Here is a 249,878-nt window from a genome sequence, read left to right as displayed (position 1 = left end):
CAAAAATCCATACTGCATAAGAGAATGCTTGCTCTTTCTCCTCATTTCCTCTTTAGACAGTGGCTCAGCCCCTCCTGCATTGAATATGGCCTCTCGTTTAATGCCTACATTTAATTGGATACCAGGATTGGACACCCAGCTTTGTTATGAACAAGAGTTATGCAAAGAGCTTCTGTCTGTGACTGAGCATGATGGTGGCTGGTGTAGGTGCCTTTTCCCTCATAGATGGCGGAGCCAGGCACTGTCTATTTTTCTGCTCTTCTGGCTGTGGCAGCCATTTTGTTATGTTACATCCCCAAAGCAGCCATTTTGTATGACTGGTTCCCATGGAACTTTCTCAAAATTCCAAGTGTGCCCACCCAGTGGCGTGGCGTAGCATGGGTTGTCAGCACCCGGGGCAAGGCAAGTAATTTGCGCCCCCTAACCCGTGGATTTGCGCCCCCTAACCTGTGGATTTCCCCTAACCCCAGATGTTGCGGCCGGTGCGGCCGGCCCCCCCTGCACCCCCCACGCTACGCCACTGTGCCCACCAGCCCCCAAGACTTGGCAATAATCCCTGCTCCAGGGGACATTTGGTGAGCAAACGGGAAAACCGGATGCACGCAGCAATTCTGACTGGAACCCTAAGCTACCTCCTAATCTCTTGTTTAGGGTTGCCAGCTGATCAGGGAGAAATGGGTTGTGTTCTTTGTGCTTTTAACAATAGCTTGATCTGCAGAGATCAGATGAAGCTTCTCACAGGATGGTAACAAAAGAAGTGCTGTGTAGATCAAACCACTGTTAATAGTATTGCCTTTGGGGCCTCTTTAGCAGTAGGCAGCCCTTCTGTCGGCAGATCTCAAGCATGCATGAAGCCATGACCTTAGTTCCAGATGTTTTAAAGCCTTCTGTGTTTATTCAATGGTGTAGGGAAAGAGAGAGGCTGTAGCTTAGCTCTCACATACACCAGACATCTAAAGCACAGCTCTTTTTCCCAACGAATCCTAGTTCACCCCTCATAAAGTTACAAATCTTAGCATCCTTAACAAACTACAATCCTCAGGATTTTTTGGGAGGGTGTTGTTGTTTAGTCATTTTGTCGTGTCCGACTCTTCTTGAACTCATGAACCAGAGCACGCCAGGCACTCCTGTCTTCCACTGCCCCCCGCAGTTTGGTCAAACTCATGCTGGTAGCTTCGAGAACACTGTCCCACCATCTCGTCCTCCGTCGTCCCCTTCTCCTTGTGCCCTCTATCTTTCCTAATATCAGGGTCTTTTCCAGGGAGTCTTCTCTTCTCATGAGGTGGCCAAAGTATTGGAGCCTCAGCTTCAGGATCTGTCCTTCCACTGAGCACTCAGGGCTGATTTCCTTCAGAATGGATAGGTTTGATCTTCTTGCAGTCCATGGGACTCTCAAGAGTCTTCTCCAGCACCATAATTCAAAAGCATCAATTCTTCAGCGATCAGCCTTCTTTATGGTCCAGCTCTCATTTCCATACATCACTACTGGCAAAACCATAGCTTTAACTATACGGACCTTTGTTGGCAAGGTGATGTCTCTGCTTTTTAAGATACTGTCTAGGTTTGTTGGGGGGGGGTAGACCTGCATTTTAAATGCATGGTGTAGATGTGATCTTATAGTGAAAGAATCAACTCTCATCTGTTGCTCCTTGAAGCTGTCTACATGCGACAGCAGCCACACCCTCTGAGTGACTTCGACTGGCCGGCTAAGCAGGACGAGAGTAGCTGATGGGCTCAAACCTTGGTTAGGTACTTCATCTGCATGCAAAGGCAGGCTCTGGTGGATTGAGTGGATGAGACCAATATTGGGTCCAATGGACAGGAAGGCTGTTTCTACACGTGCTGTAGAGGGAAGTGAGGGGCCGGTGGGACTCTTCAACCTGGGAAGATAGCCCATCTAAGAAAAGGAAAACTTGTGACTCTAAACCTCCACTGCCTTGCGGAATATATTCAGAAGAAGAAAAGGCTAAGGAGTAAACCCTACACAAAATTGGAGTGGAGTCCCTACGATGGTTGTATGGTGCCTTGTGCACCTCCTTCTGACACCTCCTGCAGCCAAACTGGTGCCAAATGCTCTGCCTTCCTTTGGACCACATCAGTGAGGCCGTGAAGCAGGGTCTTGTCGTCTAGGCGGTCCTGGACCCCAATACACACTGCCCACGTGCGCCCCGGGGAGGTCATTTTGCTGCTGCTGTCTCTCTTGAGACGAATGCCAACAACAACAATAGCGAGAGTATCATGGCTTGCATGCAGAAGGTCCCCAGCATCACCTGCGAAAAGGGATCAGGTGGCGAGCAATGCTTAGAGAGACCTTGATGTGCCTGACATCTTGGAGAGTATCTACCAGTTGAGAGTAGAGAAGCTAGTCCAGTAAGGCTAATGGGGTACTGCACTACCAACCTCATTCTGCCTTCAGCTAGCCCTCACCCACCTGCCTTCCCAATCATGGGAACAGAAGTGCCAGCTAGCTTCTTCCTCGTCAGTTTAGGGAAGTTTTTAATGTTTGAAGTTTTATTCTGTCTTTCATCTTCTGTTGGGAGCCGTCCAGAGTGCCTGGGGAAACCCAGCCAGATGGGCAAGGTATTATTATTATTATTATTATTATTATTAATAGTCTACGTTGCCCTTGCAGAACTCAACAGGCAGGAGAAAGATGAAACTAAAATTGTTTGGCTCTACCTGTTTTTGTCTATGGCTCTGTCTATTGTTGGGCTTCCTGCTGCCCCACAAGTACCCTTGAGCACTGACCATCACTGAGTCCAACCTTGGCACAAGGCAGCTTTATATATAAATATATTCTTTTTAAATAATAATAATACAGTGGTACCTCGGGTTAAGGGATGCGGGTGGCGCTGTGGGTTAAACCACAGAGCCTAGGACTTGCCAATCAGAAGGTCGGCGGTTCAAATCCCCACGATGGGGTGAGCTCCCGTTGCTCAGTCCCAGCTCCTGCCAACCTAGCAGTTCGAAAGCACATCAAAGTGCAAGTAAATAGGTACAGCTCTGGCGGGAAGGTAAACGGCGTTTCCGTGTGCTGCTCTGGTTCGCCAGAAGCGGCTTAGTCATGCTGGCCACATGACCCGGAAGCCGTACGCTGGCTCCCTCGGCCAATAAAGCGAGATGAGCGCCGCAACCCCAGAGTCGGCCACAACTGGACCTAATGGTCAGGGGTCCCTTTACCTACCTCGGGTTAAGAACTTAATTCATTCTGGAGGTCCATTCTTAACCTGAAACTGTTCTTAACCTGAGATACCACTTTAGCTAATGGGGCCTCCCGTTGTTGCCGCTGCGTGATTTCTTTTCTCATCCTGAAACAAAGTTCTTAACCCGAGGTACTATTTCTGGGTTAGTGGAGTCTGTAACCTGAAGCATCTGAAACCCGAGGTACCACTGTATTATGCATTTTTCGGATTATTTTTTACGTACATTCATCATTTTGTCATAAGTGAGTCTGACGGCCAAAAGATGAAATATGGGGACGGGGGGAAGAGGACAAGAAGTGAGTAGGAATGCCTTGAAGAATATTAAGAGAGCCAGTGTGGTGTAGTAGTTAAGAGCGGTAGTCTCATAATCTGGTGAACTGGGTCCGCGTCTCCGCCCCTCCACATGCAGCTGCTGGGTGACCTTGGGCCAGTCACACTTCTCTGAAATCTCTCAGCCCCACTCACCTCACAGAGTGTTTGTTGTGGGGGAGGAAGGGAAAGGAGAATGTTAGCCGCTTTGAGACTCCTTTGGGTAGTGATAAAGCGGGATATCAAATCCAAACTCTTCTTCTTCTTCTTAAAGAAAGATGGCATTAAGGTAAACTGGCAATAGGATGAACCTATGATCAGCAAAAGACAAGACGAATGATGGGAAAGGAAAGGAAAGGAAAGGAAAGGAAAGGAAAGGAAAGGAAAGGAAAGGAAAGGAAAGGAAAGGAAAGGAAAGGAAAGAATGTGAAATAAGATGTTAGGGAAGGATAGGTTAGGAAGTCCATATATATAAATATATTCTACACATGCTCTGGGGCACTCTTATTATTACTGAGCTGCATGCAATTGTATTGTTCCGAGCTGTTGTAACAGTGAAATGCTGCAATCTGTGACATTGTTGTCTCACTGGTACAGGAAGCCTCACACATGATCAAGCCTAAGGAAACTAGATTATTCTAGCCATGCTAATGCTGGCTATTTCTGGGTTTGGATAGCCTAGCTGGAAATGTAACCTCTGCAGGGAACGGCTGATATTATACAACGAATCTGATCTGGTTTGTTAAAGTGAAAATAGATGGCGGGAGAAAGGGTTGAATCGGGATTTTCAAGGAGTGAACTGGGCATTCCCAACTGGATTTTATTCACACATGCCTTTCCAAGCTTATTTTTCCAGAGAGGAAAAGCAGAGTGGTTCTAGCTTACTTACCTCTGTCTGAAATTTCCTGGGCATAGAGAAGGATCAGCAAAACCATGAGGATAAATTGCAGTCACCGGCTCTGGACACTATATACCCCAGGCAGATGATGACTCTTTTGTTCGTTGCTGAGCTCATGCATAAGAAGTGTGCCAAGGAGTGTGGTGGAGTCTCCTTCTTTGGAGGTCTTTAAGCAGAGGCTTGACAACCATATGTCAGGAGTGCTCTGATGGTGTTTCCTGCTTGGCAGGGGGTTGGACTCGATGGCCCTTGTGGTCTCTTCCAACTCTATGATTCTATGATTCTAAGACAATTGAGAAATCTATATATGTAACGATAATACAGCAAAATCTAAGTGTCTGGGAAAAGACAAACTAATCCAGACCAATGACGTCTTGCATTTGTAGGGATGGCTTCTGTAAAGAAGCATGGACACTCACCAAGCAGTGTTTAATTGACTTGAACAAATTAGCATCTCAGCCTTTACTTCAAAGAGCTCAGGACTACTATACACATGTATTCCTCCCATTTTAACTTCGTAACAACCTAGCAAAAAGGATTAATAGTCACTAACTCTATGAGTGAATACCATATACCATGGTAAATCTAAAACTAACATTTAATTCCTTCCTCTGAGACATCTGACAACTTATCCAATCACTGATTATATAATGTTCTGTATCTCTCCCCCTTCCAAGCCATCACTGATGAATATTTTGGTAATTCTTATGACATCTTGGAATGAGGGCTATTAATCTTAGATCCATTTTACAGATTGGCATAGGGATGCTGAGAATGAGGTGAACTGTAACTTATGCCAGCTAGTGAATTTGTGACTGAAGTGAGATTTGAACCTGGAACCTAAGAATTGAGTAGCATTAGTTTCACTGGATTAAAGCAATGGTGTGTGATCTTTTGCAGCTAAAAAGCACGCTGTACTAAAACAACTAACGTTCCAAAAGCAATGAGACTAGGCACAGTGGTACCTCAGGTTAAGTACTTAATTCGTTCCGGAGGTCCGTTCTTAACCTGAAGCACCACTTTAGCTAATGGGGCCTCCTGCTGCTGCCGCGCCGCCAGAGCATGATTTCTGTTCTCATCCTGAAGCAAAGTTTTTAACCCGAGGTAATATTTCTGGGTTAGCAGAGTCTGTAACCTGAAGCGTATGTAACCTGAGGTACCACTGTACTCAGTTTTCTTGGCATGGAAATGAGTAAGGACTAACTCCTGCAATTTCCTTTGTTTGGGCTAGTATTTTGCATCAATTGTCCTCTTATTACAGTATTTTAATGTTTTTTTGGAAGCCACCCAGAGTGGCTGGGGAAGCCCAGCCAGATGGGCGGGGTATAAATAATAAATATCATCATCATCATCATCATCATCATTTTAGCAATTTCTCCTCCCCTCCAAAGTTATTGCTGTGAAGGTCTGTGCTTTCAGCATAATTTAGGAAATAATCTGTTCCAAGTTGCATACTGGTGTAGAGGAATGGTGGCAGGGATACCAAAGATGAATTAGAAAATGTTAGCTTACTATGCAAAGAAAGCCAAGCTAAAGGAACAGCAACCACCTACAGGCAGAATCTGCTAATATGATATCACAGAGACTCAGAGTGTGCATTTGCAAGAACAACATCCCATCATCCATGAAAGCAAAGCAATCAGGGACAAAAATGTCACATTCCTTTTGCTAATATTGACAGGGGCTTGACAATAATCTCTATTATCTAGGTGTATCTGCTCCAATTCGTTTCGGGGCATTGGTTTTTTTGAAATATTGGGAATATGCACCCCGTATCAGTTAAAACAGAAGAAGAGTTCTGCTGGGTCAAACCAAAGGCCCATTTATTCCAGAAACTTGTTCTCACCAGGACCAACCTGATGCAGGCAAACAGGACCTGAGTGCAACAATATACTTCCCACCTGAGATTTCCAGCAATGGTTATGCAGTGATATATTGTTTTCAACCATGGAGGCAGAGTATAGGTATATCCGCCAACCTGAGGGGGACAAATTTCATAGTTTTCACTATGAGCTCTGTGAAGTACTTTCTTTTGCCTGTCCCAATTTTTCCAAAATCCAGCTTCACAACATTGGTTTTCAGAACGGTGCTATTTTGAGTTTTCATTTTGATCCCTTTCCTAGTGATCCCTAACATGGAATTTGCCTTTTCCCCAGCTGTTGCACGCTGGGGTTGACATCTTCAATGAGCTATCCACTAAAACCCCAAGGTCTCATTCCTGCGCAGTCACTGCCCGTTCAGACCTCATTAGTGTACACATGAAATTAGGATTTTTTGCCCCAATGTGCATCGCTTTACGCTTGCTTGCGCTGAATTTTCATTTACCATTTTACTGCTAGTTCACTCAGTTTGGAGAGATCCATTGGGAGCTCTTCACGGTCTCTTTTTGTTTTAACCACCCTGGACAATTTGGGATCATTAGCAAACTTGTCTATCTCACTGTTGCCCTCCAGCTCTAGACCATTTATGAACAAGTTAAAAAGCGCAGGTCGCAATACCAATCCTTGGCGGGGACGAGACAACACTTTCTGCATCCCTCCATGGGAAGAACTGTCCATTCCTACTTTCTGCTTCTTGTTTCTTAACCAGGATCTGTAAGAGACCCCTCCTTTTATCCCATTATTTGATTGCTAAGCTTACTCAGGATGAGTGTTTGGTGAGGTAGTTTGTCAAAAGCCTTTTAGAAGTCTACATACACGTTGTTGACCAGATCACCTCTAACGTTTGCTGGCATTCTCAGAGAACTCTAAAGGGTCAGTGAAACAAGACGGTACCGTATTTTTTGCTCTACAAGACACACTTTTTCCCTCCTAAAAAGTAAGGGGAAATGTGTGTGCGTCTTATGGAGCGAATACAGGCTGCGCAGCTATCCCAGAAGCCAGAACAAGAGGGATTGTTGCTTTCACTGCACAGCGATCCCTCTTGCTGTTCTGGCTTCTGGGATAGCTGCGCGAAGCCTCCTCAGGGCAGCGGGAGGAACGTTCTCCCTGCCCTGAAGAGGCTTTGCGTTGCTTTCGAAAAAGCCAGAACAGCAAGAGGGATCACTGCGCAGCGAAAGCAGTGATCCCTCTTGCTGTTCTGGCTTCTGGCATTCAGAATATTTTTTTTCTTGTTTTCCTCCTCCAAAAACTAGGTGCGTCTTATGGTCTGGTATGTCTTATAGAGCGAAAAATACGGTACTTCCCGAATGGCCATTTGCCTCCAGGATTCTTCGTATGGAGGTTAGTAACTAAGCAGGTACCAACTATTGCAATGTCTTTCGTTTCTTTATAATATGAACTTTCTGATAGGCCCTTCTCCCTCCCAATAATGTTTTCAGCAATGTTATCAGTGAAACCAAACAAAAGCAAAGCAACGTATGCCAAAGAACAGTTCGCGATCCCAAGAGGATGCAGCTCATGTAGAGAAGGAACTGTGTGAATAGCATCACAGGCATAATCCAAAGCAAAAATGTAAAGTTAGCACAGAGGGGTAGTAAAGAACTTCACATTCAACTTTTATGATTCACATTTATTTTTATTCCTACACTAGCAAAACATTCGAGACCTCAGTTAATTCCCTTCTCTCTCTTAAAAAAAGAAAAAGCAAAGGAACAGTTTTACTCTCTTGAAATATGGCAATCTAATGGAAACAGGTGACTTTATCCCGTGTGTCTTGTTGGGTACACTGAGACAACAAACCTACGCTTCATGTTTGTAAAGGATGGGCTGTTCTATTCATACCCAGAATAGAAAGAGAAAAGTTTTGTGCCTTCTAAGTGGCCCAAAACAAATGTGCTTTAAATAAAAAGAAATCACAGAACTATGTGAGTGCGTGGTTGCACACACACCACACAGAATGCTGAGAACTGTAGCTTGTTAAAAGTGTTGGAAATGGAAGCTCTGTGAGGAGTGAACTACAGTTCTCTGGATTCTTGGAGAGACGTGTTGTGATTTTAGGTAAGAAGTAGCAAATGGCCCTTCCAAGCGATCACCTTGGCTTTCCTTTTCATACCAATCAAGCATCCACTCGTTTTCCAAGCCTCTCTCATTCAGAAATTTGGCTCCCCACACCCTTTCAGTACAACTTCATTCGGGGGAAAGCCCAGGGCTCCGGGGTGGACTGTCCCAACAGGTGGCCTTGCAAGGCGCAGTCAGGGGAGTTCCTGTTCTCTAGAGCCTCGGAGGGGGGGAAATACGACATAGGCAGCTGCTGGAAAAACTGCAGCTGCTGCTGCTGGGCTTCTTCCATTTGAAGCAGCCGCTTCAGATCACGAGTCTGGCTCCCGGATCTGGAGCACCCATTGTCTCTGTTTCTTTGCATTCTTTCGGAGGCCTCTGCCAGTCCGCAGAAGTGGTAACTATTTGAGGTTCTCCCTTGCTCTACAGAGACTTTCTGGCAGAAGGCTCTGGGTTTTGCCAGTACAGAGAACAACCCAGTCCCGTGTGATGGGTGTTTGCTGAGCATATATCTGTCTTGCGGAGGGTTTTGCCTGTAGGAAGAGCAGTGCTGCTGAGGGACGATGCTGTACAGGTGAAGAAACTCATTTGGCTGCCCTTGTTCCGAGTTCAGCTCTCTGGAAGTGGCTGGCTGGTGGGACAGAGCTTGGGACACGGGGAGTTTGGCTCCCTTACTGGGCGCTTTAGGGCTCCAGATGCTTCTTAAGACATCAAAGGATGTCTGAGACTCAGAGGCAGCTCTCTCCGTGGGCCTGAGCCCCAAATCCAGAGGCTGGCAACTGCACGGCTCCTGCGAAGGATGCGGGCTGTGGAATGGAGCGGGCTCCATCTCTAGTAAATTCCATTGATCTGGGCTTAATTCATAGACAAAGGAATGTTGCTGGGCATCAGTCAAGAAGTAATGGCTGGTGCCTTTGCCATCCACTCTCAGATTGACTGAACCCAAGGAATCATAGGTAGCAAAAGGCAGGCAATGCCTTTTGGAAGCACTCTTCTCTGTGTGTAGTCTACTGCCTACTTCAGACCTCTCTTGCCTGCTTCTGGACTCACAGAAGGCTTCCCCTAGTCCTTGCTCCCAACGCCGAGCAGTTCTGAATAAAGCATCATGCAAAAGATGTTGTTCCTCTGCAGCAAAGGAGCTCCTGGCTAAATTCACATGCTGGGAAGGTGCAGATGAAAGATGGGAGTGTGGCTGAACTGCTGTCAAGGGAAAGCTGTGCTGGCTAAATGCCTGTGGCTCAAGAAAGGATCTGAAGTCTTCTCTTTGGGTGGTCTTCTCTTCTGCCTGCATAGGGAAACAACAAGAAGTAGGCAAGATAAAGGAAAGAGCATGATTAGATAGGGACAGATTATCTCTGCTTCTCAGTGGAATGTATATACTTCTGACATGCTCTTACAAATGTTCCATTTCAACTTCTAAGGCTAATTTTGATTCATCCCACACTAAGCCAATTCTAAAGGCTTCTGGGATAAGTAAAAAAACAGCAACAGATCAAGGCTAGATCGACATCTTCCTGATGGTGGGTTGGAACCCAGTAGAGCTTTGTGGCTCTTGTACTTTGAGGTTGTAGCTAGCAAGAATATTGCTGCATAAAAGGAGCCAAACAGAGTAGGATCTCTGGATCAGAAGATGAAAATGACCTGCTGTGGGGCCCCCAAATAAAAACTACTGATGCGATGTGACCTTTTGTAAATGCCTGGGAACAACTGGATGAAATCGGCTTAGGTATTTGGCAAGTTTTGAAGTTAATCTCGGTACCATTAACCTCCCATCCTAGAACAAATAGTGCTCATAACAGCCTGGTAGTCTGGCATGCAATGTTCTTTGGCAAAGGATTTGGTGAGAGGGCAACTGAGCATCCTCCTTGGGTTTGTCTACTGTCAATGGATTTATTTGTAATCGCACTCCTAGGACAATCAGCCCAAGGTGCTTAAGGGAATGTGATGTTTCCAGCTGTCCGCTTGCGGCAACCTGAGGGCTGCTTCACACACTGCATGTTCACGTGGGCATAAAAACCGGGATGCGGTCTTGAAGCCATTCTTAAATGGACACTTAAACCTGGAACTCACAAGTGTGGTCTGAAGGCACAAGAGGCCACCATCCTCCTGGGGACAAGCAGGTTTGAGTGACTTGATATCGATACCAGGAATGGTCCAAGAACAGAAAAATTAAAGTCAGTCTGTGAGCACTTAGAAAAGGATGCTGTGATTACTAAGACCTAGTATGGGTTTCTCAAAAACAAATCATGCCAGATGAATCTCATTTATTTTATTTTGATAAGAGTTACAAGCTTTGTGGATCAAGGGAATGGTGTGGACGTAGTGTATCTTGATTTCAGTAAGGCTTCTGACAAAGTCCCCCATGATATTCTTGCAGAGAAGTTGGTAAAATATGGGCTGGATGTGTACAGAGGAGGGTGACCAAGATGATAAAGGGAAACCAAGCCTTATGAGGAACAGTGGAGGGAATTGGGTATGTTTAGCCTGGTAAATAATGAGATATGATAGCTATCCTCAAATATCTAAAGGGCTGTCACATGGAGAATGGAGCGAGCTTGTTCTCTCCCACTCTGGAGGGTAGGATTCAAACCAATGGCCTCAAGTTCCAAGAAAGGAGATTCTGATTAAACATCAGGAAGAACTTTCTGACAGTAAGAGCTGTTTGACAGGTCCACCAAGGGCAGTGGACTCTCCTCCCTTGAAGGTTAGTAAACGGAGGTTGGATGGCCATCTGTCATGAATGATCTACTCTAGATTCCTACATTGCAGGACTAGATGACCCTTGAGGTACCTTCCAACTCTACAATTCTATAATTACTACATGTATACTACCTTTGTTTCCTTCCTTCCACAGAAGGAAGGCAGGATATACAGGGTGAGTCCTTTAAAAGAGGACACGTGGATACAGAGTACACATGTTCCACGGGGCCTCTTTTAAAAGACTCACCCTGCATATGTAAGAAAATAAATAAAAATATTTTTTTACAGCTCAAATACATCTATAATGTGGGATGTTTTAATGTATTTTCCCCACTTGATTTCAATGTATTTATGTGGGTTTTGTTTTGTGTCTTTATGGAAGTCACCTTAAATTGCCGTGGCAGAGAAAAACTGACAATAAATTTAATAGTAATAATGATGATGATAATACTAATACCTTCCCAGTGTTTAAACACATTCTTTTCAAACCAACCTGACCTTTCAAACTATCCTAACACATTCTGATGCTCACCATTCTTATAACTGTATGTACAGGACAGGGAGAAAAGCTACTGGGGAAGAACTGTGCTTGTCCTCTCCGCTTTTTCAGAGAAATCTCCTGGTCAGAGTTTCTGCTGTCATTGCTAGACATCTGTCCCAATAGCAACTCCTTCTGGTCCCTGTCAGGTGGGCTCTTGAAATCTGAAAGAGGACAGAACAAATGAACACACAAAATCCCATGTGGAATCAAAAGCTTACAAATGTGAGTAAGGGCAAAGTTAATTTGTCCTTCGGGAGGGTGACATACAAGTCCATTATGCTGTGCAAAGCAACGCAGCAGGGTAGGGCGAGGTGGAAAGTAAAACAAGACAAGTCCCTGCAGCAAGAAGCTTGCTGTCTATATTTTGACAGTGAGGGAGAAGAGGGAGAAATCCAGGGGACAAATGAACTTTGGAGTGGCTGAGGGTATTGGTGAAACGATGGTCTCAGGCAAGGATATAGCAGTGTGGCGCTGTGGGTAAAAGCCTCAGTGCCTAGGGCTTGCCGATCGAAAGGTCGGTGGTTCGAATCCCCGCGGCGGGGTGCGCTCCCGTTGTTCGGTCCCAGCGCCTGCCAACCTAGCAGTTCGAAAGCACTCCCAGGTGCAAGTAGATAAATAGGGACCGCTTACTAGCGGGAAGGTAAACGGCGTTTCCGTGTGCGGCTCTGGCTCGCCAGAGCAGCGATGTCACGCTGGCCATGTGACCCGGAAGTGTCTCCGGACAGCGCTGGCCCCCGGCCTCTTGAGTGAGATGGGCGCACAACCCTAGAGTCTGTCAAGACTGGCCCGTACGGGCAGGGGTACCTTTACCTTAAAAGCAAAAAGGGATAAAGGATGGAGCAATGCTAGGATTCGCCCCACGGTTCTTAAAACTGATTTCTTGACAAAATACAACGTAGTAAGTAAACCAAGTACGTTCCAAGGATTTTCAGTGACTGTAGCCTAATCCCCCACAAAATACCAGAAATGAGGTTCAAGCGAACCAGCTCCCTCCACAGTGTAACATGGGATGGTGGGGGGGAGGGGCTGACAAGTTGTATGTTTCTATTGACATAGCTGAGAAAGGGAAACCTCACTTTCTCAAAATGATCTTTTTTTCATTATGCCCCTACTACTCTAGTATGTTGCATAATGTGTTTTGATAATGCACAAAGATCCAGTGAACCTTTTCAAGTACAGTGGTACCTCTGGATAAGAACTTAATTCATTCTGGAGGTACGTTCTTAACCTGAAACTGTTCTTAACCTGAGGTACCACTTTAGCTAATGGGGCCTCCCGCTGCCGTCATGCCACCGCCACGCAATTTCTGTTCTCATCCCGAAGCAAAGTTACCAGAGGTACTATTTCTGGGTTAGTGGAGTCTGTACCTGAAACGTCTGTAACCCGAGGTACCACTGTAAATCGAAACCCAGATTTTCAGAGCAACGCTATTGCCCTGTGTGGCACTGCCAATAATGCTGCAAAATATATTAAAAATTTGTCAAGTAGCACCTCAGAGACTAACTAAGTTTGTTCTTGGTATAAGCTTTCGTGTGCATGCACACTTCTTCAGATACAGTGAAACAGAAGTCACCAGACCCTTATATATAGTGGGAGGGTTAAGAACAGTTTCAGGTTAAGAATGGACCTCTGGAATGAATTAAGTTCTTAACCCGAGGTACCACTGTACCAAGAACAAACTTAGTTGGTTTCTAAGGTGCTACTGGACAATTTTTATTTTTTAAAAATATATTTAGACTGCATCAGACCAACACGGCTACCTACCTGAATCTGGAATAATGCTGCATTTAGCTCCCTGAACAGTAAAGGAGGGTTCAGGTTGCCTTCAGCAGTGAAGGAAGTCAGGCCACCATGAAAAGTTTTAAAGCTGGCTGTGGCCTAATTTAGTGCAGCCTTCTGCAACTATCGGTTGAGGCCTCTTTAGTGTCTGTTCAACCCTGTGCTAATGGAGGTGGAGGGATAAACAGGAAAAAGCCCAAACAAATGGGAGAGATTGGGCAAAGAGAAGGAAAGTGTGCTATGTAATCCTACAATGTGCTCAGTTTGGGTTCAGATTTCTACCATCATAGTATCCAACCCCATCCACCATCAGTTGTCCCCTCCATCTAACCTTTTCCAAGTGAAATAAGCCCTTAATAGGAAAAAGCTCCCCAGCCCAGCCCCCGAATATGAAAGATGATGAGAAGCCCATGAAGGAAAACATCTGAGAAAGTGCAGGATTTTTTAAAAAGTCCATCACTTGCTTGCGTGGTCTTTAAAGAATGGTGGCCAAAAGCAGGGCTTCTACACTTCTTGTTTTCACTATTGCAATATTTCACAAAACTGCTCGTTTTCAGTATTTATGGCAAATGCTGCATGCCAAACAGCTGCTTAGCTTCAGCCAAGCTGCTTGACACAGTTCATACTTATGCTGCAGCCTCAGCAAGCCCCTTACCTGCATGGGCCGTCTCAGTGTTACAACCACCTGCAGATTTCTTGAGCAGCGCCAAGGCAGATAAATCTGGGAGTGTTTTCTTCTGTTCCAGCAGGATATTGATAACAGCCTGACGTGTTTCCCTGATTAAGTTACGCCCAGGGAATATTGCCTTGAGGTCCAAGAGTTTTTGCAGGTCCTGGGCTAATTCCCTTACTGGAGATTTGCCTTTGCCTGACTCCGTTTCTGCTGTGGGGACAGGAGGGACGTTTTCCTTTTCATTCAAGTCCATCAAGGCATTGCCCTGAAAAGGTTCAGTTTCCAAATCCTCTTGATTGAACTCCACAACCGCAGGTGCAGCTAAAGGCTGGGGTGCACCTGGAGTGGCCACAGGATGCTGTGTAATCGATGTAGAGTCCTTATTCACTCCACGTGGGTCCTTTCCATTGCATCTCAACTGATCGCTGGGAATAGATTTCTGATCAGCGTCACAGGACTGGATCTCTTCTTCCAGCAACATCTCCATGCCACTGTCTCTTTGTATAGGAGTGATCTCCAGGACCTCTTGCTCAGCTCTGGGGCTCAACAATCTCTCTATGTTAAGTGATTTCACCTCCCTGTTAAACATGCCAAAGGGCTGAGAGAGTCTGTTCTGCGTTATAATCAGAGGTTTGGCAACACAGCTGCCTTTGATGGGTCTGATGGGAGTCGACTTAGCACAGGTGTTAAACTGGGAGCTCCAGAAAGGGGGCAGCGTCTTCTGTAGCGTCCTGCGGTTGGGCCTTTGTTCTGGGATCCTATCGGTAGCATTTCTGCCGAACTTGACATAGTTGCGCTCTCGTCTTGTTCGGCGGCGTTTGACCCTGACAGATTTCTCCTCAATGCTATGCTGCTCTGTTGGGGATGCTCTCAGGTGATGGGAAGAACAGGGTAAGCCAGAGCTGGCTGAAGTCTCCTTTCTTTCTTCTCCCTTGCCACAAGGATTCATATTGAAAGGAGCTCCTGAGAATAAGCAGATACAATGGGAAACAGCACCCAAGATGCTAGGTTTAGATTCTTATTCTCACCTGGGAAAGTAAGACATGAAACTGAGGCTAAAGCTGCTGTCCCAGCAGTCCTACATCCCTTGGTTTTTGTCTGTGGGCTGGCATAGGTTTGTATGTTATTATACACACATGCACAGGGTAGGGCCATAGTTCAGGGGTAGAGCAACTGTTTTGCATGCAGAAAGTTCCAGACATCTCCAGACAGGGCAGGGAATGTTCTCATCTGAAATACTGGAGAGCCATGGCCAGTCAGTATTTAGAGAGTTAAATGGACCAATGGGTCTAACTCAGTACCAGGTAGATTCTTATGTTCCTATATACCCACAGAAGTGATGGTATGAATAAATCACATATTTGATGTAGACCCTAATCAATGCAAACTTATAACACAATAAAGCTGCTAGCCTTTAAGATGCTACAAAATCCTTTGCAGTTTTAACACCACATACTAACCAGCCCTCCCAGTGTCAAAAATAAATTCAGAGTAAGATAATTCCAGGCAGAGAGGACTTTCAGCAAATCATGGTGTGCTGGTCATTCTGCTGTGCCCTTGGGTGGGTGGTGTTTAGTTTTCTTTTCTTTTTTCTTGGCAAACCATTAATATATTTTTGTCCATCTCAACTTCAGCACCAGGCAATATGCAATTTTAAATATGTACACAATTGCAGCAATAGCCAGCAGATTTTTTTTTAATATAAAAAAACCTAACACCTACCAACTGTAGGGTTTCAGAAATGAACATGGGCTCACTGGAATGCAGCCGTAGAGTATGTGGGCCGGGTGCAGTGTTAGACCTACTTCGGAGCAGACCCACTGCAATTAATGGGCAAAAGTTGGGGCCGCTCATCTCAATGAACACAATGTTGGGTAGAATTTAGCTGGCTGCAACCACCCAATGCCCATTCTTTTTTTAAAAAATGAGGAATAACAAGAGTGCCTCTGAGAACGTACAATGTCCTTTTTACTCACCAGTGGGGCTGATCAGGGGCTCTGCTGCAACTCAACAAGGGAAACGGATAATAGCGAAGAGAGACCTCTCCTTTTATGGCATCTCCCCCTCCTCACACTTTAAACCCTGATTTTTCCAACCCTCCATCTTGCCCCCAACAACCTCTTTCCTCCAACCGCCTAACAGCCTCACTCACGCCTCCCTCGCGGGAGATGGATGGGCGGAGCAAGCACCCTGCCTCCCCTCGTGCAGAGGCGGTTGTCCCCATGCGGCTGCCCGAAGCGCGAGAAGCGCCCAGGCGACTCTCAGCCTCTTTTCCCGCGCTTCCCGAGCTGCTACGGAAGCCCACGTTCCACTCCCGCCCTTGGGCTTCGCCGCGCCCCGCCCCGCTTGGCGTGGATTGGTCGCAACGCGGCGCAGTTCTGTGCTGATTGGCTGCAGGAAGCTATCGGTCGCTACGCTCCTGTACCGCCTGGATGGGACAGGTGAAGATGCGCTTTTGAGGGGCTGGGAGCGCAAAGGGCTGTTCTGCAATTATTAGGCGCTCATTTTCAGTCACCTAGAAGGCTCATCCCATTGCTACCCACCTCCGCCTTAAAAGCAAATGAATCAGATTCTCCAGATACTGTTATTTATTGTAATTATTTGTACGGTATATGTTTAGCTTTACACTTTTATTCTTAACGATGCCCCCCTCCCCCGCCCATGCATTTAGCAGTTCTCATTTTTACATCATTTTCCCCATCAGGGAAAAAAGGCAGGATACAAATAAATATAGTAATAATAATAAATGCCGACTAAAATCAGCCCCCATGGGCGTAGCCAGGATTTTTGTTAGGAGCGGCAGGACTTTAGTTAGTGGGACAGAACCGACGTGATTGGTCAGTCAGTTAAATATTTGGATTGTTTTACTTTATCGGGGGTGAGGAGTAGCTGCCCCCCTTGGCTACGCCTATGAGAGCCCCTTCCCTTACTTTTTTTTTTAAGCGCGCTTCTTTTCTGCCAAGTGACAAAACAAACCATTTATCGAACTTGATTCACAATGCACCAAGCCTCATTATCACTCTGCCTCGTGAATTTAATATTGACAAGCAAAACAGGACGTGGCCTCTCTGCTCTATAAACAATGGGAATTTCAATAGGTACAGCTCCCCCCACTCCTAGTTGTGCATCTTCTGACATACCCTCTTTGCATTGTAATTATAGCTGGGGGCATGTAGCAGTCTGCCGCCTTTCCCTAAGCTTTTATTTTTTTTAATAATAAAAAAGGCTTGGGAGACCCATGCTGAAGCCTTCAACTCATGTGGAGAAAAGTGTGCAGGCAGTAGTCTGCCCAACTGCTCGCTAAGCAGTAAACCTGTTTGCACCATTCAGTTTTCTGCCCACTGAATGGCAAGGTACTGAATAACTGGCAAGCACTGCAAATCATGAGCGTAGCCAGGATTTTTGTTGGGGGGGGGCAGGATTTTTGTTAGGAGGCAGAACCAATGTGATTTGTCAGTTAGCTATTTCTATTGTTTTACTTGATCAGGGGGGGGCAGCTGCCCCCCTTCCCCCCGGCTACACCCATGCTGCAAATATTTTATTAATGCAGTTAAATAACTTTGCATACACTAGACTCTCCTATCTATGCTTGCATTCTAGTTCAGGTAGGGAACCTGGTGTTAAATGCAGCCTCCCACTCAGGCATCTATCTGGCCCTTGGGACTGTCCCAGGCCACACACACCCTGCCTTGCAATATCCTCTCTGACCAGGTCACAACCCTCACCAGCTCTGCTTTACATCCCTGAGTATTTTTGCCTGGCTAGAATTTGTTTTTGCACTCTGGTGATGCTCCTTGCTTGTCTGGATGGAAGACAGAGAGAGGGGTGTGTGAGTGTGTGTAGAAATAAGCTTGCTGTAAAAATGTAAAATTTACATACAGTCAATGCTTTTCCACTTTGGCTTTTGGCCTGACCCACCAGTGGCATGTGGGGATGCGGGCGGCGCTGTGGGTTAAACCACAGAGCCTAGGACTTCCGTTCAGAAGGTCGGCGGTTCAAACCCCCTGCGGCAGGGTGAGCTCCCGTTGCTCGGTCCCTGCTCCTGCCAACCTAGCAGTTCAAAAGCACGTCAAAAGTGCAAGTAGATAAAAACACTGGCTCTGGCGGGAAGGTAAACGGCATTTCCGTGGGCTGCTCTGATTCGCCAGAAGCAGCTTTGTCATGCTGGCCACATGACCTGGAAGCTGTCTGCGGACAAACGCCGGCTCCCTCAGCCTATAGAGTGAGATGAGCGCACAACCCCAGAGTCGGTCACGACTGGACCTAATGGTCAGGGGTCCCTTTACCTTTACCAGTGGCATGTAGCCCTTGGAATTTGCCCCAGAAAGGAAGGTGGCCTTCGGGCTGAAAATGCTTCCCCACTAGGAAAAGGTTGGGAATTTGATCTAAGGTGTGTCAAAGGATGAGATTTCTTAAAACACTTTCCCTCTGTCCTGTGAACCATATTTTTTGTCCTGGTTGCTTTTTTACTGCAGTGTGCATTACAACCTTGTACACATGCACATAGATAGCAGGTGAGAGAGGCTAAAAGGTGCTTTTGGAGCAGTTTGTGAAAGCACCCTAATTCAAATGCAATCACCTGGAAAAAGTCATTCCAGAGCACATATTATTCTTGCTCGTAGTGAACTGAAAGGCAGAGAAGGAAAATTACTTAGGTTATCAGACTGTGAAAATATGGGCTCTTGTGTTGCTGTTACCCTTACTGTTACAGCACAATTATGTTTGGATTGGCAAGATGAAAATATTTATAATAAACTTTTTTAAAAAAACACCTCCTTGGTTTATGATGCATCTCATATTGGAATGCAGGACACTGGAAGCAAGGTTTGAGCCAATCCATTATCTGATTTTGCAACAATCACTGTTTAATTTTTTTAAAAAAAATCTAACCCAGTGTATATCATAGTATTGAAAAAGTTTTTAGTATTTAGGGTTTTGATAATTCCTCATACCAGATATGTATACTCCTTAATAATTTATTTCCAGAATGATCTGAACTTTAAAAAAAAAAGTTTCATGCTTGGCTGTTGCTAAGATGAGTTGTCCAACTATACTAATAAAATTGAATATCGCTGTCTAGTGGGTTTAATCTTTAGATATCAATATTTGAACAATGGAAGCCTTGTTTACATATAATGATGAATGTAATTTATTATCACTATAGTAATAAAAACTCAGAGCCTCCATCCAGGGTATTTAATAAATATTTTATTCAAGAGACCACAAAGGGTTATAATGCTGAGATTAATTTTCAGACCCATTAATATTTCAGTGGGCCTGTTTAGCTTCTGTTCTTTCCCTTTTTATGGCCATAGCTCAGTCTTTGCCTGATAATGCTCCAAACCAATTTCTGAAATCACAGTGCCCTCATCAGTTCCTTCTTACAGACGATCATGCAGTATTACATTAGCAATGTCCTTTAAACATTTAATGGCTTATTTCCAAAAGTACTGTGATTATTTCAATGAATTCATTTGGGGTCTAGCCTTAGAAAAAGTTCAGATTTTGCAAAGCTTTGTTGACTGCTAGAAGCAGCTTTGTGGGCCAGATGTAGCTTTCAGCTTTGCTATCCCATCCTTGAGCATACAAAGTCATAAGGAAATCATGTTTTCATGAGAACCCCCTTCTTCCTTGTATCTTCCTTCACCCCAACAGCTGAGGTGTTGAAATCACTCCCCATTATGCTCACTTAACTGAGTGGAATAGTTTATCTGTGATCATTTGCAATTAACCCCCTTGCATAACACTGTCTTTATTGCCCCCTTGCCATGCTCACTGTCACAGTTTCTAAAGGGAGGTTTTAAGATTTTTATTCCTTAAGCATAAGGGTGACGGTGACCTTGAAAATTGCACCCTGAAAAATAGGAAATCTTGCGAGGCAGGTGGCTTGGCTTCAGATCACTACTGTTTTTGAGCAATATCAACTGCTACCAATTTAAAAATGCAACTACCCGTAAATATTCCTATTCTTAAAAGGGGGGATCTAGTTATTTTAACCGGAGGTAGTCATGTCACAAATTAAAACTTGTTCTTTGTTGTTAGTAATTGGTAGAGGAGGCAAACCAGTTCCCTTAAGTGGGACGTACAGGTCGTTGCAAATTGCTGGATGAATGCTGTATCAGTGCTGGAACTGAAGACATTAATTGGTTTTCACTGCAAAGTGTGACTTTAAAAAGCACCTTGGAAGGGGGCTTTTTCCTACCCATCTTTGGATGGGCCACAGATGAAGGGGAAACCTTCCCCAACTGTTTCCTCTGTTTGGTCGGTGGAGCTGCAATGGCACCCAGTGGCCTTTTGAGATAATGCTAAAGGTTTCCATCTCACGCTTCTGGAAATATGTGCCTTTAAGAGTTGTGTGATGGAGAGGAATTTCAGCTGGTCCAGATGGTCACTTCATGATGCTGCAGGCTTGAGCAGCCTTGCACCTGCTGAAGCTTTTCCTTCTACCTATTAAAGACAGAAGAGCCATGTGTTTTTATTGGCCTCCTATTGAAGAGTCCTTCAGTCATTACAACTCCTTCCTCCTGTTCTGAAAAAAAGGGGGGGAAAGCAAAGCACATGGGTAATAGCTTCAGTCTACGCTTGTCATATGTCAGGAAAATTCCTGACATGTCCTGGTTTCCAGGTGTAAAAATGGCGCCGGATGTATGGCAACGCAATGGAAAAAGCAGTGCAAACTTTTTTTGTTTCAAACACTTCCGATTTTGGGAGGAATGAAATGTTTTCAGGAATGGAAAAAGGAGCTAGCCAGGTTTGTCTGGAATGGCAATAAGCCGAGAATCAAACACCAGGTATTAATAGATAAAAGAGAAAGAGGTGGATTTGGATTACCGGATTTAGAATTATACCATGCCGCAGCTGGCTAGTTTGGTTAAAGAAATGGATTACACTAAAAGATACAAATGTATTAGATCTTGAGGGGCACGACAACCGGTTTGGGTGGCATGCCTATCTGATATATGAAAAGGTGAAAGTGCACAAAGGTTTCTTGGGCCATGTAGTAAGAAGATCAATCTATAAAATCTGGAGTAAATACAGAGGAATTTTGGAACCCAAGATACCTTTGTGGATGTCACCAGTAGAAGCGATAGCAGTCAAAAGGAAAAACATGAAGGGAGACTGGCCCACTTACAGGATGTTATTAGAACCAAAGAAATGCCAATCCTAAAAAAAATATGAGGATATTAAACATCACCTGTCTGGTTGGCTACAGTATTTCCAACTAAACCAAAAACTGAGCACAGATAAAAGAGAAGGTCTTGCCAAAGAAACTTCCACCTTTGAAAAAGAGTTAATATATAACAAGGGAAAATATATATCAAGAATGTATGAACATCTTTTAGAGTGGGAAGTGAAAGAGGAGCAGGTTAAAACATCTGTGATAAAATGGGCGCAGGACTTTGGCTACAATATTAATATGGAACAGTGGGGAATGCTATGGCAGCAAGACATTAAATTTACCTCATGTTATAATTTGAGGGAAAATACCATGAAGATGCTTTATCGATGGCACCACACCCCGGCAAAAGTCGCCAAAATGTATAAGGGAAGTTCACCAATATGTTGGCGTTGTAAAAAGGAAATAGGATCGTACTATTATATGTTGTGGACTTGTATGGTTATAAGCGAGTTTTGCAATAAAATATATGATGAATTTAAGAAATTATTTAAACTTATTTTTTAAAAAAGGCCAGAGATTTTCCTTCTAGGAATACTGCCAATAGAAATAAAGCAAAATACAAGACCACTGCTTATGTATTAAATTACGGCTGCAAGAATACTGATAGCCAGAAGTTGGAAATATGAAACAACACCTACAATAATAGATTGGCAATCACTCATGCTAGAGTACTTTCAATTAGCAAAGCTGACCGGAAAAGTCAGAGGAGCCCCAAATGAAAAAAAAATCAGAGAATGGAAACTATTCAAAGAATATATAAGATTATATTGTAATAATGATGTTATCCTAGCAGAACTGAATGATACTTGTATATAATAAACAAATGGAATAAATATACTACATGAATATGTACAGGAAGTTGTAAAACAAACTGTGTGATACAATTAAGACAATAGAAAAAGTACAACGAGAACGATTGGAAGTTTCTTTCAGAAGACTTTATTAGAAAAGACAGGATATTCATTTCTTATTGTTAACTCTTTTTTGCTTTTTATTTTTATTCTTTATCTTCTTTCTATTACATTTTTTGTTTAATTTTGATGTAACTATTTGTAATATATATGTAAGATGATATTTTAAATCAATAAAGACAATTTTTTAAAAAAAGGGAAAAGCAGCGGAAACAGCCCCAAAAGCTTAAAATCAATCACATCATTGAAGTCCTTTTTCCTGCCCACTTTCCCTGTTCCCCTCATAGTCAGGGGAATATGGCATTCCTGTGGAACACCTTCCCATTAGAATGTCAAAGAGATAAACAACCATGGGACTTCCTGCAGACATCTGGAAAAAGAAGCTCTGTATGGGGAAGTTTTTAAATATCTGATGTTTCTATGTGTTTTTCTATTTTGTTGGAAACTGCCCAAAGGGGCTGGGGCAACCCAGTCCAATGGATGGAGTTCAAGCTGCTATTATTATTATTATTATTATTATTATTATTATTATTATTATTATTATTATTATGCCAGCTTTTCCTCAGTCCCAGATGTGTGGGGCACTGCCTGTGGTGGCTACTTAGTGGCAAGGGGGAAAGGTACTTTGCACATGCTCAGAGGCATGCCATCCTTTGTGACAAGTTCACTTCAAACTCTGGTTTTCCTCCACCAGCTCTTTCTGAAGACCACCCTCCTCCCCCAGTACTACTGCGACTGGTATTCATTCCCCATGAAATCGTGGATTCCCTTCCTTGCAAGGAAACATTTTCCTCAGGATAGAAGATTCCCCGCTTTTCTACACTTGCCCCTCCCCCCACACCCTCTTGCCTGAGGTAAAACAAAAAACCCACCACCAACGAACGCAGCACCCTGGCGGTGAGACACCTGTAAAAAAAGAGAGAGAAATTTCCCGCGCTGCCCGATGATTGGCTGCAGCTCACCAGCTCCTGTCGCTCATTGGCTCGCGCGATTTTTGGCGCCTTTTCCCTCTCGCTGAGGGAAGGAGATGACTCTGTGGGGCTGAGCGAAAAGGCTCGGCTGTGGCGGGGAGGATTTCAGAGAGGGGCGAAGTTCAAACAGTTCCCTCGCTGTGTGTAGAGCAGGGAAGCCCAAAGTCTAGGGCTGAACACCCCCCCCCCCAAGATTAAAGGAGGAAATGCCCAGTTTGGGCTGAGGGAGGAAAGGGGAGAAAGAAAGTTGACTGGGATGGATGGAGACTGAGGAGGGAGAGATGATTAAACTGGGCTGAAATTTGGGAACTGAGGGAGGGGGAGAGAAATGGCATCTGGAGGTGAGATGCCCACTGGGACAGAAGCCCAGGAAAGAGGGCAGAAAATGCCAGCTGGGGCAGGAGCCCAGGGAATGTGGGAAGAAATACCTCCTGGGGCAGAAGCTCAGGGGTTGGGGCAAGAGATGTTCAGGGATGATGAATGCCAAGGGCAGGAGGGCAGAGGCAGTTCCAGCATGGGAGAAGCGGGAGGGATGAGAAGAGAGGCATCTGACAAAAACGATACCCCAGGGAAGAGGGCAACTGAGGCTGAATGGCCTGTTCCCAGTGGGGGAGATCTCATGGAGAAAGATCCCAGGGATCAGAGAGGAGAGCCCTTGGAGAAAGGAGCCAGTGGGGCACCACCTCCTTCTGATTCTCTTCTTACAAAAAGTGCTGAGGGGGGGAAGACGGGGTCAGGTAGCCCCCAAAATAGTTGCTTAGACAGGGGTTCTACAGAGAAGGTCAAAAAGCCGAGCCATAAGAAAAAGGGGCAGAAGCCCAAGGTGAGGAATTTGGAGTAAGCAAATATCCCGTAAAGAGACCTTCCACCCTAAAACGTGGCAAGCTTCTGCAAGTGGAGACTTGCTGCTTTTAGCAATTTTGCAGGCTTGGGGAAGTCACACACAAATGTTTTAATTAAATAAAAATGATGGGGAAATAATATACAATTTAAGGGGTGTAAATAATAAGATTTCACGTGTAACTCAGTTCTTGCTGGAGAGGCCCATAAAGTGGGAACCTTGACAATCATGCTACAGCCACATGACACTTTATCTGTAGTTGCCCATGCCTGATATCATGGAGCAATCATTCAAAGTTGGCAAAGTAGTGTAGAATTTCCATGCAATTTGGAAACTTTGGGTGCAGACTGGAAAGGAAAGCCATAGCTAAATTTTGTTTTAAATAGATCTGGTTCAGAGACATGGTAAAGTATGGCAGCTGCTCAGCTTGTACAACAACTGGACTTTCAAGAGCAGTCGCAGCAACTTAGCTTGTTGTTAGACCCATCAATTAATTGGTGTGCAAATTTAAACGTGTGATCAAAGTGTGTAATTTCACTGATTGATTTCACTTTACTTGTAAAGTGCTTGTTTCTAAGTAAAACTTTTAAACACGTGATATTATGTGTCTGTACCCACTTTCTTCCTGTGTACTAGGCTGAAGATACTTTTAAAGGGCTGGCCATCTACTTCCCTAAAGAGCAATGGGCTGAAATGGGAGAATGGGAAAAAATTCGTTATAAGAATATGAAAGAGAACTATGAGTTTATGACTCAATTAGGTGAGAGAAATTACTGAAAAGCAAGGAGTATGGATTATTTAGCTGCAATAAGATCTCTGAGTTGAAGAACAATTGAAGAATTGTTCACTCTAGCGCCTTGTTTTACCTTTATCAAATAGTAACATTAAAAGGGTTCATCTATGTGACATGTTAAAGTTAGCAAAGCATATATTTTAGTGTGTATTTAAAAGTATAACTGTCAGGCTTCCAAGGGCTCTCAAGGATTACAGCCTGAAGCTCAGCTCAATTACACCATATATTAACTATGTTTGTAAAAAGGTTAAAATTTATAACTCTGTAGGTAGAATTAGGACCAGTAGAGAAGGCAAAGAGAGATTAATGAAAGAAGTATGGAACTAGAAATAATGCTGAAATTGTACCTGGGAGCTCTGGATTCAAATTCTTCTCCAAGCATGTCTTCACTTGATATGCTTGGTTAAGTTACTGGGTTGCATCAGTTAAGTTGCACATTGGCTGCAATCCAATCCACTTTCCTGGGTGTAGACCCCAATTGAAAGTAATAGGGGTTACTTTTGAGTTTGTTAGAATTGCTCTGTAAGATAACATTGAAACAATCGTCTCCTTTCCCCACACCTCCCCCATGTTGTGGACTGCAGAGGATAGATTGGTCTTTCACTGATACAGTACTTTTTGCTTTTAACAAAAACTTGTGACTAGGTATACTATGTGGCAAGTGATCTGAAGCCTCTCCCATTGGATTCAGATTCTGGGGAGGGGGGTGGGAAGGGCCCTTTTCCCCCATAGCACAATACAGTACCATAGCATTGATTATTTTGTCTTTTATTGGCATTTGCCATCAGTTGAACAGAGACAAATTTCTGGATGCATTCTTTCAACAAGATGTGTGCAGACAACAACTTTTATAGTATCTTATAACTGATATTTTTTATTAGGTCTTTCTACACCTAAACCAACATTTATGTATCATGCACGGCAACCTCCCAAAACTACAGATGGGTCCTCTGAGTCCGATGAGGAATGGACACCAAAATCTATAGGTAAATGATTACTATAGTCATTCCTGAATAGATGCAGCCCTCCAGGCTTCTTTATACGGGCCATAGAACTTTTTGCAGGCCACACCCCTCACCAGCAATAAAGTCTAAGAAAAATCCTGCTGGAACAGACCATCCTGTTTCCCACAGTGCCTAGCCAGGTACTTCTGCAAAGCCCATAAGCAGGGCATGAAGGCAATACCGCCCCCCCCCCCTTTCTGTTGTCCCATCAATCAACTTAGCATATATCTGAACATGGGCATTCCATTTAGCCATCATAGCTAATTGAAAGATAAATGCTCTACGGATGACTGCATTTGTCTCTTTCTGGTGAATGACATATATATGGGCCCATGTGGTTCAGCACCCTGGTCTCACAATGGCCAACCAGATGCCTCCAACAGTAGCAGTGGACACAGCCAGCGCGAGTCATTCTTTCACTCAAAGCTCAAAGCTGGGGTCACAATTGTTACACCCAGGAAGAATGTCCCTGTAGGGCCCAGCCTGGAATGGGAGATGGAGGTACTCTCCATTTGAGAAGTATCTTGCATGTTCCAAGTCACTGGCATTAAAGTAAGATTGCATTAGTAGTACTTCCGTGCATGCAGCTGCTTGCAACATTCTGAGATGATATATAAATAAATTTAGTTTATTGATTAAAAAAAAGTTTTAAAAGAATGAAAGATAAATTACTTCAGTTATATTAATTTTGTGAGATGTAGCTGATGAATGTAACAAAATGTAGTTTATGTGATGTGACCCAACTCATCTACATTGGTTCATTTTGTTCGTCACTACTAATAGCCCTTATGTCTCATACTGGATTTTCCTTTGCTCTGCCTATATGAATATTCTGTTGCAATGATGGGGAATGAATGGCCCTCCTGATATGACTCCTGTAATCCTTCACCATTAACCATGCTGGATGGGGCTAATGGAAGATGGAGTCCCACAACAACTGGAGGGTCACTGTTTCCCCACTTCTGTTCTGTTGCTATACTGTGTACTCTGGTGCATAAATCAGGTTGCAGTTTTGCTGTATTCTTTTTATTGAATATTAATCTTTTGCATTAGAATGGTTTTATATTCATTCTAAAGCTGAGCATCTAATGATGTTTCATTAATTCAATACTGTATCAGCAATACAATATGGTTATTGCCATATTGTTCCTGTAATCCCATTCATTCCATGTATATTCAATCATTCCTATTATATAAGGAAAGTCTAGAGCTCAGTGGTACAGCATGTGTTTTGTGCAGAAAAACTCTCAGGTTTAGTCATTGGTATTTCTAGCTAAAGCTGGGAAGGACTTGTGTCTGGACCCCTGGAGGGCCACTGCTGGGCCGTGTCAACAATACTGAGATGGATGGACCAGTGGTCTGACTTAGTATATAGCAGTTTCCTATGTTCACTCCTTTTTCTTGGCAACACAATGTGTAATATCATGGGATACATTCCTGTGATGATGCATTCATAGTCAAGATAAAAGTGAAGATGCAGAGAACATATTCTAAACATCAATCAATCAAGAGACATTTATTGAGGCATCATTGTTTTTATCATTCCATAAACTGAAGGAGAACCACCTGCCTGTTCAGTTTCTATTTATTTAAATTCATGCTACCAAATGTTTTTCTCTTGGTGAAACAGTGGCTGGGGAAACCCAGCCAGATGGGCGGGGTATAACACATTTTTGCAAATATACTCCTGGAAATTACCATGGAGAACTGGCTGGCAGGTACTGGATAAATTTAGTGGATGGTTTGGAGCTATAGCATTCTCCAAATGATTAACTGGTACAAATACCAAAGTTTGTGTATATATTGCACAACTCTCTCTCTCTCTCTCTCTCTCTCTCTCTCTCTCTCTCTCTCTCTCGGGTTTATATGTTCAGCGATAATATTTTAATTTCTAAAATATTAGTTTGCTTCTTATTTCCAGTAAAATCTTTTAGGACACCATGTAACCTGAATAGCTGGAAAGAGGAAAAGAAAAAAAAGTACCCTCTTGATCAAGTAAGATAGTTTTGGATATTTCACGTGATTTGCAATTTCTGTTTTTTTGTTTGTCTGATGATTCTAGCAAACATCGAATCAAAATAGTTTGGAGAAATATTTCATGTGTTTGCCCTAATATGGAAATAAAGATATTAATAATAGCAGGGTTTGAAGGGGCATACTTTTATTTGAGTGGAAATTTATTGTTCACGATCATTAGCTTCCAGAGAAACAATTTGACATTTGTAGTCAGTGATCATAACATTACACATTCAAACAAAGGAAGAACCAAAACAAACAACTGAAACAAAGAAACAAACTCTGGAATCAACACAAACTCTGGAATCAAATGTGTAGGAGACTGAGGATAAGCTACCCATCTGACAGGGTGACCTGTAGTTCACAAAACCCACACTATTTGCAGACACACTGAAAGACTGTGAAAAACATTTTCTTTTTCTTTTTTTTAAAGTATGTGGAAACACTAATTGAGGGGAGGGGAACAGAACACAGCTGGACACTAGCTTGCACATTATCCATGTATACAGCCAATATAGTTAGTAGCTGCTGCTTTAGATCGTGAAGGTGTGTACTGCTGTACACAGGAAACTGCTATGTACGAAAGCACACTGTGAAATAGTAGCCCATGTGTGTTTCAAAAGCTTTATGTGGACACAGCCTAATAGACCAGCCTTCACCGGTCTGATTCCCTCTAGGTCAGTGGTAGTCAACCGTTTTATACCTACTGCCCACTAATGCATCTTTCTTAATGGAAAAAATTCCTTACCACCCACCAGTGTTCGATGGAAGGATAATTCAGCTTGTGCTGTAGAACCCCCTACCGCCCACCTAGAATCCTGAAATGCCTAGAAGTGGGCAGTAGGGACCAGGCTGACAACCCTTCTCTAGGTGTTTTGAATTCTAGTCAGCCCCAGACAGCACAACTTTTTTGACATGAGGACACAATGTAGCTATTTCATTGGGTTGAAAGTCAAATATATAATATGTTCATACATTTAAGTCATGATTGCTGCAGCAATTCATTTTCTGTTCACGTTTGAAGGTCTTTCTGGGTGTTAGCAATAATAGTCACATGTTCAAAGTTATTTCCATGTACCGTACTTTTGCTAAACATTGTACTCTATAGCCAAAGGAGAGATTCCTGAGAAAAATAAATAATTAAGTATGGCTTGGGACTGTCTCGTAACTGAATATACTAACTGGTAATTTGTCTAAATGATAACTGCCATTGTGGAAATATTTAAGAAGATCTAAATTAATATGATCACTTTTAAAAGGTAAAGATAAAGGGACCCCTGACCATTAGGTCCAGTCGTGACTGACTCTGGGGTTACGCGCTCATCTCGCTCTATAGGCCGAGGGAGCCGGTGTTTGTCCGCAGACTGCTTCCGGGTTATGTGGCCAGCATGTCTAAGCCGCTTCTGGCAAACCAGAGCAGCACACGGAAATGCCGTTTACCTTCCCGCCGGAGCGGTACCTATTTATCTACTTGCAGTTTGATGTGCTTTCGAACTGCTAGGTTGGCAGGAGCAGGGACCGAGCAACGGGAGCTCACCCCGTCACGGGGATTCAAACCGCCGACCTTCTGATTGGCAAGTCCTAGGCTCTGGTTTAACCCACGGCGCCACCCGCATCCGTTATGATCACTTTTACCACTCAGTAAATACACATGATTCACAAGCCCCCTCTTAATTCTTTGAGTGTTATTTGAGGTGTTAAGATTTAATAGAAAACAATGTGTTGTTGCAGAATAAGCAAATAAACACTATGAGACTTACTTCCAAAGACCAAGAACATATAAAGAAAACTGACAAAAATACATGTGCAGATGTTCATACTACAGACATTGCAGCTGAATCAAAGACTGGTAAGTGCTTGGAGAGCCATTTATTTATTTTTTTAACAACTTTAAATAACAATTACTCTGCCCACTGTGTTCTTTACAGCTGCCTATAATTTTTTTTGACATTTACTTGTAAAGGACACTCTCCAAAACTGGAACTGGAACTTTTTCTAATGATCTGATCTTATGATCTGTGTAAGATGAAAAAAATTGATGGAATTGTATGTAAGAGCAAAAGCAATGTTGCATGTTGTTTTCAAGTCCAGTGCAGCAAAATGACAGAGAGCTTACATTGTGCAGCTCCTCAAGCAGTGCAAATCCACCTAGCCAATTACACCGTGAAAGACTTTACATGAGTCAAATATGGAAGGAGATGGGGCATGAAAGTGACAGGGTGTGGTAATACTGTAGTGATGTTTAGGTGTGAGCTTATCCATGTTAACAGGACTAGGCATTCCTGCAACCATGAAATATGAAAATTGACTCAGAATTAAATTTCTAACATTGATAAGCTGCACTTAAATGCGGGTATGTCCATATTAAAAGATATTCATTGTGCTTTATGAAAGTTGGGGATTTTTTAGGTGGTTTTGTCTCATTATGAAAAGGGCTATAGTTTAGTATGGTATTTCTAGGTTGGAGCATGATTGGTTAATATTTTGCTGCCTGTGAGCCACATTGTCACATATACAGGCTCTCAGCCAATCTAGGTAATTAAGCCTCGCTAGTAAAGAGCACAACTAATTCTGTTTAGATGCCTAGTGAAACGTTTTGGAGCACAGCCAAGCAAAATCTTCAGGAGGAAATAGAGAACATTTTAATTCTCAGCACACTGTATCTGTCACTTCATGTCCAGTGTGGTATGTTCATCCTATGTTTTTTACCACCTGCTATTCTTATGTGACTTGTTAGAAATGCTGAAACAATAGAAGATTTTATTATAAGGAGACAATGCCATTCCAGAATAGAATATCCCACAGTGTTCTACACACATCTTGCAGAAACAAAAGTAGGTATATTCAGACATTCTGCTTATATGTAAATCCTACACATGAGCAAGGCAAGCAGGGACTAATGTGAACACCTAAACATACCTAATGTGATTCAAGTTCTTGTATTCCATGTACTTTTGCTTTCCATGAGTTTATGTGTTACAAAATTATATTATATACTTCAGATATTGAGAAGAAAGCTTTGTCGGGGAAAACAAAGAATAGGAAAAGAGATCAGGAGAAAGAAGTTAGTACATATAGTTTGCGGAAGAGGGAGAGAAAAACATATATGGAAATAAATGAGCCAAATGATGATGATTACTTGTGTAAGTTTATAATCAGCAGTTTCCATCTTCAATTCTTATGATGCCTTGGAAAAATATTTACTGTATAAAACAGTGCTTTTAGATATTCTATTACATATTTTTCAGGTTCAGGTTTATTCATAATTCTAATGCTAATAATGCTAAGAAACTCTCCCTTTATGCTTATATTTTAAAAAGTGCTTAATCAAAATTATGTTAATTAAAATGCCTGTATCAGGCTTGTAACAATTGTCATAAATTGGAAAAGGAAGAGCAATTCTATATGGCCAAACCACTGGCACTATTAAACTCTCTTTTTGTGACACTGCTCCATTTTGTAAGAAAGTACTTCAGACTTTCACATAAAAAGTTCCTGAGCTATAATCAGTATTCCCAACCACATTTTAAAAAGAAAATAAATTTCCTATAATAGCTTGATGGAATTTGTGCAATTAAAGTATGGTTACACACTATAAGAAAAGGAAAACCAACCAACCAAATGTTAGTGGCTAAACTAGTTTAAGGAGGAAATCCTTCCTTCTCCAAAGAGAATCCAACACATCAATACCACTCAACATTCTGATAGGGAATGCCAAGGTTGCATAGCAGGGGAAATAATCCTTCTTAACATTTATGGGCAATGACAAACATAGGAAATAATGAAACATTTCCCCTGAATTCATCCAACTGTACCATGAAGCCTTGGAGCACCCTATGGTGCTAGAACTATTGTTAAATGGAACCATCAGGGTTTGTAAAACTATCCCGCACACCATCACCCCTCCCCCAGTTTCCCCATCTTTTCTTCCCAACCTCATATTGTTTGCAATACTAACATCTCACAACAAATGAAACTGATCTGTAGAAAACACAACTTGAAAAAAGAGACAATGCACATATTTTTGTAAACTAAGAAATATTTAATAAATATTATTTAAAAAACAAAATAACAACAACAACTATCAGGCTGACTATGACTAGAACCAGACAGAATTCTGTCTGCTGCAATTAGATTATCTGCTGACCATATGCTATGTCTAAGGTGGGGCTCAGCAGGCTCCTGGAAAAATGTATACAGTCCTTGGGAAAGTTTCTTGGAACAACTTCCATTAACCAGCTTCTTGGTGCTCTGTGCTACCTTGCTGAGAACCTGTGTTCTTTTTGTTTTTGTCTTTGGCCTGTGACTGGACTTTGCTTCTCTTATTGACCATCCCCTCAATGTGACCTTAGGTTGTGAACCCAACCTTGCTCTCTGGACTGTCCCATAAGTAGACTGTCCCTGGCATCCTTATCCCCTGAAGCAGTACAATAGCCATGTCCATATCACCATTCCCCAACAAGACCAGAGCCTCAGTTGGAGAGCCAACCACAAAATTCATTGTAATAATTATTGCACATTGACACAAATTCCCCAAGTTTTACAACTTTAAATATTTATATAGATTGCCATTCATAACTGTAGATATCTGAAAAAAAGGAATAAACTAATTGATGGTGAAAAAAGTCCTGCAGCATCATGTCTCAGTTAACTTTCTTTCCCTTCCTAGTTTGTGAATACTGCCTGCTATTCTTTATTGATGAATGTTCAGTTCATGGTTCTCCAGTTTTCATCAAGGATACAGCAGTAGAAATAGGACTGGAAGAGAGGGCCACCCTCACTTTACCTCCAGGTTTGAGAATTGGCCCTTCAGGTATCCCCAAAGCTGGCTTTGGAGTCTGGAATGAAGGAGAAATTCTGCCTCCAGGAATTCATTTTGGGCCCTACGAAGGGAAAATCACAGAGGAAGAAGAAGCAGCCAACAGTGGTTATTCTTGGCTGGTATGATTTACACACAGCACTTTTATTTTAAGAACTTTTCGTGTAGAGTACCACCTTCCTGAATGAATGAAATATACCTCAAGCAAAAAAGCCAGGGAAGTTCTTAAAATGTATTTCTTACCCAAAGCAATATTTTGTTGCTTCTGCTTATTTGTTTATTCAAAGTGAATTGTATTATTAAAATAAAAAGTATATTTCCCCACCTAGACTATTCTAGATTATTTAAACACAAAGTTTAAAAACTCCAGGAAAACTCCTAAAAAGAAAATGATGAGAATCCAGAAAACAAGCCTGCCAGGAAACAGAGCTACAGAATAGGTGGGGAGGGTGGCTTCATAATTAGGCAAAAGGTGAAAAGGGTTCTTAGTAGTTGCAATATGTGGGAAGAAGAAGATGCAGGAGATTACCATGGGAATGGTCTGTGTGCCTGCTGGGGTTGCACAAAAGAAGGGGAAGACATGGAGGTGGAGGTGAAAACGGGTGCAAAGCAAGGCTGCAGAAACGAGAGTAGTGCTTTCAAACGTAGGGTTGAGAGGGTGAAAAGGGGGCTTAGTAGTTGCATGCAGTGGGAAGGGGAAACTCTAAGAGGTTAATGTGTGTGTGGGGGGGGGTTGATGACCAAAGCAAGCAGGGGAGCAGAGCCCCTTAACATCCTATATGTTGTAGTGCTACCATATTGATGTGTGTGTTTCGTGTTTATTTTAATTACAGATTACTAGAGGGCAAAACTGCTATGTTTACATTGATGGAAAGGATGAAACTAATTCCAACTGGATGAGGTAAACATCTTTGATCAAACTAAATGAAGAGAGACTTTTAAAACAAGGGTCTTCATACACATGGAAAGGCCAATAGAACAGAATGACTTATATGTCATTCTGGGTAACTACAGGTTAACCGTCCATGCTCTTAAGATCTTTTAACTGTTGGGAGTAAAGCACAACATTTACAATAACCTGCTTGAACTGTGGTGAGGAATAGATAGAAATGCAACCTGTTCTTCCTTCTTCACTGATTCCTTCTCTTTTAGTAAATGCTCGTCTGTAAAGTAGTTCACTTCCTTTCAGGCTTTTCTGCTTCTCCAAGTAGTCAGTATGAGTTAGCTTGTGCTAGTGTCAACATCTTGGCTGCATCTTGGCCACATGTAAAATCTATACATAGGATGTTTCCTCCTCCATGAGTAATAAATGTTAAGTTTTCTTTATCCTTTCAACAGCAGTCTTACCAGGGTATTTTTTCTGCATACTGCTGTGCAAATTGCACACTATTTACCAAAGTCCAGTAGTGCCAGTACTAGAGGGAGAAGTGGCACCTTTCAAAGGAAAAAAAATAATATCTTGGTTTGGAAAGAGAGTGGTGGACTGCTTAGTGGGATCAGTCAAAGCTATGGGTTCATCATTCCTAGTAGAGCAAATGCCTGGTGGTCTGCATAAGTCTTGCTTCTGAAATGAATGGGAGGAGCAACCCAGACAAATATATTCTTCTACCACAAAAAAAAAAGAAAAAAAAGAAAGTGAAGTTACCACAGGTAAGAAGACCAAAGTTTATTTTACAAAATTCTGTTGTGTGTAGTAACCTCCAGTGTATAATATGCCCAGTGTTCAACAAATTTAAAATATTTCAGCTGTGCATTTCATTACTGGAATAATAGAAGAAAGTAATGCAATTGTTATGCTTCATAGTACTTCTCTAATTTCCACCTTGCCTGACTGAGTACTTTTAGTTACCCTCTTAACAATGAACTTTCAGGTATGTTAACTGTGCCCGGAATGAGGAAGAGCAAAATCTTGTTGCCTTCCAGTATCATGGGAAAATCTACTACAGAGCATGTAAAATAATCCTTATTCATTCTGAGCTTCTGGTTTGGTATGGAGAAGAATATGGAAAGGAGCTTGGCATCAAGTGGGGCTCTAGATGGAAATCAAGAAAAGGTATAATAATCATGCATTGTTTTAAATCTTGCCTAACACTGAAGTCTGTTATTGCTTCTTTTGTTTGTCTTAGACAGCATTCTCCTAGATACATCTAATATATCTTCATATTTCTATGCGTTATATACGGTAAATCTAAAGGACTAGTTCATAGAACCATAGAATTGTAGAGCTAGAGGGGTGGTTGAGGTAAGAGAAATGTAGGACAGCTGGGGGAAAGCTTTCATGTTGCAGAGAAATGCACAAGGATTAGGATCAATTTCGCATGGTGAATATGTGGGCTAAAAAGACTGGTGCTGTGTTTTTGACATAGTGGTAGTGCTTGTATGACTTTTGAACATGACTCCAGTTCTTAAGTCTTCTCATATGTAGAGCATGGGAGCGGTGCCAGCCTTAAGCAGGCTGGCACAAGTCATATTGCTGCCTGCTGCAGGAAAGTGAAGTAACAACACACCTGCCAGTAATATGAGACATAGTCCACCAGGATATTATTCTGTGCCTGTCTCTTTGAAAGGAATGGAGGCGTCATACAAATATTGTTATGCCTCTCCTATTTATTTCAGTGGGAACTTGTGCAGTACAACATCCCAGTGGATTGTCCCACATTGGTTAAATCTGGCTTTCCCCCTCAGTCAAAATCCATCAGCTGGGAGGTTGTCACACCTTGGGTCATGGTAGACCCCCTCACATAGCATGCCAATATATTGTTGAACATCACCCCACTCTCTGAGCGGTGTGAAATTCCAGAGATTCTAGGAATGAGGGACATCAGAGTCTGTGGTGTCTTTAAGATTTATTGTTTTTTTTATACAAGTATACAACCTCAGCCTGTGATGGAGGGACACAGAATCAACACCCCAAAATATATTGCTTCTTCTATGGTCACAGCGTTTGATTCAAATAGAAATCAAGTATGTTTCTCACTTTCTGGCTTCTGCTTGCTTCTAGCCCAGGTGTCACATACAACTGGCTATTGTCCTTCTAACTACCAGTCAGGTGAGAGGGGGCACCCATTTGTCCTCTGGCACAGAACAACTTGCTTTGTTATATTATTGACCATACTTAGGGCCATTAACTTGCCAAGGAATTTGCCTGGCTAGTTCAACAATGGAATTAGAAGAGACTCCAGCATCATACAGGCTGACACCCCCCCCCCCCGCCAAGATCACAACAATACTACAGTTGTTGTAATATTAGGAAGAATTTCATCATATACAGTAGTTGTCTCTTGTGCAAATATCTAATTTCCCCTGTATGCAGGTGTTATCTTAAAAAATAAGAAATGCATTTGGCATAGAAGAAATTCTCTCTCAGAACTATTTTAATATAGTTAAAGCACCAAAATTTAGACTTTATTTGCATTCAATAGTATTGCAGTATTTTAACACACCTCCACATTTTGGGTCATTACACGCCAAATTGCCTGGTGCCATGTGCTCTCATGACTCAGATTTTCTTCAATTTTTTAAATGTGTAGATACTTATGAGATAACCTCAAATTAATTTTTTAAGATTTTTTGCTCCAAAATTGGGAGCAGGAGATTTTTTTGAAAATTTCATTTTTCGCGCAATTTAGGCTTATGCAATTTCTGCGCCAGTTTAGAAAAAACCCTCAAATTAATTTTTAAAGATTTTTTCATCCAAAATTGTGCATAGGAGAATTTTTTGAAAATTTCGATTTCTGCGCGATTTAGGCTAATGCAATTTCTGCATCAGTTTAGAAAAAAACTACTGTTTGTTTTTGTTTTTTCAACCAGTTGGGCTTATTTTGGTATCAAAATAAAGCTAAATGTGGTCTCTTTCGAAATAAGGTATAAAAATGGTATTAAGAAAAGGGTCACTGACTATTCAAAGTGAATTTTTGTCATTTTATTCCTGGTAGGTTCGATAAGCCATAGCGCACAAACCACAACTAACAGGTGTATCATCCTTTTGTTGTAGAATGGGGTAACTATGTACTTGTTATGTTTTAAAAATAAGGAGGGTGTTTTTTGTGGTTATAAAATAAATTGATTTTTAAGTAAATTTTTTTACAAAAAAAATATTTCTTTTTTGGACAGGTTTAAGGTCTCTTTGAGCCTGAAATAACTCACACATTTGTGAGAATAGTTAAAATTAAGTTTAATTTATTATTTAATAAAAACAAAATATATCTTAGAGCCCTTGTTCATTTTATTGTGTAAAACACTTCTGCAATGACATGGTCAAAGCTATTTTGTTTCCCATACATGTAATATAGTCAATGATGCTGTTTTGACCACTGTATGTAATATGACCTTTCTGAATGCTGTGGCCAGCCTTGGTCTTCTTACTGCTGCTTGCTCCTTCAGGACAACCCTCTGTTTTGGCATGTGTCTTTTTCCTTGGCTCTCAGTGAGCTTGTTGGGTCCTGTAGTTTCCTAAATAATGTAGTCCCATATGCCCATTTGTCATGCATGGTTGAAAATAGCTACTAAAACTCAAATCTTGTTTGTTCTCAAATAGTACACAGGCAGAATTCACGTTTGATACAGGAGCGAGGTATCACCTGTCATCAGTGTCCCTGCTGCAAATTGGCTTTCACTTTCAAAGATTACCTTCACAGACATATGAAATGGAGGCATTCAGGATATGGAATACAGCCTGAAGTACCTGAAAATGTCCTAGCAGAGAAATCTCTATTCAAAATCACAAATAGTGCTTCAAACAGAACTATGCTGCAGCACCTAGTGCCAAGTTGTGTTTACAAAGATAAAGATGAGGAGACACTGTTTTTAAAAGATATAAACAAAGAGACACAGAGTAGAACTCAGCTTTCTAGATGCAATGAAAATGGGGCAACTTTAAAGCAGTTGTCACGCCCAGCCCAACAATTATGTATAGGAGAGAGACCATGTTCATTTAGAAAGTGTGAGAGAAGCTTCAGCTACTCATCAGTGCTGGTCACTCCCATGCAAACACACACAAGAGAGAAGCCATATTCATGTGGAGAGTGTGGGAAAAGCTTCAGCTGTTCAGGAAACCTGGCTGTCCACAAGCGAATGCACACAGGAGAGAAGCCATATTCATGTGGAGAGTGTGGGAAAAGCTTCAGCTGTTCAGGAAACCTGGCTGTCCACAAGCGAATGCACACAGGAGAGAAGCCATATTCATGTGGAGAGTGTGGGAAAAGCTTCAGCTTGTCAGGAAACCTGGCTGTCCACAAGCGAATGCACACAGGAGAGAAGCCATATTCATGTGGAGAGTGTGGGGAAAGCTTCAGCTGTTCAGGAGACCTGGCCATCCACAAGCGAACGCACACAGGAGAGAAGCCATATTCATGTGGAGAGTGTGGGAAAAGCTTCAGCCAGTCAGGACACCTGGCCTCCCACGCACGAACGCACACAGGAGAGAAGCCATATTCATGTGGAGAGTGTGGGAAAAGCTTCAGCCAGTCAGGAGACCTGGCCGTCCACAAGCGAACGCACACAGGAGAGAAGCCATATTCATGTGGACAGTGTGGGAAAAGCTTCAGCTGTTCAGGAAACCTGGCTGTCCACAAGCGAATGCACACAGGAGAGAAGCCATATTCATGTGGAGAGTGTGGGAAAAGCTTCAGCTGTTCAGGAACCCTGGCCAGGCACAAGCGAATGCACACAGGAGAGAAGCCATATTCATGTGGAGAGTGTGGGAAAAGCTTCAGCCAGTCAGGAGTCCTAACCAAGCACAAGCAAACTCACACAGGAGAGATGCCACCTTAGTGTAACATAGTGGATAGAGCTACCAGTTCCAGTACAGAGTATGGTGCTGTATTTTGAATGTTTTTAGTCATAAAGTAAGCAGCTCTGCATTTCTGCTCATGTAGCAGTTTTGGTGCATTTCGCCATCTGCTGTAATAAGCAGGGCTCTAATCATTTGCTGTCTACTCTGTAGGAAACTTCATCACAAGTGACTATTTCTAATGCCAGCACCACTGCTCATACCACCTCATTGTTTTAGAGCTCTAAAGACACAATTTTGGATATATGACCCTAGAAGTGAGTTTTTGTGTGGCAAACCCTAGAAGTTTATTTGGCGAACTTTTTTTCACCCTTATGCTTTTTAATGCTCCACAATCTGATTTAAAATGAAAGAAGTGCCTATGTTTTAAATGTTGAAATTTTGTAATAAGCATTTCTTCTTGAGGGCCAATGTGAAAAAGCATAGGGCGCTATACTACTTGTGGAGTTACTTGATGTAATTTTTAAAGCTACATTTACATTATCTCCTGCTAGCATCTTTTTATGATTTGCTGAAACTGTTTTCTGATGCTATACCTGAAGAATCTTCACTAAGCTCCTTAAAGATTATTTCCAAAATGAGCCAATGTTACAATGAGGTTCAGGAGCTCTGATTTGAAGAAAAAGATTCAGTCCTGACTACTAAACTGCCACGTTTCCATCTAACAATGAAATCCCATGATTTCATAATTCTGTTGAACAGTGTTTGCACACTGTGCAACTATTTATTTCAATGGTCAATCATATTCTACCTGTGTTATCTTAATAAATGGCTTCTTCAAAATTGACTGCTGTTACTGTCATAAATTAAGAAATAGCTTCCAATGTAACTGTCATATACTTTTTACATTAATCTGAAACTCTGGTCCAAATACCTGTAACACACTGTATGTAAACACATATTATGAAATGTGCTGCCTGCTTCTTCTAGCCAAAGTAGTTTTGTGGGGGAAATGGAAGCAGGAGGGGAGTAAGATGTTTAATTCTTTATTTAGCTTTTCTTTTCTTCCACAGCTTTGCCTCAAGCCACTCTCCTCCAGGGGCGCCTGTTTAAACTTGCAAAATACATTATTTGGAACCTTGCAAGGAGAAAAGTAGCTTCAGGAGGAGTTAGTTGGGAAATGCCATGCAGATGTCTATGCACAAGGATGAAATGCCTTCCTCTCCCCCCTCCCCCATTTCAGATTTCAACCACCAAAGCTTCTTTGCCTAAAACAAACAACCACGTGGATTTGTATTACATGCTTTTGCATGCCACGTATGTGTAAGCCTTGCAACTTCTCAAAACTGTTATATTTGCCAAATAATATAGTTTCACCTGCAGACAAAAGTAGAGCAAAGTATCAGGACTGAATCCTACTTGTCACAGGATAGCTGATTATTCTAGTGAATAGGCACTAGAAGAGCTGATGTGGCTTGAGACCCCAGTGCTGTGGAAGGGAGTATGGCTAATTGGTTAACCCTTCTCTCCATGCTATTTCCCTCTGAGAACTGCCTGCATCCCTGCTGATGCTCTTTATCTTCGAGGCAAACCCATACATATACGACCGTATGTGTTGCTCCACAAGGCAACTAGCTCTAGGGATGCAATTTGGTTTAGGACAAATGACATGGGGGAAGGGTTGAGCCCCCACTCAAAGTGCAGTATCAAAAACATTTACCCTTCCTGATCCTGAAGACAGCCACTCCATCCTAAACAGCTTTACCTTGGAAGTCTTACTGACTTTATTAGGCCTTCTAAGTAAATGAAATGAGGATCACAGGCTCTTTGTGCATGTTATGTGTAGTAAGGGCTGATTCATATCATTCTTTTAAGGTGACTGAGAGAGATGCAATAGATATTGCATATTGATGTTCCATGCCATAATGATAACACTTACATAGGTCGTTCATGCATAAAATGGACAGGGTGGAAAGCCTTCATGAATCCCCATCCCTTTGCAAGCATATCTTCTACATGGTGGCATTATAGTACACCTTCTAGATCAGGGGTCAGCAACGTTTTTCAGCCGTGGGCCAGTCCACCATCCCTCAGACCATGTGGTGGGCTGGACTATATTTTTTGGGGGGAAATGAACAAATTCCTATGCCCCACAAATAACCCAGAGATGCATTTTAAATAAAAGCACACATTCTACTCATGTAAAAACATGCTGATTCCCGGACCGTCCGCGGGCTGGATTAAGAAGGCGATTGGGCTGCATCTGGCCTGTGGACCTTAGGTTGCCTACCCCTGTTCTAGATGGTGAGTGCTGCTGAAGGGAGCTAACACTGTTTAAGGGTAGAGAGAACTGCTAAAAGGCCCTTACGGCAACTGCAATATAGAGTATTATCTGAACAGTCTGTGCCACCAACTTTGTTGCCTGCCCATGGTTGTGAATTGCTCTGGTTTTGTAAGGATAATACAGACACTTTTTAGAATAATTTAAAAGACATGCTCTGTTTCACCAGAGATGGTACCAGACGAAAAACAAATTGTTCCCAGGCACAGATGGTGCATTAAGGTTTAGGCTACAAGGCATATGGGTTGTAGGAAAGAGCACTGGCTGAAGTACAGTTGTACCTCGGGATGCGAACGGGATCCATTCTGGAGCCCCGTTCGCATCCAGAAGCAAATGTAACTAGCGACGGCTCATCTGCGCACACATGCGCCGCTTTTTGCTGCTTATGCACGTGACATCAGTTTGAGCGTCTGCGCATGTGCGAGTGGTGAAACCCGGAAGTAACGCGTTCTGTTACTTCCGGGTTGCCAAGGAGCGGAACTCGAACGTGCTCAACATGAAGCATATTCAACCCGAGGTATGACTGTATATAAAACTATCCATCATGAAGATAGTCAGTGCATGTTTCCTTGTGCAAAGATAGCCAGCTGGCCACTTATAGTGTGAAAATGTGTACTGTATTGCATCTGATCAGACAAGCATCAAGACAGGCCTGACTTTCCTGTACTGCTCAGTATTACAAAAGCACTGATCCAAACTAACCCTGTCATCATGAGGTTAGGGTTAGAAATAAGTTGTTCTCCTAAGTGAATAATAGAATATATCACTTTGATGTTGTTTTGAATATAAAGCAAGTAGGACATTTTCTAAATAAATGAAACATGTTGTTTCAAAACAATCTCATTTCATAATAGTGAAACATTTATTTTATTAACATCCCAGATGACAAAACATGAAAAAATAAGGAAATTTAGTCTGTCATTAAATCGAAATAGGATTACAAACTGTCTCCCATGCTAGGGCTTGGATCAAGAGTATTAATGGGGTCAACTACCCATTTCCCTGGTCATTGCTTCGACTCACCCACCTTTGGCAATCTTCTGTAATGCACAACCAGAGCTTTGTATGTCACGGTAAGAAGAGAGGGTCAGCCTATTACTTTAGGGAAACAACCAAACACTGTGAAATGTCTGGTTATTTTTTTAATTGGCTCCATGAAAACCTAAAACTCATTGGTTCTTCTAAGAGAGAGATGCTCAACATAGTGTCCTCCATATGTTTTTGGACTATAACTCCCATCAATCCAGCCAACAAAGACAATAGTAGGGGATAATGGGAATTATAGCCCGAAACATCTGGAGAGTATCACATTGGTTAACCCTATTACTTTTAGCCACAAGTCAGGCCCAAGTCTCATTAGCTCTCTCCAGCTCTCCTTTGGTCTTTGAAGAAAGCAGGGGAGGTTCATAGTGCAATCTATAAAAAAAATAAAAATCCTACAATATTAACAATGTTACAACTTTTTCCTATACAAGAGTGGGAAAGCATACAAGTAGCAGATCAAAGATGAAGACAAATATAATATTGAAACAAAAGTTGCATAGGTTTTTCACCCATGATATGATTTCAGCCTTTTCCTGGTTTCTACCAAAGCAAATGTTGGATAAGCTCTCAGTTTTTTATCCTGTCTTGTGATTGAAGCAGTCTATGTACTATTTCTTTCTTGTTCATGTGTGTCTTGAAGCATTGTCCAATCAGCACCATATACAGCTGGATTTTGCTGCAAACCTATAGCCCAATTTCCTTCTGCCTTCAACAATGGGGAAAAAATATACATTTGAACTGAACACAATGAGCATGCTGCCAAATCAGCTGCACTATAAATAGGTCTCTCTTAAACCCCAATTTCAGAAGGGAAAGTAGGAGCAGGCAGGCACCAGTTCTAAATGAATTAATCCTATAAGCTGCTCAGTTGTGCACCATTTGGTGAATATCACTGACGTGTTCTTTACATCTTGGAACAAATTTTCCTAGAAAAAGGGAGGGAAGCACCTCTTCCCAACAAGACCAAGAATGGAAAAGTGACTAGGAAGATGTCAAGTGAAGATAAAGTTAGTACTTGTCAGAATATTTTGTCAGGAAAACAAAAATGCCAGGAAACCTGTGTTGTTTACCCTCCTGCCAAAACCAGAACTTTCACAAAGCAGAATCAATAAGTTCTTCTCAGCCTTCTTATTGTAAACCTGACATAGTTATACAAGTGTGAGTATCCTGGAGAGAGGAGAATATAGAATCCTTCCACCCCTGCCCTCAATTCTCCTCAGCAGGATGAAGTGAGGGAGAATATTCAGGATTCAAAATGGGCTGTTTATACTATGTGCCTGGAAAGTGAATGCAAAGTGAAGTCCTTTTCTATCACGGTTTCTCTGGCTTCTCCAGCTGCAGATCAATCACTTTCACGTTCCCTATGTCCTGGTAGGTGGCCTGCAGCCCCCGTGAAATGTCCTCATACATGGAACAGTCATCCAAATTCAGTCCCTAGGAAGGGGAAACCAAAAAAGGTCAATCTCTGAAAGATAAGTCTATAAGTATGAATACTGATATAAAATGACAAAAAGGGGTTCACAGCGGGTGGCGCTATGGGTTAAACCACGGAGCCTAGGACTTGCTAATCAGAAGTTCGGCGGTTCGAATCCCCACAATGGAGTGAGCGCCCGTTGCTCATTCCCTGATCCTGCCAACCTAGCAGTTCAAAAGCACGTCAAAGTGCAAGTAGATAAATAGGTACTGCTCCGGTGGGAAGGTAAAAGGCGCTTCCGTGCGCTGCTCTGGTTCGCCAGAAGTGGCTTAGTCATGCTGGCCACATGACCCGGAAGCTGTACGCCGACTCCCTCGGCCAATAAAGTGAGATGAGCGCCACAACTCCAGAGTCGGCCATGACTGGACCTAATGGTCAGGAGCCCCTTTACCTTTACTATTATTCTGAAGATGCATTGAGTTTTAGGGTGCATTTAAAAACAATGGACATTACAAATTTCGGTGCATTCATTTCAAAGTGTCTGCTTTGTGGGATGTGACATCACTGTAGCAGTCAAATACAACATTTCCAGTTTGCCCAGAGTGGACACATGGGGATGTTGCTCCAGCCAGGAGGACTTTCTGTCACTAGGTATAACTTGATACAACCCTTTGGCTGCAACCCTAAACAAGTTTAAAGGTAAAGGGACCCCTGACCATTAGGTCCAGTTGTGGCAGACTCTGGGGTTGCGGCGCTCATCTCGCTTTATTGGCCAAGGGAGCCAGTGTACAGCTTCTGGGTCGTGGCCAGCATGACTAAGCCGCTTCTGGCGAACCAGAGCAGAGCATGGAAATGCAGTTTACTTTCCCACCGGAGTTGTACCTATTTATCTACTTGCACTTTGATGTGCTTTCGAACTGCTAGGTTGGCAGGAGCAGGGACCAAGCAATGGGAGGGATTCGAACGTGGGGATTCGAACCGCCGACCTTCTGATCAGCAAGTCCTAGGCTCTGTGGTTTAACCCACAGCGCCACCCGCGCCCCGTCCTAAACAAGTTTATTAGGGTTTACTTCTTAAACAAGTTTATTAGGAAGTAAATCCCACTAAGTAGGATATTGAGATTGAACTGAAGGGGGAGACAGCACTCTTCTTTTTCCACAGGCCTTGCCACAGGAAAGGGCGGAGTGGGTCTGGGTTTTTTAGGATAAAGGCAAAACATACTTTCACAGTAATGTAATGAACTCATCTTGAGCAACAGGAAAATGTACATAAGCATATAAAATAAAATACATAAAAATAGCAAATAGTAAAGCTTTTGACTACTTTCCTTCCTACTGGAATTAAAGCATCCTCATTTTTTAATTCACTGATCTTTGGCAGGGATCCTCACCCCTAAATCTGTAGGCAGTGCCTATACTTTGGAACTCCCTGCCTATTGAGATCAAGCGCATGACTTCACTGTACTCTTTTCAGCATCTGCTAAAAACATTCCTGTTTAGACAAGTCTGCCCAGAAGCTTAGAACTTTGAGGTGATTTAAATCTGTTTTAGCATTTTAACTTTTGTATGCTTTAAAGCAGGTTTCTGCAAACTCAGCCCTCCATATGTTTTCAGACTACAATTCCCATCATCCCTGACCACTGGTCCTGCTAGCTAGGGATCATGGGAGTTGTAGGCCAAAAAACATCTGGAGGGCTGAGTTTGAGGAAGCCTGCTTTCAAGTCAGGGGCTGTAATTTTTTCCCTTGATTTCACTGCTTTATCTCTTTGTAAACCGCTTTGAGGTTTTGTTTTGTTTTTACAATCAAGCGGTGTATAAATTTTATGAAATATTATATATATATATATATATATATATATGCAGGTTTTGGTGTCCTCGGGTGTCTTCCCGTGTAAAAGTTGGGGTGTCTAGGCGACGTTTCGACGAGGTCTCACTCGTCATCTTCAGGCTGGTGCTTTCGGCTTCTTGTTACTGGAACAGAGCAGGATCTCAGTGTTTGAGTTCCTATAAATACTGTTGAAGGTGTGGTGTATAGCCTCCAATGTTCTGGGCAGAGAGGAGGTTCCCAGGCTAGTGTGCCTTTTCTTCTTTTGTTCCTTAATTACTTGAGGGATATCTTGAGGGATATCCATTCACAACCAGAGGTACCACTATATATATATATATATATATATATATATATATATATATATATATATATATTTGCTTTCGTAGATTTTCACGGGTACAGGAATGCAGGTTTTGGTGTCCTCGGGTGTCTTCCCGTGTAAAAGTTGGGGTGTCTAGGCGACGTTTCGACGAGGTCTCACTCGTCATCTTCAGGCTGGTGCTTTCGGCTTCTTGTTACTGGAACAGAGCAGGATCTCAGTGTTTGAGTTCCTATAAATACTGTTGAAGGTGTGGTGTATAGCCTCCAATGTTCTGGGCAGAGAGGAGGTTCCCAGGTTAAGGAACAAAAGAAGAAAAGGCACACTAGCCTGGGAACCTCCTCTCTGCCCAGAACATTGGAGGCTATACACCACACCTTCAACAGTATTTATAGGAACTCAAACACTGAGATCCTGCTCTGTTCCAGTAACAAGAAGCCGAAAGCACCAGCCTGAAGATGACGAGTGAGACCTCGTCGAAACGTCGCCTAGACACCCCAACTTTTACACGGGAAGACACCCGAGGACACCAAAACCTGCATATATATATATATATATATATATATATATATATATAGTGGTACCTCTGGTTGTGAATGGGATCCGTTCCAGAGGCCCGTTCGCAACATGAGCAGAACGCAACCCGCGTCTGCGTGGGTCGCGATTCGCATGTGTGTGACATCGTTTTGTGCATCTGTCCATGTAGCGAAACCCGGAAGTAACCTTTCCGTTACTTCCGGGTCGCCGCGGCACGCAACCTGAAAACGCGCAACCTGAAGCAAACATAACATGAGGTATGACTGTATTATGCATGAATATGTTTCTTTGCCCGGTGTTAGATTATGCTGCTGCAGAATACTGGCTGGGCTTCCTATTCCCAGTATCATATGAATATACCATGGTGTCTGTCTCCTTCAGCTTTGGAATTTTCCCACATTCTGCTGCACAGAAGCATGGGCGTAGCCAGGATTTTTCTTAACATTTTTATTTATGGGGGGGGGGCAACTGCCAATCCCTTCCCCATGCCCAGTCTCCTGGAATTACCTCATATATGTTCTCCTCTTCATAAGCCTTCTTCTTGGCTTGTAAAAGGCGCTCGTTTTCCCATCTCTTCTGCAAAAAGAGAGAGAGAGAGAGAGAGAGAGAGAGAGGGAAAAGACTATGAAAACAAGTGTGGAACATCAGGGTAGGCATCACTGGGCCTGCCTAAAGCCCGCAGCCCAGTAGTGAGCCCAATGCCATTCTCTGGAGCTGCTCCTCAGTGATGCTGTCTGTTCATCTGCCCTCTAAGTGTGCAAACTATCTGAAGAAGTGTGCATGCACACGAAAGCTCATACCAAGAACTAACTTAGTTGGTCTTTAAGGTGCTACTGGAAGGAAAAAAAATTTTTTTTGTTTTGACTATGGCAGACCAACACGGCTACCCATCTGTAACTGTGCAAACATAAGAATGAGATAATAGAGACATAGTCTCTATGTGCTTTTCCTCCAAGTGGCTGGGCTTCCTGGGCTCCACCAAATTGGAGATGGTTCTTTGCTTAGCTGCATCAGTTTTCGGTGCATTTTACATGCTTTTAGGCCACAAACTCAGGCCACACCCACCCACCACACATTTAAAGCACTCTTCTGTCACTTTAACAGCCATGGCTTCTCCCAAAGACTCATGGGAACTGTAGTTAAGTGTGCCAAGAGTTGTTAGGAGACCCCTCACAGAGCTGCAATTCCCAGCACTCTTAAAAAACTACAGTTACCAGGATTCTTTGAGGGAAGCCATGACTGTTAAAATGGTACAATAATGGCTTTTTTTAAAAAAAAAAAAGTATGTTGTGGATGTAACCTTAAACCAGTATAACTGTCCTTCCCCCATTCAGAGTTGGGATTCGCTGAGGAAGCGAGAGGTGAGTTACAGCGAATTGTTGATTACCACTTCTTGCTAAATGACAATTACCAGTATTGAGAGGCTCATAATCTTGGTAGCCATTTACTGCTTAGATTTCACAGGTTCTCAATACGTTGGTCACAGTTAATGGTAACTAAAGAGTTGATAACAGAAGAGCATAACAATTAAATGAATTTTAGTTTAAGGGCCATTTCATACAAACAAAAACTGGTCCTCAGCTGATCAGCAGATGATAAAACTGAACACATGTTACAACATTCTGTCTGGCCATATGGAAAAGTAGTTGAATAAGTTCTCTGTCATGCATGATTGGGGTGCATGGGTGAAAACCTACATCCTGGGTAGCTGTGTGTGACAGAGAAATAAACAGGCCACTTCAGCAAATGACCAGCTGTAATTCAGACAGCATTTGTAGATGGACAATTCTAGCTTATGTGAACTAGTCTTCAGTTAGCTGTGTAGATAAAACAACACGTCTCAGATAAGTACCAGGGGCCAGGACATGGTCTAAAGGTGCATGACACAGCCATCTTGTTCTTGTCAGTCCCTGGATGGGAACCTACCTGAGACCCCTCTGTGTGCTTCCTTAAGTTTCATGACAGCGGAGAAGTGGGATATCGATGTGATAAACATGTCACACAAGCCTTTTACTAAAGGAACACAGCAAAAAGCATTTTGTATTTCAGAGCCATCCACTTACTGTTCTCAGACAATACCTTTGGTCCTTTGCTATAACTGACCCATGTGATTCCAGTGAACTGCCATTTGGGGGAAAACTCTTGTATTAGGCGATGATCTAGATGCTGTGCCTGTTGCTGGTGTACACTCTGATAAAAGGACAGTTTGCCTCTTTGGGGTAACAATCTACTCTTTAAAAATAGAAAAAAAAGCAGAACAAGATCTGGTGACTGGAAACTGTAGGCTGACAGATTCATTATGCACCATGCTCTCCCTGTCTGTCACCATGCATACAAAGAATAGTCAGAGGGAAATAACAGCTCACCCTGAAGAGCAAAAAAAGACCAGGACCAATGGCACAGATGAGTAGCAGGAAACCCTCAGCTGTGATGATCTTATTTTTGACGCCTTCTGTCATGTTCAGGAAAGAGGCTGGTCGAGGCCCTAGAAGACAGCAAGCAGGAGAGTGTTTGATCCAGAAATCCCACAGCATCCCTAACTATTTTATCACTCTCTTGCAATCCCAGGTAAAAGTACAAGTATGCAAAGAAAAATATGCACCCCAGGTGTTATTGCATTAAGTGTCTTTGTTTGTATTGATTTACTCTGCCTGCCCTGCCATGGGTGGCGCTGTGGGTTAAACCACAGAGCCTAGAGCTTCCCGATCAGAAGGTCGGTGGTTCGAATCCCCGCGACAGGGTGAGCTCCCGTTGCTTGGTCCCTGCTGCTGCCAACCTAGCAGTTCGAAAGCACGAAGTGCAAGTAGATAAATAGGTACCGCTCTGGCGGGAAGGTAAATGGCATTTCCGTGCACTGCTCTGGTTCGCCAGTAGTGGCTTTGTCATGCTGGCCACATGACCCAGAAGCTGTATGCCGGCTCCCTCCGCCAATAAAGCGAGATGAGCGCTGCAACCCGAGAGTCGGCCACGACTGGACCTAATGGTCAGGGGTCCCTTTACCTTTACCTTACCTTACTCTGCCTGCCCTGCCACCTCTGCCACTGGCAGAGAAGTGGCACTGGCACTGATTTTGGGCAAGTACTTGCTATGAAATTGGCACTGATGCCAGCACTGCTTCTCCACAATGGTTCTGTTTGTACATTGCAGTGCCAAACCTACTCTCCGGATTTCTCCTTAAGATAAAATTTTTGGTGGCGGCTTCTGTGCCTCTTCACACATTCTGCAGAAAACATTTCCCCATTCTGAAGCTTCAGGTTAAATGTTGTGTTGTGCGGGCTGATAATATGTCATTTCACAGGCCAGTGGCAATTTCAGAAAGGAAATGAAAGTTCTTATTGACAAAACAAGGTTGTGGAGCATATTTACAAAAACCCTGATCAAGAAACGGTCTGGCAGAAGTATGAATTCTGCTCTGACTTATAACTCACTGGGTGTTTGGGAGCAATGCTAGTTGTAACACGTAGTTTACTTCTCAATGAAACCTACCTAACAAAGTTGTTGAAATGATAAAATATGGTTGGGGCTCCTTGGAAGAAGGCAGGAAGATAAACAATATCAATATTTTCATAACCCAGAACTCACCTGTATCAGTCCCTATTCCCTCTGAGCTTCTGCCTGGCACTACTCTAGCTACACTCCCATCTCTCTGGAAGAACCATTAACTTTAAGAATTCCATGCAGGAATCCTGTCCAGATATTACCAGCCTGGCTTAGGTCTCTAGAAAATCCCCAGCCTGAAAAACTAAGCTGCTTCACTATAACTCATGAGTGCAGCTACTCAAAGCACACCCACTGAAATTAATGGGGATGACTAACTTAGGTCCATTAATTTCATTGAGACTATTCTGTGTAGAACTTAGTTAAATACAACCCCACGTTCTTTTCCTTCTACATCTGGCACCAGGTATATATCTATTTAACCAAGTGGTAACTTTGCAAGTGGTTAACTTGTATTCCCCCTGCCAGGTGATGAGGAAAATCTAAACACATCTAAGCAGAAATCTGGGGAAGCAGGGAAATAATCATATTGTCTTCATTAGGCTACAGCAGATTGTGGAACAGGAAAAATGCACCTCTCTGAATTCTGCAATGTCGTTTTCCAGCCAAGCAATGTTTTAAAAATGCATCTACTAAGATAACGTGCACATAAGAATGCTTGTATAATGACAAAGATGCAGTATACTCCGGAAAATTACTTTGCAAAAATGGGAAAACTGCACGTAAAAATGTGTATATTGGAAGAAAATTGCACCAAAACACTTGTGAAATTCATGAGGCCTTTTTCTAAAATGTGGAAATGTAGAGGGCAGGACTTAAAGACTAGAAAAAAATAAGAAACTGAAACTTATATTGGCCCATGCCTAGTGTTGAGAAGCTATCAAGTGTCACCTGGCAGCAGCTGTTTAATCAGAAGGTGGAAGAGAAGAAACTCCATCAACACAGCTGAGAGACTGGCATTTCTTGGTTTCTCCTCTCTTTGAAGTTTTCTACCACAGCAGGAACTAAGAACTCCTGTCTTGAGTACTAGTTTCCTCCTCCTGCCTCATCCATTTATCTTTTGTGTCATCATTCTTGATGCCTCCCTTTCCATGGAGGTGCAGGTTGCAGCAACAGCCAAGGTGACAGTTTTCCATCTTCGCCGTATCAAGCAGTTGGTCCCTTACCTTTCCCACCCTGACCTGGCCATAGTGATCCATGCGACGGTCACCTCCAGGCTTGACTACTGTAACTCGCTCTATGCGGGGCTGCCCTTGAAACTGTCCCAGAAACTCCAGTGGGTGCAGAATGCTGCAGCGAGGCTCCTCACGGGGTCTTTGCCATGGGAGCATATTCACCCAGTGCTTTTGAAGCTGCACTGGATCCTGGTGGACTACAGGGTCAGGTTTAAGGTGCTGGTTTTGACCTTTAAAGCCCTATATGACCTAGGACCCTCGTACTTACGGGACCGCCTCTCCTGGTATGTCCCGCAGAGGACCCTAAGGTCCATGAATAATAATAGTTTAGAGGTCCCAGGCCCTAAGGAAGTTAGATTATCCTCCACCAGGGCCAGGGCCTTTTCAGTGATGGCTCCAACCTGGTGGAATGCTTTGTCCCACAAGACTAGAACCCTGCAGGACTTGATCTCCTTCTGCAGGGCCTGTAAGACAGAGCTATTCCACCTGGCCTTCAATTTGAATTAGCCTGATCCTCTATTTCCTTTTCCCTTTTCTCTTCTATGAAGAAACCCTTTCTGGGATCCCACATTTAAATTTTTTACTGGCCTCCTTGCTGGCCCTAGTGGCACCAACTTGGCCAGTTAGCCCTGGTGATCATTTGATGTCTGACAGGTTTTTTTTTCCACTTCCCAAAATGACCCCTGATTTTTTGAATTTTATTGATATTGATGCTGCATTTTTATGTTGTATTTTATGCTGTTTTAAAGTTGCATTTTAATCAATGTTTTATATTTGCTGTTCTCCGCCCTGAGCCCGGTTTTTAAACTGGGAAGGGCAGGGTATAAATAAATAATAATAATAATAATAATTATTATTATTATTATTATTATTATTATTATTATTATTATTACGTCTAAATTATAACCCTGAGGGCAGGAGCTGTCTTGTTTTTATTGCTCTGGAAGCCTTTTTCATCCGAATGCATGCACACATTGCACATCCAACATGGAAAATTACCACTTGGTAAAATGATGACCAGTATTTAATCTGCCATCACTTACAGGGGAAAGGGAGATAACTCCCTCACATTGTAACAACCACAACTTGTTGTTTTGCTGGCTCTAGACCATTGGTTTTCAACTGGTGGCTTGAGAAAAGATCAGAGATGGACCGTGGCAGCAACACCATACAAATAGATGGTAGAAAAATAAATAAATAAGAAATGGGTCCCCAAATGTCTGTTTGACTTAAAGGTGGGCCCTGAAGTCTGCTGCTCTACCAGGGTTTCCCAAATTTGGGTCTCCAGCTGCTGTTGGGCTACAACTCCCATCATCCCTATCTAGCAGGGCCAGTGGTCAGGGATGATGGGAATTGTAGTCCAAAAACAGCTGGAGACCCAAGTTTGGGAAACGCTGCTATAGACAATGGGGAACAGCTGTAGCTCAGTGCTAGGACATCTGCCTCTCTGGCCTTTCCATGTAGGGATGAGATAGATTTCCTGCCTAATTATAACCCTGCAGTTGACTCTGCCAGTTTGCCAACACCATTGTCGTCGTCCTCTTCCTCTTCAACCTGATTATGTCTTTCTGGACTGTCTGATCTTAAGCTTCTGATATTTTCCAAATGGTGATTTGAAGGAAGGTGGTCAGGAAATGGCCAAAGAACAATATTATGACTATTAATACAAGATCAGAGTTGAAACTTCTTTTTTTGGGGGGGGGGGGATGTGCCAAGAAACTTCTCGTATCTGATGCATTCTAGCAAACATTTGAATTCATCATCTCCAAACCAGCCCCCTTCCCTCCAACTCTCCCAAATCTAGGTGCTGAAGGATTTTTAAAGGACAGCATTAAGTTGTGTAGCTATTGAACATAGCAAATTATAGTTTTCACTACTTCCTCAAGACTCTTATCAGCAAGACTTAAAGTTTTCATTTTTAAAAAGACCACCCCACCAATACTAATATTAATACCAATACTTAAAATTTATGTATACCCCACCTTTTTCCCTGATGGGACTCAAGGTGCCTCTCAAAGAAATATCTCTCAACCCAAGACTGCAATCTTACGTAATTCAGAGGAAGCTCATTGAACACAGTGGTCCTTACGCCCAAGTCGCTATTCACAGGTTTCAATAGTAAGATTTGTTTTATTTATCTAGTTTCCATAATCCTATTTTTTCACCATGGAGCTCTGAGCTGAGTATGCAGGGGCTGTCTCTCATTTTACCCTTACATCTACAAGTTAGACTACGCTGAAAAGACAGAGACTTGCCAAAAGAAGTTATCACTCAGCAGGGTATTGAAACCTCAGTCCAAGTCTTGCATCGTCAATGGTTTTCCAAGTGTCAGGATTCAGAATCAGATATAAAACAACATTTCAAGGCCAATGTTGAAAACTAAACACAAAACAACAGTGAACATCCTGAGATATTTCTGATTTTCAGACTGTATTTATTTCAGATCTATAAGGAGATAAAAAAATTTTTCAAAGTAGCTCCTAGAAAAGTTTTAAAGTTTAGTCATCTTATACTCTCTTCTGATATGCATTGGCCAATTACAAATTATTTTTTCTAACACAATTTTTTAAAAAAACAAACAAACCCCAAACTAACAGGCAAATGTAACTTCTGATGCAGCCTATGCAGTGGTACCTCAGGTTAAGTACTTAATTGGTTCCAGAAGTCCATTCTTAACCAGAAGCATTCTTGCCCTGAAGCGGACTTTCCCATTGAAAGTAATGAAAAGTAGATTGATCCATTCCAGACGATGAAACCCCCCCCCCCCTAAAACAGCAATTTAACACGAATGAAGACTTTAAAAGAATTTTTCGATTTCAATTTAAATAAGCAGAATGTCTTAAAGATCGTTTGGGATGCCAGCAAAGCTGTCCTTAGAGGATTTTTTATACAGTGGTATCTCAGGTTAAGTACTTAATTTGTTCTGGAGGTCCATTCTTAACCTGAAACTGTTCTTAACCTGAAGCACCACTTTAACTAATGGGGCCTCCAGCTGCTGCTGCACCGCCACTGCACAAATTCTGTTCTCATCCTTAAGCAAAGTTCTTAACCCGAGGTAATATTTCTGGGTTAGTGGAGTCTGTAACCTGAAGCGTATGTAACCTGAAGCGTATGTAACCCGAGGTACCACTGTACACCCTTCCCTCAGCTTTCCTGCTGATCCCGAGACAGCTTGTGTGTGTGTGTGTGTGTGTGTGTGTGTGTGTGTGTAAAAATCCCATTGGCACCAATGGGCATTTCCCCCCTGTCTAATTGTTGCCCATTTTTGGTGGTGGTGGGGGAGCAATTTTAGTTAGGATCACAGACTACAGGGAGTTATCTCTGCTTTCTCCAATCACAGTTCCAATGAGAATTGCACCCCCCAAAGACATGGCAATAAGCATTGTGTGTGTGTGTGGGGGGGGGGGGTTCTCTCACTAACTACTAAGCCTAATTGCCACACTAGGAGAGGTGTGTGGGTATTTTTGGTCATGATTAAGTGTGCCATTGTTAAGTTGTGGGTGAACATATCAGACGACACAGCGATTCTTCAAACAGCTCTTGTTTATTCACAGGCCAGAACAGAACTGACTGAAGGGTTCAGCCAACCTGCTTATATAGAGCTCCACTACAAAGCAACAGTAACAACTTTCTGTAACTATCCAATCACTGAACGTCACTTTCAATTCCTTATTTGCATATGTGGACCTGAGTGAAAACTATCTACAGTATCCCCCTGCTGGCCCAGGGTGAGAACTTCAGTACATAACAGCCATGACTAATAATAATAATAATAATAATAATAATAATAATAATAATTTATTATTTATACCCCGCCCATCTGGCTGAGTTTCCCCAGCCACTCTGGGCGGCTCCCAACCGAGTGTTAAAAACATACCCACAGACTTACCCACCCCAGCTTTACAGATACCACCCCAACCCTATGGAGTAACAAGATTCATACTCACTCCGGACCCAGAGGTACGTGCCACAAGACTGGCGTTGGCCGGCCGATGGAGCAGACACACAGCAATAGTACATGGCTGTGTCTTCCCTTTGGACTGAATGGAAGCTGAGCGTTGACAACCCTTGAGAAATGTCTTCCGTGATCTTCCGGGTGTCAGTCTCGTTGACAGCAAAGCTTTCACTGCAGTTGGAGGAGCAAGTCTTTTTCCAAATGACTTTGGCCCCACTGGGGGCCTTGAACTTGCACTCCAGAGTGGCAGAAGACCCTTCGGTGGTTATGTAAGAGGGGCGTCCAGCCTCCACCGTCATGGACACATAGCCCACTGGTGTAGGCAGGGGGGCTGTTTTGGGGTGTTTTTTCTCAGTTGTAGGGGACAGAGTGGCTTCCGTTGTTCCAGAGCTGCTGGCATTTAGTGTGTCTGATGGTGAAATGGACTTGTCAACTGTGGTCTGGTTCCCACAAGCATAACCTGGAGAAGGGAAAAGGGAGAAGGGAAAAGTTTTGATGTCTTCAAGCTGTAGAAAGAACCATCTTCCTTTCTTTCTTTTTATGTGGAAATCTCCTTTTGTTTCATTTAGGGCAGTGGTTTTCAACCAGTGTGCTATGGTACCCTGGGTCAGGTGTGCCATGGGCAACACTGGTCTCCATCCCCCTTCCTTCCTTCCTTCCTTCCTTCCTTCCTTCCTTCCTTCCTTCCGCCCTCCCTCCCTCCCTCCCTCCCTCCCTCCCTCCTCTGAAATATTTTAGAAGTTTTAAAAGCCTGGGATATTTATCTTTTTAGAGTCTTTGCATAGCACCTAAAGGATGCCAGCATCGGTATCCACTGGAGAAGGAGTTCCACAAATGGGCTGTCACTATCAAAAATGCTCTCACTCCATGTACTATTATTTTTTATTAAAATGTGTGTGTGCCTTTCATCCACAGATCTCTGGGATCGCTTCTATGAAGACAGAAGAGCACAGATGAGGGCATAAACAGATGTTAACGTATGGGCATATACTGAAGTCATGAGTCAAAAAGGATTTTAGTAGGTGAGTAGCACTGGCTCGGAGCTACAAACATGAAACATGAGTCTGACCAAACTGCGGGGGGCAGTGGAAGACAGGAGTGCCTGGCGTGCTTTGGTCCATGGGGTCACGAAGAATCAGACACAACTAAATGACTAAACAACAACAAAAGAAGTGGCTTGAAATGAGTTTGCAAACAGAACTAAAGAGAGCTGGTTCCAACATACCTTAAGCTGTAGAAGGGAGTCATATTCTCAGGCCTACTTATTTAAAATACAACGCAGTGGTGTATCTGGGAATTCATTCTCTCTTTCCAACATCTTTGAAGACTTAGCTACAAGTGGGGTTGGGAATATGTCAAGAGACCATCAGGTCACCAAACATTTGGGTTACCCTCCTCCTGCCCCAAGACAGAGAGAAAATGAGAATGTGCGCGCACACACTTTACTTTTCCATGGGGCCTGGGTAAAGGTCTGATCTAGTAGAATTAAATTTGCTAATAATAACTATAGCTGGACCATAAAGAAGGCTGATCGCCAAAGAATTGATGCTTTTGAATTATGGTGCTGGAGGAGACTCTTGAGAGTCCCATGGACTGCAAGAAAATTCAACCTATCCATTCTTAAGGAAATCAGCCCTGAGTGCTCACTGGAAGGACAGATCCTGAAGCTGAGGCTCCAATACTTTGGCCACCTCATGAGAAGAGAAGACTCCCTGGAAAAGACCCTGATGTTGGGAAAGATGGAGGGCACAAGGAGAAGGGGACAACAGAGGACGAGATGGCTGGACAGTGTTCTCAAAGCTACCAGCATGAGTTTGACCAAACTGCGGGAGGCAGCGGAAGACAGGAGTGCCTGGCATGCTCTGGTCCATGAGGTCACAGAGAGTTGGACATGACTAAATGACTAAACAACAACAACAACAATAGTAGTAATATATTACTTGTTGCTCCAGCCACATTAGTTGTGGTACCCCACCTAACACTCCATTAAATTAAAGCTTACACTGCATGGTAAAAATCTCAGATCTGCTTGTTGTCACCATGAAAACATTGATCCTGATGAATCCTCTTTACTTTTACATAGGATGTCAACAAAACCACAAACCAATCATAGAATACATCTGTGGACACAGAGCTGACCTGGAACCAGGAGTGAAGGACCTATTGGCCCACCAGGTGCTTGTTGGACTCCAACTCCCATCAGCCCCTGCAAGCATGGCCAATGGGCAGGGATGATGGGAGTTGTGGTCTAGTGGAAGCAGGGATGGCCAAAGGTTCCCCAGCCCTGACCTAGACAAACCAGTGTTTGGGCTCAAAGTAAGGCAGTTTCTAGCTGCTAACTTCGAACAGTCTTGATTAAATGGTTGCATTTACATGCCACCATAAGTCAAGGTTTATTTTTATCGATTGATGGAGATGGATACCTCTCACTACAAAGGGCATTCCATAAATGGGGAACCACCACTGAAAAGATCCTGCCACAAGTTGATTGTGAACCTACAGTGTGTTCAGGTAAATGCAGCCATAGGACCAGAACTAAGAGACACACATTTTTCCAGCATATGTGGGGGGCTTGTAAAAAAGAGTTATGGTTTTGGACTGTGGTCTTTTCAGAAATTACTAAGATGACTGGACAGCAGTCATTAGTCCTGTTAAACATGTTTCAGAACAATGGGGATTGTCACTTAAAACCTCAAATTGGCTATCTTCTTGCAGCTGCCAGCCAGCTGTTGCTCAGTATTGGAAGGACCTCCTAAAGGATGCCGTGTTAGCTAACTGGTATAGGTAAGGTAAAGTAAAGGTAAAGGACCCCTGGATGGTTAAGTCCAGTCAAAGGCGACTATGGGGTTGAGGCGCTCATCTTGCTTTCTGGCCGAGGGAGCCGGTGTTTGTCCACAGACAGCTTTCCGAGTCATGTGGCCAACATGACTAAACCACTTCTGGCGCAACGGAACACCGTGATGGAAACCAGAGCGCACGGAAACACAGTTTACCTTCCCACCGCAGCAGTACCTATTTATATACTTGCACTGGCGTGCTTTTGAACTGCTAAGTTGGCAGGAGCTGGAACAGAGCAACAGGAGCTCACTTTGTCCCGGGGATTCGAACCGCCAACCTTCTGATCAGCAAACCCAAGAGGCTCAGTTATAAGATGGTTTGGCCAGATGCTTTGGTGGAAAAATTAATTTAATATCTATGTTTGGCTAAAGGAATGAAATTTAAAGATCCATTTGAGTCAGATTGACACTCTTTTGTTTCTTATGCAAGCAAAGATGGACTACAAAGACATATCCCAGCAGCATACAAAACTTTACGGTTGTTTTGAGCATTGTGGGCTTGAATTTTGGTACTTCTTGATGGGTTGTACTGACCAGTTAATGTTTTTGTTTTGTTTTGTTTATTTTACTTTAGACTCCCCTTGTCTCCTGTATGAGATGAGGAATGGATTGTTCTGTACAGTCCTGTTAAAATAGTGTTAATAATAAGAAAAAGAAAAAATAACTGCTAAGGGCTGGTTTCAGTGTATATGAAGAAGTGTGCATGCACATGAAAGCTTATACCCAGAACAAACTTAGTTGGTTAGTCTCTAAGGTGCTACAGGAGATAGATGATAGAGAGAGAGAGAGAGAGAGAGAGAGAGAGAGAGAGAGAGGATAGATAGATAGATGATAGATAGATAGATAGATAGATGATAGATAGATAGATAGATAGATAGATAGATAGATGATAGATAGATAGATAGATAGATGATAGATAGATTGATAGATCGATAGATAGATAGATAGATGATAGATAGATAGATAGATATTGTGTCAGGTCAACACGGCTACCTACCTGATGTTAAGGGCTGTCATTGAATCATTATGAGTTTATATAGAATTTGCCCATTTTTGCCTTATTTATATGGGATTGCATTTTTGATTGTAATGTTTGTTAATTTTTAATTATTATCATTATCACCATCACCATGATTATTATTATGAGCTGATTTGAGTTCAACATTGTTACCAGAATAGCAGAATACACATATTAATGCAATCTTTAATTTAATGGTGGTTACATGAAGGACACCATGAAAAATCTATTATAGTTTTAGCAGATCAGACTTTTGCCCGGACGTCGTGGAAAAGCAGAGAGTGGCCTGTCACTGACAGGGAAATGCCCCCTGTGTTTTTACAGAAGCCTAGATATTTAGCAGGCAACCATTTTCCTGATGTGAAGTGGTCACCTGCTGAATATCTTGCATGGCATCCAAGCTACTGGGTTTGTTAAGAACAAAAAGGGGGGGGGCAGCACACAACCCAGACCCCCATTTTGAATTGCCGTTCCAGTAACAAGCTGTGTAATTTTCTCTCCCCTGTTCCTCCCCTTTCACTGAACCACATCTCCACTTCACGATGACACCCCCTCCCTGGCCATCTCTCAAGGGGTACCATGCTGGTTTTAGTTCCCTTTTCCTGCCCCTGTTGACAGGAAACAGAAGATAAGTTTTTTAAATTTTATTTTCAAAAAGGGAACTTTGCAGGTAAGTGGGCCTTGTAGGGTGGGGTGGAACCTTACATGACAGGCTTTTCCTCTCCTGGGGATCATTCTAAAATAGGCTGTGGTTACCTCTGGGTCTAGCAGAGTCTGACAAAAATGCGCAGGAGGTTTGTAGGACAGGTGAGTATACAAAAAGCTGCTAGCCCACAAAAAGGAGTTAGGAACATACACATATCCTCCAACATTTCCCTGATGAAAATAGGGAAAGCAGAGACATCACCTTGCCAACAAAGGTCCGTATAGTTAAAGCCATGGTTTTCCCAGTAGTGATGTATGGAAGTGAGAGCTGGACCATAAAGAAGGCTGATCGCCGAAGAATTGATGCTTTTGAATTATGGTGCTGGAGGAGACTCTTGAGAGGACTGCAAGAAGATCAAACCTATCCATTCTGAAGGAAATCAGCCCTGAGTGCTCACTGGAAGGACAGATCCTGAAGCTGAGGCTCCAATACTTTGGCCACCTCATGAGAAGAGAAGACTCCCTGGAAAAGACCCTGATTGAGGGCACAAGGAGAAGGGGATGGCAGAGGATGAGATGGTTGGACAGTATTCTCAAAGCTACCAGCATGAGTTTGACCAAACTGCGGGAGGCAGTGGAAGACAGGAGTGCCTGGCCTGCTCCGGTCCATGGGGTCATGAAGAGTTGGACATGACTAAACAACAACAACAAGGAAAAGCGGGGCATTCCAGGATCAAGTCAGAAAATGGAACAGCTTCTGTAAATCCAGGACTACCCTCTGGAAAATAGGAACAGTTGGAGGGTCTGTATACATTGAAATCACTATTGTACCACAGTCATGGCTCCCCACAGTGAATTCCTGGAGCTGCAGTTTCTTAAGGGTGCTGAGAGTTCCTAGGAGGCCCCTAGTCCTCTCACAGAGCTATAGTTCTGAGAATTGTAGATCTGGGAGGGAAATGGCACCCTTATCTCATGACAGCTCCCATAATTCTTTGGGGGGAAGCCATGACTGTTTAAAGTGGTATCACAGTGCTTTCAATGTCTGGTGTGAATGGGAGTCAGGTCAGACCATTGGTCTATGTAGCTCAGTTTTGTCTCACACCAGGTGTGGGAAACCTTTGGCTATTGGCTGTGCTGGCTGGGGATGATGGGCACTGAGATTCAGTAACGTCTGGAAGACTCCAGACTTCTGGTTTGCAATGTCAGGCAGTGGCTCTCGAGGATTTGAGACAGGGGCTCTCTCTCTTGGACAGCTTTTAAAAGAAGATTAGACAGGGAGAAGGCTGTCTACAGCTACCAACCTAGATGGCTATGCCTTGCCTCCACTGTTGAACGCAGTATGCTTTGGAAAACCTCTTTCTGGAAACTGTAGGAAAGAGAGAGTGTTGTCTGGCTCAGGTCTCGCTTGTAGGCTTCCCATGGGCATCTGGTTGGCATAGTTCTCAACGTTTTCCTTTTTTTAAGGGAAATTCCCTTATTACGAATAGGATTCCTCGCAAGAAAAGGGAAAAGTTGACAGCTATGTGATTGTAAGAACAGGATGCCAGCAGACACACTATTGGCGTGACCCAGCCGGCTCTTCTTACCCACTTACCTAGGAGCAAGCCCCATTGAGCTTAATAGTGCTTGCCAATGAGTAGGCATGCATAAGATTGGAAGTTATTCATTTCCCCACCCCATCTACTTTAATTTGAGCCTACTTGACCCTGATGGTGGCACAAGACAATTGACACAATGGATCCCTTTATTGATGGAAAATACCACAAGTGACACTGGTGAATATACCAAAAGTCAGTTGATTAAAAGTGTTTCAAAACAAAGAACCACCATCCTATTCTATGAATAAGAGCCTCTCTATCCTAAGAAAACATGGTAGGTTATAGTTAAGTTTGTCAGCTGACTAAAATATATTTTGCTGGTTGTTCATCTTTTAATGTTTTCTTTAATTAAATTTTTAATAATTTTTTTTTTAAATTGTCCAGTAGCACCTTAGAGACCAACTAAGTTTGTTCTGGGTATAAGCTTTCATGTGCATGCAGACTCAGAACAAACTTAGTTGGTTTCTAAGGTGCTACTGGACAATTTTTTTATTTTGACTGTGTCAGACCAACATGGCTACCTACCTAAATTTTTAATCTTTTAATTTAATTTATTTTTTAATTTACAGCCTTGCTACAAAAATTGGCCTCTGATGAAGCTTTGCTCTGCAACCTATGGCACCATCAGGTTCAAGGCAGGGCCTTTTCAGTGGTGGTTCCCCATTTGAGGAGTGACCTCTCTGGTGAGGTACATTTCTCTCCCTCATTATTAACATTTGAGATGGCTTTTAAAACATTCCTCTTCACCTAGGTTTGTTGTTTTTGTTTGGTGAAGTATTTTTTATTTCTTTTAAACAAAAGCAGAAAATCATTGCAGGCAATGGCAAGCGTATAATAATAATAATAATAATAATAATAATAATAATAATAATAATATCTTTATTGTCATTACCCCCTCTCGGGGACAACGAAATTACATTATTGGTTCACCCAGATATTTGATGGCTGAAGGGACTGTTCCCAGCAACCCTGGAAATTATTAGCTGTGATTGTTTTGGAATGTTTTTGGATGTTCTTAAGGTGCTTAGGTATAATTAATGTTTATGAATGCTTTTCTTTATTTTATTTTTTAAAGCCTTATTGTCTTCCGCTTTGGACTCCTTTGGAAAGAAGGGCAGGATAGACATTTAAAAAGAAAATGCCTCTTCTAAATTCAACCACAGAGCTCACATTTTATGCCGCAACTCTATACCCCACAGCTAGCCAATGTGGTTGCCTCCAGGTGATGTTGCACATCTAATGGCCAGGGACCCTAAACATCTATATGGCTGTCTATCCCTGCTATACACAGCTAATGAACTCAATGGGGCTTCTGAGTAGGGATGGGGGGGGGGAATTGAATTCAATTTGCACTTGAAGGCAAACCTACCTAATTCACACTTTCAGAAACAATATGCAAACCGAAACAGCCAGCCTTCAAAATTCACACCTCTCCGAATGTTGCAGTGCAGCTCTGCAGCTAAGGAATGTGTACAAAAATGCATGCAAAATGTGCATAAAAATCTGCACATTACTGAAAGTAACATGTAAAATGCATTATCTTTGTGAAAATAGCTTTGCAAAAAATGTGCATACGAGACAAAATTGCCTACAAAAATATGTACACTAGGAGAAATTCACACTAAAACCCTGACGAACTTTCATGAGGTCTGGTGAATTTCCATGGAGAGAACCGAATTGAAAACAGGAAAAAATGAGAAACAAAACTGCCCATCTCTGCTTCTGAGTAAAACATGCAGAAGGATACATCGTCTAATCCTTCAGAATTACAGATACCCGTGACCTCTGCTTTGAACAACAGCCTGGCACAAATGAATCAAGTGATTTTCCTGCACCCCTGGCAAGGAGGAACACAATTCACCTGTGGAACTGCTGCATATCAGACTGCTACAAAAACCCTGTGCATTGCTATTGACTTCCCTAGGCCAACCCGGTTCCAAAGATCTCCAAACCTGTTAAGAACAGCCAGCCCAAAAGGTCTCCAGCGAGTGCTTACCTGTAAAGAGACCCAGTAGAACCAGGAAGCACAGCTCTTTTGGACCACCTTTCATCCTGCCACTCGGAGCTACTTGTTCTTAGCCACGACGGTCCTAGACTTGCATACTACTTGTGGATAAGTCTGACGGACTTGGCGTTGTTTTTGCTTGCAGGCTTATTTTCTCCAACCCTCTTTTCACAGCAGACACCAGGAGATGCGGCTGGTTGCTTCGTAGCTCCACCCAACTAAACTTATGAGGGCTTCCCTCCCCCCCCCCTTTTATTTTCTGGCTGTGCACTGAAGCTTCAGTTTTCACTAGAAATGTATTTTTAATTCGGAGGGTGTAGCAGAGTGTCTTGTGATTCTGAGGAGAGCAGAGGCGATGGTTTATTGGTGCCCCTCTGCTTCTGTAAAGGCATCAGAACACAAGAAGAACAAATCTAACTGGGGTTCGTTACCCTTTGCATTGGAGGGGATGTAACAAAAAAGAAATGTATTGGCACATGTGGTGGTCATGTAAACATGTACAGTCATACCTCGGGTTACAGATGCTTCGGGTTGCATGATTTTGGGTGGTGCACCGCGCCGAACCCGGAAGTACTGGAACGGGTTACTTCCGAGTTTCACTGCTTGCGCATGCGCAGAAGTGCTAAATTGTGCTTGGCGTATACGCAGAAGCGCTGAATCACGACCTGCGCGTGCGCAAACGTGCAGGTCATGAGTTGTGAACGCTGCGGGTCGCAAACATGCCTTCCATACGGATCACGTTCGCAACCAGGGGTCTAGTGTACATAAATCTTGGGAAGAGGTGATGAGAGATATTTCTGAAACAATAGGTGTACACCATTGCCTTTATACCACAGATCGTGCCTTTTATCAATTTTTGAAACGTCAGATACAGACAGCTTTTATTTTTCTGTTAGTAGCTGATCGAAGGAGCCCATGAGTTTTAGTTTAAATATTCTGTTTAATAAAGGAATGTTTATCCTTCTTCCTGGAAAAAATTGGCTCATAAATTACGGATATCTTAAAGTAAGGTAAAGGGACCCCTGACCATTAGGTCCAGTCGTGGCCGACTCTGGGGTTGCGGCGCTCATCTTGCTTTATTGGCTGAGGGAGCCGCCATACAGCTTCCGGGTCATGTGGCCAGCATGACTAAGCCGCTTCTGGCGAACCAGAGCAGCACACGGAAACGCCGTTTACCTTCCTGCCGGAGCGGTACCTGTTTATCTACTTGCACATTGACGTGCTTTCGAACTGCTAGGTTGGCAGGAGCAGGGACCGAGCAACGGGAGCTCACCCCATCGCAGGGATTCGAACCGCCGACCTTCTGATCGGCAAGTCCTAGGATCTGTGGTTTAACCCACAGTGCCACCCGTGTCCCAACGGATATCTTAGGGGCAGCTAAACCCATGGACTTTGCTGCCATTTGTTATTTATATGACAAGTATATCATGACTGGCGAGTCCCAATGAAATATGGCTTTATCTGGTATTCATTTGTTTAGTATCAGGACAGTTTTTGTTGTAATATCTAATTTATTGTGTACCCTCTTGGGCATATACTTTATGTGCCAATGGCTGTGAATCCAGGTGTGGTGTTTTTTTTTTGGTCTTGTATAGTTTTTGTTTTCTCCCTTGCTGTTATTTTGTTGTACTTTCTATCTCTTCCTGGACTGCTATTTTAATTTCATGGTAAAGTTTTGACTTTTTTTAATGACATCTACATTCTTGTATACTAGCAGTGGTACCCAAACTATGGGCCACAGACCACCGATCCTCCATGAGCTTCAAGCCAGATGGCACATCCATTGTACTGAATATTCATATTGACTTTTAATTATACTTCTATTGCTGCTTTTGTGCTTTCTGTTGTATTTTGCCACATAACAATATGAATACTATAAAACTCAAATTTTAGTACAATAAAATACAGTATATAAGAAAAAAACAAAGCAATACAGATATAATTAAAATATATACAGCACCTAGCACAGCACATTATCACAGCTACAGCAGGAAGAAATATCATTAACCCTTAGCAGTTTTCAAGTAGTCTAGGGGAGGGCAGGTGGAAGCTTGGGAACCCCTGGGTTAGAGGCAAGACACAGAGGCTGGACTCTTTTTGAAAGCTGAAATATGAAACACAGCACTTTTGGCAATCTATGCTAGCAACAATTTTAAAGGGCACACCCCAAAGAGACAAAATAGAAACCCAAATTTACCAGTTTAAAGGGAAACAGCGGAAGCCATATTCATGGCAGCTGCAAAACTAAATAATTAACTGCCTGCCTGTTTTAATTTGTTTCCAATCTCCACCTGCTAAAATTCCTAAAGATACATCAGACAAGAGGGCTACATCAGGGTTCCTTCCAACTCTACAATTATATGACAAAGTTAGCTCCATTAATTATGATTATATGACAAAGTTAGCTCCATTAATTTCAATGGGACTATTCTATGTAAAGCTTAGTTTGACACAACCTATAGGGATTATCCCCTCACCGCCACCACAACTACACAAAAGAACTTCCCCTTGTACAACTGCCCATACAGATCGTTCCTTTATATTAGCAGTAGGAAGCCTTAGGCTTATCATGGCAACCTGTCTGGCCCACAAGACCAATTTGGCCAAGCCACACCCACCTGGTGTCAGGTGTAGGGCAGATAAGAAGAAGAAGAGTTTGAATTTGATATCCCGCTTTATCACTACCATAAGGAGTCTCAAAGCAGCTAACAATCTCCTTTCCCTTCCTCCCCCACAACAAATACTCTGTGAGATGAGTGAGGCTGAGAGACTTCAGAGAAGTGTGACTGGCCCAAGGTCACCCAGCAGCTGCATGTGGAGGAGCGGGGAAGCGAACCCGGTTCACCAGATTACGAGACTACCGCTCTTAACACCACACTGGTAAAGGCTGGGCTCTGCTGAAAAGGAGTTTTCAGACAATGCTGTTCAGCTGAGTTCTGGGAATCAGCCTACTATCAGATCCCGCAAAGTGTCGCGCACAGGGTTTTGTGAACTTCGACAATCAGCTGGCTGTTGTGGCTTGCGGGATACAGTGCCCGGGGCTTTGAGAGACCCAACGATCAGCTGATTGTTGCCACTTTCTGAGTTGCGCCTTTGGCCTGCTTGGTTTGATTTCAAGCAGCACAGATAAAAATAGATCATCTGATGTCAGCGTGGTGCCAGGTAATTGACAGGTGGGTGGCTCACTGTGTTAACAATTTGGCTGCCAGGTGATATCCACTCCGCCCCAACCCCCTTGCCAACTTGAAAAAATTTGCAGGCCTGATAAGTATATTTGAATGTGAAGTTCAAGGTTCCCTTTTTGTCTCCTCCAGCCTCTGCCACATTTCCTCTCCTTTCTGTAGATAGGGGTGTGCATGTGATAAAATAATGCAAATACCATGCAAACGACTAAACTGGGTCACTAAATTCATCTTGTCAGAAGAACAAGGGGGAGGGGAGGGTACCTATGACTGCAACATGGCAAGAAGCAACAAAAGGAGTCCTTGTGTATCGCTATGGAAGGTCTGAGCTAGCAAACAGAAGCAAGGGACCAAAACCCAGGAATGGCATTTCTGGGTGGAACATCGCTCAGGGCATATGGCATGACCCCTGAGGATGAATCACAAAGCAGTAGGTTGCATAGAACTCACAGAAGCCCCACACTAAAATTGATAGAGCTAACTGAGCCGTGTTCTTCAGTTTCAGTGTGTACTCTGAATAAGGTCGGCACCAGATGTCTGCATCTTCTAATAAAATGGAAAGAAAGTACAATGGTACCTCGGGTTACATACACTTCAGGTTACATACGCTTCAGGTTACAGACTCTGCTTACCCAGAAATAGTACCTCGGGTTAAGAACTTTGCTTCAGGATGAGAACAGAAATCGTGCTCTGCCGGCGCAGTGGCAGCAGGAGGCCCCATTAGCTAAGTGGTGCTTCAGGTTAAGAACAGTTTCAGGTTAAGAACGGACCTCCAGAACGAATTAAGTACTTAACCCGATGTACCACTGTAATGAAAAATTACACAGCTCTTCTTTGTGGAGGTTGACTCTGAGGAAAAGGGGAAATGGAAACTGGAGTGAAGTTACCACACCACTGTACCACTGTACAGTCAACATGTACAGTCACTGTACAGTCAACACACTCAACATGTTCTGCTTCCAAGGCAAAGTTCACAAACCAAAACACCTCCTTCCAGGTTTGCCGCGTTCTTAATCCAAGTTGTTCATAAATGAGCAACTTGAATTAAGAACGCGGCAAACCTGGAAGGTGTTTTAGTTTGTGAACTTTGCCTTGGAAGCAGAACATGTTCATAAATGAACAACTTGGATTAAGAACGCGGCAAACCTGGAAGGTGTTTTAGTTTGTGAACTTTGCCTTGGAAGCAGAACATGTTCATAAATGAACAACTTGGATTAAGAACGCGGCAAACCTGGAATGAGGTGTTTTGGTTTGTGAACTTTGCAGGTGCCACTACCTGGTTCCCTGTAACCTCACTTCTCGCAGTGAGGGAACTGCCAGAAGGCCCTCGGCACTGGACCTCGGTGTCCAGGTAGAACGATGGGGGTGGAGTTGCTCCTTTAGGTGTACTGGGCCGAGGCTATTTAGGGCCTTAGAGGTCAGCACCAACAATTTGAATTATTCTCAGAAACGTACTGGGAGCCAATGTGGGTCTTTCAGGACCGGTATTATATGGTCTCAGCAGCCACTCCCAGTCACCAGTCTAGCTGCTGCTTTCTGGATTAGTTGTAGTTTCTGAGTCACCTTCAAAGGTAGCCCCACATAGAGCGCACTGCAGTAGTCCAAGTGGGAGATAACCAGAGCATGCACCACTCTGGCGAGACAGTGCGCAAGCAGGTAGGGTCTCAGCCTGCGTACAAGATGGAACAGGCAGGTAGACAGTTGCTTTTAATCTGGGCAACTGGACCTGTGATCCTAAACGGATTTCTGTACAAACAAAACAGCAACCAATTTTGCTTTGACTATCCAAGAGGGATATATCTGAAAGGCTGTCACATGGAAGATGAAGCAAGCTTGTTTTCTGCTGCTCCAGAGGGAAGAACCCAAACCAGTGGATTCAAATTACAATCAAGGGGATTCAGACTAAACATTAGGAAGAACTTTCTGTTGGTATGAGTTGTTGACAGTGGAAAACTCGGAAGGTGATGGGCTCTCCTTCCTTGGAGGTTTTTAAACACAGGTTGAATGGCTGTCTGTCAGAGATTCTTTAGCTGTGATTCCTGCATTGCAGAGGGCTGGACTAGATGACCCTTGGGATCTCCTCCAATTCTACAAGTATATGATTCTAGGGTTTAGGATGAAACTTGATCAGACTGTGTAATGTCCACATTTCACCAGCAGAGGGAACCCACTCCTACTAAAACTGTATTCTGCACAATAGACCACTCTATCTATGGTTTAATCTCACTCTTTATTGCAACAAAAGCATATCATATCAGAATGCTCAGGAAGATGAGCCCTATCACAAACGAAAAAAGTTTTCCACAATTGCCTGCCAGGAAAATTGCCCACACCACTGTTTATGGCTTCTTAAATATCTTTTCACTCTCTTCCATGTGTGATTCAACATCTCTTGAAATAACAGAGGAAGAGAAATGAATCCAACACCATCTGAAAAAGAAGACCTAAAGTTTCAAACTGATACACAACACTTTGAATTTACATTCAATTCACGACACACTATGGCCAAAATAAGTTGATTCTTTGTTTTTAAACATTGGAGGTAGGAATCAACATTTGGGCACAAATATATTTCCATGGAATGGTTTTAGATACTACTTGGTGTATGTGGCAGAGCGCACCTTCCTGTTGAAGTACATGTGAAGTACATTTCTGAAGTACATGTATAAACAACTGGGTAAAATAGCAGGGCGGCATTGGCCAAATGGGAATGGAAAGGATTATTTAAAAAAGGATTTTTAATTGTTTTGTGGACTCATCAGTGCAAAAGTTTGGCCACTTTGGATGTGGACAGTTGGAAGAAGCCAGCTGGGAAATGGATTACACTTCAGAGAAGGCTTTAGCAGCAGAAATCTATAGAGGCAATTAATGTCCACTAACCTCACACCAACCCCACTATTTTTGCTTGTTACAGGATCTCCAGCCCAGATCCTGGGTATGTTTGTGTGCAAGAGTATATCCCAAACTCTCACTTTATGAATTTAGGGATGGGGTGCTAAATTCACTTCAGTTTCCATTTCTCCTTTTCCCCAGAGTCAACCTCCACAAAGAAGGGCTGTGTAACTTTTCATTACAGTGGTACCTCGGGTTAAGTACTTAATTCGTTCCGGAGGTCCGTTCTTAACCTGAAACTGTTCTTAACCTGAAGCACCACTTAGCTAATGGGGCCTCCTGCTGCTGCCGCGCCGGCAGAGCACGATTTCTGTTCTCAGCCTGAAGCAAAGTTCTTAACCCGAAGTACTATTTCTGGGTTAGCAGAGTCTGTAACCTGAAGCGTATGTAACCTGAGGTCCCTCTGTAGTTAAGAAAGCTTTGAACTTTTCACTTTGGCTGAAACCCTTTGCATTCTCTTTCGCAAGGAAAGCACCCCACACTGTGCATCTCAAATTTGATGTCCCCCAGTATTGCTGTTAGGAGAAAATCACCACCCAGTTCCAATCTCCAAACTGCCTCGTAACAGAGTGACCTACTCAGAAAAGAAGTTGCATGGTTGATAGCTGGGTGGACTCTCTACTAGGCTAATTTGCTACTGTTGTAGATTCTCGCAAAAATGAAGCAATAAAATTATTATTTATTTCTGCTAAGGCTACTATACCACTCTGATCTCCCACTTGAGTTTGCCATCTCTCCAGCCGTTGTGCCCCAAGCAATTGGTACAGCTAGAAGAACCTTGATGAAGATGTCGACAGAGTGCACAGCAGCTGTGAAACAGGTAAATTCCATGGCAGAGATCATTAGGGAAAGAGCTGGAAATAAAACGTCCAAGATCATGAGACCACTGCACTTGGAATGCCGTCCACGGTTCTGTGTACAGCCACACCACACGAAGGTTTTAGGAAACGGGAACCAGATTGTTCCAAGGGGGTGGAACAACTCTCCTATGGAGAGAGGTTGCAACATCTAGGACTTTTCGTTTACCCCAAAAAGGTGCCTGGCAGAAGTGTTTAAATTATGCACAGTGCAGAAAGCGCAAAGCGGCATAATGCCAAGGACTGAAAAAACGTCTGTTGCTGGATCAGGCCAGTGGATTATGCAGTCCAGCGTCCTGCGCTGGAACCCAAGGTCGTCCAATGCACAAGACACAGAGATGGGCAATGCACATCTAGAACAGTTGTAAAGGGGATGAGGCAAATTCAATGAGTATAAATGGATACTATTTGTGGCTGGTGCATCTGGCTGTTAACCAGAAGGCTGTTGGTTCGAGGCCACCCAGGGACAGCTGTGGGAAGGGCTCCTGTGTGGGAATACTCAGGGTGGCAGGAGAGGATATATTGTTTATTAATATCCTTCCTAAATTGCGCTAGCAAGTTTCTTATGTAACAGTTACGTTCCCCTTCTCACGCACAGCAAAAAGCTGGTTGCAGGATCGTTAGAACCTCTTTTTGTTGTTGTTGTTTAGTCATGTCCGACTCTTCGTGATCCCATGGACCGGAGCACGCCAGGCACGCCTGTCTTCCACTGCCTCCCGCAGTTTGGTCAAGCTCATGTTGGTAGCTTTGATTACACCGTCCAACCATCTCGTCCTCTGTCGTCCCCTTCTCCTTGTGCCCTCAATCTTTCCCAACATCAGGGTCTTTTCCAGGGAGTCTTCTCTTCTCATGAGGTAGCCAAAGTATTGGAGCCTCAGCTTCAGGATCTGTCCTTCCAGTGAGCACTCAGGGCTGATTTCCTTCAGAATGGATAGGTTTGATCTTCTTGCAGTCCATGGGACTCTCAAGATACTCCTCCAGCACCATAATTCAAAAGCATCAATTATTTGGCGATCAGCCTTCTTTATGGTCCAGCTTTCACTTCTTTACATCACTGGGAAAACCACAGCTTTAACAATACGGACCTTTGTCGGCAATTCAGTCTGCCTCAGATTGAATTGTATGTTCCTGGTAAGACCCCTTTTAAATCCCTCCAAAAAGAAAAAAGACACCACATTCTTATTCCTAAGTAACAAAAAGAAGTTTTACTTATGATCAGGCAGACCACCGTGTGATCCCTGAAGGCAGGCTTTAGGCTTAAAGTTACAAACATATACAAACAGGTTTACCCTGTATGGGAGATAACCTAGGGAGACTGTTGACTAGCAGTCTAGATGCTGCAGGAAGGTCGAAAGGAGAGTCAAAGAGAGAGAGAGCGTGGCAGTGTACCTTGGCCTTTTACCAGGTCTGAAAAAGTCACGCCCACCCACTAGTCACATGCAAGGAAGGATGCTCCAGGCAGGTGTAACAGGAAGTTTGACTGGCTGGACCAACATCCCCTTGCATGTCCACTCTAGGAAAACAAGGAATGTTGTATTTGACTGCTCCCAGTGGATTACATCCCACATCCTGTATTGCACGGGGTTGAACTGTATGGCCCTCGGGGTCCCTTCCAACTCTGTGACTTCTGTGATGATGGCTGCATACTGTCTCTGCTGCCAGAGGCACTACTATGTCTCTGAATACAAGTTGCTGCTGTTTTGCTCACTTCCTGATTCTGGGCTTCTTGTTGACCACTGTGGAAACAGAATGCTGGGTTTGATAAACTTTTGTCTGATCCAGGATGGCTCCTCTTACATTTTTCAGCAGCCTCTGAATGTGGAGGTTTCATCCAGCTGTTAATGGTGAACAGCCGCTAATAAGACTTCTCTAACACCACTGTAGGAAGGAATATGCCAATTTGGACTTCCTGGAAACCGCTGGAGAAAAGTGTTTTTTATGAAATTCCTTCTCCTCCACCTGCATTTTGTCGAATATCCTTTTAAAACAACCTAAGCCAGTGGACGCGGGATGCTGTGGCGCTGGCGCTGTGGGTTAAACCACAGAGCCTAGGACTTGCTGATCAGAAGGTTGGCGGTTCGAATCCCGCGATGGGATTCCTGCTCCTGCCAACCTAGCAGTTCGAAAGCACGTCAAAGTGCAAGTAGATAAATAGGTACCGCTCTGGTGGGAAGGTAAACGGCGTTTCTGTGCACTGCTCTGGTTCGCCAGAAGTGGCTTAGTCATGCTGGCCACATGACCCGGAAGCTGTACGCCAGCTCCCTCAGCCAATAAAGCGAGATGAGCGCCACAATCCCAGAGTCGGTCACGACTGGACCTAATGGTCAGGGATTTCTTTACCGTTAAGCCAGTGGACATAATCACATCTTGTGGCAGGGAATCCCACAGACCGATTATGAGCTGTGTGAAAAATGACTTCCTATTGACAGCCAGTTTCACTGGATGGTGACAAGTGGGTCACAAGATGGCCAGGGGGTTGGACTAGATGCCCCCCAGGGTCCCTTCCAATGGTACAATTCCATGATGTTACGATTCCATTCTTCATTTTGACATCCACGCTTGATGCCTGCAGTCTATGAATGTTCAGCACCCTGCATTTAGTTTTGCTGTTGTTTGCAGTCTTGGTTTTTGTTGTTGCAGTTATTTAATATCATTCAAAAGTTTGGCTTGAGGAGCCAACCAGGGTGAAAACTGGTTTCCCTGCAAATCTAGGAAGCTTGCCTTGTACAGAGTAAGATCCACCTGGCTCCATATTGGCAACACTGGCTGGGACCTTCTGTATGCTAGGCTGATGCTATTACCACTGAGCTATGATCCTACCGCTGAGCAGGGCAGAAAATAAATAGCATATATTATTTTCACTAATGTATTCATTTTTATGCCCACTTTCCCCTTATATATGTGTTTTTTTAATATATATATATATATAAGCATTGGTTGGTTAGCAAGCAGCATCGCAAAATTCGGATAACTGCACCGTTCCAAAGGATGGCTTCTTCCTTTCTTTCATGTGAATTTGGAAGATTCAACTTTAAATTTGAACTGAATCAACTTCCCCCGCCCGCCATAAATTAATCCTAATCTAATCCTAATCTAATAATTTAAGAAAAGCCGGCTGGATCAGGCCAATGGCCCGTGTAGTCCAGTATCCTGTTCTCACAGTGGCTACACAGATTTACTCAGAAGTAACTCCCACAGTGCTCAATAGGCTGCGGTAAGTATGCGCAGGATTGCAGACCTCATTTATAAGCCTAATAGCAGAGCCCGGGTCTTCATTTTCCTTTACAAGATCTCCAGTTCTGGCATATCACTACTGAAATCAATGGGTTTTAGGTGTGTTTAGGATTGCAAATCTGCTTCCAAGCAAAGATGGAGACATTTCTGCTGTCAGCACTTCCTGGTGAGCAACGTGGGGAGGATTCCCCCCCCCCCCAGCTACTTCGTCTGCCTTTCTTCCAAGAACCTCAAAGTGTCATACGAGGTTTCCCCCCCCCCCCCATTTTATCCTCAAAATGACCCTTTGAGGTAGGTGAGGCTGAGAAACAATGACTGAATCCAAGGTCACCCAGCCAGCTTCATGGCTGAATGAGGATTTGAACCCTGTTCCCCCATATCCCAGCCCAACACTCTAACCACTGTGCCACACTGCCTTCATACTTAACACCGCTGTTTTATTGACGCTATTATGAAATTGTATGGTCGTTTTTTAGAGGTATTCTTGTTTCCTTTGCTGTGAGCCGCTTTGGGCACGGTTCTTTCCTTGGAAAGGCGGCGTACAAACGATGACGATGCAATCCTACATCATGTCTACTACTCAGTGAAACAAATCCCGTCCAGTCCAGGAAAGTGGCTTTAGGATTGCGCAGCCAATGTCCCGCTGAGCTGAACGGAGCTTGCTTTTCGATGCGCGTGCTCAGGATCCCGCTTGCGCGGTTTAAATGCTCCAGTGTCTAGTCTATAAAACTGATTGGGTCTACTTCTGAGTGAACACGGGAGGGCTAGAGGTCTGTTTCGATTTCCTTCTGCGGCCAACTCAGCCCGAGAAACAGGTGAGAATCGCGTTCGTCCCCCTGCCTTGCAGCCTCCGACCCTTCCCCCAGCGCGTTCACACGTGCATCCCTCCGACCCCCGTCTACCTGCAAGCTGCGCGCGCGGCATTCCAGCACAAAGAGGCCAGCCGGCGTCGGAAGAGGAGGAGGCGCCGCCGAGAAACCCAGAAAGGGGAGGCGCTGCGGGAAGGAGGAGGAGGAGGAGACCGGCGGGGCGGGATCCAGAAAGCTACCAGCGGCTTCCTGCTCCCCCCTCCACACCGCCCCACATCCCCGGCCAGCCCCTCCCCACAAGCCGCCCTCTGCAACAGGAAACCCCGCCGGGGCCTTGCGTCGGGAGGCAGCGGGAGCCAAACTCAAGTTCGATCCAGGTGAGGAGCTCCAAGGTGCTGCGCGCGTGTGCACGGCGTCGATTCGGATCGAGGGGCGCGGGGGAGGGGGCCCGTGTGGACAGAAAGGGGACGTTTCCGGTTCGAAGCGTTCTTAGCGCTTTGCTCCTTCCAAACAAACAAAAAAAGAAGATTTTAAGAGCTGGGAGTTTTGGGGGCGTTGCAGCGCAAGCCCCTGTCCTGTTCGTGCCTGTTTACACTCGGGAGCAAGCGCCCAGTTGGATTCAAACGGGGCTTACTACTCGCGAGTAAGTGGGTTGCAGGCGGAATCGCGTCTCGCGTGGGAGCAGGCTCTGGTGTTCGTGGCCAGCCTCGTGAAAACGCCACCCTCGCGACGTGTTTTTCCAGGGCTGTGCCCCTGGAAAATATGGAGGAGTAGTCAATAAGCGGGCGAAGCGAAGCGGAGTGATCCGAGTTAGGTGCCAAGTATATTTCCCTCCCGTCACTGGGTAACCTTTTAGAGCCCATTCCCTTAAATCGGCGCTGGAAGAGACGTGGATTCCTGGAGTTTCTTCCTTTTCTTTTGGAGGTAACTGTATTCTGCACATGCTCCGGGTAACTCTTGGCTGTGGTTATTCCAGGATTGAGCCTGGACTTTGACCACAGGATGTGTGGCAGCCCTCAGATTATTCCGTGGCAGAAAGTAGCTGGGGGAGCGAAGGCAAACGCCTGGAACTGGAGCTCAAATTAATTGAATTGAAACTGAAAGTAAAAAGAGGTTAAGAGTGTTGGACCAGGGTTCAAATCCCTGGCTGGGTGACCTTGGACCTGTCACTGCCCGGCAGCCTAACCTATCTCTCAGGGTTGTTGTGAAGGAAGATGAAGAATGGGGGAACCACGTATTTCAGCTCCTTGGATAAGACATGGGGATATAAAAGCAAAAATACGTAGGTTCAAGAGAGGAAGGGATAATGCTTAGGATGGAAGCTGGACGAGGATGCATTGAAAGTTTGTATTATGTTAGCAGGGAGGGAGGGTGGCTGACGTTCAAATGATTTTGTCCCTAAAAAGGACTATCTAAAAGGATGGATTTTAGGTTTAGAGAGATGGAAACTGAGATTGCAGAGCAAGGCCTGTTAGTATGGTGTGTTTATGGGGTGGCGTGTAGCATTGATACGGCTTTACGGAATTAGAAACATGGTTTTGTGTTTAAGGCTAAAAGGCCCTCGCACAGCCTTCACAAACCTGGCACCCTCCCTCCAGATGTAGGACAGATGTAAGGCTTCCCTGGCACCGTCCACCCCTCTCTCCTCCCCTCCTTTTCAGGCTAGTTTTACAGCAGGTGTCTTCTCCCTTCCCAAATCCAGGACCCACCTTTTACCTAAACACACATTTTGGGGCCTATTTATTCATAACATCATAAAGTCGGAAGGGACCATGAGAGTTATCTAGTCCAACCCAATCTGCAGTGACCAAGGCTGATGGGATTTGTAGTCCAACGACTTCTGGAAGACTATAGCTTTCCCATCCTTGCTCTGTGACCCATGGAGGCTGTGTTTAGAATGGGGTGTGTGTGTTTGTTTCATAGATGGGATTTTTAAGGCCACCTTTACGTTGTCCTTGGACACCCAAGAGGTGTGTTTTCAGGGCCCAGCCTCTTCCTGTGCCTGTTTAAATTGTTTTTTAATTTTCGGTATCAAATTGTTGTTACCCCGCCCTGGCGCCCGCTGGTGAAAGAAGGGCAATGAATTTAATAATAATAGATGAGCTATTAGTGTTTTTGATGTAGGTGTAGAAACTCTTTTTGTGTGTGTGTGTGGGTAGGGGAAGAGCGTTTGTTTGTTTTCTAAAAATAGGGAATGCTTTGTGTAATGGGAGTGTCTTGAGCATTTTGCAGGAAAAGGGCTACGCTGTTTTTTGTGCATTAAAAAACAAACTCCGCGTGTTTACAACCACCATTAAAGGAAAGTCCATAGTCCATTGTTGGAACAAGCGCTTTCCATGCCAGCAGGGACTGGCAGCTGGGACTGATGTGAGTTGTAGTCCAAAATATTTGAAGGGCACCAAGTTGGCTAAGGCTAGTGTGGGCAACGCTGAGTTCAGAACGAAAGCATCGTGGCTTGGCACCTACACACACCCATTCCATCTGTTCATATATGAAACACACATATCTGTGGGCAAGTCTTTTTTTTTTTTTATCTATTCCTGATCCAGTCCATTTCCTGTGACCTAGAACTAGAATTAGGGAGGTAAATAAGAATAAAACCAAGACACCCCCCCTCCCTTGATAGTGTTTGAAATATGGGAAATATTTCCCTGCAGCTGAATTCCTAAGAAGCCGCATACCCATTCAGGGCCACAGCAGCCAGCTTTACCTGGAACTGAACTGGGAACTGGTTGCCTGCCCTCTCTAGAGGCATGTTGATCTGTCCTCCCCTTGCCACCTCTAGCCTCTCATCGCTCCAGCTGCCCTAGGACCGCAGCTTTGCATGCCAGACATTTTTTGCTAGCCAGGGAGGCATCTTGAGCCTGTGAGGTCAGTTGCAGAGCGCATGCCAGGGGCCTGGTGGTTGGGGGGGGGGAGAAGGGGTTAGGCTGCTGCCTTGGTTTCTCAGCAGGCTCCAAAAGCCCCCTCTCTGCCCCATCTTTTTCATCCTCCTCCTCCTCCACCACCATCACCTTACCAGTTAAAGCAGGAGTCAGCAAACTTTTTCAACAGGGGGCCGGTCAACTGTCCCTCAGACCTTGTGGGGGGCCGGACTATATTTTGAAAAAAGAACGAATTCCTATGCCCCATAAAGAGATGCATTTTAAATAAAAGGACACATTCTACTCATGTAAAAACACCCTGATTCCCGGACCGTCCGTGGGCCGGTTCTAGAAGGCAGTTGGGCCGGGTCCGGCCCCTGGGCCTTAGTTTGCCTACCCACAAGTTAAAGGATCCCTTCATTTTGTTTTGCTTCGTAAAGGACCCCTCGGTGTGTTCCGTGCTGTTTGCTTGGCATGGAATGAATATCCCTGCAGCCAATAGTGTGAACCTATTCCCCACTACAGTGTGCAAAGCTGCTGCTCTCCACATATGTTCAAATAGTTCCCCATGGGTCAGTTCATGTGTTGCTGCTGGCGACTGGTCGTGGGGGCAGCAGACTCTGCCTGGCTTGAAAAAGTGGTCCCCAAAATTATTATTGGGACAACTCGGCACTGTTTTACTCCTGAAACGTATCTCAAAAGGATGCTGTTGTGTGTGTGCACCAGGATGAAGGGGTTGCATTTTTGAAAGGATCCTGTGTTTGTGAGTGGAAGGTGGGGATTTAGTGTTTTGTGCATTGCACCCCCACTTTCGTCCCCACCCTCCATTTCAGATGTTGAAAGACCACTTTCTTCCCACTCACAGAGCTATAATTCCCAGACTTCCCTGGGAAGATGGATTGATTGCTAACCTGCTCTGGATATTGTAGCTCTGTGTGAAGGACAAGGTGTTTCTGAGGAGCCCTTCACAAACGGCACTTCCCAGAATACTGCTTTAAATGTGCACTGCGGCGGCACTCCCTGCCCCAAGGAGCTTCCAGTTAAAATTCTGACAGTTGAAGCAGACAACCGAGGGAAATGCAAGAAGGACAAAGGAGCAAGTTCAACTGACGGCTAATGACAAGCCCGTGTGATTGCAGCAGGAAATCGCTTTGCCTGCGTTGGCTTGCGGCCTGCTCTCAACAGAGGCATGCTAGTTCATGTTCAGTCTATGCACAGGATGCCATGCGTGGCACAAACCAGCAAATGTTGTGTGTCTGGGGGTTTTTTTTGGAGGGCTTGCTGTAGTGGGCCCCAAAACCAAATCCTTGTGTCTGGTGCTGGGGGCACCCCACAGGCTGAAACAATTGGAAAACAACAGGGGCGGCATGTGCCTGCCGTGTGCTCAGAGGACCGCAGGAAGTGACCCTAGTGTTGTTACTCTCATTGCTTATTGGACTGTTTTTGTGTGGTTTTCTTTCCCCCTCGTCTCGCTCCACTCTTTTCCAGACAGAAATCAGAGTGGCTTAGAACAATAAAGCCATAGCTGTACCACAGCAGTGTAGAAAATACAAATGGAAAATGGGACTGTATAAGCACGCCTGATTTTGCCAATCTGGTGCCTTCGAGACGGTTGGGAGTCCCAGTTGGGGAAGGCTGAACCAGACAAAACAACAAAATGGAGGCTCGTGTAGGGAAGCAAAGCTGTGACGAAGACCTCTTGGGTGTGTGTGGGGAAACAGAACTCCTGTCTGAACAGTGTTAGAAACCCAGATATATTAGCTAGGTGCCAAATGGCTCCTTAAACCAGGGTTACAGTCGCCAAAACAGAATGCCTAGTTGCCATTTTGGGGCCAAGCAGCTCAAAAGTTGTATTTTTCAATACAGTCATACCTCGGGTTGAAGTAGCTTCGGGATGAATATTTTCGGGTTGCGCTCCGCGGTGACCTGGAAGTAACGGAGCGTGTTACTTCCGGGTTTCGCCGCATATGCTCAAAATGACATCACAGGCATGTGCGGAAGCAGCGACACGCGCAGATGCACAGTCGTGTGTTACGTTCGCTTCAGGATGCGAACAGGGCTCTGGAACGGATCCCGTTCGCATCCAGAGGTACCACTAGTATGGCTTTTCGGTTCTTGAAATTGTGCTCTGATTGTGCAGATAAAATATAACGGATACAGGATGTGTTGCCAGTGTGTGAAAACAGGACAGATCCAAGGATCTCCAGGCAGGCAACTCCAGAGGGTGGAGACGTCAGGTGCTCCCTGCCCCCCCCCCCCGAAATCTTTACTTGGTCGCAAGTGATCGCTAGCCAGGTGCAAAATGTGCTTGGCGCCTGACTAATGCTGAGAGGAACATAGGGAGCTGTCTTCTACTGAGTCAGACCATTGGTCCATCTAGATCAAATTTAATAAGTAAATATTGTCAACACCGGCTGGCTGCGGTTCTTCATTATTACAGGCAGGGAATCTCCCTGCTGGAGATGGTGTGGATCTTCTGTATGCGGTGGGGCATCAGATGTTAGAATCATAGAATCATAGAATCATAGAATCATAGAGTTGGAAGAGACCACAAGGGCCATCGAGTCCAACCCCCTGCCAAGCAGGAAACACCATCAGAGCACTCCTGACATATGGTTGTCAAGCCTCTGCTTAGAGACCTCCAAAGAAGGAGACTCCACCACACTCCTTGGCAGCAAATTCCACTGTCGAACAGCTCTTACTGTCAGGAAGTTCTTCCTAATGTTTAGGTGGAATCTTCTTTCTTGTAGTTTGGATCCATTGCTCCGTGTCCGCTTCTCTGGAGCAGCAGAAAACAGCCTTTCTCCCTCCTCTATGTGACATCCTTTTATATATTTGAACATGGCTATCATATCACCCCTTAACCTCCTCTTCTCCAGGCTAAACATGCCCAGCTCCCTTAGCCGTTCCTCATAAGGCATCGTTTCCAGGCCTTTGACCATTTTGGTTGCCCTCCTCTGGACACGTTCCAGTTTGTCAGTGTCCTTCTTGAACTGTGGTGCCCAGAACTGGACACAGTACTCCAGGTGAGGTCTGACCAGAGCAGAATACAGTGGCACTATTACTTCCCTTGATCTAGATGCTATACTCCTATTGATGAGGCCCAGAATTGCATTGGCTTTTTTAGCTGCCGCGTCACACTGTTCAATGTTGTTGAACTACAACTTCCATCACCTCTGACCATTGGCCGTGTCCGCTGGGAATGATGGGAGTTGTAGTTTCAGCAGCATCTGGAGGGCCAGAGACGCTCCATCCCTGCTCTAACCCACCGAACTACCAGCTTCCCTCAACCCATCTAAAAACATTTAGTGTTGGTGCTGAGCAGGCTTTCCTAAGGAGTCTGTTTTACGGTGTTAGCTCTGCAGCCAAGAAGCCCTCACTTCTCAGAGATTTCCACATCCGGAGCAGAGCTTCAGAAATTACGCAAAGTGCTTGTGGGGTGGTGAGAACTCAGAAAGGAAACCTTAAAACTTAAAAGTATACATACAAATATGTAAGAAGACCCAGCTTTTTCCCAAATGCTGCTCAGCGGTCCCTCTTGGTTCTTGCCATAGTCTACCAGGTGCCTTCACACAGTGCATAGTTAAACTTGAATTTCACTCCCAGGAGATGCAGTGAAGGCCACACACTTATGCCCCCAGCAGATTCCTGTCGTCTGTCGGAGGTTTTCTCATGATGTGGGTACTTTGGTGTGCAGCTGACCCTGTTCTGTGTGAAATAACATTTCTGCTGAGAGATAACGGGGACCCACTATCTTCATTTTGGGAAAACAATTGGAGTTATTTGTGTTTTCCGACAGGTTTTCTCAGCTGGATAAATGGGCCTTGATCACAAGTGTCCACTTCTTAGGGTTTTAGTCATCTTCTAAATGTATTTGGTGTTGTTGTTTTTAAATAAACCTGTTTCTTATATGTAAATCGCCTTGAGACAGTCTTTTAGAAGGCAGTTCATAGACTGATGGTGATGATAGTATGATTAGTAACTTAGATGACTGTAGAAGAGGATATTGTGTGGGATTCTAGAAACAGTACGAAAGCCTGTGCTGATTTGCACATCTTTGAAAAGATCAGAGCAAGATGCATTGTGGGGGTTTTTGTGGGGTTTTTTGGTGAGGTGGAGACGACAAGCACAGCACTAATGTTAACATGAAGGCAACATGGATGAAGACATGCTTTGCAGAGCACAAACTTTGTACACAGGAACCCTTCCCGCCCCCCTGTGCAAAAAGATTCCTCACTCTGATGAGATCTTATGCCTTCTCCTCCTTCCCCTTGCCTCTGTTAAACAGCTGGAAGAGGAATCTCGGGGGGGGGGGTGTGCCAAGGGGGCAGGATATCACAGCAGGAGGAGTGACTGTTCCAGCAATTCTCAGAAGACTGAGGAAGCCTGTGAGGAAGCTTGTGTCTTGGGACTGGGGGGACATCAGCGGAGCCTGGAGCTGGGAACCAGATCCATGCTGCAATTGAGAAGGGGTTGAGAGAGAGGCGTGTGGGCTGGTATAACCAGGAGAGTGGAGCTGAGTCTACTAAAACAATTGGGGAATCTTTGCGCAGTGCAAAATCAACGTAGGCAAAGTCATTTAAGCCAGCCTTTCCGTGGACTTCCAGCTGTTTCTGGACTCCGTTTCCCATCAGCCCCAGCTAGCATGGCCAATGAGCAGGGGCTGATGGGAGTGGTAGTCAGATAAGGCCACTGGCGCTCCACTTCTGGCCTGCGGGATTCACCGTAAAAAAGCCAGCGTACGTACATAACTTTGGAAAACACACAAGATACCAACCAAATTCAAGGAGGACAAATCTGTGAAAGGCAACGAGGTAACCTTCATATTCAAAGGCAGCAAAGGGCCACATCTGCGCCATTCGTGTGAAGTGCTTTGACACCACTTCAAACAAACATGGCTTCCTCCCAAAGAATTCTGGGAGCTGTTGTTTGTTAAGGGTGCTGAGTCATTAGGACGCCCCCATTCCCCTTACAAACCCACAATTCTCAAATTTCCCCATGAAGAGGGATTTATTGTTAAACCATGCGGGAGCCATGGCTATTTAAAGGAGACCCGCCGTTCCATTCACAGAGCTACAATGTTTGCAACCGTTTATAGTCAATACCTCTTTTTTAAAAAATTTTTATTAAGAATTTCAACAAAATATTTTGTCATATAGCATATCATCCTTTATCTCCCCCCCCCCCCGTTTCCCCCCTCCACATAAAGTAATGACTTCCCTCAGCTCCACTCTGGTTTATCTGCAAGTGTTGTTCTCTGCATGTTACAAAATTGTATAGATCTTTAGTTTGTCTAACTGAATTTTGTTAAAAAAAGGTTTGTGAGTGTTTATTCGAAACCTGTCAATGAGTCCAATGCATTTTCTTGTTTCTTTAAGTACTTTGTAAAAGGTTCCCATTCATCTTTAAAATCGCAGTTATCCTTGTCCTGTAGTTTATGCGTCAGTTTTGCCAGTTCTGCGTAGTCCATCAGTTCCTCTTGCCATAGTTCTTTAGTCGGGATTTCCTCATTCTTCCATCCTTGAGCTATTAAGACTCTTGCCGACGTTGTCGCATACATGAAGATAGTTTTCAGTTTCTTTAGCAGTTTCTTTTCCTGCAATCCCTAACAAAAATGCTTCAGGTTTTTAAACAAATGTTAGATGGAACATTTTCTTCAATTCATTGTAAATCGTTTCCCAAAACCTTTTGATTTCGTTACAATCCCACCACATATGGTAAAATGTCCCCTCCTTTTCTTTACACTTCCAACACATATTTGAACTGGTTTTATACATTTTTACTAACTGCACTGGTGTCATATACCATCTATATACAGTGGTGCCCCGCAAGACGACTGCCTCGCAAGACGAAAAACCCGCTAGACGAAAGGGTTTTCCGTTTTTGAGTTGCTTCGCAAGATGATTTTCCCTATGGGCTTGCTTCGCAAGACGAAAACGTCTTGCGAGTCTTGCGAGTCTTGCGATTTTCCCCCGCTTCCCTCCCCTTTTTCTAAGCCGCTAAGCCGCTAATAGCTTTTTAGCCGCTAAGCCGCTAAGCCTTTAATAGCCACTGAACCACTAATAGCGTAATCCGCTAAGCCGCTAATAGGGTTGCTTCGCAAGACGAAAAAACCGCTAGACGAAGAGACTCGCGGCACTGTATAGTCAATACCTCTTCACAGGGAGCTCTGGGAACTGTAGCTCTGTGCAGGGGATAATGGACCTCCGAACAACTCTCAGCACATTGGGAGCTCCCAGAATTCTTGCGGGGAAGCCATGACTGTTTAAAGTGGCGTTGTGTGGTGCTTAAAATACATGATGTGAATTTTGCCTAGCTCTGAATATCAGGCAACGGGGGCAGATGGAGCATTTACATGGCATGTCGAAGGCCCTGAGTTCGGAACCTGACATCTCCAGATGGGACTGGGAATGCCCCTGTGTCTGCAACTTCGTACAGTGTCTGTCGGTGTGGACAGTACTGAAATAGATGGGCCAGTGGTTTCACTTGGGCGCGAGGCGGCTTCCTGTGTTCTTACTTCGACACTTCCTGTTGGAAGCATAAAGCTGCACTAGATAACCCAGCGGCTCTTTTCGCGTGATTGCATTGCCTCCGTAACCCGTGATTGCATTGCCTCCGTAACCCATGAGATTTGTTCCCCTCCCCGCCTTAAAGGTAACACAGCTGCCTCCCTCCGCCTGCTGAGATAGCGGATCTCTCTCTTTCTCTGCACTTGCAGGAGTGTGAGGTGGCTGTTCTTTTTATTTATTTTTTTATATTAATTTTTTAACATACCATTTTCAGCACTCATTTAACACAATTTCATCTTATACAATTTTTTGACTTCCATCAATCACATCTGAACATTTTCCAATCTTTTTCACTTAATTTACATTTCTTAATTTCACTATAATTATCTTAACTAATAGCTTTCTTCATAATCTTCCTTGCAATATTTGATATATTCCTCCTTACAAAACCTCTTGTAATCCTACTAGCGCAATCTGTTGATTACAATTTCTTTTCAAATAGTTTACATATTAATCCAGTCCTCTGAGAATCTCTGGTCCCGCAGGTTTCGAATCCTTCCTGTCATCTTCTCTAATTCTGCATAGTCCATTAATTTCATCTGCCATTCTTCTTTCGTCGGTAATTCTTCTTGTTTCCATTTCTGGGCCAATAATACTCTTGCTGCTGTTATTGCATATAAAAACATTTTGTTATCCTGTCTATTAATATCCTCTCTTACAATACCAAGTAAAAATGCTTCTGGTTTTTTAAAAAATGTATATTTCAACATCTTTTTCACCTCATTATATATAATTTCCCAGAAGTTTTTCACTTTCTTGCATTCCCACCACATGTGATAAAAAGTTCCTTCTTTTTCTTTACATTTCCAACATTTATTACTTGTCTTACACATTTTAGCTAATTTCGCTGGTGTGATATACCATCTATACATCATTTTCATCACATTTTCTTTCAAAGCGTTACATGCTATAAATTTTAATCCTTCTTTCCATAATTTTCCCCAATCTTCTAACTGTATATTATACCCGAAATCTTTGGCCCAGTGTATCATAACCGGCTTAACTTCTTCATCTTTCAACTGCCATTCCAACAGTGATTTATATATTTTAGGCAATATTTTACAATCATTTTCTAATACTTCTATTTCAAATTTTGATTTTTTTAATCATAAAATCCATTTTCTTTTAAATCTTGTTTAAACATTTCATTGATTTGGTGATAGTGCAGGCAGCCAATCATTCACATATTCTTTAACTTCTTCATAAGGTTTTGTTTTCCATTTACTTCCTTCTTTTTGTACCAATTTCTCATACATGACCTAATTTTTACTCATATTTATCTTTTTCACACACATTGCTTCTAATGGAGATACCCACCATGGTATTTTACGTTCTAATAGGTTTTCATACCTATCCCATATTTCAAATAGAGATCTTCAGATCTCTTCGGAATATATGGTTGCCAAATCCTTTATGGACTTTTGTTTTGTTATACCGTAGATATGCATGGCAACCAAATCTGTTATCATAACCCTCTAAATCAAAAAAATCTGAATTTTCTAACAACATCCATTCCTTTAACCAACAGAGGCAGGCCGCTTCATAGTACAATTTCAAGTCTGGCAAGGCGAAGCCCCCTCTTTCTTTGGCATCTGTTAACAATTTACAGCATATTGAATTCTTGGTTTCTTCCCCTGCCAGATATATCTTGAAATTGTCTTCTGACACTCCTTAAAAATTGCTGCCCCCTTGATTATTGGAATTGATTGAAATAAAAACAACATCTTTGGTAGCACATTCATTTTGATAGCAGAAATCCTTCCCTAAAATGACGATTTCATCCTTCCCCATACTTCCAGATCTCTCTTAATTCCATTCCACACTGGTGTATAATTATTTTGAAACAAATCTATATTCTTTGAGGTCAACCGTATTCCTAAATATTTGACTTTTTTAACAGCTTCTATACCGATCTGTTGCTGCAACATATCCACCAAATCTTGTTTCATATTTTTAACTAACATTTTCGTCTTCTTTTTATTTATTTTTAAAACCTGCTACTTGCCCAAATCATTCTATCTCCTCAATAACTTCTTTAGCACTGGTTAATGGTTCTTCAATTGTTAATACCAAGTCATCTGCAAAGGCTTTCACTTTATGCTCTTTCCGGCCGACTGTAATCCCTTTTATTATTCCATTTTCCCTTATTGTCCTTAGAAAGACCTCCAGTACCGATATGAATAATAATGGTGAAAGTGGGCACCCTTGTCTTGTACCTTTTGTAATTTCAATATTTTCCGTTATTATATTATTTACTATCAACTTTGCTTTTTGATCAGAATATATTGCTTTTATTCCTTTTATGAAGAAAATCAAATTTCTCATTTCTCTATCCTTAAATATAATCAGATAATCTTCTGGGAATTTTTTTGCCTTTGTAGTCTTCATTTTATTCCTAGACACATTTTGTATTGTTTTTGCCTATTCCTCTACCTCCATATTTAACCATTGTGCAATTTCCGTTGTCAATTTTCCCAAAATATTTTCTCCTTGTGATTCTGGAACCGATCTAAACTTCAAATTCATTTCTCTTTGCCTCAATTCATTCGTAGCAATCGCGTCCCACAGCTCCTCCTATGTTTTATTCATTTCTGAGACTTCTTTAACTTTTTCTTTCTTTTTTTTCATATCTCTTACTTTTCGCTTTATTCGTTTCATCCCTTCTTCCAAGCTTTGTGTTCTTTTGGTTATCTCTTTCATTTGGCCCCTCAGAAACAGTCATATCAATTTTTTTATCCATCTGCTCCAGCCTTGTCTCCAAATTCTTTTCACTCTGTTTATGTCCTTTTTTATTTCTGCAAATATTTTTTAAAAACTCTCCTTTATTTTCACTTTCTTGTTTCGATCTCCTCCTCTCCAATGGTGTTCCTCCTTCTACTGCCTTTTTCTGTGCTGACATTCTTTTTTTAAAAAAGTTTTTTATTAACAATTTTGACATATCAAAGTATCAAAACATAATAATATTCATTATTTCCCCCCATCAAACCCTCCCCCCGAGACATCCCTCAGCTCCTCTCTCTGATTTTTCAACACATATTATTCTCTGCATACTGTAAACTTGTATAAATCCTTATATTATCTATCTGCTATGTTAACAATCAATAAATTTGTGTGTGTTTATTCAAAACCTGCCAAGGAGTCCGATTCATTTTGTTGTCTTTTTAAGTAATTTGTAAAAAGTTCCCATTCTTCTTTGAAGTCACAGTTGTCCTTAACTCGCAGTTTATATGTTAGTTTAGCCAGCTCTCCATAGTTCATCAATTTCTCTTGCCACTTTTCTTTTGTTGGGGTTTCCTCATTCTTCCGTCCTTGTGCTATCAAGACTCTTGCATACAAAAATATATTCTTTATTTTCCTTGGCAGGTCTTGTCCTACAATCCCTAACAGAAATGCTTCTGGTTTTGTTAACAAATGTCATTTTAAACATTTTCTTCAATTCATTGTATATCATTTCCCAAATTTTTAAAATTTCTCTACATTCCCACCACATGTGATAAAAAGTCCCTTCCTTTTCTTTAAATTTCCGACGTATGTTTGACCCGGTTTTATACATTTTTGCTATCTGTACCATCTATACATAGATGTATACCATCTATACATCATTTTCATATAATTTTCTTTCAAAAGAGCACAATCTGTAAATTTTAAATCTGTTTTCCTCAGTTTTTCCCAATCCTCAAATTGTATATTATGTCCTATATCTTACGCCCATTTGATCATGACCGATTTTACCTCCTTATCTTTTGTTTCCCATTTTAACAGGATACTATATGCACCCTTCATCAACTTCACTTTTCCTTCTATAACTTCCTTTTGAAATCTAGAAGTGGTATAACTAAACCCTTTCTTGTTGTCTTCTTTGTATATCTCATGTAATTGCCTGTAATGTAACCAACTCTGAAAACGATCTTTTATTTCCTCATACTCTTTTAATTTCCATTTTCCTTCTTGATCTACAGTGGTACCTTGGGTTAAGTACTTAATTCGTTCCGGAGGTCCGTTCTTAACCTGAAACTGTTCTTAACCTGAAGCACCACTTTAGCTAATGGGGCCTCCCGCTGCCGCCACACCGCTGGCGTGCGATTTCTGTTCTTATCCTGAAGCAAAGTTCTTAACCCGAGGTACTATTTCTGGGTTAGCGGAGCCTGTAACCTGAAGCGTATGTAACCTGAAGCGTATGTAACCTGAGGTACCACTGTATTAGCAAATCACTGTATGTAAGCCATTTCCCGTTTTCCCCAAGTGGCTTGAGCAACAGAGCTTCAGTTGGTGAGAGCCACCAAGGAGTCTTTTGTTCCATTAAGTCTTTATATCTCTCCCAGACCCTCATGACATTCTCTATTTTTAATGTTTTTTTCACTCTTTGCCACTAGATGTCACCCTCCAGTGTTAAAGAGTCAAAGAAAGAAAGGGACGAAACAAGAAAAATTAATTCAAAATTTTCCAACTCTTCTTTGGCTAATCCACCGTTCCGGAACAGGAAAGTTAAATTCACCCCCCAAAAAACAAACTAAAATTATTAAAATTAAACTTCTTCTGCCACTTGCTTGGCTAATCCAGCACAAAGCCTTCCCAACGTAGTGCACACAAAATCACAAATTCCTTAATATCGAGGAAGAAAAAAAATAAAAACCACCACAAGCCTTCAAGTGTTCTAATAAAAACCCCCAAATAAAAATCAAGCCAATTCTTCAGCCACTTGTTGGCCTAATTCCTTCGAAATCCCACTATCCAAAAAAGAATAAGAAGAAGAACAGGTACAAAAATGAAATCAAGATAGAAACCAATCCACCAGTTTGCTAACAGTCCACACCAAAAAAATAAATAAGGGGGAGGGGCATAGTTCGGCGTCTTTTCCCCGCTCTGCTCCTCCTCAAAATAAAAATATACAATCTGCAAGTCCAAATCAATGCCTGCTTGGGCTTAGTAGCTTTCTCCCTGCACACTGCCGTCTGGCATTAGTAAAAACTAAAAAGAATAAAATAAGAAGTATGAAGTTTCCTAATTTTGACTAGGCAGTTCCGCATAAATGAAGGTAAAAGGAAGCTCTCCTTCTGCTTTCTCAGAGTTCCTCGGACCGACAAAGAATATCCAAAGTAAGATATTTCACCCTTTTTATATAAAGTCTGCTTCTATTAAAGTTTATATTTCCGCTGTAGGTAAAATCATAATTTTACTGTTCCTTATCTGAGTTCAATTCCCAGACGGGGCTGACCTCCTTTTTTCCACCCCGCTGAGAGGTGGCTGTTCTCATATCGCTTCCTCTTGCAGGAAATCGGCTCTCTCTGTAAATACGCCGAGCTGCTCCTTTTGTTATTGAGCCCGGCTGCAGCAGATGCGGCTGCTCCTTCGGGCTCGGAGGAAAGGGGGAGTCCCCGAGGGGCACAGGTGTCCTGGGGCGTGCGGGTCTTCACCCCCAACTCTTGTCATTGCTCAAGAAACAGAGACAAGGGCGATGGTGTGACTCGCTTCCTATCTCGAATCTTTTGCCCGCTTGGCTGCAGGTAGCGACCGTCGCAAGGGCAGATGGAGAATGGGTGTATATTAAGGGGCTAGGACCATTTTGTGCCTCTCCCATATGCTTCAAAGCACCTCGCATCCGTGGTCCTCCGTCTGCAGCCTCGGAGTCCATCTTGTTGCAAGCCGTTCCATCTTGTTCAGTGGCCTGCCATTTCTGCCTCGTCCCTCTCTCGTCCGCGGCGGCTGCAGCTGCCCTTCATCCTCGGCGCAGCTGATTCAGCCTTTATTATTGTCTTTTGCAAAATGCCTTTGCAAAGCGTTTCTTTCTCGTTCTCGCAGTGGGCCGGGCGAAGGCCCGGTTTGACACTTCTCTGGGCCCCGTAACAAACTTTGTGGCTGAGCAAAGGAAGTGGGTTTTTCACATCGCACACCCAGCGCTGCCTTGAGTGTGTGAAATACATGTGTTCTCTTGACGGTTCTGTGGTTTCTCTCACGTAATTAATTTGCTTAATGGCTTGTTTTATTTAAGGCAGGGCTTTGCTTGCTTGTATCTTTGCAGTATTTCTGTACCGGTTTTCGGACAGACCTTGCAAAGTGGTTTACGTTAGATTATTACAACAATAAGCATCGATTGAAAACAGAAAATATTCAGTAGAATATAAAAGGCAACTTGTTTGCTTAAGGGAATAAATGAACCCTGTGGCAGTTTGAGGAGAGGGGACGTTATGGGAGTTAGATGGTGACAAATCCTCAAGCTTCCTTCTTCTCATCTCTCCTCCGGGCAAGTGGCTGCATTCCCAAAATTGTGGTCCTTGAGTTTCATTCAGGTGGTCCATTGTGTGTCCACATTAAATATCCACCTTGGATTTTTAATTGTATTTGTATGGCTTCTGTTGTTTCTCATATTGTATTCCGTTGAATGATGGTTCAAACTCCAAAGAATTGAGCTTGTAATACAATAAAATACAACATAAGAAATGAAAGAAGCAATTAAAAAAATGAAGTTTTAAAATCATACAGCATCTAGCATAGTACGTTGCAATTGCTACAACAGGCAGAACAATCATTTAAGTGGTCCACAAGACCCTCTAAAATTTTCAAGATTTCCTACCTAAATTTAAGGAAGGGTTTCCCAAACTTGGGTCTCCAGCTGTTTTCAGACTACAACTCCCATCACCCTGACCTTGTAGGACCCAGTGTCCAGGGATGATGGGAATTGTAGTCCAAAAATAGCTGGAGACCCAAGTTTGGGAAACCCTGATTTAAGGTATTTACTGCACCATGGCACTGAAATAGGCTCTCAGTTTCTATGGTGTGAGGCCAATTCTGCATGAATCTCTTAAAAGCACGCAGAGCATTAAAGAATGTGGATGAAAGCTGGGTCACAGTCCACTCTGAAAGGTTTGTCACCCTTTTCCAGACAAGCTTCTCTGTCTTTTTTAACATACACACCACTGACAGAACTTCCAACAATAGTGCAGCTTGACAGAGAAATGTGGATGTTTGCTTTTAATTTCTGTTTCTTTTGCGGTTGCCAAAAAGCCACAGAGCCATTGGTCAGAGAAAAATGTAGCTATGGCTGGGAAGCCTTGCCTGCTAAAGTACCGTAAATTTCGCTCTATAACACGCAGATTTTTTCTCCTAAAAAGTAAGGTGAAATGTCTGTGCGTGTTATTGAGCGAATGTGTGGTCCCTGGAGCCGACTCTCCGGAGCGAAGGGGCAAAATAGGCAAAAATCAGACAAAAATAAGATCGGGCGGGCGGGCGGAGGGAAGAGGGAAGGCGGAAGCTGTTGCTTTCCTGCATTCTGCCTCAGGGTCTTACTGCCCACCTGCTTCTGTTGCTGCGTTTGCTCAAACTCAACAAAGAGCAGGGAATCCCCTGCCCTCCTGGCAAGCAGAGGGTTAAGGAAATGATCGAGTCCTTCCGTGCAGGCTCCAGCCCACCACCTCCTCCTCTCCGTGCTCTAGGGACTCGCAGGCAGCCGAAAAACACGCAAGTGGGAGAGAGAGAGAGAGAGAGAGGGCTGGCTTGGGTGGGGTGGAGGGGACTTTTGCTTTACAATGGTAGGTTTCTCATTTCTTTTCCAAAAGCAGAGAGCCCTGCCCCCAGGCCCCCTCCAAATTACAGCTTCTCCAAGCAATGTACTGCTGGAGGGAGACAGTATGCTTGTTTGGAAGAGAAACCCTGCTTCCCTGCTCGTAAGTAACAGCAGGCTGGATTGCAGAGTGAGACATGGAAATCTCTGGATTTATATGCTGTATATAAAATATCTTAATCTATACTTTCTAACGCGGCAGGTAAATCAGAATCTCCTGAGCCAGGAGGATTACAGCATCTCTCCTCTCCCCTTCATTAAAAGCCTAATACTCTTCTTTGAAGAAGTATAACGTGAGAATGTTTTTTATATATATTTTTTAAAGTTCATTTCCTCATTGTGCGCTATACACTGATAATTGCTGCCACAATAACAATTGATTGAAAATGGAATTTAGTCCCCCCCCCCCCATAGAGAGCTGTTCTTCAAACGTTTAGCCTTAATACAGTGGCTGATGTAATACCCTTCTGCTTCACTAGGCATTTTATATAGGGACATTAAAATTGATTTTCTACATCTTGGCAGATGAAAAAAAGTGTGTTACATGCCCTATTGCCCAAAAGTGTGCAAGCACAGAGCAAAGGTTGCAGTGACAGAGGTGGCCAAAAAAGAAATACCGTAAATAAAAAAGAAATCATACTTCGTATATCCTGTCTGTTTTTTCCTTAATAGGGACTTTTATAAGCATGGATCCACAGGATCTTTGCACTGGGTCACCCCAAATTCACCATCAGATAACATAGCATGTCCATGGCTACAGCCTGCACCAAAAAAATCACGCACCCACTGTTGCCTAGGGTCGCAGTGGTGCAAAAACGTGGTTACAAAGCATGGATCCACATGGATCCTCAGGATTTTTGCATTGGGCTACTCCAAACTCACTGTCAGATCACATGTCTGTGGCCACAGCATGAACCACAAAAATCATACATCCACTGTTTCATTTAGAATATTTTTTTTCTTGTTTTCCTCCTCTAAAAACTATGTGCGTGTTATGGTCTGGTGCGTGTTATAGAGCGAAAAATACGGTAGCTTGATGCTTGATGTAATGCATATATATATATATATATATATATATATATATGTGTGTGTGTGTGTGTGTGTGTGTGTGTGTGTGTGTGTGTATGTCCATAAAAGCTACTAATCCTCAGAAGGTTGCACCAGCTTGCTTCTCCCTGTACTTTGTCTGGTTAGCCGTTTTGTGGCCTCAAAGGGTGAAAAAAGGGGGGCGTTTTCTGCTAAGCCTCTGGCAGACCACACAAAGAATCAATTCCTTCTTGACTACAAGAGCGGCCATTTATGAGTCTTCTGTAAACATGTCCTGAAATTGCTTTGCAAGCTGGTTATTTTGTGTGTGTGTGTGTGTGTGTTTGTGTCATTCTGTTGATGGTCCATAGATAGGGGCATAGAACCATAGCATTGCAGATTTGGAAAGGGACCACAAGGATCATCTAACTCAGGCTTCCTCAAACTCGGCCCGCCAGATGTTTTTGGCCTACATCTCCCATGATCCCTAGCTAGCAGGACCAGTGGTCAGGGATGATGGGAATTGTAGCCTCAAACCATCTCAAGGGCTGAGTTTGAGGAAGCCTGCTCTATCTAGTCCGGGGTTTCTCAAACTTGGGCCACCACCTATTGTTGGACTACAACCCCCATCATCCCTAGCTAGCAGAACCAGTGGTGAGGGATGGTGGGAACTATAGTCTTAAAAAAGAGCTGTAGACCCAAGTTTGGGAAACCCTGATCTAGTCCATTTAGGTGCCGAAGTTGACTTCTAAATTGCAAGTTGTACTGTTCCCCATAAGGGACGCAGGTGGCGCTGTGGGTTAAACCACAGAGCCTAGGGCTTGCTGATCAGATGGTCGGCGGTTCGAATCCCCGCGACGGGGTGAGCTCCCGTTGCTCGGTCCCAGCTCCTGCCCACCTAGCAGTTCGAAAGCATGTCAAAGTGCAAGTAGATAAATAGGTACCGCTCCGGCGGGAAGGTAAACGGCGTTTCCGTGCGCTGCTCTGGTTCGCCAGAAGCGGCTTAGTCATGCTGGCCACATGACCCGGAAGCTGTATGCCGGCTCCCTCGGCCAATAAAGCGAGATGAGCACCGCAACCCCAGAGTCGGCCACGACTGGACCTAATGGTCAGGGGTCCCTTTACCTTACTGTTCCCTATTAGGAGAACGACCCTGTGGGCAATTATTTTTATCCTTCCTTTGTGTCACCACTAGGGGACACCAAGCTAGTCATCACTCATTAGGATTTTTTTACCTGTTCCACAAAAAGAGACAAATAATGTCTGTGGGAAAATAGATAGGCAATGGCCTAGAGATGGGTATCTGGGCCTAAACCTCAATAATCAGGCTGGGAAACCTCAATAATCAGGTTATTCTGTCCCCCCACCCTGGGGATAGTGTGTGTGTGTGTGTGTGTGTGTGTGTGTGTGAAGGCAATCCAAGCCCAGCACTTTGAAGAGTTTTGCAATGTGCTGTTTTGATTCTGACCCATATTTTTCCCCAAACCGAGCTCCTCCCTGGCCACTACTGCCAGCCTTTTGGAAAGGTGCCCTTTATGAGTCAGGCTGTCTGTGGGGTGTGGAGTTTTCCTCTTGCTTGACTCTCTTTCTCTGAGGCCTCTTTGTAGGTGACAGAGGCGGTATTCATACAGTGTTCACCTCCACCTAGTGCAGGAATTTCTGAGTAATTGGGGGGGGGGAGAGAAAGAGAGGTGGGGTGGCCTTGGTAGCTTGAATACCTCTCTGTGTATAAAGCCCTCCCCCGGCTCCAACTTGCTTTCCATTCCATCTCTTCTTCCCCCCCCCCCCCGCATCTCCCATATTCTTCCTGAGGACGGGTGTGTATTTTTCCTGAAAAACTCGAATCCTTGCAAAGTTGGGTTTTATTTAAAGAGAGCAGTCGTTTAGGGGAAATCCATGCCATGGGTTTTTAAGCTTGTTCAGTGCATGTGACTTCTCCCCAAAGAATCCTTCGAACTGTAGTTTGACCACCTTGAGCTACGATTCCCCAAGCGCCCTTAACAAACTACAGTTCCCATGATTGTCTTGCGGTTTGAAAGTGCGTTGGATGTGGGTCTGCCCTTAGAGTTTTGTAAACCGAACTCCCAAATCTATGTGCTTTTCCTCCACTGCCCAGTTTGTGAATTTTTCATTTTTCTGTGCCCCCCCCTTAAAGGTAGATGCTGACCCTGAACACTTGGACCCCTTGACTCAGCTGCTGGGGACCTTATCCCCACCCGTCCCACAGGGGCAGAATGGAGCTGGAGGAAGGATACAATGGGGTGAGTAATTGGCATGGGGAGGGGAAGGAGATAGTCTTTTGTACAGTGAGGGGTAGGACGGACAAAGTTCTAACCTGCCAATCCCCCCAAAAAAACAGGATTTCCCAAATGTAGGTCTCCAGTTGTTGGACTACAACTCCCATCATCCCTATCTAGCAGGACCAGTGGTCAAGGATGATGGGAGTTGTAGTCCAAAAACTGCTGGAAACCCGAGTTTGGGTACGATTAGGAAACTTTTGCTTCAGCAACTTGAATATGTGAATTGGAAACTAAGTTATAAGAAAGATGAGGTGGACAATATGAAATAACTATACTATGTTTATTTTTAAGATACAAATAACGGAGATACAGCATTTTGAACTTAGAAACATAGTATTTGAAAGATACAGTAAGATATGAAACAAGGTAACAAATTGCTGATGTTCTAATTGCAAAGAACGCAGGGTTCGGAAGATGTGGGGAAGTCCAGTTGGAATGGCAAAAATAATTTGGAAAGTTGGTTTTTATGTATCTCTTTTTCTCTTTCTCTTTATTCTTTATTCTTCATTCTGTAAATTTCTAACTGTTGGAAAGAAAACTTAATAAAATATTTTTTTTTAAAAAAAACCCGAGTTTGGGGAACCCTACCACAGAGCAAAGATAGGGAGCCTGTGGCGCTCCAGACATTGTTGGACATTGTTGGGACGCGGGTGGCGCTGTGGGTTAAACCACAGAACCTAGGGCTTGCCGATCAGAAGGTTGGTGGTTCAAATCCCCGTGACGGGGTGAGCTCCCGTTGCTCAGTCCCAGCTCCTGCCAACCAGGCAGCTTGAAAGCATGAAGTGCAAGTAGATAAATAGGTATCATTCTGGCGGGAAGGTAAACGGCGTTTCCGTGCGCTGCTCTGGTTCGCCAGAAGCGGCTTAGTCATGCTGGCCACATGACCCAGAAGCTGTACGCCGGCTCCTTTGGCCAATAAAGCAAGATGAGCGGCGCAACCCCAGAGTTGCCACAACTGGACCTAATAGTCAGGGGTCCCTTTACCTTTACCACAGAGCAAAGATAGGGAGCCTGTGGCGCTCCAGACATTGTTGGACTCCAACTCCCATCATCCCCAGCCAGCAGAGCCAATTGTCAGGGCTGATGGGAGTTGGAATTGGAGGCTGGCAAGCTCTGGAGGGCTCCCTTCTCCATTTTAGAAAGGGCAGTGCTTTTTTATAAATCAGATTTGCTGATTGGCAGCTGGCGTTGGTGGTTTCTACACAGAAGACTCTTGTTATATGAGGGGTTTTGTGGGTGGAGAGAAAGGTCTGTTTTGAGAGTGCGTGGAGTTTCCAGGGTGCCTGGTAACAACAACAACAACAACAACAACAACAACAACAACAACAACAACAACAACAACAACAACAATTTATTATTTATTCCCCTCCCATCTGGCCGGGTTTCCCCAGCCACTCTGGGCAACTTCCAACAAAACACTAAAATATAATAGTCTATCAAACATTAAAAGCTTCCCTAAACAGGGCTGCCTTCAGGTGTCTTCTAAAAGTCTGGTAGTTATTTTTCTCTTTGACATCTGGTGGGAGGGCGTTCCACAGGGCGGGCGCCACTACCGAGAAGGCCCTCTGCCTGGTTCCCTGTAACTTGCCTTCTCACAGTGAGGGAACCACCAGAAGGCCCTCGGCGCTGGACCTCAGTGTCCGGGCAGAACGATGGAGGTTGGGACCTCAAGCTATGTGTGATCCAAGCAGGGCAAGGTGGGGCTTCTCAATGCTGCAACTGAGATGGTCTCGCGTCTTCCTTACCAGAACCCAGCACTGGGTGCCCGCAGTGGCTCGGCCATGGCGATCATCGGAGCGGAAGACGAGGACTTCGAAAATGACATCGAGCCAGTAAGTGGGAGGTTCGGGAGAGGCCAGGATTCTAACAGCAGGAGGAAGGGCACAACAGCACCATAGCCCAGTGGCAGAACACCTGCCTGCCATGCAGAAGGTTGAATCATCGGCATCTGCAGATGGGGCTGGGAGAGCCCCTTCCCTGAGTCCCTGCTGCCGGTCTGTGTTGATCAGACGAACCTTTGGCCTCTAAAAGTTGTTGAACTACAGTTCCCATCCTCCCTGCCAATTGGCCATGCTTGCTGGAGCTGCCGGGAGGTCATAGTTCAGCAAGATCAGGAGGGCCGGAGGTTCTCCACACGTGGGGTAGACAGTGCTGAGCTGGGTGGGCTTGTTAGAAGGAAACTTGTTGTGAACAAACACCGAGTGTGAGCTGGAAGGAACTGTGTTGAAAGGAGGCAGTGAGGAGAGGGTGGAGTGGAGAAGGTAGAGTGGGGGAAATCCTGATTTAACAACACACACACACACTTTCGTTCCTCCCCTCAGTTCCAGAACCCAGATGCACAAAGCAGTATGTTCCAGAGCCTGGACCTCTTAACACGACATCCAGCCTACTTGATGGTTTTTCTGCAGCATGTGGTTCTGCAGTTCGACTCCAGCCCTGTGGTAAGCCTTGCATTTTTTTTGTCGTTGATTTATTAATCACCTTCTAAACCGCCCTCTCGAGACGATTTAGACCATGGGTAGGCAAACTAAGGCCCGTGGGGCCGGATCCGGCCCAATCGCCTTCTAAATCCGGCCCATGGATGGTTCAGGAATCAGCGTGTTTTTACATGAGTAAAAAGGTAAAGGTAAAGGTACCCCTGCCCTTACGGGCCAGTCTTGACAGACTCTGGGGTTGTGCGCCCATCTCACTCAAGAGGCCGGGGGCCAGGGCTGTCCGGAGACACTTCCGGGTCACGTGGCCAGCGTGACATCGCTGCTCTGGCGAGCCAGAGCCGCACACGGAAACGCCGTTTACCTTCCCGCTAGTAAGCGGTCCCTATTTATCTACTTGCACCCGGGGGTGCTTTCGAACTGCTAGGTTGGCAGGTGCTGGGACTGAGCAACGGTCGATTCGAACCGCCGACCTTTCGATCGGCAAGCCCTAGGCGCTGAGGCTTTTTACCCACAGTGCCACCCGCGTTTAAAATGCATCTCCGGATTACAGTGGTACCTTGCAAGACGAATGCCTCGCAAGACAAAAAACTCGCTAGATGAAAGGGTTTTTTTGTTTTTTGAGCCGCTTCGCAAGACGATTTTCCCTATGGGCTTGCTTCGCAAAACGGAAACGTCTTGCAAGTTTGTTTCCTTTTTCTTAACACCGTTAATACAGTCGCGACTTGACTTCGAGGAGCAACTCAAAGAACGCGGTGTGGTAGCCTTTTTTGAGGTTTTTAAAGCTTTTTGAGGTTTTTGAAGCTTTTCCAAAACTTTCCCGACACCGTGCTTTGCAAGACGAAAAAAATCGCAAGACGATAAAACTCGCGGAACGAATTAATTTCGTCTTGCGAGGCACCACTGTGTTGTTATTTAAAATGCATCTCTGGGTTATTTGTGGGGCATAGGAATTTGTTCATTCCCCCCCAAAAAATATAGTCCGGCCGCCCACAAGGTCTGAGGGACAGTGGACTGGCCCCCTGCTGAAAAAGTTTGCTGACCCCTGATTTAGACATAAGGTGAATTTTGAAAGTTAAAAACAACAGATGTGTTTAAAACAAGACTAAAACCCTGACAAGTGGACACTCATTTAATTTTGGAAAATTATTGTAAGCCTATTAAAAAGTTAACAGTAACAGAGTAATTTCATCAGTAACAATTGCTGAGATATAAAAATGAGAAAATGAAAAGAGAGGGATCTCATTTCTTAGCTCATTGCTCAGTAAGAAGCAAACCTTCACCAGTCACCCAATTCCCCGGGCCCTGCAGGCAAGGGCACTGAGATTATTTACGAAGCACTCAAGAATATTTTTTTTAAGTGCTGTACAAACAGTAGGATAGACCTGCGCCCAGTGCTTTGCAGTCTTATAGACACAATAGCAAAAGAAGGTGGTGTGGGTAGGGAAGGGAAGGGAAAAGCCCATTCAGATACCAAACGTGTTTTCATTTATCGTTGGGCTGGATAAAGATCAGTAAGCAAGACAGTCTTTGCTGCAGGCTTGCAGTCTGATAGACACGACACAAAAGGAAAGTGGAATGAGGAGGGCATGGGAAAGTAAGCAAATTAAGGCTCCGAGTCTTAAAAGTTAATGTAATATATCAACATGGATAAATTCTGACATCATGACCGCGAGGTCAGTGCAAGAAGCAGTTTTGGATGGTGTAGACCCAAATGGTGGTTGGTCCCAGCCAAGCCAATGGAGGGCGTCCCATGGTGTAACCTTGCCCTCTCATACAGGCAGGCAGGATGATTGACAGGTAGTGGAAGCAATGATTACCCGGCTTCATTTCCCTGTTTTACATGTATGGACCAATGCAGAGGGGAACAGGAAAGGGCCTTTCTGAACTTCCCTTCCATCTCTCATTTAATGTTGCATTGATAAGGCCTGCAGTGTTGTTTTGGTTGTTGATTTTATTTTGCATTTCTGTGCCACTTTCCTTTCGAATGAACCCCAAAGTGACTTACAAACCATAAATAGCAATGGCATAATAAGAGCATCACTAGCACAGCGTTGATCATATAATTAACATCAGCAAAACAATTGCAGTCTCTAAAACCCTGTTAACAAACCAGCAACTAAGAAATAAGCTAACACTCGCAATTATAAGTCATATTATATGATTACCAAATCAACGGGGCATTTATAATCTATAGAACGATATTAAACAAGACAGCAACTAAAAATAAGCTATTAAGTTCTCTCTCACACACACGCACACACCTTCTCTCAATGACTCATAATCTTTCGCTCTGTTCGGTTCATTAAAACACACATACCCATCCATCATCTGGGAGTTTTGGGGAGTCGCCATCTTGAATTGGCACAGGAGGGCCAGGTGAGAAGGAATCCGGCCCCGCCTTTCCTCGGCCGGCTGCCAGGTGCTTCTTTCCTAACTGCCTTCCTTCCTTTCAGCTCTGTTACCTTCACGTGGACCTCATACTGAACCGCCTCGGAGCCAAGGAGGCGAAGAAGCAGTTTGTGGAATTCTGTCATATGTTCCTAGACAAAGCCGGGGTAAGCCAACTCTGTGGGAGAGCGCTTCACGGTGATGATGGTGATCTTTATGAATCTATACCTACGGGTGGTGTTCTGATAATTTTACTCAGAGGAGACCTATGGAAATTACTGGACCTCACTTTGTCCCATGTATTAATTTCAAAGTGTCTCCTCTGAGTAAAACATACAGGCCGCATTCACACCATAGGTTTAAAGAGCTGTGATAAAAATTAAAAAATTGTGGCTTGCCTCCCCGCAAAGCATCCTGGGAGTTGTAGTCTGTTATGGGTGCCGAGAGTTGTCAGGAGACACCTCCCCACCTCCTTTATTCCCCTCAACAGAGCTACAGTTCCCAAAGTGGTTTAACAGTCAATTCCTCTTCAGCAGCTCCGGGAATTGTAGCTCTGTGAGGGGAAATATGGGGCCTCCTGGCACCTTTTTTAAAAAACTGCAGTTCCCAAGGTCATTTGGGGGGAAAGCCATGTTTGAAGTGGTATCATAGCGCTTTAAATGTATGTTGACTTACCACCCTTTCTGTCCACAAAAGTACATGAGGCAGCATACATAAGATGGGCACCATATGGAAGTACATTGCAGAGACAAACAGCAGTTGAAAACAAACTAGCAGCAGTTTTAAAAGCAGAAAATATGATAGAAAGTGGAGAGCCTTGAGACACTCCCTTCCTCTCCTCCAGCACCACTTTCTCCAGCTGGCTTTAACCAGCGTTCTCTCATAACCAAGATTTGAAACCCAAGTTCTGAAGCTCCCTCAATTATTCCACTCCTTCTACAACTTGAGTGGTTTAGTAGCTGTCGGGTGATTCCCTCACAGGCCCGTTCAAGAGTTTGGGAATCTCACATGCTGCCTTAATGATGTCGGGGATCCACTTTTACCACAGTTCAGGTTCAGCTTGGTCCACCACACGTGGCAGAATAAGGCGGTGCTTGTTCTAATCATTATCCCTTATCTTTTTGGCAGCTGCTGAGGGTCCCTGTTCCATCCTCCGTACAGTTTGAGCTGGGTAAGACCCAAAGCGAATGATGTGCTTTTTGTGTGTGAGTATGCAGTAGGAAAACAGAGCTTTCATCTCTTTTGCACTGAGGAATTTTGCAGGAAGAATGTGTTTTATGCAAAGTCAACCCTCTGGTGGTATTATTATTTGCAAATTATTATTTTTTTGCATAATAATTTACATGCCTTCAGAAACGCCACAGATCCTTTTACGAAAGTCCTGGCAGACTGTGGCGAGCGAAGCAAATACAGTTATGGATCTTCTGCAGTTCCATGTAATTGCAGGTAGAGCCGTGGAATTTTGCTACTGGTAGCAAAGTCCAGCATCCTGAAAACACTGGCATTTTTTGTTCTGCCAGCTAAAAGTCAAGTTAGTAGTCCTTGCGGGTGTGCAAAGTGTGTGGGCATTGCCTGATGGCAACTCTGGAGAATAGGGGAAGCCAGGTGTGTGTGGGGTGGTTGTTTTTTTACCATGACTTACCAAGATTTTCATTGGACAGGCATGCCAGAAGGTGCTCTCAATAGCTGAGGACTCTGCTTCCTGGCTGGCAAGGGCAGGAATAAAATTATGCAAGGTTGCTTAGTTTATGCGGGATTCAGTTTTTGTTTGTATGTGAAGCATTTTCATATTAAGTGCAAAGTATGTGGAAGAGCTGCAGGACCAGGTAATTGGAGCCAGAGGGGAAGTTGCACAGAAGGCAGAAAGTTTTGCAAATTGGTTGGAGGCACGACAAGTGAGTTTCATCAGCTGCCTTGGGCAGGGGTGGCCCCTCCCGGTCCAAAACTGAAGAGGCTTTTATGGCACAGTAGCTCCTAAAGCCTGTGAGCTGTTCCACACCCCACCCTCCACTCCTTGCAGTTAGTGGTCCAATGGTTAGAGTGTCGAACTGCGAGACCACGGTTCGAATCCCCCTACCCAGCCATGAAGCTCACTAGCTGACCTTGGGCCAGTCACTTGCTACTCAGCCTAACCTCCCTTGCAGGGGTGTTGTGAAGATAAAAAGCAAGGCGGGGAGAACCACGCCCCCTGCCTTGAGCGCCTTAGATGGAAAGGCAGTACAGTGGTACCTCTGGATACGAACGGGATCCGTTCCGGAGCTCCGATGACATCCAGAAGCGAACGCAACCCGTGCCTGTGCATCGCGATTTGCCGCTTCTGCGCATGCGCATGACGTTATTTTGACCACCTGCGCATGCGCGAGCAGCAAAACCCGGAAGTAACGCGTTCTGTTACTTCTGGGCCGCCGCGGAGCGTAACCCGAAAGTGCTCAACCTGAAGCAACTTCAACCCGCGGTATGACTGTACAGTGGTACCTCGGGTTAAGTACTTAATTCGTTCCGGAGCTCCATACTTAACCTGAAACTGTTCTTAACCTGAAGCACCACTTTAGCTAATGGGGCGTCCTGCTGCCGCCGCGCCGCCGGAGCCCAATTTCTGTTCTTATCCTGAAGCAAAGTTCTTAACCTGAAGCACTATTTCTGGCTTAGTGGAGTGTGTAACCTGAAGCGTATGTAACCTGAAGCGTATGTAACCCGAGGTACCACTGTATATAAACATAACAAACGCAGGAAATACTTAGGGAAAGGAGCTGCAGGGCTGAATTGAATTCCCTCTGCCCGATCTGCAGCTGGCGATACTGATTGCCACACAGCAGACGTGTTGCAAAATTACGTTTTAAGCTCACGGCAAAGAGGAGCCGGGAGTTGACTTAACACTTGTTGCTGCACTTCACGAAAACTTGTGACATAATGTATAACTGCGTCGGGTCTCCGGTGGAGCAGCAAGACTGCTTGCCTGGTTCCTGGTCCCGTTCTGCTCCCTTTCCAGATATTGTCGCCTCCGCCCCTCCCTCCGAGCTGCAGCCCCTAAACTGTTCTCCCTCCTCCCTGCCTCCGCCCCCCCCCAGCGGTCTCTGCAGCTTGCTCCCCCTTCTGGCTTTCTAGCTTGCAGCTGTCGGGGAGCCCCACCCAGCTGGTGAAACTCTGTGAAACTCTGTGAAAGGCAGGAAGTTGGAGGGCTTGGGGGGTGGGGAGTGAGGCAGGGAAGGCTACTGCTCTCCCCCGCTGCCCCGGCCAATTGATGAGCTCATCTGGAGCCACGGACTGGCCCTGCCCTTTTCTTCTGCCACGCTGGGGGTTGGGGGGGTTGGGTTAGAAATCTGAGTGCAGCCAGGCGACGGGTCCTGCGGCATCGTGGCACCATCTAGTGGGCTTGCCTGCCAATTGCAGCTGACTGCCACACACTCTGGAGAGCACCCAGCCTCAGAAAGGAATTTCTGATGTGAAAAATGTGCTGCAGTGCCACACGACTGTGGTGCCACATGGTGGTTAAGCATTTGGGAAGATCTCTGCAGGCAGGGTGTGTGTAATGGGGAGGAGCTTCTAAGAGACAGGATATTTGCACTGGGGGGGTGTATGCAAGAGGAATGAAGAGATAGGGGGAGAAGCACCATTCACTTCCCCCTAGAACGCTGAAAGGGGGTCGGGGGGGAGCACAGGGCCACCCCCTGTCTCTGCTTCCTGTAAATAAGTGAGCAAATGTGTTTTTATATATATTTCGCAGAGAGAAGGTAGGGGTGCAAACGCAGGCGAATCTTTTGATTTGGACCACATTTGCGCCATTCTTTTGAAGCAGATATTGCAAAACTACCCTTCTCAGAGCTCCTTGTGACAAGGGATTGGTTGTTAATCCCTTCTGGAAACTGTAGCTTTGAGAAGGGGATAGTGGGCGTGCTGATCAGAAGGTTGGTGGTTCGAATCCTCGTGACGGGGTGAGCTCCCGTTGTTCGGTCCCAGCTCCTGCCAACCTAGCAATTTGAAAGCACGCCAGTGCAAGTAGATAAACAGGTACCACTGCGGTGGGAAGGTAAACAGGATTTCCGTGCACCCTGGTTTCCGTGCGCTCACGGTGTTCCGTTGCGCCAGAAGTGGTTTAGTCCTGCTGGCCACATAACCTGGAAAGCTGTCTGCGGACAAACGCCAGTTCCCTCGGCCTGAAAGCGAGATGAGCGCCGCGACCCCATAGTCGCCTTTGAATGAACTTAACCGTCCAGGGGTCCTTTACCTTTACATGAAGCCTACATGCTGCCAGAGGGATTAGCCCCTTCCATGATGCCCAACCTAATGGTTTGTTGGGGATTATGTGTTTTCATGCTTCTGGCAGCCCCATTCCCCCTGCTGCCACTTAAGCAACCTCAAGTTTTACCAATGCAGATGGTTAATTCACCTCTCCTTGTATAAAGGTAAAGGGACCCCTGACCATTGAGTCCAGTCGTGACTGACTCTGGGGTTGCGGCACTCATCTCACTCTATAGGCCGAGGGAGCTGGCGTACAGCTTCCGGGTCATGTGGCCAGCATGACTAAGCCGCTTCTGGCGAACCAGAGCAGCGCACGGAAACGCCATTTACCTTCCCGCCAGAGTGGTACCTATTTATCTACTTGCACTTTGACGTGCTTTCGAACTGCTAGGTTGGCAGGAGCTGGGACTGAGCAATGGGAGCTCACTGTGTCACGGGGATTCGAACCACCGACCTTCTGATCGGCAAGCCCTAGGCTCTGTGGTTTAACCCACAGCGCCACCTGCGTCCCTTGTATAAACCCCTCCGATTGTCATTGTATGTCTCCAAATCTCAGGCTCTGAATCCTCTTTCCCCCCCACCCTTTCTAATCCCATAGCATTTTATTAAATATACCCGGGGACTCCTGAAAGCAAACAGGCCCTTGCGTCATGAGAGCACAGCTGCACAGGAGCAGAGGTGAAACTCTTCTCCTCCCCTCATTGAAAGGGGGCCACAAATAAACAAACAGCTGCTCCACCCCAGAGATGGCTGCATTACTGTCCTAGGACAGCTTGCTGTGCTCCAGAGGCAGCTTCCATGTTGGCAGCAAGCCAGAGACAGTGGCATCCAGACAGCTGCAAGCGATTTGCCTTGACGATGCTATGTTTGCACAAAATCACAGAGGAGATGCCTCCCCTTTGGAGCGATCTCTGAATCCCAGGGCAGTTCTCCAGTCAGTCCTGCAGGCTGATCGCTTTTTGTTTATTCCTCAGGCCGGCTGCCAGGACAGCTGGGAGAGCTTTGAAGGGCTTATTTTCCGAGTCTCTGCGGTTGTTTCTACTTCGGTTTGAGGATTTGTTTATTTTTTATTTTTTTTAATTGCTCTTGTGCAAATATAGCAGCAAGAATACCCCTCTGGACTTTAAGGATACGGACCGTGAAAGGAAGCGACGTGGACTTGGGAAAGTTTCTAGGACACCCTTGTAGCGGAGACAAATATGGCATTGATGTTGCCAGCAGCAGCCATAGATCTTCGTCATGGTGCTGTCAGGGGAAGTGGAGGGTGGAATGCTTAAAGTTTGCAGAGTTGCAGCCTTGTCGTATTTTGAGGGCTGGAGATCTGAATGTTGAACCTGCCAGAATTCCAGTTCTCATGACCTATTACAGCAAGCACACTCTTAGGCCGTCCATTCCTTCCACCTCTGTCGTGTTTCTGAAAAGCAACAAGAACATCCGTGTTCTTTTGAGTTCATACTAATGCAAGCATTGCCCTCTGAATGTGGCATGAAGATTCAGTCGGCCCGATGAGCTGAAGTCATGCAATGGCTGTGTGCCGTGAGTCAGGAGGTTCCAGATCTCAATCCTATCTCTGTTGCACACTCATTTAGGCAACATCAAATTGTAGCGCACCCCAGATCGGCAAGCTGGGAGCAGGAATACCGATGTACCTTATGGGATTTTTGCTAGGCTGACTGAGATAATGTATGTGAAGCATGCTGGAGCACTGGACTCCAAGAAGTGTTGAATTATTACTGAATGATAACAAAGAGGGCAAACTTATTCCTCCTCAGATTCTCTTCTTGCCCAGCAGCTTCTTAACATGTTTCCAATTAGTAAAAAAAAAACCTAACCTCCAAATTGTTTCCTGCTTGGCAGGGGGTTGGACTCGATGGCCCTTGTGGTCTCTTCCAACTCTATGATTCTATGATTCTATGAAATTACTTTTTACAAACTTTACACAGAACTATGCAGGTTGCAATATGCAAATTCAGTTTTCCATCTTACTGCAGAAGTTCTGCAGTGCAAGGGATCTATCTTTCAGTTCCTGTTTCCCAGTAGGAGGGAAACTTGAATGCTTCTGAGCATTTGCTAGCAAGAAGGCATTTTGTTTTCGGTACAAAACTGTCTTGAGGCTTGGGGAGAATCCCCCTGCCTTAAAAACGATACCTTGGCAATGGGCCTCCAGACTTGTCCTTTGAGCCTCTCAGTACCCCCTGCAACCAGTTTTGCAGCATGCCTAAAACTTTGGGGCCCTCCTCTCTCCTTCCCGCAGATCGTAACCGACCTGAGCTTCTGCCTGATGACCAGCAGCGAAAACACTTGCAGGACATCCAGGCTTTCCAAGAACAGGAGATTGCTCGGCAGCTGGAGGACTTCAGGTACAGACCCTGCATCCGTCGGGCGCGGAGGTAGTGGCAGAGAGGATCGGGGATGGCTGGGCATCCTCTGAGGGTGGTGAAACTAACCAGAGTGCCGCCCTCTGGCAGTCTAGACCCCTGAGAGGGTCTGTAGGGCCCATTGGCCCACCCAGTATCGCCTACACTGATTGGCAGCAGCAGCAGCAGCTGTGCAAAGTTTGCAACAGGGGTTTATTCCCAGTCTACCTGAAGATGCAGAGGTTTAATCCAAGGATATTCTGTGTGCAGAACAGATGCCCTTCCGCTGAGCTGCAGCCCTTCCCCAGCACTAGAAAGCTGATTCAGACAATTGGTGTGCCTAGTTCAGTATTGTCGGCACTGTCTGGCAGCAGCTCTCCAGGGTGTCAGGCAAAGGGCCTTTCCAGTCCTGTTTGGGGGTGCTGGAAATTGAACCTAGAGCCTTCCCCATGCAATGCACATGCTCTACCGGTGAGCTACAGCTCTTTCCTATAGAATCATAGGCTTGTAGAGCTGGAAGGGACCACGAGAGTCATCTAGTCCAACCCCCTTCAGTGCAAGAATCCTTTGCCCCAACATGGGATTCGAACCCACAACCTTGAGATGAAGAGTCTCAAGACCTACTGACTGAGCTATCCTGCTGCACTGGGCTTGGGGAGCAGAGGCACCTTTCTTCCTGAGCTTTTTGGCGCAGGGCATGCATTTGCGGCACGAAAGAGCCCACACTTCTTTGTTTCCGGCAGGGAAAAGAGGAAGATGGGGATGACCCCGGGGGAGTCCGAGCTCTTTGAGTTGGAAGGCTATCGGACGAAGGACAAAGGCATCCGCGAGGCCAAGGAGAAGCAGCTGGCCGAGCTGCTGATGGTGAAGCTGGAGGAGATGCAGTGAGTGAATGTCTCTCTGTTCACCCAGCGCCTAATCAGTGAGCCTTCCCTGACATAGAATTGCAGGGGGAACCCCAAAGGTCATCTAGTCCAACGCCTTCAACGCAGGGATCTTTCGCCCAACATGGGGCTCAAACCCACGACTCTGAGATTAAGAGTCTCATGCTCTACAATCTTCATTTTATTTTATTATTAAATCTTTATTGGTTAAAAATACAAAGATACAAACATACAGCAAAGGTAAGTAATTCAGATTTAAATACAAAAAAAGAAAAGAAAAGAATGGGGGGAAAGGAAAATTTTTAAACAAAGACAAAAAATGATAAAAAAACCAAACTTTACAATCCTTTTTTTTTTTTTAAGGCCAGGGAAGATATTGGTAGGGGAAAAGAGAGAGAGAGAGAGAGAGTGTGTGTATATATCTATATATCTATATCTATATCAATATATATATATATATCTATATATATCTATCTCCTATTTCTATACCAATATCTTCCCTGCCCCCCCTTTTTTAAATGCCTGGCCAGCAAAACAAAATGAACTCTACAGCTTCTTAAAACCTCCTACTTCTTATTTAGGCTTAGTGGACCTACTCAGGTTGTTATTGATTTTAAGCAACCCCCTCCGCCTCCCCCCCAGGCTGTGCTGGTCCCATCCACACTTCCCACTTCTCCCAGGGAAAATGGATTCACCCAGACTGGCGTCTCTCTCGTGCAGGCCTTGCCTCTTTTTCCCAGGAACCGAGCTTCTGGTCCTTGGCCCCCGTCCCGTTCGCTCTGGGCGCAGCGCCAGGAACTGGCCTCTGATGTCTCATCCCTGAGGATGTGGCCGAGGCGTGCTGATTACGGCCTCCCTCGGCCGCCACCCCTTCGCTGCCAAGTTCCTTCCAGATAATAGAAACCATCTGTCAAGCAGGGGAAGAAAGAAAGAGGGGGACATCCCCCGCCCAGGCCGGGATGTTGCCTCCTGTTGCATCATCCAAAGCAGGCTGTATAAACTCCCCTCGCAGCCCCCCTGTCCCCATCTCAGTCCTTGCACCCGACTCGACCCAGCAGCTCCGTTCCAGCTGTGAGCGCCTCTCGAGAGCTCCCCGCATCTCAGAACATGCGTATATGCCTTTCAACTTTTATTCTCTTACCGCGCAAATATGGGGCTGTTGTACGGGTGAGTTTAAACTTGCAAGGAGCCGGGGGGAGAAGATGGGGAGTTGCTCCTGAGATGCAGCTGCCGCTGGGGTTAGCGCTGTGAGTCTGGGGGTGCAGCCCCTGCTTTAGGGATTTGGCACAGAATCATAAGAGTTGGAAAGGGACCCTGAGGATCATCTGGTCCAACCCTCTGCAATGCAGGAAAATGCAGTTGTCCCGTATGGGGATCGAACCTGCAACCTTGACGTTATCAGCACCATGCTGCAACCAACTGAGCCGTCCAAGCTATCCGTCTGTGCCTGCTTCTTCCCTTCAGTTATTGAGAGTCAAAGCGGCCAGCATGTTGGACCGGGATCAGGGAGACCTGCGTTCAAATCCTTACGAGGCTTGGCCAGACCTTGCTACCATACAGGGTCCCTCGGGGTTGCTTTGGATGTGGGTAAACTGGGAGAGTGTCCACCCTGAGCTGCTTGGCAGAAGCAAAGGGGGCACAGATCGAGTAGGTGAACAAATGTGGATTTCACAAACCAATCTCTGTGATACTTACGATAATATTTTATTTTATCCTCTTGTTAGTTATGCTCTTTTAAATGTGCATTTTATATTTGACTTCACTTAGCAATGGCTTGTTTGTTTTTTGAAATGTTTAAGGGTGGCTTTTTGTTAACTTGGTGTTAAAGATGTATTCTGTAGTTGACCTCCTTTGTAATGTTTTATTTTGAATGTTTTAGTTTCCTGTTAATTATGTTGCTTTGGCTGTATACTCTATACTTGATTTCCTTCAGAAATGTTGGGTTCTGGATTGTTTTATTGATGTTTCAATATGCTGTAAACCGCTTTGAGATTTTTCTTAAAAATATAAAGCAGTATAGAAATGAAGTTCATAATAATAATGATTTCTCTTTCTCCTCCTTTTTTATTGTCAATTCCAGCCCCACCATTTCTGTCGACGAGGAGAAAAGGTACATAACAGGCAGGGCTGCGGAGACAGTTGTTTTGGCTGTGTGAAGGGGGGGGTTCAATGGTTTTATTTCCACAGTGCAGCCCCTGCAGAGTTCCATGACACACGTACTGCTGGATGCGACCTGCAGCAAATTTAGCTCCACCGCTGCTCAGGTGGTTGTGTGTGTGCGTGTAGGCGAGGGTGGAGGGGGGGGGAGGTAGGCTGTCCTTTGAACCTTTGAGCTTTTGACAGTGACTAAAGGCAGCAGCCTGCCTGAGAAGGCAGAAGAAGCTGGCTTATCCCAGAGTCAGGCTACTTGCCCACCAAAACCAGCATTGTCTGCATAAAAACTGGTAGCCAGTCTCCAGGCTCTGGAGCAAAAGGTCCTTTTCAGCCCTGCTTGCTTGTTACCTGGAAGCGCCAGAGATATTTTCACCCGAGGTCTTTTCACAGACAAGAGTCTATGCATTTCCATTGGATCTCAGGGCCCCTTGCCGTCCCTTCTGCTGCCTGCCTGGACCAGATCCGTGCCATACATTTAAATCCCAAGGCTTTCCCCCTAGAATCTTGGGAACAGTCTTTTGCTAAGGATGCTGGGAATCATTAGCTCTGTGTAAACTACAACTCCCAGGATTCTTTGCTGGAGGGGTGGGGCAGAGCCATGAGCTGTAAACATGCTTTAATGTACGGTGTGGGCAAGTGTCTTTTATGAAGGCCCATTGCAGTCGCATAGTGACTTCTGCCCTCTCCCGCCACTCATGGTGATTTGCTCTAGGTTTTGTGGTTATTGCAGAAAGAGAGTGTCCTCTGCCCTTCCCTTGCCCCCACAACCTGCGCAGGCATTTTTGGAGCTGTACCAATGAATCATACCCTGTGTGCATGTGTGTGTAGAGAATTTGGAATAGTGCTTCAGGAGCATGCATATATAGGAATGTTGCACCAAAATAGGCTTTCCTCCTATATACACATACCATAACAACATGAGAAGAGCATGGCACAGAAGTGAAGGACAATTCAATTGCTGGTGACCTTGACTTGTGCCATCAGAGGGCATCATATAAATGTTCCGGTTGATGTCGCCAGAGAATTGACTAGATAATACCAAAACTGAAAACAGACCAGTCTTCTCAGTTCTGCCTTCCCCAAGTTGTATGTCTCCCGTTGCTGTCTGCAACCACTCAACAACTTTTCATTTTCCCTTATTTCTCCTCTGGTCCCTTAGTTCTGCCATTTTTGCTGCCGTTGTGACATATATGAAGTCCCTGGGGGTTAAGACGAAAGCTGCCGATAACAAAAAGTCGAAAGCCAACTTCTTCCGCAAGAAGGTATGGAGAAGCCTGAAACCAGAATGGCACCATTTCCCCCCTGTGTATTTGCTTCAGATTGATTACCAAGGTTGTTTTGCATTTTGTGGATTTGTAAGCGACCTCTTTTCGTGGAAAGCAATGAATAAATGTAATAAAGAATAATAATCTGGGACCTGGGTGCCTGTCCCTTACCCTCCCGCCCCCAAATGATGAGAACTTAAACTGGTTTACTAAAGTCCTATCTCTTGCCTTTCAACAAAAGAGCTTCACCTTTGTGAGAATTGGATAAATCTAGACCACATCCCGGAGAGTCCATATTTGGGCAGAGGTGGGATTAGGAAGCTACATCATCTCTACCTTTGAAGGTGACCTGGAAACTACAATTAATCCAGAATGCGGCAGCTAGACTGGTGACTGGGAGCGGCCGCCGAGACCATATAACACCGGTCCTGAAAGACCTACATTTGGTCCTAGTATGTTTCCGAGCACAATTCAAAGTGTTGGTGCTGACCTTTAAAGCCCTAAACCGCCTCGGTCCTGTATACCTGAAGGAGCGTCTCCACCCCCATCATTCAGCTCGGACTTTGAGGTCCAGCTCCGAGGGCCTTCTGGCGGTTCCCTCACTGCGAGAAGTAAAGTTACAGGGAACCAGGCAGAGGGCCTTCTCGGTAGTGGCGCCTGCCCTGTGGAACGCCCTCCTATCAGATGTCAAGAAAATAAACAACTACAGTGGTACCTCGGGTTAAGAACTTAATTTGTTCTGGAGGTCCATTCTTAACCTGAAACTGTTCTTAACCTGAGATACCTCTTTAGCTAATGGGGCCTCCCGCTGCTGCAGCACGATTTCTGTTCTCATGCTGAAGCAAAGTTCCTAACCCGAGGTACTATTTCTGGGTTAGCGAAGTCTGTAACCTGAAGCGTCTGTAATCCGAGGTACCACTGTATCTGACTTTTAGAAGACATCTGAAGGCAGCCCTGTTTAGGGAAGTTTTTAATGTTTGATGTTTTATCTTATTTTAATATTTTGTTGGGAGCCACCCAGAGTGGTTGGGGAAATCCAGACAGATCATAGAATCATAGTTGGAATAGACCACAAGGGCCATTGAGTCCAACCCCCTGCCAAGCAGGAAACACCATCAGAGCACTCCTGACATATGGTTGTCAAGCCTCTGCTTAAAGACCTCCAAAGAAGGAGACTCCACCACACTCCTTGGCAGCAAATTCCACTGTCAAACAGCTCTTACTGAACAGATGGGTGGGGTATGAAGAAGAAGAAGAAGAAGAAGAAGAAGAAGAAGAAGAAGAAGAAGAAGAAGAAGAAGAAGAAGAAGTGAGACCATTGGGACCATCTAGCTCCAAATTGCTTACACTGACTGGCAGAATTTAAGACATGGGAAGTTCCCACTACTTGGAGATGCAAAACAGATGATTTTCCATTGAGCCGCAGCTCTTACTCATTCTTCCTCTCTCCTCCTCCTTGTTTCCTGCTCACCCAGATTTCGGGGACCAAGAAGCCCGAGGAAGCTCCCAGATCAAAGAAGACCTTCAGCATTTTGGACCCAGCCCGCTGGAACCGGGGAGACTCCCACTGTAAGTATGCATTTGTGGGCAGGAGCAGAGCCCTGGGTCAGGAGGCTGCTCAGCTCAGTAATCCACAACCTCCCTGGTCATTAAAAAAACAAACCCTTAAGCGAAGGGAGCCAAGGGTCTTCTCAGAAGAAATGAAGGCAGGCCACCAAAGTGGGTATGTCCACTCTTGCCCCCATCCTGGAAACAACAGGACATGACAGGGTCAAGGGAGGGTTGGGGCTGCATAGAAAAGCTGCCCTCTTCTGAGTTAGGTCAGTATAGCCTGCACCAACTGGCAGGTTTCTTGCACGCAGGGCAGATGGTTTCCCACTGAGCGACATCCCTTCTCTGGAAATGCCTAGGACTGACCTCTCTGGAGCAGGTTCTCCTCTAGCTAGTAATTATATCTTAGAATCTGAAGATCAGGGCTTGACCCCTCACAGATAAGTTTATAGTGGGGGTTTTCCCTCCTACTGTCCAGTTTGCATGCGCCAGGCCAGCTTGAGTGGTGAGTCTGGCATGCTCTTCGCCCATAAATATTTTTAATAATAATAATAATAATGGAGGATTATTATTATTATTTAACACAGGCAGGCGCTGTTGTCCCTGGGTGGGGTTTGGTTTTATACCTCTCCCTTCCCCTGGCCCGTTTTGCCTTCCCTCCTCCATTTCTCCTCCTCTTCTTTTTTTCCTGCATTTTTTTGTAGATTCTGATTACAGACAACCCAAACCAGAGGGTGAAGGTACCAGCGCCCCTCCTCCTCCTCTTCTCCCCCACCCCAATAACGCATGACACCCCATGTGTCACCTTGTCCCTCTCTTTGCGGAGGGGTCCGCATTAAACTAATGCACTCCCTCGTAACCTCAGGCACTAACTTTTTGTATTCATGGTTTCACATAACGACGTCCCCTTTCACATAACAACGTTCCCCCTCCCCGCTGCCCCGCCCTCCTGATCATACTATATTACTAATATATCACACACATTCCTCTACAAGCCCATCGTACTCGTCAACGTTATCGGACAACTTCCTTGGCATGCTGTGGCTGCTCTCTATGTCTCCATCCGTGTGTCTGTCTGTGGGAACCGTGTCTGTATTGGCTTAAAATTGGGCAAGTTAAGTGGGAGAGGACTTCCTTCCTCTTCTCTGAAGGCTTATGCACTTACAAAATAGTGCCCTTACACATTTTACATGCACCCCCCCCAAAAAAAATTAGCTTTTCCTAGAGAGCCAGTGTGGTGTAGTGGTTAAGAGCGGTAGTCTCGTAATCTGGGGAACCGGGTTCGCTTCCCCGCTCCTCCACATGCAGCTGCTGGGTGACCTTAGGCTAGTCACACTTCTCTGAAGTCTCTCAGCCCCACTCACCTCACAGTGTGTTTGTTGTGGGGGAGGAAGGGAAAGGAGAATGTTAGCCGCTTTGAGACTCCTTCGGGTAGTGATAAAGCGGGATACCAAATCCAAACTCTTCTTCTTCCTTGTCATGGACACTTAAATTATTGGGGAAGGAGGAGTGGCTGGATTCCAACCCCCATCAGCCCAAGCCATCATGGTACAGTGGTACCTCAGGTTACAGACGCTTCAGGTTACAGACTCCACTAACCCAGAAATACAGTGGTACCTCGGATTAAGTACTTAATTCGTTCCAGAGGTCCGTTCTTAACCTGAAACTGTTCTTAACCTGAAGCACCACTTTAGCTAATGGGGCCTCCCACTGCCACTGCGCTGCCAGAGCACGATTTCTGTTCTCATCCTGAAGCAAAGTTCTTAACCCGAGCACTATTTCTGGGTTTGCGGAGTCTGTAACCTGAAGCGTATGTCACCTGAAGTGTATGTAACCCGAGGTACCACTGTAGTACCTCAGGTTAAGAGCTTTGCTTCAGGATGAGAACAGAAATTGCGCGGTGGCGGCAGCGGGAGGCCCCATTAGCTAAAGTGGTACCTCAGGTTAAGAACAGTTTCAGGTTAAGAATGGATCTCCGGAACGAATTAAGTTCTTAACCCGAGGTACCACTGTACTAAGTCCACGATACCCTATTCTATCATTCTGATGACACAGGCTCAGTGATGCTCAATCTTCACACTCATGTTTTGTTTGGTAATTACTGTACAGTGGTAGTGCCTTGGTTCTTTAACTTAATCCATTCCGGAAGTCCGTTCCAAAACCAAAGCGTTCCAAAACAAGGCGCGCTTTCCCATAGAAAGTAATGCAAAACAGATTCATCCATTCCAGACTTTTAAAAAACAACCCCTAAAACAGCAATTTAAGCAATGAATTTTACTATCTAACGAGACCATTAAACCGTAAAATGGAAGCAATACTATAAAATAAATAAAACAGTATTGCAGATGATAAAAATTAAAATTATTTTTTTTCCTTACCTGCACTTATGATAGTCATTATTTGGATGGGGAGCTTTTATCCATTTCCACAGTCACACAATCAATCAGTAGCTGAACTGGGTTCCACACAGTCACAAAAACAAATAATCCTAAAAAGCCTCTTACTTTTAGAAGACATCTGAAGGCAGCCCTGTTTAGGGAAGTTTTTAATGTTTGGTGTTTTATCGCGTTTTTAATATTCTGTTGGAAGCCGCCAAGAGTGGCTGGGGAAACCCAGCCAGATGGGCGGGGTATAAATAATAAAAAATTATTATTATTATTATTATTATTATTATTATTATTATTATTCACTGGGGCAGACCCTCATAACCTCTGCATTCAGTGAAGGGTTAAGATTCGAGCAAACTCATAAATTCATACATTTAGCAAGGGCTGGCAAATAATGCCAGCTATTATTGAGGATTATTGAAGAAACAAAAGGCTGATAATAGCCTGGTTTGCTTGATCATGGCAAGCCACCCGCAAAACATCAGGCTCTCTGACCACTAACTTTTGTGGTAGGATAGCTCAGTCAGTAGAGCATGAGACTCTTAACCTCCGAGTCATGGGTCCGAGCCCCACACTGGGTGAAAGATTCCTGCATTGCAGGGGGTTGGACTAGATGACACTTGTGGTCCCAACTGTGAATCAGGCCTCTGACATGGCCAACTCAGTATCTTCTACACCAGTGTCTCCCAAATTTGGGTCTCCAGCTGTTTTTGGACCACAACTCCCATCATCCTTGGCTAGCAGGACCAGTGGTCAGGGATGATGGGGATTGTAGTCCAAAAACAGCTGGAGACCCAAGTTTGGGGAAACCCTGATTTGAGGTATTTACTGCCCCATCCCACTGAAATAGCCTATCACTGGCAGTGGCTCTCCAGGGATTTAGGCAGGGATTGAACCGGGCACCTCCCGCATGCAAGTCAGATGCCCTCCCACTGAGCTATGGCCCTGGTGCCTTATGGGAAACTACCCAGAGCTTAAATGGCACCCTTGCTTCTCCATCCAGCATCTGAAATGGGGAGAGGTTTGGTATGTGCACAAGCCTTCAGAAGCTGGGGAAGTCCAGGGAGGAGAACCGTGCATTTAAAGCAATTAGGGAGCGCTATATGCAAGGACTCTGTGTCTTCTAAAGCTTATTTCCCCCCCTGTGTTTTTGTCTCCTTTACAGCAGCTGATAAGGCGCCGGCCTCGGACAGGAAAGGAAAGCAATTGGAGGGAGGCCCAGGGCGGATCAAGGGAAGCTTTTCGGGGTCGGATTCTGCGGGAGTGTCCGTCACTGTTCACCCCCCTCCTGGGGAGGGCAATGACAGAGAGCAGGGTGAGAGATCACCGGGTGAGGCTGAGGGTGGAGGAGCTGGGGGCGAGAACTCTAAAAAGGGGACGGGCGAAGGTGTTTGGGCCATTCCCACCCCTCTGATGTCTCCTGTCCTCCCTTTGCCAACTCTAGGTGCCGACAGTCAGGTTTCAACTGACGCCTCAGACTCCCCGGTTACAGAACAGCCCCTGGCTGGGGAGCAGCCCCCGGCTGAAGATGGCACAGAAAACGAAAGGTGAGAGGGGCACCGTTTTGGGAAACTCAAGGGAAGATTTGGGGGAAAGGCGGAGGAGAGATAAGAAATCCCACACCCTCTCCCCTCTTTTGAATGCTTATTTGTGTGTGGTTTGGTGGTGCTCTGACTACACAGACAGTTGTTGGGTGTGCTAGTCTAAGGCTGGGGAAAGCTCTGCCCTTCCAGATGACTTGGACTGCAGCAATAATAATAATAATAATAATAAATTTTATTTATACCCCGGCCAGAGCCGTCTTGCTGGCTCAGGCTGATGGGAATTGGGATCCAGCGACATCTGAGAAGCCATGAATTTCCCGATTCCCTCCTCTGGAGTAATCTGGAGTAAAGATACAGGGGTCTTGCCTAAGCACAGAGGGGGAAATCTTGTGATATCTCCACAGTCCTGTTGTCACTTGATTCCTTGGCTCTTCCCTTCTCAGGGAACAGTATTCCTTCATTCGCTCTCATCCAGGTTCTCTGGTGTTTGTATGTAAAGATGGGTTTTTTTTTGTTTTTAAAAAGACCCTCTTCTCTCATAGCTTCCATTTAAAAAATAAAATAAAATGAGGATAGCATTCCTTCCCTCTATTTCTCTCTCTCTCTCTTTTCTCTCTCTCTCTCTGTCTCTCCTTTCAGTGTTAACCAAATCACCCTTCTATATTCTGTTCTTCCCTTCTAGAAGGCGAAAAAGGTTGGTGGCTTCCTCTCACACACACTCCCTCACCCTTTGCATGAATTCCTTCCTCAGGGAAAGACACGCGAGCCGAGTTAAGTATGACCTTGTTATCCAAAGCTGCCTGGTTAGAACGGTGGTGCCCCTCTCGCCAAGTCCGTTGCTTGCGAAGCGGGGCGCCGTACGATGTTTCTTTAGGGGTGGCTGGGAGGGGGGCTAATTGGCTTAGTGACCCCTCCCTTGTGGGCACACAGCGGTGAACTTGGGGGTCATTGCAGCAGGTTCTGAGCCCTCTTCCCTGGCCCCAGTAACACTAGCGGTGTGGGGTGTTGGCCCTCACAAGAAGCAGGGTTCCTTTTGAAGTTGCACCCTCTTTAGGGAGTGCACCTGTTCTCTGAGGCATCAAACCTTTGCATGGCAGCACGGGGAATTCTGCCTGTGCCCAGAGCGTTTTCCCACTCTCCCCTGTTCTGGTGCATGGATCTCACTGGTTCTGGGATTCTCACTTTCCCCCCTTTCTCTTCCCTTGTCTTTCCACTGCCGCATGTGCTGGTGTCTGTCTTCCTCTGCTACCCAATTGGGTGCTTGCTTGGCTCGTTCACTTATTGGTTGTGACCCTCCGCCGTCTCCTTTCCCACTGGTATACGGCGCGCTACGCCCCGCCCCGTCATCTCTTGTGATTGGTCCGTGGCCCTCCCGTGTCCCGTGGCTCATTCCATCGCCCTCCTTCCTCTCCAAATTCGGCTCGTCCAACCCAACGGCTCCCCCCCCCCCGTCTGCGTCTTTTTTGGTGTGTGTCTGGCCCCCATCCGGCTCCATCTTGCCTGCCTGCCTGCCCACCCCCTCGCCAGGCTGTCAGCAAAGCTGGGCCGCTCCGAGAGCCTGCGGGTATACGAGCGGAAGCGGTCTCTGCGCGGCTCAGCCAAGGGCAAGCAGCCACGATCGCGGAGCGACGTGGACGTCGAGGCCGCTGCCCGTGCCAATGAGATGGAGGAGAAGCAGTCCCTAGAACAGGCTCGGCAGAAGCAGGGGAGTCGCAAGTAGGTGAAGAGATTTTCCCCCTCTGGAGATCCCCCCCAGGAGGGGACGGACATGGGGCGCCCACACCAGGAGCCAGGTTTCAAACCTTTGCAAACCCCATTCCAGGGTTGGTCTTGTTTACCTCCTGCACTAAATGCTGGGGTGATGGTAGTTTTCTCCCCCGCTAACCAGTGTTGGAAACTGAGGTAGATCAATTCTACCTGAGTTTCCAACAATGGTTAGCGTGGGAGAAAACTACCATCACCCCCCGCTAACCATTGTTGAAAACTCGGGTAGAATTGGACAAAATGACAGGAAGGATTCGAAACCTGCGGGACCAGAGATTTACAGAAGATTGGAAGAAGCATATGAATTATTTGAAGAGCAACTGTAATCAACAAATTACGCTAGTAGGACTACAAGAAGTTTTGTAAGGAGAAATATACAAAGTGTTGCAAAATAGAAAAAGATAGAGATATTGGTTATGGGTTTGAAATGTAAAGGGGAAGATAAGAAATGCATACTGAGAGATTAGATTGGAAAATCTTCAGAGAGGATTGATAGAAGTCAAAAATTTGAATAAGATGTAAAAGCATGTTTAATTACTGTTGAAAATGATATGTTAAAAAAACTAATAAATAATTATAATAAATAAAATAAAAAGGACAGGAAACTCAGGTAGATCAGCTGAATGGCACCCTAAACCTAATTAACCTTCGCCACAGCAGTATGTGTCTATTCGCCAGAGGGTTGGGCTCTTATGATTCTATTTAATTTCGGTTACGTCGCTTGACTGTAGCTTATTATTACAGCAGTTTGTTGGTCCCAATATGCAAGAAAGAGAATTGCACACAGTGGAAATGGAAATGCTGTTAACTGTGGAGATTTTTAAACTGTGGTCTGTGAGTTCCGTTTGCGGCAAGGCTGCGGCACATTCGGATATATCTGTACTTACTTTCCTTCATGTGATGATGGAGGACTAAGATGCCCAGCCCATGATTCACGCAGCAGCACAAGACCCGTGTCTTTCGCAGCACATGAGTCAGCTGGCGTGATGGGGGCGTCAGTCGCCAACCTGGTGGCCAGAAATCTCCACGTGGTCGCAATTGGACCTGCGCCACTAGCAAAACACGCCTGGCACCCAGGGAATTTTGCCACAGTGCCAAGAGGGCAAGAAGTACCTTTATCCTATATCCCCTGCTGTTGAACTAGGGCAGAGGGTCTCAATTTTTCTTCTTTTTTTACCACTTGAAAATTTCTGGGACCACTTAATAAACTTGTTTTTTCGACAAATCCAAGCACACACAGAACTCATATTTTTATAACACTTCTTCATCAATACCAGCTTCACACTTGAAACCAGTTCTTTATTATGGAAATTGTGGTTCCCTAGGCTAAGCTGCTAGGAAAGCCCCCTTTAACTGGTTTTTTTTTAATTAATTGGCTATGCCAGTGCTGTGCCATATTATGAAAATCATAGGCCACTTTGTCGGTCTGTTCAGTAGTCTGATCAAAATGGCCTCTGTTTCCATTGTTGGGGAAAGAATTACTCAAGCACAGAGACAAATGGAGAGGTTCTCAACTTTTCCACAATATTTCTGTGGACCATCTGCGCAGAGCTTGTGGACCACCCATCGTCCACGGACCACACTTTAAGAACCTCTGAGCGAGGGAGGATGTAGACTTTGAAACTGCCACTCTAGCCAACTATCTCTTCTGCCCAGGAGGACCTAAATAGTTATATTCTCCCGAATAATCCACGCTTTCTTTTTCAAGCTTCGCATGGGAAATTGTAAACTATAACTGGTTTTTACAGCTGTAATTTAACCGGAAACTACCGCTTCCCAACTCGTGCTTACGAGAGGTAAATACAGTTCTGTCTGGAGAGATTTGATTTAACCATCATAACTAACAGCCACTGGTGGAGACTACTTAAAAAAAAGTTGGCAACCCAACAAACAAAACATTTGGTCCTTTCTACATCTTCTGGCAAATTCTCCTGCTAGTTTGCCCAGTGGTAAAATGCCAGTGGAGAAAACACTCAAAAGAATAAAAAAGCATTTGGTGAATTGAAGATGTCTATGGAAAACATTAATAACAATTACTTGGGTGGGTGGTTTGATTTAATAGTTGTATTCCGCTTTTCCAGCAGCAATGTTGAGCTCAAAAGTAAGTGGCTCAAAATAAGAACAGCGTTTAAATTTATTATTATTATTTTATTATTTTAACATGTAAATAAGGAGAAAACAAAACAAATTCAGCAAACAATACAATACAAACTTGTAGGGATTCAAAATATCAAAAGTGGCTGCATCTCGGGACCAGTTGAGATGCTCCCTTTGGGAAAGGGCTGCTTTACTCAGTGCAGCAGAACAACCCCAGACAGCAAGATCTTTTAAATCTGTATTTCCTTTCTACCCCTAGAGAAAGAAACTGATCAATTCCATCTTGTTTTTGGAGGGGGTGCAACAACAGATTCCTTAGCACGATGGGATTTATTCAGTGGGAAGGAAGAGGCTGCGAAGGAGGAGAATTGCGTCAACTCTCCCTCTGATCTTGGCAGTTTCGTAGCTTCTGAAGAGGGATTAAAAATTAAAAGACTTGGATCTGGTGGGATAAGACATGAAAGGGAGGTGCTTTTTGAGCTCTGTGAATAATAATAATAATAATAATAATAATTTTTATTTATATCCCGCCCTCCCCAGCCGAAGCCGGGCTCAGGGCGGCTAACAACAATAAAACAGTACAAAAGTACAGCATAAACATGTCCTTACCGATTTCTCTGTCACATAGCTTTTTGGCAGAAGGGAAATCCTCAGCATAGCTGTCAACTTTTCCCTTTTCTTGCGAGGAATCCTATTCGGAATAAGGGAATTTTCCTTTAAAAAAGGGAAATGTTGACAGCTATGATCCTCAGGTGGGAGGAAGTTCTGCACCCGCCATTTTGCGATACAGCTATGCTGGAAATGTAGAAACAGGTTTAACCATTACGGCTTCTCCCAAGGAACCACGGGAATTGTAGTTTTGTGAGAACTACAGATTGCCGGAGTGCTTTGGGATGGGCCCCTGACAATGCTTAACTCGTTGCTCTGGCCTGCCCTCACTTTCTGTGTCTTCCTCTCTCTCTCCGCAGTCTGGAGCCCGGAGGGGCTGGGGGAGGGGAGCCCCCGCCGTCCTTTCTGCATCCCCAGTCTGAGGAGACTGAGCCGCGTGTTTCGGAACTGGAGCTGGACCCGCCCAACTGGCGGGAGCTCGTCCCCAACGACACCCTCCTCAGGCTGAAGAAAAGCGAAGTGAAGCGGCAAGAGGTCATCAATGGTACGTAGCTCACTCTCACCACCCCAGCTGGGAAAACAGACAAGTCAAGAGAAGATGGGAGCAGGGTGGAAGTGAGCGCAAAGCAAAACATTGGGGGTTGGACTAGATCACCCTGGGGTGTCTTGCAGCGCCACAATTCTATGATTCTAAGAGTGATATACCGTATTTTTCACTCTATAAGACACACTTTTTCCCTCCTAAAAAGTAAGGGGAAATGGGTGTGCGTCTTATGAATGAATCCCAGAAGCCAGAACAGCAAGAGGGATCGCTGCGCAGCGATCCCTCTTGCTGTTCTGGCTTATGGGATAGCCGCGCGAAGCCTCTTCAGGGCAAGGAGAGCTTTCCTCCCGCTGCCCTGAAGAGGCTTTGTGTTGCTTTTGCTGAAGCCAGAACAGCAAGAGGGATTGCTGTGCAGTGATCCCTCTTGCTGTTCTGGCTTCTGGGATTCAGAATATTTTTTTTCTTGTTTTCCTCCTCCAAAAACTGGGTGCATCTTATGGTCTGGTGCGTCTTATAGAGCGAAAAATACGGTGCGCTGTTCTTTAGATCCCTTTTTAAGCTGTGATGAGGAATTCTCCCTGTGAGGAAAGGTTGCCACTTAATTTGCAATTCCAGTCCAATTTCAGTTATGCCACATAACTTTAAAAACAGTTGCTTACTCACTCAGTTGTTAGCGTTCAGCCCCGGGGTCTTTATATATGTTGCTCTGCAGTTTTGTGATGGGTGTTAACTGTAAATCTTATCTGCACTAGGCTTTGCCTTAACGGATTTGTTGTTTTAAATTAAGCTGTGCCGTTCCTTGTGGGTGAAGGGCGGGATGCAGATATTTTGAATAACTGAATTGTCCCTGTTACAGATAGGTAGCCGTGTTGGTCTGCCATAGTCAAAACAAAAAAAATTCCTGAAGAAGTGTGCATGCACACGAAAGCTCATACCAAGAACTAACTTAGTTGGTCTTTAAGGTGCTAGAGCTTTCGTGTGCATGCACACTTCTTCAGATACCTGAAGAAGTGTGCATGCACATGAAAGCTCATACCAAGAACTAACTTAGTTGGTCTTTAAGGTGCAACTGGAAGGAATTTTTTTTGTTTTGAATTGTCCCTGTTTCAGCAGGACTAGAAACTTGCTTTATTCCTTTTAAGAGAAATTATAAGTGTGACACACCCACCCCATCGACACCAGTGCGGTACTTGCAACCCCTGCTTTCTTTTCTTTGACATGCCTCCCGTTTATCTCTCAATATATAAATTGCAATAATAATAATAATATATTATTTATACCCTGCCCTTCTGGCTGGGTTTCCCCAGCCACTCTGGGCGGCTTCCAACAAAGTATTAAAATACAGTAGTCTGTTAAACATTAAAAGCTTCCCTAAAGAGGGCTGCCTTCAGAAGTCTTCTAAAAGTCTGGTAGTTGTTGTTCTCTTTGACATCTGGTGGGAGGGCGTTCCACAGGGCGGGTGCCACTACCGAGAAGGCCCTGTATCTGGTTCCCTGTAACTTGGCTTCTCGCAGTGAGGGAACCACCAGAAGGCCCTTGGCGCTGGACCTCAGTGTCCAGGCAGAATAGACGTTACAGCATGGATGGGGAACCTCAGGCCTGGGGGGTCAAACGTGGCCCTCAAGCCATCTCTGTCTGGCCCTTGGGAATCTCCCTAGGCCACGCCCCCTCCTGAGCCACTTGCCCCTCCTCGAGTGCTTTTGCCTTGCTGGAATATGCCCTTGAATACTGTGATCCTTGGATGAAGGGCGGTGCGTTAATTAAAAGGAAATAAAAAGGCTGGCTTGCTTGGAAAAAATGCTAGAAAGAGGTTTGTGTGGGAGTGAAAAAACTGCTTTATATTCATTATTCCGCCCAAGGTTGGAAAGGGTTCCCCACACACCTGCGCTATGGGCAGAGACACCTGTCCTGACATTCCCTCTGCCTTTTTCTCCCACAGAGCTGTTCATCACCGAACACGCCCACCTGCGCATGTTACGGGTGCTGCTGGAGGTCTTCTACCAACCTCTGCTGGCTGAGGAGCACTTCATTTACAAGGAACTGGCCAACATCTTCCCCAGCTTGGAGGACTTGATCGATGAACACAGTGAGTGCATGGGAGAGGAAGTGGGGTGCGGAATGAAGAGGCACAGCCGAGGCAACATACCAGAAACACACACACAGGCCAGGTTTATTTTCCTGAAATAGCTGCAGTTCCTTGGCTATGTGTTTCTTTTTTCTTTTTGTAAATGCTTTTTATTAAGTTTTCATTTCAAATACGCAGGTGGCGCTGTGGGTTAAACCACAGAGCCTAGGACTTGCCGATCAGAAGGTCGGCGGTTCGAATCCCCGCGACAGGGTGAGCTCCCGTTGCTCGGTCCCTGCTCCTGCCAACCTAGCAGTTTGAAAGCACGTCAAAGTGCAAGTAGATAAATAGGTACCACTCCGGCAGGAAGGTAAACGGCGTTTCCGTGCGCTGCTCTGGTTCGTCAGAAGTGGCTTAGTCCTGCTGGCCACATGACCCGGAAGCTGTACGCCGGCTCCCTCGGCCAGTAAAGCAAGATGAGCGCCGCAACCCCAGAGTCGGTCACGACTGGACCTAACAGTCAGGGGTCCCTTTACCTTTACCTTATTTCAAATACACCACCAACAACAAAATACACAAATATTTCAAATCTTTTTACATCTGCCTTACTTTAGCAGTTAACTTCCCTCTTCCCTTCCTCAGGTTTTCTTATTCCAATCCCTAATCCACAGTTCCTTAATAATAACTAAACCATGACGTAAGATTTATTTCAGTCCTGCTAACGTCTTCAAATTTCTACAGTTCTCACTTATATAGACCACAAATTTACTCCATTATTTTTGGTACTTTGTTTCCTCCTGACTACGAATCCCATGGGTCAGTTTGCTAATTCCGCGTACTCCTTCACAGTTGGTATCTCATGTGTTTCCCATTTTTGGGCTATCAAAACTCTGGCAGCTGTTGTAGCATACATATATAATCTTTTGTCCATCTTCTTAGCATCCTCTCCTGTCAAACCTAGCAATAGTCTTCAGGCTTTTTTGGGAATATATATTTAAGCATCTTTTTTAATTCATTATAGATCGATTCCCCAAACTCTTTCATTTTATCACATGTCCACCACATGTGGTAAAAATCACCATCCTTTTCTTTACATTTCCAACAGATTTTACTACTTGTCCTATACATTTATGCTAGTTTGACAGGTGTTAGATACCAGCGATAGACTGTTTTCATTACATTCTCTTTTAAAGTAGTGCATGCAGTTCCTTGGCTATGTGTTTCAATCGTGAGCACCCGCATACCGTGGAACAAGGAACAAGGCCTGGGCGAGTGGAGAAGGGTCTTTGAGCCTGCAGGGACGTCCCGCTTGTGCTGGTTCCTTCAGCGTATGAGCTGGTGCACACTCAGTAAATGAGAATTTCCTTGAGGAGAGGAGGTCCTTGCGCTGGTTTTTTTTCATAACCAGTGTCTCTCTCTGTTTCTTTTTCTCTTCTCAGAGGTGTTTCTGGAGAGCTTGAAGAAGCTGAGGGAGGAAAACAATTCCCTTGTTTCTGAAATCGGGAACACTCTGCTGGCTCGGGTAAGTGGGGTGGGGGAGGCTAGCTTGGACCAGTATTTTGAGGGACGGAGGGCAGCGTTTCTGGGGGGTGGGTCTTCCTGAGAAATTAAAAGGCTTTGGAGCAGGGATCAAAAGCTCAGGCAAGGCCGTGGTCCATGGATGAGGAGTGGAACAGACTGAAGCATGCCGGCTGAGGGAATAATGAAGAGCATGAGGTCAGATCAGGGCTTCGTTTTGATGAAACGGGATGCTTGCCGCCTGCAGAGCTGATGTAGCAGATTGGGTATGAGCTATGTAAGCTCAAAGCTCTCCTCCAGTTCAACGAGACGGTGTGGTAGTCAAGACCAGGGAGATTGGGGTACAAATCCCCAATCTGTCAGGGAGCTCCCTGGGTGATCTTCGGCCCAATCGGTCACCCTCAGCGTAATCTCCTTCAAAGGGTTGTTGTGAGGATAAAATGGGGGGGGGGGGGAGAGAATTATGTATGGCTCCTTGGGCTTCTTGGAGGAAAGGTGGGAGGCAAATGCAACCCATCAATCAATCAATCAATCAATCAATCCATGAATGCCCTATTTGACCTTAATCAAGGCACAGGTTATGCTCTGTGGCCAGACATATATGTTATGATCTTCCATTTCATTGTGATATCATTTTTCTACTGCTTCTATTAATACATCTGTTTAATAATAATAATAATAATAATAATAATAATAATATATTATTATTTATACCCCACCCATCTGGCTGGGTTTCCCCAGCCACTCTGGGCGGCTTCCAACAGAACACTAAAATACAACAACCTATTAAACATTAAAAGCTTCCCTAAACAGGGCTGCCTTCAGATGTCTTCTAAAAGTTTGGTAGTTATTTTTCTCTTTGACATCTGGTGGGAGGGCGTTCCACAGTGCGGGTGCCACTACCAAGAAGGCCCTCTGCCTGGTTCCCTGTAACTTGGCTTCTCGTAGCGAGGGAACAGCCAGAAGGCCCTCAGCGCTGGACCTCAGTATCTGCGCTGAACAATGGGGATGGAGATGCTCCTTCAGGTATACTGGGCCGACGCCGTTTAGGGCTTTAAATGTCAGCACCAACACTTTGAATTGTGCTCTGAAACGTACTGGTTGATGGGTTGTTCTTATTGTTAATGCGAGCTCACTCTGTTACTTTTTAAAAAATTCTGTTACATTTTCAATAAAAATATGCATTTTGGGAAAAAATGAATCAATAGATAAGGCTTGAGTTGTCTCCATCTTACTCTCTGATACAGATATACTCAAAGCATAGCCCGTGAACCGGCGGGTGGAGCATGAAAATATTGCAAGGGGTGGGGCCGTAAGGTCTTTTAAAAAATAAAATTAGAAGTAAAGAACATCTCAAACAGCTCCTAAATGATCCCTGTGGAATCTTTGCCCTCTTGACCATGTGTGAAATATATCTTATTATGTCTCTGTTACTGTACGTATCTCGGTTTCTCTCTTCTGGGGGAAAATACTGGGGGCAGGGAAGGAATGGTTTCAAATAGGTGTGGGGAACCTTTGTCCGCCCAGAGGTTGGGGAACTACAGCTCCAAACACTCCTGGCTATTGGCCATGACTGCTAGGGCTGATGGGAGTTGTAGTTCAGCTCCCCTGGAGGGACAAAGGTTCTCGACTCGTGGTTTAAATTGTACAGTGAAGGCAAAGGCTGGGAATGGGGCCTGTCAGAAAGAGCTTTTCCCCCCGAGATCCCCAGATGTGTTGGGGGGGGCAGGATAGCAACTTTTGTGTGGCTCAGCACTTAGATGATGCCACACAATGAGCCAGTGTGGTGTAGTGGTTAAGAGCAGTGGTCTGATCTGGTGATCTGGTGAACTGGGTTCGATTCCCTGCTCCTCCACATGCAGCTGCTGGGTGACCTTGGGCTAGTCACACTTCTCTGAAGTCTCTCAGGCTCACTCAGCTCACAGAGCGTTTGTTGTGGGGGAGAAAGGGAAAAGGAGATTGTTAGCCGCTTTGAGACTCCTTAGGGTAGTGATAAAGTGGGATATCAAATCCAAACTTAATGGCTGCACAGGTGAATCAGCCCAGGTACATCACAGTGATTCTTGAGTAGCCAAAAATGGTATGAAGAGGCAAAGGTTATCTTGGCTATCAGAAAGGGACCGAAAGTTTGCAAGATCCCTCTGTGTGATCAACTCGGCAACCTCCTTTCCCGCCCCCCAGTTTGATGGTCCTGAAGGAGCCTGGTTCCAGAAGATCTCGGCCCGTTTCTGCAGCCGCCAGTCGTTTGCTCTGGAGCAGCTGAAAGCCAAGCAGAAGAAGGAGCCGCGTTTTAACCAGTTCATCCAGGTAACCGCTGCTGGAGACTGGGGATAGCTCAGTCAGTAGAGCACGAGACTCTTAATGTCAGGGTCGTGGGTTTGAGATCCACGGGGACAAAAGATTCCTCCATTGCAGTGGGTTGGACTAGATGACTCTCATGGTCTCTCTGCAATTCTATGATTCTATGAAATCGCCTCTCCTTCTACGGTAGGGCCATGTACCTTTCCGGTGAAAAAAATTGGGATAGGCTGTACAATTCAGCATCCCAAGGAACCTTTTATGTTGTACAAAAATAATGAATTAAGTTTCCAATTCTTAAAGGCTGTGAGGTAATTCTGAGGCAATTCTCTTTTTAGTGTGAATGCGTAGCTCCATGAGACTTAAGCATACACGGAATAAATTTTCGTAAAGCATGTGCCCAATTAAAAATTATTTTGGGTAACTTTATTTGGCTTTTTGTGGAAGAGATTTTTTTTTAATAAAAAAAAAAGGCTAGCAGGCCTGGTTAAGGGTGGTATTCAATGCTAGGTCCAGCGGGTCTACTCTAAGTAGGACTTGGTTGAAGACAGCCCTAGGTTCCTACCAGTGAAATATTTCCCTGTTAGGGTCAGGTGATATTCTTTCATTAATCAAAAGTATATGCCATAAAGAGGGGGAGGAGTTGTTGTTTTTGCAAACACTGAGCTTGGATACCGATCCAAAAAAAAAACACCCGACCCCGGGGAGGCTTTTCCCACTGTACCTCCTCCATTTACCCAGATTCAGTGAGCAGCCAGGTGTGTTCCTCTCATCCCTGCAGGAAGCAGAAAGTCAGCCTCGTTGCCGGCGGTTGCAACTGAAGGACATCATCCCCATTGAGATGCAGAGGCTTACCAAATATCCGCTGCTGCTTCACAACATTGCCAAATGCACAGGTCAGCAGAGGTGGGGAGGATGGAGGTCGCTGTGACAATCACACAGGGACAGCTAAGCCAAGGGCGGAACAGACGACATACTGTACATTTAAAGTGCTGAGATAGCCGCTTTAAATATGCATGGCTTCCCCCAAAGAATTCTGGGAGCTGTGGTTTTGTTAGGGGTTGGGGTTCCGAGTTGTTGGTAGGCCATCTGCCCTCCTCCCAAAGCTACGATTCCCTGAGTTCCCTGTGAAGAGGGATTGGTTGTTAAAGCCGCTCTGGGAGATTGTCTGAGTCTTGATTTTGCTGTGTTGGTGAAGGATTCACAGTATTTTCCTCCCTCCTGGGGGAAAAACCCAACCCTGAATCTATAGCCGAGCTGAATTCTAGATAGGGAAACACTGGGGCTGTATTTAACGGGGTGCCTTTTGAAAAATCACGTCCACCTTTTTCGATCTGTGCTGCAGAGGAGGCTGAGGAACGGGAGAAAGTGCAGAAGGCGGCCAACTGCTGTCGGCAGATCCTCAACCACGTCAATCAGGAGGTGCGCGACATGGAGAACTTGCTGGTAAGTGCCCTTCTTCTTCTTGATGCCTGACAACAGCATGCCTCAAGGGCCGCCTCTCCCCATACGAACCAATCCGGCCCCTGCAATTGTCGCCTGAGGCCCTTTTCAGTACGCCAACACGAGAACGGGCCTTTTCAGTGGTGGCCACCCCCTTTTGTGGAGTGTGCTCTCCCCAGGGAAGCTCACCTGGTGCCTTCATTACTTAAATTTAGGCACTAATCAGAACGTTTGTTTTCTCCCAGTCCTTCGGCTTTTATTTATCTGTGGGACGTTTTCATCCTGTCTTTAAAAATACCTGAATGAGTTTTAGAGTTCTCTTATGTTTTGCTTTATGCTGGTTCTAAGGCATGTGTTATTATTTATTGATTGTTTATTATAATAATTTTTTATTGGTATTTACACACATTTTCCAACGTATCATTCTTTTAAACATCATTTCAAAATCTTTGGCTATCACAGCCCTTCAACCTCAACTGATGGTTTTCTAAAATCTTTTCTAATTATGCATTTTGCTACTATGGTTATTGCTTTAAATTCAAATCTTAATACCTCGTCTTGATTCTTTTCACAATCATTTATATATTACTCCTTACAAATCTTCTTTTAACCCTACAAGCAGTATCAATTGGTTACAACTGCTTTCCAAATATGTCAAAAACTTCTTCCATTCCTTTAGGAAAGTCTGGTGCTGCTGGTTCTGAATTTTCCCTGTTAATCTCACCATCTTAGCATGGTTCATCAATTTCTCTTGCCACTCTTCTTTAGTTGTCATTTCTTCTTGTTTCCATCTTCGGGCTAACAATATCCTTGCTGCACTTATCGCATATAAAAACATTTTTTTTATCATTCATATGAATTTCTGTACCCACAATAAATTGGGTATTTATTGTTCGCACGTCACTTTGAGTTAGCTTTTTTTTTTTTAAAGCGACTAATAAGTTTGATAAATGAATAAATACAGTGGTACCCCGCAAGACGAACACCTCGGAAGACGAAAAACTCGCTAGACGAAGGAGTTTTTTGTTTTCTTAGCCGCTTCGCAAAACGAAGCTTGCCCCGCAAGCTCCGGGGATAGCGGGGAAGCGCAGTGCTGTCCCCGGAGATTGCGGGGAAGGCAACGGGGAGAAGCAATCTTCTCCCCGCCGCCCCTTGCTTTAAACAGGTCCGGGGACAGAGGGGAAGGCGCGCGGCGCTTCCCCTCTGTCCCCGGACGGTCTCCATAGGAACGCATTGATTGATTTTCAATGCATTCCTATGGGAAACCGTGCTTTGCAAGACGAAAAACTCGCAAGAAGAAAAAACTTGTGGAACGAATTAATTTCGTCTTGCGAGGCACCACTGTACCTCTCTGTTGGGCAGTTGCTCTTTCTAATCCTCCCTTGCCACTCTCTCTCTCTCTCTCTGTGTGTCCTCTTCTCTACGTTTTTCAGAAACTGAAAGATTATCAGCGTCGCCTGGACCTCTCCAACCTGAAGCAAAGTACTGACCCACTGCTTAGTGACTTTAGGGTGAGTTTCTGGTCTAGTATTTCCTCCCTGGTTGCAGACTGGGGAGTCGGGAACTTGTGAGCACCCAAATATTCTCCATCATCCCTGACTTTGGACCCTGCTGGTTGGGGCTGATGGGAGTCTAGCAACATCTGGAGGGCCACCTTTTCAATGGGGTGGGGAGCAAATTCTCTAACAAAATTTCCACCTGTTTTCCTCGAGGGAGCCTGCCCCCTTTTCAAGAACTTTGCAGTGGGTAGCATGTCTCTCCATGCTTAGGCTGTACCTGTTGGGTTTCAGACCGTCACGCGGCTGCTATCAAGGGGGAAGGGGGCTCTCTTTTGAAATGTGGCTTTAAGGCTGCTCTGAGCAACTGGTCTGCTCAGTTTACGTAATGAGGTTTGTAAAATTATAAGAGAGTTTCTTTGATTTGGAGTGAAAAGTGTGGTCTTCCATGAGCTCTGGTCTCCTCAGGTTTTATCTCCACACTCCTGCTTCTTAACGCAACTCTTTGTACGTGAAATGATAACGTATGCAAAAGCTCAGGCTGTAATCAGCTCTTTCCCACAGAACGACATCACCAAGAAAAACCTCGTCTATGAGGGACCCCTGACTTGGCGTATCACCAAAGATAAATCAGTAGGTAAGTTGAGCTCAGGCTTACTCTTCCTTGGGAGCCTTCCTTGGCTTAAACTCTGGGACAGGGCTTTGATTCAAAAACTTCTTCTTGATGCCAGGGGCGGCGTGCTGACGCAATTGAAATAAGATTTGAGTGGATTTATTTATTTAAATCCTTCTCATCCCACTCTTCAGCACCAAAAATGATTTGAAATGGGACCCCTACAGGTCTTGCAGTCAAAAAGGCATGTCACGAGAGGAAAAGGGATTGGTGGGGAGGAGGAAAAAAGAAAGCTCAGGCACCATTACAGGGTTCTTGCAGTGACCAGCTGGAATGGCATTATTTCAAGGAGAGGAGGAGTGGGTTTCCTTCACTGAATAACAATCCCCACCCTGGGGCTGACCTTGTGGGCAGTTTCCCCATCAGTCTTGCTGAATCATGGGCTTGCTGTCCTCCAAGCAATTGTTTTATTTACGTATTGTTACAATTCTTCACTTGAGTGCTGGGAGACTAGCAGGGAGGTCAGCGCAAGGGAACAGCGCTTGGTAGGCCTTTCAGCCTTGCATGGGCCCTGGGGCCCCTATGCAACCTTGTTGACGTTGACTAAGTTTGAGGTTTGTGGGCGTGGCTTCTGAGTCGAAGGGGTGGGGCTTTCAATGGCTCCTCCCCCTCAGGGCTCCCCTTTCTATAAGCTCAGCTTTGGTGGGGGCCTGGGTTTCCCAGCAAGGCTCGGAAGCGTACGTCAGACCTCTGATCTTCTCTCTCTTACCCCCCACCCCTCCAAAAAAAGATGTCCACGTTCTCCTGCTGGACGACATCTTGGTGCTTCTGCAGAAGCAGGAGGAGCGCTTGGTCCTCAAGTGCCACAGCCGCACCATCAACCCAACCCCTGACGGGAAGCAGATGTTGAGCCCCATCATCAGGCTCAATTCGGCCATGACCCGCGAAGTGGCCACAGGTGGGTGCTGTGGTGGCGGGTGGGTGTGGCGTTCGTACGGAGCCCCCGGTCGTCTCACGGACTATTGACTCGTACACCACTAATCCACTGCCACCACCCAGGTCCTTCCCAGTAAATCACTTAATAATAATAATAATAATTTTGATTTATACCCTGCCCTCCCCAGCCAAGGCCGGGCTCAGGGCGGCTAACAAGCAATAATAAAAAACAAATTGAATGAATACAACTTAAAAACAAGATTAAAATACAACATTAAAATATTGAAACATTAAAATATTAAAATGCAGCCTCATCACAGGAGGAGAAAGGAAAAAGAAAAAAGAAAGAGGGGGAGGGAATCAAATTGGATCCAAGCCAAAGGCCAGGCGGAACAACTCTGTCTTACAGGCCCTGCGGAAAGAAATCAGATCCTGCAGGGCCCTGGTCTCATGAGGCAGAGCGTTCCACCAGATTGGAATTTATATACCACCCTATATCTGGGGGTCTCAGGGCAGTTCGCAGAATAAAATCAAGATATAAAACCACAAAATACCTAATAAAAATAAAAACAACAACCCAGTAGCCCCACCACCACCACGACAAAAAAACTCATTTTAAAAAGGGCATAGGAGTCATTGTTCTGTATGCTTCAGAGCTAAGCATTTAGAGACACTGAGAACACAAGGGGCTTCTCAGGTTGAAGAGAATGGTATTCAAGTTCTGTTACATGCAATGGAACTTCAAGGAAGGCACAGCTTAGGTCACTCGGAAGATACTGGAGAGCTCCAAGTCCTTTGCACAGAAAATAGTAGATCTGGCTCGAAGGCAATACGTGGAGATCTGCAATGATAGCTGCAATGGATCCATCATCATCATCATCATCATTATTATTTATTAAATTGTAAAATTATTTTATAATATTAGAAAATAATAATAACAATATTATAATATTATCGTTCAGCCCGATCACTGAGATCCAGCTCCAAGGGCCTTCTGGCGGTTCCCTCATTGCAAGAAGTGAGGTTACAGGGAACCAGGCAGAGGGCCTTCTTGGTAGTGGCACCCGCCCTGTATAACGCCCTCCCTTCAGATGTGAAGGAAATAAGTGTTGGGATACTGCCAGGGAGATAACGTCCATCATGGCCCCAAGCCGGCTGCCGGACATCCATCGATCTCCCGTAGCCAGGCAGATCCAGCAGTTAGCGACACAAAGCCTCAGAAATAGATTGCCACATTCCAGGCTTGTGCACACTGTTCTTTATCAGCAGAAACCACAGCCAGAAAGCTTGCACCGCAGAAGAGAGCATAATTTACAGACTTTATTTAGCGTTGAACAGAACAAAGGAAAAACATGACCGTTCTGAGTCAGTGACTCCGACCGACTGAAATCGAAAGAAACAGAAAACATAAACATCCTGTAACAGGAAATACGCAGACTCTGTGACTCACAAGCCTGCTCTCTCTTAAGGTGGAACGGAAATATCCTAACAATAAGCAGCTATCTTCCTTTTAAAAGACATCTGAAGGCAGCCCTGTTCAGGGAAGTTTTTAATATTTAATGCTGTACTGTTTTTAACATTTGATTGGGAGCCGCCCAGAGTGGCTGGGGAAACTCAGCCAGATGGGCGGGGTATAAATAATAAATTATTATTATTATTATTAGCCGTCATTGCAGGGTTTTTAAGTAGAGGTTGGACAGCCACCTGTCATGGATGCTTTGGTTGAGATTCCTGCATTGCAGGGGGTTGGACTAGATGACCGTTGGGGGTCCCTTCCAACTCTACAATTCTGTGATTCTATGACTGTATAGTATTGAAGGGGGTGTGGCTATGAGGGGACATGGCTGTGAGGGGAACCCTGTGCTACCGATTGGGATCAAAGCAGCGAAGTAAAGCCACACAGCACTAGATTAAGAATGTGGGCCGCCCCCCCAAGGAAGCTTTTAAGCGGAGGAGGAATACGGTTTGGTGGTAGAGCATGTGCTTTGCATTTGGGGAGACCAAGGCTGGCTCTCTTTGGTGAATGAAGGAACTCCAGGAACAAGATTGTGGGCACCTACAAGGCCTAGCAGGCTTTTCTTAGTTAGGCAGGACAGTTCCCTGGCAGCGAGGAAACTTCGTATGACGATTACGTTTCTTTGGTTGTGGAAGAAAAGGAAACCTTGGAACAGGACAGGCAGTATGAGCTAAATTAAAAAACCCAAACCTTGCAGCAGCTATTAATAGTTTAGCGTTCGGCTCAGGGCCATTCTCGTCTCCTATGCTGTTTTTAAATAAAAGATTGGGACGGAAGCCACAAACTGCCTAGATCCTGCCTCTTACCTTGAATAATCTAAAATTCTGCTGCAAGCACAGCTCTGACTGCAGTCGGTCTCTGTATTCTCGGCCGTGCGTCATCCGCACCCAGGCAGCATGAATTCTGTGCCAGGAATGCGGAATTCTGCAACCTGCACAAACTTACATGCAAGTTGGGCAGTTTTTTAAAAAGATAAATTTGGCATGAATTGACAGCAATCCTCTCTATTCCTGATACACTGGGACTCAATATATGCTGCTGGTGCTGTGGGCATGGCAGCCACACAGGCTCAGGCTAAGGGGTTTGGGGGAATCGTTTAACCAGAAGATGCAAAAATGGTATAAAAAACAACAGACAAGCCCCTTGAGTCCTTAGGAAAGTTGCCACATCCCACTGATCAGAGGCCCTCACCCCCCACTGCACTGACTTCCTGCCTGCACCTAGAGGCAGCCAATGAACTCATGGCAACAAGAACATGCCCCTGCCACACACCCTGCTCACACACAAAAGGACGCCACAGAACCTCCAGTCCCAGTGGCAGAGCCAACGAAAACCTTTCTGATGCCAGTCCCCAGGGATCTCTCCAGACATGGGTTTGAATCCAGGCCTCTCTGCCTTGCCCTCGGCACGCCCCCTAGACCAGCTTTTCTCAACCTGCGGGTCCCCAGATGTTGTTGAACTACAACTCCCATCTCCCCTAGCTAGCAAGGCCAGAGCTCAGGAATGATGGGAGTTGTAGTCCAACAACATCTGCGGACCCACAGGTTGAGAACCGCTGCCCTAGGACCATGGGTAGGCAAACTAAGGCCCCGGGGGCCGGATCTGGCCCAATCACCTTCTAAATCCAGCCCGGCGACGGTCTGGGAATCAGCAGGTTTTTACCTGAGTAGAATGTGTGCTTTTATTTAAAATGCATCTCTGGGTTATTTGTGGGGCATAGGAGTTCATTCATTCCCCCCCCCTCCCAAAAAAAAATATGGTCCAGCCCCCCCCCCCCAAGATCTGAGGGACAGTGGACCGGCCCCCTGCCGAAGAAGTTTGCTGACCCCTGCCCTAGACCATGCCCATCGCTGGCACTGCTTCACCCATAGAAACATATCATTGGAAAGGGACCTCAAGGGTTTTCTAGTCCAGCCCCCTGCAATGTAACAGTCTTTTGCCCAACGTGGGGCTCAAACCCACAACCCTAAGATTAAGAGTATTATGCTGTACCGACTGAGTGCGTCTGCCTTAAAATGTTACAGGTAGGTAGCCATGTTGGTCTGCCGTAGTCGAAACAAAATTAAAAAAAATCCTTCCAGTAGCACCTTAGAGACCAACTAAGATACAGTGGTACCTCAGGTTAAGTACTTAATTCGTTCCGGAGGTCCGTTCTTAACCTGAAACTGTTCTTAACCTGAAGCACCACTTTAGCTAATGGGGCCCCCTGCTGCTGCTGCGCTGCCGGAGCCCGATTTCTGTTCTTTTTTATTAAGTTTTTGATAACACAAAAAGAAAAAAGCTTTTTTATCTCCAAATACATATCACAACTCTTCTCTATATGGACCTCCCTCAGCTTTCCCGACAATCTTCCGCGATTTCTATCATATCTACACATTTCTTAATTTCAACATTACCATTAGATCTTACAGTAATATCTCTATTCGTCCTCACGTAATGTTCCTCGCTCTTTTACAAAGCTTCTTTTAGGCACACTAACGTTGTATGTTCCTCACACACTGTTTCCAAGTAATCAGTAAATTTCCCCCAGTCTTCCAAAGCTCTTTGATCTTTTTGATATCTTATTTTGCCTGTTAATTTGTCTAATTCTATGTAATCCGTAAGCTTTGCCCTCCACTCTTCTAGGGTCGGGACCTCTTTTCCTTTCCAATTCTGGGCCACCAGCGTCCTTGCCGCCGTAATGGCGTATTGGAAAAATTTACAGTCTTTCCTTGTTATGTATTTTCTTATTATTCCTAATAGGAAAATTTCGGGTTTCTTAACAAAGTTATATCTTAGTATTTTCTTCAATTCGCTATATATTATCCCCCAAAACTCCCTTATTTTACTGCACTCCCACCACATGTGTATGAATGTACCCTCCTTCTCTCCACACCTCCAGCATTTATTACTGATTTTGTACATTCTGGCTAGTCTCACTGGCGTCAGATACCATCTGTACACCATCTTCATTAAGTTCTCTTTTAGGGAGACGCAGGCTGTAAATTTTATGTTTTCATTCCATATTTCATACCAATCGTCTATTTCTATATTATGTCCCAAGTCTCTGGCCCATTGGATCATCGTATCCTTCACCCCCTCATCCATCGTATGCCAATCTAACAGAATTTTATACATTTTTGAGATCACCTTATGCTTGTTATTCACTATTTCTGTTTGAAATTCCGAGTCCCTTTCTCTATATCATTTTTCCTTTACATCTTTCTTGAACATTTCATTAATTTGGAGGTAATGTAACCAATCATAAACCTGTCCTTTTATTTGTTCATAAGGTTTTATCCTCCATTTTCCCCCTTCCTTCACCACTAATTCTCCATATGTCGCCCATTTGTCCCTCGTGTTGACTTTTTTAACTGCTAACACCTCCAATGGGGATAACCAATGTGGTACTCCTACCTCCAAGATGTTTTTGTATCTATCCCATACTTCCAGCAACGCTCTCCGAAAAATATGGTTTTCAAATGACTTATAGCCCTTTTTCTTCTCTTTCCATAGATGGGCATGCCATCCTGCTCTATTGTCGAATCCTTCTAAATCTAACAATTTTGTGTTTTTGAGGTTGATCCATTCTTTCAGCCAACAGAGGCATGATGCCTCGTAATACATCTTGAGGTCTGGCAGGGCAAACCCCCCCCTCTCCTTTGCATCTATCAATAATTTATGTTTAATTCTTGGTTTTTTCCCCTGCCAGATATACCGTGCGATCAACCTCTGCCATTCTTTGAAGGTCGACGTTCCTTTTAATATCGGTAGCGTTTGGAATAGGAATAACATTTTGGGTAGTATTGACATCTTAATTAGTGCAATTCTACCCCAAAAAGAAAGTTTTAGTTTGTTCCATATTATCAAATCTTTCTTAATTTTATTCCATGTCGGTATATAATTGTTCTGATATAGGTCGATATTTTTTGTGGTCAGCCAAATTCCTAAATACTTCACTTTTTTGACAATTTCAATTCCTGTTTGTTGCTGTAGTTCCTCCATCGCTGATTTCTCCATATTTTTGACCATGATTTTTGTTTTCTTCCTATTTATTATGAATCCCGCCACTTCTCCAAATTTCTCCATTTCCTCTAGTATTTCTGTTGCTGAATCCAACGGGTCTTCTGCCGTCAGCACTAAATCGTCCGCAAAGGCTCTAACTTTATGTTGGTCTTTTCCTACCGTCACCCCTTTTATTCTTTCCTTTTTCCTTATTGAATCCAATAGCACCTCCAAAACCATGATGAATATCAATGGGGACAATGGGCAACCTTGTCTGGTACCTTTGGAAATTTTTATCTCTTCTGATATTACACTATTTACTATCAATTTGGCTCTTTGTTCCGTGTATATCGCCTTTATTCCATTCAGGAAATCGTTACCCATATCTCTCTGTTCTATATTTTTGACTAAGAAGTCCCAATTTACATTATCAAATGCTTTTTCCGCATCCACGAACATTAACATTGCCTGTTTCTCATTCCTGGCAGACAGATATTCCACAATGTTTACAATGTTTCTTACATTGTCTCTCATCTGTCTGCCAGGAAGAAAGCCTGCCTGGTCCTCATTTATAATTTCTTGTAGAACCTTCTTCAGCCTTCCCGCCAATATCCCTGCGAAGATTTTATAATCCGTGTTCAATAGGGAGATTGGCCTGAAGTTTTTAACTTGCGTCAGGTCTGCATCAGCTTTTGGAATGAATGTTATGAATGCTTCTCTCCACGTCTCTGGGATTTCTTTCTCCTTCAAAATCATATTCATCACTTCCTTCATTGGTTGTATCAAAGTTGTCTCCAGTTCTTTATAATACCTTGTTGTAAATCCGTCTGGTCCCGGGGCTTTCCCATTTTTCAATTTTTTTATTACTTCTTTTATCTCATCTAATCCTATTGGGGTGTTCAGCCTTTCTCGTGCCTCTGACGAAATCTTCTGTATCTCTTTCTCCCTTAAATACCTTTCTATTTTCCTTATGTTATTTTTTTCTTTCTTTCTATACAATTGTTTGTAGAAATCCAGAAATCCTTTCCTGATCCCTTTTGGATTGGTTATCTCCTCTCCACCCACTTCTATTTTGTTTATTGTAGTTCGTTCTTTCCTTTCCTTAGTCTGCCATGCCAGCCACTTTCCTGCTTTATTCGCAAATTCAAATTTCCTTTGCCTTAGTCTCTTGATGTTCCACTCAATTTCTTTATTTATCATCATTTCAAACTCCTTTTGCAGCACCTTAATAGTTTGTTTGATTCTGGCATTGTTCGGCTTCTTTATCAGTTTCTGTTCGTTTTCCATAATTTGTCTTAGTATTTCCTTCTTTTCTCTTTCTCTGTTTTTTCTTTTAATCGAATTCTGTTGGATGAAATACCCCCTCATCACCGCCTTGCCTGCGTCCCAGACCACACTCCTCTTCGTTCCTTTATCCCAATTATCTTCAAAAAATTCTTTCAATTTCTTTCTAGCCTCGTGTATTACTTTTTGGTCGTCTAGTAAATAGTCGTTCATTTTCCACCTGAACGATCTTTCTTCCAAGCCTTTGATTTCTAATTCCAGAGGGCTGTGGTCTGAGATGACTCTTGGTTGGATTTCTACCTGAGATATTCTTGGCGTCAACTCATTTGAAATCCAAATTTGGTCAATTCTGGACAGTGATTCATTTGGGTCGGAGTAAAAAGTAAATTCTTTTCTCAATGGGTGTCTTAGCCTCCAAATGTCTGTTAGATTACAGCTCTTTACCATTTCGAAAAAAGAATTGGGTAACTTCCCTTCTTTTGAGTTGCTGTTTCTTAGTCTATCCATTTCCAGGGAGACCACCCCGTTCATATCTCCCATCAGCACTATCTTTTGGTCTGCAAATTCTAATAGCTTGTCTTCCAATTTTTTGTAGAATTCAGATTTATTTTCGTTTGGTGCATAAATACCGACCAGCATTATTTTTTGACCTTGCCAATTAATCTGTATTGCCATCATTCTACCATCCTCATCTTTAAATATTTGTTGGGCTTCAATTTTACTTTTGACGTACATTACCACTCCTCTCTTTTTCTTTTTGTCTGAGGATATAAATTCGTTACCCAGTCTTTTATTGATCAAAATCTTTCTATGACTCCTTGCGACATGAGTCTCTTGCAGACAAATTATATCTAGGTTTTTCTTCTTTAAAAGTTGTTCCACCTTGTTGCGTTTTTTCCTTTCGTTCAAGCCATTCACGTTCCAATTCCAGATTTTTAAAGCCATATTGTCTTAGTTAGATGTGCTTAGATTCCTTCCTCCTCTTCTTCTTCTTCTTCCTCTCTCGCCTCCTCTTCCTCCTGTTCCTCGCCTCTCTGGCCGCTCTTCCTTTTTATCTCTTCTCCTCCTGATGCTCCCTTAACTTCCTCGTCTTCTTCTGCCATCAACTCTTTGTATTTTCTTTGAAATTTGCTTATCTCTTGCGGGCTGGTGAATCTGTGCCTTTTACTCTTATAAAAGAAGGAGATCCCCTCCGGGAACTCCCATTTGAATTCTATATTATTCTTTTTGAGAGTTTGGGCTATTGCTTTGTAGGGGTCTCTCCGTTTCAACAGTCTGATTGGAATGTCCTTGAAAATGATTGTGTAGCTGCCATCTATAATTAACCTTTTTTCTCTGTTTTTTTGGAGGACCAGATTTCTCATCTCCCTATCTTTGAAAGTTATAAGACAATCTCCTGGGTATTTCCTAGCTTTGGTCGTTTTGACCCTCATTCTGAAGGCATTCGATATCATATTTGCCATATCGTTTTCCTGAAGATCTAACCATTGCGCCAATTCTACTATGAGCTTTTGTCTAATGTTCTCATTCTGCGTTTCTGGTATACCTCTCATCCTCAAATTTGTTTCCCGTTGTCGGAGTTCACTCATAGAGATGGCATCCCACATCTCTTCTTGGGCTTTGCTAGTCCCCTGGAGTTCCGCCTTGATTTTTTCTTCATCCCGCTTTAATTCTCTTATTTCCAATTTTGTCTTTTTCATCCCTTCTTCTAAAACTTGGGTTCTCTTCGATACCTCCTTGATTTGCCCTTTGAGTTCTCTGACTGTCTCATCTATTTTCCTATCCATTTTTTCTATTCTTGCGTCTATTTGTTCAATTTTTGTTTCTAGATTCTTTTCACTTTGTCTGATCTCACTAAACATTTTTAATATTTCTGATCTAAAATCAGACTCTTGTTTGGACCCCTTTCTTTCCATTGGAGTCCCCCCCTCCCCCACCTTTTTTTGTATATGTGACATTTTAAGATTTTGCTTTAATTTACTTGCACTAAGTCAATTGGACCTAGTAGACCTTCTTTCCTTTTTCACTTCCCACAGAAACCGCCTCCCCCCTCCCCCAGCAGGAAACCCAGTTCCAAAGGAGGATGAGGAAATCTAATTTTCGATTTCCACTGTGTCTTTTGTGTTGCAGTTTTTACAAATATTAATCCAGTTTTGGTCTTCTTACTTCTTGCCACCAATTAGGCTAATCCGTTAATTATAGGGTTGGAGCTCCACTTCCGAAGTTCAGTGCCCCTGCTCCCTTTGGTTCTTTCTAAATCTTCTTGCCCCCAAATGGGCTAATCCACCTTTCACTATGTTTTGAACCTATTTCTTTATCTTCCTGCCCTCAATTGGGCTAATTCCTTCACCTCAGTCGAAGCCACTTTTCGGGAAGCATCAGAGCTCTTCTCTGTCCGCGCAACCCCCTTCCCTTGAGCAGCGTTTTATTCCCTCATTTCTGACTCCATTCCAGTAGATCGGGGGAGTAAGAAAAATAAATAAAAAGTAGTATATTATAGTCTTTCCCCCTCCCGCTAGAGCACTATGCTTCCCGCTAGTGAGGAGAGAGTGGGTACCGCGAACAGTGGCAAGTCTCACAAAAAAGGAGCAGATCTTGCTGGCAAAGGGGAGCAGGTATCACATAAAGGAAAAAGAAAAAAAAAAGAGAAGGGCTAGAGCCCCACAGTGTTCTGATGCGGGTTTTCCTCGCGGGAAAGAGAATGGGCAAATCCCACTGGCAATAAACCGCTGTCAGTCACTCCTCCTCTTATCTCCTCCTCCTTCTCCTTCTCACAGTACGTGCTGGCAGCAAGAAAAATAATGGCGTCCCTAATTTCACAAATCTTCTCCCACACAGTGCTTTTCGCCGAAAATCGCGTTGTCCCTTTTCTTTTCCCTCTAACCTACTACTGACTGGAGAAACAAGGACCAAGGACCAAGTCCGTCCAGAAGTTATATAGTTATAAAGTTTCTTTTTGTTCTCCCCTTGTCTTCCTTCCTAAACTGTTACTTAGTACCCAGCACTTAGAAAGTTTTCGGGGAGAGAAAGTTCTGTCCGTTAGTGACACACACACTTTTCACCGCTTTGCTTAGTGCTCTGCGTCTAACGCGATTTCGGGTAAAAGTTGAGCTCTCTTATATCCTTCTTTCCCAATTCGAATTTCAGTTTAATCACGTCTATAAAGCCTCCTTCTTTTGTTCGAAATTGTCCTTTTTCTGAGAATTTAGCGCTGCTCCTCCAGGCTCGGGGCTTCGCTCCCCAGAGGCAGTTATGGCTTCCCTCTGCCCGCTTCCCCCCCCGCCGTACTCTTCGCTCCGAAACGGAGTTACCTGACGGCCGAGGATTCTGCGTTTCGGCACCGCGGGAACCTCTGTATCCGTATCGTCCTGCGGACACTTTTCAGGGGTTCGCTGCGCCCTGCGATACCCCTATTTCCCCCCGGAGAGTTCGGGATCCTCCGCAACGAAGGAATCCCCGCCTGGCTCTGAGTCGCGCTAAACCGGAAGTCGAGCCCGATTTCTGTTCTTATCCTGAAGCAAAGTTCTTAACCTGAAGCACTATTTCTGGGTTAGCGGAGTGTGTAACCTGAAGCATATGTAACCTGAAGCGTATGTAACCTGAGATACCACTGTATCTGAAGAAGCGTGCATGCATACGAAAGCTCATACCAATAACTAACTTAGTTGGTCTCTTAAGGGGCTACCGGAAGGGATTTTTTTATTTTGCCTTAAAATGTTTCTGCCTGGCTGGAATGTGCCCTTGAAACCCCGCCGACGCCTCTTCCTTGCCTGAATGGAAGGCAAGAGGGAAAGTGTGTCGCCTACTGTGCAAAGGTAGCATTTACACTCATCCCGTTTCACCTCTGGCCCTGCCCACCCCTGGCATGCGGCCCCCAGAAGGTGGGCTGGAAACGCCCTATCGGGCAAACCTCGACTGGCACTGGGTGCAAGTTCTGAGATAATTCCCCCTCCTCTTTTTTGTTTCTGAACCTGTGGTTTCCTTCTTTCCTCTTAGACATCAAGGCTTTCTACGTGATTTTCAGCTGGGAGGACGGAGCTCAGATCTATGAGCTGGTTGCGCAGACGGTGTTGGAAAGGAAGAAGTAAGAAATGGGGGAGGCGAGGCGGGGCGGGAGGGGGGGAAGTGGGCATTCACCGCTGGAGTACCACATGGGTTGGTCCAGCCACCACCACCCCAGCTTGATGCCCTCCTGGTTTTGGCTCGCTGGCTGATGGGGAGTTGTAGCCTAAAGCATCTAGAAAGCACCAGTTTGGGGAAGGCTGGGTTTAGTCTGTGAGCTGGAGTGGGTGGCAGAAACAGAGGGGTGGTAGTTTTGGAGGCGAGGGTGGTTCAATTTTCTCAGCTTCGATCCAGGGTCAAATTTCAAAATATGACTTTGCCTAGCACCAAGGGACGCGGGTGGCGCTGTGGGTTAAACCACAGAGCCTAGGGCTTGCCGATCAGAAGGTTGGCGGTTCAAATCACCACAACGGGGTGAGCTCCCGTTGCTCGTTCCCTGCTCCTGCTAACCTAGCAGTTCGAAAGCACACCAGTGCAAGTAGATAAATAGGTACTGCTCCAGCGGGAAGGTAAACGGCGTTTCCGTGCGCTGCATGCCAGAAGCAGCTTAGTCATGCTGGCCACATGACCCAGAAGCTGTATGCCAGTCCCCTCAGCCAGTAAAGCGAGATGAGCGCCACAACCCCAGAGTTGGCCACGACTGGACCTAATGGTCAGGGGTCCCTTTACCTTTACCTAAGGTCTTTAAGCTTATTATTATTATTATTATTATTATTATTATTATTATTATTTGAATTTTTATACCACACTATACTCACAGATGCCATTCCTTAATGTGAGCTGAGGCTCCTCCGTGGGCTTATAGTGATGGGTGTCTCTGAGCATGTTCTAAGCGCCTCTGCCATAAGCAGTACATTTGCCATTTAAGGGGCCAGGCTTCCAGGTTTGGAGATTCCAGGCCAGCGTGAGACCCAGCACCTCTAACTGTTGTCAATTCAACCAGTCAGTTTTTGTTTTACCCGATTCCCTTCTTTTGTTCTTTTCTAGCTGGTGCAGTATGATCAGCGACACGGCTGGCTCTCTGAAGGTCCCCATTAAACCACGGCTTTCAGTTCCAAACAGTCGGTCTTCGCCACACAGCCCCAGCTTGTAAGCCTGGCGTTCCTGGGGAGGGAAAATGTCTAAACCTTTCTCGTACCAAAGGCCACATGGGGCATTTTCTGGGGCCTGCTTGCCAGAAGCGAGTGGGGCAGAGTCAGAGGCAAAAATGAGGAAGGTAGCGGACGGGACGTTTTCCTTTGTGCGTTCCAGCCATGCAAAACCCAGGAGTTTTTGCAAACATAACCTCCACGCAGCGTCTCTCCATCCAGACCAGTGAGAGGCAACATCCCAGTTCAAAGAAAGGTCCCATCCGGGCAGAAGAATTTTAGGGAGGAGGCAGAGGGAGAAGACTGAGAGGAGGAGGTGTCAGAAGCTGAAGAGATAATAGGGTTTAGTGAGCAGGGAGAGTCTGTGGCAGAGAGAAGTGTAGAATCTGAAGCAGAAGCAGAAGAGGAGGCCAAGAGACAGAGATGAGTCCAGCTGGGGAAGAGGCAGAGGTGTGTCCCCCTCCTGCTGCAACTAGCTCCCCTCCCTGCTGGTCTCCCAGGACCAGAAGAGGTATGAAGGGAGAAGAGCAAAGACAGGCATGCTGGGACAGTCTCAGATTGCTTGCGAAGGACCGGGGGGCAGAGGAGCTTTAGGCAGTTGCCTCATAGGGGCAAGACCCACCAAGAAGAGTTGCTGTGCTCATGAGGCCTGGCACCTCTAAGCAGGTTTTGTTTCTTCTAATGAAGAGTTAACTTCACTTACTCAGTGTGATTTATTGCTGGCTGGCTCCCTGACACTGGAAGGGCTGTCTCGTGGGGTGTGCGAGGGGAAGGAAGGATCCAGCCTGCCAGTGCAACACATTTCCCCACCGCCGGCATAGATCTGCACTCACAACTTCTTCTTTTTCCCGCAGCAGCTACTCAGAGGGGTTGCTGGGTGGGGCGGAGAACGGCAGCTCCCACAAGGAGACCCTGCATTCGGAGGGTGAGTGTGCGGCCAGGAGGTTTGGAAGGCAGTGGGAGGAGCTGGAGGGGGCAAAGCAAGAGTTATGGGTTCTTACCGAGCTCAGAGCCAGGGGAATCCAGGGGCTCTTTGAGAGCAGGGATCCGATTGGTCTTTTGCTACCCCGAAGCAGAGCGAGAGAAGGACGGGATGCTGGAAGGAGCCGAATTCGAGGGGCGCAGCCCTGTGAGCGGACCGAAGCTGGGCAAGGCAACGGAGGAGATCTTGGACGACATGCTGAACCTGCACAAGCACCGGCCCGTAGGCCAGGGGGCCCTGTCATCCGCCGCACAGGACAGAAGTATGTAACGCTACTCCTTCGGAACTCCCTGCCTGTTGACAGCAGGCAGGCACCTTGAACTCTGCATTTTCCAGTGTCTGCTTAAGAACATTTACGCATAGGCAAGCCTATCTAGGGGATGCAGGTGGCACTGTGGGTTAAACCACAGAGCCTAGGACTTGCCGATCAGAAGGTCGGCGGTTCGAATCCCCGCGACGGGATGAGCTCAGTCCCTGCTCCCGCCAGCCTAGCAGTTTGAAAGCACGTCAAAGTGCAAGTAGATAAATAGGTACCACTCCAGCGGGAAGGTAAACGGCGTTTCCGTGCGCTGCTCTGGTTCGCCAGAAGCGGCTTAGTCATGCTGGCCACATGACCTGGAAGCTGTACGCCGGCTCCCTCGGCCAATAAAGCGAGATGAGCGCCGCAACCCCAGAGTTGGCCATGACTGGACCTAATGGTCAGGAGTCCCTTGATATTTACCTTTAAGCCTATCTAGACATGTAGAGAAGCCTCCCCAAAATTGCTGCTCTCCAGAGATTTGGAGCTACAACTCTCATTGGCCTCAGCCAGGGCTGCAGAAGACTGATGTAGAATGCTGACGTGTGTTTTAATCTGGATTTAAGCGTATCATTGATTTCGGTTTTTTAAAAAAGAGACTTTGAGGTTTGTTTGTCTTTACAGTAAAGCGGTATGTAAATTGCATGAAGCAAATGGATAACCCAGGGTTGGCGGGAATCGGCGGCCCTCCAGATATTGTTGGATTTCAGCCTCTATCCAGCACGGCCAGTGGCAAAGGATGATGGGAGTTGTAGTCCAACAGTATCTGGAGCACCGGAGGATTCCCCCCTTCCCTCCTCCATTCTTTCCCCTCCCCTCTTGCGAAGCAGATGAATCTCACCCCAGTCTTGTGTCCTTAACAGTATCAGCCCTGAGGAGGCTACTTCAAGTATCGGAGGAAGGCGAAGTTGCCTTCCCAGCAGCAGAACCTGTGGACCGTCCGCCGGAGAACGGGAACCCCCGCGAGGGAGAAGAGGAAGAGGAGTGGGAGACGGGTCACGGGACGGAGGCAGACGGCAGCCGACGTCACCCAGGTCTGAGAGCCAGGTGGCTGCTGGGAAAGTCAGCTGGGGCTTGACGAGAGAGGGGCATGCTGGGAGTATTTCATAGAATCAAATATCCCCCTCCCTCCCTCTTGGCAGGAGGCCTCCCCAATGGCCCCTTGGAGCCGGAGTGGGGCTCCGAGCACCTGGACAGGGAAGGATCCAGTTCCATAATTCTGACCCACCAACAATCCGACGGGGTGAAGCATCACCTGCGGCTTCTAGAAGATGCCATCCAGGGTCTGAAGGTGAGAGTGGGTTGCAAAGACACACACACACACACACACACACCAGCGTGGCACGCTCAGACTTTACTGGGCAGTTTTGCACCCGTTTGCTTTCCTTGCAGAGCTAAACCCCAGCCCTGGAATATTAATTTCCAAGATCGTTTGGAAAGCGCAGAAGATGGTGGAGGGAGGGAGGGAGGTGTGGGAGCAAACGCCTGAATGATTTTTCAAGCAGTGGGTTTGAAAGGGAAGAGGGGCAGAGAGATGGGCCCTCGTGTTGAGAGTGAGGGAAGGAGTGTATGAAGGTGTGAAGACCGCCCTTTGATGGCTGCAGCCCTCATCCATTGGGCTCTTTTTAAATAAAGAAGAAAGACCAGGACTATAGCCACAAGGACTAGAAACTTGATGAATGGGAAGTCACATTTTTCAAGACTATATGCTGCATGGAGACTTATCTCCTGAGCCCGTTCTCTTCACTAGACAAAGCAAAGAGCCAGGGGTGTGTCTCTCTCTTCATGCCTGTACATGATTTGCTTTGTTATATTTCACTGCACTTGGGCCCATCATTTTCTCCAGGCAGCAAACGTGGTTCTCTCCCCCCTTACCTCACCCCCACAACAACCCTGTGAGTTAGGGCTGCTCGCTGTCCGTCGGCTTAACCTGAGGTCTCCCCATGCCCTGCTCTCCCCAGTCCTCATCTGCCACCCTCTTAACAGCTTCTTTTTAGAATTTATTCCTTGCAAGCCCCAGCTTATGCACCAGGTCACCTTGTTTTTAAGTTGTAGTTCAGTCAACTTGTTTTTATTATTGGTTGTTAGCTGCCCTGAGCCCGGTCTCGGCTGGGGAGGGCGGGGTATAAATAAAATTTATTATTATTATTATTTGTTATTATTATGAAGCAGGAACGGGGACCCCGTGGCCCTGCAGGTGTCCCAGCCGTCCAAGCCAGCATGCCCAGTGGTCTGACGGGGCTGTTGCCCTGAGGGGAAGGGCTGCAGCTCAGTGGGTTAGAACATCTGCTTTGCATGCAGAAGGTCCCTGTTTCATTCCCTGGCATCTGAAACCCTGGAGAGCTGCTGCCAGTCAGTGCAGACAGTACTGAGATAGATGGACCAGTGGTTTGAAATAAGACAGCTCTTCCTGTGTCCCTGTGCAGTCCAGCAATATCCACGGGGCGCCATGTTGGCTGATCTAGAGCGACTGGGTTGCCACAGTTGAAGCCTCTCACCCTTGAGAGTTGGGAGTGTCCACAAGGAGACTCCTGCCTGCATATGCTTGTCCCCACATCCCTCCTTCACCCTCTCAGTGAATATTTTCCTCAATCTGTTTGTCTGCCTGTCGTACTAGGAAATTGAAGCGGATTATTGGCACCTGCAGCAGCTGATAGGAAAACTCACGCCATCTCAGCCGCCCAGTTTCACATGAGGCTTGGCCAAGCAGAGAAGGTAATGGAAGAAACAGGCTCTGTCTGGGGTATCCCAAAAACTTGGTGCATGACTGACCGGCTTCCTGTCACCACCCTGTGTCCTCTGGTTAGGCTGATAAGACAGCGATTGGCTAAGGAAGAGCCTGTGGTCTTCATGGCTGACCAAGCAGGTTTTTGAAATAAGTGTTTGCGCCTCAAAATTTAATTTAAAAGACAAAACAGTGCCTCCGCTGAGGGAAGTTTAGGAATCGCTCAAGCCACTTTTATGTAAATCCCACCCATTTTGGTGTTTTTTGTTTTAAATGGGTGCGTAATTTGCTGTGTTGGAAGTCTCGCCTGTTTATCCGAACATCCTCTGGCCCGTTGAGCCAGTTTTGAATCAGCCCACCAGGAAAAAACTCTTCTCTCCGAACCCCGAACCTTCCCATCCTTCCTTGCTCAGATGTACCTGGCAGTTGGGGGCCTGTGAGTGGAATGGCAGGAGGGTGGGAAGGCTCTAGTAGGCCCGATATGTATCCATAGCAACCAGGAACCAGTGAAACGTAGTTAGGAATATTGGGGGCCATGGGAACTGTATTCCCCATGGCTCCTAGCAATCCAGGATGCCTCTAGGGCCTTGGGGGGGGGGAGGGCCTCTGCGCATGATGAGCGGGGCCTGAATTTAAGTCTGGGTTTCAGCTCTGGCAAGTCCATTTCTTAAAACCGCCCCACCCGCTCCGGTTTCAAACTTGAGTTGACACCGCTGCTTTCTGCTGCCCCATTCTCACTGTCGTCTTAATGGCTTTCTGTGTCTTCTCCCCCTCTCCAGGCCTGTCTTTAACAGGGAGGAAAAGGGATCTTTTTTGCCAACCGCTCTCTCCAGCCAGATGATCCTCCTCAAACAACACCAGCAACCAAGTGCGGCCTACACTGCTTTTTGTATAGAGGATTTATAATGCAGGGAAAGATTCCAGGGTTATAAATATATATTTTATATATATTCTACCTAGACCACGCTATAGGGGGCCATATTTAGAAGCTGTGGAACTGCATGTGAGTAAGGGGTCAAACCCTTCCTGAGGGGTGGGGTTAGCTATGTCATCAGGCCATAGAGGTGCTCTTGGGGGGGCTCAGCTTTTTCTTTAGCTATGGGAGTAATTTGTGGTGTCTGTCCCAAAGAGAGGCGAATTAAAAAATTGGGTCCCTGTGGCAGCTGTCTAGTGGACCAAAGATGATGGGGTTGGGGTTGGGTGCAAGGCACTTGTAGGCTTCTGGGCTCCACAGACCTATTCAGAACATAACTGCTGGAGACATCAAACTTGACCTCCTTTCTGCCAAAAGTGACCAGCCAAATAATCTCAGGGAAGGTTTGCAAGGAGGGTATGACGATAGCAATATCTAGCCCCTCCTCAAATTGTCAATCATCCTGGTGGTATAAGCTTGCCTTACAGTATATCCTCACACGTGGACCTAACCCTCCAGATAGGTATCTGATCCTTTTAAAAAGGAAGCGTTTGGCGGCAGTGGCAGCAGCAATCACCGCGGTTTCATGGGGAGGCAAATCTAACTCACTTAACTTGGTTTTCCTTGCCTTTACTCATCTCCCTGTCCCCAGAAACTCCCCGCTTTTCTAGAGTGCGTTTTTATCCTTTTCCTGCCTCATTTATGCACATCTGCAGTCCTGCCCAAGCTGTCTCCCTCCATCCCTTGGCCCCTTGCTACCTTGCCATTCCACACAGTGCTTTTGTTTTGGCACCAATTCAGCTGAGACACACACACACACAAGCATACAGCAGAAAAGCCTTGGGGTTGCATGCAAGCTGCATCAGCTGCCCTGAAACTTGAGCTGCTTCTCTCCCCGACACAAACGCAGCCACCAGAAGACTGGTCTCTCCTTGCTGGGTGACCCTTCACAGCTGGCTTCACAACCTAACAGAAGGCCAGCTACACCGTCAGTGCCATAACCACCTTCTGAAGAGAGGAGAAAGGCGGGGGGAAATGGGTATTGTGTTATGAGATGAGCTTGAAGTCTGAAGGCAGCGTTGTTCCAGCGGTGGATCAAGGGAGACCCCTGGTGTTCCTTAGAAATGCTTCTCAAGAGATTTCCCCCAACGAGATCAGTAGTGCCAGGCAAGCTCCCTGGAAACGCCGCTTGATCTTAACCTAGCCGGGTGCAGTTTCATGTGAGCCTTCTAGCCTGCCCTCGCCCCAACTCAAGGGAGTCCCGGAAGACTTGGCCATCAATCTCCTTGACTTGGTTGTGTGCAGAAACTCCATTGCAGGGGTGGAAATATTTTTTTATTTTTAAATGCAAGCTCCCGCTAGCAAAGCAAAACCCCAACCAGCCTCTCTCAAGAAACCTTCTTTCTCACCGCACCCCTGCTTTCTTTAGGAATTCCTGAGAAATCTCGGGGTTCGATACCCCACAATGTATATACCAAGGATCAGCCGAGCAGTGAGATCGCACCTGCCCACACGTTATTTGGAACTGGGGTTGCCTTTCACTCGGTGTTGCTGACCAGGTTATTCCCAGCACCGTGTAGCACTATAAAAGCTGCTTTTAGCCACAGGGTGCCACAGATGTAGAATCTGAAAGCGAAACCACAAGGTCCTGGGTTGGGGGTCTCATCTGCCATAAATGTAATTCACGCACGGTCCCTTGGCTGCCCTTCTGTGACATGCTGTTTTACGGAAGGGACAGCAGGTGGAGCCATATCAGTAAGCCAACCGGGGCCTCTTGGCTCTTCAAAGCGTTGGAGTTGTTGGCCTTTTGCAGTATTTTGCAGGAATTGAGTGTGGACTGGCGGGGTGTGTGTCTGTTCCTCCTCCTACCCCTGATCCCCCTTTGGCTGTGTATGGAAGGGACTTGTCCTCAAAGCTGGTCTGTCGCATGGAGCAAGAGGGCTCTGGACCTATAGAGGGCTGCTGAGCACCCAGACTCGGGGTTTGCTGCTGCTTCTGGCAACTCTGCTCACCCTCCCCAGCCAAGACACCTCCTATTTGTAGGACCCTTTGCCCAACTGGAGGGTTGCAGTGGGTCCTCCCTAGGCAACCGCGGCGTGTTTGCGTCCTCCGGTTGGGAGAATTCCATCTGCCGAAACTAGTCGAGGGGGATAAACGCAGGTGGTGCTTTCATCCCAGAGGACAGGTAGCAGACCTAAGGGTTGAGGGGAGGGGGAAAAGTCAAGTGAAACCTGCCCCCCCCCACTTGATGTCCTCAGAGACGGACCTACACAGATATTGCACACGTTCCAGTGCTTCCAAGTGCCTTTTATACTTTTTGTTCATAATGTGCTTGTATGTTTAAGAAAACTCAATATTTTGCTGGGATATTATATATATATATATATACGAACATAAGGGAGTAGTCTTAACTCCTCCAGCTGGGGCTAAAAGCGAAGAAGAACCCAGAGGTTGTTTTTTTTTTATATAGAGTGATATTATATATATTTAGTCTTTAGGGGTTTTTGTCTTATTACTGTACAAAGAGCCTAACCCAGTATATTCGGAGAAGAAAGAGTGTGACCTTCTCGGCTTCCCAGTATTGTGGAATGTACAATAGCCCCTGCCAAATCCGTTGCAGTCAGATGAGGTGTTTTTTTAAAGTCACACTTAAAAAAAAAGAAAGAAAATGAAAAAAAAATTCTAAACTGCAAAATGTAAAAGCATCGGCTGGGTGGGGTGGGGGGATAAAATCCCCCGGGATCTGCTTTCACGTCTTTTACCATTGCTGTTTTGTACTTTCGTGAGACGTTCTCAAGATGGTGCGCTGTGGATTAGTTCACACATGCAAAAGTGCCGCACTTATTTATGGCTTTTCCCTTCTGTGTGGCGCCCTCCATTTTGGGCTCCCAGTTCCTGTCAGCCCCAGCCAGAGATGATGGGAGCTAGAGTCCAGCAACATCTGAAGCATGCTGTATTGGCCACTGCCCTACTGTCGTAACCCATCCACCCCACCTAGGAAAAATGAGAAATGCAAGTTCTGCACTGTCCTGTCTGGGGCACAACTATTTAAGGAAAATTTAAGGAAGAAGCAAGTTCTGCTTGACTTCCTAAACTTTTTTTTTTTAAAGCCTGAATCAGGCAGCATAAAATCCCCTCTTCAAAAAACCCCCCAAAACAGCCAATGCTTATAAGTGCAATTCTCACAATCTGTGCCTTTTTAGCATTCTGGATTCTTGACCTGGAGTGCAGCCTCAGTCGCGAACTGGATTTCAAGAGCAGTTTGGGTCTATAGACTCGCGGTTGGCCTGGGGCACAAATTGGAACTTGTGCTGTTGTTGCTTGATCTCTCCCCTTCCCCTGAATCGTCTGAATTAACCACGGGGTAGCTAATCGGTGGTCAGCTGTCTTGAGAATGCTCTCAGCTTGAGCTCGGGGGTTGCTTTCCTAGAGTTCAGTTGAGGATTGAGCTCTGTGTGGTTCCCTCCGCCTGGCAACGTTTTTGTATGAGGTTTGCAGTGAAAATACTAGCCAGAAGAAGGAAGAAGAGGGAAATGTTTCCTCGCCAGAGGGTGGGGAGATCAGGTGAGTTTCCACTCTGTATAAGGATGGGGTAGAAGGGAAGAGCAGGGATCCTGGATTCCACATCCCTCCTGCTTATCTGAGCACAGGAGTCGTGGGCCCCTCCTTCCCGCACCTTACGTAGAGAGAAATCGGACGCTTTTTGTATGTTACAGGAGGGTTACAGGTACGTGTAGGAGAGGCGAGGAAGAGACTGAACCAAAGATAACTTTTGTAAAAGATGCCAAATTAAAAGCTATATTAATCGCAGCAGCCTTTGTGGTTGGAATACAGCATGTATTTTGCATTTTGTGTCTCATTTATTGCATTGGGTTGGGCCAATCAAGGGGGGGGTCCCTTCTAACTCTATGATTTTCCCTGGACGGAACGTGCCCTTCAGTTATGATGGTGCGTTTTGGGCACACATGGAACTCTTGTGTAACTTGAATATATAGCCTGCTGCGCAGAAGGAAGAGCTTAAATGGTTCCCTTTCCGCTCAGTTGCAGGCAGCCCCTAGACCAGGCATTGGCAAACTCGGCCCTCCAGATGTTTTTTGAGACTACGATTCCCATCATCCATGACCATTGGGTCCTGTTAGCTAGGGATGATGGGAGTTGTAGTCCCAAAACATCTGGAGGGCCGAGTTTGCCTGTGCCTGCCCTAGACAGTTTCTCATGAAGAAGTGTAGCCCTCGGGATTGAAAGAGTCACTCATCCCTTCCCACTTACCTGGGAGTAAATGCCACTGAGCTGAGTGGGACGCAAGTGCCTATACTGTTAAAAATCTTCCTTTGCTCCTTTGTTAAGTGATCTACTTGTCAGGCTTCGAACTGCCAACTTGTAGGTTCCTGGCCTCTCACCCATGAGCACCCACTTCATCCATTCCCTTTTGCCTGTGAGCAGAGACTCGAGTGACGAATAGATATTTTATTGCTTTAGAGGCCAGCGATGTGCTGGGGTAAAATTCTTTCCCATCTGTTTTTTCTTTTTCTTTACACACTCCATAAATTAATATAGTATTTACAAAAAGGAAAGAGAAAACATAGGGGTTGGGTTAAACAGCGTCTTCATATCAACCACACAAATACAGTTTTGTTTTGTTTTTTCTTCTTTTAAAACACGGGGGGGGGGGGACACGAGCACACAGGTGAGGCCTGGTAGGGGCTATTTTTTTGTTTTTGATTTTTTTTACAGAGGGTCACACCAGAGCATGACAAGACAATATTGCACTTCGAAAGTCAGGGGTGGGTAAAAAAAGGTTAAACTCCCTCTCCCGTCATACGACTCCCTGTATTTTGGAGCGGGCCTGGATTTTCAAGTTCCTCCCAACAATTTTGGGAGCTGGGAATCAGGTTGGTAGGTTCTGGAGGACACCGGAAACTTGGAACCGTGTTGGCTTGCAGGAGCGCTCTCAACCTAGCTGCGAGGACCCTGTCCATAGGCGCCGACTCCATGGGGCCTGAGGGGGCCCGAGCCCCCTCAAAAATTCGTTTGGGGGGGCTCTGCCCCCCCAATAATTTAAGAAAATTATTAGGCACCTTGCCAAAAACCGCGCAGGGGACTCCGGCGCGCGCCTCCCAAAGTGACCGGGAGCTCCTGAGAAGGGGCGGGCAGGTCGGTCAGTCAGAGGAAGACCCCCAGCGGCGGGACTTTAGAAAGGAATGGAGCCGCGGGGCCGAGGAACGGCGTATTCGTCGCCGGCGAGGGACCGGGGTGAGGGGAGAATGGAGGGGATGGGAGTTCCCGCCGCCGGAGCGGGGCTTTTTTTCTGGGTTCGGCTAAGGTGACGTTGGTAGGAGGGGGTGGCCGCCTCCCGGCGCGAAGCCTGGGGAGGGCAGGCCGGTTCTTGCATGCAAAAGCACCACTGCCATCCTGCCGCCAGTATGGACCCCGGTATGGGCCCCCCCAATATTTTTTATAAGTCGGCGCCCCTGACCCTGTCAATAAACACGTTTTGCTGCATCCCAGTTTGCAACGACCTACGTGTGCACGTTAAACTATCGGGTGTAGAGCAGCAACACAGGAATGGTGGTATTTGGACTGCTTGGACTTAAAAAGGGATGATTCACACAACCACTCTTGTCTTCTGGCTGGACCTTTTTGAAGACACCTTCACAGCACACTCGGGGCAGCCCCAGATTGTGACAACCCAAGGTGGCTTTAAAGGCATCGGTAATGATGAGAAGCAGGCAGAAATCTGACCCAAGAAACTTATGTCAGGTGAGAAAAGATCCTGCACTTCATATCAACAAGGCTTGTGCAGGAGAACTTCCCGGCATGGGGGAGGGGCATTTGGGTGTTCTTTGCTGAAGCACCAAAACAGATGGTGCCAGCCACAGCAGCAAGCTGGTTGTCTCTAGAAGCCTGGCTGTTAAATAGGCCAAAAGAATTTCATGGGGTGGCAGTTGCACTGAAAGGGATTAACGTAGCCTGTGGAAATTTTCAGAGATGGTGTGGAGCTGGCCGGTCCAGGAAGTTTAATGGGACTGGTCTAGGGAGGGAGAGCTGAGGCAGATTGTGATCAAAAGTGCATGGAGTTATCTCTTCCCGTGGTATTGGAAGAGGTGATGAAGAGGACACTTTCAGCTCTCAAGTCTTAAGTGTTGCTGGACTGCAAATCCCATCATCCCTGACCATCGGTCATATGGGCTGCTGTGAGCTGGGAGTCCAGTAAGATCTGTGGGAGTCTCACAGCCCCCCCCCCAAATCTCTGCCACACTGCTGCCTGTCCTGAGCCCTCGTCCCTTTCTTCCAGAAAGCCTTTTTGCCCCAATCTGGGCCTCCCCAGGAATGTGAAGACAAGGCCCTCCATTGATGAAGTTGAGAGGGGGAAGGGATGAGTATTCCAGCCCAGGGTGAAGGGAACGGGGAGCAGAAAGTGAGGGTGCTTTGGGGAATTAGACTCAGTATAATCAATGAATAAAATTTTCCTATAAAAATAGAGACATCAAACAAATGGGGCAGGTTTTGTTTTCTTTCCTTTGCTTTAAACTCTCTTTAAGAATCGGGCTACTGATGGAGAGGGACCAGCAGTTGGGGGCTCCGAATAATGCCTGCATTCAGCTGCCGGGCAGACTCTTCGCTTCCTTGGCAGTGCCCAGGCTGGCCTCTGCCACCCCTTCCGGCTTGCTGGCCGTTGCCCCTGCCGTCCGCTCTGTCTGCAGCCGCTTGTAATTCTGCACCTGGCTCTCTATCGCCTCCAAGCTGTCGGGGCTGAAATCACAGCCTTCGTTCTCCGAGCTGCATTCGCTTAGATCTGTGATCTCCAACTCCGAATCGGAGCCAGGGTCCTCTTTGGCCCCTCGCCCCCCTGAAGGGCTCTGGGCCCTGGGACCCAGCAGCTCCTTCTCACGCTCGCTGGCCGCATTCCCAGTGCCGCGGAGGGGCAGGGTCATGCCATGGGGAGGGAGACAGAGGCGAGGGACGGAGCCGCCCCCCAGAGCTGCAGCCCGCTCTGTGCTATCTCCCGGCAGTAGTGAAATGGGTGCTGGAAGCTGGGCTAATGACCCAGACAGGGGGTTGGGGTAGAAGTGGGGGGAGTACAGGGAGGCGGGCAGTTTGGAGCTGTTCAGGGGGAAAGAGCTGGACAGGTAAGGGTTAAAATTCCAGGGGTAATCTGGGAAGGAAGCGTTCCTGCCATACGGAGTCAGCAAACTGGGGGGCTTTGTATATCCAGCAACACCTGTGGGGGAGAATGGGGGGAAAAGAGGTGTGAGTAAACAGTCCATGCTGGGTTCAGAGGCTTTGGGTTTGCTGGAATCCCAATGGATTGTTGTGATATTTTCATATTACCCTTTTGGCGTGAATCATAGCAATATGGAAAGAGAAGTAATCACCTTTATGGGGAGTTCTTTTAAAAAACCCAAAATGAACAAGCAGCAAAAATAATAATTAGGGACCCCTACCTTGAAAGCATCTCCTGCCAACCTAGCAGTTTGAAATCACGTCAAAGTGCAAGTAGATAAATAGGTACCACTCCAGTGGGAAGGTAAACAGCGTTTCCGTGCGCTGCTCTGGTTCGCCAGAAGCGCCTTAGTCATGCTGGCCACATGACCCAGAAGCTGTACGCCAGCTCCCTCGGCCAGTAAAGCGAGATGAGCGCCGCAACCCCAGAGTTGGTCACAACTGGACCTAATGGTCAGGGGTCCCTTTACTTTTACATTTACGGTACCTTGAAAGCATAGCCTTCCCAGATTTTTATTATTATTATTTTGGAAAGGTAAACAGCTTGCTCTCACCTGACCCCAGAAAAGGGAAGGTTGCATCCAGTCTGAGCTTCTCTGTCTCAGTTTGGCGTTCAAAGAGTGGGGTGCGGGTTGCCGGGTCCCCCAAACGGGGGCTTGAGAAGAGGCTTTGCAGGGTCTAGGGGGAAGAGAAAAGGGAATGAATGAGCTACGCAGATGCATGGGCTCAAATGGTAAGTGGCTGATCTCGCTGCCTCCTGATCTGACCATCCTGGCCCTGTGGGCTGAAATATTAAAAAAGGAGAAGATGGGGTAGAAATGACCACTCTGCACATGCTCCTTGGCACTATTGCAGTACAACGTTCTGACATCAGAGGCCCAGCTCACGACTTGAGCTGAAACGTGCTCTGAAGGGGAGCAAACGGCATGATACACCCTCAGCACATCCCCTCTTAAAAAACAGACGTGGATCCCTCTTTCCCGCATCATACCTCAGGGGTCAGAGGGGCACAATCTGCCCCATGGTTGCTCCCATTGAAAGGGTTCTGAGCCAGCAGAAACGGGGAGTTGGCAGCCATGTCCAGGAGAGGGTAATTCACCAGGACCACTTTGCTGAAGTTGAACTTGTAGGTGAAGCGTTTGCCCTTGGTCTTGTGCAAGATCCGTTTGTTGTAATAGTACCTGGCAGGGAAAGAAGCAAGGGGCCAGGTGAGCCAGCAGCAAGCAGGGTGGCTAAAGCGTAATTGTGGGATGTGCAAAACTGAGGTGGCAGCTGCTGACCAGAACCAGGAGTGTCTACCTTACAACAAAGGCCTGCAAATATTCTGCGGTTAAAACAAAGACTAGTCCAGTGAATAGATGGCCAAGCCAAATCAAAAGCCAGTGAAATTTTATGTGGTGGTTTTTCATACAATGGAACCATTTGTTTCACCAAGACTGGAGAAATCCGGGTTCAAATCCCCACTTAGCCATTATACCCAACGAGGAACAGTTTGCAAGCCACCATCTCTCAGTCTAGGGACGTGGGCGGTGCTGTGGGTTAAACCACAGAGCCTAGGACTTGCCGATCAGAAGGTCGGCGGTTCGAATCCCCGCAACGGGGTGAGCTCCCGTTGCTCGGTCCCTGCTCCTGCCAACCTAGCAGTTCGAAAGCACGTCAAAGTGCAAGTAGGTAAATAGGTACCACTCCGGCGGGAAGGTAAACGCTGCTCTGGTTTGCCAGAAGTGGCTTAGTCATGCTGACCACATGACCCGGAAGCTGTACGCCGGCTCCCTCGGCCAGCAAAGCGAGATGAGCGCCTCAACCCCAGAGTCGGCCATGACTGGACCTAATGGTCAGGGGTCCCTTTACCTATCTCTCCCTTTACCTTTACCTATGTCTCAGTATTGTTGTAGGGATAAAACAGGCAAAGAAACAGGTGCACAGCCTTGAGCTCCTTGGATATTATTATTATTATTATTAGCAGCAGTAGTATTATAAGTATTAGTTTTCTTAATAGCCGGGGGGCAGGGAGGGGAAGAGGAAGGCAAGAGCTGAATTTTGCAGAGAGTGAAATCACAAACCCAGTTAACTGAAAGGCCTGCTCAGCATCTGCAACCAGCAAGAAGAGCTCCTGATATTTTGCCAAACATGGCTTCACACACACATGACAAAGTCGATTTCTGCGGCCATGAAGACTAGAAACTTGCAGTTTTAAAAGGAGAAGAAGAATAAATCTTAAGAATTCCAGGAAGCTGGATTCTGCACTACCCGATACCAAATTCCACACTATGTGTTGCAGTCGTGAAGCAATGTATGGCAGCACCCAAAATGTGGAACGAAGAGAGAATCAAAGGGAGAAGAGGTTTTTTTTGTTCCAATTAGTCAAACATGAGGCAGAGCATGAAAGGATTTGGTGTGCCAGCCCCCGTCCTCAGTAGGAAACATGGGTCCCAACAACTAAATAGTGGTAACCAGGACTGTGCGCAGTCAATGCAAAAATGAAATAAAAATAAAAATATTCCTCTAAGCAATCTGAATTCTGCACCCCAAAATGATGAATTCTGCAACCTGCAGAAATTATGCAAATAACGCACATATGCGCTGTTTCTCTTTTCTATGACTTGCAGTGTTTACTTCATTGCTTAATTTTTCTGCTACTGCTGGTCAAGAGGAGGATGAGGATTAGCACATGAACATTGCTGTGGAGTTGGTGAAAAATCCATTGAAGAACAGCTGAGATGCAGGACCATCTACACAGAGGTTGATTATGCAAAAAAATATTGTTGTCCTTTCAAAAGAAAGGTGCATCACCTTCCAAGATTTCAAGTGCCCTCTGCAGAATTCGAGAGAAGTTTTTTTAAAAATTTTAATGAAAAACTGCACTATATTAAATCACATCACAAATGCTCTTGGCGGCCGCTTGTGACATTGGCGTCTGCCCTGACTTAGGATTCAGCGCCCTCTGCAGGCAACACCAAATTTCATCCCCTTAGTGGCCCATTAGGGGAAATTGGACTCGGCGCCACTTCCAAGCAAAGAGCGCCCCCTGGTGAGTCGTAACATGTCATCCGGCTCTATGCTAGCAATAAATCTCGGAGCGTTCCTTAAACTGGTGCCCTGGGGAGGGAGCATGGGTTATCAGGGAGTCTTCAGCATTTATTTACTGGGCAGAGCAGAGACGAATTCCCGGGCTCAGTTAATAGGAAGCGTCAATAGCACTTAGCTCCTCATAAATATTAATTAGGGAGGTGGAATCTCAAGTGGCCAGAAAGGTGCAGTTAATTAATAAGCAATAACAAATATCGCTGTCGATCAATTACACAGAGAGGCTACTGGGAGAGGATGATAGCAAAGCTCTTGTGGGTTTTAGCAGTGTTTAGGAGAGGTAGGCGAAGGAACAGGGAATAAAAAGCATCCCTTCTCATCTCAAGAATTTGATAAAGTCCTGGGAATAACATAAGCAACTGGGTATGTTGCATGACTGCATGTGAAACCAGTATTACACATAGCAAAAAATACTTACAAAGTGCAATCCTATACATGTCTACTCAGAAGTAAGTCACGTAGTTTTCAATGGGGTTTATTTCCAGGTAGGTATGTGTTGAAACTGCAGCCTTAGTCCAGTTGTCTATGTTGCAGAAATCTAACTGATGAATCGTATCAGTTTTAACTGATTAATCAGCTGATGGATTAAGTTTGCCAGTGAGCAAACTAATAGTACATTCTTTGTTTCTAAATGATATAAATGTGTGTGTGTTTCGTAAGCATCCCTTTCCTGCACGGGGAGAATGCCCCTTTTTACAGATGATGGTTCGCCACCAGCAGTTTATATCAGCTGTTATTTTGAAAACTGAAAAATAACTTCCAAACAAATAAAATAAAGAAAGATGTTGCCGAATTAATCAGGGGGCGCGCGCACACACACACACACACACACACACGTATATAGCATTAATGCAGGGCATTTCAAGACAACCGCAGCTCTGTTATCTCAGTTCCCCTTACCACATACCACAGACCTGAAAGGCAAGCCTGTATTATCCTGTCCACATCACAGATGTGAGGCTGAGTGATGGTGCCATTTTGGTTGGCATCTGTCTGGAGACAACGGAGGAGTGTGCCTTTGGCTACCCAGTGAGATTATGTCTGAGGTGGGATTTGAACAAACAACTCACTCACTCCTTCTTGCCCACTTCCTGACATACCCATCACATTACTAGCAATGCTGAAAGCCACTGCATGCAGAAGGTTGCCTTCTGTACCCTCTGAGCAGGATCACAAGCTTTGCTTCGGTCAGGCAGCTATGGTGGAGTGTTCAACTTTTTAAAGCATCAAATGGAAGGAACACACACACAAACACTCCTAAAATCCCTTCAGTTTCACAGTGGGCTTGCTACGTGGCACTATTCTCAGTGAAACTTGGTTGAACACAGCCCAATATCTTTTACGCATTAGACTTCCTACTTCATGCATAATCATGCACAGGTAATAATAATAATAATAATAAATTTTATTTATATCCCGCCCTCCCCAGCCGAAGCTGGGCTCAGGGCAGCTAACAACAATCAAATAACCAAATAGTTGAATAATCACACATTCTAAAATATTTCATTATAAAAATTAATTAAAATCAAATTGATGGCAACCAAAATACTGTGCAGGTTGCCAGAGGAGGGAGTCAGGCTGCACCCTGACCAAAGGCCTGGTGGAACAACTCTGTCTTGCAGGCCCTGCGGAAAGATGTCAGGTCCCGCAGGGCCCTAGTCTCTTGTGACAGAGCATTCCACCAGATTGGAGCCGCAGCCGAGAAGGCCCTGGCTCTAGTTGAGGCCAGCCTAACCTCTCTGAGGCCTGGGACCTTGAGGATGTTTTTATTTACAGACCGTAGGTTTCTCTGTGGGGCATACCAGGAGAGGCGGTCCCGTAGGTACGAGGGTCCTAGGCCGTATAGGGCTTTAAAGGTTAAAACCAGCACCTTAAACCTGATCCTATACTCCACCGGGAGCCAGTGCAGGTGGTATAACACCGGGTGAATGTGATCTCGCAGCGAGGACCCCGTAAGGAGTCTCGCTGCGGCATTCTGTACCTGCTGGAGTTTCTGGGTCAGTCTCAAGGGCAGCCCCACGTAGAGCGAGTTACAATAATCCAGTCTGGAGGTGACCGTCGCATGGATCACAGTGGCTAGGTCAGGGCGAGAGAGATAAGGGGCCAACTGCTTAGCTTGGCGGAGATGAAAAAATGCCGCCTTTGTTATAGCTGTAATCTGCGCCTCCATAGAGAGGGAGGTATCGAAGATTACACCCAGACTCTTAACGGACGGTGCTGGCACCAATTGCACCCCCGCAAGAGATGGGAGTTGCCCCCTCGATCCCATATCGTCCCGCCCCAGCCAGAGGACCTCTGTCTTCGCAGGATTTAACTTCAACCGGCTCCCACGTAACCATCCAGCCACAGCTTCCAGACATCTGGTCAGTGTGTCTGGGGCCGAGTCAGGATGGCCATCCATCAACAGATAGAGTTGGGTGTCATCAGCATACTGATGGCAACCCAGCCCAAAACTCCGGACAAGCTGGGCGAGGGGGCGCATAAAGATGTTAAAAAGCATCGGGGAGAGAATCGCACCCTGAGGCACTCCACACACCAAGGAGTGGCGCGATGACAATTCCCCCCCAAGCGCCACCCTCTGTCCCCGACCAGAGAGAAACGAGCGCAGCCATTGAAGGACTGTGCCCTGGATCCCCACGTCGGCAAGGCGGTGGTCCAGGAGTTCATGATCGACCATGTCAAAGGCTGCTGACAGATCTAGAAGAATCAGCAGCCCCGACCCACCTCGATCCAGCTGCCTGCGGAGATCATCTGTTAGGGCGACCAGAGCCGTCTCGGTCCCATGACCAGCGCGGAAGCCGGACTGGAATGGATCCAGAGCAGATGTTTCATCCAGAAACCTACCAAGCTGTTCAGCAACCGCTCTCTCAATCACCTTACCCAGGAATGGAAGATTCGAGACCGGGCGGTAATTGGATAGATCTAAGGGATCTAATGATGTTTTCTTTAAGAGCGGACGCACCACCGCCTCCTTCAGTTCCCCTGGGAATGTCCCGGTGCCAAGGGACAGATTGATGATATCCCCCAGGGGGGCCCGCACCTCGTCTGGACACGCTCTAATCAGCCAGGACGGGCACGGGTCGAGAGGACAAGTGGTGGGCTTTCCAGCTCGGAGGAGTCTGTCCACATCGGTAGGGGGCATCCTCTCACCATTCTTTAATTAACCCACTCTGTGAATACGGGAGATTAACTAAAGCATGTTAAGAGGCAACAAATCCACTTTAATTTTGCTCGTGTACATTTTCACAAACCCTTTAATGGGTTATTTTTACACCAGGGCTGTAGGCAGACTGGGAGAAATCAAATAGCTCTATACGCAATTCTTCTATGGTCCAACTTGGTCAACCTGGAGATTTCTGTCACTGAAGAAGGAGGAGATATAGAAAGACAATCCCACCAGGCGCTCCATCTCAAGTTATGGCCAGCCCCTCCACCTCCTCTAGAGAAATGGGGCATGAATAGAGCAATTGGCTTACTGGGTCTGTTAAAATTTAAGTTATCATACATTTAATTGAAACTATCTCCTTCCTTTGGAATCTCCAAAGCAGCAAGATATGCAACTGTTTGTTTAGGCCATGTATGATTCCTTAAATTTAATCAATAACCAATCAGTTAGTTATAAAATTAATCAGTTTCAAACTTTTTAACCAATAAGTAACTCTAGTGAGGTTTTTTTTTAAAGGACTCGGGGAAATTCCCCCACCTGGCCCCTACTCAAATGCCTGCACTGCTTGAACATTATCGCACTGTGGGTATGAAGGAATAAAGAAATATAAAAACATAAATTGACCCTGGAAGTGGTTTTCCAAAGCAGTTAGGAGAACTAGACGGGTTTCAAAAAACCCCGTTCAACCAGAATAGGCCGCAATGCTGCAGCGCAGGGCTAGAGGGCGCTGTGGCGCTACAGCGCAGAAGCCTGCGGATCCTGCCGCCCAAGAGGCGCTGTCCCGCAGCGAAAGTGCTGAAACTGTCCGGGTCCGGCGCCGCAGGGCGTCCCAGTTCCTCCCAGTGCCCACCCAGTGCCTCACCTCAAGGCCCTGCTCAGCTTGTCGTAGTTCATATGGGGCTTGCATTTACGGATTCCCCACAGCCTGGCCACCTCGTCCGGGTCCTTGATGACAAACTCGCCGTAGTCCCCTTGCCAGGCGATGACGTTCTGGTATTCCTCTTTTTGCAGAAGCTCCAGGATGAAATGCCACAGCTGGATCTGGCGGGACCCGGGGCTGGACTCTGGCTTGTAGGCCCAGTCTGGGAAGGCGAACCCTGCCGGGGGAGAGGTGGAAAGAATAAACCGGCTGGGGTCTAGAAAGGGGGGGGGGGTTTGCTCTAGACAAACCATTTATGTTTCTAGAGATCATAAGGTTGCTGGATCTCTCTCTCTCTCTCTCTCTCTCTCTCTCTCTCCTGCACCTTTGGAGCAGGTACGCAGGTACTTGCCTGCAGGGGCTCACGAATTCTGGAACCTCGTGAAGCATAGGAGCCAACTCTTAGGGGCCAAGGGGTCTTCTGCCCCCCCCTAAAATATTTGAGGAGGCAGCCCTGCCCCCAACTGGATGGGCATTGCCATTGCCATTCAAATGATGTGCGTGCACTGTGTCATGTGATCGATTTTGAGGGCTGGGGCTTACCTGGGCCCCCCAATATTTTATTCAAGTTGGCACCCCTGTTGAGAAAGGCAGCAGGACCTAGCACTCTCTGGCGCAAGCCCCGTACCTATCTGTGTGGATGCAAAAAGAGGCTGCCCGTTTCCCGGAGTATGGCAGTTTTCCCTCTCCCGCCCCCCCTCCCCCGCAGTATGCAAAGGAAAGGGGGTTAAATGTCCAAAATGCAGCGACCTCTCAGGAAACTGATGCATTGCGGTGCTGTCACCTGATTTAAAAGTCAATTGATTAAATGAGCTTTGGTTGATTAATTGATTAGTCACTAGCTAAATCTACACATGCTTGTATACGAGTAAAAAACCAAAATCATTCTGAAACCAAATGTGCATTGCCTTTTTTTTGGGGGGGGGGTCCTGCTCAAATATTTTTATTTATTTCATAAAATAAATAAAAAGGGGGGAAACTTCAAAACAGATTTATAATAAGTGTTGGGGGGAAGGAACGTGAGGATGGCAAAGGGGTGGAATGGGATTGTGAATAACTGATTTAACTTCAGGCTTCCCCCAGTCCTTTCAGAGGCTGCGTTCGCACACATATTTGGAACTAAATCCTGCTGAGACCTGCGGGACTTGCTTCTGACTAATCACGGACAGATTCAGGCTGTCAGTTTCTCAGATTTTAGCACTAATTGTCTGTCTGTGTGTGTGTGTGTGTGTGTTAGAACAAAGAGGTCTAGAAGCTTGTTCTGGCTTGAAATGGAATGTGAAGGTTGTCATGTTTTTACAGAATTGTTGCTTGTTGTGGGGTCAGAGGGCATTCCACTGTTTCTAGTTCTATTTATTCATTTGCTCAGCTTCTATCCCTCTCTTCATCCATGTATGATTCCAGGGTGGGTTACGGATAAAATAAAGCTTTAGTGAAATGCATGAGCACTAAAATATAACTAAACCCCAATATTAAAACCCCAATTGATATATTAACAGAGCAACAGAATGATTACAAATTTACATCCAGTTGATTCAAATCCCTGTGAAGGTGCCTGCAGAAGTCTGGATAAAGACTTGTGTCTTCAGCTTATGCTGGAAAGTCAACAATGTCAGTACCAGTGACAACGGAGAGCAGGACATTCCACAATCAGGAGAAGGTGCTGCCACCAAAAAGGCCCTCTCTTGTGCTGACACTACCTGTCTCATTCAGCAAAGGGCCACAAGAAGTGCCTCCCTTAAAGCTCTTAAAACACAGCCTGAACGGTTTAGGGTCATATTGTTTTGTTGAGTTAAAGTGCTATAAACACTTACAGTACTTGGGACTAAGTCAACTGAACTCTGCGGGACTTATTTTTCATTAAATTGCATGGATCAGGCTGTGACAGCAACTTATGCTAAGAATATCATCGGTTAAAAATGGCCACAGTTAATTAATTAATTAATTGCATTCCACTTGTTTCTCAAGGCAATATATGAACCCACCACAAAAACGGCTAAAAATAGTTTTTAAGACAGTGCAAAAACAACAACTGAAGATTGGTTTGAAAACTATGCAAAAGGAACACCTTAAGTAAGAAGCAGTCTTGAGAATAGATTTTCCTGAGTGTATAAAAGTCGATTTCAGCTTGGCTGTGAATATTTTTGCAGTACTGTATGCAGATAAGTTACAGTGCAGATTAATTCCAGGGGGTTGCTGTGTTTGTCATGGTAAAAGTATGGCACTGCAAAGATTAACTGGATTCTTGTATGAGTGTTTGTGGGACGCAGCCAGTTTGTCCAATGTATGAACAGGTATCCTCAGATGGCAGACAAAGGACAAAAAAAAGTATACAGTGATCCCCCCGCTAAAAAAAAAGCCAGTAATATTTCATGGCCACAGTAAATTTGTTAGTCTTTAAGGTGCCACTGTATTGTATTGTTTTCATATGGATTTTAAAAGTTGCTATACCATACAAAGTGGTATTCCTGAATAGGTTTTGTTTTTTTAAGATATTGTATGATATGGGACATTCCTAAAAATCAAGTGAAATTGGAAGTGAATTTGAAATGGTTTGGTTAAACCTGGTTCCAATTAAAGCTAGGAAATATTTCTGTATGTTATAAGTAATTCTTTGTTACATCATAAATCTTCATGATTAAGACCCCAATCATTGTGTTTATTACTGAATTTGGAATGGTTGGGTTGCCTTTTTACACTACCTTTCTAAGGTTGTTTTTTTAAATTCCCTATTCTGTTAGCAATGAGTATTTTTCATACGGTGTTTCTCCTGCAAGAAACTGCTGAATGTTCGTTCACTTATCAAGAGGTTTAGCTCTGTCACTTGTGGCCTGAATCGAGATAATGGTTTTCTATCCCACTGCATGTATTAATTAGCATAGCAGCGCAGGGATGCTTGCTTTAGAATCAACACGGCTTTGTGAACAGCCACTATAATCATTTCACATACATTTAAGCATTAGCACAATTAGCATAGTCTGTATTCATGCATTTCATTTCCCACTGCTTTCATTGCCAACATTTGTTTTCTCCCCACATTTTGGTGAGTATATGTGTGCCATCTTAGGAAATCTCTAGTCCATGAAAGCTTGTGCCAGAATAAATTGTTTGTGCTTGAGGTGCGTAAGACTCTATATTGTTATTTTACTGCATGCAAACGTTGACGTTACTTTCCCATAGATGTCAAATATATTTGATCTCTTTTCTGCCCCTTTACCTCTTCTTTTTTAGTGGCTGTGCCTCTTTACAATATTTTATTTTTAGTGTCTAACTCTACACCACATGAACATTCATGCACAGATCATTGCATGCAGGCACATGCCGAATAAACCCAAATGTTTGTGCCCATGGCAAGACCTTTGCTAGTGAGTTTCCTCTTACACTACTTATAAAATGTTCCCCGAGTCCTCCGAGATCTCTCCCTTGAAGTTGAGATGCTCTCCGCCTTGTAGTTATTTCCACTTTCAGATCTTAATTCCGCAGTGGGCTTGAATAACAACCTGACACTGTGTTTAAAAGCAGGCATCTCCAAGGAGCAGGGATAGCCAGCTCGGTCACCTCCACCCCGACTAATTAATCATGGCTAAAAGCTGAGCTCTCTCTGCAGCTCAGGAGGGAACGGACTTCAAGCAGAAGGTGCTGAGGGACACACTCTGGCCTCTTCTGTGCAGGAGAGGTCAGGCCGGCCTCTTCAGATCTGTGCCTCTATCTATGAATCTATCATTAACAGGCCTAATGAACTGCTGATCAATGCCTTGATTTTCAGTTACACAGAGCACCTTTGGCACCCCTGCAGTAAATTACATTCACTCTCCCGAAGGCCTCTCTCTCGGATGCCAGGGCCCTCGAAGTGTGAGATCAGCCTCTCAACAGAGGCGCAAATACTTTGCTGGGAAGTCCTGGGCACTCTTGATGCCTCTCAAAGTGCAAAGGGGATACCTGTCGCATTCCTCTCCCCCTTGCATTAATTGAAGGCATGAGGCACCAAGGGCAAAGCACTCTTGGCCAATGGGATCGTAGCAGGACTGTAATGTAATGCCCACAGAGTTTCTACATCAGCTCTAAAATATGTGCAGTTTACCTGCAGGCCCACAGCCTGGAATATTAAGGTGTTGGTAAGCCCTAGGATAAAGCAGGGGTCTGTCTGTGTCCAGTAGCCTTCAAAGATGAACGCTACTTAACTTGCTTAGTGCTTTATTTTGATGAAGCAAAATTTAATTTATCACAAAGGGAGAATAAATACCACATGGTTGTCTGTCCATTTTATACTGGGAGACTGGAGCAGGAACTCGTCATTCTCCCTACACAGTTTCCCTTTTATTTTTCCATAAGAAAAACAGCTGGCAGCCTAAACAGATGGACAATTTTGTCTCAAAGGTTCGGTTCGAGTCACCCAAGGAGATTTGGGGAGGCTTCCCAGTTTCCATTTTCCATCTTGAACATGGGAATGTTTTCCTTGGGGTTTTTGAAACAGCAAGACAGGTGTGTGTGTGTGTGCGCGCGCGTGTGTGTGTGCGTATTTTTCACTCTATACGACGCATCAGACCATAAGATGCAAGTAGTTTTTGGAGGAGGAAAACAAGAAAAAAAATATTCTGAATCCCAGAAGCCAGAACAGCAAGAGGGATCGCTGCGCAGTGAAAGCAGCAATCCCTCTTGGTGTTCTGGCTTCTGGGATAGCTGTGCAGCCTGCATTCGCTCCATAAGACGCACACACATTTCCCCTTACTTTTTAGGAGGGGAAAAGTAAGTCTTATAGAGAAAAAATATGGTATATATAAAAAATATGGAATAATAATAATTATTATTATAGCATGGGAGGCTGAAAGAAATTTGCTTTCCATTTGTACAGCCTGCTTTTGGCATTTCCTGCTCTATTTGCAAAACAGCAAGAGTGGATCCACCATGGTTCTAACTACTTCACGGAGCAGAAACAATCCTGGATGGAGTCCTTGCTGTCGCTGTCACTGACGGATGATCTGTTTGTTCCCAAAGCACATTTGCAGTTCACATGGAGCAATGGTGCGGAGTAACAAACCACATAGGTTTGGGGTGTGAACCCCAATAATCCAACACAGTGTGCGAGAGCTCCACAGCAGCGGACAGCTTCACACAGAAAAGTTTCCCTGGCATTCGAAAACCCCTGTTGTAGGTGGAAATTGGCAGGTTCCTTCTGCACCAACCACTCCCATTACTTTTTGAAAGGGAAGCACCAGCTCACAACTCCCCCAGGAACAAGACCTGATCAGTAGGGGGTGGGTTACTTAGTGGTGAATGAATGGCCCTCTGTACATGCTCAAAGGCCAATTGTTTTTAAGGAGGCTACACCCTATTAATCACCCCGTCCTTTATTTTTAGGACTGCTTAGTAAATTACAGCTTCTGCCAAATTGACATGGAGTGCCTGGATTTAGATTGGCAGGAACAGGAATACGTTTGCTCGGTCCAGACACCTCGAAAGGGCCAGTTAAGTCAAAATGAGCCTTGATTAAAATCTGGGCCTCCTAGTCCTGTTTATCTGGCTCTTTGGTCTCTCCCCAGCCCATGCCTCTCACTGGCCTTGCAGCACACTGCCTGGAGTTCCTTTGACTGGCTAAAATGTGTCCTTGATTATGCCTCTTGCTTGCTTCAGTGGAAGGTGGAGAGATGTGGTTATAGCACTGCAGAAACCTCAGGCCTGTGTGTTGCTGAAATGTAGCCTACTTTTTAAGAAGTAAGGGTCACATCCCAAGCTCCGCCCACCTTTGCCTCTGGCCCCACCCACCCCTGGTAAGTGGCTCCACCCACCCCTTAGAAAGTTGCCTACGAGGGAATGTGGACCCCAGGCTGAATAAACTTCCATGCCATGGATTTAAACTCTTTCAGGTCGTTCACCCTTGCAAACAAATGAACCAGCGAACTAGGCATGTGATACACAACCGCAGAGAGGTTAAGGAAAACACAGTTTTCCACTGCTGTCGCTAGAGTGCTGGGCCTGGCAATGTGATTTGACAGTTAAATTGCCATGCATTGACGCTGCAAAAATAGGTGAAGTTGCTCCCCTTTTTTCAAGGGAGAGCCAGGTGGTGTAGTTAATGTGTTGGATTCACAACGGGGAAAACTAGGTTCAAAAGCTGCACAGCCGTGATGCTCACAGGGTCACCAATGGCCTACCTCCCAGGGTTGTTGTGAATCTTAAATAGGGGCATGGGAAAACCTGCAAACGTTGCCTTGTGCTTCTTGGAAGAAGGTGAGATGTGGATGCAGAAAAAAATACATACAGCGAGACTTTTCCTCCCCCGCCAACACCAGACTGCTAAGATTCTTCCTTTGACTGCCCTGCCATGGTTTTAGCCTCAGTGTATGGGGAAAAATAGAATCAGCTGGCTAATGAAACATGCAAGGCTTCTGTCCTCAGAGGCCCAGCATGGAAAAGAGTGCCCTGCGGTTAAAACCAGCTCCTTTGATTGTCACTATTGCCCCCCAGCCTTCAGCTTGGAGCTACAAACTCCACAGCAGTCTAGACCCTTGGGGGAGATTTTGCTGTGAGAGAGGGGGAGGGTGCAGTTATTAGCTGTGTGAAATGAGTGGGTATGGTATTGTGTGTTTGTTTGTTTCTAACTGGGAGAGGGTGAACGTAGAAGCCATGATGGCTGTGTCTCATACAGTACAGTACAATGAATTTTATTCATTGGGTGGTCTCTATACTGGATCCATTTGCAGAAAAATCTCCTCTTCAAATTCTTATGTTTTATATTTACCAGATATCCACTGACTATTCAAATATTTGCGAGTGAACCGCTGAATATTTTACATATGATAATGTATCTTCCCTTCCTTTCTTCAGTCCCCTGTTTTCTGGCGGTTGCTTTTTATTATTCACAGCTGCACTCACATTATTATTTTTTAAAAAAAATCTTCATTTTTAATTTATTTTGTTGCTATGAATTCATTGAATAAAAGTTAGGCATACATTTTAAAAACAAATAACTTCATTTTCCCCCATTTTGCATGCAATGGTATGTAGCATTTGGTAGTTGACATGCAATAGTATGTAGTGCTTTTTGACATTTGACACCTGTCAGTATCAAAACAATCCAGAGATATCAACAGGTCTAAAGCCCTTGAGATAATGGTTTCACCTTCAATGTCGAATTGGAATTCTGAAAATGAAATTTTTGCATGCCGAATTTTGATAGAGAAAGAACAGCGGATTTCAAATATTTGTGAATGTTGATTTCAGTGTTATTGTATATGTCAGCAGCAGTAATGTGTAGCATTCTTTTGCACAATAGCAGTAGTATGTATGTACATAGGTATCAAATCAAACTAGGTTTGATGTTGGGCATGCAATAAATAATGGACTGAACACTTCACCTTGTCTGTGCAGGAGCTAGTGAAGGAGAGAAAGAAATTCTGCACATGCTCAGAGTTCCCCTATTATCTACATACTGTGCAGCTAGCATTAAAAACCGACCAAATGGCACACCCATTTCTACTAACCGAAAGGAACAGACTGCAGCAGAACATTTTGCCAAGTCCTATTAAAATGAATGGGAAACAGAACAGTAGTATCCATTATTTTCTTTTCAGTGTGTCCATGTTGCAAGGAATAAGTTAGCTTAGCTTTTCCCAAAGTTTCTTTTGAGCCATTTGTCACCAGGTCCTAGAAATTGTTTTTACCTGAGCTAATCAAACTAATAATACACAAGAACACTGCGCCTCTCAGGAAGTGCAGAGCTTATTCACCACGGAAGGTGGACAGACTGCACTCGTGGTCATTTGGAAGAACAGTGTTTCATAGAATCATAGATTTGTAGAGCTGGAAGGGACCACGAGGGTCATCTAGTCCAACCCCCTTTCACCTAACATGGGGCTCAAACCCACAACCCTGAGCTTAAGAGTCTCGTGCTTTACCAACTGAGCTATCCCAGCTCAGGCAATAAGGAACGATTTCTACAGATTTATTTTCATGGCATTGGGGAAGACAATATGTTCACCCAAGCCCCTGCATGGAATCAGGGTACGGGGCAGAAACGAAGGCATTCTTGATGCCCATTCACACATGGTGTGAAATGTGTGTCTATGTACTTCCCTCTGTTCTGCCTGTGCAGCATGATTTAAAGCATTTTGTCTGGGATGCGGGTTCAAGCCTTCACTCAGCCACAGAGTGACATTCAGCCAGTAGCCTAACCTACCTCACAGGGTTGTTGTTCTAAGTATAAAATGTGGTGGTGGTGGGGATTTGTACACTGTGTTAAACTCACTGGATGAAAGGTAGGATAAGAGTGAAATAATAAATAAATAAAAACATCAAGTTGCCCACTGTTGGAATTCATAGCTAGTTGAGCTCAAACACGTGTTTAAAAAGAAACACGTGTTTAAAAAGAAAGACAGCTTAAGAATTATTAGGTCAGGGCCACTGGGCTCCAGAAACCTGGCGATTGGACCTCTCCTTGAAGGCTCAGCTAAAGTGACAGTAATAAGGACTTGCGGTTGTTTCCAAAGCTAGTCCTACTCAGAGTAGACCCACTGAAGTCAATATACATGACTAACTTAGGGCCATTGATTTCTGTGGTTCTACTCTGAGTTGGATAGCGCCCTTGGGAAGATTATATATATATATATATTCATATTCCTGATTTGGGAAAGACAGCATCTCAAACAGCGCCATCTGTGTGAGTTTGTAGGTGGGTATTATGGTGGTGATTAAATTTGCTTTGACTTCTTGGGTACATCCCCAACCTGTTGAAGGTGCATAGCGGTGTGGTGGGCCATCTTAAGCTTCTTGGAGGGGGGCAGAAATAGGTGAGGTATAAATGCAATAAAAATAAATAAATACGGCACAATAAAAAAGCAGGAAGTAAGGCAAAGGAGAAAAATGTTGGTTCTAGTTGTATCTTTTCATTTTAAAAATTGAGGTAGCTCAGTTGGTTAGAGCCCAGTGGTGATAGCCCCAAGGTCATAGAGTAACAGAATAATAGAACTGTAGAGTTGGGAGGTACCCCAAGGGTCATCTAGTCCAACCCCTTGTGATGCAGGAATCAAGGTTTGATCCCCGTATGGGACAGCTGCATTTTCCTTCATTGCAGGGGGTTGGACTAGAACTAGATGATCCTCAGGATCCCTTCCAACTCTGCAATTCTACAAGTCCTTTCCAACTCTGCAGTTCTATGATTTCCCAATGGGGGAGGGGGGAGCAGCACTGGCCAAGTGAGATCACCCTGGGTGCTTATAGGAACTGAAAGGTTGAGATATAAATCTCTGCATAAAGAAACATAAACTTTTAAAAGTGGTGGATACGATGGAGTCTCAGCTGGGAAAGTGCTGGGCCGGTTTGGTCTATGGCCAGATCTACCCTGAAATTAACCCCCGCTGCTGATCTCTCTCTCTCTCTCTCTCTCTCTCTCTCTCTCTCTCTCTCTCTGTGTGTGTGTGTGTGTGTGTGTGTGTGTGTGTGTGTTGGTAAAGCGAAGGCAATTTTACCTGGAGTCCAGAGAGCAGGAACCGGCGAGGTGAGCAGCAGATCCGAGACGCAGTTACAGTCCATGGCGCGAGAAGGTTACACCTGCAGAGGCGGAGAAGGGGAGGAAGGCCGTGAGATTGGATGGGTGGATTGGGGAGAGAAAGCACAAACAAAAGCAGGGTTTGTGCCGTTTGAGAGAGGCAACTGGATGAATGCATTAGAACAGCGAGGAAACGAGTTCCCAAAAAAATGGGGTGGAGTAGAGGGGAAGTGGTTGGTTGTTTTTTTCAGGAGACAGCGGAGGAGATAAAGTTCTGCCCAGCTTCTTGCGGCGCTCCCAGAGGGCGACGGGCCTCCTGCTGCATCCGAAGGACTAGGAGCACTCACGGACTAAGGCCGAAGTCGCCAGCTAGCCCAACCCTCAATGCCGACCCGAGCTCCATTCCCTGCGCCCGCCGGTGCGCAAAAAGCTCAGTAGCGAAGCTCGGCGCGAAGAGGGAGAAAGAGCCCCGCGCCTTGGACTCGCTGAACCCGCGAATTATTCGCCTCTCTTTTGGGGTGCCTGCCGCTGTATTCCCCAGAAGTTTGGCCTCTCTCCGGACACGAAGTACTCGGAATGGGACGATCCGAACTCGGAAATAAGCCGGACTCACGAGTTACTAGTTGTGGGTCTGCTCCCTTGGAATGTGGGAACGGTCGAATTAATTGGCATTTCCTTCCAATTAAACTTGTTGGCTTCAACCCCGAGGCATCGTGGGCTTTGTTGCGAGTTGGGCCGCTGGTGTTATGTCGGTCTGGGCAATTGCGTCTGCGTGCATTAAGGAACGCTTTGTGCCCGTGGTTGTGTGAACACGTCCCCAGAGCGAGTGCACATTTAAATTAACGGTGCTGCCTTGCACATATACCTCTGCGTGACCCTGTGTGTGTCTCTGTGTGTATGTACTTGTGTAGATCCATTTGGCCCTTGGGGGCTGGTTTCCATAGAATTATTATTTATTAAATCTGTATATTGTATTACTTATTAAATACGTCTGAGAGGGAGGCTGGTCGCCCACCCAACAAAGCGAATATTGAGGGAGGGAAGGGTAAAGTTTCTTTTCGTAACCTGCACATTATCATTTTACCCAACCCCTTTCAACCGAAGAGCCACAGCGAAAGAGAGAGGGCAACAGGTAGCCCTCATTAAATTAGAATGCGCTCATTCAATTAGAACAAAAAACAGACCGCGATCCTAAACACAGCCCCTTGAAAGTTCGTCCCACGCTGCGTTTGATGGAACTTTCTTCCCCCAAAGCAGGCATAGGATCGAGGCCTAGCACCAAGCCCCCTCAGGGCCCGAGAAGGGCTCCCCTTTAATTGGAGAGGGGGCTTCTTCATACACACGAATATTACACACCCTTGGGAGTGCAGCCTTGCACGAGGGCAGGGCAGCTTCCGTAGAATACTCACCTGCTTCCTCCACGCCAGCTAGCAGAATAGGGTTTGTTGGGCCCAGCCGCCCTCTTAGGAATCTGGCCCAGTTAGCTCAGCCCTGACTTACACTGACCGGCAAAAGCTCCCCAGACATTTTTTCTATCTGCAGATACCCATGACCGAACCAGGGGCCTTTCTGCGCGCCGAAGCGCGGCCTCATCGCAGCTCTTTCGCTTGCCTCTCCCCAAAAACCACACTCGGAATGTCCGATTCTCCCCTCCAAAACTTCAGATTCACAACAGCAATAATAAATAACAGCAAATGTATTCATTCCATCAGCGCGCTTTACACCGTAGCAAGCCGGGAAGCGAAAAGAAAGAGGAAATGGAAAAGGACAAGTCTCTGCCCGCAAGGAACTTACAAACTACGAAGGAAGGAGGAGGAAAGGGAAAGACAAGGCAGCAGAATAACCGAGGAAGGGTCTATACTTACGGTTTTCCCGCATGTAGATGCATATTCCTATCAAGTTGCATTAGCTTCCCACCCCCACCCCGCCGCGCCCTTTCTTGTCCCCTGCTTCCTTCCTCCCCACGGATTGCCCCATTTGCGCCCCACAACGGTTTAAAGCCCATCCTTACCTCTTTCCCGCGCCACGCGTCCATCCGAGGGGGTTTTTTTTGGGTGCCCAGAGCGGGGGCAGTGTCCTCCCTGGTTCTTCAAGAAGCATCGTCAAACATTCCGCCAACCCCCCCCCCCCGCCCCAGCTCAGCCACCCTCCCCCCCCCCCCCCAACTCAGCCGGCTTATTTGGCGGCTGAAACGCGCCTCCTCCCCCTCGCTCGCCCCCACCCGCACTCCCCCTCCAGCCACCCCGGGGCCGAGCGCGCGGCTGGCCGGGCTGTCAGATAATTACCGCGGCGGCGGAGGAGCCGGTGCCCTGGGCGACTCCGCTCGGCGCCTGGCGAGTGACACGCGGCCCGGAGAGCCGCATCATTTATGGATTCGCCCCCCGGACACGAAAGAAGGAGAGGAAGAGAAGGAGAGAGAGAGAGGGGGGGGGGAAAGCGCACCTGTCTTCCTCGCCTGCCCCTTACACGCTCGTTCCTTCTTCCCTTCCGTCCCTTGCACATTCCCCTCTCCCGCACCGCTCTTTCTCTCTCCCTTCTTCTCCCCGCTCCGTCCCTTCTTCTCTTAACTTCTCTCCCGCTTCCCTCCCCGGGAGTCCTTCATTCTCTTCCCTTATCCCTTTCACACAGACAACCACGCAACCCTTTCCTCTCTCTTCTCCCGTCCTATTCACATTCCTTCCTTCCCTCTCGCGCTCTCCTCCCCTCTCCTCCTCAGCCTCGCTCCCTTATTCTTCTTTTTTCACCTCCTTACACCTCCACACTCTCCTCCTCCTCCTTTTCTTTCGCGTTCCCTCCTTTTCTTCCCCTTTCCACGCCCGCTCCTTATCCCGTGTTGAGTTCCTTCTCTTCCTCCTCTTCCCCCGCTTTCGCACTCTACTCTTCCACTATCCTGCCCTCCCTCTCTCCCTTCTGTCTCCCTCTACCCCTCTACCCCTCCACCCGAGGAGATCTAGAAACGGAGGGAGGGAGGAGGGTGATGGCGATGGGGCGGGTGGGGAGAGGGTCCGAGCTCCAGCCGTCTCCTGAGGTGTCCGGGCGAGGCGGCGGCGGCGGCAGAAGCCGCTCCAAGGGTGACGGCGCCTGAGCTCAGCGCTCGGCTCCGTTTGTCTTCATTAGGGGCGGGTGTTTGCTTGTAACTACTCCTCACTCCCCACAACAGCTCCACCGCCGGCATGAGGCGGGCTGGAGTGGCGGGGGTGTGCGTGGGGGAGGCGGAGGGGGGCGGCGATGAAAGAGACTCTCGCTGCGAGAAGTGAAAGTAAATAGAAAAACAGCCGGAAGAGACGAGGAAGGAGCATTGGCGCTCACCACCACGCCGTCTCCCTGCCACACAACTGTTGTTGTGTTTGTGTGTCTGAGAGAGAGGGGGGGGGGGGGGAAACAGGGAGCAAAAAGTCAACACCCTCCCTCCCGCAGTTGTAAACGCAAACATGTTTGAACAAGAGATCTTTCCCAAGGCAAGAGGGAGTTAAAAGTATTGGCGGCGGAATGGCCCAAAACTTTGATTCAAGCGGTATAGTGTGGACGAGGAGTGGCGTCCGGCTCTCCTCTGACAAGAACCACTTGTGTGTGTGTGTCTTCTCAAGCGGATGGGGTTTGGGGGTGGGGTGATGTGTTTTCAGACTGGGATGCAGGTGGACAAATAGAAGCCTCCACCTGCCTTCGCCCAGTTGCTCTCCAGCCGCGTACCTGCTTATGCCCATCTTCCCTGTGCAGGTTATGTCCGTCTATCTCTGTATTTACAAAGGCATGGGCTTTAATACTTCCTACATAGGCGCAGGGACATAAGATCAAATTCCAGAGATCTGGTGACCCGGCCTTAGCAGGGTGGGTGTGTGGCTGGGAGACGGCGGAGGAAGAAACATGAATGACCGGAAATTGAGGAGCGAGAGAAGGTAGAGAGGCAGGGGGAGTGATGGAGAGACGCTCCACAGAGAGGTGTATTTAGACATCGTATCTGGAACAGAGTCGGTTTAAGACCAGTTTAGCAAGACACATTAGCAACTGAAATCGAAGAGATCGGGGTGTTCAAAAACGCCGATAGATAACAGGGACATCGCAGCTGTGTCCCCGCGTTCAGCACCGGGGACAGCTCCGCCTAATAGCGAAATGGCGCTTTTCTCTTCCAAGCAACCCAACACAGAACGCAATACGGATAGACATAACTTCCACCCAGTGTCACCCCCTTGTCACCTTATTTCATGTAGTACCCCTCACCTGCCCCCCCTTCCCGAGCTCCAAAGATGTCACCGAAGCCCCCGTCTTCCTCTCTGCGCGCCCCCCGCCGCCAGCTCCCAGCCTCTTGTCCTTGGTTGCAGTAATTTTCCGTTTGATTTGGGAGGTAATGCATTTTTTACAAATCAAAGAGGAAGCTAGCAGATCCCCCCGCAGGCCCCCAGGAGCCGGGGCCCAGATGAGAGGCGCAGATCATTTCCTTGTTAGTTTTGATTTCGGTTACCGAGGCTTTCAACTTCCCTCCAACCTCCTGGAGAAATGTTATAACAAGTAGCCGAGGGAATTTTCCCTTCTTTGCTTCCCCACTCCTTCCCTCCCTCCTCCCTCCCTCCCTCCACACCCCCTCCATTTCTGCCCCCTCCCCTTCGCTTGCTCGCTCGGTCTCATCTCTGCATATTTCTAAAGCGAGGAGGGCGTAAAACAGCCGCCCAAAACTGAAAAGAAGGATGCAGGAGAGACACGAGGCACCAAGGACGCCCCCCACGCCCCCCCACCCCTATGAGACCCCCACTTTCTTATTTATATATTTATTCACTCTCTTCCCACAAATTTTCCCCACGCGGTCGTTTGGAGAGATCCAAAAATATTTTTTAAAAGTTAGCGTTTTAGGTCAGAGGGATTATAAAATCAAGACACCCAGGTTTTCTATTTTTATTTTGGGTGGGGTCTGGTGTTATTTTTGGTTAGGATTAAATGTTTGCTGTAAATGTGCCTCCTCTGCACATGGCTGTGATCATTCAAGGGAGAGGACAGCTAGAGTATTCCGTCCATGTTCGGTTCAGCAGAATTTCCAGCCCTACCCGAAAACTGCTTACTTGGAAGCAAGCCCTGCTGGGTTCAACAGGACTTACTTTCTAGCAAGCTCAGTTGAGTGCGGTGGGATTTAAGCCCAGGGAACTGTGTGCAGGATTACAGCCTCGAACGAAAACCCGCAAACGCACTGCAGAGTCGCGCGTGCATTGGTTTCTTCACTTGTAAGACTCACATAAGCGACATGCACATATTCAGGCGCGCGCACCCGCCTCATGCCTAAAGCTGCCATACCTGTCTGAAAAGCCCACCTATGAACACACTTCGCGGAGCACACTGGAAGATAGGTGGGTAGGCGGAGAAGCACCCGCGCCTGTTTACCAGGGCTGTGCTTACCTGAGAGAAAGTCCATGGAGCTTACTTATCAGTGCGCATGGATAGGATGGCGTTGCATTTTGTGGGTGGGTGTTTTGTCAACCGAATAAATAATTTAAGTTAATACGCCTCTGCCTTTTTAAACCGATTCAACTGATGATAAATTCGCGGGTTACCAAAACCTCAGTTTGGGTGCCTTGACGCTGAGGAAAAGGAAGGGGAAACTGGCACCTTAATAAAGCGAAATCTCCAGTAGCCGTGGAAGAAAAAGCCACAATCTAACCTTGATTATTTGAGAACGTGCAGACTCAAAAAAACAAACAGGTGTGCTCTGAACTAGCATATTGGTCTTCCCGGATTAATCAACTAAAGCGCCAGTTGATTAATCCACCGATTAAAGGTTGTAGCCCGGATCCATGCACGCACGCACTCCCTATGGGTTGTTACCAGAATAAAGCACAGAAGTGACACTTGTGCACAAGCTGCAACACAAGCCTGTTTCTATCACGTACACACCGCACATATACAAACACAAACCAGGAGGGGAGAGGGGCACGTATTCATTCGCGCAAGGTTTGAAATGCTAATAGCATCTAACTTTCCGATGCAAAAAAATAATAATCTGGGGGTTTTTCCTCGTTATATGGGGTTTGGGAGGGGGGAATTCGGTGTTTGTACCGCTTCTCTCTTTTTAATCTTAAAGGATATGTTTGCCGACCTGCCCCCTCCTTTCTTTTTTTGGGGAATCGATACTGTAAATTATTCATTGTCATTAATTATCGATTTGGGTATCTAGCGGCGGCGTTTGGAGGATGAAAAGGTTTCTTCCTTCTCCCCTCATTGTTCCATAACCTCCGGCGAAAGAAGCCAGAGCTGGAAGACACCCCCCTCACACCCCCTTCCCCCCAACCCAATCCACCAGGCCTGTTCTAAGCAGCCCCTATACACATGTTAGGGCAAACTCCGCTCGATCAATGGGGGATCAATGCGGAGGCATGAAACTAATAGCCAGCGAAGCCTCTTTGATCTGAAATCTCAGATCAAAACTCGAATACCTGCTTCTAACAAGACAGAGAAGGGAGGCGAGGGGGGAGGGAGGGAGAGGCGAGGCGGGCAGGGGGCCGGGAAAGACGAGGGAGCCGGCGAGCTTTAAATACCCGACAAATATTTAAACATACAGGTTGCAAGTTTAACAACCGAGGATCGCCCGAGTTTCAGGGGGAAGAAAGGGAAATGTCTGACTCCCTAAATGGAGGGATTTTGGAGTGGGTGGGAGGCGCTGGATACACACACAGGAAGCAGAACGGGAAACGGAGAAGGGCGCCCCTTTGAGGTTGGGGCAAGAGCAAGGGCAGGATCGCTGGTTTCTGGGAGGCGAGGTAGGAACAAGAAAGAGAAGGGGGTTGTGAGTTGCACGCGAAGAGGGGAAGCGGGGTGGGCAATGACCAACAGAGGAGGACTACACCGCTTATTATACTGCCCACGTCTCTACGGTCACATCCAGCAGCCCTCCGGGAAAGCGAGCTTGCAATTTATTAAGTAAAGTAATTAATAATTATTTTTTTAACAGTCTAATAGGGCTGCTCCGGTCCCCACGCCTTGTGCTGCCTCGTTTGATTATTTTTAATGTCCTTAGAAGTTCTCAGAACAACACTCTGTTTGGCGTTCTCCCCACCACCAACACCCCGAATATCAGAGTTTTTGGCGAGATTCCTTCGCCCTCCTCCACCACCACCACCTCAGCTATCCCAGGAGGGAGGCTGGCACTGGCAGTCCGAACACCCCCCCCCAAAAAAATATTCCTTAGATCCCTGGTGCGTAAATCTGAATCCAACCTCACTGTTGCGTACACACCCCTTTTGGAAACTCCCACCCACCGACCCCGGAACAAATGCCTCGGGGGAGGAATCACAATTTTGATAATAACTTACTAATGAGAGGAGCAAGAGGAGAGGAGGAACTTCAGCTCCCCAGGTGCGTAAAACTAAAGCCTCGCCCATCGCTTGCGAGTTTGCAAACTCCCCAACATAGATATATTGCAAGTTATCCGGGGCAGAGATACCCGCCTTCTACTTGCAAACCGTCAGCTAGAGCGATGGCGCCATATAAATAGTTCATGCTAATAATATAGCAACTTATCATTTCTGTTGCGCGTACAGGTCTGGTTTTTTTGTTTTGTTTTTACAGAGGGTAAATAGATGTACTTAATGCTGACCAATGCGCATAACCAGTACATATAATATACTGATAAAATATATTAATGATCCATTCTGAGACAGATTGCGGTGGGTACCATCTTATCGCAATGACGTGTCTTTAATGCCCCGTTGTTTCCACGTGAGAGCTCGACACTTGATTATGGCCTCGCCTATCAAAATCAACGAGGTTTTCAACGTGCTTAAATCGGACTGTATGCTGTTTGATAAAACTGCTCTAATGCTTTACTTATGCACTATATGGACGAAATGCAACCCTATAGGGAGAATATATAGGGGGTGCCAACTTGAATAAAACATTGGGGGAGGGCAGGTAAGCCCCGCTTCACATCATCGATCACAAGACGTGCACGCTCACACCATTTGAATGGCAATGCCCAACTTTGGGAGAGAGCAGCCCCCTCAAATATTTTGTAGGGGGGTGGCGGCGAAGGGAACCCGGCCCCTAGTAAATGGCAATGTGTATATATTGTGTATATGCACCAGTTCTTTCACTCGTTTCGTGATTCGTTTCTACTTATATCCCGCTTCTGTTTCCCAATAGAAACTCAAGGTGACGAACAGTACCAACGCAAGGATAAAATTACAGTAAAACGTTTAAAAACGCATAGACTGGTTGGATCCTGCCGCCTCTGGATTTATTGGTACTGCTTCTGTAACAATTCCTCATATAGCGTATGTGTGTGTTAGAGGTGTGTGTGTGTGTGTGTGTGTGTGTGTGTGTGTGTGTTTGGGTGCGTGTGTCAATTGGAGGAAAAGTTTTCCACGTTACTTACTTGAGCGTAAGGCTCGTTAAGCTCCGCGGACTCTTTTTCTGAGCAAGCGTGAGTACCGGCAGTCATCCAGGGAATAATAATAATAATAATAATAATAATAATAATAATAATAATAATAAATAATTAATGTGCATGAATAGGAGTCGTGGAAAGGATAGAAGCCCTAATGATACCGATGCCAATCATGAGAACCCCGATTATATCTGGTGCAGTAGGGAAAGCTTAAGCCATGATTGTACAGGCTAAAAGTCGTCAAGATGCTTCAAGGCTTTTGTTACTTGTCTATCGCTTTCCCACTAAGCGTTCAAAGCGCTTTACATATATCATACCCATAATGATTGCCTTAGGGAGGCTGTAGGAGAGAGGGGGAGGGAGAGGAATTGCAGAGCATTTCCTGAAAGAGAGAAACAGTACAGTCGTAATGGGAAGTGGATGTGCAGGCTGAAAGTGGAACCTACTCTAGCCGAGAGTTTGTGGGTTATCAGGAGGCGGATGCCGAACGAACGACAGATGCAGAAAGATTTAGACTGCGGCGATATGCACGTTTACCCAGGGGCCTATTGCACGTGCTTGTTTCTAAGTACGCAAGCACAGGGCCGCATGCCAGTGTGTGATTTGGCTCACTTGCTAGAGCCAGCTGTTTTCATCAGCGTCACCATTTAAGGTACAGGGCGCTCTGCAGAGTCCCATCATCCAGCCCTCAAGGCTCTTACAGCGTAAAGTATTATCAGAGTCAGCCCAAAAGTGAACCACTCTTAATTCCCAGAAAGAGAGAGAAGAAATCTGAGCCTCTGGCTAGGCGTGCATACAAAAGCACAGCGCTTGCCAACCCGGTGCCCTCCGGATGTTATTGACAACAACTCCCATCAGCTCCAGCCAGCACTGATGGAAGTTGTAGTCCAGCAACTTCTCGAGGGCGCCCGGTTGGCGAAGCCTCGGTAAGTACAACGGGGCTTATTAGGGCAAGCGTGACTAGGAAGGCAGCCTTCACTCTGCCATTGAAAGCAGCGAGATGGGAACGTGGCCTGGAGAATCGCACTCTTAAATATCGACAACGACGGACACAAGAGGAGAAAGATGAAATGGGGATAAAAGCCAAATGTGACAGAGACAGGCGTCTGGCCAGGCAGATGTATTATATGCAGCGTATCACTGTATATCCAACACGCATTCCAAAAGAAGAGCGGGGGGAAGAGCGACGACCACTGGCCCTGGCAGCGCGATCCCAGGCGTGCTTCGTCGGAATAAAGTCTCATTTTGCTCGGGAGAAGCTCAGGCTCAAGTGTGTCAAAGGCCATTAACGTCTGCAACCTTTAATGCGCGCGAGGTCTTCTAAGAGTAACAGCCCTTCCACTTTAAATAGCTTCCATCTTCCTCTCTGCTCAAACTACAGGGAGCTGGGCGGGGGGGGGGGGGAGCCTCAGCAAAGACATTCCTGCCTTTTATTCTTTTGAGGCGGGGTGGTGAGTTGGACAAAGAGGCTACTTTGCTGAAATGTGTGTTTAAAGACCACAGCGTTCGTCGTCCGGCTTGAGATGCTCGCCTTGACAAATTACTGTGTTTCTCTCTTCAACCACCTCCGCCGCCGCCCCCCACCCGCTCCGCGCGCCGCAAATATCCAAGGATAATGAAGCATATGTTTCAGAAATGGGGGGGGGGGGGGGAGAGAGAACCCGCTTGGCTTCATGAATTGGCTCGAGAAAGGAAGGATGCGCGGGGAGGCGGGTGTTGCAACTGCTTTTTCTCTCGAAAGTCAGAACAATGCATAGAAAAGCGTCCAGGCTGAATAGGAGACAGAGAGAGAGAGAAAGAGGGGGGGGGGGGAGGGAGACTAAAGTGATACGGACCATCCAAGCTCCCCTGTTAACACAATCTTCTAAACTGAAATTAAAATTGATTTTTCTTTTTTCCCTTTAAAAAGAATTCATATTTTCTCTGATCTTTCTAAAATAAAGAGCAAGGGAGCAAGAGAGGGAGGGGGGAGAGAGGACAAAAACAATGTCACTGTCTGTCACTTGGGGTGAGAGATAGGTGGGTGTCGTTCCCCCCCCCCCCCCCACAATCTCTTTTTTCTTTTTCTCCAATGGCTCTGAAAGTTTTCATATCCAGACAGTTATGGCGATCCGGGGATTATTTGTTCACGAGAGTGGAAGACATTGGGCACAAACTGAAAAAGTAAAAAGTAAAAAACACACACCCCAAAATCGCGTGTCGCCAGTGAAGAGAAACAAATGCATGGGGTTTTTTTTGGGGGGGGGCGGTGATGGCCAAACCTGTATGGCGTTATATTGCAACATTTTATATTCCCTTCAAGAAGAGATTGCAGTGAAGATTTCATAGAAAGGTCCTGACTTTTCCCCCCTGTATTCACTCTTCTGAATTCCAAAGGTTTGCACTACTGTGCTCCCTTAACTTTTCCCATACATTTCCCCCTTTAATTCCTAAAAGGTTAAAAAAAAGAATTGTAATGTAGTGTATGCTTTTATCGCGCGCACGCACACAAATTCTCAGTCAGTCGCATCCAGATACCGCGGCTTATCTCGTCAACTACACTTTGACCAACTTTAAAACAAGTCCTTTCCTTCCTATAGATTAAATGGTGAATTATTCTAGAATAATGTGATAGACCACATTTTGTGGGCGGGGGGTGCGAGCGGGATCGTGTATGAACTGGTAATCAGGAGTAAAGGAAAAGGACCCCCTTCCCTTTCCAAAGATTAGAGGAAGTGGTGAATAGAAAGGAATGGATACGCATTGGGGGAAGAATGCTGATGAAAAGTAATTTCTCATAGGAAAAGAAAGGAAAGTATTAAGGAGAAAGGGAAGAAGGAAAGAGTCGAGTAATGGGGAAAGGAGGTTAAAAATGACTGTGAAAATAAGAGACTGGGGTAAGAAAGAACACTGTGTGTGTGTGTGTGTGTGTGTGTGTGTGTGTGTGTGTGTGATAAACAAGAGCAAAAATGAAAGCGCATGAAAGTGGAGAAGACTGAAAATTGTCCCTGAGTGGCTGATTTTTTATTTATTGTTTGTTTGTTTAAGGAAGAAAAAAAAATAAAGAACCAAGGGGAACCGTCAGAAGTTAAAATGCTGATAAATCCCAACACCCACCTCTTCCACCCACCCGCCCCCTTATCCCCCACCCCGTCGCTGCTTTGGAGACGCATAACACACCGAGAAACCCCTCCCGGCTGCTTGGTTTCCCTTTGAAATCTCCCCCTTAATGAACATCTCCCGGAGCACTAGAGTATCATAAATAAATATATACACTCTGGATCCGGGGAGATGAAATCAAACTCCCCCGCTCCCCATCACCTCCCGCCATTGCTGTGCCCAAAGCTAAGAAAAGCTCGCTTCCCTCGTCCCTAGCAAAGCTTCGAGAAACTTTGGACCCATTTTGGATTCAGAGGAAAGAGTGACAGAGGTGACAGCTGCAGGGGGGGCGGTGAGGTAGTGGCAGGAAGCGCCCCCCCCCCGCCCCCCACGAAGCTCACTCAGCAAACTCCTCCAGAATCTGCGCTTGGTTAGAGCTGCGCGACGCTGAAATGGCCTTCGCCCCTGGAGGGCGCAAGAGAGCAGCGCTGCCACCAAGGAAACAGCCAGGAGACTCCTTGCCGCCGCGGGGAGCTTCCTTGCACCCTTTAAATGCCGTTCTCTGGCCAACCACCTCTCCGCCGGAACCAACAAGCAGGCTCTTCCAGGGACTTCCGTGGCAGGCAGGCAGGCATGAACTCATTGGGCGGCCTTGAGGGGAAGCAGCTATGTCGCAGTCTCTGTGCCATAGAGCCCTTCAAGGCAATGATTGCCTCTCCCCATATGAACCAGCCTGGACCCTGGGCCTGAGATCACCATCTGAGGCCCTTCTTCGTGTGCCCACTCCACCAGAGGTGCAGAGGGTGGCAGCACGAGGGTGGGCCTTTTCTGTGGTGGCTCCTCTTTTGTGGAATGCTCTCCTAGGGAGGTTTAGCAGCTGCCTTCATTACATATCTTTAGGCACCAGGCGGAAACGTTTCTCTATCAGCAGGCCTTTGGCTCATTGAACATTATATGGCCTTTTAAATGTGTTTGTGGGAGGGGGGCGGTTATTGGTTTTTGTTTTTTAAAACCTGTATTTTTTGTTCTCATTTTGTATTTATATGTTATGAACCGTCCTGCAGTCTTTGGATGAAGGACGGTATACAAAATTGAATAATAATAATAATAATAATAATAATAATAATAATAATAATAATAATGTGTGCAGCCTTATATGTTATTAGGCAATGTAGGTGAGGTGCTTTGAACACTCAAGGAGTACATCATTAATTTATTTTAAAATAATTTCCACCCCACCCTTCCTTTCCTTAGAATATTATAGTTTACACTAAAAACAGTAATGCAGAAACAAACAAAAAACTGCAACAGTACAGATCTCCTAAAGGATGAGCGTTCCAGAGGTGGGGGGGCCCCACCACAACTCTCCCTCCCCCCCTCTCTCCACCTCCTCTTTCTCTATATAATATAGCTATATATATATATTCCTGCCTAAGTCGTCCCCCCCGCAACTTGCAGGTATTCATAAGATGATAAAGACTGTGTGTGTGAATATATATATATATCTTTTGCCTACCTACTTATATATTCATGGATCCATTCCCAACTGAACTGTGTCTCCTATATCACTTCCTAATCTTTTTTTCCTTCTTCTTTTTCTTCTTTCTGGTGCATACCAGTCCACACAAAGCCGTTCCCTACAACCATCCATATCCACATGTCGAACCACCCTGGGATTAATTTGAGCAAGAGTTCACCACCACAACCTGTTCGGAAGGTTCAGCCTCTTCATAATTGGAGGCAGTAATAAATAAGGAGAGTGCCTCTGGGTATGTACAGAGTGCGCTCCGCAGCACCACTGAGTAACTACAGCTAACCAGCACACACACCTGGGATTAGAGATTCCAGGTCATTGCAGAGATTTTCAGCCTTTATAAAAAAAAAATAAAAAAAATCAACCACACACAAAACACACATAAAGCCTTGCATCCTCTCCATCAGTACCCACAATCCATCGACATTCTCTTCAGTCTTTCCATCCCTTTCTGACGAATGTATCTGTTTATCCATCCATCTTTCTCTTCCTTTCTTTCTCTGTATCTATGCATATCTTTTATCTCCCCTTTCCATGTATGCATTGTCTATCTATCCGTCAAATCTCTTTTTCCTTCCTTCATTTTCTCCTTACACCGCCACCCGCCCGCCCCGCAAATGGAGGCTGTCGGGAAGGGCCTCATCCCATCCTCTCTCCTCTTGGCCCGGGTCGCCAATCTCTCCCTGAATATTCAGCTTTTGAGCACACCTCCCACTCGGGGACTGGAATAGCCTGACAGGGTTACTCTCCACCATGACAAGAAAATGTAAAAACCAACCGAGACGCCCTTTTGTCAGCGGAGGGTGTGGGGTGGGGGGGACGTGGCCGGCTGCGGAGCGACGAATCCTCAGGGGGAGCTGCTCAGCGAGCGGCCGCCGGGCTCTGCTGCAGCGCCCAGGCGCTCTGCCTACCAAGTAGCGTCGGGCCGGATGAGCGAGACGCTGCCTTAAACGGGGCGCGTGAAATTGAAAGCAGGGCGCAGTTTAGCAAAACGTGGAAAGGGGCAAAAAAATTTTTTTTTAAGCCACCGAAGAGAGGAGGAGTTGGCGTGGTGGTGATGGATCGGGCACCTCCACAAACGCCGGGGGATGTGGAAGCGGGAATAAGTTCTGTAACACAGTGACTTGAAGGGTAATGATTCACTCACGCACACACTTCCATTGACAACTCGCTTCCAGAGGCTGCTGAACGTGTGAACTGCTTTCACTTATGGAAAATCGACGAGTTTGAGGTGGCGCCAGGTGACGCAGACTCTCGGTCTGCGGCGTTTGATCTGCCACTGCGCAGACCGCCTGGTTCAAGCATTAAATGATAAGATGCGCGTGTGAAGGGGCCAGCAGGAAACCCAAGTTTTCAAGCACTTAACAGAAATCGGTTCACGCCACCTGCTGATCTTCCAGTAACCCAGTACAGGTAATTGCGGAAGTGGCATTAGATTTGTCTCGACCCATTCAGACATGGAGGTAATCCCTTGGTGCAGTAGTCACCAGGTAACGGACACGCACGTCTGAACCAACCCTTTGCTTGGGGTTTATTGGCGCACTGAGGCCAAGGCCAACCTGGAAATACTCGGTGCCTGGGAAGGGAAATCTCAGTCACCTTCCATGCTTTGCTCTCTCTCTCTCTCTCTCTCTCTCTCTCTCTCTCTCTCTCTCTCTGTCTCTCTCTCTCTCTCTCTCTCTCTCTCTCTCTGTGTGTGTGTGTGTTTAAGAACTACAGAGATTGATTAGGGTTACCCAGACATAAGTTTGGCAAACTAAGCATCCCTTTCAACGCGATGTCTACTGCGCGCGATTTACGCCAGAGCGCACGGGAAAGTGCTTCTTTTCGCGTAAGTAGACCAACACGAACTGAGAAAGGGGGTCTCAATCTTCCAGGCACCTCGTTTTGATTCGATACCTTTCGGACGCCTTTACCGAAGAATTGTGGAAACCGAGAAACCCTTGACGGAGAGAAGCGCAGATCAGGAGAAACCGCTTCTCTCCCGGGAGATGTCTCCAAGAATTGGACTGGAAAGACAGCAGGAAACGCAGACCGGGTGGTTGGGGACCCACGGTGCGCAGGGGCCTATCTTGGTCAGGCGGCTCCGCGCTGATGGATCTGGGCGGTGCGGGAGATCCTCAAGGCCACTGGTTTGGCGAACTTGGGGAGGAGGGGTGTGTGTGTTGTATTGGTATTAACATCCACAACCACTTTGCAAACACCCAGCGGGCTGCGAATGGCATCGATTTGCAATTAGGCCGCTCTAATACGCGCCAGATTATGGCAAGGACGCAAAAGGGGGCCGGGAAGTGGAGAGGGGAGACTGGAGAAATCTTCAGTCACATCAAAGCGACTCTCCCCACCCAGCTCCGAGCAAAAGACGGTGCGCTACAGGCGAGATAAAAACCCAAAGCAAAGATCCCCTTGACGGCGCCTCCTATCCTTAGGTGACCTTTCTTTACCGTTCCCCTCATTTATTTCCACATAGGGGTGGGGTCTCTTTCTCCCTCCCCCCGTCTCTCAAATGCTTCTGAGATCGACCCCCTGCCCACATAAAAACAAGTTTGTTCCCTCTAAAAGAAAAGATCCCCCATTCTTTTTAGAATCCCCAGTGTGGGGTTTTTTTTAATGATTCAATTGCGCGTCGTTTTAAATTCTCCCCCTTTTCGTTAGCATCTAGGCGGCTGCGGGGCTGTTTGTGCTGTTCGTGATCCCAGAGGGAAAGGGGAAGAGGAGGCAGGCGGATGTTAGGGAGAGAGCTTTGGGAAAGAAGCGGGTGGATTGGCCTTAAGCTGCGAAAGGAGGTTGGGGGGTGGGGGAAGAGAGAGAGAGGACTGAAGCTCCGGGTTGCAAAACAAATAGGATGTGAAATCTGGAGGCAAGAGGAAGAAAGGGAGAAAGGGAGAATGAATGAAAGAACCTCATTCCTTCTCCAGCGTGGGACACCGAGCAGTTCATAAAGACTCTGGCAGCATCAAGTGGGTGACCTGTGTAAATGGATGGAGCCATTGTGGAGCCATCGACCAGCTCAGCGGGCCTGTAGTCCAGTGCGGAGTAGGGAAGCACTAAACCACCACGTGTTCAGCAGGCATGGGCGCAGCCAAGATTTACTGGGGGGGGGGGCTCTATGTTATTGGGGGGCAGAATCTGTGACGCAATTGGTCAGTTAAGTATTTTTATTTATTGATTAAGGGGAGGGCAGCTACCCCCTCCCCGCACCCTCCTAGCTACGCCCATGTGGGCAGCCATGTTTGTGTCCGCCCTTATTAAAGTCACACCGATATTCTTAAGGTTCCCGGGACTTTGAGAACAAGAAAAGTTACTTCCTGGATCTCCTTCCCACGACCAGCAAGGCAGCAAGTACCTTCTCCCCAACTCCAGCTATCTCCCCTCCGTCCTGGTCAACTCATGGCAGAGTAAAACTAATGTTTACGTTTTATGCTTTTTATTGCTGTAAGCCGCTTTGATATTTTTGTGACGTAACGGTATATATATATTTTTACTATATAAAACAAACAAGTAAAAACAACCCCCCCCCCTATCATTTATATCAACCCGATTTTCAGGGAGATTTCGCGCACGACGCAGAAACCAACTCGGGTGTGTAGCCCAAGGAGAGCAGTGCCCCCATTTCAGCTTTTTCTCTGAGAGAAGCACCTGAGTGGTACACGTACCTGTCTCAAACACCTGTTGGGGGGATCAGGTACGTGTACCTGCGTACTTAAAGATGTGTTGCCCGGTCCTCATCTTTGGTAGCGGGCGGGGCCAAGTGACCGATTAGGGCTGAGAATAAGGGTCTTCCGCTGCCTTCCCTCCATTTTATTTCCGGGGTGCTTTGCGCAGGAGACCTTCCCGCTGCATTGTTGCCAAGGTCTTCGTGCTAACAACTTTGCTTGTCTCTGAAGTCTCTGGAGACATGCCAAAAGTGTGTTTGGGCGTTACCCCCCCCCCCCACCTCCAAAGAAGCACTTCAAATCCATTCACTGAGAATTGTCCCATTAAAGTCAATGGATCTTTCTTCTAGGTCATTTCAGAATGGAGCGAGAGAGCAATGAGCTCGACTGAAAAGGTCGTACCGTCAAGTACGTATAGTACTTCTTCCTCCCACCCCGTCAAGGTAGGCAGGCTGGCAGCTTATATGTTTGTGTCTAGGAATGGAGGCTGCAGGGCTGGGGAGCCGGAGAACGGAGCGAGCTCTCGGATCAAGCACTGCCACTAAGCCGGCCAACGGGAGTGGATCCTAGCACGCTCTCCGGATTGGGAGCGGGCGCGGGGACTCGAGGATGATAATTTGTTAATTTATCAAAGTGACGGCGGTTTGATCTCAATCTCTCATAATGATGGGACGTTAATTAAACTTGTAAGGTCACTTACGCCGATGGCTCGCTCAGTGTGTTTGCTAATTGAACTCTAGGCTCCCAATCGCACACCCAATTTGTCAGGGGCGCCTCTGGCAGCAGCCACGGGGAGACGAGGAGGAAAGGAGCTTTGCAGCGCGCGGGCACGCGCGTGTTGGATTGGGCGTGGGGGGAGATAAATGCCAGCGAAACAGAGAGAGACAAATCTGAAATTACCAGCAAAGGGTTAAACAACAAAAAGCAAGCAAGCTCATTCCTGGACTCTTCCAGGTACTGTTCTGTTAAAGAATCAGTGCTTCTCTTGCCTAGCTGTGAATGCCTAGGCCTATCATGCGTACCCATACTGTGAGTGTACACACAGACTGCCCCAAAGCCCAGACTAAGGGTGGTTTACACATGTGTGTATACCTGTAACAGCAACAACGCTTAGCATTTATATTTCACTCTGTGGAGTGCCAATAAGGCTTCTATTATCTCAGTAATCCTTACAACCACCTTGGTGCTGTAACAGGGCCGAATTCTCACCACCGCAATGTTGGCAGGAAACAAGGGGTGATGTGGGGGCATGTCTTGCTTATGACACTCCCAAGTGTTTAGGGTGATGGGGAGGTTTGAAGGAAGGGGGAAGTAGTAAAAGGTAAAGGGACCACTGACCATTAGGTCCAGTCGTGACCGACTCTGGGGTTGCGGCGCTCATCTCGCTTTATCGGCCAAGGGAGCTGGCGTACAGCTTCCGGGTCATGTGGCCAGCATGACTAAGCCACTTCTGGCAAACCAGAGCAGCGCACAGAAACGCCGTTTACCTTCCTGTCGGAGCAGTACCTATTTATCTACTTGCACTTTGACGTGCTTTCGAACTGCTGGGTTGGCAGGAGCAGGGACCGAGCAACAGGAGCTCACCCCGTCACGGGGATTCGAACCACCAACCTTCTGATCGGCAAGTCCTAGGCTCTGTGATTTAACCCACAGCGCCACCCGAGCAGCTTCATACCAGCATCCTCCCCACTTGAGGAGTGTGAGCTCAAGTGATGGCCGGCATGTGTGAATGTGGTTTGGCAGATATAACATCTCAAGCATTCATCATTAACTGAAATGCCTTGTTTCTCAATGAAGTCAGTTCATCACTGACCTGCCACACATCAGGCCTTATATGGAGTCGGACCACTGATCCATTCAGCACAGAATGTCTGCACTGACTGGAAGTGGCTCTCCAGAGGTTCAGATGGGAGTTTCTCCAAGTCCTACCTGGAGATGCTGGAGTTTGAACTTCTGCATGCAGAGCTGATAATCTACCACTGAGCTCAGTTCCCTGACTAGCCTGCCTTCTTTCAGTCCACCAATTGCCTTACGACCAGTCCAGAGGGTGGCACTGTCTCCTCTTTGTCTGCCGCCTCACAGTTGCCCCCTGTAGAACTCAGCAAGTAGGAGGATGGGGATGGAACCAGAATTAGTTCTCTCTGCCTGTCATTGGCTCTGGCTCCTCCTACTGTTACACTCTCGGCCTTCTGCCCTCCCATCCCCAATGACTTTCAGCCACAACTTGTGGGGTTTGCACCAAATCACCACTGCATGTTTTGCTAGACAAGCACAGGACTAGTGCACAGCGAGTTCTTAAACATCCTAGAAAGGACCCTCTGTGTGGTCACTTCCCCTGTCTCCTCTGGGCAGAAATTCTGTAACAAAGGAAATACAGTGGTACCTCAGGTTGAGAACTTAATTCGTTCTGGAGGTCCATTCTTAACCTGAAACTGTTCTTAACCTGAAGCACCACTTTAGCCAATGGGGCCTCCCGCTGCCGCGCCACCGGAGCACAATTTCTGTTCTCATCCTGAAGCAAAGTTCTTAACCTGAAGCACTTTTTCTGGGTTAGCGGAGTCTGTAACCTGAAGTGACTGTAACCCAAGGTACCACTGTAACCTGTTATACTTCCTCCTGCCTCTGAGGAGACTCTTTTCCCACCATGCTTCCACACTGATCAGACATGTGCCTGGGGGCTCCACACACATGCACTCTATTTTGCAGCCAGCTTTGGTATTTTGTACCTGAGAAGTTTTTCTTACCTGTATTGTAGTTGCTGCCTGCATTGAGATGTAAGTAAACCTTTTTTGTTTGTCTTACTAAAATGCATGGGCATAGCCAGGGGGATGGTTGCCCCCCCCCCAAATCAAGCAAATAAATGAAAATACTTAACTAATTGACCAATCGAGTTGCAGATAGCTAGGTTCTGCCCCTCCCAACAAAAGTCCTGCCCCCTAACATAAATCCTGGCCATGCCCATGCTAAAGCATGTGGTTCATTCTCTGCAATGTGAGTGAAGAGGGGAGGTCAACAGACTACAAATAAAAAGGATTAAAACATGTGTACTTGCCTTATTCCTAAACTTCAGCAAGTTGCAAAAGGTATAAGTGTTGTACTTTGCTAAAAAGGCTTCACTTACTTTTGCATTTCTCCCACACATATGGGATAGGGAGTTTAAATTTTAATCTACAGATTTTAATCCTCAATCCATCTCCTACACCTTTGGCATGGAGTGGTGATTTGCATGTGTGAATGGGGCCACCATAGATATAAATACCATACACACATTGTTCATATTTCCTCAAACACAATGCTTGTTGGTGGCATCTGTTCGCACATTAAAGCTGCTATCACCATGTTTTGAGGTTTTCCAGTACAATAATGTTATCACACATCCAGGTCAACTCTTGTGGCAAACATGCATCTGTATGACAGCCCACAGAAGTCAATTACCTTAATTCAAGTGGCGATTTGCATGTGTGAATGAGACTATTGGAATAACAGGGTCCCACGGCCTATTGAAATCCTTTAGTATATAGAGTGAGCAGTGTTTGGCTAGTGAATCTTGGTTGGAGAGTAGACTTTACCTGTTTCTAATCACACAGAGAGATGCTTGTGGAGTGAGAACAGCAACAAAGTGCTTACGGTAATTGTAGGAAGTACACAACTTGGATGGAAAAGCAATTGTGCTTGCTCCATTGTCCTCTCAGATCCAGGGTAATCTCTCATATTGAGGTTTGAGAGAGGAGGAGGAGGAGGAAGTTGCAAACAGGACACACCTGGATCAAACATCGAGATAGAGATAGAGATAGAGATAGAGATAGAGATAGAGATAGAGATAGAGATAGAGAAGGCAGTTTAGGTATTATAGGTACAGGGATAGCCTGGGAATGTGGAGATCCCTCCCTCTGTCTGCCTTAACCTCCTGCACACCCTTCTTTTGCAAGTTGAGTTGCACCCAAACTTCCAACAGGGAGCAATGCTGATCCAAAACCACACACTGAACTTTGGCAGCAGTTCACATCATGTTTTTCAGCGAAGTCACTACATACACTCATTTACAAATCAAGCATGCAGGTTGTGCTAGCACAAGAAGCATATCTAATTACACCGGCATTCATACGTTACTATCCACTGTATACAGAACAACAGTGGAGCACTGTAACAACATCATGGCAGTGCAGAATGCTCTGGATCAGAGTTCTGGGACTTCCATTTCTCATCCCTGGTCTCATTCCCACCCAGTACCCTCCAAAAGTCAGCCAGCCATGCTGTTGATGTATATTCTCAGTGTGAACCAGGATGCAGTGGACGCTGGTCCATTAGGACGAATGGGGCACAGCTCCACCAGCCTCATTCTGGCAGTCCCCACTTGCCTGCCTTCTGACTCATATCCAGTCCAAGGGATAGCCCTGACCATCAGCTTCCTTAGTCTCAGTGTTGCCCTTATAGGACTCATTGATGTATGGAAGTGAGAGCTGGACCATAAAGAAGGCTGATCGCCGAAAAATTGATGCTTTTGAATTATGGTGCTGGAGGAGACTCTTGAGAGTCCCATGGACTGCAAGAAGATCAAACCTATCCATTCTGAAGGAAATCAGCCCTGAGTGCTCACTGGAAGGACAGATCCTGAAGCCGAGACTCCAATACTTTGGCCACCTCATGAGAAGAGAAGACTCCCTGGAAAAGACCCTGATGTTGGGAAAGATGGAGGGCACAAGGAGAAGGGGACGGCAGAGGATGAGATGGTTGGACAGTGTTCTCGAAGCTACCAGGATGAGTTTGACCAAACTGTGGGAGGCAGTGGAAGACAGGAGTGCCTGGCGTGCTTTGGTCCATGGGGTCACGAAGAGTCGGACACGACTAAACGACTAAACAACAACAACAAAGAGAAGAGGATAGGGACAAACTAGACTTTCATTGGCAAAATTAGGGCTCCTTGTCTTCTGCCCCACCAGCACCAATGAGCATCAGCCACAACTTCCAGGAAGTGACCTAGCCTGCTGTTTACCATGGTGTCAATTGATTGATAGATGGGATGTCCCACCCACCTGTCAAAGTTGGCCCACAGGGGTGGGGACCAATAAGGATCTGGCCCACTAGGCCAAAAAGGTTCCCTGCCTGATAGATATATAGATGCAGATGTCTTTGTCCTCCTATTCCAGCCACACTGTACAATTCCGCCTCCCACCTAGTTATCAAGCTTTCCACCTATCACTCACACAACATTTTATTTCCCTCTCCTACCCGGTTGCCAGACTCCACCCCACCCCAGTTTCTCAATATTTTAAAATGATTAAAAAATTTAAAATATGAAACAGTTTATAAATGCTCAAAAAATGCTTTTAAAAAATGAAGAAAATATTCAATGCCACCAAGTTGTTAGATTCTTTGCTCAGGGTCGTTAAAACAAAAAAAGGATTGTGAAGAACTCCTAAAAGACCTCTCCAAATTGAGGGAATGGGAGGTAAAATGGAAAATGCAGTTCAATGTAAACAAGTGTAAAGTGATGCATGTCAGGGCAAAAAAAGGTCTTAATTCCACCTATATGCTCCTGGGGTCTGAACTGGTGGTGACTGCCCAGGAACAAGACTTTGGGTTGTAGCAGACAGCTTGATGAAGACTTCCACCCAGTGTGTGGCAGTGGTGAAAAACGCAAATTCAATGCTAGGAATCATTAGGAAAAGAATTGAAAACAAAACAGCCAACATCACACCACCATTATACAAATCTATGGTGCTACCGCATTTGGAATACTGTGTGCAGTTCTGGTTGCCTAACCTCGAGAAGGATAAAGTACTGTTGGAAAAGGTTCAGAAAAGGGCAACCAAATTTCTAGAATCAGTTCAGGAGGAGTTCAGGAGCAGGGCAAGAAGTTCAGAACTGAACGGAAGCAAAGGGAGATGTCCTAGCAAGATCCTGCTGCCCCCAACAAGCTTTGAAAGAGGAGATGCGATGTGCCGAGCTCACTTGTGAGACTCCTCTTGCCTTGTGGGAATATCAAGATTTCAACGGTACACTCTGCCACGGTGGGTGGGTGGGTGGGTCTGCTCCCATCTGTGCATGCAACCAGTTAGCCTCCAGCAGTTGTTGGACTACAACTCCCATCATCCCTAGCTAGCAGGACCAGTGGTCAGGGATGATGGGAGTTGTAGTCCAACAACAGGTGGAGTCCCAAGTTGGAGAAGCACTGATAGATGAACCTTGCTGTAGGCCGCTAGTATATTTAAGAATATAATATTTGTCCTGCTGGATCAGATTGCAGTTGACACCCATGCCATTCATTTAAAATATTCCTCTCCCAAGAATCCTGGGAACCAGTGCCTTAAATGTATGGTGGGGGTGGGCCTTTTATCTAGTCCAGGGTTCTGCTTTCAATTACACAACCCTTGGAAGCTCATAAGCAGACCTCAAAGATAATAATAGAATCATAGAACCATAGAGTTGGAAGTGGCCCAGACTTCCCTGCAATGCAGGAATCTTTTTGCCCGATGTGAGGCTCAAACCCACGACCCTGAGATTAAGGGTCTCATGCTCTACTAATCGAGCAATCCCTTACACAAGGTAGCTAACCCCACTGGAGTTTTCCCTCAGCAATTGGTTTTGCCAAGAGGTATAGACTGCCTCTGAATATGCAGGCTTCAATTCATCATTATAATTAATAGCCATTGACAGATGATCGGTGTGCCTGATCCTTTCAAAAAGCTGTTAAAGCTAACAGCCATAATTTTGTCTTGTGACGGAGAGTTCCACAAGCTAAGTGCATACTTTATGAAAAGGCAAAATGTGTCCTTGGCAAGCTCAGGTGCTCTTAAGACTGGATTTTGTTTTTCCTTGCCATCATCCACGACCACCAGTTCGAACCCAGCGGGTTGATGATCTTTATCAGGGATGGGCGAATCTGTCAATTTTGCCTGATATACACATATTTACAAAGCATATTTCCCCCTGACTTTGAATCATAGAATTGTAGAGTTGCAAGGGACTCCAAAGGTCATCTAGTTCAACTCCCTGCAATGCAGGAATTGTAGATATATAAAATGATTGCATGCTATTTTCACTTCTAGATGCATTTGATTTTGCACTGCAAAATTCGAAGGTTTAAGGGTAGCTGCAGTCTCGGTATGCATATTGTTTCAGATACTACAGATTAGTTAGATTTGCCTTTAAATGCAAACTGAAATAGAATTTCTCCACCATCCCTAATCCTTATATACATGGGGACTTGCACTGAAGGGGCTGTTGCAGTTGTTCATGTCCTTTGAAGAGGCAACACTTCCCAGCGTTACTTGGCCGGGAGGTGTACCTCAGCAGGGCTTGGATAAGATCAGAGGGGACGGCAGGCTATTGAAATAACAAGAGCCCTACAAACAACTCTCAGTGTCCCTTCTGGTTTCGCTTCTTCTGACAAACAAAAAACAAAACCACACACAGTTTCTGTAGCTTTGTAGGTGCGTTTCGGGTAAGGGATGAGGCTGGATCTAAAAAAGTTCCTATGCTTTGGGTGAATTTCTCTCGTGCACCAGATCAGCCACTCACTCAGTGTCTCTCATCTGCTCCTCTTCTCTGACCCTCCTTAACTTCAGTCAGTTTCTTTAACTGCTCCAAACAGAACAGCACAGCAGAAAGGCTGCTGGTGGTTCGTGGTTGCCGTCAGTTCAGCTTAATGCAATTTGGAGCTTGTTCTTATTGGGAACTTTGTGGCTGTTATTACCCTGGTGGGAGTGTTTCGGCTGTGGTTCTTGATCTCACTAGGAGAGGGGGCAGTTCCCCCAGGAAGCCTTTGCCTTGGATCAAAGGTGGATCATAGAATCATGCGGTTGGAAGAGATCCTAAGGATCATCTAGTCGAACCGCCTGCAATGAAGGCCTATGCAGCTGTCCCATACCGAGATTGAACCTGCCACCTTGGCACCATCCTCTATCCTACCGAGCTATCTACGTGCCCCCTAATACAGAGCCTTATTTTTGAGACTCTAATAATAACAATAGCAATAGTATATTGAAACAGTGAAGATAAAGGTAAAGGGACCCCTGACCATTAGGTCCAGTTGTGACCGACTCTGGGGTTCCAGCGCTCACCTCGCTTTATTGGCCGAGGGAGCTGGCGTACAGCTTCCAGGTCATGTGGCCAGCATGACTAAGCCGCTTCTGGCGAACCAGAGCAGCGCATGGAAACGCTGTTTACCTTCCCGCCAGAGCGGTACCTATTTATCTACTTGCACTTTGACGTGCTTTCAAACTGCTAGGCTGGCAGGAGCAGGGACTGAGCAACGGGAGCTCACCCCGCTGCGGGGATTCGAACAGCCAACCTTCTGATCGGCAAGTCCTAGGCTCTGTGGTTTAACCCACAGCACCACCCGCATCCCTTTATTGATACAGTAGATAATAGCTATTTATCACCAAAGAACTGGGGGTAAAAAATTTGCACAACTTCAGAATGTCAGAATTACGGTAACTTTTCAGAGCGTTGTCACGTTTGAGCTCTGACTTCCTCCCGCCCCAAAATAACTTCCCTAAAACATAACTTCTGTTATTTAATTTCAGAAGACTCATGTTAAGTATCGAACAGCTAACTTAACTACTTTTGTACATTCCCATATATATATATATTAGTTTTAGGTGTACATCCAATTTTTATTTATTTGTTTTTAAAATTCAAAGTGTGAATGCAATATAGATGTATTTGTTGACATACATGTTTCATACTGATGCACTTGGTAGGCAAATGTGATTGGCTGTGGTTTGCTGCTGCATGGAAGGTCAGCAGCAATCCCAGTTCTGTTGCTGTGTAATGGATGAAATGGAACTTGGTTAAGAAGGAACCCAGATCTTGCTAAGTTGCCTGTCGCCCTGCACTAACAAATATTTGGTTTGATAGCCTACAACCAGGCACTGGGTGTGTTGCAAAAACTTATTTAGCTTATTTATTTAAGAAGAGGCCCTTAGTTATAAGATTACCAGACATCCCCGTTTCCCGGGGACAGTCCCTAGATTTACAAATCAGTCCCCATACAAAATCCATTGAAGATAAAAAGTGTCCCTGGATTCATTGAAAAAAATCTGGTAACCTTACCTTAGTACCTTAGTACTAGTACCTTAGTACCTAAAACAGGAGCAACTCCAGTGGCACCACCACCCACAGTCTGGTCAAGGAAACCAATTCTGGATCCAGGGCAAATAAATCCACAGTGGTTTATTGACCCTTGCAACTAAAATCTGGAATTCCTGGGAGAAACACTCCAAACCCCTGAGACTAGGCTTTAGCAAATATTCCCCAGTCCATCGCCCAATAAATAATAGAACCTCCTCACATTTGTTTCCCCTGCTTGAGTTGACATTAATTAATATGCGCTAATTAATCTACGGCGCTGTGGTAAATACAGCTACGCTATGCAGCAGAAGCAGGTTGTGCCGTTCTGGGCTTCTGTGTGCCTTTAGCAGTTTAGCTTGTTAACGGGTGCATTAATATTATAACAGTTACTGCTAGGAATACTGTATTATTCAAAGTGTTAACAAATGCTGTACAGTTAAATAAGCCCATTAAGGGGTTACAGTGCCTTTAAAGTTTTCAGTATTTTACAGGAGCACGGAAAAGTGGATGGGAGCAAATAATTAACTGACCTGGTTTTAAAACCACACCCCTAAATTAACATTGCCACTGCAAATAACTATGTGAACTGATCCTAAATTATGTTGCTTTATTCCATACGTATCATTTTTTTGGTCGGTGAGGGAGCAAGCATATAAAGATTTACTGAGAGAGAATATCTGAGATCCACTGACTGTGATCCGACCTGATCATTGCTTAAATCTGCCCAATGTTGTTCGGTAAATAAACACTGCTAATCCTTTCTGTTTCAGGATCTTCTCTTTTTTTTTTGCCTCTGTTATAGTAATATTTAGAATTTAAATATTTAGAATTACTTTCCCTAAGCACTCCGAGCATTTTATGTATACATAGCTGTCAACTTACAGATTTGAAAATAAGGAACCAGCAGCCTCGAAAATAAGGGATCAGCAGCCAAAATAAGGAATTTTCCGGGCACAGGTATGTTCAGCTTCTGAGCCCCTCTGAGCCAAAGGCAGAAAGCCCAGCCAGCAGCCAAATGAAGCCTCATCAATAAGGGACAGCAGCGGGGCATGGCGCTGGGATAAGGGACTGTCCTGCCAAATGAGGGACACTTGACAGCTATGTATGTATGTGGATATTACAGATTTGAGGGACAGGAGTTGAGGGATCATGGCTTCTCAAGGGTTTGTGGCCGAGGTAAGATTTGAACCAAGTGCACAGTGATAAACCATTGTTTGTGTATGTATGAAACAGACCTAATGGGGGATGTTTGTGGGTGGGGGAGACAAAATGGTCTTTGCCACCTCCCAACTCTGGTTCTATGATTCTAAGGACGGGTTTTCACCCACACATTCTTAAACAGCAGTGGTTTAGTCCAGGAGTAAAGTCCTTCATTCCTGTACTACCCATATTGCAACGCACTGGTGAGTAAGGGTAGACAACACAGAAGGGAAGGGCATTACTGCATGAGCTAACACTGTAAGAACCAGGCTGCTAGATCTGCTTAGTGAAGCATTCTGTTTCCGACAAGCAGAGATTTCCAGGAAGCCCACATGGAGGGTGTGGATGGAATAGCTTTCCTCAGCTGCTTGTCCCTGAGCAGCTGGCATTTAGAGGTGTATTGAATCTGAACCTGGAGGCTCTATTCAGCTGCTGTGGCTGCCAGCCATTGGAGACACATCCTCCATGAATTTGCCTAATCCCCTGTTAATTAAAGTAATTTAGGCCCATAGACATCACCAAATCTCATGCACCGATTTCCATAAGTTAATTGGACGCTGTGTGAAGAAGCCCCAATCTTTGGCCTGTCATGAATCTACTAGCAATCGGTTCTCCTGACATGATCCTGAGCTCCAGTATTATGAGAGAAGGAGAATTATTTATTTACCTACCGCTGGAGTAAATTATGTTGTGAACCGCCCTGTGATCTTCAGAAGTAGGGCAGTATACAAATAATGAATGAATGAATGAATGAATGAATGAATGAATGAATGAATGAGACTGCTTGTATGAGGGTACAGGTTTGGAGCCGGTCCTATCATTGGGCAGAGTGAGGCAGCTGCCTCAGGGGCACATCCTTCCTAACTCAACCTTTCCTCTTTCATCTTCTCCCTGACTATTTTCAGATGAAACTACGCTGTCAGTGACCTCAAGTGACATATTTGTTGCTGGCTGCACCACTTCAGAGCGCAGGTGGAAAAAAATTAAAATGCTTGAATGTGCCCCTCCCACTTTAAAACATATGCAAACCCCCACATACCCTGGCATTGCCCCTTTTATACTCCCCTCCTACTTTTGTAGGATCAGGGAGTCTTGTATGTGGGGGAAAGACACAAACATGCAAGTGTGACCTGCAACAGAATGTTGCAGATTGAGGGCTTCAGGTTTCCAGCCAGCCACGACACGCCCCCCCCCCCCCAGGAAGCTCCATTCTATTCCTTACCCAATGCAGCTCTGGTTTTGAGTATCCCTCAACATTTAGCATTTCATGCCTGCAGAGACATGCCTTTTGTTTATTTTTGCACGTTATTTTTTCACCGCCATACAGGGAGGAGGAAGAGAAGACTGCAAGGATATTGTGGGGTGGGAAACATTGCCTGACAGATAGGAGCTGCCCATTGTCCCAGCACAACTCCTGCCATTTCCTCTAGTCCAGTCTGGGTTCAAAGGGAACCATAATTTAGGGTGCGGGATCAGAAGCAGGTTCAGTCTTCGTCATACTGTTTTTTTTGGGGGGTCCTCCTCCAAAACTGCTGATATCATAATGCTAATATACAAATCTATTGGCGTGACTGCATTTGGGACTCTGTGTACAGTTCTGGTCCCCTCAGCTCAGAAAGGATATTGTAGAGTTGGAAGATGTTCAGAAAAGAGCAGCCAAAATAATCAAGGAGATGGAGAGGTTCTCCTATGAGGAAAGGTTGCAGTGTTTGGGATTTTCCAGTTTAGAGAGAAGGCAAGTAAGAAGTTTCTAAAAAACATGCACAGCCTGAAGTGGACAGAGGAAAGCTTTTCTCCCTCATAACACATGGACATCCTGTAAAGCTGAACACAGGAAGATAAAAGTAAAGGTAAAGGGACCCCTGACCATCCAGTCGTGACCGACTCTGGGGTTGCAGCGCTCATCTCGCTTTATTGGCTGAGGGAGCCGGCGTACAGCTTCCGGGTCATGTGGCCAGCATGACTAAGCCGCTTCTGGCGAACCAGAGAGGCACACGGAAACGCCGTTTATCTTCCCGCCGGAGCGGTACCTATTCATCTACTTGCACTTTGACGTGCTTTCGATCTGCTAGGTTGGCAGGAGCAGGGACCCAGGAATGGGAGCTCACCACGTCGCTGGGATTCGAACCGCCGACCTTCTGATCAGCAAGTCCTAGGCTCTGTGGTTTAACCCACAGCGCTACCCGCGCCCCAACGGATAAAAGTAAGTACTTCTTAAATGGACAGTAGAGGCATGGAATAGTTATTTGTTTGAACTTATTCAGTCGGACATTGTCGCAGTCATGTCACAGGAAACAGTGTGGAAGGTCAAGTCCACCACGATAAGGAACAGATGGAACCCCATCTTCAATGGATTAAAACTACTGGAACAATAGACATTCGGTGGAAACTAAAGACGCATGGCTGAGGATAATAGTTTGAACCCTTCCAATGGATATGGGGGGGAGGGAGGGAGGGAGGGAAAGGAAAAAATTGTATGGGAAATTTAAAATTGGAACAAGATAATATAATGTATGTAAAAAATCCTGAACTCGAATAAAACTTAAAAAAAAAAAAGAGAGAAGAAAGTAAGTACTTTTTAATCTAGCACATACTTAAACTATGGAACTATCCCCTGCAGGAGGCAGTTAGAGCCACCAGTTTGGGATGGCTTTAAAAGAGGATAGGGCAAATTCGTGGAGGATAATGCTATCCATGAGGACTAGACAATGATAACTGTGCTCTGCCTTCATGGTCAAGGGCAGCAATGCTTCTGAATACCAGTTGCTGGAAACAACAGGAGGGGAGAGTGGTCGGATCCTGCCTGCAGCTTTCCCAAAGGCACCTGGCTGGCCGCTGGGAGAACAGGGCTGCTTGGCTAGATGGGACGATGGCTCGACTCATGAGGCTCTTACCATGCTCTTACATTCCTCCTAATTTTTTATTTGCAATTTTCAAACCTTACAGTCTTCTCCAGGACTGCTGATACCCTCCCTCTTGAATGTGGTGGATGGTGTCCTTTTGCCAGTGAAAGGAGCAGCGTATGGAAAACTGTGCTTTGATTAGTAACTATGACAACAAAACCACAATCCTGAGTGTGAAAACTGGTGCATCCTAGCAAAGGGCTGAAGCAGGCTTTAAGGGGCCAATTAGAAGCAGAACAAATTTCTAGGCCTCCTAAAAACACTTTCAAAGGCCTTTCTTTCTTTCTTTCTTTCTTTCTTTCTTTCTTTCTTTCTTTCTTTCTTTCTTTCTAGAAAGTCAATGAACATCTGTTAGAATCCAAGGACAACTCAGCATGCCAGAGAGTGAGAGCGAATAGATTTTTATATGTATTTAAATTTATAGCCTGCTCCATCCCAAAGGCTCGGAGGAGGTAAAAAGCAAATAGAAATATCCTGTTAAAAATCAATTAAAACACATAAGAATGTAACAGATCTTAAACTCCCTTCAGCTCTGTGCTGGCTTAATGCTGGCTGCCTTCATAAACCAAGTCAAACAGAGAGATCTTACAGTGGGATGGAAGGGCAGATAGATAGTTTCCTGCACATTACAGGAGTGGAATTTAGTTTACACACACACACACACACACACACACACACACACAGAGAGAGAGAGAGAGAGAGAGAGAGTGTGTGTGTGTGTGTGTACATCCAGTACTGTATCTCTAGAAAGCTTAAAGTCCATGGGAAGTGGAGCTGCAGCCTTGGCCAACCAGGCTCCCTGTAGACACCATTGGACTCCAACTCCCATCAGCCCCAGCCAGCATGGCCAATGATTAGAAATGATGGGTGTTGGAGCCCGACACAATCTGGAAGGTCATGCATTCCCTGTGTTTGTTGCTTCAGGATTGTATTAGGATGAAGAGGGCTTATCCCTCTAGACCGATGCTGTGGCTCAGTGGACCCAAGCCCTCATAGGCCGTTTACTCTGGGCTTGGGCTCTCCTGCCTCCTCTCCCTACTTTATAAGCTTTAGCTTGTTTATTTATTTACTGCTTTGCTTAGCGGGGCTTCTGAGTACGCTGCAAAGCACAGTACTGACGTGACCTGGACTCCTTCGGGAGGAGGAGTGGGGACATACATCCTAATAATAATAATAATAATAATCCATATTTATTTGCTCAGAGAACTAGATTTGCATCTAAACATATATATTAGCATATGCAGATTTAATGCAAATTTGTCGCATGGGCCTGTTCTCTTAATCTTCTATAAGTATCTAGCAATGCCCCTGCTGGATCCCACCCCCCCATATCCTCCTCTGAAAAATGCTGCAGCTCTGGAGACTGCACCCCTCACCCATTATGATAACTGACATTCCTCTCCTTCTTTACATGACAATCATCAGGCAAGGCCTCTTTCCACCTGCCTTGCCCCACCCTCCGGCCCTAGAAGTCCTCATAAGGGAGCTGGTCCTGGAGGAAGAACTGTGAGGGGAGAGACTCCACCAGGCAAGGCCTCCTTCCACCTGCCTTGCCCCACCCTCCAGTCTCTGCTTCTCATTTTGCATTGTATTATGTTGTGCACTGTAGCTTGCTCTTGTATTATTGATTGGAGTTTAGAAATTACTTATTGTAACTGTTACGAGTGGATTTCTGTTTAATCTTGAAATGCTGGCATTTAATATTCTATATTATTTTAATGAATGTTGAATGTTATTTTATTTGCATATTGTATATTGTATTATGCATATTGTCTGATTTATATGATGTTAGCTGCTCTGAGCCCGGCTTTGGCCAGGGAGGGCGGGATACAAATAAAAATTATTATTATTATTATTATTATTACAGTGGTACCTCGGGTTACAGACGCTTCAGGTTACAGACTCTGCTAACCCAGAAATAGTACCTCGGGTTAAGAACTTTGCTTCAGGGTGGGAACAGAAATCGTGCGGTGGCCGTGCAGCGGCAGCAGGAGGCCCCATTAGCTAAAGTGGTGTTTCAGGTTAAGAATGGACCTCCAGAACGAATTAAGTTCTTAACCCGTGGTACCACTTTATTATTATTATTATCTATTTTTATTTTTTATTTCAGCAATTTTCCCCCTGATTCCTGCCTACTGAGTTATTGAAACACACAGTGAGCCCATAGGCAACCTTTTTGCACACACACACACACCCATTCTAATATTTATTCCCTGGGAGGTCTTCCAAGCCAACTGCCTCTCTTTTCTTTCTTGTTTGTTTGTTTGTTTGTTTGTTTGTTTGTTTGTTTGTTTTATTGATGAACCTCCCCGCTTCACACATCCACAGATACCGAAGTTCAAGTTAAAATGTGGGCCGAGGGGACGGGAGATGCAGAACAATAAATGGTTTATATGCTTGGGGATGCTCAAGCAGTTGCTTCCTCACCTTAGTTTTAGAAACACCTTTACTGAGCTGAATAGTTTTGAACGAGGTATGTTTGAATGAAATTATAAAACAGACAACCCCCCCCCCAAAAAAAAACCAAGAGCAAGCATCGTCAGAACAAAATGAAACTGCCCTGTGGGCAAAACTGAGCAAACCTCCAACTTTGTTCTGCCTTCAGCCAGTCCCCAACTGCTTGCCTTCTTACACCCAGCTTCCTCTTCCATAGTCTCGGTGTTTCCATTACAGAGATCAAGAGGGAGAATCATAGAATTGTAGAGTTGGAAGGGACCCCCCAGGGTCATGCAGTCCAACCCCCTGCAATGCAGGGATCTCAACTAAAGATCTCAACTAAAGCTTTACAACCTCTTAAGGAAGGAGGGTCCACTACCTCCAGAGGGAGAGGAGGAGGAGAGGAAAGAGGGAGAGAACTAGAATTAGTTTGCTCTGTCTCTTATTGGCTCCAGCTCTGCCTGCCATTACTTCTGGCTCCCCATGCCATTGGTCTTTCTGTATTCTGCTCTACCATTCCCAGGGGGGCACCAGTGCAGTGGCATCGCAATGGGGGCGGCAGCGATGGGGTGGTGCACCCCGGGCACCATGTCTGGGGGGGGGGTGACAAGAAGGCACCCCGTGGGGGCTCAAGCAGCCACCGCGCCACCGCAGCCACATGTGGAGGACCCTCCATCCGCAGCTGTAGCCACAAGCAGAGGATCCCGGCGCCAGCGGCTATGTACAGCGCATGTGCGGCATTGCACGCATGCACTGTACATAACGATGGCGCACATGCGCTGTACATAGCGGTGCACTGCTCAAGCACTGTATGGACAGCAGTGGGATCCCTCTGTCACCGCTACAGCCACATGTAGAGGATCCTCCGTTCGCGGCTGTAGCAGCGACGGAGGGATCCCAGCACCATCTGTACAGTGCTGGAGCAGCGCTGCTGGCAAACCACTATGTACAGCGCATGTGTGGCAGCGCTATATACAGTGCATGCGTCGTACGTAGCGATGCTGCACATGTGCCCTATGTAGCGACACCCCGCCCCAGGTGTCACAACGCCTTCGTTTGCCCCTGGGCACCAGCCACCACTGATATGCTAGATCAGACCATTTGTCTATCCAGCCTAGTGCAATGGAGATAGCCCAGTTGGTAAAGCATGAGACTCTTAATCACAGGGTCATGGGTTGAAGCCCCACGTTGGGCAAAAGATTCCTGGATTGCAGGGTGTTGGATGAGAAGACCCTTGGGGTCCCTTCCAATTCTACAACTATATGATTCTAAGCCTACACTAACTGTCACCAGCTCTTAGGCAAGCATCCTTCACATCACCTGCTCCCTGCTCCTCTTCACTGGAGATGCTAGCGATTAAACCCAAGATCTTCTGCATGCAAAACATGTGTTCTGCCATTGCACTGCAGCTCTACTGTACACACCAGCATATAACGGCCAGAACACTCCTTTACAAACCTGCCTGCTCTAGTGAGAAATTAGGGACTTCCCCCACCTCATTTTCTGTTGCCCCAAACACGGACCCCCTCCATTTTACTCTTCTTTAACAGCCCACTCCTTCCCTTCTGCTCCAAGAATAGCCAATCACATGGTAAGCCTGTTCTGCGATGGCAGAACTTCAGATGAAAGGTGAGGGGCTGCACTGCTGAGTGCCCCCTATTAAAAACATGCTAACCTGCAAAAGCATCCCTTGCACATAGGAAGCAAGAAGCCAAGATGAATCACCCAACACCAGCCAATACCAGTCTGATGGTACACCAACCACGACCATTTCTGGATTGGGATAACAGCGACCTATGTGCTGGTAGCCTAAAAACTGGGCTACCGTAAAGTGCTCCATGTGGGGCTGCCCTTAGGCTTGGTTTGGAACACTGGGGTTTGCTGGGGTGGAAGGCAGGGAGCCCAACAGTAGGTGGCGGCAGAGAGCCAATGACAGGCAGATCCAACTAGCCTAGTTTGGGCCCCACCCTTCTCCGTGATGAGATCTACAAGGTTCCACACTAAGACTAAAGAGGAGGAGGAGGATGAAGCTGACAGTTCTAAGTAAGAAAGAAGGCAGGTGGGGGCTTGCTGAGGTTAATGGGACCCTAATGAACCACCCTCCACTCATTCAGAAACTGCAAGGGATGCTGAGGCTAGGCTGTTTACCGGTATATCCTACTGAACACACGCAACATCTCTCATGATGGAATCCCAATGGTTACTAATCTGCTGTTGAGCCAAGGTGAAGGCACTTTTGTTACTGGGCCCTGTGCACAGACCTCCCCAGCATTCAAAGACAAGCTCTAGTGGATTGAGCAGATGAGAGTAACAGTGGGCCCAACAGTCATGAAGGCGGTTTCTGCACAAGGAAGTGAGGGGCAGGTGGGACTTGCTGACCTGGAAAAGGAGCCCATCTAGGAGAAGGAAAACTCTGATCCTAAACCTCCACTGCCTTGTGGGACATCCTCCGGGAGAAGAAAAGGCTAAGGAGTAAACCCTACACAAATCTGCAGTGGAGTCCCCAAGCCCCTTGTGCGCCTCCTTCTGGCAACTCCTGCAGCCAAGCTGGTGCCAAACACATTGCTCTGCTTTCCTTTGGACCACATCAGTGAGGCTGAGAAGCAGGGTCTTGTCGTCTGGGCAGCCCAGGACCTCCATACACACTGCCCAGGCTTGCACCCCATGGAGGTCACTTGGGTGCTGCTAGCACAGCAGTTTGACTTCATCCCTGGAGGCGTACTCCATTGTCTCTCGAGACAGATGGATGCTAACAACACCAGGCCCTATGCAACTTGAGACCCGGTTATCTGAGAGATCACCTTCTCCTATACGCCCCCACAAATATCTCCAGAACAGGTCCAGCTGGTGGTGCCATGGCCTGCCGTAACTCATCTCACATCAATCAGGGAAAGAGAATTATCTGCTGTGGTTCCTGCACTGTGAAAAAGGTTCCCCTTAGAGATCTGGTGGGCTCCTTTAGTAATGTGTTTCTGCCGGCAATTAAAAACATTTCTGTTCACCCAGGCGTTTGTGGGCTGCTGATTGCTGACTCATTTACTCTCTGTTTACTGTGTTTACTTTGTGTAGAATGGCCATTTACCAGCGCTACCCATGGGAAATGGCTGTGTACTGCTATTTGTCGCTATCTGGGACAAATATTCCATTTACCCAATGAACGGGCAGGTGTGGATTCAAAATTGCTTAAGGTCACGACATGCATCCTCTTAAGAAAAATAATGCATGTGTTCTATTTCCCCTAAACAATTCTCAGCAACAACTCGAGGCTTATATTAGCCTCGTTGCAAGTGGAAATTATCTTCCTAGGTAATTTGAGAAACAGATTATTGGATGTCTAAGGATCTGTAGTGAGCTCAAGGTCCATCACAATTCTTCGGTGAGGACACGAGGCCTGAAAGAATACATGGAAGTAAATTCTAGCCACTTGAAGGCCCTGTCATATAGCCAGCTGTCTGAGGCAGTCTTGGAGGAGATGAGAATTCAGAGCAATCTGTCTAAAAATAGTCTATACCTATTAGAGACAGGCCTAGGCCGTATAATGGACGGACAGGGAGATATATAATGTCCCTTTGGCTTGCAAGATGGGGAAGGATTCTTAAGACATAAAGTTGCAGTGTGTGTGTGTATCAGGAGGGGGGAGCAGCATATATTGCCAACAGATTTGAAGCCTGTATTAGTGAGTATAATTTTGTCCCTGGGCCTGTGGGCGCAAATATATGTTTGTTTAGCTGTGCATATACACACCCATGCTGCACATCCACATATATCCAGGTCAGCCTTAAAAGCATACCACATATTTAGCAGAGTAGAATCCTCATATAAACTGGTAGAGGCATCAGGCTGTCTGCTAGATCCGAGTGAATTCAATTTCACACCTTTGCTCTCTGTTAACGGGTGAAAATACACCCCCCCTGCAAGTCAAGGGGTCCCAAAGTGGGTCCCTCTTAAGTTGTGGATCCTCAGGATCTTGTACTACACTTATTTCCTTATCCTCGCCCTGACAACTTCCTAAAGACCTCCCCATATTTCACAAACCTCTTGACACCCAACTCCCGATCTTGCTTGTCCTCCTTAGAATATTTGCAAATATTCCCCAAACTTCTTCCAAATATTCTTCCAAACTCCGGGTTCCTGATTCCCTGCCAGTCTCTGCTTCCTCTTCAACGCCCCCCACCCACCCACCGCTTTCCCCTCCTGCGCTCCTCTGCCATGGCCGATTCCTCCCAGCCTCTGTGATCCTCTTTGACACGCCCCCGCCGCGAGTGCCACCGGCTGAGTCCCCAGATCTTTCACCCCGGCCCCTCGCAACCCTCTCCCGATCCCCAGAGCCCTTTCCGCGCGGTGGGTCCCTCTTGGTCCTGCCAAGCTCGCTCCCCAGATCCCCCCCTCCCGAGCACCATCCCCACCACCGTCGTCCAGCCCAGCGCTTGCCCGTGTCCGAATCAATTAGAATTGAGATTGGACGCGCAGCGCTGAGGGTAAATATTAAAGCCGGGCGCTTCGCTAATTCAAACCATCGATCAGGCGGGGATGAGAGCAATAAATTATTGTGACAAGATGCAATCCTCGCGCCGGGCGCCTCTGCCTCCATCGATCCATGCGGCCCGGCCCGGCTGCCTGCGCCCTCCCCTGCCTGCAGACAGCGCTGCCCAAGCCCTCAGCAGCCGCGGCCTGCGCCCATTACTCGCCTCTGGGCGGCGCCCTGCCACCACCCATTCCCTCACCCCTTGGGGGTCTTTCAGATTCACTTCCCTCTCTTTCTCCAGCTCCCCTATGAATGAGCCGCAGTTTCTCTCCCTCTCCTTCTCTTACACAAACACACACACACAGCCAAAACCTTCTGCTTCCTGCACCCTGTCCTGAGTGCCCTGTCGCACCCATTATTCTCTGCCACTCCCGGATCTTCTTGCCACTGAGGGTCTCCCGGCCCTCTTTGTTGGACTCCCAGTGAATGAGGTCTCACCACCAGCACCTCACAACACCACGGAACCCCACCTCCACCTCCCTGTCCATCCTAAATCCTTTTTCTCATTCTGGATTTCCAACCATCTTCTCAGTTTCGATGTTTTCTCTCCCTCCCTAGTGCTCTCCCACTATCTCTCCAGCCTACCGCCTCCTCCAGACACCCTGCACCCATCCTCCTCTTCTCTTTCATGGCATCCACACCACATCTTGGGAACTGTAGTTTACCCACAACTACAATTCCCGGCACCCTTAACAAAATACAGTTCCCAGGATTCCTTTGGGACACAATGCACCTTAAGTGTCTCCTGACTTCTTTCTGGGTTGCCCCCCCACCCACCCCGCTTATTTGCTTCTTATTCTCCATGGCTGTTCTTTTCTTCCTTTGCCCTGTGTTTTGTATCTCTCTCCCCTCTTCAGCCTTCCCTCCCCTGACTCGTGTACTAATGTACTTCCGGACAACCAGGGACTCTAAAACTTCCAGTTCTTGGAAGACCTGTGCTTTCCCTTCCTTTAATTTGCACCTGGATACATTTTACTCATGCATGTTCATCACCGGACAACTGCAACTTCCAGTAATAGGCATGGACAAGCGTAACACTTATCATAGTGTTCCATCTGCAAAGCTGCCAGTAGAGAAGAAATAAGAGGCTACTTTTTTTTAAGTGATAAAACCAGGCACACATATCCTGAATGAGTCCTATCACAAAGGCATCAAACCCGCCAATGAATTCTAACTATTTTATCTGTAAGACGGTTGAAAGAGAGAGGAATTTGGAGCTGACCTCTCTTAGAAAAAAAGAGTTCTAGAGCTAACTCTGCTCCTAAGCAGGACCTCAAAGGCAAGTGCATTGAGGCTTTAAATGACAGGTCACTGCTTGCTTGCTTGATTGATTTGATTTGGAGACCACACCCATTCCTAAGGCAGGTAACTACAGCGGGACGCCAACTGGAATAAAATATTTTTTTGTGGGAGCTAGTTAAGTCCTGCCCCACATAATCTATCACAAGACATGGTGCACACACAGCATTTGAATGACAATGCTCATGAACTTTGGGGACCCCCAGTCTCCTCAAATGTTTTAGAGGGGGTTGAAGGCCCCTTGGCCCCTAGGAGTTGGCTCCTATTGCTGGATCTACAAAGACAGCAGAAGGAGGTGGTTAAATCTTGAGGTGCCAGTGTGAACTGTAATCACTTTAGCTGGTAATGGGCCAATAGCATAGTTTCCAATGCTCCCCCAAGTCAAACAGACTCCCTGCAAGTCAAGACCTTTGGCCACATGAGGCAAAGGGCAAGAGGTGCCTCACCTCCCATTCCATGTACAAAAACCAGCCAAAGTAGCAGCTGGATCTTAACTTCAGTGTTGGCAATGGGATAGCATCCTTGGCTACATCTGAAAGTAACAGGCTTTCTCTGGGGTCAGGCCTATGGCTAATAGAGCTCTGTTCTCCAACACCTTGCTGCTGGTCCCTGTTCCACTAGCACAGGATTCAGCAACCTGGAGCCCTCCAGTAGTCCAAAACAACTGGAGGGCACAAGTATTTGCCACTTGAGACAGTTGCCCCACTTTGCCAAATGGTAGAGCTGGTCCTGCAGCAAGAAGAAAACCAGGTCACCCAGGAGAAATGTTCTCTGCACTCATGATTATCTCTCTGTAGTTTGAGGTGGTTCAACCTAACCTCCCCGCTTATTGCTACCTTATTCAATAGGATGTGTAGATAAGGCCAACATGTTGAAAATGGAAAACTCCGACAAATATTAGAACTCAGCCTTCATCTGAACAACATGCAACAAGAAGCCAGCCCGAATTTGAATAAGTAAACCTTACTTCTGCAAGTTGCTGTTCACAGATGCACATTCATTGCTTTATGACTGCAATGTCAGCTGATGACTTGCATTTGTGAATGATCTGTCTTAGAGATCACATAGCACAGCAAGGTTTGCACATGACTTCAGGCACAACACATTACAGTGGAGTCAGTCCATTATGAGTCATTGAATACTGAAGTGATAAGAAACACATAGCTGCAGCCAGCGGACAGAAGTCACGGGGTCTGGGAGCTGCCCAGTCCCCACAATAGGGCCCTGCAGACCTGTGGACTGCATTGCCATTTTATCTCTTGCTTGAAGGCACTTTACTGGACTCCAAACAAAGTGAGTGGGTGCTCCTCAGGCCCATATATTGGTGGTCTCTTTTGGGATCTCATGCTGCAAACCTCTCCACCCCACATGAGTTATTCCCCCACCCCCACCCTTCTCAGAAAATGAGCTGGCTTTCTTAGCCTTTGTTCATTGAGTGAGGGCCAAATAATATTTTCTATGTAATTTTCTCTATGGAAGGGAGGGCTTTTTCCGTGCCAGCAGTGCCTCGTGTATGGGACTCCCTGTTCCAAAGGGTTTTGGCTATCTCCCTCTTTATTTGTGCTCTGTAGGCAATTTAGGACATTGTGTGGTATTCAACTAATTTTACTATAAGTGGACCTATTGAAACCAATGGCCTTAACTTAGTTGTGTTCATTAATTTCAATGGGTCTACTCTGAGTAATTATTATTATTAATTGAATTTATATACCACCCTAAGGGATTGCCACCCGTTCCTTTTTAAACAAGCTTTTGCTGCTTAATATATTGGTTGTCAATGTGTTCCTTTTTTTGCTGCTGCTTTTAGTTTGGTCATTTGTGGTTTAATGGTTGGGTTACTGTTGATTTTGTATTTACAGGTCGCTTAGAGCAGCTCCTTTGTGGAGGAGACAAGTGAGGCACAGACTTCTTTTGAAACGAAGGGCTACATACCACAATGGATGGCTCAAAAAATTAGGAATGTGAGGCACTTGTACTTGCTGTTGCTTCCTGTAATGTCCTGGGCCCAGCTACCTGTCTGAAGTGAAGCGTATCTGCATCACTGAGAGGCAGCATGATGCAGGGGTTAGAGTATGGGATGATGACCTCAGAAGCCAGGGTTCAAATCCCCATTCACTCTGGCTGACCTTTTAGCCAGTCACTGCCTCCCTGCCTTACATGCCTCACAGGGCTGTTGTGGGGGTTAACTGAGGAGGGGGAGAGCCATGCACACCATCTTGAGATCCTTGGAGAGAGAAAAGGGGGATCTAAATGCAATAAACAAATAAATCAGTGGGTCTCTTGCTGTTGCAGTTTATGTGACTAAGGGTACAGGAAGCCTCATTAGACTAGGTCATGGGTAGGCAAACTAAGGCCTGGGGGCCAGATCCGGCCCAATCGCCTTCTAAATCTGGCCCGCGGACAGTCCGGGAATCAGCGTGTTTTTACATGAGTAGAATGTGTGCTTTTATTTAAAATGCATCTCTGGGTTATTTGTGGGGCATAGGAATTTGTTCATCCCCACCCCCACCCAGAATTTAGTCCGCCCCCCACAAGATCTGAGGGGAAAAGTTTGCTGACCCCTGGACTAGGTCCATGGGTTCATTAAATCATTGCTCCATGGAGCCAAAATATGGGAACTAAGAAGTGGAATAGTTGGGAGTTACCTTGGAATGGGTGTTTTTAATAATTTTCTATATACAGCTGACAGATGAAGAAGTTATCCTTTGTTTCCTTTTCCTCTTTTTGGCTTGTGCTTTTATTTAGATTAGTTTTTCATACCGTTGATATTCTTAAAAAGACATTGGGTATTTGATATTAACCTTTGTATGTCTCTTTTCAAACTTAAATAAAAGCTATGGTTTAAAAAGAAGAAGGTGCATAGAACTAAGTATTGCCACTCTATGCAGCCTGGCACCAGTCTCTAAGGGTTTCAGGCAGGAGTCTTTACCTGAGCCTGCCAGGGACTGAACCTGAGACCTCCTGTACGCGAAAGCATGTTCTCTACCACTGAAATACAGCCTTTCTCCAGATTCTCATGACCATTTCCCGCCCATGAGCACTTCTATTTTAGTTTGCATGCATTGGAATTCGAAGGAGATTATGCCTTCTCTTGAGTGCTTGTCTCCAGACCTACATGTGGATTTGGAGGGTAACTGAAATAAGGAGGTTGCATGACAAATAATGTCTGGATTCTGGATACATGTTCCTGCTGGCATCTGGAGCACACTGTTTTCAGCCCAGATGAGGTCTGTGTCTTACTGCTTCACATATGCCTTTGGTTGCTTCTCACATGACTTTTTTTTACCCCCTCCATGGAGATTGTACCCGCAGTGGAAAGAGGGAAAACTCAGGCCCCCCTCTCTTATAAGACTACACTCAGCAGTCACCCAATTAAGTTTTTGGGGGGAATAAATTCAGAGCACAACACTTCAGGGAAGGCTCATAGCTCCGCGGTGGATGGTCTCAGCATCAATCTCCGTCATCTCAAGGTAGGGCTGGGGATGCCCCCTGTCTGAAACCCTGAATAAGGTAAAAGTAAAGGGGCCCCTGGCCGTTAGGTCCAGTCACGAACGACTCTGGGGTTGCGGCACTTACCGTATTTTTTGCTCTATAAGACTCACTTTTTCCCTCTTAAAAAGTAAGGGGAAATGTGTGTGCGTCTTATGGAGCGAATGCAGGCTGCGCAGCTATTACAGAAGCCAGAACATCAAGAGGGATTGCTGCTTTCACTGCGTAGCAATTCCTCTTGCTGTTCTGGCTTCTGAGATTCAGAATATTTTTTTCCTTGTTTTCCTCCTCCAAAAACTAGGTGCGTCTTTTGGTCTGGTGCGTCTTATAGAGCGAAAAATACGGTATCTCGCTTTATTGGCCGAGGGAGCCAGCGTACAGCTTCCGGGTCATGTGGCCAGCATGACTAAGCCACTTCTGGCGAACCAGAGCAGAGCACGGAAACGCCGTTTACCTTCCTGCTGGAGTGGTAACTATTTATCTACTTGCACTTTATGTGCTTTCGAATTGCTAGGTTGGCAGAAGCAGGGACCGAGCAATGGGAGCTGACCCCGTTGAGGGATTCGAACCACCAACCTCCTGATCGGCAAGACCTAGGCTCTCTGGTTTAACCCACAGCGCCACCCGTGCCCCTTGAAACCCTGGATAGCCACTGCCAATCAATGTAAATAATGCTGAGCTAGATTGATTGAGTCAGCATAAGGCAGCTTCCAATGATTCTACTAGGATAGGTTCCAGATTTTTTTTTGGGGGGGGGGAGGGAAGCAACACAATGGAAGAGCACTTGCTTTGCATGCAGAAGGTTCCTGCTTGGACTACCACAATGCGCTCTACGTGGGGCTACCTTTGAAGGTGACCAGGAAACTACAATTAATCCAGAATGCGGCAGCTAGACTGGTGACTGGGAGTGGCTGCCGAGACCACATAACATCGGTCCTGAAAGACCTACATTGGCTCCCAGTACGTTTCCTAGCACAGTTCAAAGTGTTGGTGCTGACCTTTAAATCCCTAAATGGCCTCGGCCCAGTATACCTGAAGGAGCATCTTCACTCCCCTCATTCAGCCTGGACACTGAGGTCCAGCTCTGAGGGCCTTCTGGCAGTTGCCTCGCTGCGAGAAGTGAGGTTACAGGAAACCAGGCAGAGGGCCTTCCCGGTGGTGGCGCCCGCCCTGTGGAACACCCTCCTATCAGATGTCAAGGAGATAAACAACTATCTGACTTTTAGAAGACATCTGAAGGCAACCCTGTTAAGGGAAGTTTTTAATGTTTGATGTTTTATCGTGCTTTTAATATTCTGTTGGGAGTCGTCTAGAGTGGCTGGGGAAACCTAGCCAGATGGACGGGGTATAAATAATAATTTACTATTATTATAAATTATTATTCCAGGTGCAACTGCTGGTAACTCTAGGCAGGACTGGGAGCTTCCTTAGTCTGAAACAGTGGAAAGCTGCTGGCAGTCCGTGCAGACAGTATTGAGCTGGATAGACAATAGCCTGACTCAGGATAAGGAAGCGCTGCTGGAAGATGTAGTCCAAAAGATCTGGAAGGGATAAGGTTAATAAAGGCTGAGTTAAACAGTTTGTGTGCATATATATGTGTGCATGTATGTGTATATATATATATACGTGTGTGTGTGTGTGTGTGTGTGTGTGTCTATATATATTATCATGTGTCAGTCACACACAGGTGATATCCCACCCTTCCTCTTGCAGGAGCCCAGGGTGGTAGCTCAGTACTGACCTGAGGGACTAATACTCTCACTTAGTATAAGGCTGCTTCCTATGATCTCCTTCTCAGGGCCAGCCCGAGACACGGCACCCCTTTCCTGCTAATGAACAATGGGTGATTCCACCAGGTGTTCCTTCTGCGCAAGCTTTATTGAAGTGAACAACAGCTGCATGAGAGCAGTTTCCTGGTGGACGCCGGTGTCTCATGGGACATGGCTGTCAATGTTCTGCCAGAGTGGTGTAATAGTTAGAGTATTGAACCAGGAGGAAGGAAGACCCAGTCAAATCCCTGCTTGGCCATGAACAGGGTCTTTCAAATTTCAGCGGCACGCTATGCAAGACCAAAATTTGGTGCACACACTCTACCTCTCGCATTCTGCTCAATTCACTATGTCGTAGTTGCAACGCTCTGTGGCAACCCCTAGGCTTGGCTCCCAGTGCGGCGGAACCAGCCGCACTTCTCAGAAACCACCTCTGCCTAGGGGTAGCAGTCACTACTTCTCAGCTTAATCTACCATAAAGGTAAAGGGTAAATGGACCCCTGACCATTAGGTCCAGTCGTGACCGACTCTGGGGGTTGTGGTGCTCATCTCGCTTTATTGGCTGAGGGAGCCGGCGTACAGCTTCTGGGTCATGTGGCCAGCAGGACTAAGCCGCTTCTGGCGAACCAGAGCAGCGCATAGAAATGCCGTTTACCTTCCCGCTGGAGTGGTACCTATCTATCTACTTGCACTTTGATGTGCTTTCGAACTGCTAGGTTGGCAGGATAATCTACCATAGATTATGGTTATTGGGAAGAGGAGAGAACTGTATGTGCTTGCTTGAGCAACCCTGGTGAAAAAAGCAGGATATGCATATAATAAATAAGTAAAATCCATAGTGGTGCCCCAAATGCACTGCCTGTGTGGTTAGCTCATGATAAGGGTTGCACCGGTTTGTACGGCCATGCTAACGGACATCGTAACATGCATTGCAACCTCCTAACTAAGCTGAATTGTACATTTCGGGTGTTGGATTCCCTTCGGTGGCTTTTTGTTGCTGTTATGGCATGGGCTGGTTTGATCCCGCCGAAGCAGCCACATCCCTAACCAGCAGGGAGGGTTCCCACGCAGGAAAATAAACTACCAAAAGCATGCATCACAGGAGCGGGAAAAGACTGACACAGAAAGAAATACTGGCAGGCCACAAACACAAGCAAAGATGAGAAACCAGAAGGGTGCAAGGCATACCAGCCAGCTTGCTCCTGCCTGCTCCCCCCCACCCCCTCCACACCTGCCTGAGTCAGCAGTAATGAAGGTTGTAAAGAAGAGGGATGGAACCCGTCAAAGAGGAGATTGGTTCTCAAGTACAACATCCTGGCCTATTTCAGCCATATAGCCCACAACTCTTCTCCCCGCCTTTCTGCAGCGAGCGTCACGGCCCTCCCTCCTCGCCCTCATTCCTGGAGAGAGGGCAAAGGATGCAGAAATGGCATTGGCTAAATCGGGGAACAGGTGAAGATGTTTGTCTCTCTTCTGGTCCCAGGGAAGATGAGATACAAACCAGGTAATGCAATGTGGAGGGGTTTTTTGTGTTTTTTTTTTAAAACAGATCTGCTTCTGTTTATGTAGGACGGAGTGGGGAACTGAGGGCCGGATTAGCTTCCGGGCAACCTTCCAAGGTCCACATGTCAGTGGTGGGCGGGGCCAGATGTAAAAGTGGGTGGGGCAATAAATGCAAATGTCACCTTGGCCCAGTAGGCTAATTTCTAGAAATAAGAATAAGAATTTTATTAATTATACCCCACCCATCTGGCTGGATTTCCCCAGAACTCTGGGCAGCTCTCAACAGAATATTAAAAACACGATCAAACACTGAAAACTTCCCTAAACAGGGTTACCTTCAGATGTCTTCTAAAAGTCAGACAGTTGTTTATTTCCTTGACATCTGATGGGAGGGCGTTCCACAGGGCGGGCGCCACTACTGAGAAGGCCCTCTGCCTGGTTCCCTCTAGGCTCACTTCTCGCAGCGAGGGAACCGCCAGAAGGCCCTCAAAGCTGGACCTCAGTGTCCGGGGTGAGCGATGGGGGTGGAGACGATCCTTCAAGTATTCAGAAACACTCATATACCCTCAGTCTATCCTCCAGCCGCAAAAGACAAAAGTGTTTTGAGAGTTCAAGGACACATTCCAGAGAGCCAATGTGGTGTAGTGGTTAGAGTGCTGTACTAGGACCTGGGAGACCAGAGTTCAAGTCCCACCGGGGTTCTAGTCTCCACTTCGCCATGAAGCTCCCTGGGTGACATTGGGCCAATCACTTCCACTCAGCCTAATCCACCTCACAGGGTTGTTGTGGGAGATAGAATGAAGAGGGAGAGAGCCATGTACACCACCTTGAGCTCTTTGGAGAAGAAGTTGGAATATAAATGCAACAAATACTCAGAATTATTAAAGCAGGGATTGGTGGGGCATGTGGCTTCAGGTCACAGAGTTCCAAGGCCCAGAGGCCCAGATGGCTGCATTTCTCCCCTCAACCTGAGGTTACCCTGTCGCCCGATGTAGATGCATGCAAGCTTTCCAGTTTACACAGAGTTCTTCGGCAGGAAGCGTTATGTGGGATTTGCATACTAGTCCTTACTTAGACCCACTGAAATCAACAGCACTTCGTGATCCAACCATATCTACCTGTAATCGATAGACAGGCAATGTGGTGCTCTCCTGACATTGTAGGACTACATCTCCCATCATCCCTCGCACTCTGTGCATGCTGGCTGAGGCTGATGGGAGTTGGAGTCCAACAGCACCTGGAAACAGTGCTTTTTTTTGAGGGTACTCAAAGGTACGCAGTACCGGCACCTTTGTTGTTGTTGCTGCTGCTGCTAAAAAGTGTGGCATCTACTGTAAGAACTTCATGGTGAGTACCGGGACCAATTTTTCTAGGAAAAAAGCACTGTCTGGAAGGCATTGCATTGGCAACCCCTGCTGCAAACCTTTAGCTTATTATTCTCTCCAGTGCTACACAGATTAAAAACATGAATATGCTTGGTTAGCACCCGAATTCTTATATCCTGGTTCCAGCTCAAGACCCCACCACACACAACGACACATTGCTGAATGCCACCAATGGCATCTAGCCCTGCCCCCATTAATTTAAAGCCAATGGAATGTCCGTTCTTTTAGTTTAAGATGTATGTGAAAAACATACAGTCTTCTATCCCCCTTTTAAATTATACAGCAGCTGCAGCGTATAAAATAGCAGGCTCTGCCTTAGCGATCATGTGCCCTTCTCAGTGGATGCTCACTGGGTCTCCCTCCCTAGAGATGGCTCCTTCCTTGTTGTCCATCAGCTGGAAGCTGAAGACTTTCTTGTTCCAACAAGAAATTTTGGGAGTTTACTGCTTTTAATTAAAGGGCTGATGCCGTGCTGTTTTTATTGCAATTATGTGTATGCTTTAAACAGATTTTATATATGTATTTTGTTTTAATTTTACCATGCTTTTAAGGATTGTAACCCCCCCCCCCCGCCTTGAATCCCATCAGGAAAAAAGCTGGGGTAGTAGTAGTAATAATAATAATAATAATAATAATAATAATAATAAAAAATGTGCCTTAGTATGTCTTAGGGAGCAATCCTAGAAGAAGATCCACTAGGGTGAGCTGGGTTAGGATCCAGCGCATCTCTGGCTGAGCTGTCTTAACTCCCTCAACCTACATTCATCCGGATATACGTCAGTATATTTTTCTTATCCCAGCTCAGCTGAGACCTAGCTGGCTGAGCCAAAGTCAGCAGCTCTTAAGACAATGTAAGCCCTGGGAAAAGGGAATTCTGGAGCATGGCAAGGGTCACGACCAGAGAGGAGAGTGTTAGTCTAAACCTGAGCCCATTCAGCTTGGTCACGTGACCCGGCAAAAAGGTTGGTGTGATTCAGTCACTATTTTAAAGGCTTGTTATCCTTCTCCCAGGCTTAGGCCGGCTGAGCCAGCAGTATCCCCACAGCTGAACAGAGTTCGGATCCGGTGTAACTTTATGCCAGCTTAACCTACAGCGGCTTGCTTTAAGCCGGATTCTTGTGTATAGGATTGCTCCCTTAGTGTCCATGTCCATGCATTGCCTTTATGTTTATATCTGCCACGGTCACAATGTCACGCGGCTATTTCTCACTCCGAAATTTATAGTGCAATCCTAGGCCCATATGCGCCACACTCCTAGCTGAGTGGATATAGGGCAGCAGCATTACTGTCAGAAGAGCACGGGGAGGTGGCTGAACCCTGCACAGTGGCAACTTTTAATAAGACATTCCCAGGAGACAAAAATAAGGGGCTGCACCAGAAAATATAGGACCACTGGGGATAAACATGGGCTTTGGAAGCACGCCGTTTAAAGAGATGAAAGGGAAAGTGTGCAGACTTCAACCACTGAAATAAATCTTCTCCCACCATCCATGGTACTGACCAATGAATGTGAAGATACTTGGATGGTTGCAAAGCATTTTGGACTTGAAGATATTATTCGAACTGTTTGCTTTTTGTTTATTTAAAGTATTGTAAGCAAAAGACTGCATAAGACTGCTTTGTATGCAAGCTTTCCCACACCTTAGATGCTGAGGGTCATATTTTTGTCTCGACATCATAGACCAAAAGAGCCCTGATTTTTCTCAAATCAATATGCTTCCTTTAATTTCATCTGTTTTTCACTTGAGGATCCTTGAACACGCACTCCCTGCTTTGGTTTCGGAAGGCTTGCTGTCACACAGCTCGCAAAGTCCCCGTTTCAACGTCAAGTCTTAATGTTTAAAGCCCTCTGTCCTTTCCTCCTCCTTTCCAGCCTTTATTTCCCCATTGTATCTCTTTCCCATGACCTTTGCTCCTCTAACTTTACCACCCTTGGCCACAGCAAGGCTTCTTACTTTCTTCAAGGACATCATCCATCCTTCTGAGCTGCCCGCTAGGCCAGGAGTTCCACCCCAGTATACTTATATGCAATAGTGTACGTAGTGGCAAATTCAGAAGCGCACGGCCCCTTCACGAAAGCCACAGCCATGCCCCTTCGCAGCCACACCGCTTCTAAGATTATACAGTAAGCTTATAATTATACAATAATAATAATAAGGGATGCATTGCAGATCTCCATGTATCGCCTCTCAGCTTACTTTCCTATTTTCTATGCACATACATGGGCAAACGATTTGGAGTGCTCCAATGTCCTCTTCTGATTTAAGGTGTTTCCTCCCCCCCCCCCCGCCACCATGAAGTTCCATCGTACGTAACAGAACCTGCACACTCTTCTCTGGAAACTGAAACACTTTGTGTTTTCAGCTTTCCTAAATGCGTAGCTTTGGAGCGTACAGTGGCCAGACAGCTCCCCTTTCATGCTGATTGGGTGGCACTAGGGCAATGGAGATAGGCACTCTGCAGGGAACTTGCTGCATTCAACCCCTGCCCCTTAACCATGGCACCACTGCCTATATGATGCCACCACCGCTCACCCGTCCTCTCTCAAAGCCAACGTTCCTTTGGGAGCATCAGCTGAGAAGCCTCCTAAGTACAAACGTTTGCTCATACAGTGGTACCTTGGGTTAAGTACTTAATTTGTTCCGGAGGTCCGTTCTTAACCTGAAACTGTTCTTAACCTGAAGCACCACTTTAGCTAATGGGGCCTCCTACTGCGCCGCCAGAACACAATTTCTTTTCTTATCCTGAAACAAAGTTCTTAACCTGAAGCACTATTTCTGGGTTAGCGAAGTCTGTAACCTGAAGCGTATGTAACCTGAAGTGTATGTAACCTGAAGTGTATGTAACCTGAGGTACCACTGTATTACTCAAGCCATTTCTCTCTCCTTCAAACCTTTCCTCCAGGCCCAGTTCCTCCTTCATGTTCCATTGCCCAAACTTTTACTGACACCTGATTTGTCCTCCAGTTGCCGGTCAGGGGACTTTTCTAATCACCCTGATTATGCTTATTTTACTGAAAGTACCACCGCAGGTGTAGCAACAGCAGCACTACCAAGACCACCACCACCAGTAGCAGCAGAAATTTCATGACAGATTCTCTGGAGACTTCAGCAATTATCCCATCACTAAATAGTCTATAAGGATACAGGCATGTGGGTTAGGGGAAGACAATTACCAACTGGACAGGTGTGCAGCTAGTTTGCATTTATAGCGTGGGCATGTCAATAGTTGTTCAGGGCAGAGCAACAAATGGCCTCCCAAAATTTTCCACCTTGCTAGTGAGCAGTCAAATGGGGGGGAAGGATTTCATCAATGGTGTGGAGCTAATTTCCTCTACCAGTAGTACTTGGGTTGTGGGTGTGGGTGTGTGTAAAAGAAAATGATCTTCTGAGAAATTCCAGCTCAATATGGAATTGAAACCCTACCGCTAGTTCATACTAGTTGATGAAGGAAGCAATGACCAAAGAAGAAAGAGCTGGAAGGAGGAAGGGAGCAAGCCCCTGCTTCCTTCAACAATACTAAATTACAGTACATGTATATCAAAGCACGATCCACAGCGGTGCCTGAGATTCTCCACCCTATTTGTGAGCAGCAAACAGGCTTAAATTCTCCAACTGTCAAGTCTGAAAAATAATATTCACAGAATCATTATTTTTTAAAAAAACAAAAAAAAACCCATTGTCTTATAAGTTTGGGTCCAGTTCTATTTTTAAAAGCTGTTTCTGTTGGAAGCGTTGGAGTTCAACTCAGCTTTTAGCAAGACTGGGGTAGTTTGTGGGGATAGGAGGGAAGATAGATAGTAGAGAGGGGGAACTGCCAAGTTCCTGACCTAATTTGCCCTGACCTTGCCTCTGATACCTCTTAGAGATCCTGATCTCATTTCCTACTCCTCCCTTCCCCCTTCGTCCCACCACAAGAGAGGAAACATCTTGTGGGACTCTTGAGATCAAAGACCAAGCAAGGGCCCTGACATCTCAAACTTTGTTAGACAAAACTAGGGACTCTTTTACCATCAAGCGTGTGTTTTGTAAAATAAATGAAGCTTTCTTATTTTCCCCATACTAAACGTCTCTGTATGGTTGCTTTCAAGCACAGGTGTGTACCTGTCAAGGTATATCTGTGTCAGGGCACAATTCAGACTTCCGCTGGTGGGATGTAAACTCCACATGCTTCCCATTGCTAATCGCCAACTGTTGAGGAGCAGTGTTAGTTTAGAAAAGTATTATTAATTAATTAATTCGATTTGTATACTGCCCTTCATCTGTAGATCTCAAGGCGGCTCACAACACCAACACATTCATTCTCTCACTTGTTTAATATGCAATAATTTACCTGAATGAACCTTACTTATAGATTGAAGGGTTACAACACCTCCAAGATAACCAAATTATGAACGCTGTAGGTGAGGGATGGGCTCTTGCTTATATTCACAAATGATGCCCTCAGCCCCTGAGGACATTTACCTAAAAGTAAGGCTTTTCAAGGGACGCGGGTGGCGCTGTGGGTAAAAGCCTCAGCGCCTAGGGCTTGTCAATCGAAAGGTCGGCGGTTCGAATCCCCGCGGCGGGGTGCACTCCCGTTGCTCGGTCCCAGCGCCTGCCAACCTAGCAGTTCGAAAGCACCCCTGGGTGCAAGTAGATAAATAGGGACCGCTTTCTAGCGGGAAGGTAAATGGCGTTTCCGTGTGCGGCTCTGGCTCGCCAGAGCAGCGATGTCACGCTGGCCACGTGACCCGGAAGTGTCTCCGGACAGCGCTGGCCCCCGGACTCTTGAGTGAGATGGGCGCACAACCCCAGAGTCTGGCAAGACTGGCCCATATGGGCAGGGGTAGCTTTACCTTTACCTTTAAGGCTTTTCAAGGGATGCGGGTGGCGCTGTGGGTTAAACCACAGAGTCTAGGACTTGCCGATTAGAAGGTCGGCGGTTCGAATCCCGCAACGGGGTGAGCTCCCGTTGCTCGGTCCCTGCTCCTGCCAACATAGCAGTTCGAAAGCACGTCAAAGTGCAAGTAGATAAATAGGTACCGCTCCGGCGGGAAGGTAAACGGTGTTTCTCTGCGCTGCTCTGGTTCGCCAGAAGCGGCTTAGTCATGCTGGCCACATGACCAAGAAGCTGCATGCCGGCTCCCTCAGCCAGTAAAGTGACATGAGCGCCGCAACCCCAGAGTCGGTCACGACTGGACCTAATGGTCAGGGGTCCCTTTACCTTTTAAGGCTATATTCCCATGCACACATCGCTCCATTGCACTGAACCCAAAAGGTGACTTATTTACAAAGTAAATGTGCACAGGAACATCTAATGATGCGGACTATAGTCCATGAAAAATAAATGCGTCAATATTTAAGATGCCACAAGACGCCTTGTTGCTGAAAACTGGGGGAGGGGGAGGAGGGATAGTGATTTGTGCTCAGGTCCTGCTAAATGGTTTCCCATGGTGGGGGGACCTGGTTGGCCACTGTGAGAACAGGATGCTGAGCTAGATGTACCATTGGCCTCATCCAGCAGGCTCTCCTTTTTTTGTTGTTCTTAAAGTAGGTGGGATTGTGTAACAAGATGAACCCAGAAATGACATCCTATAAAACGTGAGACCTTTAATCTCAGGGTCGTGGGTTCGAGCCCCACATTGGGCAAAATATTTCTGCTGTGCAGGGATGACCCTCACGGTCCCTTCCAACTCTACAATTCTATGATAAAAGAGGGTTGTAGCTAACATTCATCCTACTCAGAGTAGACCCATCCAAATTGCCCTTTGTTTCAAAAGGCTTTCCTCTGAGCAGGACTAACCCTTGATATGATCCAGACATAGAAACCTGTCATGGTTCAAGGGAGAAGTCAGAACCATTTCTATATGTTTCCAAGTCCATCCTGTCCCTGAATCTCAAAGAGCGCTGATGGCATTAATTCCATAACACATTTACATCAAAGTATTCTGTAAGGAAAATTGCTATCATGCCCATTTTGCAGAGAGCAAACTGTGGCTGAAGGTTGCACTGCTCAATGCCACCCAAGGGCTCCATTGCTGAGCTAGGAGACAGCGCTCAACTTGATTCCCAAATTCTGGGCCTAAGCTCTGGAAGCAGTTCAGTAAAGGCAAGAAAACGCTGCTCGCAATGTCTTCAGAGCCTTTCCCTCACAATTAACCACAATCACGCCCTGCACATCAACGGATTAATTCACCACATCCGAAAGGCTCAAGTAATAATAATAATAATTTATTATTTGTACCCCGCCCATCTGGCTGGGCTTCCCCAGCCACTCTGGGTGGCTTCCAACAAAGATTAAAAATACATTAAAATGTCACATATTAAAAACTTCCCTTCAGATGTCTTTTAAATGCCAGGTAGTTGTTTATCTCTTTGACATCTGATGGGAGGGCGTTTCACAGGGCGGGCGCCACTACTGAGAAGGCCCTCTGTCTGGTTCCCTGTCGCTTTGCTTCTCTCAGTGAGGGAACCACCAGAAGGCCCTCGGCGCTGGACCTCAGTGTCCAGGCAGAACAATGGGGGTGGGTATGCTCCTTCAGATATACTGGGCCAAGGCCATTTAGGGCATTAAAGGTCAACACCAACACTTTGAATTGTGCTCGGAAACTGTATTTCAGGACTGGTGTTATATGGTCTCGGCGGCTGCCCCCAGTCACCAGTCTAGCTGCCACATTCTGGATTAGTTAGTGGATAACAGTTAGTTAGCGGGTAACAGTTACCCTACCCTAGCCATGGCCACTTCAACGGCCATTTTAAATACCAAAATGTATTACACCGCTTTTTTAGGACAGGCAGGGTTGGATCTGCACCTGCAGCAGCAGAATAATAAGGTGGCATGGCCCTGAGGTGTGGAAGAGAGAGGGCTATACCGCTTCAAGAATGCATAGGTGGATGGGAGTGGGGTGGGGTGGGGGGACGGTACACCCCCCCTCTGGCTGCTCCCCTAGATTTAGACTTTTCTGTCATGTTACTGCTCTGTGTAAGCTGCTCTGGGAACCTTGTGGTGGTAGCTGAAAAGCAGGTAAAAAAAATTGGAAACATAAATAAATGCTTTAAAAAATTATTCGGGCACTTCCACAGACAAAGAGGCTGAGGCTATGACCTTTCTGTCTTGTGCTGGACTGAGGTATGCCTCCCTTCCCCCCCCCCCACCCTCAAAATTTTTTTTGCAACCCACCACACCACCTGTTGTCTGAAGTGGGTCAGCCTACTGCCACTCACTGGATTCTACTGCACTTCTAAGAGGGCTCTGGCTTTGGTGAGTCTCCCAGGGATGATTATTCCAAAATTGATGGGCGGCCAGCCAGCCAAGGAGAAGGCCTCTTTAGGTGCCTTTGATGCCTTAACATTATTAGAGGGTCAAAGAGTTTGGCTTCCAGGCTTCCTGGAGCCTCCGCACCGCTCTCTTCCAAAAACCAATCTGCACTGAAGCCAGGTCTCCGTCTGACACGCTAGCCTTTCTAGGGCAACGCTAACTGTAACGTGTGGACAAGGAGATAGATATCTTCCTGACAAGCCCACCAATTAACAATACAGCTTTCTTTTCCCTCCAGAGATAATTTAAGCACTTTGGGTATATTGCATGTATAGTCTGCATAACGAATGGCTTACAGACCTTTCCCCGGGGTTTTTAAAAGGAGCTAGGTTGTATCAAAGGCAATGAAAAAAACAAACCTGAATTACAGTACCGTCTGCCCACCAGCGTTTACAGGAGTGGCATCGAACGCTGGTTCTATGTCTCCCTTCTTTCTCCCCTCTCGGTTAGAATAGGCATGGAACCTGATGGCAAAACGCGTGAGGACTAGTGGAATGATTAACTCACACTCGGTGGAAGGTAGCAGAACTTTAGACAACAATTATAGCTTTCGCCCTGAATGAGAAGGATTGAGGGGGTGGGGGCTTGCATGGAATTAATTCAAGGGGGTGGTGTGCCTGAGTGAAAGGAGAGACAGATAGAGAGGTGGGAGTCTAAGCTGATTCGCAAACTCCTCTCTTCGTGTCTAAAACCACGAGTATTTCACTACCTCAGCATTCTGCGATCTGGTGATCCACTCACCACGCCGCTAAGAAGTCGAGACAGTTTGGTTCCAGTCATTTCAGTGAGGATTGTCCGGCGCCAAATCCAATCCATTCGGTTTAACTGGATCTGGCCATGTAAGAAGAGGGTGCAGATATCCACACTTTGAGGGGTGCACACGTGTACGTGTGAGCCACCGCAGCCCTTATATTCATCCCCATGTTTGTCCGAACGGTTCCCCGCCGCCGCAACCCCCCCCCAGGGTCCTGCGAGCAGAGGAATGCTATTTTGTGTTTACTCGGAAGTAAAACCCTGCTGATTTCAAGCTAGTGTGCTTTAGAATTTGTAGCCCCAGATTGTAAGCCCTTTGGGACGGAGACCTCTCGCTCACTGTCCCATATTGCGCGATGTAGATTTTCTGCTATTGCTATTCAGAAACTGTGCCACATATCTCGCTACATCTAACCTTCCCTAAGAGATATTTCCCGTTACGCACTCACACGCAAGCGCACATTTCAAGAAGGGTCAGCTCCATTGGTGGGGGAGAACTAAGTTCGGGGTCTCCCCCCCCCCCCCAGCGCTTGACTCAAGCACCACCACCCCCGCCAAGCACTGGAAATTCGCTTCTCCTCAGCCAGTGTTCAATTTCTAAAACGAGAGGTCCCGGGTTCAAGACCCCTAACCTACTGAACTCCTTTTCTTCTGATGCGTATTTGCTTAACGCGCAAGCTGGAGATGGAAGAAGTTTCGCCAAGTTAAACTCAAGTCCTCCACATTCAGCCAACGCTCGCTTGCTTGGTGGGGATGAAGGCGGATAGTAGTTGTGGAAGCCACATCACACATGCTTCGTAATGTGAAAGGTGGGGAAGCATTTCTCCTGAACCTCAGGTGGCCGCCTCCTTCTCATACCATCCTGCCAGCCAACCTCATGACATTATTGGTAGGGGGAAAAATAATCACAGCTGAAGGTGAGCCACCCATGATTTGCGGTGTTGGCGGCAGCTAGACTTGGCAATTTATAGGTCAGGCTTAAGGAACTAGTGGCTGAAAGGCAAGTGGGGTCATGATGGCCCCAGAAATTTCGGTGTGATCTCAGTGATCCCCCTCTCCCACCAGCCCAGCTGCTCCTCTCTGCATTTCCGGGGCACCACTTCCCCAAATGCCCGGGTCCCTGAACTCCCTCCAGTTCCATACGCCTCTGGTTTCACCCCGCGCACAGCCCAATAATATGCATAGATGGAGTTTTGCGGGCCTATGCCCCAGAGCCACACTCTTGGATCCATGGGGAAGGGAGAGGAAGAGCTTTCACTCCTGAGATCTTCAGATGCAACCTCTGCTCCAAAGGATGGAGTTCTACTGTTCCACCTTTTACATAAGACGACGATGACTACTACTACTGTACTACTACTACTACTACTACCAATAATCTTGAGCAAAAGTATTGTTTCGCTCTTGGAACTCCGAGTTCCAAATTCCAGGACACACACAACCCCCAAATACTACTTAGCATTTATACAGGGCGCTTGCAGCGCAAGTCTCTGCATGTTTACTCAGAAGGAAGCGCCTCTACACTCAAAGGGACTTGCTCCCAAAGAAGTGTAAGCACACGATTGCAGCCTTAGGCTGCAAACGTATGCTGACGCACTTACCTGGGAGTAAATCCCACTGAATTCAATAGGGCTTTCTCCTGGAATACGATTGCCCCGTTAGGGCGCTTAAAGTGTTTCGCATACCTTACCTCAGTGATCTTCACAACGGCCCTGTAAGGTAGTTCAGTGTTTATTACCTTGGATGGCGGGGGTGGAGGCTAAGAATTAGCGGCTTACCCCTGGCCACTTAGTGCTCACACGGCAGTGGAGAAATTTGCACCTGGGACTTGCTGGTTTCCAACGCCTGGGGAACGCAGTTCCCTGTTATTATCACCCAATCTGCAGAATTTTGGTTTGTGTGTGAGAGAGGGATGTGTTGGGGGGTTGAGTTTCAGCAAGAACGGTTTGCCTAAGGCCATTCATTGACTTCGAGGCTGAGGTGGAATTGCAATGGGGGACCTGGGCGGCTCACAGCTCAGTCTCTTAACCACTGCATTGCACGGGCTGCACGGTCTCCTCTTTCCAAAGATTCCCTTTGGGGGTCTTCCTCCCTGATCTCCTGCCCTCTTCCATTTCCCCCGGGGTGGGGGAGAGGGAGGTTCGGCCAGCCCTTCTCCCCCATCCTCCGCCAACCCCCCACCCCACCCCGGTCGGCCCAGCTGCCCCGAGGCTCCCGCTCCTGCCCTCCCAGAGGGGCGCGTGTTTGCCATGCCAGGCGCGTCCGCAGCCCGGCCGGCTCTCAGGCGCAGGGAGGCAGTTTAGCGCTGATGGATACACACACTTGTCTCTTAATCTCCGGAGCCTCTGATCAATACGCTATTTCCCTTTGTTGCCAGAAATTTCGATCCCCTGCCCTGGAATTAGGTTCCCTGCCTTAATCTAAACGGAAACCGGCTTCCAGTTAGCTGGGGAGCGAGGAGGGGAGGGTGGAGAGGGGAAAAGGGGAGGGTGAGTGAGCGAGAGGAGAATGGGAAAGGACAGGGAGAGAGAGAGAGAGATGGGAGGGGAGAGGGAAGGAGAGAGAGAGAGAGAGAGAGAGAGAGAGGAAGAAGGGATGAGAGAAGAAGCAAGAAGGAGGGGAGGGTCGGAGCACGAAAGGGTGTGAGAAGGAAAAACGAGTTGGGAGAGGAATGATTGGGTGGAGGGTGTGTATGTAGGGAAGGAAGGAAGGAAAGAAGAAAGGAAGGGAAGAAGGAGAGATGGATAGATGGACAGATATCACAGACCTCATTTCCTCCACTTTTAGAAGTGGGAGCATAACTCCCTGCCATATCAGAGCCCCCCCCCCGCTCCCAACTCCCCATAGAAGCACCAGCAATGGCTTAACTTCTCCCCGCTCTCCTCAGACCACTTTCCCAAGAAACTTTCCCAAGAATTTGTTACTCACTGTTCTCTCCCGTCACCATTCAGGCAGTCTCCAAGTTGAAGTTCTTTGGGAGGTTGGCTTGGCTGGGAGGGGGCGCGCCGGGGAATTGAGGTGGTGAGGGGTTTGGGGTATTATTATTTTTTGCCCGGGGTGGGGGGAGGTTTGCTTCTTGAAAAATGAAATCAGAATAGTTAGCTTTTTCTGGAGAGGGTGAATCAAGAGTTTTGGGGGTTGGGGGGAAGAGACAAAAGTAGAGGAAGGAAGGAAGGAAGGAAGGGGGAGAGAGAGAGAAGAGGAAAGGGAAGAAGATCGCCTTTTGGAAGAAGGGAAGGAGCCTGGCAGGGAGAGGAGAGACGAGACAAGGAAAAGAAAAGAGGGGAAAGAGAGAGCGAGAGAGAAAGAGAGCGTGGAATGTGGGATGAAGAGAAGGAATTGAAGAGACAGGAGGAGGTGAAGCCTCTATGTGTGTGACCGAGAGGCAGAGGAAGCCAAGGGATGAATCAGAAAGTGGCGAGGTGTGTCGGGAGAAGGGAGGAAGGAGGAAAGGAGAAATGGAGGGTGGCCGAGGGAAGGAAAGAAGGGAGCAGGCGGGCGAGAGGGAAGGTGGCTGTGCGATCGGGGAAACTGCGAAGTGTCTCGCTGGTGGTGTGTTGTTGCTGCTGCTGCTGCTGGTGCTGCTGCTGGTGTGTCTCTTACAAACGCGTCTTTCCCCGTCGATAGCAGGGGAGGGAGAGAGAGAGCCGAGGCAGAAGCGAGGGGGAAAATATATGTAGGCTACGCCAGTGCTTCGGATCGATGGAATATAATTTTCCTCAAACTCGGAAAATAAAGTTCATAGCTGATCAAATTTGAAAACAGATGTCGAATCGCGACTCTAAATAAGATTCGATCCTTCTGAATGGACTGTGGATAATATTTGGCCGGGCACTTGATGAAAATGACTGATTTCATTTAGACAGAGAGAGGGGCTGGGAGCCACCAACCTGTTTGCAGAAAATGGGATTTGTGTGTGTGTGTGTGTGTGTGTGTGTGTGTGTATCAAACCCCCCCTTTTCCAATTCTGACCTCCCTCTCCCTCTCCTCCTTTTCCCTCAAATTTTGATGGATGGCTTTAGGGACCTGAGCATGCGCCCCTTCCTCCAGAGGGGAGTTGTGTTAGAAAAGTCCCACTTGAGACACAGGCAGATTTGTGTAGCCTTTTGTAGGCGTTTTAGTCCCCCCCGCCCCAGGCCTCGGCACTTCCCCACACCCCCCAGAATTGGGCAGCTGGGGGGTGCTTGAGGGGTCCTCTGTTTCCATCAAGAAATGGCACAAGCCTCTCTCTCTCTCTTTCACACACACACACACGATATTTAAACACAGCACTGTCAGTGACACCGATTCACCAAAGACCTTGGAGACAGAAAGTTCCCAAATGGTAGCAGAGCTGAAGCCTGACATCTGTATTTAATACCTAAGCTTTCCTGAAGCGATGCTGCACAAAAGTGCTCCTGAGCATGTGCAGAGTGCCTCCTCCCCCACCCTGAGACCACAGCTTGTTTCTTAAGAAGCAGGCCTTCCTGGCTTGGCTTTGAGTCAGATTTCAACCCCACACTCTCCGTGTCTTTTTCTTTCTTTTCTTTAAGAAATGAAGCCTCCCCCCCCCCTCTCCTTTAAGAGCCCATGCCTGTTTACTCGGAAGTAAGTCCCACTGGGTTCAATAGGGATGACTTCTTCAGGAAATGGAGCACGTGTCTGCAAACCTAGGCCCACCTAACCAGGGAGCAAAAGCCCCATGGAGCTCAATGGGATTGACCTCTGGGGCAACGCTGCTACAGAAGTTAGTATGGAAAAATTGGCCCAGTCCCTCTGCTTGCCTCCACGGCGTATGTGCAGGAAGCTCTTTCCAAGTGTCTCTTGGACACCAAGACCCAATATATTTAACCTCCCTCTTTTAAACTGGGAAGGTTCCCTCAGTGAGGCTGTGTGTGTGTGTGTGTGTGTGTGTGTGTGTGTGTGTACACGCGCGCACGTTGTGGCACACGTCCCACCTCAGCACCAACAAGCAGCAATACACACTCTCACAATACAAATAGTCCAGAGTAGTAGGTTCTCTCTCTCCTTTTTTCCCCCCTTCTCTCTTTTTTTTGCACTCCCTGCTTGCAATAACAATTAAATATCGACCGCTTTCCCACTCCAGAGGGTGCTGGAGAAACTGCCAACTGCACCCAAGGTATTTTCTCTCGCGCTGTGCGCCTATACACACACACACACACACACACACACACACACACACACACACACACCTCCTTTCCTTTTTTTAAAGACCTGGGCTTGGCTAAATTGGTGGGAATCTAAGGGAGGAGAGGCTGAGGGGAAATTTATGTGCAAAAGCTTTCCAAGATAGCAAAGCAAGCGTCAAATGTGTGTGAGAGAGGGGGGGAGTTGGGGAGGAGAAGAAGAAGAAGAAAATCCTTCGCAGGGGATAGAGAGGGTGTAGGGGAAACAAAAGAGTAACAGTCCCATAGACAGAAGACTCGAGTCTTTGGGTGAGGAAGGAGCCGTGAGGGGACCATAGAAGGAAAGGAAAGGAAGGAAGGAGGTGGCGGGAAAAGAAAGTCGAGAAAAGTCCAATTAAAGTCTAGTTAAGCCCTCAGAGCGCGTGGGCAGGCGCGAGCGCGGGAAAGCGAGTCTGCGCGCGAGGGAGAGGGAGGGAGGAGGGGGTGGCGGCTGGGAGGGGGTCGCGCGTGTGAGAGGGAAATTGCGCGGGAAAAGGGTCCGCGCCAGAGAAAGGGACGTGGCTGTGGAGCAATGTTCGTGTGTGTGTGTGTGTGTGTGAGAGAGAGACGTCTGAGGGCACGCCGCCGTGTGAGAGAAACACGAACGGATGCGCGAGCCCCAGCCGCGCTAGTGTGAGAGAGTTTTGGGGCGATGCGCGTCGGAGAAAGCATAGGGACTGTTGTTAAGAGGCGTGTGTGGTACATAGCTGTCAACGTTTCCCCCCTTTTTAAGGAAAATGCCCTTATTCCGAATAGGATTCCTCGCAAGAAAAGGGAAGAGTTGACAGCTATGGTGTGGTAGTATTAAGAGAGGACGCCGTGTGAGGAAAATTCGTCGGTGACAGGACACGTGTGTGTGTGTGTTTGCGCGCACGCGCATCAGAGGACATGTGTGAGTGTGTAAGAGAGAGAGAGGGGGGGAACTGTTAGAGAGGTTATGTATGAGGGGAAAACCCCGTCAGAGGGAGTGTGTGTGTGTGCCAGGGAGGAACGTCCCTTTGAGAGGAGTGTGTTAGAAGTGTGCCAGAGGCGCACCCATATATGGGTGCGCGTGTGAGAGGGGGGAAATATGCGCGTGTGTAAATAGGAAAGAGAGTGAAGAAGGCGTCCTGAGGGGAAAGGAGCGTGTTGGGGGAAGATACTGAAGCCAGCCGGGCTGGTGGAGTGAGGGGAAAAGGCCTCTCGGAGGGGCGTGCAAGAAGCCCAAGCTGTGGCGCCTGCCAGAGGAAAGGGCAGGAGGGTCGCGACCGGTGCGCAGCTGAGAAAGTATTGTGTGAGGGAAACTGCGCGCGCGTATGTGTAAGAGACGGGGGCAGTACGGGAGGCAATAAGTATGTGCGGGGGCAAAGGACGTGTGAATGGAAGATCGCGAGTGTGTGTGTGCGTAGGAGGGAGCCAGGCTGAAAATGTTTTGAGGGCAGGTGGATAGGGAAGACTGCATAAGTTCTACCCCTGTTGGTGTGTGTTGTGTAGCTACACACACGCAGTTAGGGTTTACACACACACACACACACACACAGAGAGAGAGAGAGAGAGAGAATGCTGACTGATTCATAGGTTTTCTTTACCAAGCCACAAACAGCCTTAATAAACAAAAAGAGCCTTCTCTCTCTCTCTCTCTCTCTCTCTCACACACACACACACACACACACACACACGCACGCACACACACATAACAGCTGAACTGGGGCGGTGGAGAAGGTTGGATGTGTGTGTGAGAAGCAACACACACACACACACACGATTCATTTTGGATCTGGGTTATTGTGCTGAAGTTCCCTGATTTGCGAGTGTGCAGGGGATGGTTTGTGTGTTTCAAGAAAGATCTTTCCTTCTCCAGGGCGATCTGTTTGGGGTGGGGGGTTCAGGAAGATCTCGCCCCCCCTTTCCACCCGGGGAGACTGCAGAGGGTGGTGGGGAACGGAGTCCGTGTGTGTGTTTTTGTATCTGTCTGGTCTCCTGGAATTATGAAAAATACCCACCATCGACACTGGACTTCAACTTCGATTAAGGCAGATAGGACATGACAGGCTCCGATCAATAGCAGGCCCGTCCTATAAAGTGTCAAGTAATGAATCAATTTCGACTAAATTTTCCATTTTTCAGGGGCCGTTCCGAGAGAGAAGAATATCCTCTTTTGTAAAGATATTATTATCGATTTCGGCGGCAATTTGACATCAGGGGTAGTTAATTCCACTCAGAATAAAATTGAAAACACTTGAGAGAGAAAAGAGAGAGAGAGAGAGAGACAAAGGAAGAGAAGGCGGGAGGGAAGGGGGGATAACCATGGGGAGAAAGGCTAGAAGGAGGAAAGGAGAGAGAGAGAAAGGAGAGAGGTGGACATTGGGATGAGTGGCGAGATAGACAGGCAGAGTGGAGGAAAAGAAAGGAAGGAAGGATGAGAGGAATAAAAGATGCTGCATAACGTGGATGGATATGGTTGGATGGGCAGACCAGATGAATTTGGGGGATAAGAGAGAAAGAAAGAAAGAAAGAAAGAAAGAAAGAAAGAAAGAAAGAAAGAAAGAAAGATTCTGATGGTTTTGGTGAATACTATATAGTCTATACCTATAGGGTGGGCTGAAAGAAGGATGGAATGGTAGGATAGAAACACTGAATATCGGATGAATGAAAGGATGGACTACATGGGGAAAGAAGGGCAACAATGAAAGCAATTGATGAGATGTTTCAGAGGCTGCTAAAAGCATAAGGGGTCAAGGGCTTTGGAATGGGAGAAAGTGTGTCAGCAACTAGGACAGAGGAGCGGCAACTAGTAACGAGTATTTTTCTATTTCATTATTATTTATCAGATTTCTTACCCGCCCTTCACCATGAGGGCTCAGGGTGGGTTGCAACAATTTAAGAATACAGCACTGAAAACTGTTAAAAGAGATTATTATCAGGAGAATAGGGTGGGTCCTAAAAGAAGAAGAAGAAAGCAGAATAAAGAGGTGTGTAGGGAGGTAATTCTGCACCGTTACCAATATCTCCTGCCAACTCTGAAAGTGAGTCATCTCCCTCACAGATTCATCTCCAGAAGCCCTCCCCCAAAACATCTGGCAATGGCCCAGTTCTTGTTTCTTTTGTGACAGGAAGTGTATCCAAAGCTGGTGGAGGGGAATGGCTGGCTGCCAGATGCTACTGGACTACAACTCCCATCAGCCCCAGTCAGTGTGGTCATTGGCCAGGGATTGTGGGAGCTGTAGTCCAGCAACATGGGGAAGGTGACAGGTTCCCCATCTCTGATCCAGAGGTGTTGATAAAGGCCACCAGAAACCAAGACAAGCATTGGGTGGTGGGAGCATTTGTGTGAATGCTCTTTCAGAACTCTACAGATGTTGGGATCCCTCTGAATGGTGCACTGAGAGATAAGAGGTATTGAATTGACCACAGCTCTGCCATGCTTCAGAGCATGCAGGATCACAGTTATTAGTCCCATCACCACCACACGTTAGAAATCTGACTCCATCCAGAGACTTGGCCAAGCACTACCTATGGCAGGGCAGATGTAGGAGCAATGTTCCATGCCTACCCTATCCTAAGGTTACCAGATGTCCCTGTTTCCCAGGGACAGTCACCGTATTTACAGCTTTCTCAGCATTCACGTGTACATAGCAAACAATAAGTGTCCCCGGATTCACTGAAAAAAATCTGGTAACCTTACCCTATCCTGGAGGGGAGGAGGTTACTACCCCATGCTTTTAACAAAGCCCAGCTCACCTTCTCCTTATTTCTCTCAATAAATGAGAGGATTTCCTGCCTACCATTCCCTTTGCATGAAGAAAGGATGGGGGAATCTGTGAACCTCCTCCAGTTATTGCTGAACCACAACTCCCAACAGCCTTGGCAAGCATGGCCAGTGATTAGGGAAGATGGGAGCTGCAACATCTGGAGGGCCACTGTTTTCTCACCCCAGCATAAACACTGGATGAAATAAATGTGAGCGCTGTGTGTGTGTGCATGCCTCAGGTTGGAAAAGGTAGCAACAAGGGACTTAATTCAACAAGGGAGAATTCAACATTTCTCTTCAAGGACCCTTTGGGGGAAAACAGAAAGGAAGGAGGGAGTGTGAGAATGTTAAATCCAGCTGCATAGCAGAACTGTTTGTGGGCTGCCTCTGCCTCTTCTTAAACAAGCATTAGTAGTACTCATGCTGGGAAAAGTTAACATGAAGTGGCACTCAAGAGTGTGGAGCAGGGGTGGCCTATGTTGTACCCTCCAGATCATCTCCTACCATCCCCAATATTCAGGGTTGATGGGATTTGTAGTCCTGAACACCCGTAGGGCACCTTGTTGGACCCCCTTGGCATGAATGTGTGAGGCAGAGATTTATGCAGGAATTTGTGACGGATGGGATGTGTACATGGCCTTGATGGGTGAACACAGTTGATTTGGCACAATGTGTGTTGAAATGGAAAAGGATGAGATTCACAGAGTTTGTACACCATAATGTTCACCATGCTCTACCCCAGTGGGATGGGGTGGTAGAGCACACTGGTTATAAAGAGGTCTAATAAACAGCATTTATCATGATGTGCTTCTGCCTGTTAAAAGTGATTTGTGCATAGAGTAAGATATATAGACAGATGGACAGATTTAAAAACAATAACACCTAACTATGCACAAGAGTACATTTACACAGGACTTTGTTCTGTGCACAATACATAGGAGCTGCAAAAATGTGCATTTGTATAGAAAGTGTGCAGTATAAATGGGGAAATATGTGAGTGACTATAAGAGCCCATACATGAGAAAGTGCGCACAGAATGGAATTCACATATGAACATGCAATGTTGTGGAAATATTGTGGTGGGTGTGATTAATGGTATATTTGTTATCAAAGCTCTGAGTGTGCGTTCAGGTGCTGTCTATCTGCCGGCTTACTTACCTATCCCTATGAAGGACAGCTTGTGCAGGACATAAGTGTAAGCATGGACACAACAAAGTCTGTTGCTATTGAATATCGCCTCTGGTCTTAGAGAGAGAGAGAGAGAGTACAAAGAGTGTGTGTGCAGGTGTGTGCACACACAGACAAGAGTGGGTTGTTGTCGTTTGGTGGCTTTGTCCATAGGGATCATTGTAAGAATTCTCTCTGGATCTACTCACAGCTAGCCAGGCGTGCAATAGGAAACCTCCCCATTTATCACAGGGACAAGTCATGCTACATAAGCTTTCCCCAGCCACAATGTGGGAGGAAGGCTATTTAACCCCACGGGGGTGGGGGCATGATGCATCTGGTCATTCTATGTGTACACACACACACACACACACACACACACACACACACACACGGGGTGTTCGAGAACAGAAACACCTAAATGCTAGGGCAACCCCCTGCTCACACAGCTATAGGGTTATGACTGCTGCTTGATGTTCTGCTCACCTTAAGGGTAGGAAATCCCACTTATACTATGGCCATCCCCAACACTGGCAGAGAGGGCTATCAATGGGCTATCACAGTTCAAGAAGGACACTGACAAACTGGAACGTGTCCAGAGGAGGGCAACCAAAATGGTCAAAGGCCTGGAAACGATGCCTTATAAGGAACGGCTAAGGGAGCTGGGCATGTTTAGCCTGGAGAAGAGGAGGTTAAGGGGTGATATGATAGCCATGTTCAAATATATAAAAGGATGTCATATAGAGGAGGGAGAAAGGTTGTTTTCTGCTGCTCCAGAGAAGCGGACACGGAGCAATGGATCCAAACTACAAGAAAGAAGATTCCACCTAAACATGAGGAAGAACTTCCTGACAGTAAGAGCTGTTCGACAGTGGAATTTGCTGCCAAGGAGTGTGGTGGAGTCTCCTTCTTTGGAGGTCTTTAAGCAGAGACTTGACAACCATATGTCAGGAGTGCTCTGATGGTGTTTCCTGCTTGGCAGGGGGTTGGACTCGATGGCCCTTGTGGTCTATTCCAACTCTATGATTCTATGAATGGCTACTGGTCACAGCTGGAGGCAGAACTTAGTTGAGTTGGAAACTCTTCCAAACCCAGGAGGGCCCCCAGAAGCAACTTTAGCCCACATCGCTTAAAAAATCGGGTCTAGCAGATCCAATCTGAGACTCCAAATTGATTAATTTTGTTGTTGCATATATTTCAACAATCACAAGGTGTTTTTTTTTGAGTCGGTAGCAGAGACTGTAAACAACCCCACTGAAAAAGATAACAGTGGTTACCCCAGACCTCGTTGCTGGTCGTGAAGGGGTCCCCATAACAGTCCAAGCTTCAGGGCTCCCCAAATGTAGGTCCACCACATCTGACACCAGCACATCTTCTGCATACAGAAGGTGCCAAGTTCCACCTCTGGCATTCCCAGGAAGTACTGGGAAAGATTTTCCAGAACCTTGGAGAGCGGCTGCCAGTGCACTGTGGACGCAATACTAAGTTGATGGAGCATCAGTCTGAGTAAGGCAGCCTCCAGTGTTTTTGGAAGGTCAGAGCAACCTCCAACTTGAAGACCACTGAAGTAAGAGACATTGCTAACACCCTGAAGTTCTTTTTCCAGGGAGCTGCAGACATAATTCTCTATGCATAGTTTTAGAAAACAGCCCATTTCCCCAGGCCTATCAGAATCCTGTTGGGTTGCCTATTGGATATGATGTAGTTGCCGGGCTTAGCCAGTGAGAGAAAAGCGCACCCCAAGCTGTGCATGGTCTGCAAACATTTTATACGTCAATTCTATGTCGAGGTAGCTCAAATTCTGTGCAGAACAAAAACCAGGTTGCAAACTTCACGAATTGCCAGAATGGACACGATTTTGCATGGTTTATTCAGATTGCACCATTCAGTGGGAAGGGCTAAGAGCAGAGCACTGCAGCCTCGCTTCTTGGCCAGCACCAAGATGAAACTTTGACTGCTAGATTCATCAAGTATAGCTCGCACACTGCCAGGCCTATCTTTGCAGCCATGAAAACTAGAAACATGTTTTTTGTTTAAACGGATGGTGCAGTTTTCAGGAAGCGGAAATTTTCACAATCCCCTATTCTGCTTTTGAGGAGCAGGTTGCAACTACTTAGCCCAGAACATGCCAGTCCAGTGATGGCTGGTGCCTATTGAAGTTGGTAGGGTGGCAGGGGTGCCAACTCTAGGGGGCGGAAGGGGCTTCGGCCCCCTCAATATTTGTGGGGAGGGGGCCAAGCTCCCCAAAAGTTGAAAGGGTTGCAATCCCCCGCTGCTGCTGGGAGAGCTCTCATGTGCTGGGCAGGATGAGTGCACCCTCCCCAGCCCCCACCACGTGAGTGCTGGTGTGTCAGGCAGGGGGGGTGTGTGCGTCACATGGAGCTGGGCCCCCTCATTGTGGTGGGCAAGTCGGTGCACGTGTAGGGTGGCGCACTGGGAGGCTGAAAGATAGTAATGGTAGATTCACTGCTACCTTCCTTTTTACAGAATCCCACAAGGTGCAACACTGAGGAAGCAGAAAGCCTGGGCTCGCCCACTGGACTGATCGTAAGTAGGCAGGCAGACAGGTGGGGGCTAGCTTTGGGCTGACTGAGGTTGGTGGGGCAGTGCCCCATTTCCCCTAAGGCAGGCTTCCTCAACCTTGGGCCTCCAGATGTTTTGAGACTACAGTTCCCATCATTCCTGGCCACTGGTCCTGCTAGCTAGGGATCATGGGAGTTGTAGGCCAAAAACATCTGGAGGCCCAAGGTTGAAGAAGCCTGCCCTAAGGGTCCAGCCTCCACTGACACTGCCTATGTTTATCATGTTGTCATATATTCTAGGCACTGAGAACTGGTCTAGGGGGCTGAGCCCTAGCTCAAATTACGTCCCACCTTCATTCTTCCACACATGCACGTAAGGAGGTGTGGAAAGCTTAATCTTGGTTCACCGATTGGTTCCCAGAAAGAGAGGGAAACCCAGCCTGCACCATAGGAAACTAGAAAGAGGAAAAAGGAAAAATATCAAAAACAAATGATAGCGTGCACCAGTATTACTCGTATAGGTTCCCATTTCTTTCTGTGAATATGGGCTAAATGTCTTCCTCAGGTTGGAGAGAACTGGCTAGATCATGTTGGAAAGGATATGAAGACCAGTGGCAAAGTGGAGAAGCAACTGGGTGTTTGTGTGAGAATAGTTCAAAGACTTTTAAAGAGCAAGGGCAACAACATCATCCGGCAGATGATGACGTTTCCTTGCTCTGCCAAGTATACTGAGGGTTTCACAATTTTACTGTTTGTGACAGATTAGAATAAAGGAAGACGGAAAATGAGTCAAGTACTGTAATAAAGAAGAGAACGGTTTCTTCTTTCCTTTGACGGGGTTCCTACTTCATGCCAGCAATACTTATTTGCGAGATGGTTTGCATTTCTGATTAGAAGCTAAATGTTGCATTTCAGATGGCTGAAGATCTTTTGCGAATGCTCAATGTGTTTAATCAGTTGAACCTATGCTGTCAAAAGTAAGCACTGAGTTCAACGGAGCTTATTTCCAGGCAACTGTGTAGGATTGTAATCATGCTACATAAGTGATAAAGAATGATATCCTAATTCTGCCCCCCCCCCCAGCATGTTTCTGGACCATCACTGGGGACATGGCTATGAAGGCTGTAATTAGAAGCTCCTGCACGTCAAAATTTACCACTACAACACTGATTGGAGGTTATATCTTCCAGGAAGGAACTCAATGGCTCCAAAATGAGCAGAGAGAAGTCGATCAAGAGAATCCTTTTTTGGGGGGGGGGGCATTGTGCATGGTTGGTGCCATCAAAAACATAACTCTTTTTACAGAGCAATACTCATGAGCTCAAAGGTGCTTGCCTTGGTCGATCCTGTTGTACATTCAGGTCAGTCACAGAGTTTCCCCCCAAAAATTGAATCCACTTATTGTGACCACCTCACCCCCAGCTTCCTAATCAATACTTTAGATGTAATCAATTGCCAAAATCAAATTAGGTATAATCAATTTTTTTCCCGCTAGACCACTGGCCCATGTAAACTAGGTGTATCTGCTCTAACTTGAAACAGCTGTTCCAAGCTTTCAGGCAGAAATCTTTCTCATTCTTGCTAGCTGAGCTCCTTTAACCAGAAATGCAAGAACTTGAATATTGGAGACATTCCCCTATTTGCAATTGGTATCCTCTGGCACAGAGTGGTACTGTTAGGGTAGGAATTTAGGCCAGAAGTTCCAGAAGGGGGACCCCAAAGTCAGCAGAGCTGGCTTGCCACATTTTGAGGTATGCTGAGTAATACAAATTACCATATTGGGTTTGTGTGCCGTTGCTGATGCAAGACTGATAAATTCAGAGTTTAGAATTACCTAAGCTGACCATTGTGGGACGCGGGTGGCGCTATGGGTTAAACCACAGAGCCTAGGACTTGCCGATCAGAAGGTCGGTGGTTTGAATCCCCGTGACCGGATGAGCTCCCGTTGCTTGGTCCCTGCTCCTGCCAACCTAGCAGTTTGAAAGCACGTCAAAGTGCAAGTAGATAAATAGGTACCACTCTGGCAGGAAGGTAAACGGCATTTCCGTGTGCTGCTCTGGTTCGCCAGAAGCGGCTCAGTCATGCTGGCCACATGACCCGGAAGCTGTATGCCGGCTCCCTCGGCCAATAAAGCGAAATGAGCGCTGCAACCCCAGAGTCGGCCATGACTGGACCTAATGGTCAGGGGTCCCTTTACCTTTAAGCTGACCATTGGCACAACAAAAGAGGGGAGCAGAGGCTAGCAGCCTAAAGTCCGTTGTCCATAACCAGTCCACTTCTGAAACCATTGCCGACACTGTATGGCAGCTCAGCCATAAGTCAGAAAGGAAAAGCTGTCGTCACGCTGGATACAATCTAGAGGACGGAAGGGGATTTGTGGTGCTCCAGATATCATTTGACTACAGCTCCCATCACCCCCAACCATTGGGACTGATGGGAGCTGGAACCCAACGGCTGGAGAGCCACATGTCTCATTTACAGTGACTACCCCTAAAAGATATTCCAGATAACTTCAGTCGGGGGTGGGGAAGGGAAGGTCAAAGATAGGACTATGAAGTGGTCATGAAAAGGCTTGGGGTCTCCCCAGGCACTTCTCACCACCTGGTAACACGTGTAAACAGAAACTGGTAAGAGTTCAGATATTTCAAGATACATGTACCAATGAAATAGGACGTTGCTGCCTGCCATTGTTTGGGCTGCAGGGTTCCAGGTGGTGTGAGTCCAGTAGAGGTGGATGGAAGGACCTCTTTAAAATGTGCAGAGCATCCTCCAGCTCCGCAATTCATGCCCTCCAGCCTCTGTCAAATTCCGCCCGTCTGCTAAGCAGGGTCTGGCAGGGTCGATGCTTGGGTGAAGAAGCTACAGCTGCTAAAGAGAGGTCTGGGTGGTTCACTGCATGAGGCTCTCCCATTAGAGTTAATACGGTTCCTCAAGGTCTCTTGGGTATTGCCTGGTTCTTAGAAAGGAGCAGAATGGGTAGCTCAGTAGGAAAAACAGAATGCTGCTGCCCTCCAAACTCCTCCTCCGCCCCATGGAGTCCAACCACCCGGACTCAGTTCTTAGGTTTTGCTTTTGTTTTTGTTTCACAAGGGGAGTGGAGGAATAGTTTCTAGAGGTTAAAGCTGGAATGTGGGTAGCTAGTGAGAGGAAGAAGGATTTCTGGGCTGCAGGGGTATTTCTGAGTACATAAAGGTTTGGGGGTACAAGCTCACAGTACAGATTTGCTTAAATTTATTGCGGGCTTCTGGGCAAATTAAGAATGGTGGGTGACTGGCAATGTAATTTTTGCTAGGAGGATAGGGTCAGGAAAAGAGGTGCCCAAATAAATTTTAAGGAACAAAGGCTGCTATTCTAAGCACACCTACCTGTGAGTTCTCTCAGTGTCTCATTTCTCTGATCTTAAATACAGCTTTGCCACATTTGTGTAGCATTTTTTTAAAAGGGAAAATCCTCAGGCAAATTTATCAGCACTTTAGTGCAAATTTGTCTTAATAAACGTGCCTGTATGTATGCATACTTTCGCAAAATGAATGCTCCTAATCTAATGTATTCTTTAATGTTATAGATGTGGATACATGCTTTTTTATTCCCCTAATATATGCATTTTTGTGCACATCACTTGGCTGGAGAAGTGTGAATTTCAAAGAAGGGCTGTGCTTCAGTTCACATATTGCTTCAGAAAGTGAGAGTTATGTAAGTTTGCCTTTATATATGAACTGAATGAAATTTCTCCCTCATCCCTACCTGGGAGCAACTCCTATTTAACTTGGTGGGACCTGTATGGCAAGGGTAGATAAAGAGGAACCTCCAAGCTTCCTAGACTGTCCTTCTTGTGCTGACATATTGGTCTTTCCTAGGGTTGCTGTCCTCATTTCCTACTTACACTGGGAGTGGAGACATATTTGCATCCCTCTCCTGCTGAAGACAAAGAGCAAGGAGGCTCTTAGTATCTCCACCTTAATAAGCTAAAACTAGGATCTTGCCCCCCTTCATGGATCACTGCCTTGTCGTGGCGAAGGGGCTTGAATAACTCCAAGAAGCTGTGAGCTATGCCGTGCAGGGCCACCCAAGACGGACAGGTCATAGCCGAGAGTTTAGACTAAATGTGATCCACCTGGAGAAGGAACTGGCAACCACTCCAGTATTTTGCCAAGAAAACTCCATGGACACAAAAAAAGAGAAGCTTTGAGAAGAAAGTGAGAGCTTCCAAGGCATGCTCTGGTTCATGGGGTCACGGAGAGTCAAACACAACTAAGACGACTAAACAACAACAACAGGATCTTGCCTATCAAATTTGTATTTCCTTTAACAAACTTAGTTTTCTTATTCTCCAAACTTTGGATCTAGTCTGATTATATTCTGGGTAAAGAGTGCTGAACAATGATGTTCAGTTAAGCTTCCAAATTTAACACCAAACACCAACATACGGTAAGTCTTGGTTGCTAATAGCTTCTCAAGCTTTCTGCATGGGCTTCCCTGCTTCTCTGCTGAACGATCTCTGCGCATTTGTCACAGAACCACAATGCCTTGCAGAGGATATGGGGTCCTACACAGAGCGTACACAGTTCATTCGGGTCATCAGTTAGGCCTACTGGTAGGGCCTGCTCCAAGTTTGAGGGGTCCCTCGGCAAAGTTCTCTCTAGTGGAGACCCCACTCTGTTGGTGGGTCCCCTTCTGTGGACTTGCCTGGTTACTGGAGCAACAACAAACAGCTGTGAGAGCCACCATTTAGATTGCCCACAATGCTCTGGATTCTTGTCACAATGGGGAGAAGTGTAGAAAATTAAAATGGCGGCTCATAGATTCCATTGCTCAGCACAGAGAGCCCAAGGCATCACCCAAGGGTGATGGGTACTGATTCTAAGCCCTCCTGTTGGGTTGCACCATTGTTCCACATGAACCGAGCATTGTTGAGTTCTAGAATTATGTAAAGGTGTTTGTGCTGGCCCGATACAACAGTCCAGCACATCCACTGCTTCACCTGCAGATGTAAAGGAGAAGCAGAGCTGTGTATCACCAGCTTGTTGCAGACAACGTACTCCAAAACTTTGGATAACCCCACTTGGTGTTTTTATGTAGAGGTTCAAGAGGTCCTTCAGCTTGATCCGGCAGAGTTCTTAAGTTCTTTAAAGAGGGACAAAACATAAATGGGACCATTTCTTTCATAAAACGTTACAGCAGGAAGTTAGAGGACAAGCGCTGATTGTAAACGAGGCAGTATGACCACCCCAAAACTTTTCCAGGAGTGAACCGCCTTGAAAGGAGGATCACGTATAACCACCCCAATATCACCTTGTGCACAAACCATCGTGAATGCACAATAAAAACGACCCCTTGTGGGGAGGGGGCTTTCAATGTCTAGGACCCATGAGCTGGCTAGATGCAGATAATGGCTCTAGGGAATGATCAGATGAAGAAAGGGGAAACTTCTCCCCATGGCCACCCCCAAGCAGCACCCATGGTTTGGTGTACACACAAAACGCCAATGGGTGTTTTGTTTGCAAAGCAGCCCTTTCCTGACAAAGACATTGCTGCCCTTGCGGGGCGGGAGGGAAGGGTTGCTGGGAGATTTCCTCTGGCACCCCCAGCTCCATCAGCATGCCGAGGTTTGGGGTCATTCCCAGGGGCGCGAGGGTGTTAGACAAGGCTGGAAACAAGGGCCCACAGCCGTTGCCTCTCTAACCGGTTGCGCTAGAGGGGTCAGAGGACTTTGCAATATCTCAGACTGCAATCACCACGCTATTTGCCTGTCACCATGGCCATCAAGCCCGGCTATCAACACGGCAATTGCCTTTCTCTGTCTCTATGTTTCCATATCGCTCCATTTCCCCCCCCCCTTCCTTTCTTCTCAGATCCCCCTCCCCAATCCTTCTTCCCTTCACTCTGTCTCCCGGGTGCCATAATTCCATTCACCAGCATGTCTCCCGTGTCTTTCTCTCTATCAGCTGTGAAAATCCTGCCTGCCTCCCCTTTTCAATTGGGCATGATGTGCCCATGGGGCAGGGGAACAGGCTCAGGGTGAAGGGGGCGGGGGACCAGGGAGAGAGAAGACTCGCACACAAACACATGATACGTGTTCCTTAAACTACCTGCTACCTACCTGCACAGACAATGATAATGTATTTGCCAGAGCAAATCCGGCACCAAGAATCAGTGCCAGCGCAAGTTACCAATGGTTGTGATCTGGTTTAAAGGCAGCAACGCTTCTGAATGCTGGTTGCTGGAAGCTGTAGGAGGGGAGCGGGCTCTTGTGTTCAGATCCTGATTCCTGGTTTCCCACAAGGGCACCTGGTTGGCCACTGTGAGAACAGGATACTGGATTAGATGGGCCATTGGCATCATCCAGCAGGCTCATCACATGTGCTTATCAAGTGGCGCCATTTTCTTGGGCGATGCCATTTATGGCAGCAGCTAAAATGGGCTGGTGTACATTTTAGGTGGGGAGACTCCCTATGCCAGAGTTAGGGAACTTGTTACCCTCTCTATGTTTGCAGGACTACAACTCCCATCATCCCTGACCATTTGCCACGCTGTCTGGGGCTGATGGGAATTGTAGTCCAAAATAATCCGGAAGACCCTAGCTTCCCCATCCATGCCATACGCAGAGAACACAGTTTTTACCCTGACATGTTACCTTTCTATGTTCAGGGATCTTCTTCTCTTTCGTGAGGAGATAATTCAGATATGAAGCTTGAAGTTGTATCCAGCAAAAAGCTTTACCGCTAGGTATCTTGAATCGCATAAACTAGCCATCAGGCCTTGCAGGATTTCCCCCCTACAGTGAAGTGACCTACTCTTCCTTAACAGCTGACATATCCGTCAACACAGCTCTAGATTAGTCCAGCAGAGGTTGTTGTCTATGCTAACAGCAAGTGACTGAAGGCAGATGCCTGTTATCAAGGCTAGTCTAGAGTTTATGCAGCTATCAGTGGCGCTCACACAGTCCCCCCCATGTCTTAGCAATGCCTCTCAGCACCTTGTTCCCCATACCCTCACAGGTCTTTGCCGATGCAGAAGCAAGGAGAGCTGGGATCAGTCCTAAAGCTCAGGATTTGAAGCAGAGCCACTAGGAAGAAACATGCTTGAAACATTATCCAGCCCTTTAGCATCTTCGAGCCTTTGCACACGGCCAAGGTGCATGCTGGGAATTAGGTAAAGGTAAAGGGACCCCTGACCATTAGGTCCAGTCGTGACCGACTCTGGAGTTGTGGTGCTCATCTCGCTTTATTGGCCGAGGGAGCTGGCGTACAGCTTCCGGGTCATGTGGCCAGCATGACAAAGCCGCTTCTGGAGAACCAGAGCAGCACACGGAAACGCCGTTTACCTTCCCGCCGGAGTGGTACCTATTTATCTACTTGCACTGGCGTGCTAGGTTGGCAGGAGCAATGGGAGCTCACCCTGTCATGGGGATTCAAACCACCGACCTTCTGATTGGCAAGTCCTAGGCTCTGTGGTTTAACCCACAGTGCCACCCGCGTCCCTTATGATGGGAATTAGGGATGGGCAAAAAGTAGGTGTGTGGAACCTGCAGATGGGTGTGAAGGAAGAGGAGGGAGGGAGGGAGGGAGGGAGGGAGAGAGAGAGAGAGAGAGAGAGAGAGAGAGAGAGAGAGAGAGAGAGAGAAAGAAAGAAAGAAAGAAAGAAAGAAAGAAAGAAAGAAAGAAAGAAAGAAAGAAAGAAAGAAAGAAGCAGTAGCATAGAACAGCTTAACAGAAAGGGAGAGAAGCGGGGTTTTGTGTCAGGTGCTGCTCACTACAGGCAGATAACCCACAACAGATGACCTGCAAAAGAATGTGGCCCTTGCCTGGACAGAAAAAAAAAAGTTCCCCACTTCTCTGTTAAAGCTTGTGAATTAATTAGTTGTTTTATGTCCTGTTTTCCAACAAAACAAATGCATTTCTTCATCAAAAATTCTTCCCACCTGTCCAGAACTTGACATGTTTCAATTGGGATGAAGTTTCATTGCATGCCCTTCTTTTTCGATTTTTGGCATGTGTGTTCAGCCCAATCTTTGGAAATGCGGTCCTGAAACCATGTGTGCATGCTGCAAGTTCTAGTTGCAGCTTCATACTGCATCCTATGGAGGTTGGGGGCAGCGCTGGCGAACATCTAGGGAAGGACAAGTGAGGCCGTTCCACACACCTGACGCATACAAACACATAGAAGAACATAAACAATGTGCATGCAGATGTGAGCAGCTACCAAAGTTATCTGTGCTCTTAAAACTCACAGCCAGGGATGAGCACTGGGTCCACATGCTCAACCGAGTGTGCAGGTTAATTCATTAATTGTCACATTTATATCCTCCCTCTCTCCACTTTTTCATCACAACGACTTGCCCCTTAAGAATCCTGGGAATTGTAGTTTCACAGAGATGCAATTCCCAACACTCTTAACCAATCCCAGTTCCCAGGATTTGGGAGGGGAGAGTCACATGCTTTAAATGTGTAGTGTGGATCAGCCCTGAGGCTGTGTATACACCATATGTTTGAATCAAATTTAAGGCACGCCCCCTGCAGGAATCATGGGAGCTGCAATTTATCCCTAACAGAGCTAGAGTTCCCAACATCCTTAACAAATTCCCAGGATTCCTGGGGGAGGGGTGCTTTAACTGGTTTGTATTGTATTAAATTTTCCCAGTAGTGAGGTATGGAAGTGAAAGCTGGACCATAAAGAAGGCTGATCGCCGAATAATTGATGCTTTTGAATTATGGTGCTGGAGGAGACTCTTGAGAGTCCCATGGACTGCAAGAAGATCAAACCTATCCATTCTGAAGGAAATCAGCCCTGAGTGCTCACTGGAAGGACAGATCGTGAAGCTGAGGCTCCAATACTTTGGCCACCTCATGAGAAGAGAAGACTGCCTGGAAAGACCCTGACGCTGGGAAAGATGGAGGGCCCAAGGAGAAGGGGACAACAGAGGACGAGATGGTTGGACAGTGTTCGCAAAACTACCAGCATGAGTTTGTCCAAACTGTGGGAGGCAGTGGAAGACAGGAGTGCCTGGCGTGCTCTGGCCCATGGGGTCACGAAGAGTTGGACACGACTAAACGACTAAACAACAACAATTTTATTAAGTGTTGGTTCTATGAAAAAAAGTTAGGTGTAAGAAGAGAATTCCTGGATGCCAAGATCCCCAGCAAAGATTTAAAACCACAAATTATGCAGCAAAGTAAAGCATGGAAATATAGACCGTTAAACCTTTAAACTATGCCCTTGAGAGTTCTGAAACTTCCCTCTTTCCCAAACATAGAAAAAGACCACACATTTGGTAAGTTAAAATGGTTTACTTGCAAACTCTCCAAAGATCAGATTCATGTGCATTTCCATAAAGCATTCAGACAAAGTTGCACAGGTAGGAAAACTTGGCTTAGTTACAATGGTGAAAGTTCTTAAATTATTTGTATAGGAACTCAAGAGTGGTTTGTGAGAGCCATGTGGCTAAGCTAGCTCCTCTCCACAAGCGGAGCTTCTCAGGTAGACTGAAGGGAAACAAAGTCTTGATTGCACAGTTCCTTCCAGGGTGAGCTAAGCCTGGCAGGACAGCTTACTCTATGGTCTTAACCCCCTCATGCATTAATTAGATTTAAGCACGGTTATATGAGGCTGGTTATCCTGCACTGAGTTCCACAGAGTGTAATTTATGTACCTAAAGTTAGTCATGCCCATCCATTTCAATGGGTCTACTCTGAGCAGGACTAACATCTGATACAACCCAATGGATGGTGTGCACATAGCCTATGTTCTGCTTAAACAAACGGTGTGCATTCCTGTGCTGACCAACCTCAAAGGAAATGGAACAAACATGTGGACTGCCTTTTCATGCATCTGACTGAGGGCTTATCCACACCTCTGCTTGCCCTGCCTCTTACCCCCAGGGAAACCCGCTCTTTTGGACTGAACTGGAACAAACAGCAATTGGGTTTTCAATGGATTGCCATTTGAAATTTGTTCCAATTTAGCGCTAAAGAGCTGGTTTTCTGGAGGAAAGTGGCAGAGCAAAGGCAAAACTGCTTGGATTGCTAGGACCCATGTCTAGAAAGTGCGGGGGAAGCAGAAACCCGCTCAGACGCATACCTAGAAAGCACAGGGCCAGCAGAAGTGTGGATGAGCTCTCAGAATCATCTGTTCTGCCTGGCATCAGCTCTCAGGGCCAGCCCTACCACCTGGCAAAAGGAGGCAGCTGCCTCAGTCAGCAGGTGTAAGAGGGACGGCAGCTCCATTGCCACCAGCCATCCTGAGTCTCCTAACTTCCTAGCCATTCCTATTCTTCTGAGTCCCGATGGCAGCAATTTACATTATTGGAGCTTGGTCTTCATCAAACAATCACAGGTTGGTAAAAGACATAAAACAATTTCAACCAAAACAGTAGGTGGAGCCAGAGCCAATGTCGGCACAGCCAACTAAGGACAATTAATTGGTCTCTTCGCTTCCTCCCTGCTGCCCTCCTGCAAGGGCAACACTTGCAAGTTTTGACAATTTATACACTGCTTGGTTACAATTGTTTCTTAATGGTGTACAAGAAACCTAATGCAACGGAAACAAAGATCACTTGATTGTCTATTGCAGAGAAAATAACTCAAAAGTTACGTGTTTCTAGGATAAGGAAGACCTGGAACACTTCTACGGTGTTTGGTAATATTTCATTTCTTATGTGTCAAATGCAGCATCTTAAAAAGCAGAGACATCACCTTGCCAACAAAGGTCTGTATAGTAAAAGCCATGGTTTTCCCAGTAGTGATGTATGGAAGTGAGAGCTGGACCATAAAGAAGGCTGATCGCTGAAGAATTGATGCTTTTGCATTACGGTGCTGGAGGAGACTCTTGAGAGTCCCATGGACTGCAAGAAGATCAAACCTCTCCATTCTTAAGGAAATCAGCCCTGAGTGCTCACTGGAAGGACAGATCCTGAAGCTGAGGCTCCAATGCTTTGGCCACCTCATGAGAAGAGAAGACTCCCTGGAAAAGACCCTGATGTTGGGAAAGATTGAGGGCACAAGGAGAAGGGGACGACAGAGGACAAGATGGTTGGACACTGTTCTCGAAGCTACAAACATGAGTCTGACCAAACTACGGGAGGCGGTGGAAGACAGGAGTGCCTGGTGTGCTCTGGTCCATGGGGTCACGAAGAGTCGGACACGACTAAACGACTAAACAACAAACAACAACAATGTGTCAAATGCAGATAGGCAAAACTCTTTTCCTTATCAAATCATGAAATCTGGCTTTCAGTGATATGTTTTGCTGCTTTTATTTGGTAAATATTACCTTTGCACTGCTTGTATGTCTCTCAACTTCGATTAAGATCTTTCCTGTTCTTTGCTTTTTTTTTTGCATTTTTGACTTTGCATTATATATAAAAATATAATAATACAACTTTTGTTTTTTTAAAAAAACCCAACACAAATTTCTCTGTGTGCAAGGAACTCAACAACAACAACAAAACAGAAAGAAAAATAACTTGTGTATGTTTTAAAGTATGGTTGTGAATTCCCCCCCCCCCCGGATTCTTTGTTTTATCTTTTTGCAAACCCCTTTGAGGCTTTTTACAATCAAGAGGTGTATACATTTTATGAAATGCATGCATGCATGAATGAATAAGAACTGTAAAATATAAGAAGGCTGGCTGGCAGGAGCTGGCTGAGATTGGTGGGGCACTGCCCCATTTACGCTGGTGGACCAGTCTCCTGCTTTTAGCCAGAGATGCCAGGAATATGGAACCCACCCAGGATCTTCCCCTGTAAAGCACTCTGTTAATTATAGGACCTTTCCCCATATCTAGATCATTTTCTGCAATGGGGCTTAGAGCCCCAATGATGTGTGGGTAGCAGAGCAGCATCAGAGATGCTCTAGGCACCTTCCCTGGGTTTTTAAAGCAAGTCTCTTAAAATACAGTGG

General features: G+C 46.0%; 5 protein-coding genes across 14 annotated transcripts; 2 read left to right on the top strand and 3 right to left on the bottom strand.

Moving 5' to 3' along the window:
• Nucleotides 1-8,132: 8,132 nt before the first annotated feature.
• PRR19 (proline rich 19) lies at nucleotides 8,133-17,245 on the bottom strand. The gene is made up of 4 exons (XM_028742268.2): nucleotides 16,018-17,245; nucleotides 14,024-15,004; nucleotides 11,581-11,750; nucleotides 8,133-9,633 (listed from the first exon to the last, which is right to left on the bottom strand). Exons 2-4 carry the CDS (start codon nucleotides 14,988-14,990, stop codon nucleotides 8,467-8,469), a joined length of 2,304 nt encoding a protein of 767 aa, XP_028598101.2. The 5' UTR covers nucleotides 14,991-15,004; nucleotides 16,018-17,245; the 3' UTR covers nucleotides 8,133-8,466.
• A 5,824-nt stretch (nucleotides 17,246-23,069) lies between these two features.
• Nucleotides 23,070-38,867, top strand: LOC114603357 (histone-lysine N-methyltransferase PRDM9-like). Its single transcript, XM_077932211.1, has 10 exons — nucleotides 23,070-23,926; nucleotides 24,581-24,704; nucleotides 25,619-25,723; nucleotides 27,663-27,736; nucleotides 29,489-29,606; nucleotides 30,760-30,900; nucleotides 32,427-32,698; nucleotides 33,410-33,477; nucleotides 34,448-34,629; nucleotides 37,114-38,867. Exons 1-10 carry the CDS (start codon nucleotides 23,432-23,434, stop codon nucleotides 38,346-38,348), a joined length of 2,814 nt encoding a protein of 937 aa, XP_077788337.1. The 5' UTR covers nucleotides 23,070-23,431; the 3' UTR covers nucleotides 38,349-38,867.
• Nucleotides 38,868-41,486: 2,619 nt separating this feature from the next.
• On the bottom strand, nucleotides 41,487-73,687 carry CD79A (CD79a molecule). Of its 2 annotated transcripts, none has more exons than XM_028742282.2 (5): nucleotides 73,588-73,687; nucleotides 54,410-54,877; nucleotides 48,156-48,274; nucleotides 46,297-46,365; nucleotides 41,487-43,126 (listed from the first exon to the last, which is right to left on the bottom strand). In XM_028742282.2, exons 1-5 carry the CDS (start codon nucleotides 73,607-73,609, stop codon nucleotides 43,004-43,006), a joined length of 801 nt encoding a protein of 266 aa, XP_028598115.1. In that variant the 5' UTR covers nucleotides 73,610-73,687; the 3' UTR covers nucleotides 41,487-43,003. The 2 variants fall into 2 exon arrangements, with proteins under 2 accessions (XP_028598115.1, XP_028598113.1); XM_028742280.2 differs by lacking the exon at nucleotides 73,588-73,687 and adding an exon at nucleotides 62,512-62,685.
• Nucleotides 73,688-73,732: 45 nt separating this feature from the next.
• Nucleotides 73,733-151,060, top strand: ARHGEF1 (Rho guanine nucleotide exchange factor 1). Of its 9 annotated transcripts, none has more exons than XM_028742273.2 (33): nucleotides 73,733-73,871; nucleotides 93,667-93,772; nucleotides 95,560-95,643; nucleotides 96,133-96,252; nucleotides 98,700-98,801; nucleotides 99,763-99,805; nucleotides 105,128-105,233; nucleotides 105,974-106,114; nucleotides 108,195-108,224; nucleotides 109,428-109,530; nucleotides 111,009-111,102; nucleotides 111,789-111,824; nucleotides 114,637-114,786; nucleotides 114,916-115,018; nucleotides 115,698-115,709; nucleotides 116,543-116,731; nucleotides 119,845-120,029; nucleotides 121,969-122,115; nucleotides 123,534-123,616; nucleotides 125,794-125,919; nucleotides 126,692-126,806; nucleotides 127,256-127,356; nucleotides 128,787-128,864; nucleotides 129,414-129,486; nucleotides 130,253-130,420; nucleotides 141,179-141,266; nucleotides 142,232-142,333; nucleotides 143,190-143,257; nucleotides 143,409-143,576; nucleotides 144,476-144,646; nucleotides 144,755-144,903; nucleotides 146,230-146,327; nucleotides 147,117-151,060. In XM_028742273.2, exons 2-32 carry the CDS (start codon nucleotides 93,746-93,748, stop codon nucleotides 146,305-146,307), a joined length of 3,240 nt encoding a protein of 1,079 aa, XP_028598106.2. In that variant the 5' UTR covers nucleotides 73,733-73,871; nucleotides 93,667-93,745; the 3' UTR covers nucleotides 146,308-146,327; nucleotides 147,117-151,060. The 9 variants fall into 9 exon arrangements, with proteins under 9 accessions (XP_028598106.2, XP_028598105.2, XP_028598104.2 ...); XM_028742272.2 differs by having other exon boundaries at nucleotides 143,406-143,576; XM_028742271.2 differs by having other exon boundaries at nucleotides 143,187-143,257.
• Nucleotides 151,061-151,844: 784 nt separating this feature from the next.
• Nucleotides 151,845-228,528, bottom strand: ERFL (ETS repressor factor like). The gene is made up of 6 exons (XM_028742279.2): nucleotides 228,325-228,528; nucleotides 171,111-171,192; nucleotides 161,590-161,824; nucleotides 155,466-155,655; nucleotides 155,029-155,152; nucleotides 151,845-154,472 (listed from the first exon to the last, which is right to left on the bottom strand). Exons 2-6 carry the CDS (start codon nucleotides 171,172-171,174, stop codon nucleotides 153,850-153,852), a joined length of 1,236 nt encoding a protein of 411 aa, XP_028598112.2. The 5' UTR covers nucleotides 171,175-171,192; nucleotides 228,325-228,528; the 3' UTR covers nucleotides 151,845-153,849.
• Between the last annotated feature and the right edge of the window lie 21,350 nt (nucleotides 228,529-249,878).

The sequence above is a fragment of the Podarcis muralis genome, chromosome 7 (genome assembly GCF_964188315.1).
Source record: "Podarcis muralis chromosome 7, rPodMur119.hap1.1, whole genome shotgun sequence".
Classification (NCBI taxonomy): domain Eukaryota; kingdom Metazoa; phylum Chordata; class Lepidosauria; order Squamata; family Lacertidae; genus Podarcis; species Podarcis muralis.
Note: the sequence above shows the minus strand (reverse complement) of the source record. Positions and strands in the feature narration are given on the sequence as shown.

Bases quoted from the DNA above. Each gene is read 5' to 3' on its own strand.
- PRR19 (XM_028742268.2), bottom strand. From the start codon at position 14,990: ATGAATCCTTGTGGCAAGGGAGAAGAAAGAAAGGAGACTTCAGCCAGC. The intron at 11,751-14,023 runs GTAAGGGGCTTG...GTCCTCTTTCAG, and splicing joins CACTGAGACGGCCCATGCAG to ATTTCAAGAGCCCACCTGAC. The intron at 9,634-11,580 runs GTGAGCATCAGA...TTCCCTATGCAG, and splicing joins TACATACAGTTATAAGAATG to GCAGAAGAGAAGACCACCCA.
- LOC114603357 (XM_077932211.1), top strand. From the start codon at position 23,432: ATGGCATCTGGAGGTGAGATGCCCACTGGGACAGAAGCCCAGGAAAGA. The intron at 23,927-24,580 runs GTGAGGAATTTG...CCTGTGTACTAG, and splicing joins AAAAGGGGCAGAAGCCCAAG to GCTGAAGATACTTTTAAAGG. The intron at 25,724-27,662 runs GTAAATGATTAC...TCTTATTTCCAG, and splicing joins ATGGACACCAAAATCTATAG to TAAAATCTTTTAGGACACCA.
- CD79A (XM_028742280.2), bottom strand. From the start codon at position 62,566: ATGAAAGGTGGTCCAAAAGAGCTGTGCTTCCTGGTTCTACTGGGTCTC. The intron at 54,878-62,511 runs GTAAGCACTCGC...TCCCTTCTCCAG, and splicing joins TCTACTGGGTCTCTTTACAG to GTTATGCTTGTGGGAACCAG. The intron at 48,275-54,409 runs GTGAGTATGAAT...GCTGTCTTCTAG, and splicing joins CACGTACCTCTGGGTCCGGA to GGCCTCGACCAGCCTCTTTC.
- ARHGEF1 (XM_028742270.2), top strand. From the start codon at position 93,746: ATGGAGCTGGAGGAAGGATACAATGGG. The intron at 105,234-105,973 runs GTACAGACCCTG...TGTTTCCGGCAG, and splicing joins CGGCAGCTGGAGGACTTCAG to GGAAAAGAGGAAGATGGGGA. The intron at 122,116-123,533 runs GTGAGTGCATGG...TTCTCTTCTCAG, and splicing joins GGACTTGATCGATGAACACA to AGGTGTTTCTGGAGAGCTTG.
- ERFL (XM_028742279.2), bottom strand. From the start codon at position 171,174: ATGGACTGTAACTGCGTCTCGGATCTGCTGCTCACCTCGCCGGTTCCT. The intron at 155,656-161,589 runs GTGAGGCACTGG...TTTCCCTGCCAG, and splicing joins AAGCTGAGCAGGGCCTTGAG to GTACTATTACAACAAACGGA. The intron at 155,153-155,465 runs GTATGATGCGGG...TCTTCCCCCTAG, and splicing joins GTGCCCCTCTGACCCCTGAG to ACCCTGCAAAGCCTCTTCTC.